Source organism: Scyliorhinus canicula, chromosome 15 (genome assembly GCF_902713615.1).
Source record: "Scyliorhinus canicula chromosome 15, sScyCan1.1, whole genome shotgun sequence".
In the NCBI taxonomy this organism is placed as follows: Eukaryota; Metazoa; Chordata; class Chondrichthyes; order Carcharhiniformes; family Scyliorhinidae; genus Scyliorhinus; species Scyliorhinus canicula.
The window spans coordinates 10,497,736-10,741,695 of NC_052160.1; the positions used below are offsets into that span (position 1 = coordinate 10,497,736).

At 46.9% G+C, this 243,960-nt stretch overlaps 3 protein-coding genes and 1 long non-coding RNA gene across 11 annotated transcripts in view; 2 read left to right on the forward strand and 2 right to left on the reverse strand.

Annotated features, from left to right (window-relative positions):
* The window catches only part of clec16a (C-type lectin domain containing 16A), a 303,082-nt gene extending 227,716 nt beyond the window's left edge, over positions 1-75,366 (reverse strand). Inside the window, exons 1-11 of one of the 6 annotated variants that reach the window (XM_038820933.1) lie at positions 74,605-75,366; positions 65,809-65,937; positions 59,402-59,535; positions 52,304-52,452; positions 41,824-41,929; positions 40,650-40,655; positions 34,892-35,015; positions 30,132-30,306; positions 12,413-12,466; positions 5,919-6,032; positions 2,932-2,973 (exon numbers count right to left, since the gene is read on the reverse strand). In XM_038820933.1, coding sequence (XP_038676861.1) covers positions 2,932-2,973; positions 5,919-6,032; positions 12,413-12,466; positions 30,132-30,306; positions 34,892-35,015; positions 40,650-40,655; positions 41,824-41,929; positions 52,304-52,452; positions 59,402-59,535; positions 65,809-65,937; positions 74,605-74,684 — 1,113 coding nt within the window. In that variant the 5' untranslated portion in view covers positions 74,685-75,366. The remainder of the gene's footprint in view (positions 1-2,931; positions 2,974-5,918; positions 6,033-12,412; positions 12,467-30,131; positions 30,307-34,891; positions 35,016-40,649; positions 40,656-41,823; positions 41,930-52,303; positions 52,453-59,401; positions 59,536-65,808; positions 65,938-74,604) is intronic. The other 5 variants (XM_038820930.1, XM_038820935.1, XM_038820936.1 and 2 more) reach the window with 5 other exon arrangements.
* Positions 75,367-75,599: 233 nt separating this feature from the next.
* On the forward strand, positions 75,600-76,197 carry dexi (Dexi homolog (mouse)). The gene has a single exon (XM_038821027.1). It carries the CDS (start codon positions 75,908-75,910, stop codon positions 76,169-76,171), a length of 264 nt encoding a protein of 87 aa, XP_038676955.1. The 5' UTR covers positions 75,600-75,907; the 3' UTR covers positions 76,172-76,197.
* Positions 76,198-76,672: 475 nt separating this feature from the next.
* On the forward strand, positions 76,673-83,408 carry LOC119978494. Its single transcript, XR_005463467.1, has 2 exons — positions 76,673-77,428; positions 82,606-83,408. It is a non-coding gene; the product is annotated as an uncharacterized LOC119978494 (long non-coding RNA).
* A 16,069-nt stretch (positions 83,409-99,477) lies between these two features.
* ciita (class II, major histocompatibility complex, transactivator) lies at positions 99,478-232,268 on the reverse strand. Of its 3 annotated transcripts, XM_038820763.1 has the most exons (23): positions 232,193-232,268; positions 201,258-201,563; positions 156,326-156,472; positions 149,450-149,533; positions 149,260-149,325; positions 148,129-148,194; positions 141,319-141,411; positions 137,869-137,961; positions 133,390-133,521; positions 132,236-132,379; positions 128,853-128,921; positions 127,209-127,436; positions 125,957-126,031; positions 123,506-125,234; positions 119,854-120,033; positions 116,206-116,277; positions 115,058-115,138; positions 113,667-113,780; positions 108,565-108,648; positions 106,206-106,289; positions 104,902-104,985; positions 102,571-102,664; positions 99,478-100,465 (listed from the first exon to the last, which is right to left on the reverse strand). In XM_038820763.1, exons 2-22 carry the CDS (start codon positions 201,559-201,561, stop codon positions 102,589-102,591), a joined length of 4,005 nt encoding a protein of 1,334 aa, XP_038676691.1. In that variant the 5' UTR covers positions 201,562-201,563; positions 232,193-232,268; the 3' UTR covers positions 99,478-100,465; positions 102,571-102,588. The 3 variants fall into 3 exon arrangements, with proteins under 3 accessions (XP_038676691.1, XP_038676692.1, XP_038676693.1); XM_038820764.1 differs by lacking the exons at positions 201,258-201,563; positions 232,193-232,268 and adding an exon at positions 187,543-187,681 and having other exon boundaries at positions 156,326-156,469; XM_038820765.1 differs by lacking the exons at positions 201,258-201,563; positions 232,193-232,268 and adding an exon at positions 156,571-156,610.
* Positions 232,269-243,960: the final 11,692 nt, after the last annotated feature.

Sequence of the window (243,960 nt, forward strand, 5' to 3'; positions counted from 1 at the left end):
ATCACACTGAGGCTTTGTTCTTCGCTATTTACCACACCACCAATTGTGAGCTAACTGAACATACCACCCACATTCCCATCTAGATCACACTACAAACTGCAAAGGGCCCAGCACTGAACCCTGTGGTACGCTACTGGACACAGGCTTCCAGTCACAAAAACAACCATCCTGCCAATAAGCCAATTTTGGATCCAATTTACCTTGGGCTCTCATCGCCTTGATCAGTTTCATAAGGGGAAAATGATTTGTCAAAAGCTTTACTTTGAAGTTCATGTAGACTACATCAACTGCACTACCATCTACACACCTAGTCACCACTTCAAATACTTCAATCAAATTTGTTAGTTATAATCTCTCCTCGACAAAGCCACGCCGACTATCCTTGGTTAGTTCTTGCCGCTCAAGAGTGGAGATTAATTCTATCCCTCAGATTTTTTCCCCCAATAATTTTACTATAACATGTTAGACTCATTGGCCTGTAGTTTCCTGGTTCTTCCTTACATCCCTTCTGGAATAGAGGCACATTAGCTGTCCTCCGGTTCTCTGACCCCTCTCCTGTGGCCAAAGAGGATTTGAAAATGAACGTCAGAACCCCTGCAATCTTCCCTCTTGCCTCACACAGCCGCAACATGTCAAACCACTATTGCAATGGCACAATGTAATCTAACTGCCATAATGTTGGCTATTTATCAAAGCACCAGCATAGCTACAACATACATAATTCTGTTTAACATTAAATTCTGTTAAAAACCATTAAGAATTGATGACTGCTAAATTGGCTCATTGTTCAGCAAGCCAGCAAATGAAGATGCACTAATACATAATTAAAATCATATGGCAAGAAACATAAACATAGAAACTAGGAGCAGGAGGAGGCCATTCAGCCCTACGAGCCTGCTCCACCATTCATTATGATTATGGTTGATCATCCAACTCAATAGTCCAATCCCAATAGGCCGACCTTCACGACCCACCATTGTTGCAACAGGTGAGCCGGTTTGGTCCTCACGAAATGAAATGAAATGAAAATCGCTTATTGTCACAAGTAGGCTTCAAATGAAGGTACTGTGAAAAGTCTCTAGTCGCCACATTCCGGCACCTGTTTGGGGAGGCTGGTACAGGATTCCTCAAATTCCGCATTCCTCAAAGCCGGTCACGATCGGCATTTTAAAAGCCAATGGGCACTTTTTCTCGCGATCGGGAACGCAGCTCACCAACCCTCCTGACACCCGCGGATCACGACGCTGGGTTTGAAAATGATTGGTCTAAAGGATTGGCCTTCCCATTCGAGATGGTGGTGCTCCCTTGCCCAGCAAAGAACCGTCTCTTTTTCTTTAAAAATGCCGAATCTTAGGCCAGTTATTTTCAAACTCAGTGTCGCCACCAGCGGGTGTTGGGAGGGTCGGGGAGCGATCGGTTGTGGCATTTCCGATCGTGGGAAGTGGTACTCAATGGCTATCACTGGCTTTTAAAAATCCTGGCCGTGACCGGCTTTCAGGAATGTTGGCCTTCCTGCACACGGTGAATCTTCAGAACGAGGCTTCAGCCGAAGTGAGCAATGCACCCAGTCTAATTCAGGCAGGGATGCAAATCCACTCTCTCCCACCATTTTGAGGGACATATCAGAGATATATTCAGTGGGAGAACAGCCCTCGATCCCCTCTGGTAATACCACAATCCAGATGTTCTGCCTCCTGGACCTAGCCTGCAGGTCATTCAGTTTGGTTCTTAAAACTTTATTGGTTTTAACCACCAAAGTCAGATCAGTCTCCAAAGCAGCAATCCACTCATTATGATCTGATAAAGCCGCCTCCATGGACTTTGACCGTCTTACCCCCGGCATACCCTATAATGTGTCCCCATATATATTTAAGTGGTGCTACTCTGAATGTTTCTGGTGCATAACTGGTTTAGTGATTCATCACCATCAAGCACTACATGGGCTTGTTCTCCTCAGGAATAAGCACTCATTACATCAGAATCATTCCAGAAAGCAAAAATAACACGCACTTCTTTTCTCCACTATCAAGCATCTTGAATATTTAATTTGCCCTCATCACCTTCACCTACAGGTGTGAAGAACTGAATGGACCGTTTGACCATTCTTTAACATGCTCTTGCCCCCCACATCCATGTCCATCCTTCCCTCAACTCCATGTTTCAAAATCTACAATCAGGTGTCTGCCCTGAACACAAAGTTAAAATGACCCGAGTCAAAGTCAGAAATGACATTCTGTGGCCAAGGCACATTGTCCTTTCTCATTCTTCACGATTGTTATTTGGGTGCCATTTCACATCACTGCACTTTAGCCAGCCATCATGAATCAGCCTTGATAACAAGTGCTGGCAGGGTTTTCAGGGAATCATAAATCAAACCCAAAAGTGTTTCCCTTGTCCAAGCCCACTTCCAGCAGCAAATCAGGAAGAAGAATCCTAATCAATTGTAGTGCCTCCATCACAAATTCAGCACAAAGCAAGGACTAATTCTGCTTCAGTTACGCAAAGTACCTGCTGATGGATATCTTCCAATAAATGTGCAAACATTTAAAATACATTTACAGGATGTATATATGAATTGTTAACCTGCTTCCAACAACATTTTCAAATCTGCTTTTTATTTTATTATAAAAGACAGATAGGCCTTTCTTCACTTACTTTATTTGGATTCTGCTGATGAAATATAAACATCGCTCAACTGACTGGGCAAGCAAAAATAAAAAGGAGCTCTCGTTGCTTTCTTTTAAAGTACACTGTTCACAAAGTCACAATTGAAGTTGACGTGCAGTACGTGACCCAATAACCACAGGTATACAATAAGAATCAGTAATCAGTTTGGTTTCAAAAGTCACTTGCCATTTCATTAGCCAAAAGCGGTTAGAAACTTTAACCACAGAAAAAGAAAGTCCAAAAAAAAAAGTGAATAATACAAACCTTTGGCACAGACGGAGAGCTAGTCAGCGGAGTAGGAAAAAGCTAGAACAGGCACAAAGAATCAGAAGCAGCAAGGGGACAGAAGAAAAATATTAACAGATTAGAGATAAGACAAGAAAGGTACACATAATTTACAAATGGGCAAACTGCGTTTTAGGATCTCTAAAACTGAACAGGATGGTTGGCACGTGAATGCTTCTCGCCCCAATCCAAATAGTGTGTCACAATAAAGTAGATTCAGGCTTCTATTGCTGCTCTCAAATAATCAATCATTCAGGTAGAATCGCAGACAGCTTATTGTGATGATACTGATTATCAAGTTTTGAATTTTCAATTTTTTCCACTTATGTGGCACCACGTGCATTTAAAAAGACCTCTTTAAATAAAATGTCTCCTTTAGTAAATGATGTGGTTTTCTCACAATTGTAACTCGCTAATAAAAACTAGGTTAATGCATTTCCATTTGGGCTTTCTGCAACTCAACATCTGCTAATTCTTATCGATGCCCAAATTCTGTTTGACATGCTTCTTCTGAATTTTTTTGTACCATGCAGCCAATGGCAATCCGAAAAACATTTGGAAAATTAATTTACAGTAATTCAAATGCAAGAAATGTAAAATGTGGTGCACGTGGCGAGAGATTTAATTACAATAAACGGCGCAGCGTAAACATTTCACAATTCACAAGACTGCATCAATTCCAATTCCCCCACTTTACACAAATGAACAGAACAAACATATTCCAGATTCTGTATTGTGGAAACTAATGGCAGAAGCTGCCTGAAAAGCAATACTAGACTCCACTTGTTGCACTTCATTCTCAGGGATATCTTCCGCCATTCTCAAGACAGTCAAGATTTACTGCTGTTCAATATTTATAAGAATAATGCAATATTGTTACATATGCAATATTCTTACTATACACATACATATACCTAAAAAGTACAATTTTATGAATGGGGGGGCCCCTAACATCATTCCGTAAAAAAGGATTTTCTTTAAAACTGGTATTATTCACCCCGGATGGATCAGCGGCCGCCAGCCTCTCACTCTGGTGCGCCGACATGGTACATAGGGGAAGGCACAATGCTGCTTCACAGCCCCAGGGATCCAGGTTCAATTCTGGCCTTGGGTGGCATGTCTGTGTGGAGTTTGCACGTTTTCCCAGTGCCTGGGTGGGTTTCCTTCGGGTGCTCCGGTTTCCTCCCACAGTCCAAAGATGTGCAGGATAGATAGATGATCAATGCTAAAAAATTGCCCCTTGGTGTCCAAAGATGTGTAGGTTAGGTGGGATTTTGAGGTTACGAGGATAAGGCGGAGGAGTGGGCCTAGGTAGAGTGCTCTTTCAGAAGGCTGGTGCAGGCTCATTGGACCAAATGGCCTCCTTTTGCACTGTAGGAATTCTAGGGACAGGAACAAATTGGCCAATTATAATCTAGCTGGAGAAACACGAAGTTGGGAAATTTTATTTTTAAAGTAAATTTAAAGTACCCAATTCATTTTTGTTTCAACTAAGGGGCAATTTGGTGTGGCCAATCCACATATGCTGGCCATTTTGGGCTGCGAGGGTGAGACCCACGCAAACACGGGAAAATGTGCAAACTCCACACAGACAGTGACCCAGGGCCTGGATCGAACTGAGGTCCTCAGGTGGCGAGAAGCAGCATTGCTAACCCACTGCGCCACCCTTCGAGGCTGGAAAATTAACGGATCTCCATCTCTCTAAAAAACCTAAAGTCCCCCGTAACTGAAAGGGAGGAGGTTGGATCTCAGAACAAGACTCAACGTCACTGGTTGTAGAAGCTGCGCCCTCCGTAGCTGCTGCCTTTGCAGCCCAGAGAGCCATCCTGCTGCCAGCCATAACCTTGGCGTCCCACGGTTTCAACGTCTTCACTTTTGAAAACCAGGAAGAGGCCGGGGATGCTCTGGAGGCGATGAACGAAAAATTCCTCAACAGGTGGTAGATCCGGGTGGAAGAAAAGTTGGGAGACGGCGGCTACTTCCCTTGGCAGTATGACTCTCAGGAAGATGGTTTTACTTGGGCCGCAGCTACGGGGGATGCAGCTCCTACAACCAATGACACCGGGTCTCAGGTTCTGAGATCCAACCTCCCCCTCTTCAGTTGCAGGTACTTTTTTTATTGTTTAGGGGAGAGATGGACATCCGTTAATTTCCCAGCTTTGTCTTTCCCCAACTAGATTATAATTGGCCAATCTTTCCCCGTCGATCACTCGCATCTCCGAGATCTGCCCATACATGGTGAAAACCATTTAGAGGAATTCAAGTGATTTCTCGTGGTTGAGGGGAGCAGCCAGCACCAACCATTAGTTTACAACCCAATCACTTTCATTCCGTAAAACCAGCATTTCCAGTAAAATGGCAGTACATAAAAACATGATTTACCTGTACTATTTCTAGAGAACAACTGGGTGGGCACATTTAAATGATCGAAGTAGACAGAAATTGCATGATAATTAAATAGCACAAAGTTACGCAACTGGAATATGAAAACATCTGTGGGTTTTCATTGGATTCAAAGAAAAATCACTATCAAGAGCAGTCTCCTCAGCTGGGCGCAGCTTTATTTGGAATGCATGTCTGGAGCAGTTCAAGTGTTGCCAAAGGTTTTGATCTAGTTCTTAGAATTTGTTGCTCAATTTATGAATTTGTTGCTCAATATATGCTCCCGACATTTCAAAACCTACAAAACGTTTTCCTTTGTGCAGTTATCTCTAGCCACTGCTGGCACTGCTGATCAGCTTCTGAAACATCAAATTACTAATAAATGTAGCTGATGGATAACTAAATAGATGGATTACCATATGAAAGTTCAAAAGAAAAAAAAAAAGAGGCTGATAAAGCTTAGACATTACAAAGAACAAAAATATCTCCAAGCTCAAGTTAAACCATTTATGGGAATTAGAAATTTATCCAGCTGCCCCCTGAGTAACATCGACTGCAACTGAAATTAAAAGAGACGTACTTACTGAATGCTTCAAAGCATCCTGCTCTGAATGAAGACTGAACACTGAAAGGTCCCCATTCAAGATCACGTCAGCTAAAGAGTTCACCAATGGCCTATAGTGTATAATTAAAAAGACCTAACAGAAAAAAAAGTTAAAACAAACACTATTTAAACTTTTAAAATGGTGCAATTGAAACCTTTGATAGAACTATTAACAAGAGAACAAGGATTAAGAAGTGTTCATAAGGTCTGACACTTGGAGCTGTCACTTAGCTCTTCTTTCAAGAAGTAATTTAAATATATATAGTATATTATACACACATACATACATGCACTTTTTACAAAGTACAATAAAAATAACAACAGTAGACAGTCACAGTATAATCAAAAAAGGTAAAGTTGTGCATAATGGGATTTTTAAAGTTATTACTTATACAAGAAATATAATCATTAATAATAATAATCATCATCATCTTTATTGTCACAAGTAGGCTTACATTAACACTGCAATGAAGTTACTGTGAAAAGCCTCTAGTCGCCACACTATGGCACCTATTCGGGTATGGTTATTTAACAAGCTAAACAACATTGCTTCTGTTGTTGGCAGCATTACGGATTGGCAATTTTATACTGTTGCCTCTTCAGCCGAAAATTTGGAATTCTGGGGGAAATATTATTTAACACCGATGCGGACGGATTTTTTTTAAAATTAGGTTTGTTTCTAATTTATTGCATTATTACATTTTCCATAAATTAAGGAAATGTTGGCCTCAAATTTAAATTACAAGGATAAAGATATTGTATTTTGTTATCTCACAGTTTAAGCTACAGATCATTTCATAGTGTTAGGATCAGAGAAATGCATACTCCACAGTCACCCAAAGCCGGAATTGAACCCGGGTCCCTGGTGCTGTCGCGGCAGCACTGCTGATGACTGTGCCACCCTTGTAACTATATCACCGTTCTTTCACTGTCGCTGGGTCAAAAGCCTGGAATTCCCTCCCTGAGTGTACCTATACCACATGGACTACACAGTTCAAGGCGGCAGCTCACCACCACCTTCTCAAAAGGTAAATAAGGATGGGCCATAAATGCTGGTCTTGCCAGAAACACCCATGTCCCATGAATGAATTAAAAAAAAGTTAAATAAGCTAGTTATTGAACCTCTTTTAGCCCTTAACAACCAAGCCACCCAGGCTTCTTGACAGCAGAATTCAGAACAGATGACCACACACACTCCTCCATTTTACCCCTAAATTAAGGAGAGATCCCCAATGCACAACAATCTTATGAACCTGATATTTGTTACAATAGGGCAAGGAGGTTCAAATATTTTGGATTGATAGGATTGCAAAACTAAACATCCCTGAGCAGCGGTAACCTCAACCAGGCAGAGACATTAAGCTTGGAGAACATGCTACCGACAGGATTAAAATTCGTGCAGGATATACATGTATTCTCCTGTCTGGTATGCATAAACCTTTCCTGTTAATAAACTGCATCTTATTTGTCAATGAGATATGAAGCTTGTGTTTGAGATGCAGAAAAACATCACATGGCACTTCATAGAACAGAGCCAAAGGAGATACTAGCGGAGGTGAACATAAACTTGATTTAATTAGTGGGTTTTAAAGAGGGCGGTGAAGAGCCAGAAGGAATAGGCCCAGATAGCTCGTGGTGCAGCTGCCAAATGGTGTGGCAAGGTGGAAGAAATACAGAAGCGCCCAAAATCAGTGGAACAAAGAATTCTGTTGGGTGCAGTGTTTGGAGTCAAGATTATAGGGGCTCAGAGATGGGGAACAGCAAGTCCTTAGGAGGGTTTAAACACAGGACAGGAGATGTCACATAAAAGTAGTGAAGTCTTGTATAGGGCATTAGTGAGACCACACGGAATCTACATTCAGTATTCTACCAGCAGAGGGCAGGGAATTTGCCATCTGGGGAGAACACCCAGTTGCCCGTTGCTTCTGGGGTGAGGACCTTGTACTCAGTGACTGCATCCAATTGAAGGACTAGGCATTGAGAAGGGGTGCCTGTAGGAAGGCACCTCCTGACTCTTGCTGTTGACATCGCTTCCTCCCTACCTGCCAACCCCATCAGGCCCCTCTCTGCTACACCCACCCTCCCCAGTTCCTTCTTCCTCGGATCCAACATCGATCATTATTAAATATCTAAGTGTAATACCGGTAGTGGTCACAAAACCTTGTTATGTTGCTGATTGGCTGGCGGCACATGGGGGCAAGATTTCCACCCTGCTGATGACATTTTGCACCCACTAGTTGTTGTGACATTTAAAATGAAGTCCAGAGTGTGTCTGCCTCAGGCTGGCATTGCTTTTCTGAATTTGTGCATTTTTTGGTTAAAGCCATCTCTTACAATTACAGGCTCCATCCTTGGCCTCACAAAAGTCTCCAATCTCAAATGAACACCCACAGATTGGCTCTTGCCAAAGCAGCTTACAAGAAGCTGCAATTCCTCTCTCATGCCAAAATCTTATTTTCTCTTCATTAACTTTGACCGCTCTGCAAATATCAAGTTTATCCAAAACTTGGATATTGCTCCAATATCTGGAAAGGCTCCTGAAGAACCTTACATACTCCCAGATGGGATGAAAAAAATATTCACACCTGATAGATGGTCTCACTCTCTCTCATAGAATAATAGTCATAGATGTCTGCAAGGCTCATCACATCTACACCAGTCAAAAACAACCACCTAGCTTTTCTAATCCCATTTTCCAGCATTTGGCCCAACCTTGTATAGCTTGGCAAGCCCAACTTTTAATTTCCAACAATCTCTCTTGTGCCTTTTATCTTCTAACCTCCTACTCATACCACGATGGCCAGTGGGGTGCTGAACTTTCCACTCTTGTTCTTTCTGTCCTACGTGCACTTCCTATTTCCTAAAAGCCGCTGCATTCCAAATGAATACTCACTTTAAAATCTCAACGTTTCCAACTCGTTCGTTCGCAAGAAGTTAAGAATCACGCAGCTTCTCACCTTCCTCATTCTTTCCTTCCTCCTTTATTTACTTGGTTTTTAAAACCTAAGCCAAGTGTCACCTAATCACCACTTCCTTTTTCACATAACACGGAACATTCTGACTGTGTGTGATTTCGCGAAAAGGAGCCTCGACAACCAGATACGGATGGATGTTCGTCTGTGCAGGCCTGAGGCCAAAGCCAAATTTGCTTTGGAGCTCACTTGAACGCCAGCGGCAATACGGACATTCTGCCACAGATCACCAGTTGGGAAGGGTGTAAAATAGGCAGACTGTTGAGCCCCACAAGTTTCATGTTGCTTTCGAACTATTAATTTTAAATTGTCACAGACACAATGCATCCAAATATCTAACTCACAATCAGACAGTTACCCCTCCAGCGATGTGTTCAACATTCTGACTCTAGTGTATATTTTTCAGCTTTGTTGTCCTGAACTCTACATAGCGCAATCCTTCATCGTGCTCGTACTTTCTCAAGTTAAGCAGGCTGCCTAAATATATTTTAATGACACAAACTTCAGAACCTTAATTAAAGTTCTAGAGTAATGTCCATTCCATTACTGGCAATCAAGCTTCTAATGGGCAAGCAAAAGGAATTTAATATCAGATGATATTTGGGGCAGCAGGGTAGCACGGTGGTTAGCATAAATGCTTCACAGCTCCAGGGTCCCAGGTTCGATTCCCGGCTGGGTCACTGTCTGTGTGGAGTCTGCACGTCCTCCCCCTGTGTGCGTGGGTTTCCTCCGGGTGCTCCGGTTTCCTCCCACAGTCCAAAGATGTGCGGGTTAGGTGGATTGGCCATGCTAAATTGCCCGTAGTGTCCTAATAAAAGTAAGGTTAAGGGGGGTTGGGTTATGGGTATAGGGTGGACACGTGGGTTTGAGTAGGGTGATCATGGCTCGGCACAACATTGAGGGCCGAAGGGCCTGTTCTGTGCTGTACTGTCTATGTTCTATGTTCTATGATAATAAAACAAATAGATTAAAATAGACGAGTAAACGGTCTCTCTCCCCCGCCCCGCACATCAGTAGTTATATTCTCCATTACTTTGCCTGCCCGCTACAGTTGCATGCTAAAACCTCATCTTCAGATGTCAAAGCAGGCAACTGCACTAGAGGACAGCGATTAAGTAGAGACTAAAATACCAATAAACTTTATTATTGTCACAAGTAGGTTTATATGAACATTGCAATTAAGTTACTGTGAAAAGCCCCTAGTCGCCACACTCCAGCGCCTGTTCGAGTACACGGAGGGAGGATTCAGAATGTCCAATTCACCTAGCAGCACGTCTTTCAGAACTTGTGGGAGGAAACCGGAGCACCCGGAGGAAACCCACGCAGACATGGGGAGAACATGCAGACTCCACAGTTATCCAAGCCGGGATTTGAACCTGGGACCCTTTGAAGCAACAGTGCTAACCACTGTGCTACCGTGCCGCCAAAATAGGAACTGAGAATGTTTTTTTCTGAATAAGGCATTGTACTATACAAGTTCCTGGACACCCTGCTTTTTGAGAGAATTGCTTGTATTTCCAGTAATATAAAAAAAATCAGATTCTAATACTTCTGTTTTAAAATACTGAATTTAATTCAAAAGAAATTACATTAACAAGCTTCCCCAATTGTTTTGTGGGTTTATACAATCTATTTCGTGCACTTCATCCAAACTAACCAGGAACTGTTCCGGGTTCAATCCCTGTCCTATATTGAAGTGACTTGGGGATATCTTATTAAGTTAAGGACACAGAATAAGTGCCAATTGTTTTGTTGCATCAGTACCTTGGTTGGAAAGGAGGATGGACAGGGCAGACACGAAAATAACCATGAATGTAACATAACACCCCAGCATAAGGTGAGATGATAACCCAGATAACAAAGACACCCGTGTCAGACTCCTATTTATCGACTACAGCTCAGCCTTCAACACCATTATTCCTACAAAACACATCTCTAAACTCCGTGGCCTTGGCCTCGGCTCCTCCCTCTGCGACTGGATCCTGAACTTCCAAACCACAATCAGTAGGAAAATAGGCAACGACACCTCCTCCACAATCATCCTCAACACCAGTGCCCCACAAGGCTATGTCCTTAGCACCCTACTATACTCCTTAAACGCCTATGACTGTGTGGCCAAAATCCCCTCCAACTCAATTTTCAAATTTGCTGATGACCGTAGTGAGTCGCATCTCAAACAATGACTAGCCAGAGTACAGGAATGAGATAGAGAATCTGATGAACTGGTGCAACGACAATAATCTCTCCCTCAATGTCAACAAAATGAAGGAGATTGTCATCGACTTCAGGAAGCGTAGTGGAGAACATGCCCCTATCTACATCAATGGAAGCGAAGTAGAAAGGGTCGAGAGCTTCAAGTTTTTAGGTGTCCAGATCACCATCAACCTGTCCTGGTCCCCCCATGCCGACACTATAGTCAAGAAAGCCCACCAACGACTCTACTTCCTCAGAAGACCAAGGAAATTTGGCATGTCAGCTATGACTCTCGCTAACTTTTACAGATGCACCATAGAAAGCATTCTTTCTGGTTGTATCACAGCTCGGTATGGAGTCTGCTCTGCCCAAGACCGCAGGAAACTACAAAAGGTCGTGAATGCAGCCCAGTCCATCACGCAAACCAGTCTCCCATCCATTGACTCTATCTATAATTCTCGCTGTTTCAGAAAGGCAGCCAGCATAATTGAGGACCCCACACACCCCGGACATACTCTCTTCCACCTTCTTCCGTCAGGAAAAGAAACAAAGGTTTGAGGGCACGTACCAACGTCTGCCATCAGACTTTTGAATGGACCTACCTCGTATTAAGTTGGTCTTTTCTCTACACTCTAGCTATAAATGTAACATTATACTCTGCAGTCTCTCCTTCCTTCCCTATGTACGGTATGCATTGTCTGTACAGCATGCAAGAAACAATACTTTTCACTGTATGCTAATACATGTGACAATAATAAATCAAATCAAAATCAAAGATGGGAAACTAATCTGCACCCCGTTTCTGTTCACTATCTAATCATCTCTCAGAAATAAGTTATGAAAGATTGGTTTAACTAAGATTAGGGTTTCTTAAAATCACAATTTCACCTTCAAATACAGTACTGATTATATACAAATGAGGAAACATCCGGGTATTCTAACTCAATTTTTCAAAACCTGTACTCAACCATACGTGCAACATTTATCTTGCGTTGGAAGGGGCAGGGCGACAATGCACAGAGAGACATCGACAATCATTAAATGCAGCTTTATATCAGCTTTCTTCTATTATCAAATTCTCATTTTGACAAATTTAAAATTAACAGACCACAATGATTTATTTTGATTTTTCATCACTGACTATTGGCTAATCTAATTCCTGTAGTTTTGATTGGTGATGCAGTGTTCAATATTTGCAATCCTTCTTCAATAATCAACAGGCCACTAAAATTTAAAAACTGTTGCTTTGAAGAAGTTACAAATCAGATCTTAATGAAAAAATTTAATCGCAAGGCTAAATTTGGCATACCTGTGAAAGGAGATATAACGAAGCCTGACGGCTGATCTTTGGATGTTCACCAGACTGAAGAAAAAGAGAACATTGCAAGTTAACACTTTTGTTCCACAGATTATCAATTTATTTTTTAAAATGTAAAAATGATTTTAAAATAAGCACATTCACCACAAGTAGGAATACAAATGCTAACCCCAAAGTGCAGGGGCTCATACACATGGCGGACACATAGCTGGCGGCCATGTTGGCTTGCTCCTGGACAAAGGGAAACCCCGGCGCCCAGGGGCGCATCCACAAGGTACGTATGGTTGATCACCCGGGGAGGAGGAGAAGAGGGGGAACAACTTCCCCCAATCAGAATAGTCACCTGGAATGTCAGGGGACTTAACAGTCCAGTAAAAACATCCAGAGACCTTGCCCACCTGAAAAGTATGAAAGCCGACAGTGTTCCTCGAAGAGACGTGTGAGGGAGAAAGGGTAAGAAAGTGCTGGCGGGACAGACGTACCATTCCATTCATGCTATGGAATGAGGGCTAGGGGGAGTAGCCATACTACTAAATAAGACAACCATGTTCACCGTGTCAAGGATGGTTACGGACCCAGGGAGACCACCATGGTCAGCGGTGTCCTGGAAAAATACCACAGGCCACAGATGAGTATATTACCAACAACCAGAAGGGGGATTGTCTCACCCTCAATGTTCTGGGAAGCGCTGGTAGGCAGTGATCAGAGGTGGAATTATAGCCTACAAAGCATGTGGAGACAGGCAGGAGAGGGTGAACAAAGAGCAAATAAAAGTACAGCACAGGAACAGGCCATTCGCTCTCCAAGCCTGCGGCAAACATGTTGCCTGTCGAGCCTAAAACCTTCTACACTTCCGGGGGTCCATATCCCTCTATTCCCATCCTATTTATGTATTTGTCAAGACGCCACTTAAACGTTTCCAGCTTACCTGCTTCCACCACCTCCTTTGGCAGCAATTTCTAGGCACCCACTACCCTCTTTGTAAAACAATTTCCCTTGCATATCTCCTCTAAACCTTGGTGGCTCGGCAACAACTGGTAGTGGACCAGCAATACTCTGAGGTCCCGACCGCAGAGCTCCTGGCAGAAAGGGAAAAGCTACAAATGGGCTTTGACCTGCTCTCCACTAGGAAGGCATTGCACCAGCTCCGCCAGGCACGGGGGACCTTTTATAAACACGGAAACAAAGCCTCACCAGCTGAGAAGGCAGGCAGCCATGAGGGAAATAGCTCAGATTAGGGAGAACAACAACAGGCTAGCACCAAACCGGAAAAGGTCAACAAAGCATTTGAGGCCTTGTACTGGGAGCTGTACACCTCCAAGCCCCCCCATATGGGATTCGGGAATGAAACAGTTCCTCGACGGACTATACAGGTTAGTCGTGGGAGAGAATAGAAAACAGGGGCTAGAAGCACCATTAGAACTTGGAGAAGTCATGGACAGCATTAACTCCATGCAGGCGGGGAAGGCCCCGGGACCAGATGGATTCGCGGCTGAATTCTATAAGAAGAATCACGCCCGCACTGGCCCCACACCTGGTTAGCACGGGTGCTTCACAGCGGCATGGTCCCAGGTTCGATTCCCAGCTTGGGTCACTGTCCGTGCAGAGTCAGCACATTCTCCCCGTGTCTGCGTGGGTTTCCTCCGGGTGCTCCAGTTTCCTCCCACAAGTCCCGAAAGACGTGCTGTCGGGTGAATTGGATATTCTGAATTCTCGGTGTACCCGAACTGGCGCCAGAGTGTGGCGACCAGGGGATTTTCACAGTAACTTCATCGATTGTGACAATAATAAAGATCATTATTATTATTACCCGCGGGAGGTATTCACAGACTCGCTAGCGAGGGGCACACTGCCACCAACTCTAACACAAGCCTCAATCTTGCTGATACCCAAGAAAGACAAAGACCCGTCTGAATGCCGGTCTTCTAGGCCCATTTCGCTGCTCAATGTAGACGCGAAAATACTGGCCAAGATCCTGGCCAGGCGACTAGAAAACTGTGTGCCAGAGAAGTGGTCGCAGAGGATCATGCGGGCTTTGTTAAGGGTAGACAGCCAACTTTGAACATCAGGTGCCTGATGTGATAATGATCGCACCCAGGGAGAGAACACCGAGGTGATCATCTTCCTGGATGCAGAAAAGACCTTTGACAGAGTCGACTGGAAGTACCTCAGAGGTACTGGAGTGGTTTGGGCTTGGAGCAGGGTTCACTATCTGGGTGAAACTCCTTTACAGCGCTCCCATGGCGAGAATGCAGACCAACACCACCAGCTCTAAATATTTCCAGCTGCACGGGGCACAAGGCAGCGATGCCCGCTATCCCCGCTCCCATTTGCCCTGGCAATCGAACCATTGGCGATCAGCTGCAGAACGGCGAAAAGTTGGAAGGGAATCCTGAGAGGGGACAGTGAGCAGAGTCTCACTCTATGCAGATGACCTGCTCCTCTATGTCTCAGAACCCCAAAGCAGCATTGAGGGGATCATGAACCCAAGGATCTCCAAAAATGTCCTGAAGACAAAGAGAAGCGAGGGAGGCTTACCACTGGGTAGCCACAGCAGAAAGAGTGGGGATGGGTACGGGAGCCAGAAACAGAATGGGTAAGGATGGAGGAAAGTTCCTGCATAGGGTCATCCCTCTAGGTCCTTGCCACAGCAACACTCCCACCCCACCGGTCAAGCACCAGCGATAATAGCCACAGCCCAGACTTGAAACCAGCGAAGGCAGCACTTCGGTCTGACCGAAATGTCCACCATGGCCCCCATCTGCAACAACCACAGGTTTGCGCCAGCCACAATGGTGGAGAGAGAGGACTGGAGGACACCGACGGTTAGGAACTTCTACACGGACGACAAACTAGTGACATTAGAGGAGCTGATGGAGAGGTTGCAACTGCCCAAAGGGAACGAAGTATGACATTTACAAATTAAGAGCCTCCTCCACAAGGAGACATCATACACACGGATGCCGAGACACTCAATGATAGAGGAACTACTGAATGCAGGCATCCTAGGAAGGGGGAACTGTAGAGCCCTATATGGAAGACTGTTGGAAGAGGCACGTTCACCACTGGACGAGACATGGGAAAAAATGGGAGGAAGAACTAGGGACAGAAATCGGGTGGGGACTCGCTCCAAACTCAAACTCCACATGCGTAAGCCTAATGCAGCTGAAAGTGATGCACAGAGCACACCTAACCAGAACCTGAACGAGCAGGTTCTTCTTGGAGATGAAGGACAAATGTGAACAGTGCCAGGGAGGCCCAGCCAACCACACCCACATGTTCTGGGCATGCCCCAGACTGGTCAGGTTCTGGGCAGCCTTCTTCAAGGCAATGTCCAAGGTTGGGAGGAATGTGGGTGGAGCCAAGCCCAAAGGTGCCGGTCTTTGGGTATCAGGCTAGCCAGATGTGGGGAAGGGAGGAGTCGACACCTTTGCCTTCGCCTCCCTAATTACCCGCTGAAGAATACTGCTCCGCTGGCGATCAGCAGCGCCACCCAAAGCTGCAGACTGGCTGTCCGATCTGTTGGAATTTCTCCAACTGGAGAAAATCAAATTCGCCATCCAGGGGTCAGAAGAGGGCTTCTCAAAGATGTGGAAGCCATTTATCAACTTGTTCCAGGACCCGTTTGTTGCCACCAGCCAATAGAGCAGGGGTAGACACAGACATGCCACAGACACAGGGGGCACAGCCTTCAGGGACAGACCCAAGGACAAACGGAGAGCCAGAGAGCAGCAATACGCGAGAGAATACATGCTAGGGCCAACCCTTGGCAGGGCAACCGAGGCAGATCGGCCAAATGGGGCCCACAGCCACGGAGAGGAGGGAGGGGGAAACGTGGAAATATGTACAGTGATTCTCATTTGTTTGTGTTTTGTGTTTCTCGCTCTTTCGTCCGTCTCCTTTTTGTAATTTTAATTCCACCTTGGTAACTTCTGTTTGATATTATGCGCGGTTATGGTACTTGTAATTTAAGATATGAACTCAAACATGTAACATAAAGATGTGAAAACCAATAAAAATACTTACTAAATAAAAAAAAAGAATACAAACACTATATCCTAAAAATACATAATTTTAATTTCAGATGTGTCACTTATGTGAACATGTCTAATACGGAAACAGCTGTCTCATGATATATTCCAATCATTTCCCATTTTTAACCAGCTAAAATAAATCTTGACGAATAGTTACAGTAAACATACTATATTATTTCTTGGCATCACAGAGTAACAATGAAGGAATAGTCCACTTATGCCTCAGGAGAAACAGGATTTGTTCAACAGGAAATGATGATTTTAACGAGAAACTGACTTTTAACTTGGAACCAAACTATTGATATCTTGCCTACCTCATAAAAATTTCCAGAAAGCTCAAAGTCCTAAGTTTTATTGTACCAGTGAAGTAAACTGCTCGTGAGCAGTTTTCATTTCACTAAATCCATTTATAAAAAGTGAAAGCTAAAAAGTAAATAATTTTATGCATCACGTTTTATTGCACTTTGTGTAGTAATTCTTGGACCAGGGGCTCGCAGGTAAGGATATTACAAGATATTTCCATAATGTGAGCTGCAAAATGGCCAGCACAATCACTTGATGATAACTGAAGGAAAAAGGGAAAAAAACTATATGTGCAGAGAATCTGCAACAAACCAGAAGTATATTGGAAACATTCAGTGGATCAGTCTGAAGGGATGCGTTAATATTTCAGTTGTAGTGAGCCCTTCATCTTAGGGCAACACGGTGGCGCAGTGTTAGCACTGCTGCCTCACGGTGCTGAGAACCTGGGTTTGAATCTCAGCCCCAGGTCACTGCCCGTGTGAAGTTTGCACATTCTCCCTGTGCCTGCGTGGGTTTCTCCCTCACAACCCAAAGATGTGCAGGTTAGGTGGATTGGCCACGTTAAATTTCCACTTATAGTTCATAGAATTTACAGTGCAGAAGGAGGCCATTCGGCCCATCGAGTCTGCACCGGCTCTTGGAAAGAGCACCCTACCCATGTTCAACACCTCCACCCTATCCCAATAACCCAGTAACCCCACCCAACACTAAGGGCAATTTATCATGGCCAATCCACCTAACCTGCACATCTTTGGACTGTGGGAGGAAACCGGAGCACCCGGAGGAAACCCACGCACACACGGGGAGGATGTGCAGACTCCACACAGACAGTCAATTGCAAAAAAAATAATTGGGTACTCTAAATTAATTTTATTTTTATTTTTATTTTTTTTAAATAGTGGACCCTTCATCTTAACATAGAGACTGGCCAGGCTAAGTGGAGCCGAGTAAGAATCTTTAAAAAGAAAGTGATAATTTCCTGAAATTGTTGAGCTTAGTCTGTGATCAAATCACATGTAATATCGCTAATGGGGACAAATCGCAACTTGGTGCAAAGATATTGAAAACACAACCTAATTTATGGCCATTTAAAAAATATTTTCAGGGGATGAACATTGCTGGCAATGCAAGCATTTGTTGCTTATCCCCAATTTCATTGATCCAGCAACAGTGAGGGAACAGCAAAATAACCTCAAGTCAGGCACTGTTGGACTTGGAAGGGAACTTGCAGGTGGTGCTGTTCCCATGGATCTGCTGCCATTGTCCATATAGGTGGTAGAGAAAGGCACTATCGAAGGTGGTCAGTTTCTGGAGTGCATCTTGTATGTGGTATACACAGTGTTGCAACTGCATGTCTGTGGTGGAGGGAGTGAATGATCAAGATAGTGGATGGGGAGAAATTTCAGCTAGCTGGGGGGAACGAGCTACGGTACCTGCAGCTCAAAAACTTCCTACGAAAGGAGACAAGGACGTACCCACAACCGCCACGACAGACACTACTGGAAGACCTACTGGACGCAAGTATCCTAGAGAAAGGGAACTGTAGTGACATGTATGACCGACTGGTAGATAGGGACGACACCGTACTGGACGCAACAAGGAGGAAGTGGGAGGACGACCTGGGGATGGAGATAGGGTGGGGACTCTGGAGCAAAGCACTGCATAGGGTCAACTCCACCTCCACGTGCGCAAGGCTCAGCCTGACGCAACTAAAAGTGGTACATAGAGCCCACTTAACAAGAACCCGTATGAGTCGGTTCTTCCCGGAGGTGGAAGACAGATGTGAGCGGTGCCAAAGAGGCCCGGCCAACCACGCCCACATGTTCTGGTCTTGCCCCAGACTTGTGGAGTACTGGACAGCCTTCTTCGAGGCTATGTCCAAAGTGGTGGGGGTGAGGGTGGAGCCATGCCCGATAGTGGCGGTCTTCGGGGTTTCAGACCAGCCAGATCTATTCCTGGGGAGGAGGGCGGACGCCCTTGCCTTTGCCTCCCTGATCGCCCGCCGTAGAATCCTGTTTGGCTGGCGGTCAGCAGCACCGCCCAGAGCTGCGGACTGGCTGTCCGACCTCTTGGAATCTCTCCAAATGGAGAAAATCAAATTTGCCATCCGAGGGTCGGACGACGGCTTCCACAGAACGTGGGAGCCATTCATGCAACTGTTCCGGGACCTATTTGTGGCCAATGTACAAGAGGAAGAATAGTCGGGGGAAGGTAGCGGGAGGGGGGGGGGGCTACAGGTTCGTTACGGGGGTTCGATGGCTAGCTAAGGCCCAAAACCAAGCTAAATAAACATGTTGAGGGGGGGGGGGGGGGGGGGGGGCGCAGTTACTACTACGAAGATGCTTACCTGTAAATATGTATGTTAATTTTTGCGTGTTTGGTTTTTTTGTTTTGTTTTGTCTCTCTCTCCTAACAATTTGTAATTTGTTCAATATAAAATATGAAAACTGAATAAAAACATTTATAAAAAAAAGATAGTGGATGGGGTGCCAATCAAGTAGGCTGCTTTGCCCTGGATGGTGTTGAGCTTTCTTGGTGTTGTTGGAGCATCATTTGTCCACAGAATGGTCATAGAATTTACAGTGCAGGAGGCCATTTGGCCCATCGAGTCTGAACCGGCTCTTGGAAAGAGCACCCTACCCAAGGTCAACACCTCCACCCTATCCCCATAACCCAGTAACCCCACCCAACACCAAGGGAAATTTTGGACACTGAGGGCAATTTATCATGGCCAATCCACCTAACCTGCACATCTTTGGACTGCGAGAGGAAACCGGCGCACCCGGAGGAAACCCACGCACACATGGGGAGGATGTGCAGACTCCGCACAGACAGTCACCCAAGCCGGAATCGAACTTGGGACATTGGAGCTGTGAAGCAATTGTGCTATCCACAATGCTACCGTGCTGCCTTTATCTTTATTTGTACTCCTGATTAACTATAACTAGAGTCAAAGACAAATTTCTTTGATGAAAAGGTCAGCTATGTACCCTATAATGCTGGCACTCTATTTGACCTTTATGCATATCGCACTGTATTATACAGCCTTGCACAATAGTTAATCAACACCAGGACAGCAGAACCACATTGTGGTCTGGGCTAAACCATGGCGCCACAAGTGATGAAGCGGATCCAGGTACACTGATAAATTCCACTCTAACTCTCTGGTCTGTCTCCATTCCAGAATTATGACCTCAACTATGCTGCCAAGTGTTTTACTGGGGACATGTACAGAGGGACTACTGATACTATTGACCGATGTTAAGAAAAAGGGTCTTCTACACCTTAAACATGAACATGTTTCTTCTGACTGATATGCGGAGTGTTTCCAGTATTTTCCCTGTTTGTTTTGGATTCCTAGCACTTGTGGATTTTTGTGCATTCCTTCAGTTACTGTAATATTCAGGCTACCCGGACTGTTTTTCAGCTCCCAAATGGAAATATTTTGCAATATCCTTGCCTATTAACCTCTGATTCAAGGATTTACTCCACACAGTGCAACTAACTTTGATGCATGCAGAGATTTACTTCAGCTTCCACTTCACAAACCGATGAAATGGAAAGCTGCCATTTGTAGTTTGCTTCGCAGGTGCCAGAATTTGGGATGGAAACGTCGAGCTGAACAGCTGTACTTCAGTCCAATTCTTTTTATGACTCAAAGTAAGAAAATATTAACTGGGGTAGAGACAACAAATTGCTTGTTTGATGTTAAGTGGCTCACACAGATATTAATCCAGACTATAAATTGTTTTTTTCTTGCCATTGCCTGAGCAGAGAGTACGCCCTTTCTTTTTAAGCGGATTACTGAATACTTTAATTAGTGCTAGTCACATTTTTCTATCTTTAGATCTCTCAATTGTCATTGCTGTTACTTTCTATTTTAGTTCACTCTCCCTTCCCAGTTTTCCTCCACGTCCCAGTATTCAGTCTCTGTTCTCTTTCTCAGATAAGATTAATCTCCAGCCTCTGCTCTCTAACTTTCACTTTCGTTTTTACCACTCGTTACATTCTCACTTTGTGTTTCTTTTTAATCGACTGCTGGGAACATTAAAATACAACTGGTACACAATGACCAGCACAGTCGCTTCACAGCGCCAGGGTCGCAGGTTCGATTCCCGGCTTGAGTCACTGTCTGTGCGGAGTCTGCACGTTCTCCCTGTGTCTGCACGGGTTTCCTCCGGGTGCTCCCGTTTCCTCCCACAGTCCAAAGACGTACAGGTTAGGTGAATTGGACATTCTGAATTCACTCTGTGTACTCAAACAGGTGCCAGAGCGTGGCGACTAGGGGATTTTCACAGTAACTTCATTGCAGTTTAATGTAAGCCTACTTGTGACAATAATAAAGATTATCATCATGTACCTGCAGACTAAAACAATCTTGATGAATACAGTAATGACCATATCTTTTGCCCTTAATTTGTCAAATAAATTTGATTTTGGATACAAGCAGCTTCTGAAATAAAGTTTAAAAAAAAATCAAAGCAGCCTCAATTTTTATGGCTGCTCTCATATGGCTACAGGAATCATGGAGAAGGCAATCAGATGTGACTTGCCAACCAATCAGCATCATTTTCTCTTGCACTATGAATTGTGATCATCTGAAATTTAGAGTTCTTGTTTTTGTCCTGATCAATGCAAGCCAAAAGCACGGCAACTTGTCTCTATTTTAGAGTTCTGTAATACAAACAACTGTTTTCTAACTATATATGTTAAAAATGTTACAAATGTACATTCTCATCAACCTTCTGATTCTAAATTTCTATGTTAAAATTGTTAATAGGAGTTGCCTCCTTGAAGTTGTGATACTGTCCCCCAACTGAAGGTGCACACACAGTACCATTACTGGCAGAAGGCTACAATTTTGCATGACAAATAAATAATTGCAAATATGTAACATCTTTCCTTATTTCTTGATTGATGCAATTAATTGATAGCATCACAGGCAGCAACGGGTAAATAATTGATGCAAATGCCCTGAAGAAAATGTTGGGTGGGGGGAGAATCAACTTGCTCCTGGTTACTATTGTACTATTAGGGGCTGGTTTAGCTCACTGGGCTAAATCGCTGGCTTTTAAAAGCAGGCCAGCAGCACGGTTCGATTTCCGTACCAGCCTACCCAGACAGGCGCCGCAATGTGGCGACTAGGGGCTTTTCACAGTAACTTCATTGAAGCCTTATGAAAATAAGCGATTTTCATTTCATTTCCGGGATCAGGCTCAATTGCCATGACCTGCCTCCCCAGTCAAGTATCCTGCTACCACTTCTTAAACATTAAGACAGCGCGGTGGCACCAGGGGCTGATGCGCTGGAAGAACAGTACTTTCCTCCAGTTTCTGAACAAGAGCTTTCCCTACCAAGATAGCCACAGGAAGTCACATGACAGTCTGATGAGGATTCAGTGCATTGGGGATCAGCTGTGCAGCCTGATCAGACTACATAAGCTGAGTACTGAGGCCTGCAAGAAGAGGCACCCACTTGGTGAATGAGAGGTGGTGGGCTTGACCAGTGAAGAACTTGCTGTGTGTACAGTTCAGCTCAAGGAAGAGCGAGGTGTTTTGTTCCTTTTCCTGTTTTGATGCAAATAAACATTCACCTTTATATTGTATCTGGCCAATTAAAAGTTAGTGAACTGAGAGAACTCCACCCCACCTATCGCAGTCTCCAACCACTGGCAACATCACAATAGACTACTAAAGTGAAGCACTTGAGACAGCTGGTGATGACAAGAGTTACAACCAGTCTGGAGGAGTGAAGGAAAGAGTGAGGGGGAAAGTTCAGCGATTTTCTCCCGGTGCCAAGGATTCCTTTCTAACAATATTTTTTAAAATATATAACCTGGAGCCGTTGTGCCAATTTTGTTTTACGTTTCAGGTCAACTCGCAGTAACAGTGCATGCACACACCATGACAACAACTGCATTCACTTTCAATTACAATGAAATTAATATTAAAAAATAGAGATTTGCCTTCCTTTAGCATCTTAAGTGTTTCCCATTTTAACTCGAGATCCAAACAATAGAAGACAGAAAGGTTACAACAAGTTAAGTGACAGGTTACAACAGGTTTTACCCAAAACAACCACCTTCTGGGAAATATTTATCTGGAACGGTGAAAACACAAATTGGTCTGTTAATTGTTCCAACCATCAATTCTTGGAAAAATATGGAAACAGCCAGAAATCCAAAGCTTTGCTGAAATTCTTCTTCCTAATTTCAGACCACCATTGCAAGCCAATTTTTGATTTTGAAATTTGAATCATTGTTTACAAATCCCTCCTCGGCTTCACCCTTTCCTATCTCTGCAATCTCCACCAGCTCCACAAACCTACTAGACAGCTGGCCTTGGGCATACCAGGCTTTAATTGCTTTGTTGTTTGTAGCCCTGACTTCAGCTCCTGAGGCCGTATGCCCCAAAATTTCCCCTCCAATCTATCTCTCTTTCTTCATTTGAGACGTTCATTGAAACCCACCTTTATGACTAAGCTTTGGATCCATCTGCCATAATAATTCCTAAATCTTGTGTTACGCTTTTGGAAATTTCATTAAAGGAAGTTTAGAAACACAAGTGTTGCGAGCTCAGTCACACAAAAGTGTATATCACCAATAGAATGTGCAGCAAAAGACAGAAAAGCATTTTGATTTTTGCCTCTTTTATGCATTTATTATTGAGCTGTACGTTTACTGGTCATTCTTAGTACCACAGTAAACACTGGCCTGTAACTTGGGGGGGTACTTCAAATATGCACTGGGGAACACCCAACTGAAATCCCAGGTAAGGACTGCCCAGCAATTGCCTGGGAAGTTCAACCCTCCTTTGGGCAATTGCCCTGTAATCAGAACCATCCGAAAGTACGATTTAAATTGCAAACGTCGGATGGTTCTGACTGCCGGCTAAAGATAGTAATGACCCCCTCAACTGACCACCCAACCCTTCTTCAATCCTACCTGCTTACCATGGATTCTGGAAATGGCTGAATCTTTAAAAGTTAGCTGCTTTAAGGCAACAAGTGCCATGAGGGCCCGGCTTCCTTACCTCCAGCTGAAAGCTTCAGGAGCATGCTGCCCTACACTGTTCTCATCTGGCCTGAGTCGGAAGGTCAGGCGAGAAAAGATTGTCTGGATTTAGAAACGGGAGAGTAGAAGTGGAGTGGCAATCTGTCTCCGATTATGGCTAGCTTTCTCTGTCAGGAGAAAATTAAGTTTGCCTTGAGAGGATCAATGTCAGGGTTCATCCGGAGGTGGCAGCCATTCATTGACTTCTTTAGGGAAAATTAACCATCAGCAGAAAGGGGGGGGGTTAGAAAAGGTGGGACTTCTGAGAGAGGAAGACGGCTTTTGCACTACGTTTATAATTGTCTGTACACTGTTTCTTCTGTTACTGTTATAAAACCATAAATACCTCCATAAAATGTTCATAAAAAAAAACCAACAAATCTGACTCCGACTGCCACTCTGCTGAAATCCAGGCCCAGTGTGTTATCCGATACTCCATCCTCTAGAATTCCCCAGTGACCGGAACTTCCGACAGCTCAATTTTTAAAGAAAGCCAATCACTTTCAGAGTTCGGATAATGCATTCTTTAAAAAAGACCAATAAATAATGATAATAGATTATACAAATGTTCTGAGGTTCAACACTGAAATTATTAATTATTGGGTCAATTGTGATTAATGCGCCTGAACAAGGAGAGACTCGTTTGACAAAGTCATCCAGACTCGAAACTTAGCTCCCTTCTCTCTCCACAGACGCTGTCAGACCTGCTGAGATTGTCCAGTATTTTCTGTTTTTGTTTGTGATAAGACCGCACCTCGTCTAGTCTCCAGAGGAATGTCACTCCCCCTTAACAAGCATTTTTGATTAATCGGCACCCAAGCATGCTGGTTAACAAAGATTTTACTGTATATGCAAATTCCAGTTTGCACTTAGAAAGCAGTAATACCAAAAATAGAACCTTCTGCCAGTAATAGAAAATATGTTACTGGCCCAAGTTAAAGAGCGCCTCACACCAAGTGACCTCAAGAGTTACACATTTGTTTTTTGAAAAAGGAAACCAGTCTGACATCTAATTAACCAGAGCAACAAGAATAATCATTTATGTAGGGGTTGGGTGCGCCGATTGAGCGCCGATTGAGCTGGAGGAGCTAGTTAAGAGGATCGGGCAGATGCAGTCAGGGAAGGCACCGGGGCCGGATGGGTTCCCGGTGGAATTTTATAAAAAGATGGTGGACCTAGTGGGCCCCTTGCTGGTGCGGACACTCAACGAAGCGTGGGAAGGGGGGACTTTGCCCCCGACGATGTCGCGGGCGCTGATCTCGTTAATTTTAAAGAGGGACAAGAACCCCCAGCAGTGTGGTTCATACAGGCCCATATCTCTCCTCAACGTGGATGCTAAGGTGCTGGCAAAAATCCTGGCCACCAGGATAGAGGACTGTGTGCCAGGGGTTGTGCACGAGGACCAGACAGGTTTTGTGAATGGAAGGCAGCTGAACACGAATGTGCGGAGATTGTTGAATGTCATCATGATGCCGGCGATTGAGGGGGAGGCAGAGATAGTGGTGGCACTGGATGCAGAGAAGGCCTTCGATAGAGTGGAGTGGGGGTACGTATGGGAGGTGTTGGGGAGGTTTGGATTTGGTGAAGGGTTCATTAGATGGGTAAGGCTGCTATACGAGGCCCCGATGGCTTGCGTGGCCACGAATAGGAGGAGGTTGGAGTACTTCCGGCTTTACCGAGGGACCAGGCAGGGTTGCCCCCTGTCCCCCTTGTTGTTTGCACTGGCAATCGTGCCGCTGGCGATGGCGTTGAGGGATTCAGAGAGGTGGAGAGGCTTGGTGCGAGGTGGAGAGGAACATTGGGTGTCGTTGTATGCCGATGACCTGTTACTGTATGTGGCAGACCCGGTGGGAGGGATGCCGGGAGTGATGGATCTGCTAGCTGGGTTTGGGACCTTTTCAGGTTATAAATTAAATTTAGGCAAGAGTGAGGTGTTTGTGGTGCACCCTGGAGACCAGGAGGAAGGAATTGGTAGGCTCCCGCTTAGGAGGGCAGGGGAGAGCTTTAGGTACCTGGGGGTGCAGGTGGCCAGGGACTGGGGGACTCTTCACAAGCATAATTTCACCAGACTTGCAGATCAGATGGAGGAGGAGTTCAAAAGGAGGGACATGCTGCCATTATCGTTGGCGGGGAGGGTACAGTCCGTCAAAATGACGGTGCTTCCGAGGTTCTTGTTCCTCTTTCAGTGCCTGCCCATCTTTATCCCCAGGGCCTTCTTTAGGAGAGTGACTAGCAGTATTCTGAGCTTTGTGTGGGCGCATGGGACTCCGAGAGTGAGGAGGGTGTTCCTGGAGCGAGGGAGGGATAGAGGCGGGCTGGCGCTGCCCAACCTTCTGGGGTACTATTGGGCGGCCAATGTGTCAATGGTGCGTAAATGGGTGATGGAGGGGGGAAGGGCGGCGTGGAAAAGAATGGAGATGGCGTCATGTAGAGGTACGAGCCTGGGTTCCATGGTAACGGCGCCGTTGCCGCTCTCCCCTAAGAGGTTTACCACGAGCCCAGTGGTGGCGGCGACCCTAAGAATCTGGGGACAGTGGAGGCGGCATAGGGGGAAAACAGGGGGCTCGATGGAGGCTCCACTGGGTGGCAACCATCGGTTCATCCCGGGGAACAAGGATGGGGGATTTAGGGGGTGGCAAAGGGCGGGCATCAGCAAATTGAGGGACCTGTTTATTGGCAGGAGGTTTGCGGGCCTGGGGGAACTGGAAGATAAATTTGGCCTTCCCCAAGGGAACATGTTCAGATACTTGCAGGTAAAGGCGTTTGCTAGGCGACAGGTAGAGGGATTCCCTTTGCTGCCCTCGCAGGGGATGATGGACAGAGTGCTTTCGGGAGTGTGGGTCGGAGAGGGGAAGGTGTCTGACATCTATAAGGTAATGCAGGAGGTGGAGGAGTCATCAGTGGAGGAGCTGAAGGCTAAATGGGAGGAGGAACTCGGTGAGCAGATAGAGGACGGGACTTGGGCAGATGCCTTGGACAGAGTCAACTCTTCCTCCTCATGTGCGAGGCTTAGTCTCATCCAATTTAAGGTGCTGCACCGGGCCCACATGCCCGGGACTAGGATGAGTAGGTTCTTTGGGTGTGAGGATAGGTGCACCAGATGTTCGGGGAGTCCAGCGAACCACGCCCATATGTTCTGGGCATGCCCAGCACTGGAAGAATTCTGGAAGGGGGTGGCGGGGACGGTGTCGAGGGTGGTCGGATCCAGGGTCAAACCAGGGTGGGACTCGCGATTTTTGGAGTTGCGGTAGAGCCGGGAGTGCAGGAGGCAAAAGAGGCCGGTGCCCTGGCCTTTGCGTCCCTAGTAGCCCGTCGAAGGATTCTGCTACAGTGGAAAGATGCAAGGCCCCCAAGTGTGGAGACCTGGATCAGTGGCATGGCGGGATTTATAAACCAGGAACGGGTCAAATTTGCCCTGAGAGGATCAATACAAGGGTTCTATAAACGATGGCAGCCTTTTCTGGACTTCCTGGCGCAAAGATAGGTAACTTGTCAATAGCAGCAGCAACCCGGGGGACCCGGGGGGGGGGGGGGGGGGTGTTCCTTATTGTAGTTACTATTCTGTAACTTTATATTGTGTTAATTTGCGTTGTTGTTAAAATACTGTGTTGTGCATGGGGGTGGGGCGAATGTTTATGATTGTTAATATTATTGTTATTTTTGGTATTTTACTATGGTGCGTTATTGTTGTGTAAATTCAAAATTTTTCAATAAAAATTTACAAAAAAAATAATCATTTATGTACAATTATTAAGAAAGCAAAGGAATTCCAATTCAGTTTTAAAAAGGCACACTCCAGGACTATGCATTTACCCACAGCTGCACTTTAGCAGTAAAGTGTATAGTACATGATGTGGCCTTTTCCTCATAAAACAGCACAAATAAGAATGCCTGCCAATATATTAAAGTTACTCCATTTAAATGCATGTGGTACATTCTACCCATCTGGACCATTAGGTGTCTATTTAATGAAAGAATGCTGTTGGTTTGCCAATCAGATAATTTTTAAAAAATAAATTGAGAGTACCCAATTCATTTTTTTCCAATTAAGGGACAATTTAGCGCGGCTAATCCACCTAGCCTGCACATCGTTTGGGTTGTGGGGGCGAAACCCAGGGAGAATGTGCAAACTCCACACGGACAGTGACCCCGAGCCAGAATCGAACCTGAGACCTCAGCGCCGTGAGGCAGCAGGGCTAACCCACTGTGCCACCGTGCTGCCGAATCATTTTTTAATACACCCGGCTTAATATGATTTTACACATTTGTTGCACTGGACATAGAAAATAGGAGCAGGAGGAGGCCATTCAGCCCTTCCAGTCTGTTCTACAATTCATTATGATCATGGTTGATCATCCAACTCAGTAACCTGTTGCTGCTTTCCGCCATATCCTTTGATCCCTTTCATCCCAAGAGCTTTATCTAACTCCTTGAAAACATACAACTGGCCTCAACTGCTTTCTGTGGTAGCAAATTTCACAGGCTCACCACTCTCTGGATGAAGAAATCTCTCATCTCAGCACTAAATGGTTTACCACGTATCCTCAGACTGTGACCTCGGATTCTGGACTCTCTCGCTAACAGGAACATCCTTCCTGCATCTACCCTGTCTAGTCCTATTAGAATTTTATAGGTGTCAATGAGATGCCCCTTCATTCTTCTAAAGTGCAGCAAATATAATCCTAACCAATTCAATCTCTCCTCATAAGTCTGTGCCAGGAATCAGTCTGGTAAACATTCTCTGCACTCCCTCTATAGCAAGAACATCCTTCCTCAGATAAAGAGCAGGATTCTCCAGTCCCCCAGCCATGTGTTTCTCAGTGGCATGCCTTCACTGGCAGTGGTGGGATTCTCTCTTCTCGCCGCTTGTCAATGGGATTTCCCATTGAAGCCACCTCATGACCGCTGGGAAACCCACGGGTGGAGTAGTGCTGCCGACGGGAACAGAGAATCCCAATGGAATTCCGGACAAGGAGACCAACCTGCGTACAATATTCCAGTTGTGGCCTCACCCAGGCCCTGCATAATTGCAGCAAAACATCCCTGCTCTTCTCGCTATGGAGGCAAACCATTTGCCTTCTTTACTGCTTGCTTCACCTGCATGCTTTACCTTCAGCGACTGGTCTACAAGAACACCCAAGTCTCGTTGCACGCCCCCCTCTCTCAAACTATAGCCATTCAGATAATAATCTGCCTTTTTATTTTTGCTACCGAAGTGACTAATCTCACATTTATTATCCACATTATACTGCATCGGCAATTTGTCTAAATCACATTGAAACATATTTGCATCCTCCACCCAGCTTTGTGCCATCCGCAAATTTGGAGATATTACATTTAGTTCCCTCATTTAATCATTAATATATATTGTGAATAGCTGGGGTCCTAGCACTGATCGCTGCGATACCCCACTATTCACTGCCTGCCAATTGGAAAAAAAAAACATTTATTCCTACTCTTTGTTTCCTGTCTGCCAGTTTTCTATCCATCTCAATACATTACCTCCAATCTGATTCGCTTCAATTTTACATGGCATGCTTGCCTGCATCAGCCAGGACATTGAGTAGTACAAGATGTGGGAATGCACGTTGCAACTATATAAAACCTTGGTTAGGCCGCATTTGGAGTATTGCGTGCCGTTCTGGTCACCACATTATCAGAAGAACGTGGAAGCTTTGGAGAGAGAGAGAGAGTGTAAAGAAGCTTCACCAGGATGTTGCCGGGTGTCGAGGGTGTCGGCTGTGAGGAGAGGTTGGATAAACTAGGATTGTTTTTACTGGAAGATGGAGGCTGAGGGAGGATCTGATAGAGGTCTACAAAATTATGGAGACACGTAGGCAGGGGGGAATAGCCAGAGGCTCTTTTGAAGTGTCAATTACAAGGGGGCATAGGTTCAAGGTGAGAGGGGGAAAGTTGAAGGGAGATATGCCAGTTTTTCATGCAGAGTGTGGTGGGTGCCTGGAACGCGCTGCCAGAGGATGTGGTGGAAGCAGGTACATAGCAATATTTAAGAGGCATCTGGAGGGATACATGAATAGGGAGGAAGTAGAGGGATACGGACCGAGTAAGGGCAGAAAGTTTTTTTGTTTAGTTAGGGCATCATGATCAGCACAAGCTTGGAGGGCTGAAGGGCCTGTTGCTGTGCTATACTTTTCTTTGTTCTTTGTAATCTCTTGACCCGCTTGAAAAGGCACAATTTTTTCAGCCAATCTTGTTTAATGTGTTTAATTTCACTTTCACACCAACCACGAGCAATATGATTATCCAGATGTTTTAGAATATTATGCCGTGTTGTTATAAAATATATGTACAGGTCTCTTACCTGTTCTTGGGACACCAATGAATAGACATACAATGGCAGGAAAAGTCTGTTTAATAGATGGTCCGTTAGTACATCGTTGAGGAATTCACAGTTAATGATCAGGATGTCGTTCAGGTAATGTAGGTGATCCAAATGTTCGGCCACCAAGTCGCTCAGTTTGGCTCTATTTCTATGCCTGGCACAACAAGAGTTAGAAATTACTACAAACAACATGGAATTTTGCAACCTGCAATATCCATACATTACATTACAGCATCCAATCACAACAATTCAGGACATCAATACATTACATTACAGCATCCAATCACAACAATTCAGGACATCAAAGAAAACAAATACTGATGGAATCTACTTTTTATGTGCACGTGTTTGAATTCCATAACAGTGTAGTAATGTAGAAAGGGATAGCCAGACCACTTTATAATTAATTCATGCCTTTTTCACACAAACCGTTGGCGCTCAGTATAATAGGTTTGGTTTGGCGCACATCGACAGGAAGACACGTTGAGGAATGAGAGAAACTGAAAGGATTCAATGAACAAAACTGAGATTTTTTTTTTTTAAAAGACAGAAAAAAATTACATTTTGACCGGCATGACACAGGATTACATAATTTCACAAGGGGCAGGTTGCAGCACCGCTGTTTCTCATGCACAGGCTGCTAACTGGCCCCAGGGAATCACAGTAACCAGTAAAGTGTCGCTCGATGCGCAGCACACAAATTTCTCCGCAACTATGAGGAAATCAGAGATCTGCAGAAAGTATAAAAGATGATATTCAACTGCGGCCCCAATTTCAAGGTCAACGATGGATACCTTGAAGAAAGCTGTCGACAAAGACCTAGGAGACCTCTCTGGCATGGATTTCCCCTTTACTAACATGAATTGGTAGCATGGGCAGCACGGTAGCACTGTGGATAGCACAATTGCTTCACAGCTCCAGGTTCCCAGGTTCGATTCCGGCTTGGGTCACTGTCTGTGCGGAGTCTGCATATCCTCCCCGTACGTGCGTGGGTTTCCTCCGGGTGCTCCGGTTTCCTCCCACAGTCCAAAGATGTGCAGGTTAGGTGGATTGGCCATGATAAATTGCCCTTAGTGTTGGGTGGGGTTACTGGGTTATGGGGATAGGGTGGACGTGTTGACCATGGGTAGGGTGCTCTTTCAAAGAGCTAGTGCAGACTCGATGGGCCGAATGGCCCCCTTCTGCACTGTAAATTCTATGATAACTCTATGATAATTTGAACCTGACACCAAGTCAAGGGAATCGTCAGGTGTCCATCAACATTAGTGGCTAAACTGCCAATCATATTGAAGTACTGCCTCGGACAGCAAACCAGGAAGAAAAATGCACCAATTATCTTTAACATTTAATTGTATTTCACAGAAATCTAAATAAAATGATTGGGTCATACATATGGGATTGAGGAAGCACATAACATTCCATTGATACATTTTTTAAAAATTAAAATAAAAATCCCCCCTTCCGCACTAACTCTCCCCCCCCCCCCCCCCCCAACCCCCTGCCCCCCCTCCCCAACCCCCTGCCCCCCCTCCCCAAGACTATGGGCACGATTCAACTAACTGGCAACAAAGTCCCATAACGAGCGTGTTTAGACGCGTGTTTGCCGATACTCGCAGCGGCAAGAAACACATGGCTACATAACGTGACTTGTGTTGCATAAGGGGCCTCAGCAGGGAACGCGATGCCGAGGTCACACATAGTCCCCTTTGTACACCGAGGAGCTCCCCTGTGTAGCAAGATCAGGAGGCCACTTTTAAATGGCGCCCCGATCCCCACGGCAACACCCGACCCCCACCAGCCCAAACGCACTATGGGGGGGTCCCCACCCCTCCCCCAAGCAGAGCATCCCGGCCCGATTGTGCGCGGACATAAATGCCAGCTTGACAGTGCCGAACTGGTGCCCTCCCTGCAGTGTATGCTAGCTGGCAGTGCCACATGGGCACATGGAAGTGCCAGGCTGGCACTGTCAGGGTGCCCAGGTTGCACCAGCAGTTCCAGGGTACTACCCTGCCTAAAGGGCATGCAGCCGGGGGCCTTCAATCCCTTGGGAGACCCCCACGAGTGTCATTCGGCTGGTCCCCGTTTATAGAGACCAGTACGAAACGGCGCTCACCCAAGGTCTCTGAGGCGAAGGGGATGGATCCCAAAGCCTCGTGTACCTCGGGAATCTACACATTAAAAAGTGAGACTAACTGTCTCGCTCCAATACACAGTTTTGCAAAAAGGTGGGCGAGATTCACATCGCAACATCGCGTTAGATCTCGCGAGGCTTTGAGAGCCGGGTAGATCCAGGGAGCGGGGTCTCCTGGCTTTTATCAGCCAGGCTGCGCCGAGCTGCTTTTCGCGTGCAGCGTGGGCATTGGATTGCGCCCTAATTGTGCAAACATAGAAGGTAGGAGGAGGAGGAGGCCATTCAGCCCTTCAAGCCTGCATCTACCCTGTCTCTCCTGGTTAGAATTTTATAGGTTTCTATGAGATTCACCCCCTAATTTTTCACAATCCTAACCGACTCAATCTTTCCTCATCGGTCCGTCCTGTCATCCCAGGAATCAGCCTGATAAACCTTCCCTGCACTCCCTCTAGAACAAGAGCATCCTTCCTCAGATAAGAAAACCAAAACTGCACACAATATTCCAGGTATGGCCTCATCAATGCTCTGTATAATTGCAGCAAGGCATCCTGCTCCTGTACTCAAATCCTCTCATTACAAAGGCCAACATACTATTTGCCTTCTTTAATGCTTGCTGCAACTGCATGCTCACTTTCAGCGATTGATGTGAGAGGACACTCGGGTCTCGCTGCACATTCCCCTCTCCTAATTTATGGCCATTCAGTTAACAGTCTGTCTTCTCGATTTTGCTACCAAAAAGTGGATAACCTCGCATTTCTCCAAATTATGCTGCATTTGTCATTAATTTGCCCACTCACTCAACTTGTCAAAATCACACTGAAGGATCACTGTATCCTCCACATAGCTCACCATCCCAACCAATTTTGGGCCAACTGCAGATCCCTGTCGTACCCCACTAGTCAGTGCCTGCCATTTGAAAAAAAACCCACATTAATTCCTACTCTGTTTCCAGTCTGCCAACCAGTTTTCTGACCATCTCAATACACAACCCGTATCCTAGGCACTTTAATTTTACTCGCTAATCTCCATGTGGGACTTGGGTCGAAAACCTTCTGAAAGTCCAAACCACAACCACTCGCTGCCCCTCATCAACTCTACTAGTTACATACTCAAAGAATTCCGTAGATTTGTCAAGCACGATTTCCCCTTCATAAATCCCTGCTGGCTCTGTCTGGTCCTCCCACTGTTTTCCAAGTGCTCTGCTATAAAATCTTTGATAACGGATTCTAGAATTTTCCCCACCACCGACGTCAGGTTTATTTGTCTATAATTCCCTGTTTTCTCTCCGTTTAAATAGTGGCGATTACATTAGCTACGCTCCAATCTTCCCTCCAAAAATGGCAAGTTCTCATCAGTTCAGTGATTTCTAATTAGTTGCAGTTTGTGAGAAACTTTAACAGTCCACCACATGGAGAAGTGTTAAATCACTAATCGTATCATTTGGATTATTGCACATGTGGATTCCAAGTACTGTCAGCTTCGGAGGAGTAATTGCGGCGAACACGGATAGCATAAAACAAAACCGCCAAACCAGGTTTTTGTTTTAACTTTGAAGAGTTAACACCAGAAATTCTTAATTTAATACCACAACAAACCTTTTGTGTTGATCTAGCCCAGGGGTGGGCAAACTACGGCCCGCGGGCCGCATGCGGCCCGCCAAAGGTATTTCTGCGGCCCACCAAGTCATTATAAAAAAAAATAAAAAAATAAATTTTTTTTTTAAATTTTTTTTAAATTTTTTAAAAAAAAAATTTTTTTTAAGGTTAATGGGGGGGGGGGGGTGCTGTTGGGTTACTTACTGGTATAGGGTGGATACGTTGACTTAAGTAGGGTGATCATTGCTCGGCACAACGTCGAGGGCCGAAGGGCCTGTTCTGTGCTGTACTGTTCTATGTTCTATATGAGGCGCCCAGAATCATAACCGGGTGAAGTAATTATTTTACTTAATATACTATGCGGCCCTTTGTGAATTGTGAATTTCTGAATGTGGCCCTTGCACGGAAAAGTTTGCCCACCCCTGATCTAGCCACTCAGCAAATTTGGCATAAGTTTTAAAGAATAAAGGACAGTAATACTTATCAAAGTCAGCAGCACATTACTTTACAAAGTGCTACTCATTAGTGACTTCCAGAGAATAGTGACTTCCAGAGAATTTTACTAACTGTTCATTTTCAATATGCGTTGCTAGAAACTCAAGTGGGTCCTAGCACTGGCTTAAGCAACATTGGGGCCAATATGGAAATTCCTACTGATGACTTGAATGCAGGTTATATAGCGTTTACTTATAAACATGCAAAATATGGATTAACTGAGCTTTTCATGGGGCGGCGCGTGGCACAGTGGTTAGCACTGGGACTGCAGTGCTGAGGGTTCGAATCCCGGCCCTGGGTCAATGTCAGTTTGCACATTCTCCCAGTGTCTGTTTGGGTTTCACCCCCACAATACAAAAATGTGCAGGTTAGGTGGATTGGCCACGCTAAATTGCCCCTTAATTGGAAAAAAAAAATGTGCTTATTCTAAATTTATAAAACAAAACTGAGCCCTTGACATCACAGATGGCGAAGCACACAAATTGCTGCCAGGCATTATGAAACATTTTGAAACTTACTCTTCGTCTGTTTGCACACAGTTGTCCAACTCAATCACGTGGCTTCCAATGAACCAAACCAAATTAGAGAAATAGGGAACTGCTGTTTTGTCTCGGATGTAGTGCAGCATAAGCTGGTTATCCACTGGGCACATAAAATACAAATCAGAGCTTCTGGTTAGAGAAAGCAAAACTGAAACTCTATATCTCAGTACTACAGTCAAAACACCTTGAGCATCAAACTATAATATTATTTCAGAGAAAACTATCATTATTTGACTATGTCAAATGCACTCAGCTTTGTTCCAACTTGTTGAAATGATACTGGAGTTTTAAAAGGAATCAGACATTTTTTAGTTTGCAAAACAAGAGGCATTTTATTTTAAATTCTTTGCTGATCTGTCGAGTTTATCTTACCCCACATACACTATCTGTTTGTGAATCCACTGTTGCTAAATTATCAGATTGCTTGTCTAACACAGTACCAATGAGCAGAAATTTTCTGCAATTAAATATTGTTTGCAGTCTACATTATAAACTGGTTCCTAGCTACTGATTCTATGCCTCTCCACGGCAACCGTCAGAGGCTGAACAATACCGTTCAGAACCTTGGTGTCATGTTTAATCCAGAGGTCAAACACACTTGCACCATCACGAGGATGGCCTTTCTCTTCCCCCATAACATCATCCAAGTCCGGGCTCCCTCAGCTCATCTACGGCTGAAACCTTCATCCACACTTTAATTAATTCTAGCAAACAGACCTGACTATTCCGAAGCAATCCTGCCCAGCCTCCCATTTTCTACCATCTGTAAACGTGAGGCCATCCAAAACTGCACTGTCCGTAACCTCAAATGCATCTAATCTTGTCCGCACACCACCCCTGTGCTCAAAGGCCCATATTAGCTGGAATGTGGCGACTAGGGGATTTTCTCAGAAACTTCATTGAAACCTACTCGTGACAATAAGCAATTATTATTATCGCCTTCAGCTTCTTCGTCCCTACAACTATGCAATTCCCTCCCAAAACCTCTCCACCACTCCTTCCCTCTCGAAGACACTCTTTAAAACCTACCTTATTTGTAAATCTTTTGGCCATCTGGCTGTATCTCATGTATCTCAAATTTTGGTTTATAACATTCATGTGAAGCACCCTAGAACTTGCATTACATTAAAAGGTGCTATATAAGTACGACTTGTTGCTGCTGCCATTGATTAGCCGAAATTGATTGGACAACATTTTTCGGTACATTAATCTGATATGAAAACTAATTTGGCAAATGGTGTTGTTTGAATTATTGGATGCTTCCATGCATGTTGAAGGCATCACTCCACCACAGTAGGCTGATAATACATGGGAACTACCATAAGGCATAGGTGCTGAATTAGGCCACTCAACCCATCAAGTCAGCTCCGCCATTCAATCATGGCTGATATTTTTCTCTTCCCCATTCTCCAGCCTTCTCCCCATAACTCCTGACCCCCTTATTGATCAAGAACCTATCTATCTCTGTCTTAAAGACACACAGTGATTTGGCTTCCACAGCCTTCTGCGGCAAAGAGTTCCACAGATTCGCCATCCTCTGGCTGAAGAAATTCCTCTTCATCTGTTTTAAAGGATCGTCCCTTTAATCTGAGGTTGTGTCCTCTGCTTCTAGTTTTTCCTAGAAGTGGAAACACCCTCTCCACATCCACTCTATCCAGGCCTCGCAGTATCCTGCAAGTTTCAATAAGATTCCCCCCTCATCCTTCTAAACTCCAATGAGTACAGACCCAGAGACCAGGGGTCCAGACTAATGTATTACTTCCACCAGTCCAAATGAGATTTTAAATCCATTTCATAGTTTCGAGCTAACCAGCTAACATTACAGCAAGATGCGCAGCCTTCATGCACATTTAAAAACTTTGCATACAAAATTTTCCCATGTTACATAGAACATAGAACGATACAGCGCAGTACAGGCCCTTCGGCCCACGATGTTGCACCGACATGGGAAGTCAAAAACTAAAGGCCATCTAACCTACACTATGCCATTATCATCCATATGCTTATCCAATAAACTTTTAATGCCCTCAATGTTGGCGAGTTCACTACTGTTGCAGGTAGGGCATTCCACGGCCTCACCACTCTTTGCGTAAAAAACCTACCTCTGACCTCTGTCCTATATCTATTACCCCTCAATTTAAGGCTATGTCCCCTCGTGCTAGCCACCTCCATCCGCGGGAGAAGGCTCTCACTGTCCACCCTATCTAACCCTCTGATCATTTTGTATGCCTCTATTAAGTCACCTCTTAACCTTCTTCTCTCTAATGAAAACAACCTCAAGTCCATCAGCCTTTCCTCATAAGATTTGCCCTCCATACCAGGCAACATCCTGGTAAATGTCCTCTGCACCCATTCCAAAGCTTCCACGTCCTTCCTATAATGAGGCGACCAGAACTGTACGCAATACTCCAAATGCTGCCGTACCAGAGTTTTGTACAACTGCAACATGACCTCATGGCTCCGGAACTCAATCCCTCTACCAATAAAGGCCAACACACCATAGGCCTTCTTCACAACCCTATCAACCTGGGTGGCAACTTTCAGGGATCTATGTACATTGACACCGAGATCCCTCTGCTCATCCACACTACCAAGAATTTTACCATTAGCCAAATATTCCGCATTCCTGTTATTCTTTCCAAAGTGAATCACCTCACACTTCTCCACATTAAACTCCATTTGCCACCTCTCAGCCCAGCTCTGCAGCTTATCTATGTCCCTCTGTTACCTGCAACATCCTTCCGCACTGACTACAACTCCACCGACTTTAGTGTCGTCTGCAAATTTGCTCACCCAACCTTCTGCGCCCTCCTCTAGGTCATTTATAAAAATGACAAACAGCAACGGCCCCAGAACAGATCCTTGTGGTAAGCCACTCGTAACTGAACTCCATTCTGAACATTTCCCATCAACTACCACCCTCTGTCTTCTTTCAACTAGCCAATTTCTGATCCACATCTCTAAATCACCATCAATCCCCAGCCTCTGTATTTTCTGCAATAGCCGACCGTGGGGAATCTTATCAAACGCTTTACTGAAATCCATATACACCACATCAACTGCTCTACCCTCGTCTACCTGTTCAGTCACCTTCTCAAAGAACTCGATAAGGTTTGTGAGGCATGACCTACCCTTCACAAAACCATGCTGACTATCCCAAATCATATTATTCCTATCTAGATGATTATAAATCGTATCTCTTATAATCCTCTCCAAGACTTTACCCACAACAGACGTGAGGCTCACCGGCCTATAGTTACCGGGGTTATCTCTACTCCCCTTCTTGCACAAAGGGACCACATTTGCTATCCTCCAGTCCTCTGGCACTATTCCTGTAGCCAATTATGTCATAAAAATCAAAGCCAAAGGCTCAGCAATCTCTTCCCTGGCTTCCCAGAGAATCCTAGGATAAATCTCATCAGGCCCCGGGGACTTATCTATTTTCACCTTGTCCAGAATTGCCAATACTTCTTCCCTACGCACCTCAATGGCATCTATTCTAATAGCCTGGGTCTCAGCATTCTCCTCCACAACATTATCTTTTTCCTCAGTGAATACTGACTAATAGTATTCATTTAGTATCTCGCTTATCTCTTCAGCCTCCACACACAACTTCCCACCACTGTCCTTGACTGGCCCTACTCTTACCCTAGTCATTCTTTTATTCCTGACATACCTATAGAAAGCTTTTGGGTTTTCCTTGATCCTACCTGCCAAAGACTTCTCATGTCCCCTCCTTGCTCGTCTTAGCTCTCTCTTTAGATCCTCCCTCGCTTCCTTATAACTATCAAGCGCCCCAACTGAAACTTCACGCCTCATCTTCACATAGGCCTCCTTCTTCCTCTTAACAAGAGATTCCACTTCTTTGGTAAACCACGGTTCCCTCGCTTGACCCCTTCCTCCCTAACTGACTGGTACGTACTTATCAAGAACACGCAATAGCTGTTCCTTGAACAAGCTCCACATATCCAGTGTGCCCAACTCTTGCAGCCTACTTCTCCAACCTACACATCCTAAGTCATGTCTAATGGCATCGTAATTGCCCTTCCCCCAGCTATAACTCTTGCCCTGCGGGGTATACTTATCCCTTTCCATCACTAACGTAAAGGTCACCGAATTGTGGTCATTGTCTCCAAAGTGCTCACCTACCTCCAGATCTAACACCTGGCCTGGTTCATTACCCAAAACCAAATCCAATGTGGCCTCGCCTCTTGTTGGCCTGTCAACATATTGTGTCACGAAACCCTCCTGCACACATTGTACAAAGAACGACTCATCTAATGTACTCAAACTATATCTTTTCCAGTCAATATTTAGAAAGTTAAAGTCTCCCATAACAACTACCCTGTTACTTTCGTTCTTTTCCAGAATCATCTTCGCCATCCTTTCCTCTACATCCCTAGAACTATTAGGTGGCCTATAGAAAACTCCCAACAGGGTGACCTCTCCTTTCCTGTTTCTAACCTCAGCCCATGCTACCTCGGAAGAAGAGTCCCCATCTAGCATCCTTTCCGCCACTGTAATACTGTCCTTGACTAACAGCGCCACACCTCCCCCTCTTTTGCCCCCTTCTCTTACCTTACTAAAACACCTAAACCCCGGAACCTGCAACAACCATTCCTGTCCCTGCTCTATCCATGTCTCTGAAATGGCCACAACATCGAAGTCCCAGGTACCAACCCATGCTGCCAGTTCCCCCTACCTTATTTCGTATACTCCTGGCATTGAAGTAGACACACTTCAAACCACCTACCTGAACACTGGCACCCTCCTGCGAAGTCAAATCTGTGCTCCTGACCTCTGTACTCTCAATCTCCCGTACCCCAAAACTACAATCCAGGTTCCCATGCCCCTGCTGAATTAGTTTAAACCCCCCCAACCTTGAAAATGTGGAGACTTCAGCCCACAAGGTCATAGATTGGATTCTCCCGTGTTGGGTTAGGGTTGGCTGACATTAGCTAATGTTCAAACTTCTTAAATTTATTTGAACAATTTTGTCTGGTATTCATCAACAAAACTAAATACAAATGCACATTTCAAAATGCAAAACAAAGGCTTTTTTGAGTCAGAGTTGGACGGATATTAATTTGGTGAAAGGATTCTTGTCATTATTGTTTTTAAATATTTTCGCTGTAGTCAATGCTCATAGCCTCTATAACAATTTGATTAGCTATTCACAGTAGGAATATAAATATTTTGTTTGAAAAGTTTTGTCTGAACACTTGACATGCTTTTATAAAGTAACAGCGCCCTCTGAAGCTCAAAGAAAGCATTTCTGAAGGACTAAAATCAAGTGCACATTTCAAGTAAAACTGGCTATTGCGATTACAGGTTTTTTTTCATAATTTCAGCAAGATTTCAAGTTTCAAGAGGTGGAGGGTGAATTATTTAGGCGCATTCATGTGGCATTCATTTTAGTTATTTAGGGAAAAAAAACAAAGAAATATCCACAAGGATATCATTTGGAAACCTTTTCTAAATCTGAAAAGATTTTTCCTCCTCCCTCCAAAAGTGAAAGATTTAGCTATCCACTTCAATTATAGGACATTTGAAATCACCGTATTTCACAACTTTTCTCTCTAAATAAATGTGGCTTTGTTTCCGCAGAATAGCTGATGCATATTTCAACACATCTAATGATTACAAGAAGCCTTGCTTATTTCTCAAGTACATACAAGGAAGCACTGATAACAAACCCTAAAACGTTAAAAGATAAAAAGGTTAATCAACTTACATGACACTGCAATGGGGTACATTGGAGTCATCATTGAAGAAAGGACAAAAACAGAGAACAGTTAATAAGCACTTGGAAAGCACAGCATCCTCTAGAGGACCAATAGCCTACCTGTAGCAGGAAGCGCACACCGCTTCTAAGACACAGTAGGTTATTTGTTCCAATACAGCAGTTCAGCAAAAATACCCCAGGAAAAGATGCAATGAGCAGATTGCCTTCGAAAAGAACCACCAACCCAGTCAATTTTTGTAATTATTCCAATGCAGAAAACTTTCCACAATTTTTACCGTAGGAAAGAAAGGACTCCTGCACTTATTGAAGTAGGTAGCATTAGTTCTGGTAAATATAGCATATTCTGCATCCAGCATCACTCATCCCCAAGTCTGGTTTAGCATAGACTTTATGGAATGTGCAACTCCCTCTAGATGTCGTGCTCACATCCCGCACCCGAGAGGCATTTGACCTCCATCACATCTGAACCAGCGCCCGTCAATAACACCAGGTTGTGTTGCAGACAAGAGAACTGTAGGTGCAACTTTTAATTTAACATGGATTAAGGTAAACCGGTTTGCTTTGGCCCTTTCAGAAGACTGGCAAGTGCAGCTTCTTTTAACGGGAGGCAAACTGTACATGTATCACATTTGTTAAAACAATCTGAAATATACTGTCTAATACATCTGCCTCTCAATTCAATGCTCAGCATGCAACTTAGCAGAGGTAGAAAATTAAAATCAAAACCATTGCAACTCCTGGGAATGCTGATCTTAAGCACATACGTAAGATTTATACTGTGCAAGAGTTAAGACTGCAGTCAGTTTGTAGATCTGCAGCGAAGAAAATGGGTGCAATGGAGAAATATAAAGGAAAGTATTTTAAAATAATTGTTCACAGCAATTACCAGAGAAAAACAGCAGGGTTTCGATATCACACTTACACAATCAATTTTGTTTGCAAATTAAAACTTTCATTCTTCAGAAATAAGTAATTTAGGCTACTAGCAGACCACAATTTAAACACAATAAGGACGTTTTGAAGTAAACATCTTGACTGGCGAGAATGATCAGATCTTAAAACATAAAATGCATGCTCATTGGTTTTAACATGTCTTCTGTCAGAACTTTGCAAGCATTCACTAATGGCATTAACAAGTATAATCATACAATGCTGTACTCACCTTTATACACATTAAGGGTAATTGTCCTGACAGCAATCCTGACCATGCTCTCTGGGTGGTTGAAAAACTTAATGGCCTCCGTGTACAGGGCAAAATCATTAGTGTGCTGGAATTATGAGAGACAGTAAAAATGGAGTTTGTAAATGATCAGCGGATTAATTACAAGGATAATTTATCTAATTTTTTAGTTTTGTAATGCCCTTTTCAACTGCGAGGAGTGTGAGACATGGTGATACAGCAAAATGGAACTCTAACATACTGCTCTGCTTGCAGTAGGCATAAGAAGATAAGAAATAGCAGAAGGCCACACAGCCCATCGAGCCATTCAATACGATCATGGCTAATCTTGGGCTTCAACTCCATTTACCTGACCACTCCCCCATCCCTCAATGTTCTCAGACAGCAAAAATCCGTCTATCCCACAGCCTTAAATGTATTCAATTATGGAGCATCCGCAAAACCTCTGGGGTAGAGAATTCCATCACTGAGTGAAGAGATTGCTCCTCATCTCAGTCTTAAATTATCCTGAGATTGTGGTTTAGACCCAGACCAATGGAAACAATCTCGCAGCGTCCACCCTCCCAAAGCCCTTCAAGGATTGTGGACCTTTTAATGAGATCACCCCTCGTGCTTCTAAACTCCAGTGAATACAAGTCCAATTTATTCAGCTGCCCATCATTGGACATTGGCCCTCATTCAACAGAACAACTCAGTGAACCTTTGCCGTACTGCCCCCAATTGCATATATCTGCTCTTAAATGTGAAGATCAAAACTGCACACAATATTCCAGGTGCAGTAGGTTTGTACCAGTGATTTCCAATTTCACCTACGGTGCCTTCCATAAGGCGTTAACTGTAGATGATAGAATTTGCAGTGTAGAAGGAGACCATTCAGCCCACCACGTCTACACCGGCCTTTAGAAAGAGCGCTCTACTTATGCCCACTCCTCCACCCTTTCCCCATAACCCCACCTAATCTTTGAACACTACGGGCAATTTATCATGGCCAATCCACCCAACTCTGCACATCTTTGGACTGTGGGAAGAAACCGGAGGAAACCCATGCAGACACGGGGAGAATGTGAAGACTCCGCACAGACAGTGACCCAAGCCGGGAATCGAACCTGGGACCCTGGCGCTGTGAAGCAACAGTGCTAACCACTGTGTTGCCATGTCACCCCAAAAGATCAAGCATTTCCCAAAAGAAAAAAAGAGATAAAGTAGGAGAAAGAAACAAACAGCCAATTCCAATCTCTTACACCTCCTGGCAACATGTAACACGATGTGGAAACATATCCTTAAAAGGTACATGGGGCGGGATTCTCCCAGCCCAGCGCTGGACCGGAGAATCCCCGCGAACGGGCCATACCGCTTTATGCGGCCAGCCCGCCGATTCTCTGTACTGAATGGCGGCCTGTGGGGAGGGGGCCTCTGATGTGGCCTGGCCCGCGATCGGGACCCTATGCGCCGGCCCTTGCAGCCCTGCGCCATGATGCGTCGGGACCGGCACGTTGAAGGAGGCCACCGTGCGTGTTGGCGCCGGCGCCACTGTGCATATCCTCGTTGGCGCCGGCGTAACTGCGCATGCGCGGATCCCGCGGCGCACAGTTTGCACCGGGATCTGCAGCTGGATCGGCGCAAACTGCTCCAGCGCCATGCTGGCCCCCTGTAGGCCAGAATTAGACGTGGGAGCGGCCCGTTTATGCCGTTGTAAAACGCGACGGCGTTTATGACGGTGTGGCCACTCTGTCGCGGGATGGAAGACCACATTTAGATGAAAAGCAATAGTTATAAACTTCAATCTACAAAGATACATTTTGAGAGTTAACTGAATTAAGCAAATGACAAGTCGGAAATATAGTCAGAATGATAGTTAAATGGAAGACAAATTTCTGAGAAATTATCACTGATGATCAATATTACAAGTAATTCATGAGAAAGAAAGAAATAAAGGAGAAGTAAACTTTTTAAAATGGCCATGTTCTAATGCTTTAGCAATTCATTTTTAAAAATAACAAAAAATCCTTTCAATTCATCAAGAAGTATGTTTTTAACACCACAAATGATCAATTGGCAAAGGTTCCATACATCGTGGAGATGCTCCAAAGTAAAATTTCATATATTATTTTAAATGTATTCTATTTTATTTTAGAGGTGCTTTTGGAATGCGCTAAGCAGGTGAGGTGTTGGGTATTAACTTGGGAGATTCAGGGTGATCAATACTAAATAACCAAAAAATGACTAACGCAGTCAACAAAACATTTTAAACCTCAAAGGTTGTGATGGATGGGCAATCAGTGCTGAATCATTAGACAATAGAATGGGTTGCAGATCAAAAAATATCTAGAAAGAAAAATAAGGTTGAGATGGCAAGAGCAGAACTGAATCTAACGACGGACAGATACGCGAGGTGCTACTGGAGAATATTATAACAGTGAGATCTTACAGAATCCATGACCAATCTAATTATGACAACTGACTTTGGTAGCATTGTACTACAGAAATATATTACATTACGTATATTTTCTTTTTAGAAAAAGCTCAATGTCAACAAGGGAAGGAACAGGGTGATGGAATGTAAATTTACACATTTAGTGCTCCACAATACTGAAGTTCCAAACTCAGCAACATCACTATGGAGAACTACTGGGCTAGACAGCTGGTTTGTGATGCAGAACAAGACCAGCAGCGTGGGTTCAATTCAAGTACCAGCTTACCCGAACAGGTGCCGGAAAGTGGCAACTAGGGGCTTTTCACAGTAACTTTGTACTTGTGACAATAAAAAGGTTATTATTATTGTTAAATATTTTTGTCAGACGCACAGAAACCAAGGGTTAAGCCAACCGGGACCACTGATACAGATTGACATTGGCAAAAATTAGGAAACATATCATCTGCTGGGGGAAAAGAATACTGCATATGATGAGAATCTAAAAATAAAAACAGACTGAGCTGGATATGATCCTCAGATAACATCCGTGGGAAAACAAAAATACATGTTTCAGGTCCAAGATTCATCCTCTGGACTTTACATGTCTTTTATATCTGTATGCTGTACACATCTTTTATTTCTCTCAATATTCACCCCTTTATCTCTTGTTAATATAAACACCTTCTGGTCTCTACCAAGCACGTCACAAGTATTTCTTAGGCATCTTTTATCACATTCTTCCTTTTATCGTTCTGTTCATTTTAAAAAAAAGTTTCATCTCAGTGCAGACTCGATGGGCCGAATGGTCTCCTTCTGCACTGTATGCTCTATGCTCTCGTATCTTCCAGTCGCGAGGAATTGTCTAGTTCCTGAAACGTTGATTTCCCTGGATGCAGCCTGACCTACTAAGTATTTCTAGCCTTTGTTTGACTTTAGCAGCACATCCCCCATCCTCTGTCATAGAGAGAACTCAGTGCACGGAGAAAAGCAGAATAAGAGGGGTTACAAAGCACAAAACAAATTTCATAAAGTAGAATCCAACTTTGCTATAGTTTCATGGATAATATGCCACATTTGTGGAATTGAGCAAGAGTTCAAGCTATATCCTTGGTCTATACTGGAATAATCAATCTCAGCCAGGGTAATGGTGCATTTTACAAGCAAGTCATTGGTGTCAAGCTATAGATCCAGCTTCCAATGGTTAACTACTGACCCCTGGTGGAGAGAGGATGTGTATGAAAGTTAGACTTGGGTTTCCTTCGAGTTAAATACAATGCACGAATAATCGTTCATGAAGTCAACTAATTCTTGTTCAAGGTTGCTTAGATGGAGTACCAGACATCTGTATGGCTATATTAGGGCCTTTCTGCAACTTATCGGATAGCGCTTCTGGTTTTTGGAAGTTATAGGCAGTCACAAAAATACAGTACCCACCTCATCATAATACTTGAATGCTACAGGATAGCACACTGGCATATTTGATACATGATGCCACAGAACACGTGGAAACTGGGTTTGAATCTTGCTCAAGGTTAAGTGGATCAATGAGATAGAAGCAAGCAGAAATGGTTGGGTATCAAACACAAATGGGGGGGGGGGGGGGGGGGGGGGGGGGGGGGAAGAAGAGTGAGAAATCAACATTTCAAGAATTCACCGATGGGTTCTTGTGAATTTCTAGTGTAATAATACTTTCGGGTTGGCAATTGGCCCAGGGGGGAGAATTGACCGAGGGAGGGATGAAAAACTGCCACAAGACCAAATAACACTTGAAAAGTGATCAGACAAATAACTCTGTGTTATATATGCAGATGAAATCCATTTTACAGCAGAAACCTACATGTTGATTCTCATTGGCATAATGCATATTTGGAGACTAACGGCAATGTTTGGTGGTATATGGAAATACTGTAGCTATGGTTACATTTTTCTTTTAAAGGTGTTAATACGACCTCTGCTGGAGAGGATAATTTATTGCATACTAAACAAATCAAACTTCATGAAACATATAACCATCATTCCTGCTGCGAAGAACAGGAAGAACATTTTAAAATTAAACAATGGTAGGTTTCCATTTGTATATTTTCTCCATTAGCATTTCATTTCCTGAAAATTGACTGGAATATTAGCAAAAAGAAAAGGGCGGCAGCAACTGGAAACAAAAAAAGGGCAATTGGGTTTGGGACTGTTGGAGGAGACAGTAACGTCACACAGCCTCTCACCCACATCTACTAACAGCAGAGCTTAGTCACTTCCACACAGGTAAGGAGAGAGAAAAAATGTCCAAGTTAAGCACATGGGTCATCACAAACGATGGTCCTACTCACTGGATGGATGGAGAAAAGCAATGCCAGATTCCTCAGAGCAAATTATACATCCATTATATTGGCCAAGAGAGGGGGAAATATTTTTTTTGTAAACTTCAGAATTATCTTTCAAATGCTAACTAAAATGTCTAGAACCTCACATTGAGAACTCCATAAAAGTCAACACATTCATTCTATAAAAACTTATATCATGGTTATCTTTACACTTCTTCAAAATATGGCCCTATTCACCATATTGTTACTATGAAGAAGAATATAATGAGAGTCTTGATTATTTACCATCTTTACCAAAATGGGTATCAGGATGATTGGGAAAATGGGAACATAGGAGGAGTAGGCCATTCAGCTTCTCAAGCTTGCTCCGCCATTCAGCATGACCATGGCGGATCATTTACTTTAATGGATTTTTCCAAACTATCCCCATATCCTTTTATGTACTGGTGTTTAGAAACCTGTCAATCTCCACTTTAGACACACTCGATGACTGAGCTTTCACAGCCCTCTGGGGTAGAGGATTCCAAAGATTCGCAACCCTCGAGTCAAGAAAATTCACCTCATCTTCGTTCCAAATGGCTTCACCCTTATTTCGAAACTGTGTCCCCTAACTGTAGACTCCCCAAGGAGGGGAAACATCCCACGCGAGTCTACCCTGTCTATTCCTTTAAGTATATTGTAAGTTTCAATGAGATCACCTCTCATTAGTCAAAATTCTAGAGAATACAGGCCCAGTTTGCCCAGACTTGCTTCATTAGGGCGGTCCTGCCATCCCGGGAACAAATCCAGTGAAGCTTTGTTGCACTTCCTCTTTGGCAATGATATCCTTTCTAACATAAGCTGCACACATTACTCCATATGCGGCCTAATCAAGGTTCTATACAATTGAAGCAGGACTTCACTACTACTGTACTCAAAACCTCTTGTGATAACAGCCAGCATACCATTAGCCTTCCCAATTGTCTGCTGCACCTAACATTTTGTGTTAGCCTTCAGTGATGTATTGGTAAGGACACAGGTCCTTTTGTACATCTATACTTTCTAATCTCTCACCATTGAAGGAATACTCTGCGCATCTTTTCCTCCTACCTCACATTTTTCCACATTATATTCGATCTGTCATGTTCTTGCCCACCGTTAAGTCTGCTCAAATCCTCTTGAAACTGCTTTGCATCTTCCATGTATTCCCACCTAGCTATGTCATCCGCACACTTGGAAATATTACATTTGGTCCCTACATCCAAATCATTGATATATATTGTGAATAGCTGGGGTTGGAGTGCTGATCCCTGCAGTACCCCATTAGACACAACTTGCCAATATGGGGACTCATTTATTCCTACTCTGTTTTCTGCCTATTAAATAATCTCTTACCCATGCCAGTATATTCTCTAATCCCATGTAATTTTGCTAATCAACATCCTGTGGGACAATTTATCAAAGCCTTCTGAAAATCCAAGTATACTACTTTCCTTCATAAATTCTGTTAGTAACATCCTCAAAATTATCCAACAAGTTCACCAAACATGATTTCCCATTCATAAATCCATACTGACTATGCCCAATCATATCATTAATACCCAAGTATTCATTTATCACATCATTTCTAATCAATTGTAGCATTTTCCCAACTATTCCTTACTACAGCTAACAGGCCTGTACTTCCCTGTTTTCACTCTCCCTTAAATAGTAGAATGACATTTGCCACCTTTCAGTCTGCAGAAAACATTCCAGAATCTATAGAATTTTGGAACACTCTGGTATGTAGGTCATCAGGTCCCTGGCACTTATCAATCACCGTCCCATTAATTTCACCAATACAACTTTCTCGCTAATACAAATTTCCTTCAATTCATCATTCTCCCTAGTCCATTGGATCTCTAATTCTGGGAGATTCCTTGTATCTTCCTCAGTGAAGACAAACACAATGTAATAATTTTGTTTTTCTGCCATTTCCCTATTATAAATTCTCTTGACTCTGCCTGTAATTTGCCTTAGCCAAATTTAGCATACAATTAAATCTCAGCTGGTGCTTTTAAGTTACCTATTAATTCTGGATTAAACAGAACAAAAAAGGTGAATAGCACAACCCTAAGGAATAAAGCTTTATGGTAATTACAATATTTCAAACATGTTATATACACATCAAATACAAAAAAAGAAAAATCCACATTTCTTCAATGACACTTTTAATCTCCATGTGCGCTGACAAGGCTAAAAACACAATGTTTAAATAAGAATTCAATGTTATATCATGTTCCAGCACTTAAAAATTAGACACAGATTTTTAAATGGCCACTGCACATCATGCAACCTTCAGCCTTTTTAACTCTAGATAATCCTCAATTTGAAGCAAACACTTAATAATGGACATTCACAGATATCTGGGGAATTCACACATCCCTTTGTTCAAGGATGGCTCATCAACAAAAGAACTATAGAAATCCAGCCAGGGAGAAAAGGAACCATTGAAACTCAAAAGACAAATATTAATGGGTCTTATTATCTTACCTTGTATTATGCTGGTTTTCCTCATCCAAACTAAACTGGATGAACCTCAAGGTGCCAAACAATAATATAGGATAATTCGGATCAACAGATAACACGAATTGTTTTGGAAAAGAATTCTGAACTTGTGGAAGTCACATGGATGAGGGAACCATTTTGGCTATATGCTTTATCAGCAGAAGTTATTGGCAGTCAGGGAGAATTCAACCAAAATCCATTGAACTAGTTGAAAGTCATCCAAGCAATCATGGCAAGTGTAGAATCCGACGGGAACTCAGTTGGATACAAAACTAACACAGGTTTATTTCTCATACAGCAAATCTCTCCACACCCCGGTCGGGGTTTATATACGGAGAGGCTCCCCTTGTTAAGGATGAGGCACCACTCCATTCATCAGGGAAGTCCATATTCTGAGGCAGTCACGGGAAACCACATTGTGCACACCCCGTGACCTTGGAGGGGGTCATAACACCCAAAGTCCAGAGAAATGTCCATGTCCATCAGCTGTAGCGCGGGACCCTGATCCTCTTGGCTGGAGGGCGGCTTTCAGTCATCAACGGAGCGTGTATCTCGCCGCAGACCAGCGTTTCCTCGCGGAGCATCTTGGCTGGATTGGTGTGAGCGGCGTAGCTGAGGTTGGAAGTAAGTTGGCGTCTGCTTATTGCTAGATGTCCATTTCTGAATTGGGATTGGAATTTGATAAGTGGGCATCAGGCATTTTGGCTGTACATCGACGGCCGGAGGGGCGGGTGGTCAAGGCAGCATTGTGGGATAAGCGGGACCAGGACATCCGGAATAGGCTCTGGCAGCTCCTGGATGCGGCGGCGAATTTGATCCACGTGACAATCAGACTCTATCTCAAGCCGACATGGAATAAGAGACCAGCTCTATCTGGCGCGGTAACACACTCGGAATCCATGTGACACCAGTGCCAAAACTGCAAAAGCAAACTGCATCTCCAAGCACGAAGCAATGGAGCGGCATGCACCAGCTCGTGTCTAATGCAGATCGGTCATGGAACCAGCAGACCTTCTCCCCGATGTCCAGGATAACCAGACTAAAACAAGTAGTCAGCCCATGAGTAACTCATCCGGCGTGACCCGTGGTGTGGTTTGGTAACAAAATAAAAACCTTGCTAACCAGATCTCCCACTTGAATGTCAGGACCGTCCGCTTGGCCAACCCATTAGAGGCCGGATGGTACGGGTCGGTCCACATGTGGCAAATGCAGTTTGCGAACATGAAAGCCCCAAACTCCACACAGTAAAAGCAGCCCCATTGTCAGACGCCAGCACTTTGGAAATGCCGTGGGTTATGAACGTGTGCCGCAAGTGTTCCATTGTCGCCCTTTTGGTGGTTGCCTGCTTCTCTTGTCCTTCTAGATGGTAGTGGTCAGAGGTTTGGAAGGTGCAGTCTAAGAAACCTTGGTGAGTTACTGCAGTGCATCTTGTCGATGGTACACACAGCTACCACTGTTCGGCGGTGGTGGAGAGTTTGAATGTTTGTGGGAAGGGGAGCAATCAAGTGGGCTGCTTTGTCCTGGATGGTGTGGAGTTTCCAAGGCCATTACCCTGAGGAACTCCTGCAGCGATGCCCTGGAGCCGATATGATTGACCTCTAACCACCACAACCATCTTCCATTATGGCAGGTATGATTCCAACCAGCAGAAAGTTTCCTCCCCCCCCCGATTCCAGTTTAGCTAGGGCTCATTATTTGGCTCGGTCAAATGCTGCCTTGATGTTCAAGGCAGTTACTCCCACCTCACCTCTGGCATTGAGCTATTTTGTCCATGTTTGAACCAAGCTGAACCCAAACTGAGCATTGGTGAACAAGTTATTGCTGAGTAAGTGCCGCTTGATAGTATTGTTGATGACTCCCTCCATCAGTTTGCTGGTGATGGAGGGTAGACTGATGGGGTAGTAATTGGCTGGGTTTCTTGTGTACAGGTCACACCTGGGCAATTTATCACATTGCCAGGTAGATACCAGTGTTGTAGTTGTACTGGAACGGCTTGGCTAGGGGTGTGGCAAGTTCTGGAGCACAAGTCTTCAGTACAATTGCCAGGATATTGTCAGGGCCCATAGCCTTTGTAGTGTCCAGTGCCTTTAACTGTTTCTTGATATCTTGTGGAGTAAATTGTATTGGCTGAAGACCAACATCTGTGATGTTGGGGACCTCCAGAGGAGACCGAGATGGATCATCCACCCGGTACTTCTGGCATCTTATGGACTTCTACCGACTTTGGGCATTGACTACAATCCGGAACATTGCTCCCGGAAAAGTACCAGCAACATCGATGTTTAAGCGAGACCACACGGTCGTCCCGGCCATTCCCAAGGGTACAGCGGCGCAGCCTTCTGGTTCTCCTGGCATGGTCCAGAACGCTGAGCCAGCTTCTCAATGTCCCCACAGATTTCTGGCCACCAAACGTAGCTGCAGGCCAGCATCGTCATCTTAGATACACACACACCACCACCCACCACTCCCCTCCACCCTGTGCCAGTTGTGGAGGTCGTGCAGAATGGGAGCACGCCCCAGGACGATCTCCTGTGTTCCTCACAGGCCTTATTCAAGGCTTAGCTCAGAGATCATCGTAGTATTTGCCCTGAGGTCTTCAGGTCAAGCCCCGTGGTGGGCCCCGTACAGAACTAAGTGGCGGACCCGGGACAGCTGCAGGTCCGTCTGAGTCCAACCCAGTAGGGGAACCAGATGGTGCGCACCCAGTGACTTCCAAGGGGGTCATGACAGTAATAAACAGCAATATCTTGAAAGTAAGAGATCCAAGCCTTCAGGACGTCCCCAAACTGCTACAATTTCAAGTTCATCTGAGAACCAATCTCCTGGATATTTGACCACAGCAACCCTGAAAGCTTACTCAGAACTCTTCACTTTACAAGACCTTTACCTCAATTGAAAAGCATCACTTTCTTCTAAGAATCTACAGGCCAGGCAAGTAATTATAAGTTACCATGTATTGTTTTATCTATATCTGTATATAATCTGTGTGTTTGTGAGTCTGTATGGAAGACAAAAGAGTGACACTACACACCTAGAAATCTGGGAATAGTGAGATTATAAATAGCCTTTAGTTAAAAAGTCTTAAAAGGCTTGTGGTAGGAATTATTTAATTGGGGCGCTCACTGAGGACAAGAAAACGCACACCCCTTACATACAAACATACTGATCATGGGCAGAAAATCTGCCCATGGCAGTTGGCTCTTACCTCATTGTAGAAAAAATGCACCGTATGATTGTTAAGTTTAAGGGAAAGAGTTTTCAAGAAGGAAATGTAATACGCCATAATTTCCTCGTCAGAGAAGTCAAACTTGTGCACAATGATTGAGTTTACATGGTTATTCGACAGCAGATAATCTGAAAGAGAACAATAATAATCTTTATTGGTATCACAAGTCGGCTTACAATGAAGTTGCCGTGAAAATGATTAACAGCGGAAAAGATTTAGTCAATGGGAACTCTGGGAACATGAATGTCTGCGCAAGCAATCGGTGTGCCTCATCTTGGCAGCAGACCAAGGAGCATTTTATACTCCAGAAAGAACAGTATTCGATGCGCGCAATTTCCAAAATTAAGTTAATATATTAATAAATATAAACAGGGACTTCCGGTGGCGGCGAAGACGTAGGAAGCCGCACATTTTGGAGCTCCCGATTCAAACGGACTTTTCGCCTCTTTTTAGAGCCCAAAACGGAATTTTTTCGATGTCTCCCGGTGGGAGAAGAAGGTGCGGTGATCGACTTCCTCCGCATTTCATGACTCGAACTCGGAGTGGAAAGGGGGAAAAAACGGGGGAAGGATTCCAAGATGGCAGCCGGCGGAGCACCAGAGGATTGGAGGCTGTGGGCACAGGAGCAGCAAGCTGCTCTCCTGCGCTGTTTTGCATATTTTAAGGCTGAGGTACTGAGTTCTCTGCAGGAAACAAATAAAAAGCTTTCGGAGATTCAGACAGCCCAGGGTGCTGCCATCCAGGCGTTGCAGGCGCAGGCTGCTGAACAAGAGGAGGAGGCCGTGTCCTCGTGAGTAAGGTGGAGGGGCACGAGGCACTCCATAAGAAGTGGCAAGACCACTTCGAGGAGCTTGATCACCACATGAGGCGGAAGAATCTGAGGATCTTGGGCCTTGCGAAGGGGCTGGAGGAGTCGGATCTGACTACCTACGTGGCCACGATGCTGAACTCGCTAGTGGGGGCAGGATCTTTCCATCTGCCCCTGGAGCTGGAGGGAGCCCACAGGGTACTGGCCAGGAGGCCTAAGGAGAACGAACCCCCACGTGCGGTGCTGGTGAGGTTCCACCGGTTCAGTGATCGGGAGTCTGTGCTGCGCGAAGAGGGTGAAGAGCAGCAATTGGGAGAATGGGGTAGTACGGATCTACCAGGATTGGAGTGCGGAGGTGGCTAAGCGGCAGTCCGGGTTTAATCGGACGAAGGAGGTGCCCTATAAGAAGAAAATAAAGTTTGGAATGTTGCAGCCTGCGCGCTTGTGGGTAACTGATTTGGAGCGGCATTATTATTTTGATTCCCCAGAGGAGGCATGGACCTTCGTGCGGACGGAGACGTTGGACTCGAACTAGGGGTTGGGGGGTCGGTTGTAATGCTTTATCGCTGGTTTCTGCTGTTGCTGTGTTTTTTCCTGTACTTTTGTAATTTTTATATGGTTATTTATTGGGGGGGGGGGGGGGGGGGGGAGAAAGAGAGAGAGAGAGAGAGAGAGAGAGAGAGAGAGAGAGAGAGAGAGAGAGAGAGAGAGAGAGAGAGAGAGAGAGAGAGAGAGAGAGAGAGAGAGAGAGAGAGAGAGAGAGAGAGAGAGAGGGGGGGCGGTGAAGCGGTCTAGGGTACTTGCTCATCTGAGGGCGCTAAAGGCAGATGTGGCAATGCTTCAGGAGACCCACATGAAGGTGGCGGACCAGGTCTGTCTGAGGAAGGGGTGGGTGGGGCAGGTTTTCCACTCTGGGTTGGATGTGAAGAACCGGGGAGTGGCGATTCTGGTGGGGACAAATGTGTCGTTTGAGGCATCTGAGGTGGTGGCGGATAAGGGGGTTAGGTTTGTTATGGTAAGAGGCAGGCTACAGGGAGAGAAGGTGGTACCAAATTGGGATGATGCGGGCTTTATGAGGCGTATGCTGGGACGTGTCCCGGATCTAGAGGTGGGAGGTCTGGGGGGGGGGGGGGGGGGGGGGCTTCAATACGGTGTTGGATCCTTCACTGGATCGGTCCAGTTCAAGGACGGGTAGGAGGCCGGCAGCGGCCAAGGTGCTGGGGGGGTTCACGGACCAGATGGGAGGGGTGGACCCATGGAGGTTTGTGGGGCCGAGGGCACGGGACTACTCTTTCTTCTCCCTTGTACATAGGGTTTATTCTCGGATAGACTTCTTCGTGGTGAGTAGGGGACTGATTCCGAGAGTGGAGGAGCCGAATATTCGGCCATTGCAATCTCCGACCACGCTCCGGATTGGATGGAGTTGGAGATGGGGGAGGTGTGGGACCAGCGCCCGCTGTGGTGGTTGGATGTGGGGTTGTTGGCGGAGGAGGAGGTGTGCAGGAGGGTCCGGGCAAGTATTGAGGGGTACCTCGAGGTGAATGATACGGAGGAGGTTCAGGTGCGGATGGTCTGGGAAGCCCTAAAGGCAGTGATTCGTGGGGAGCTGATATCCAGGCACACAAGGAGAGGAGCGAGAGGGATAGACTGGTGGGGAAGATGCTGGAGGTAGATAGGAGGTACGCGGAGGCACCAGAGGAGGGACTGTTGGGGGAGAGGCGCAGCCTGCAGGTTAAATTTGATTTTTTGACCACTAGAAAGGCGGAGGCACAGTGGAGGAAGGCACAAGGCAGTGTATGAACATGGTGAAAAGGCGAGTAGGATGCTGGCTCATCAGCTCTGCAAGCGGGATGCGGCTAGGGAAATTGCTGGAGTGAGAGATAAGAGTGGGAATGTGGTGCGGAAGGGGGTAGAGGTCAATGAGGTCTTCAAGGACTTTTACGGGGAACTGTACCGGTCGGAGCCAACGGGGGAAGAGGAGGGGAATGGAGAGTTTTCTCGACGGGCTATCTTTCCCGAAGGTGCAGGAGGAGCAGGTGGAGGGGTTGGGGGCGCCAATTGAGCTGGAGGAGCTGGTTAAGGGGATCGGGCAGATGCAGTCAGGGAAGGCGCCGGATGGGTTCCCGGTGGAATTTTATAAAAAGTTTGTGGACCTAGTGGGCCCCTTGCTGGTGCGGATACTTAATGAGGCGTGGGAAGGGGGGACTTTGTCCCCGACGATGTCGCGGACGCTGATTTCTTTAATCTTAAAGAGGGACAAGGACCCCCAGCAGTGTGGTTCATACAGGCCCATATCTCTCCTTTATGTAGATGCCAAGGTGCTGGCAAAGATCCTGGCCACCAGGATAGAGGACTGTGTGCCAGGGGCTGTACACGAGGACCAGACAGGTTTTGTTAAGGGAAGGCAGCTGAACACGAGTGTGCAGAGGTTGTTGAATGTCATCATGATGCCGGCGATTGAGGGGGAGGCTGAGATAGTGGTGGCGCTGGATGCGGAGAACGTCTTCGATAGAGTGGAGTGGGGGTACGTATGGGAGGTGTTGGGGAGGTTTGGATTTGGTGAAGGGTTTATTAGATGGGTGAGGCTGCTATACGAGGCCCCGATGGAGTGTGTGGCCACGAAGGGAGGAGGTTGGAGTACTTCCGGCTTTACCGAGGGACCAGGCAGGATTGCCCCCTGTCCCCCCTGTTGTTTGCATTGGCAATCGAGCCGTTGGTGATGGCGTTGAGGGATTCAGGGAGGTGGAGGGGTTTGGTGCAGGGTGGGGAGGAACATAGGGTGTCGTTGTATGCCAATGACCTGCTACTGTATGTGGCAGACCCGGTGGGAGGGATGCCGGGGGTGATGGAGCTGTTCGTTGAGTTTGGGACCTTTTCAGGCTATAAACTAAATCTAGGCAAGTGTGAGGTGTTTGTGGTGCACCCTGGGGACCAGCAGGAGGGAATTGGTAGGCTCCCGCTTAGGAGGGCAGGGGAGCTTTATAGGTACCTGGGGGTGCAGGTGGCCAGGGACGGGGGGACTCTTCACAAGCATAATTTCACCAGGCTTGTGGATCAGATGGAGGAGGAGTTCAAGAGGTGGGACATACTGCCATTGTCGTCGGGGAGGGTGCAGTCCGTCAAAATGACGGTGCTTCCGAGGTTCTTGTTCCTCTTTCAGTGCCTGCCCATCTTCATCCCCAGGGCTTTCTTTAGGAGGGTGACTAGCAGTATTTTGAGCTATGTGTGGGCACATGGGACTCAGAGAGTGAAGAGGGTTTTCCTGGAGCGAGGGAGGGATAGAGGTGGGCTGGCGCTGCCCAACCTTTTGAGGTACTATTGGGCGGCCAATGTGTCAATGGTGCGTAAATGGGTGATTTTGGGGGGGGGGGGTCGTGGTAAAGAATGGAGATGGCGTCTTGTAGAGGTATGAGCCTAGGTGCCCTGGTAACAGCGCCGTTGCCGCTCTCTCCCAAGGAGGTATACCACGAGCACGGTGGTGGCGGCAACCCTAAGAATCTGGGGACAGTGGAGACGGCATAGGGGGGAAACAGGGGTCTCGATGGAGGCTCCATTAGGTGGAAATCACCGGTTCATCCCGGGGAACACTGATGGGGGATTTAGGGGGTGGCAAAGGATGGGCATCAGTAAATTGAGGGACCTGTTTATTGGCGGGAGGTTTGCGGGCCTGGGGGAACTGGAAGATAAATTTGGGCTCCCCCAAGGGAACATTTTCAGATACTTGCAGGTAAAGGCGTTTGCTAGGCGACAGGTGGAGGAATTTCCTTTGCTGCCCTCGCGGGGGGCGATGGACAGAGTGCTTTTGGGGGTGTGGGTCGGAGAGGGGAAGGTGTCTGACATTTATACGGTAATGCAGGAGGTGGAGGAGTCGTCAGTGGAGGAGCTGAAGGCTAAATGGGAGGGGGAACTAGGGGAGCAGATAGAGGATGGGACTTGGGCGGATATCTTGGAGAGGGTCAACTCTTCCTCTTCATATGCGAGGCTTAGCCTCATCCAATTTAAGGTGCTGCATCGGGCCCATATGTCTGTGACTCGGATGAGCAGGTTCTTTGGGAGTGAAGACAGGTGCACCAGGTGTTCGGGGAGTCCAGCGAATCATGCCCATATGTTCTGGGCATGCCCGGCACTGGAAGGGGGTGGTGGCAGCACAGTGGCGCAGTGGTTAGCATTACTGCCTGATGGCACCACGGTCCCAGGTTCAATCCCAGCTCTGCGTCACTATCCGTGCGAGGTTTGCACACTCCCAGTGTTTGCATGAGTTTCGCCCCCACAACCCAAAGATGTGCAGGGTAGGTGGATTGGCTAAATTGCCCCTTAATTGGAAAATACGAAAATATTAAAAAAATATTCCCCCTGTTTTGAGAGAGAGCGAGAGAGAGAGCGAGAGAGCGAGAGAGCGAGAGAGCGAGAGAGCGAGAGAGCGAGAGAGCGAGAGAGCGAGAGAGAGAGCGAGAGAGGAGAGAGCGAGAGAGAGAGAGCGAGAGAGCGAGAGAGCGAGAGAGCGAGAGAGCGAGAGAGCGATGAGAGCGAGAGAGCGAGAGAGCGAGAGAGCGAGAGAGCGAGAGAGCGAGAGAGCGAGAGAGCGAGAGAGCGAGAGAGAGAGCGAGAGAGCGAGAGAGAGAGCGAGAGAGAGAGCGAGAGAGAGAGCGAGAGAGAGAGAGCGAGAGAGGAGAGCGAGAGAGAGAGAGCGAGAGAGAGAGCGAGAGAGAGAGCGAGAGAGAGAGCGAGAGAGAGAGAGAGAGAGAGAGACAGGCAGAGAGAAAGAATGAAGGCAAAGAGAAAGACAAGAGAAAATGGGTTCTGATAAAGATCTGAAACTTTAACCGTTTCTTCCACTGCAAATGCTGCCCAGACAGCGGAGTATTTCCAGCATTTTCTCTTTAAGAAAATGTGCTTTCTTCATTTACTGTTGCTTTAACCGAAAAAAAAATGAATTTTGAATCCAACTAATTATCTCACCTATGATTTAAGAGAGATCAGGGCGAATCATGTCATGAAACAGGTTCTAAATTCTAAAATATGATGCAGAAGGAAGACGCCGGTGAAAAATACAGAAACGGACAGTTTATTTCTTCGTACTAATTTATTTTAACATAAGAACACCCTCATTGGTGTAAAACAGCCGAGAAGAAGAAACTCCTCGGTTTGAGGATGAGGGGGTCTCAGTAAGAGAGTGGGCAGGGGCTTCAGAAGAAAACGATACGGGCATTGAGTATTCAAAAGGGAAGAGATAGGGTCGGTGGTAGTGGCAAATGTTTGGTGGAAGGGGTGTGTGTATGGTGAAGGAATAAGGAACCATTCGGAAGCAAGGGGTTTGAGAAACACCACGTGGTTGGGTGAGGGGAATACAGCCACTCTGAGGGCTATATTTTCTCCATGTGCCACTCCGAAAACAGCCTGTAGCCATTGGTGATTTCTTTCTCTACCACAACGGGGCAGCACGGTAGCACAAGTGGATAGCACTGTGGCTTCACAGCGCCAGGGTCCCAGGTTCAATTCCCCACTGGGTCACTGTCTGTGCGGAGTCTGCACATTCTCCCCGTGTCTGCGTGGGTTTCCTCCGGGTGCTCCGGTTTCCTCCCACAGTCCAAAACCATTTTAGGTGGTTTGGACATGATAAATTGCCATTAGTGTCCAAAATAAGGTTAGATGGGGTTATTGGGATTACGGGCTTAAGTGGGTCGGTGCAGACTCGATGGGCCGAATGGCCTCCTTCTGCACTGTATGTTCTATGTTCGAACAACACCCTCCACTACTTCTCGAAATGAAAGAAAAAGAGCACAGAAAGAGGCAGAAACTTAGCCAGACACAGACCAATATCAAGACATCAGAGATGGGTAGAATCTATAGAATTCCTACAGTGCAGGAGGAGACCATTCGGCCCATTGAGTCTGTACCGACCCTCCAAAAGGGAACTCCATCTAGGTAAAAGTATGACCACATTCTGACTAGCATCACCAAAATCAAAGAGTGATGTATAAAGAATCAATATCAAATATAAGGAGCTCCTGCTGAGAAAGTGAGGATGCTGTCAAGTCAAGCTACACAAGAACAAGATTCGGAGTCATATAAGAGGTTCATAAGCAAAACAAAACGAATTGTCCTTCTCTTCTAAGTTTTTAAATGCAATGAGAAAAAAAAAAAGAGTCTCAATAACAATTTAGTTTACATCTAGTATTCATTCTAGGTACCCACAGCTTCAGAGAGGAAACAAAAAGACAGATGTAACAAATTTAATTTCTAAAAATGACTAAAGAATATATACTTACACAAAGAGGTTTCATGGCTAATATTTTCAAACAGGATATTGATGGTCTGAAGCAACTGTACACAAACATAGCGTCCGGATTTCTGGCGCAAGATATTTAAGAAGAAGACAAACATATTTTTTTCCAAGAAAAAGCTGAAACAAAATGTGTTTTCATTAGCATTCACATACAATGTAATCAGCTATTTCACACAGTGATAAGTTGTCAATACAAGTCCACACCTACCATCCCAGGACTATCATGATGTGGAGATGCCGGCGTTGGTCTGGGGTGAGCACAGTAAGAAGTCTTACACCAGGTTAAAGTCCAACAGGTTTGTTTCAAACACGAGCTTTTGGAGCACTGCTCCTTCCTCAGGTGAATCATTCCAGGACTATCATGGAGAGCTTTACTCCATAACCAACCATAACCTTTAACACCCACAGCCCTTCCGTCACTCTCATCTCACCTCCAACAACATCACAAGTCCACGAACTGCTGACACCAAGATGGAGACCATGCAACCATTCAGTTATGTCTGGCCCTTTGAGCCTGCTCCACTCTTCATTGTGATCATGGCTGGTCATCCAACTCAACAACCTATTCCCCCTTTCCCCCCATATCCCTTGACCCATTTAGTCCCAAGAGCTGTGTCTAACTCCTTCTTGAAAACTTACAATAGTTTGACTCAACTGCTTTGTGTAGTCGTTAATTTCAAGGCTCACGGCTCTCTGGGTGAAGACATTTTCCCTTATCTCAATCCTAAATGGTCTACCTGCAAAGTCAGATTGTGACCCCTACTTCTGGAGTCATGTGGATAATTTTCTATGGGTACATTGAAGACACACAGCTCTACTTCTCCAACTCAGATCATCCAACACTCTGCAAGCCAACATAAAGTCTCACTCGACTACAATGATTCACTCAACACATCAAATTCAGTAAAAAATCTTATTTAAATCCTACCCTAGTTCAAAAACTTTCTCCAATTCTTCAAGACCTCAGCTTCAGCTCTTCATTCCTCCACCTCTGACCTGTTGTTCATCCCCTGCCTCCTAGGCAATGCATTTGACAGTAATGCCTTCAATCACAAAGGACTCACACTCTGGAAACCCCCACCATCCCTATAAAATCCATCTCTTTGACCCCCTAATATCACCTTCTCTGGTTTGACATCTAATTATGCCTAAATCAACCAAGTAAGGATACTACTCTCCATTAAAGACATCAGCATATATAAATGGAAGCTGATCTTGTTGATGAATGAATATAAGCCAATGAACTCTGTTAACCTGCACAGGATTAAATTGCTATCCATTTGGGGGAAACAAATATGAAGTCCCTATACTAAGGGAGTGTTATCAGCACAAAATATTATCTTTGTTAAAGTTGCACTGTCCATGTGACAGGTCAGGTGGATTGGTCATGCTAAATTGCCCTCGGTGTCCAAAGGTTAGGTGGGGTTACAGGGTTAGGGTGGGGGATTGGGCCTAGTTAGGGTGCTCTTTCGGAGGATCGGTGCAGACTTGATGGGTCGAATGCCCTCCTGCTGCACTGTAGGGATTCTATCCCTGATAACCCTATGCACGTATTAATGTCCATTACAGGAGGGGTGGGTGTTTGTGAACAGATGTTGTTCTAGTTTGCATACAAAAACTACCTCTATAATGAGCAGCTTTCCACATCACCCTCCCCAATCATTCATGGATGTGGATATCACCGACAGGGTCAGCATTCATTACCGAACAAAAACTCCCCTTGCAAAGATATTGGTGAGCCACCTTCTAGAATTGCTGTTATGGAAAGAGTTCCAGGATTTTGACCCTGCGATCGTGATGGATCAGCAAAATTTTTCCAAATCATTGTGGCGTGTGACTTGGCGAGGAACTTGCTGTTTGTGGTGTACCTAGGCATCTGTTGCCCTTGCCCCAGAGGTCACGGAATTGGACGGTGATATTGAAGGGGTCTTAATGAGTTGTGGCAGCATATTTTGTAGATCATGCACACTGCTGCCACTGACTGTGCATCGATGGTGGAGGGAGTGATGTTTAAGGTGGTGGGCTGGGTGCCAGTCGAGTGAGCAGCTTTGTCCTGGATGGAGTCAAACTTCAAGTGTTGTTGGAGCTGTACTCCAGGCAAGTGCAGAGTATTTCATTACACTCCAAAGTACAGGAGGGAGATAGAGAGCCTAGTGGAGTGGTGTAATGACAACAATCTCTCCCTCAATGTAAGCAAAACTAAGGAGCTGGTCATTGACTTCAGGAAGGAAAGTCCTGTACACACCCGTGTCAGCATCAATGGTGCCGAGATGGAGATGGTCGACAGCTTCTAATTCCCAGGTGTAAACATCACCAACAATCTGTCCTGGTCCACACACATCGACGCCCCGACCAAAAAAGCACAACAGCTTCCTCAGGAAACTAAGGAAATTCGGCTTGTCCACATTGACTAACCAATTTTTACAGATACACCATAGAAAGCATCCTATCTGCCTGCATCACAGCTTGCTATGGCAACTGCTCAGCCCAAGACCATAAGAAACTATAGAGAGTCGTGAACACAGCCCAGTCCATCATGTGAACCCGCCTCCCATCCATTGACTTTGTCTACACCTCCCGCTGCCTTGGGAAAGCGGGCAGCACAGTCAAAAGACCTCTCCCACCCGGGTAATTCTCTGTTTCCATCAGGCAGGAGATACAAAGTCTGAGAACACGCACAGATTCAAGAACAGCTTCTTCCTCGCTGCTACCAGACCCCTGAATGATCCTCTTATGGGCTGGTCAGATCTCTCCACACATCATCTCTACGGAGTGGTACTACACTCCTGTATGCTTCACCCGATGTCTGTACCTATGTATTTACATTGTATATTTATTGTATGTCCTATGTTTCTCATGTATGGTATGATCTGCCTGGACTGTGTGTATGTCCTATGTTTCTCATGTATGGTATGATCTGCCTGGACTGTGTGCAGAACAATACTTTTCACTGTACCTCGGTACATGTGACAATAAATCTAAATCAAATCAAATCCTGATTTACACCTTTTCGGTGCTGGAAAGGCATTGTGGAGCAATAAAGAGAATTGTTCACCACAGAAAACGCAGCATCTGACTTCCTCTTGCAACGTTGATGTGTTGGATTTGTTTTGTGGTTAGTAATGGCTCTGAAGATGATGTTAGTATGGATTCAAAGTTGGTAATGCCATTTACCGTCAAGGGTAGGTGGTAATTATTTTTCCTGTTGACTACTATCATTGCTTGGCACACTTATGGTGCGAATGTTACTTGCTACTCATCAGCCCAAGCCTGAATGTTGTCCTGGTCTTACTGCATGCAAGCATGACCACTTCAGCAAATGAGCAATTGAGAAAGGAACTGAATACTCTACATTCACCAGCAAACATCCTCACTTCTAACCTTATGGTGAAGCAGCTGAAAATGTGTAGATCTAGAACACTACGTTGAGAACGCCTGCAACAATGCCCTGGAGTAGAGATGGCCGACCTCGAACAACCAGAGCCAGATTCCTTAGTGCTAGGTATAACTCGGGTTTTTCACCCGATTCCCAGCGACAAGTTTTACTAGGACTCATTGACATCACACTCAGTCAAATGCTGCCTTGATATCAAAGGCAGTCACTATCACCTCATAGAATCATAGAATTTACAGTGCAGGAGACCCGGGTTAATATTGAACCACGACAGATGGTGAAATTTGAATCCAATTTTTAAAATCTCGAATTAAAAAAGCCTAGTGATGACATGAAACCATTGTCGAATGTCGTAAAAACCCATCTGGTTCATTAATGTCCTTTAGGGAAGGAAATGTGTCGCCCTTATCTTATCCTGCTCTGGCCTACATGTGACTCCAGATCCACAGCAATGCGATTGATTCTTAAATACCCTCTGAAATGGCCAAGCAAGGCACTCAGCTCAAGGGGAAGTTAAGGATGACAAATAAATGTCAGTGAAGAGGGCGTTGTGGCGCAGTGGTTAGCACTGGGACTATGGTGCTGAGGACCCGGGTTCGAATCACGGCCCTCGGTCAATGTCCGTGAATAGTTTGCACATTCTCCCAATGTCTGTGTGGGTTTCACCCCACAACCTAAAAGATGCGCAGGCTAGGTGGATTGGCCACGCTAAATTCCCCCTTAACTGGGAAAAAAATAATTGGGTACTCTAAATTTAAAAAACAAAAATAAAAAAAAATAAAAATTAAAAATAAATGCCAGCGAAGCTCACATCCCACGAATAAATAAAATTTCACCAAGTTGTTCAATAAAACCAGACTAAATATTAATGAAAGCTTGATTATCAGTCGTTAAAATGCACAACGCACTTGAATTCAGAAAGTAACCAGCATGAATCAACAGACATGATTCGCAGGGTATACCACAGGGTAACAGCCAGCATTATGACAACATGCTGGTCCTTGTCAAGATAGGATACAAGTTTGTGCCCACAAATCTCATGTAGGGGAGTCTAGTCTTGCCATTTAAGGGAATCAAAAGGAAAATCTAAAACAGAGGTGCTTTTGCAGACTCCAATGCACACAGCATTGACGCCAAGTAAACATGCTGCCTACCTGGTAACTTGGGAGGAAATCACACCTCAACTAGATCCCAAAATCTCATACTAAACAATGGCAGGTTTGGAGGGAGGCAGCATGGATTTATGAAAGGGAAATCATACTTGACAATTCTTCAAGGATGTAACTAGTAGAGTTGATGAGAGGGACCCAGTGGATGTGGTGTATTTGGATTTTCAGAAGGCTTTTGACAAGGTCCCACACACGAGATTAGCGTATCAAATTAAATTGCATGGGACTGGAGGTAATTGAGATGGACAGAAAACTGGTTGGCAGACAGGAAACGGAGGGTAGGAATAAACAGGTCCTTTTCCGAATGGCAGGAGGTTACTAGTGAGGTAACATGGGATCAGTGCTCGGGCCCCAGCTATTCACAATAATATATTTTATAATAATAATCACAAGTAGGCTTACATTAACACTGCAATGAAGTTACTGTGAAATCCCCTTGTCGCCACACTCTGGCGCCTGCTCAGGTACAGAGGGTGAATTCAGAATGTCCAATTCACCTAACGAGCACGTCTTTCTGGACTTGTGGGAGGAAACATGAGCACGCGGAGGAAATGCACGCAGACACAGGGAGAACGTGCAGACTCCGCACAGACAGTGACCCAAGCCGTGAATCAAACCTGGGACCCTGGAGCAGAGAAGCAACAGTGCTACCCACTGTGCCACCCATAATGATTTAGATGAGAGAACTAAATGTAATATCTCAAAATTTGCAGATAACACAAAAGCTGGGTGGGAGAGTGTGCTGTGAGGAGGATGCAGAGATACTTCAGCGTGATTCAGACTAGTTGAGCGAGTGGGAAAATATATTAAAAAGTCTTACAACACCAGGTTAAAGTCCAACTGGTTTGTTTTAAACACGAGCTTTCGGAGCATTACTCCTTCCTCAGGAGCAGTCAATCACCTGAGGAAGGAGCAGTGCTCCGAAAGCTCGTGTTTAAAACAAACCTGTTGGACTTTAACCTGGTGTTGTAAGACTTCTTACTTTGCTCACCCCAGTCCAACGCCGGCATCTCCACATCAGGGAAAATATATGGTAGATGCAGTATAATGTGGACATATGTGAGGTTATCCATTTTTGCCAGAGAAACAGATTGGCAGAGTTTTATTTAAATGGTGATAGATTGGGAAATGTGATGTGCGGATTGGGAAATGGTGACATACAAACGGACCTGGGTGTCCTTGTACATCAATCCCTGAAAGTAAGCATGCAGGTCGAGCAGACGATGAAGGCTGCAAATGGGACTGCAGGACTGTTATGTCAGGAAAGTTTGAGTTGGTTAGGATTAAATTTGCTGGGGTTTAGAGAGGGGGGGGGGGGATCTCATTGAAATCTATAAAATTCCAACAGGACAAGACAAAGTAGATGCAGGAGGGACATTCCCAGTGGCAGGGGAGGCCAGAACCAGGGGTCACAGTCTAAGGGTACAGGGTAAACCATTTAGGACTGAAATAAGGAGAAATTTCTTCACCCAGAGAGTAGTAAGCCTGTGGAATTCTCTACCACAGAAAGCAGTTGAGGCCAAAATATTGTATGTTTTCAAAATTGAGTTAGATATAGCTCTTGGGGCTAAAGGGATCAAAGGATATTGGGGGAAGACAGGTTAATATCAGCCATGATCATAATGAATGGCAGAGCAGGCTCAAAGGGCCGAATGGCTTACCCCTGCTCCTATTTCCTAGGTTTCTATTTAAGCAATAATTTGCTTCTAAATTCTCACATCAAAGCCACACACAATATATTTGTCCATGGATTAAATGGATGTGTAAAGACCTTGCTTCACGATCATTTCACCCGAACAAAAAACCATGAACATAATCAAGACTTACTCAAAAACAGAGCTGTCATTTTGATCTCCCCAAATAAGGATCTCTGTGATAGAACGAATGGTCTCCACCAGCAGGTTACGATTACTATCTGTCACAGTTGTGTTCTTTGTTAAGAGATGGTACATATACCTAAAGAAACATTAAAACGTGAATATATTTTTTTAAATCACAAACAAACTGCAAAATATCTGGTCATATACAGATTACCAGAGATCTGATTGATATCTCTACATCCCTTTGGCAGAATATAACTATTATAAAATGAAGTTTTGAAAATATATAGCAGTCTTTTCAAGCTACAATTAACCCAATAAATTACAAAATACGGCCCAGATTTTGCACTGGCAAATGGCATTTGCCCTCTGTCCCACTTTTGGAGTCCGCATATGCGGAGCGACACGTAAATCCTGACTTTGTTGTTAGTGAATGTACTTCAATGCTGCCTCAGCCTGCAAGTCAGAAAGGTTAACAGCACCAAGTCTCTTCAGTTTGAATTTAAATTTTAAGATTGCAAAATAAATGATATAATTGGGTTAAGGTTAAAAAATATATATATTGTACACAAAGTTTTGAAAATTTTCAAAGTATTTGGAATTTATCACAATGAAACAATTTGGCATTCCACAAATAGAACATTACTTTTTCCAGGGCCGTTAAAGTTGTTTAATAGTAATTGTGTAAATTAGTACATTGTTAATCAATTCATTGATTACTTACAGATGGAACTCTGGGATACCTCAACAGTACACCCTCTGAAGAAGCATATACTCAATAATAATTTGCGAACAACAGAATGCTGACAGTTTTGCTCCAAAATCTGGGACTATATTTTGAGATGTATATACACCAGGTTAATTGTAGCTAGACCTTGTATACTTTCAAAACTTCATTCTATTATAAATAGGTTTTTCCTCAGGAACAAACCTGCTGCCCAGCATGTCAGCACATATATCTCAAATGTGTGGAAAAGGAACGATAGATCCCAATTCCTGGGTATCAGGCATTCCCACAGGGTGTGCCAACACACGTTGCTGCAGTTTCACCCACAGATATTCTCCAGCACCACTAGGTGGACACCAAGCAGCTCACAGTTTAATGCATTTCTTTTCTCAAGCAGAAGCAATATAACTTGATCACACCCGCAGAAAACATAATAAAAGAAAAAACACCACATTAAGTTCCGACCTTTTGGAAGAAAGGATAATTAGTGTTATGATGTATATGGATGTCTGGCTGCAATATAAACACACCCCGTGGACGTATCCGTCAGCACAGTTGAACAGTGGTTAAGTGTCACTATTGCTTCACAGCTCCAGGGTCCCAGACTCGATTCCCGGCTTGGGTCACTGTCTGTGCGGAGTCTGCACGTTCTCCCAGTGTCTGCATGGGTTTCCTCTGGTTTCCTCCCACAGGTCCCGAAAGATGTGCTGTTAGGTAATTTGGATACTCTGAATTCTCCCTCTGTGTACCCGAACAGGCACCAGAATGTGGCGACTAGGGGCTTTTCACAGCAACTTCAGTGCAGTGTTAATGTATGCTTACTTGTGACAATAAAAGATTATTATGAAGCAACAACAGGGAATTTCCAATTGAGATGGAAGGAGCAAATGTAACCTCATGAAGGAAAATAACTACATTTATATCCCGGGCTCATTACCTAACGTCATCTATGAAAAGTTAACTTGGAGATGTGCTGGGGTAACTTTCAATGAATGGAAAAATCATGTTTGACTAAACTAAAGTCAGCATGATACTCAAAGTGCAACTTATTCATAGCACACACACTTGCAGGTCAGACTGGAAAACTACTCTCACCAACGTGCACTCCACCCATGAAGGCACTGTTACAAAATAAGTTTCACTCCTTTAAATATAATTGTGCAAGTGCTTATTTAGGTGCACAATATCCAATTGCAAAATATTTCCATTGTGAAAACTGCTGCATTATTAGCTATATATGCAATGAACAGAATTTGTCTTCTTCTCAAATAGCAACTGTATGTAGACAGTTTATGTTTTGCTACAAAATATGTTGCTTTATCAAAACTCAAAAATAATTTCACTAACATTTATTTTTTTTAAAAAGATGGCATAGCCAACAGTAGCATCTTTCATAGAATCCCTACAGTGCAGAAAAAGACCAATCTTCCCATTGAGTCTGCACCAACCACCTGAAAGAGCATTTCAACCAAGCCCATTACCCCACCCTATCCCCTTAACCTAACCTACACACCTTTGGACACTTTCAGCATGGGCAATTTCAGCATGGCCAATCCACCAGATCCGCACATCTTTGGATTGCGGAAGGAAACCGGAGCACCTGGAAGAAACCCACGCAGACACAGAGGAAATGTGCAAACTCCACACATTCACCCAAGGCGGGAGTTGAACCCGGGTCTCTGGCGCTGTGAGGCAGCAGTGCTAACCATTGTGACACTGCGTCTCCCATCACCACCATACAGTGGGCCTGCCTTGAGCTCGCACAGAATTTAAAGAAGTAAAGAATTGGCAAACTATTTGCTGGGCTAGTAATTATATACTACCAAGCAATGTTTTAAAAATTGCAACTTGTACAACTGCAAATAAAAATTAAAAGATTAACCCGTGTAACAATTGATTCTGAAATTACATTAACGCATTAAAAATGTCATTATTATTAGGACTACACCCTGTACATCTACCAGTCACAAAACTACAATTCAGAGGCATTGTTCCAGCAAGATCAGAAATAATTGATGTACAATCTTCCCTTTCAGAGAGACGTTGCACACCTTTGCAAAACAACATCGGGCAGATTGCACGTCAATGAGTGTCCCAAAGGTCCGAGCTCATCGTCTATTGAAATTTTAGCCTGAGCTGTTCTCTTGGCAGTTTTTCGAAGTTGCATTGTCTTCCATTCTCAGGAGCAGGTCATAAGTTTATCTCAGCTGGAATGGGAATCAAATCCAAGCTGTTGGATATTATTCTGAACCACACAAGACCCATCTAGCCAACTGAGATAACTAACCCTTCTACAGAGTAGACATAAAAAATGCAAATAGCACTTTTCAAAATCACTCTCAAAAAGCTATTCATAGCTAATTACTTTTTGAACTGCAGTTATTGCTGTAATGCAGAAAATGTATTAGCCAACATGCATACAGCAAACTCCTGCAGGTAACAACGTGATAACGACCTCATAACCCACCATTCCCAACCTTCATATGACTCCATGCCCATAGCAATGCTGTTGCCTTTTAACTGCCCTCTGAAATGGCCGAGCAAACCGACTCAGTTCAAGGGCAACAATTAGGGATGTACAACAAATGCCGGCCCTGCCAGTGATGCCCACATCTCTTAAAACAATCAATGAAATTATTCACAAGAGCATGGAGTATAAGAGGAAGAAGGTTATGTTGAACTTGTATTAAACACTAATTCAGCCTCAGCTAGATTACTGATCCAGTTCTGGGCACGACACTTTTAGAAGGATGTGGATGCATTGGAGAGAGTCCAGAAAAGATTCACGATAATCATTCCAACAATGAAGAATTTCAGTTCTGAAGATAGAATAGACAAGTTGGGAATGCTTTGCTTAAAGAGAAGACTGAGAGGATATCTGATTCAGGACAGAGTAGGTTGGGAGAAGCTAGTGAATGGATTGAGAACCAGAGGGCTCAGATTTGGAGTAATTGGCAAAAGAAGCAAAAGCGACACGGGGGGAAAAATTATTTTCATGCAGTGAGTGATTAAGGTGTGGAATGCACTGCCAATGAGTGCGGGGTGGAGATAGAATCAGAATCCTAAAGATCTACAGCACAAAAAAGGCTCTTCAGTCCATCGCGTCTGTGCCGGTCAAAAACCACCTCTTAAGTTTCTAATCCCATTTCTCAGCACTTGGCCCTTAGTCTTGTTTGCCTTGGGATTGCAAGTGCACATCTAAATACTTGTTAAATGTTGAGGGTCTCTGCCTCCACTACCCTTTCAGGCAGCTAGTTCCAGAATCCCACCACTGTCTTTCCTCACATCCCCTCTAAACCTCCTGCTTACCTTAAATCTATGCCTCCTGGTCATTAATCCCTCCACCAATGGGAAAGGTTTCTTCCTGACTGCTCTATTTATGCCCCTCAATTATGTCCCGCCTCAGTCTCCTCTGCTCCAAGGAAAACACACCCAGTTTATCCAATCTCTCTTCATAACTAAAACTCTCCAGCCCAGGCAACATCCTGGTAAATTTTCTCTGCACCCTTTCTAGTGCTGTGGCCTAACCAATGTTTTATAAAGTTTCAGCAAAAACCTCCCTGCTCTTAAACTCTATACCTCGGCTAATAAAGACACTTTAACCACTTTATCCACCTGCTCTGCTACCTTGAGGGGCCGGTGTACCCACACATCAAGGTCCCTCTGATCATCGGTGCTTCCCAGGGTCCTGCCATTTATCATGTATTCCCTTGCTCCGTTTGTCCTGCCCAAGCGCATCACCTGACACTTATTCGGATTGAATTCCATTTGCCACTGATCAACCCATCTGACCAGCTTGTCTATATCCGCCTGTAAGCCAAGGCTATCCTCCTCGCTATTACCACCCCACCAATTTTCACATTGTCCACAAACTCACTGATGAACCCTCCTAAATCCATGTCTAAATCATTTATATAAACCACAAACAGCAAAGTCCCAACAATGATTTCTGTGGGACCCTACAGGACACAGGCCTCCAGTCGGAATTTTCCGTGACCATCATCCTCGATTCCTGCCAATTCTGGATCCAATTTGCCAAATTTCCTTGGATCCAATGGGCTTTTATCTTTGCTATTAATCTGCCATGTGGGATCCGATCAAAAGTCTTGTTGAAGTCCAAGTAGTAGACCATGTCAAATACATTGATTGCCCTCATCTACACATCTGGTCACGTCATCGAAAAATTCAATCAGGTTGGTCAGACATGGCCAAATCCATGCTGACTGTTCTTGATTAATCCCTGCCTCTCCAAATGCAGATAAATTCTGTCTCTCAGAATTGCTTCCAATACTTTCCCCACCATCGAAGTTAGACTGACTGGCCTGTAGTTACCTGGGTTATCCCATCCTCCTTTCTTGAATAATGGTACCACGTTGGCTATCCTCCAGCACCTCTGGGGCAGCACGGTAGCTCAGTGGGTAGCACTGTGGCTTCACAGCACCAGAGTCCCAGGTTCGATTCCCCACTGGGTCACTATCTGTGCATTCTTCCAGCGTCTGCGTGGGTGTGCTCCGGTTTCCTCCCGCAGTCCAAAGACGTGCAGGTTAGGTGGATTTTCCATGATAAATTGTCCTTGGTGTCCAAAAAGGTTAGGAGGGGTTATTGGGTTACGGGGATAGAGTGGAAGTGAGGGCTTAAGTGGGTGGGTGCAGACTCGATGGCTGAATAGCCTCGGTCTGCACTGTATGTTCCATGTTCGCTCCGGTGGTCAGAGGAATTGAAAATTGCCAGCACCCCTGCTATTTCCTCCCTTGCCTTACTCAACAGCCTGGGATACATTTTATCTGGCCCTGGAGACTGGTCTATTTTTAAACCTGCCGGACCACTGAGAATCTCCTCTCTGTCCATGTTAATATCTTTCATTTTATCACAGTCCTCCTCCCTGATCTCTATATATCCACATCGTCCCTCTCACTATCGAACACAAAGTATTAATTTAGAACCCTACCTACATCCTCCGGCTCCACACACAAATTACCACTGTGATTCTTAATGGACCCTACTCATTCCCTCATTATCCCTTTGATATACTTGTGAAACAACCTCAGATTTTCCTTTATTTAACCTGTCAGTATCCTTTCATGGCCACTTTTGCACTCCTAATTTCCTTTCTAAGCTCCCTCTCGCACATTCTACACACCTCTAGGGCTTCTAATGTTTCAAGCCCTTGCTATCTGCCATAAGCCTTTTTCTCTTTACCCAATGCTGTATATCCTTCGATATCCAGAGTTCATTGCATTTGTTGGTCCCACCCTTTTTCTTGATTGGAACATGTTGGCCCTGTACTCTCCCTATTTCCTACTTGAATGGGTCCCACTGTTCTGTCACAGATTTACCTAAAAACGTCTGCTCACAGTCCTCTCCCAGAATATTGTCCCTCACTCAACCATGTCTCTGTAACAACAATAACGTGATACTCCCATGTTTTAATTTGTGCCCTCAACTCATCTTGCTCATCAGACTCCTTGCATTAAAATAAATACCATTCAATCTTTCCAAATGCCTTGGTCTATAACTTCTATGCCTTCCTGACTCACTTGCTGTCTCTTCTAATTTTGGCTGCAGAATGCCCTGCAGCCGATCAGAAACACTGAAATGGTGGTGGAGGTAGAAACTCTCACTAAATGTAAAAGATACCTGAAAATGCACTTCTATAAAAATTCATTTTTAGAATGTGGGCTTCGCTGGCTAGACCATGATTTTTGCCCATCCCTAATTGCCCTTGAGAAGGCGTGGTGAGCTGCCTTTTGAACAGTTGAAGTCCATGTGATGTAGGTACACCCTCTGTGCTATTTGGGAGGGTGTTCCAGGATTTTGAGCCAGTGGCAGTGAAGGAACAGCGATATATTTCCAAGTCAGGATGATGAGAGAAACTCCAGTTGGTACTGTTCTCCTGTGTCTGCTGCTCTTGTCCTTCTGGACAGTAGCGGTTGTGGGTTTGGAAGGTGCTGCCTAAGGAGCCTTGGTGAGTTCTTGCGGTGCATCTTGTAGATGGCACACACTGCTGCTAGCGTGCAGTGGTGGTCGGCCAAATGGTCTCCTCCTGTGTTGTTTATGTTCTTCAGCCAAATAGCAGGGCTTTGGTCTTTCTTAATTTGAAGAAAATCTTGGATCGCGATCTGACAGGCAATTTGCAATCCTGGAGTCAAAACCAGCAACAGAAAGGTAGCGCTAACAGTTAGCAGCAGCAATCTGGAAACTAATCAACATACAAGTAAGAGTTGAACCAAATGAAGCAGTAACATGGAGTCAGACTGGTGGAGAAACACTGATGGAGGATGCGGTCGTCAATCAGCAGAGAATAACAAACTTGTACTAAAATAGCTTCTTTAACATAGAATGAAAAATATTGGCAGAATCCAAGTGGTGTGACAATAAGCTTGGCTAATACAGTAGTGTGCTTTAACTAGGGCCTATAAAGGAGATAGGGAGACAGAAGAATTGAAGGAGGGAGTTCTAGCACAGGAGTATTGGTGTTTCAAGATACAGCCACTAAAGGCAAGGGTGTGGATGCCAAAGATAGGAATGCAGAGTTCACAGAAGATTGTAAGCCGCAAGAGGTTACAGAGATGCGGAGGAACAGCATTGTTGGAAGGGCAGGTTGCAAAGATATCCTTCTGTTAAACTTGCAGGGGCAAGAAGGAAAGTAATTGCTGACTACAAAATTACTTAAGCCCCAACCAAGTTTTCTAAAGTGGCAGGTAAAACATACATCAAACATACCTAGGGCCTTGAATCTTTCAGCATCATAGAATCGTAGAATCATTGAATTTAAAGTGCAGAAGGAGGACATTCGATCCATTGGGTCTGCACCAGCCCTTGGAAAGAGCACCCTACGCCTCCAACCTATCACCGTAACCCAGTAACCCCATCTAACCTTTTGGAAACCAAGGGGCAATTTAGCATGACCAATCCACCTAACCTGCACATCTTTGGATTGGGAGAGGAAACCGGGTCACCTGGGGAAACCCATGCAGACACGGAGAGAAAAGACAAATTTCACACAATCACCCAAGGCCACAATTCAACCTGGGACCCTGGAGTTGTGAACAGCAGTGATAACCACTGCACCACCATGTCACCCATCAGTAAGGCAAGTTTTTAAAAAGAACATTATTGTTACTCATGGACATCACAGTCAATATCAGAAATATTCAATTCCTGGATGACAAATCCAAATAACTGTGGCTATATGGCACCTTGTGCACAATAATTTGAAATCCATTATTCAGACTGGAGGCAGGGAAACTTGCATAGAATTTCAAAATAGTGGAGTGTAGGTAGGGCTAGTTTCAACTTCATATTTTTCACTGTTGTTTTCTGCTAATTTACCGTTGGGCTTCTTGTTTTCACAAAATTAACACTTTAAAAAAAAACTCTGCAGATGCCAACAGCTGAACCAATGAAACTGAAACGAATCTTTTGTCACATGCTCCTGGTCACTTCATTCAAGTGCGAAACAAGGTCTAAAATAAATTTGTCAAACATCTGCTTTCAATGGAGTTACTGCAATGAAAGTAAACCATTCCCCCAAAGAGTGGGTCAGTTCACTTATTCCTACTTCCCGTTATGGCAGGTGTTCAATAAAAATCGTAACAGTTTCCATCACACCGAGCCTACCAGATGATTATAGGTTTCAGATCTTCAATCCATGGCAGAAAGCAACGGCTTGCTCGTCGATGGGCGAGGAATTAAGGTACATTTAAAATAAAACTATGCAACTTTAAAAAAAAGAGAAATAACCCTTCCTATCTTTCATACCTGGTCCATCATCACATCCCCAAAAACTTTAATGCAGCAAGCCATTTGAAATAAGGCATGTTGCTCTGGTGCACTTTTATGGCTGCTTCTTATGCGAGGGGGGGGGGGGGGGGGGGGGGAAAAGAGTGCTTTGGACAAAACATGGAATTAGAGAGCGGGCACCAAGTAGAGGTTATTGAAATATTGAAGCAAACATTTGGCATGTCCCTGTGTTAAAAGGCCTGGGACCCGAAGGCCCAGTCCATCCCGGATACACGACTCAAGGCTGTCAGTGAAAGCTGCTTCTCCGGCCAGGGTTTTCACACAGTCACTCACTTCAGATGCTCCAACGAATGAATGTTCCGAGGGGACTTGCCCGAGCTCCCGCCGACCCAGCTCCTCGAACGGCCGAACATCACTCCTAGACGCTCCTTTCGCACATACTACTGGCGATGCACTAAATTATGCCAGTGACATTCAAACCCATCACCAACATACTGGCGGAAGAGGCGGCGGACGCAGCAACGCTCGGGGCCGGGCCGGGCGGCGGGGGGTTCTGGGAGTTGGAGTGCGTTCTCCGGCCCAGGCCAACACAAAGCAATAGCGGTGCCTCTCAGAGGAGACTACAACTCCCAGAGGTCTTCGCGGTCGTCCAACATTGACTAATCTTTTTTTTCCCCCAAACGGTTTCGGTTTTTACTGCCGTTTGACGATTCCGGGAAGAACGTCATCAATGAATGGCGATATTTTTAAAAAGCATTTTATAAGGTGAAGGGTTGTGGCGACGATGACGTCGAGCGCACGCGCGCGATGTTCCGCCCCGAAAGAGGCCGGCTCCAGACAAGCTGGCCCGCTGGCTGAAAGGGGCGGGTGCATGGGGCGGGGCAATGGCTGTGCCGTCATCTGAGTGACTGCAGACTCATCCAATCAACAACCCGGCAGCACAAGAGTGAAAGAGGCATGGTCTGCGCCTGTGTGCGGCAGCGGGACCACGAGCCAGATCGTCACGTAATTGACGGCAAAGCTGGCCATTCAGCAGCCGGCCATGCGCGCGTACACGCCCAGGGAGGAGGCGGGCTCTGCGCGGGCGTAGTTGAGAGGCGGGGGCGGGACAAAAAAGCTGCGTCGTCACTTGATTGACGGTACATTCAGCCATTCAGCCAGCGGCAGTGCACGGCCGCGCGGGGAGGGGGCGGGGCCGGCGCCTACCCGGGGCGGGACAATAGCCGTGCCGTCACCTGATTGACGTAGCGATCGGCCAATCAACAGGCTGACCGAGCTGGAGGGGCGGGGTGAGCTGGAGGGGCGGGGTGAGCTGGGGAGGCGGGGCTGACATCCTGTTTTCAGGCTGGGGAGCGCAGCAGCTTTGGCGGTGGAGTGTGAGGGGTAGGGGAGGAGCGGAGCGGAGTGGAGCGATGCAGGGCCTAGCGCCTCGAACAGCCTAGGTGGGACAGCGGGGCAGGAGCGAACGGTGTCGGCGAGTCGCGGGCCTTTGAACCCCTTTTCCCGGCCGTAGGCCGCCTCCAGCCCGCGGAAAGCACCCGAACAACAGGCCAATGTCAGCGCGGCCGCCGGACGCGCCAGGAAAGTTCCCCAGTGAGGCGCTTCTCCACTGCCGCCCGCTGCCACCTTGAAGCCTATGACCATTTATGCTGACCTCGATTCGGTGGAGTCGCTCTTCGATGAGTTGCCCTATATGTTTTACGTGGGATTGTTTTTTGTGAACGTGCTGATCCTGTACTATGCCTTCCTGATGGAGTACATCCTGCTCAATGTGGGAATCGTCTTCCTGCCAGACGACTTCGACCAGGCTCTCGTCGACCTCGGGGTCCTCTCGGATCCGGCCTCTGTTACCTTCGACAACGACGCCGAGGTGGATGTATTCGATGGCTACTTTGACTAAAGACCAATAAAAACAAATACTGGGCATTGTGAAATCAATTTTTCCCCCTCCTGCCTCTCCTTCCGTTACTCTCCCCCTTTCTCGCTCTCCTTCCTTCTCTCCCCCTTTCTCGCTCTCCTTCCTTCTCTCCCCCTTTCTCCCTCTCCTTCCTTCTCTCCCCCTTTCTCCCTCTCCTTCCTTCTCTCCCCCTTTCTCCCTCTCCTTCCTTCTCTCCCCCTTTCTCCCTCTCCTTCCTTCTCTCCCCCCTTTCTCCCTCTCCTTCCTTCTCTCCCCCTTTCTCCCTCTCCTTCCTTCTCTCCCCCTTTCTCCCTCTCCTTCCTTCTCTCCCCCTTTCTCCCTCTCCTTCCTTCTCTCCCCCTTTCTCCCTCTCCTTCCTTCTCTCCCCCCTTTCTCCCTCTCCTTCCTTCTCTCCCCCTTTCTCCCTCTCCTTCCTTCTCTCCCCCTTTCTCCCTCTCCTTCCTTCTCTCCCCCTTTCTCCCTCTCCTTCCTTCTCTCCCCCTTTCTCCCTCTCCTTCCTTCTCTCTCCCTTTCTCCCTCTCTTTCCTTCTCTCCCCCTTTCTTCTCTCCCCCCTTCCTCTTTTCTCCCTCTCTTCCACCCTTTCTTTCTCTTTCCACCCTTCTATCCCTTACCTCCTTAAAAAATACCCGCCATGGGCAGTGACGGTATAGCAGATCAGAATGGCAGACCTTGTTCTGCAAAGTACTTGCTGGAGGAGAGGACAGTTGCCTGCTCTAGTCCTTTGGCACCTCCCATGCCCCCATCTGAACGTGCCAAGATTTGCAAGTAACATGGATTGTGCATTCCAATGCATTTATCTGCTTTATAATGACGGTGGTGGTTTACCGGTGCAAACCCGAACTGTTTCTCCAGGATTAATTAAACAGTAGGTATTGGCTCAAGATATCTATCTCCTGTTTCACCTACCTCTCCGGGGAGGTTCAACACTGAATGCGGCTGTAGATAGACATTGCTCATCCACACTGTCACTTTATAAATTTTCATTCAGCACTTTCTTCATGTAACTTATTTAAGAAAGTTGTGGAAGTGGTATTTATTCGTCTCTACGTTGGTCCTGACCTATACACTGTTCTGGTCCCACTCAAGCCTGATGGAATAATGCACAACATCTTTGTAAAGTTAGTGATAAACCACTTGAACAATGCGTTATTCATCGTGGAAGTTATCCTTGCGAGGAGAAAAATGATGATCTTAAAAGGAGCCAGATAAAATTAAAATGTGTTTCCAACCTGATCAAGGTGACTATAGCACATATCTATATGTTTTTAAAGGTTGGATTTGCACACAATCTAAATCTTAATTTCCAAATCGTTATTAACAAATGTGATGGTGAACCCAATTAACCGGTAATTGTGTGGGGCTAAGCTGCTGCAATATATCCAGTTTGTACATATTTTATATTGCAGCCCTTGTAAAGGTAGCAGGCGGGTATACTGCATGTTAAATTGACTGTTACAAATGATTGATGGTAGAGTGACAAGAAAAACTTCACTGTCAAAGATGCATACCACTCTAATTCTTAAAGATGACCGCAATCTGGTCCATAGTAGTTTATCAGTATGAGTAGCAAATAGAATATATAACATTTTAATACTACCCAGGACTGATTATTGACTGCCGTAAGATTTTTAAAAAACTCTGCTGTTTGGTTGCACTTCACTCGTGTTGTTCTCACATTTGTAATGAAAATTCACGAACTACAGAGGAAAATGCTGAGAAGTTGCAGGTGGCTTACTAGAAATAGATAGCAAATGGAATGATAAGATGCTTCACTCTCTGGGTTTACAGAAATTCCAGCTCAATAAAAACAGAAAATGCCGGATAAACCCAGCAGGACTGGCAGCATCTGTGGAGAGAGAAACAGAGTGAATGTTTCGAGCCCATATCGAACAGGCCAGCTCACCAGGGCAGCAAAGAATATACTTTCTGAGCTGCGTGGCTATTCAATGTAACAAAATGCCTTGTTCATTCCCCCCCCCCCCGAAGTTAAATTTGCTGTGCAGCAAGCAGTTGGTGCAGCAGGATGCCAGAAATCTCCACTTGTCACGGATGATGCATTCATTATTGCAGCTATGAAGTTCATACTGTAAATGGGATAAAGTTATCCTGTCGATGAAGGATCTTGTTTCTCTTTCACAAAATAATTTTTTCTCAACTGCTCAGCAGTATGCTCCAGATCTAGAATAAATGGCAAATACTTTTCTATCTACTGAAGCAAAAAATACTCCCTGGCAGATTCATTTCACGTGATAATGATTCTTGAAAGCTGCTTGTTAATTCTTCATAATTTCTCTGCTGCTTAGAATTTAGTTAATTCAAATATTTGCGTGAGCGATTAGAATGCTTTAAGAAATGAAAATTCTGGGAATTTTCATAACCTTCACATGGTGGCACAGTGGTTAGCACTGTTGCTTCACTGCGCCAGGGACCAGGGTTCAGGGGGCGGTCGACCTCTGTAGAGTGCTCTCTCAGCAGGCTGGGCAGACTCGGGCCAAATGGTCTTGTGCCCTGTAGGGATTCTGTGGATCCATGGGACTGATAGCAGTGAACTACTGATCCAGAGGTTAGTGACACTCTAGGACACCCGAAGGCTTGGTAAATTGTTGGAACATTCAAGGTCACTTTAACATTAAAGGGCCAACTGCCTTTAGGCTCTATGATATCCTTTGTCAAGCGTACGTTTATTCAGCTCGACAATAGGATTTGGTTTAGCGTGAGGGGGTGGGATGGGAAAGGAAATCTTTTCACCAATTTTCCATTGGAATTGGTATGCAGTGAATGATGGCAGTCGGCAGCTAAATAAGATTATTATTGCCAGTTGATGGTCCCTGTTGAAGGACAGAGAACAGCAATACTGGTACCTGAAATGATTGCCTACACTCCCAAGAATAATGACTGGTATTTTACATGGAGAGTCCAGTATTTGTGCTTTTGTTCAGAAGGTTAATAGTAGGCCGTTTAAATCAGTTTCGTAAATTGTTGATACCAAGTCTGTAGAAATGGAAACTTGCCACAGCATGCAACCTTTGTATTAAAATTTAATTTTTATTTTGACAATCTTGTGCTTCTAATACAGTTTTGTTCCAGATGATGTGCCATAGTGGGAGAGGGTACGGCTTTCTTTCACTCCAGTACTCTCCCAGTCCCCTGGAAATCCAAAGTCTTGATTGGCACATAAAGAAAGTAAAATGATCAGCAGAAACTCACAGGACAGATGGATCACCTCAAACTGCTCTCCTGATCCCTAATGGTGGGTTGGAATGATGGGTGTATATACAATTACCACGTGTGCTTAATTGTAGATAGATCAGCACCATGGGAAATCAACAAATGCTCATAGTAACTTACTGTTGGCCTAAAGTTTTCTATTCATTCCCCATCATTTTTAATCTGTGTTTGCTCCCATTTGATTTTCTTTACTATTGCTACTTGTTGCTGATTAGACAGTTAATCAGAAATTAAGTTACCAGCCTGCCTTCAGTCTGTCTCCCCCCCCCCCCCCCCCCCCCCCCCCCCCAACCAGTGTACAAGTTGGATTGATTTATTGTCACGTACCAAAGTACAGTGAAAAGCATTTTTCTGCGGCCAAGGGAACGTGCACAATACGTTCACAGTAGACAATAAGAATAATCAACAAGGCCCAACAAAGCAAATACATGAGCAAGAGCAGCATAGGGCATCATCAATAGTGTTCTTACAGGGAACAGATCAGTCCGAGGGGGAGTCGTTGAGGAGTCTAGTAGCTGTGGAGCCGAAGCTGTTGCTATATCTGGATGTGCGGGTCTTCAGACTTCTGTACCTTCTGCCTGATCATAGAATTTACAGTGCAGAAGGAGGCAATTCGGCCCATCGAGTCTGCACTGGCCCTTGGAAAGCCCACACCTCCACCCAATCCCAGTAGCCCCACCTAACATTTTTGGACACTAAGGGCAATTCATCATGGCCAATCCACCTTACCTGCACATCTTTGCACTACTGGAGCACCCGGAGGAAACCCAAGTAGACACTGGGAGAATGTGCAGACTCCGCACAGACAGTGACCCAAGCCGGGAATCGAACCTCTGACCCTGGAGCTGTGAAGCGATAGTGCTAATTGATGGAAGGGTCTGGAAGAGGGCAAAACCTGGGTGGGAGGAGTTTCTAATAATGCTGTCTGCCTTCCTGAGGCAGCAGGAAGTGTAGACCGAATCAATGGGAGGGTGGGAAGCTTGTGTGATGCGTTGGGCTGAGTTCACCACACTGCAGTTTCTTGCGATCTTGGGCCGAGCAGTTGCCGTACCAAGCTGTGACGCAACTGGATAGGATGCTCTCTATCGCACATGTGTAGAGGTTTGTGAGAGTCAATACAGACGTGCCAAATTTCTTTAGCTTCCGCAGCAAGTGTTATCCTTGCTATTAATGCTCAGTTTTTGTTTAATAAACCTATTCATTCATTGGATTTGCACATCACTGACAATGTGTTGTTCATCCCTAACCCCCATTCCGTTTTTACCTTCTGCCTAATGGGTCGCAGACTGGAGCTGAGCAGAGTGGTGGATCAATACTCTGTCCTTTCACTCTGGCGTTATGTATTCGTATTCAAACATGCAATGCCAGCTTGTTTTCCCTTCAACCTTGTACCATGTGGGGGCAGAAAGAGAGCCAATTGATCTTAATGTCGCCGATTTGTTCAACAATGCTAAGTTTATCATTTTGCTTTAGATCATTTTGGTTTCTCATGCACAAACTGGCATGAGAAACTGTATTGTACAATTCGGTTGCTTGAAATGATGCTTTCTGAAACAACTGCAAAACAAGGAACTGGTGGGTAGGCGGTAGTCTGTATGAGCCAAAGGCACATGTGCTTTTTATGCAGTGTCATTTTACAACCAAATTAGGTCACCATATTATGGGAAGGACCGTGATCGCCTCTGAGAGGGTGCAGAGGAGATTTACCAGGATGCCGCCTGGACTGGAGGGTCTGAACTATGAGGAAACATTGGATAGGCTGGGGCTGTTTTCCTTGGAGCACCAAAGGTTGGGAGGGGACCTGATAGAGGTGTATAAGATGATGAGGGGCCCAGATAAGGTGGATAGGTGGGCACTTTTTCCATTTGTAGAGGGGTCAATAACCAGGGGACATAGATTTACGGCAGACCAAGTGAATATACTAAATACTTAAATGTTACAAGAGTTTCTGACTCAACCAGTCTTTCACACAGCGAGTTCCAGACTCCCACCACCCTCTGGGTGAAAAAGGTTTCTTCTCAACTCCCCTCCTAACCTTTTCACCCAGAGGGTGGTGGGAGCTGTGTGAAAGACTGGTTGTGTCAGAAACTCGTAACATTTAAAAAGTATTTCGTACATTCACTTGGGCTGCCGTAACCTCCAGGGCTATGGGTCAAGCGCTGGAAAATTAGATTGGTTTGTCGTGTTACAGAGCTCGCTGTTGCATGAGGTTACAAGACAGAAGTTATCCATTGGTACCAATGGAAAACGGTTAAACGATCAGTCTTTGAACAAGTTTGCACTAGCGATGAAAAAGAAACGACCCATCTAAGTAAATGCACTCCCAAGGTATTTTCTCTCCTGGCCCTTTTTAGTGGGGCATTCAGTTATAGTGCTTCCAGCTGAGAGAGCACCTACTCTCTGCTTCCACCATTGCCACTGTGAAACCAGCCACCATCAAGTGTAATAGAAACCCGGATTGATCTTTCCCCTTCAGCTGTTTTACTCTCATGAGAACGGATATAACTTGACTGCTTAGCACGTCTCAGGACTATGATGGAAATTGAATGCACCCAAGGCTTCAAAATAAACAGTATTTTGATTCCCATGAAAGTGCAACGAGAAAAGGTACGATCTGGTGGTGAAAGGTTTTGTCTAATCTCTCTAAGCTTCTAAAGTCCCTCTGAGTAACTCGAAAACCTCTCCTGCATCTTGAAACAGTAAAAGCAAAATAGCCTGGATGCTGGGAATCTGAAATAAAAACAGGAAATGCTGGAAAAACTCAGCAAATCTGCCAGCATCTGTGGAGAGAGTTAACGTTTCGAGTCCTTATGACTTCAGAGTATTTTAATTCTAATTTTTGCTGATGGGACATTTGGAGTACGTATTTAATCATGTGGGGTTATTGAACAATCTGTTTCCTCTGTGCAGTTACAGACCTGTTACTGTGACCGCCACTGGAGCTGCACACCTTGAAAGATCTACTGCAAAGATTACAAAAGCACTCGTGTCTGTCAAATAAAATTTACGTTGAAAGAAATTGAGTGTGGCCTTTTTGTGTTTGAATGTAGGAATAGAAGGAGCTAAGTGGAAGCTGTCTCAGGGGTTAGAAACACTATGCAGGATTGGAAGTGATATAGCAGATATCTGTAAATGAACCTAAAACAATTTCCTAATCCTTTGTTCCTTCTCTTGTCCAATACGACAGCCTGGAAGAACTGGAATTGGAGATGTTCTGCTGCAGAGGAGTCACTTTAAATCCCACATTAGAGGAAAAGGCCTAAAGGGCCTTGATTGCCATATGAATTGGATAGTAACAGAAGCAACGTACTGCAAGAGTTCTGTGGGAAATGCATTTGATGGGAAAAGAGACTTTAATATTTGTACTTTTTGCACCAATGTACAGCACTAAACACGGAACTAGCTTGTGGCTTACATCCACTCCAATAACACGTGGCTTTAAATGCAAATTGTTGTATGTTACTGAGCTTAGCGTGCAACAGAGCAAGAAATTGAATTTATCATATTTCAGTCATGCATTTCTTGTGGCCATAGATTAACAAGGTTCTTATTAAAGAATCACTTTACCTGATCCTGCTATCAAATGTTAATATAATTTACTCAATTAAAAGTTATCTTTTTTTTGTGACAACCTTTCTAGTGAATGATGTATGGTTTAGCTGTTATTTTTGATGTATTATGCATAAAAAATGGTATGCCAGGGCATGCAGCAGGCAACCCCATTTAATTACAGTCCCCATTACACCTCGAGTGCGGTGATAGACAATTTCAGTGTTATAACTGTTATACTTCCTGTCACTGCTTGTGTTAAACATTATAGCTGCTATGTTAGTGTGACAGCACAATTTGCCAATGGATTCCCACAGGTCACTTCTGGCCATTTGTCACCAGTAGCTGAAGTTTCTATTGTCCAAAATGGCGGTCGAACCAAAAGTCAAAACAATTACATAACGTGATTAACTTTATGCATTAAATTGTGTCTTTTAATGACTAATTTCTCAGACTGTATTTGTACTGATAAATCATCTGCATTGATGGAATAATTTAATTTAGCTTCGAGCAGTTTCTACTCCAGCTTTTCAACATGATTTGCAGGACAGTTAAATGGCGCAATGGCAGTGGGTGAGTATGCAAACAGAAAAGACCGACTACTAGTAGGTTTTGCAGCTTTTTTGCGTCCTCCAGTCAGGAACTTTATTTTAATTTAGCTTGGGGAAATGTTTTTGCTTATTTTAACAAAGTTCATTTTTTGCATTGAATTTTGAAATGAACAGTGTCTAATTAACTCTCTAGTTACACTGACAGCTAGAAAAGGTAATCGTTTTAATTAACAACTGGAAGAGGGTTCCCTAATTTGATTTCTTTCCCCAAATAAGCAAATTTATGACATTTTTAAAGACCACAAGATGTAGGAACAGAAGTAGGCCATTCAGCCCATCGAGTCTGCTCCGCCATTCATTGAGGTTATCACTGATCTGATGTGATAATCCTCCATTCCTCTTCCCTGCTGTAGAATATGGTCAGATGACCCATGACCTCCAGGATTATTGTCGAAATATTGTTACTTTCTTTTTATGAACATAGATTAAAGACTTGGAATGTGGAAGCTAAGTTTAAACATAGCCAATTTGCAAATTAATAATAACAATCTTTATTGTCACAAATTGGCTTTGAAAGCTGAAACGGACTATGGATGGGATTCTCCGGTCCCCCAGCCGTGTGTTTCTCGACGCCGTGCTGTTCACTGGCGGCGGGATTCTAACTTCTTGCCGCTTGTCAATGGGATTTCCCATTGGAACCACTCCAAGCCACCAGGAAACCCGCAGGTGGGAGTGCACTGCAGGCAGGAAAAGTGAATCGCAACACCAGAGAATTCTGGCCTGTATTCCTCTCGACAGGCCTGGAACTGCGTGACCAGCTGCTAACAGCACATTGTTCAGAATTAACCACTGTTCACATCTCTGGCGATCCTGCTTTTGTTAGGGGAGCGCTGTGCAGACTGGATGGCACCCAGCTCAGCTGGGGGCTGGAGGCATGGTACGACCCAGACAACACCTGACAGTTGGAAGTTCAAAACTCTCTTCTGCGACCTCAAAATATGGGTGCAGGCACCTCATTGGACCTTCCTGCCCCTGGCCAATGCTAGTATTGGACGCAGGCCACAGAATCTTTGAGAACGGGTGTGAAGAGCGGTATGAAAATGTCCACCTAGAACACCAGCTCTCTCTGCCTCTGCACCTTCTTCAACGGTGTTTCCTGAGACGCCACCCTGGCGAAACAACCGGAAGACCAGAACTAGCCCTACATGAAAAGGGAAGGTCAAATCAACGACTGCAGATCCTGAGACATCAACCAACCCTCAGACCGAAGAACAGCCTGTCCCAACCTTATTAAACAGATATTACCAGTATTTTCAGACAAACAGTTCAAATATAGTGGTAGGAATTTGTGTGTAGGGTGTACTGAATCCTCAGAGCGTGTGTCAGAAGTAAATGCTTGTGTAGAGTTTGATAAATATAGTTTTTGTGGTAAAGTGTTCAGTGAAGTTGCGTTGGACCTTCACCTGAGTCTTGTCTCCTTTGTCTATCTCGCCACGTAACGTGCTTGAGTTAAAAAGGTTATTGCAAACTCGCCAAGGTCGGTCGGGGTACATTTACCCCACACCTTTCACTTTACATAATTGGCATCCTTGGGTGGGACCCAATGAGATGCAGGATTTGCATTGTGGGAGGAAGGGGCCCTCCGATGGACTTTGGGGGCAACTCCCTTAAAGAGTTGCCCCCATGCTGGGAAATACCTGTACCATATCCCGCCCACGTGAATCCTGGCCCAGACAACTGGACAATCACGCAGGTGTGAAGAATCCGGTGCCCAGCTTGTTAATAGGATGCACGAGTCATTTTGACCAATTTCCATCCTCCCACAGGTGCGGGGCACGAACCTCGATACTGCTGCCACTGGGGGACCAGAGCATCAGAAAGGTGCCAATCCTGTTATTTTGATGACGCTGGATTCTCCACTGCATTGGGAACTGCTGTACTGGAGAATGCAGCCCTATATTATCACACTTGGTTCACCTTCATTTATCTTGCTCTTTACCACCTCAATGGATTCTAATAACTTTGTCAGGCATGATTTCTCCTTCATGAAGCCATGCTGACTCTGCTTGACTATATTGTGCATTTCCAAATGTTCTGCTATTACATCTTTTAGAATGAACTCAACATTTTCCCAATGACAGAGGTTAAGCTAACCGAGGATCCTCCAGTCATTGCGATTCACTTTTCCCGCCGGCTGCGCACCCACGGCCACGGTGTTCCCGGTGGCGTCAGGTTGTCGCAATGGGATATCCCATTGACAAGGGGCGAGAAGATAGAATCCCGCTGCCAGCGAATGGTACACCACCGAGAAACCCGCCCATAGTTATCTGCTTCCCTTTTTGAGAATATTGGTGGTCTTTCCCCCCCCCCCCCCCCCAACAATGCACTGCCTGCCCACACCTCCACCAGACCAGACCCACCCTGCCCCATGACCCTACAGGGACCCCAGTAATAGAGGGACCGCCCACAGGGACCCCTGTAACCGGGGGATCCACCACAGGGACCTCTTGCCGAAAGGAACCCCCTCCACAGACCCCCCCCCCCCCTCCCAGCAAAGGGACAAGGGACCCATCTGGAAGCCGGAGCATTGCACCCTGTGGGGGGGAGGGGGTGCTACACAGATACGCGCTGACTCAGATATGGAAACTCAGGCATCGGAGGTTTCTGATGGTGAATCGGAGCGCAGCCGCCAGTGGTGACACCCCCAGGTGATCAGCAAGGAAAAGGGGCTCTCGGACGCGATATACGCCTGCTGATTCAGCCCCGCAGGTGCAGGAAACACAGCCACGGGTGAAGAAGAGCAGGCGCCTTCCTGCACCACCTTCCTGCATGGGGGGAGGGGGGGGGGGGGGAGCGGGATGTTATAACCCGCACAAGACCGATGGGAATGGGCCGATCAGCCTCCCCATGAGTCTTGTGGATTATGACATTCCCCGATTAGAGGCGGGGCCTTTATAAATAGAATAATGGACTGAGCTGAGCTGGGGGAGTCCCGGCTGGCACAGGAATGTTATGTACAGTTGCTTTAAACAAGGAATAGTTTTTCTTCATATTCACGATCCAGACCCCTCTGTGACTTAAATTTGGGAACTGATGTATTATCAATTACGGCGAGACGAGAGTAGAGTGTAATCGAGGCTTTATTACGCAGAGATGTGGAGCCTCCCACAGCTGCTGCCGAAATGGCTGCAGCTCGGAGAGCCCACACATTTATACTCCGCCTACTGGGTGGAGCCAGCAGGCAGGGATCTACCCCCGTACCTGTAGTAGAGGGTCTTACCATAATACCCTCTTATTTGTGCAGCACAGTAGCACAAGTGGACAGCACTGTGGCTTCACAGCTCCAGGGTCCCAGCTTCGATTCCCGGCTTGGGTCACTGTGCGGAGTCTGCACATCCTCCCCGTGTCTGCGTGGGTTTCCTCCGGGTGCTCCGGTTTCCTCCCACAGTCCAAAGACGTGCAGGTTAGGTGGATTGGCCATGATAAATTGCCCTTAGTGTCCAAAAAGGTTTAAGAGGGTTATTGGGTTACGGGGATAGGATGGAAGTGAGGGCTTAAATGGGTTGGTGCAGATTCGATGGGCCGAATGGCCTCCTTCTGCACTGTATGTTCTATGTCTATGTATGCAGTATATAATACAACAGTGGTGACTACCACATTCACCCCATGTTAAAAAAGAGTCCAGCAGGGGTGGTGGAAACTACATACAGGTGTCAAAAAATTTATAAAGAGTCTACAACTTTAGACGGCACCTTGATCCATCGTGGCGAGCACCACAGTGATGTGTTGATTCAGGCATCGGTTCGGTCGTCGGTGACTCCGGGGGGGTGTGTCGGCCTCATCTTCATCCACGGGTGGGATCAAGGGGAAGGTGGATCGTCCTGGAGCGGGGTCTGTGGTGGGGTGCGCCGGGGGAAGGAGGGTGATGCCTGGGCAGAGGGAGGGGTGTGCGGGGGCCCAGCTGGTGCCAGGTCCCGGAGGGAGACTGTGTCTTGGTGGCCATCAGGGTACGCTACGTAGGCGTACTGTGGGTTCGTGTGGAGTAGCTGTACCCTCTCAACCAACGGGTCTGCCTTGTGGAGCCGCACGTGCTTACGGAGGAGAACGAGTTCTGGAGCTGCCAGCCATGTTGGGAGCGAAACCCCGGAGGTGCACGTCCTAGGGAAGGCAAAGAGACGTTCATGGGGGGTTTCGTTAGTCGCAGTGCACAGGAGCGACCGAATGGAGTGAAGGGCGTCAGGGAGGACATCCTGCCAGCGGGAGGCCGGGAGATTTCTGGACATAGGGCCAGCTGGACGATCTTTCAGACCGTCCCGTTCTCCCTCTCTGCCTGCCCGTTTCCCCGGGGGTTGTAGCTGGTCGTCCTACTCGAGGCAATGCCCCTGTTGAGCAGGTACTGGAGCAGCTCATCGCTCATAAATAACGATCCCCGGTCGCTGTGGACGAAGGTGGTACAGAGCGAAGGTGGTGTTAAGGGCTTTGATGATGGTGGCAGACGTCATGTCGGGGCATGGGATGACGAAGGGGAATCTCGAGTACTCGTCGACAACATTGAGAAAGTACATGTTGCGGTCGGTGGAGGGGAGGGGCCCTTTGAAGTCCACACTGAGGCGTTCAAAGGGACGGGAGGCTTACCGGGGCGATACAAAATCTCGTAGTTGTAGGTGGAGAGCTTGATACTCCACCTCAAGATTTTCTCATTTTTGATCTTGCCCCGCTGTGTGTTGTTAAACATGAAGGCAACCGACCGTTGGTCAGTGAGGAGAGTGAATCTCCTGCTGGCCAGGTAATGCCTCCAATGCCGCACAGCTTCAACAATGGCGTGGGCCTCCTTTTCGACAGAGGAGTGCCGAATTTCGGAGGTATGGAGGGTGCGGGAAAAGAATGCCACGGGCCTGCCTGCCTGGTTGAGGGTGGTGGCCAGAGCGACGTCTGATGCATCGCTCTCGACTTGGAAGGGTGGCGTCTCATCGACCACGTGCATCGCGGCCTTGGCGATGTCGGCCTTGATACGGTTGAAGGCCTGGTGAGCCTCGGCTGTTAGTGGGAAAATGGACGAGTGAATGAGTGGGTGGGCCTTGTCCACATAGTTATGGACCCACTGGGCGTAGTATGAGAAGAAGCCCAGGCATCGTTTGAGGGCCTTGGGGCAGTGGGGGAGGGGGAGTTCCATGAGGGGGCGCATGCGATCGGGGTCGGGCTCTAGAACTCTGTTCTGGACCACATAGCCGAGGATGGCTAATCGGTTAGTGCTGAACACACACTTCTCCTTGTTGTAGGTTAGGTTGAGGAGTTTGGCGGTGTGGAGGAATTTGGAAAGGTTAGCGTCGTGGTCCTGCTGGTCGTGGCCGCAGATGGTAACGTTATCCAGGTACGGAAGGTGGCCCCCAGTCAGTACCGGTCAACCATTCGGTCCATCTCCCGTTGGAAGACTGAGACCCCGTTAGTGACGACGAAGGGAACCCTAAGCAAGTGGTAAAGGCGCCCGTCCGCTTCAAATGCGGTGTACTGGCGGTCCGCCTTGCGAATGGGGAGCTGGTGGTAGGCAGATTTCAGGTCCACTGTCGAGAAGACCTGGTACTGTACAATCTGATTGACCATATCAGATATGCGAGGGAGGAGGTACACGTCGAGCTGCGTGTACCGATTGATGGTCTGACTGTAGTCGACGACCATCCTGTTTTTCTCCCCAGTTTTCACTACTACCACTTGGGCTCTCCAGGGGCTGTTGCTGGCCTCGATAATACCTTCCCGTAGCAGCCTCTGGACCTCAGACCTAATGAAGGTCCTGTTCTGGGCGCTGTACCATCTGCTCCTGATGGCGACGTGTTTGCAATCCGGGGTGAGGTTCGCAAACAGGGAAGGTGGGTCGACCTTAAGGGTCGTGAGGCTGCCTACAGTAAAGTGTGGTAGGGGCCCGCCAATTTTCAGGGTTAAGCTCTGGAGGTTGCACTGGAAGTCCAGTCCAGCGCAGAGGTGGGGGAAGACGTAGAGGTGGAAGCCGCTGAACTCTACGCCCTGGATGGTGAGGGTGGCAGTGCAGTACCCCCGGATCGCCACGGAGTGGGATCCGGAGGCCCGGGAGATTCTCTGGTTGGTGGGATGGATCGTGAGGGAGCAGCGCCTTACCGTATCAGGGTGGATGAAGCTCTCAGTGCTCCCGGAGTCCAGGAGGCAGGAAACCTTGTGCCCGTCGACCTTCACTGTCGTCGACGCGGTCGCGAGGTTGTGCGGTCGTGTCTGTTTGATCGTGACGGAGGCCAGACGTGGCTAGTCGGCGGCGGTTGCAGACGATGAGCGGCCCGATGAAGTGTCCGATGAGCAGGGATCCTGAGGCAGGCAAGATGGCGGCGTCCATTGGCCGCACGTGTTGTGAGGGGAGCAAGATGACGGTGCCCACGGGCGACACGTGGTCTGAGGCGAGGAAGATGGCGCCCGCGGGTTGCATATGGGGGGCGCCGGGCCATCAGCGGCGAACGAGCGGGCCAGGCACACAGCAGCAAAATGTCCTTTCTTACTGCAGGCCTTGCAGAGCGCGCTCCGTGCCGGGCAGCGTTGTCGGGGGTGTTTTGACCGCAGAAGTAGCACTTGGGTCCCCCGGGGTTGTGTGGTTGCCGCGCGGCGCAGGCCTGGGGTGGCTGGGGGAGGTCGCTCTTGGGGTGTCCGGTAGGGTGTTTGCTGGCGGGGTCCACGATGTCCAGGAGTGTTGGGCCATGCGGTTGGGGGCATACGCCTGTATATTGCGTCAGGCGACCGTGAGCGAGAGCACTAGTTTCTTGGTCGCTGCGAGGTCAAGGGTAGCTCCTTCTAAGAGTCGCTGGCGGATGTAGGCCGACTCTATGCCTGTAACGAACGTGTCTCTAAGTAGCAGGTCCGAATGTTCAGCGGCCGAAAACGGCCTGGCAATCGCAGTCTCTCACTAGGAGTTGCAGGGCACGCCAGAACTCTTCCACAGACTCACCGGGGAGTTGATGCCGCATGGAGAGGAGGTGCCTGGCGTAGATCTTGTTGGTCTGCTGCGTGTAGTTCTCCTTCAGTAGCGCCATGGCCTCAGCGTAGGTAGGCGCGTCCCAGATGAGGAGGAGATGTCTGAGCTCAGCTGCGTGTAGAGGATCTGGAGCTTCTGTGCCTCTGGGGGTGGTTCTGTCGCAGATCCGATGTATGCCTCGAAGTAAGCTAGCCAATGTGCGAAAGCCGACTTGGCGTTGTCTGCTTGAGGGTGCAGCTGCAGGCGATCAGTCTTGATGCGGCGATCCATCGTTTAAAAATCTCTGCGTAATAAATTGATGCACTATCAATTATGACAAAACGAGAGTAGAGAGTAATCGAGGCTTTATTACACAGAGATGTGGAGCCTCCCGTAGCTGCTGCCGAAATGGCTGCAGCTCGGAGAGCCAACACATTTATACTCCGCCTACTGGGCGGAGCCAGCAGGCAGGGATCTACCCCTGTGCCTGTAGTACAGGGACCTTACCGTAATACCCTCGTATGCAAATATAATACAACAGTGGTGACTACCACAGGAACTTGGTAACTTAGTCCAATTCAAATCCCTTAACTGTCTGAGCAACCAGAGATATTTATTCATCTGACGAGGCAGATTCAAACCCAGTTATGAAATTATGTTTTTGCTTTGTTGCTCTGTACACTATGTCCTTGATAAATGTTTTTAGGGTGAGTTTTCAGAGGGTGCGATTTTCCTTTTCTAAAAATAAAACATAAACCAAAGTTAAGCACATATCATTTCCAGTTAGTTCAACACTCCCAGCTTCTACGATGTCCGTGTTCGGTTATGCCAGCAATGGGAAATGGATCGTTGTTCAGCGAGGTCAGGGTACAGCAGGCATTAGCTTTAGAGCAAACTGCCTCTATTGCACCTTGGCAAAGATCCATTATCCCCAACCTTAGAGGAAAACAGGAACATCAGCATTAATATAATTTCCCACATCTGCCATCCATGTGGGCTTTCAGAATAAGACTGGGGACTCTCAAATCATTTCATCCAGGATCTTTATGATCACCTAATTTCCTTTTGGACTGAATTTAAACCGAGCTCCCTGTGAAAGGCCCAGGGCCTCAGCTCCCACACTGGGGCCTTGCGCTCAACTTGAGCTGTTACTAAGTGCAGCATTTTTAAAATTGTAATTTGGATCAAAAATAAATCAAGATGTTAAATGGAAAATCAAAGAAATGTGGAGTTGCTTCTGATGATTTCCCCCTGAACCCGAGTCAAATTAGGAGTTCATAAATCATTAGCATAGGTCATTGCACCAAGCTGTCACCTTTTCCGCAATGCAGTTCTGCCTTTAGGTTGCTGGATTCAGTCGTCAAGGAGGAGTCTGGAAAGGAGAATCAAAAAATGGTTTATTACCGAAAGGGAAAGTATTTACAAGTAACTGTCCCAGGGACGACTATGCAGCTCAGTTCCTACTGGGCCGGTTTTGTCAGATTTTAGTACCAGGATTATCGGCAACGCCCAGAAAACCGTAGCGACCAGATGATACCGTGGCCTTCCAGTTGGCTGGGTTCATCATCGACCTTCGCCAATAGTGCATAGGGGACCGGGCAGACCCGGCAGGACATTGGCTGGGCCTCAGGATCTACATATATCTTGGCCACAGCCCCCTTAATTTTGCCAGGCCCTCGTGGAAGACTTCTGGGTACTTCCCCAAGTCCTCCTGTGCCCATGCGGAAGATCTGTTGCCAGTCCAGCCCGAGGCATTGTAGCCAGTCACAGCCCAGCAGGCTTAATCCGGGGCCCTTCACTATTATTAATGGCAGCCTCATGGACTGCTGCCTGTAAGTTATCGGGGTCACCATTGTGCCCTCTATGTCTAGGGGTTCCTCTGTACAGGCCGCTGGCCTTACCTCAGTGTCCCGCAGCCCCAACTGTTGAGCTACAGCTCTGATTTTCTCAAATGTCTGCCTTCCTAGTACCAAAACTGCGGCCCCCGTGTCCATCTCCATCTTTAAAGAATGACCGTTCACCTGGGCAGTAATCCTGATGGGGGCAACTTGTGGTGAGGCAATGCAATTGCACACACTCCCAGTCATCAGGTTTTTCCAGATGGAGGTTCCGGGCTCCGGGCTGACGTCTCCCTCAGGCAGGGCATTGGGTTTGCTGGCTGACCTGCAGTTTCCTATCCCTCCGGTTTCATTGTCGTCCATCGATTCCGGGGGCGGTATCCCGCCTGACTGTAGCAGCCCTTAGCTAACAGGCTTGGTAACGATTAGATAGATAAGGATGGAACTAGGCCAGGACGGGGTTCCGGGGTCCCAGTCCTATGCGGCACTGTTCACCAGAATGGGGGGGGGGCGGTGGGTCCTATGCTGTTTGCCTCCATCCCTGACATGCCCTGGAATTCCTGGACTCCATTCCCTGCGCTCTCCTGTGAGAGGGCGATCTGGACGACCTTTTTTAGGTTCGGCCAGCAATTTCCACTGGATCACCAGATTATTTAATCCACATATCAGGTCATCCCATAGCATCTTGTGTGGGGTGCGGCCCATAGTTACAAAACTCTGCCAGTCTGCGCAATCACACCAAAAACCCGTGAAAGTCTTGGAGTTTGGGGCCGCGGGGTACGTCAGGCTCTTTCTGACACTGGAAGTGGAGGCCCCACAGGCGGTCAGAAGAATTACCATCTGGAAATCATCCGAACAATAGTGTTCACCTTACAAAGTAGCACATACTCTCCGCATATTGACTCCGGTCCTCTACACCCACATCAGACACACCGAGTCTGCCAAAGAACGGCATTTTCAAAATGGTGCAAACCTTATTCCTTTGTGGAGAGAGGTGGCTGTGTTCCAAATGGCTAGCAGCGCCGACTGTTGTTCACCTTTATCCTCATCGCCAATTTAGCAGTCATGGAGGAGTCCAGAAAGGAGAGTCAAAATATGGTTTATCTCTAGAAGGAAAGTATTTACATGTCCCAGTCCCAGACGGGGCGACTCTGCAGCTCGGCTCCTACCTGGGCTGGCTTTTATAATAATTATAATCTTTATTGTCACAAGTAGGCTTACGTTAACAGTGCAATGAAGTTACTATGAAAAGCCCCTAGTCGCCACATTCCGGCACCTGTTCGGGTACACAGAGGGAGAAATCAGAATGTCCAAATTACTTAACAGCACGTTATGGTCATGAATTAACAAACCACTGATTGGCCTCTGACCCTCAGCTGGAGATCTCGTCCACCACGAGGATCACGGGGAGATTAATCCGGTTATCCCCATGGGTTTCGTGGGGGTTAGAACACTCAGCATTTCTGTTTCACTAAATATATCGCGTCGCCATGATTTTTTCTTTACTTACTGCAAACGTTATTTTTGGGAATGAGGTATGTGTTCCATTGAAACTGCATCAACCAACTGAGGAAATTTCAAACTAAAACAATCTAACCGATTATATTTCACAATGCGAACATTTGATCTGCTGAATTGTCTTGTGCGTCTATTAATACATTTATAATTGTCGGTCTCAGCCTCTTTCAAAGGTTTGAGCTTGGATAGGATCCACAGCCGAAACACTTGAGCCGCATTCTGATTGTGCAGAATCTTTTATTTCCTGCAATTCATCAGAACCATTTAGTTAACTGTACAGTCCACCATCATCCAGCTGGCTGGGAATTGCTGGTTCCATTCTTATCTATCTAATCGGTACCAAGGAATTGCCATGGGCAGCTTCTCTTTCCATCCTTGTAGTTACCTCTGAAGCCTCCCAACGATCTATACTTGGCCTCTTCCTATTTCTCATCCGTGTGCTTCCTCTCGGCAAAATCATCCTGAAACATGTCAGTTTCCACGTGTGCGCCGGCAACCTCCAGCTTTACCTCACCAACCACCTCGCTACCCCTCGCCTCAATCTCAAAATTGTCAGACTGCATGTCCAGCACCCAGTGCTGGGTGAGCAAAACATTTCCTCTGAATTACATTTCGGGACGATCTTCAGTCCCTGCCACAAACTCTCCTCCCTCACCATCAAGTGCATCCCTCCCCCTAACGACTGCCTGAGGTTTAACCAGGCTGTTGCAACCTTGTTGTCATATTTAAGCTTCCAACACATAGGTACACCATCACTAAACCTGCCTACTTCCACCTCCGTTATCATGTCCAACTCTGTTGTGTTATGCTTCTTCATGTAGCATAAGCTGCTTCCTTGAAGTATGCTCTGACAAAGGAAGGTTCAGACTTGGAGATAGGTTTAACACATTTTTTTAAAAAAATAATTTTTATTGAAATTTTTTACAGAAAATATAACAACAAACAATGAAAAGCAACAATAAAACAGCATAATAACTGTAACACCCCCAAGACCGTATCAACGCATATATCACACCCCCCCCCCCAAACCCAGTAAACAACAAGAGAACTTAAAAATAAATTAAATTAAAATTAAATAAGCAAACATAGTCAGCAGCTCCCCCCCCCCCCCCACACTTTCCCCCCCCTCCCCCCCGGGTTGCTGCTGCTGCTGACCCAGTACCCTATTGCTGAGCCAGAAAGTCGAGGAAAGGTTGCCACCGCCTAAAGAACCATTGTACCGACCCTCTCAGGGCGAATTTGACCTTCTCCAGCTTGATAAATCCCGCCATGTCATTGATCCAGGCCTCCATGCTTGGGGGCCTCGCATCCTTCCACTGTAGCAAAATCCTCCGCCGGGCTACTAGGGACGCAAAGGCCAGAACACCGGCCTCTTTCGCCTCCTGCACTCCCGGCTCCACCCCAACCCCAAAAATCGCGAGTCCCCAACCTGGCTTGACCCTGGATCCTACCACCCTCGACACCGTCTTCGCCAACCCCTTCCAGAACTCCTCTAGTGCCGGGCATGCCCAGAACATATGGGCATGGTTCGCTGGACTCCCCGAGCACCTGACACACCTGTCTTCGCCCCCAAAGAACCTACTCATCCTAGACCCGGACATGTGGGCCTGGTGCAGCACCTTGAATTGGATGAGGCTAAGCCGCGCACACGAGGAGGAAGAGTTAACCCTCTCCAGGGCATCAGCCCATGTCCCATCTTCGATCTGTTCCCCAGTTCCCCCTCCCACTTAGCCTTTAGCTCCTCTACTGATGCCTCCTCCACCTCCTACATTATCTTGTAGATATCAGATTTCTTCCCCTCTCCGACCCAGACCCCCGAAAGCACCCTGTCGCTCACCCCCCTCGGGGGAAGCAAAGGGAATCCCTCCACTTGCCGCCTAGCAAACGCCTTTACCTGCAGATACCTGAACATGTTCCCCGAAGGGAGCCCAAATTTCTCCTCCAACTCCCCCAGGCTCCCCTCATTGAACAGGTCCCTCAGCTAGGTTTAACACATTTATTGAACAGTTAACAATTCTCCTACTTGAGTTTGACTCTCCTGCTAATCTTGCTATAGTAACTCAGTCTAACTAACCAGTCTGCTCTAAGCCATGCGGTGGGTGTGATGCTTCCATCTGCCCCTGTGCTTCTCACTGGGTGTCGCCTGTGGAAAGAGAAAGAGTATGTGTGCCCTGTCCTTTTATAGGGGTTGCCCCCTTGTAGTAGTGTCATCTCTGGGTGTCTTGACTGTCCATTGGTTGTGTCCTATTCTATGTGTTCATTCGCTGTATGTCTGCATGACATGTCACTGGTGCTCCCTCTAGTGTTTACCTAGTTGTAGTGTATCTACATTAACTCCTTGTGTATTTGCAGTGATGCATATCACCACAAACTCTACCACAGTTCTTCCAATTGCAACCTCATCCATTTCTTACTTCCAGGTTTGATTATTCTAATGCACTCCTGGCCAGTATCCTCCAGTCTACCTACATAACCTCTATATGATCTAAAGCTCTGTTGCTGATGTCGCAACTTGCACCAAATCCTGTTCACCATCATCCCTGTACTGACTCTCAGCTAAGCAAGGCCTCGATTTAAAAACTCTCATCCACGTTTTCAAATTCCTCTATGACTTGGCCCCTCCCTCTCTCAGAAGCCTCAGGTACCTGAGGCTTTGATGTATCTTTGATGTGCCGGGGACCCTCCCATAGTGCGTTCGGGCTGCGGGGGGAGGTCGGGGATTGTTTCATGGGCCTCGGAGACCAGGACAGCATTTTAAAATGGCGTCCCGATCTCTCGCTACAATGGGGAGTTCCGGCCAGCGGAGCTCCCCACTGTACAAAATGGGGCTATGTGTAGGCAGACGCACATTCCCCATTCAGGCGTTGAATAACCATGTGTTTCTTGGCGAGCACCGGGAAACACACGGCTAAACCCGCTCGCTAGGGGAGTTTTGTTCCCTTTTGGGAGAATTGCACCCCGAGGCTTACTGCTTTGCTCTAATATGCAAATTTGCCAAAAAGTGATCCGGTCCATTGTGGGCGGGATTCACAGCGCAATGCCTCACGAGATCCCGTCGGATCTAACAAGGCGTGGCGGGCCGAATAGAATCCAGGAGCGGAGTCTCCCAGCTATCAACGGCCACGCGGATCCGCGGCGAGCTGCTTTTCAGGTGCTGCGTGGCTGTCGGATCGCACCCAGAGACTCACATTGCTAAACCAATGAGAACGGAAGACAGTGTGCTCTCATATTTAATTTGGTAACAGACCAAGCCCCTTGGTTGAAGAAACAGGTACAAAGATGGAGTGGTGGGGGATTGGGCGTGGAGGAAACAGGGTTGTCATACAACTCTCACCCAAACAAGGCTGAGGGTGCTAGGCCTTTTCTCATTAGAACGGAGAAGGATGAGGGGTGACTTGATAGAGGTTTATAAGATTATCAGGGGAATAGATAGAGTAGACAGTCAGAGACTTTTTCCCTGGGTGGAACAAGCCATTACAAGGGGACATAAATTTAAGGTGAATGGTGGAAGATATAGGGGAGATGTCAGGGGTAGGTTCTTTACCCAAATAGTAATGGGGGCATGGATTGCACTGCCTGTGGAAGTAGTTGAGTCGGAAACATTAGGAACCTTCAAGTGGCTATTGGATAGGTACATGGATTATGGTAGAACGATGGGGTGCAGATTAATTTGTTCTTAATCTAGGACAAAAGTTTGGCACATCGTGGGCCGAAGGGCCTGTTCTGTGCTGTATTTTTCTATGTTCTATGTAAACACCTTTGCTCTGCTATTGCTCATGTAGCCAATAATGCTCCATCCACTCCCTCCTCAGCAAAGATCTGTTGGGGCTGATCATCGATTTGTCAATCACATTGTAACAGCATTGACAACAGGAAAAAAATACGTTACATCTCGTTAAAGTTGATTTTCTCAAGTTTATTTAAAACAGCAGCAAATTTTAAAGAGAATTTAGTGCAACACCTTTCTTTTACAACTAATTTGAAACCAACTTCGCTTTTTATTTAAAAAAAAACTTAATGTTAATTTGGTTTATTCATTCTCCTGAGAGCTCCTCAATTCTGTACAAATATTTACAATACATTGCTTTACTTTACATATTGACAAATTATACAAACTTTTAGTGACAGTTTACACATATACATCATCCCATGTACTGGAAAAGGAACTCAAATCCCTTGAAAGAAAGAAAACATGCAGAGTTGAAAATCTGAAAAGGTATGTATTATTGATTTGTTTTGGGCAAATATCTAACTATCACATTCTCAGATCTACACTGGCAACAAAATAATAGCTTTCCACAGAATAGAAGTTAGTTATTCCTCCCCTTCATCAGCAGCTTTGCATTCCCCCATTTTACTGTATCCCACTGTAGATTAGGCACAGCGGAAGGTAGGAAAAAGGTAAAATTGGAGGAAGGGCTTTATAGGGTTACTCTTTGCTCTGTCATTACAAAGTGCATGTGTTGAAAAAGTCAAATAGTCATACACTTTTTTTGCTGGAAATTGTACTGTGAGAAATGCTGATGCTATGGTCTTCTAAGTTATGCAAAATGTGAGCATTATTAAAATGAGGTTACTCTCCCCGCCCTTCGCTCTGCTTAAGAGCTCTGCAGTAGCTGTATCAGCTGACACACAGCAATGGGGGAATAGGTTCAAGGTGAGGGGGGATAGGTTCAGTGGAGATGTGCGGGGGAAGTTTTTTTACACAGAGGATGGTGGTGGCCGGGAATGCACTGCCAAGTGAGGTGGTTGAGGCAGATACGTTAGCGACCTTTAAGACTTATCTGGATAGACACATGAACAGACGGGGTATAGAAGGATACAGGCGTTTGGTCTAGATAGGACACGTGATTGGCGCAGGCTTGCAGGGCCGAAGGGCCTGTTCCTGTGCTGTATTGTTCTTTGTTTCTTTGTTGTTTCAATGGATTAGGATTCAGACATCAAAAGCATAATGCTCAAACAGGTCTTGGTGTAACACAATCCCGGTTTACTAAACTGCAATCACATCCCCACCTATCTCAAACAACAGTCTGGGTGAATTCGAAGATGTACTTCCAAGAAATAAGCAAAAGTGTGAGTCTGTATGGGCTAGGGACTGGAATGGGGGGGCCTCCCTTGGCTGCCTGTCCCCTGGTAATTGGGAGAGTTGAATGGAGCAACTTACACAAGGTGTCCAGCAGTCCCAGTGAAAGGGTACCCAGAAACAGAATAATGCATCAAATAAATAACAATGCTACATAAATAAATCTGAAGAACATATCAACACCACTTGAAACTTGGATCTTCAGCAATAATGATGAAAATACATTATTAAATCAATAGTCTTGTATTTCCTTGCGAATGTCCAATTTTAATCACTTCACCGTTAGTGACCATACCTTCAAGTGCCCAGGCGTTTAACTCTGAAACGGCCTTTTCCAATTTCTCCTCCTTAAAGACACTCCTTAAAATCTATTTCTTTTTTTAAAATAAATTTATTGTAACCCATTCATTTTTTCCAATTGAGGGGCAATTTAGCATGGCCAATCCACCCCGCCTGCACATCTTTTGGTTGTGGGGGCAAAACCCACGCAGACACGGGGAGAATGTGCAAACTCCAAGCGGACAGTGACCCAGAGCCGGGATCAAACCTGGGACCTCGGTGCCGTGAGGCAGCAGGGCTAACCACTGTGCCACCGTGCTGCCCTCTAAAATCTATTTCTTTGACCAAACTCTTTTTCATCTGTCGTAGTATATTCCCTCAGTGTCAAATTTTATTTTCCCTTTGCGAAGTGCCTTGGGAAGCTTTATATGTAAAAGATAGTTTATTGATAAAAGCTGTTTTGATTATATTCTCATCAAAGAATGCACGCTACTGTGATTCTCTCAATACATTGTTAAACAGCAGCACCCAACAGTAGACATTATCGTAAAGTAGCCAAGTACAGTAGAAAATTAATTTAGTGCAAATCTTGCTCATTGATTCAATTTGTTTTGCACATATGCCAAAGAACATGCTCAACACAATTCATTATAATAATGATATCAACGCTAGGAGCAATAAATCTTTAGAATGATTGGCAAATGGCTCCCCATGGGGAGATGGTGAAGGGTTGGACCGCATTGCTCTCCCCAAACACCAGCCAATGAGAGTGAAGTTCCCAAAATACAAAAATGCCCTGATAAAACTTTCACCTCTTGGTATAAGATGAATAAAATGTACCATACAGAAACAAGCCATTTGGCCCAACCTTATTTATGCCCCACACAAGCCTCCTCCAATCTTGCTCTCAATGTATCAATATGTCATTCAATTCATTTCTCTCATGTACCTATCAAGCCTCCCCTTAAATGCATTGATAATATTCACCTAAACTACTCCGTCTGGTAGCAAGTTCCACATTCCAAACACTCGGTGTAAAGACGTTTCTCCTGAACTCTTTCTTAGATAAATGTGGTGAAATCTTCAGTGACATTCCTGGTGTTTCTTGGTGATGAAAAATGGGCAAGATGTCTGATGCTGCCTGCGCATAACCTGCGCACCAATTGTGGAAGCTGGTGGATTTTCAATTTGGTCTGAAGAAATGCGAAGGCTAAAAGGCTCCACCTGCCAAATCCAGCTGACTTGTGCTTTCTTGTAAAATACTGTAATCAAAGTAAAAGGAAAAAGAACCCTGATTAGCTGTGTTCTGCTTGAACAACAAAATAGCTTGGCTCACTGGAAAGGAAGAAAGAAAAAGTCGAAAGGACGGTGTCGGTTCGGAGGTCAGGCTTCAGAACGTGCCATTGACATCTGGTTTGCCGGCCAGCTGTGAAGGCTCCAGGTTGAATGGGTTTGAACGTTCTGGACCCAATTATATCTAAGTGCGTGCCCACTGCACAAAGCTGCGCACATGTCAACGCTGACTGGCACTTGTCAATCCAGGAACAAAAGGGAATAAAGGTTGTTGCTGTGGTCAAAGAAACTGACTTACATGGAATATTGGGGCTTATTGCTTCTCATTGTTCCCAGACCATTGCGTTACACATCTACTTGACGTGAGAGTTTTGGATGTTAGCAGTGGACATGGTGTTAAAAGTTATCATTTCAGATCAGTCATGATCACATTGAATGGCAGAGCAGACTCAATGGGCCGAATGGCCTTCTGCTCCTATGTCATATGGTCTAAGTGTAAAATGTCTAATGTCCAGCACTGATTTTCACAAGCATGAAGTTTACCAAAAACAAAAATGAAAGCAAGATGGTTTCACAGAGATGTTTCTTTGCATCAACATACATAAAATGGGAGAAATAAACTGTCTTTAGATAGACCATTACGCTATCAGAATTATTGACAAGTGGTCAATAATTCAGTGTGTCAGTAACATAAAGATTAGACTATTGAAATACAGATTTTTCAAACAAAGATTTTTGTTTCAATTATTTCTGAAAACTATCGCTGGGGAAGTATAATATCTCCATCGCTCAATAGTTCCAGATGTGGGTTATTAGTGACCCTTAAGAACTCCTAATTGCATGTTTTAACCTTGCTCTCAATTGAAGTTACTGAATGGGCAGTTATGCATTAGCAGACCGCTCCATCTACAAAGTCTAGTTTGGCTTTACACCATCAGCCATTTTGGGCATCAGCACCAACAGTTACCAAGGAAACAGTCCACAGGCCAGACACTCGAGACCGCTAACTGAAGTTGGAAACACATGTATTGGGAAGATCTGTTGGCAGAGCTTAAAAACTAACAAAGACAACAGGCACGATCTAACCAAATTGCAAGTTGCGTGACATGCGTGTTTAGCCGGATGTTTCCCAGTGCTCACAGCGTCGAGTAACACCATGTTATCTATCGGGCCTCTGTTTCAATTTGGGGTCTCAGCAGGAAACTCCCCGTCAAGGCCGTATTTAGTCCTGTTTCCTGCATTGAGGAGCTGCACTCGATGGAATTCCTCAGTGTTGGAAGAGATTGAGACGCTACATGGCGTCCCGATCTCTTGACCACCCCCCACCCCCTCCCCCGATTGACCTCCAAACCCCCCCCCCTCCCAAATCACCCAGTAGGGGCTCCTCGGCTCCACTGCACCCCACCTCACATGCGCACCGCTTCCCCTGGCCTGGTCCCTGCGTGGGAGAAATCCCAGCCTGGCTCCGACACTGGCAGCCTGGCAGTGCCCCTACCAGCTGGCAGTGCCCCTTGGGCAACCAGGTGACAGTGCCAGGCTGACAGAGCCAAGATGCCCGGGTGGCACCAGCAGTGGCAGGCTGCCACCCTACCCAGAGAGCAAGCACCTAGGGGCCTTTGATCCCCTGGAAGACCCCCAAATGTGCCCTTCTGTCTGGTCCCCGTTTGTGGGGACCAGGACTGACCGGCGCTCACCCGAAGTCTTCGAGGCGAAGAGGTTAGATCCCAACGCCTAGCTGTCTCACTCTAACATGCAGATTTGCAAAATACTGATCCCGCCCACAACGTCTCACGAGATCACATTAAATCTTGCAAGGCATGACGAGCCGGGCAGATCCCGGAGAACACCTCTCCCGGCACCAACCGGCTGTGCTGCATTTCAGGCGCAATGCGGCCAGGAGATCGTGCCCATAATTTCTAAATGCTACCTTTCAAAAATGAATTATGTCCTGAATAAGAAAAACATGCTAAAAGCAAAGACTTGAAGAGCAAGGAAAATAGTAGAACTCCTAAACTAACAAATATGTATCACAGAAGGGGGAGGGGTGGAATAAAAAACTTAATTGAAACTTTACCTGAGCAAGAAGAAGTGCCTATTGTAAATTAATTCTGACGTCAATCTGTTTAATGTGTTCAGACATCCAGTGTGTAATTGTAGGGCTCCACAGCCTGTAAAGTGAAAACATATCGCTGTAAAACAGAACTGTAAAATCCTTCACAGCCTAGTGAGTAAAGACAATGCTCAATGTAGCATCAAAACATACAGACAAGGAAGGTTCAGCATGAAATGAAATGAAATGAAAATCGCTTATTGTCACGAGTAGGCTTCAATAAAGTTACTGTGAAAAGCCCCTAGTCGCCACATTCCGGCGCCTGTCCGGGAGGCTGGTACGGGAAGCTAGGATGGTACAGGACGGCTACAATTGGTTTCAGCAACTATTCCGAATCCCAGCCCTGGGTGCTAGGGAAAGTGTGTGTTGACATCAAATAGGATATTTGTGAGGGTGGCTGCGACCTCTCCCACAGTCAGATATATGGCTGATCTCAGAGTCTGGGGGCACTACAACTGGCCTCACGTCCCTGGGCTGGGAAGGGGGTAACGACCAGCTCAGATTTCTTCCCTTGATCAGCATCCAATGATCCCGGATGACAATTTAGTCAGTGGATTATTTGTATGCGCGTCGGTGTGCTTGAAAGGGTGGGAGGTGGCAAGAGAGGGCGGTGTGGTATTGGAGTGAGGGAAAGTAGGCGGGATTTCTATTTAGGGGTTGGGACCTCGATGTCCGGGCCACTTCAGGGTCCCAATTAAGGCCTGCAGGTGGGTCTCCGAGGCTGGTTGGCCAATAGGAGACCACCCTGGCTTGAGTGATTGACAGCCCTACCATCAGAGGTGGGGGCGTCTAGGTGAGAGAGAGGGCACATCAAGGTGGGGGCTTCCCCTGAGAACGTCCTATTGAAGATGCAACTTATAGTGGCCACAACTGGAAGACCGTTACTGCGGAGAAGCCATCTCTCCATAGGGCCTCCTGGGCCTTAATTGGCTATAGCTGCTACCTGCGAATGGGTAACCATCACCCCCCCCCCCAACCAAACTACCTTCTAACCCCGCCAACCCCAAGCATCTACTGTTAAAGTTGGCCCCCAAGACAAGAACATGCTCTCGTGCTCTGGTCACATCTTCCATCACACATCACATATTCCGCCCAGCATGTCAGGGGAGGGGTGGGGATATATACTGGGAGATAAGTTGTTCCGTTTGTACTCAGAAAGCCTAAAGCACGTAAGTAGAACTGGGTTTTCTGTGGTCATGAAAAAGGAGCAAAAAAAAATCAAATGATCACTCAGATAAGAGCAGTTTTGTTTAAATAAAGGGAACATTCCTACAAGTCCGAAACACTGGAGAGTAATGCTTATTACAATGCCAACCAGACGCCAACAATGGCTAGGATACTGGGCAGAAACCCCAATATTTTATTTTAATTTTGTAAGACTGTGAGAAATTGTTCCAGAAGTGATTTCACTAAAAAAAGGGATATGGCATGTTGAAACAAACATTATTACTCACAGAGTATTAAAATATATTTAACATCACACAAGAAAATAGTTTACAATTACCCCATAAACAATACAGTGACTCAGTAACCCTCTTTATTCCCACTCAAACGACAAAACCATCCCAGCTCTCAATCCACTTTTAAATACAGTTAGCAGAACCAGGCATACATGCTTAAGAAATGTTCTTTGAAAATGTTTTCAGAGATAGACCTGAATCGTGTCAGAACACGAATCTCTAGCTGAAGTCTTCAGAAACTGTCTTCATAGATTGACATCCAGAACCAACTTCAAACTCCTGTCTGTCGCAATGCATGGTTGAAACTGCCTATCCTGTCCACAGGATCTGCTTCTGGTCTGTTCCCAGTCAATGTTTTAACTGAACTGCAGTGAGAGCAGATGCTTGACTTTGGCTCACATCCCAATCTAAAACTAAACTAAAAATGCTTTTCTGCAAAATGCCTGGTATTCGAGCTCCTCCTAGTAAATACAGCATCTCACCAAGTTGAAACACAATGCATCTATTAAATACTCCACAGGGAACCGTCTTAATCCAAACAAAAATCCATTAACCCAAGCTTTTACGATGCCTTAATTGCACCTCTGGCTCTCAAACACCTAGTTGCCTTTTAAACCAAGATATAAAAACACTACTGCAGCAGTCATACACACACTAACCCATGCTTTTAACGCTAACTATACCAAATACTGATTACACAATATATCTGAAATTCTTATTCATCTCAATCTGTGCTTATTTAATATCCAGTTTTAAATAAAGGGGGGATTTTAAAAGAGCAATCTTCACAAGGAAAATTGCAAGTGAGTCATCCGTGGAACTCGGTCAGACTTACCATATTGTCTCAATATGGGGGCAATTCTTTAAGCTCTGGGTCAACCTCTGGGCTCCAACATCTGTGATTTTATTGAATTTAACACTGCAGAGATAATTTAAAAAATAGTCTCGGTAAATTCTAAAACAAAGTCATCAATCAGCACGTGCCACTCGCAGCAAATTCAAACAACTAAAAGTATTGCACGCTCTGGATTCTTAAAAAAATTGCTTGGTGATGCACTTCCCTGTTTTTTTCTGAAAGTGGCGAAATCAGATGGGAAATGAACGATGTGGTGGAAATTCATTTCAGTTTGTTTTCCAGCCCGAAATAGGCTGCACGCTGCAAGCACGCGGCAGACGTTTGAGGCCCGTCTGAAATTGGGCCTTTGGCCATGTTTAGCAACAGAGCTCATTATGCTTCCAGATACATCTCATCCAGAGCTGGGAGTCAAAATTGGCTCATTTGCCTCATCGAGCAGTTACCCTCAGGCTAAATACTGATGGAGGTGGGGTGGGGGGGATCATAAAGGAAAACACGAGTGGGTCGAGAGCAGGGCAGCAGTGACCCTATGCAGCCGTGAGGAACACATCCCAGCTCCACGGAACGGGATGTAACAAAAACCTGTCCCTATTGGGTTTTTTTCAGCAGCCTTATCCCCTTTCTGCTCCTGTACAACTGGGAAAGCTTGGAGGAGCTTTGCCTATTCACACACTTTGCAGATGGGATTTGAAACAGACGCAGAACCCTTCTTTGCACATTTATTTTAAGGAAGTCACTGGGGTGTCTAAAACAGCAAGGATCAATACCATCAAGGATCCCAAAGGATCCTTATATAGCACCTTCCAAACCCGCGAACGCCACCACCTAGAAGGACAAGAGCAGCAGACACATGGGAACGCCACCACCTGGAAGTTCCCCTCCATGTTACTCACCACCGTGACTTGGAAATATATCGCCGTTCCTTCACTGTCACAAGGTCAGAATCGTGGAATTCCCTCCAGCACAGTGGGTGTACTTACACCTTAGGGGCTGCAGTGGCTCAAGAAGGCAGCTCACCATCACCTTCTCAAGGGCAACTCGAGATGGGCAATAAATGCTGGCATAGCCAGCAATGCCCACATCCCGGAAATGAAAAATACAGTGGCAACCATGCCCTGACATCGCGAGGGTGCAGGACTTTGGCTCCATAAATATCTCGTGCATATCTACATCTACAATATTTTCAGCAATGGAGGAGATACATAAGCAGAAAGGAAGAGAAGCGAAAGCCTCAGCCCAATTGTAATATAATTATTGTTCGACATTACATTAATGATACTTACTCCAGACCTTTCAGTGATTTCATTACTGGGAGTATTTCTGCTAGTTTTTCTGCTCCTGTATCACCAATAATGTTGTCATAGAGACTGTAAAATAAGATTAAAGTTGGATCAGGCAAGGTGTATATTGAAAACGTTTTGTGGTGAATTCTATTTAATGGGTGGGATTTTCCAGCCTCCCCATGACATGTTTACTGGTGATGGAGGCAGCTCGCCATTGGCTACCAGCAGGATCTTCCAGCGCACCATTGGCCGCAAGTGGGATCTTCCGGCTCGCCATTGGCCGCAAGCGGGATCTTCCGGCTTGCCATTGGCCGCAAGCAGGATCTTCCGGCTCGCCATTGGCCGCAAGCGGGATCTTCCGGCTTGCCATTGGCCGCAAGCAGGATCTTCCGGCTCGCCATTGGCTACCAGCAGGATCTTCCGGCTCGCCATTGGCCGCAAGCAGGATCTTCCGGCTCGCCATTGGCCACAAGCGGGATCTTCAGGCTCGCCATTGGCCGCAAGTGGGATCTTCCAGCTTGCCATTGGCCACAAGTGGGATCTTCTGGTCCCACCATTTTCTGTAGCGTTTCATATGGCTCGCCTGACCCGCCGTAGTGGGTCGCTTTCGGTGGGACCGGACGATTCTGCCAGTGGGAAGGGCTGGAATATCCCATACATCACATACAGGTGAAATGAGAGTTTTGTATTTAAATAATTCCCTTCCAGGTTTGATGCTATCCTAAACTTACTTGCATTAAAAGAAAGTATCTGGAAAAAACGATTTGAATATTAAAAAATCCAGGTCATATAAAACAGATGTAAGGGCGAAATCACAAAGTCTACTTTCAGGCGACAATTGCTGTTGTCCAACATGCTAATGGCAGATTTTAAAAAGGCCTGGCGTCAGCATCTCCAGATTTACTTTTAAAAATAAGGCTGGATTCTCCCGCAGCTTGTCAACGGGATTTACCCACGTCGCTGGGAACTCGTGGGCGGGGCTGCACTGACAAGCGGGAAAAGGGAATCCCGGCGGCTGTAGAATTCCGGCCATGGTGTGTGGATGATTGATCACACAGTGCAAGAGCCCCTCAGCATGGCGCCGTGACATTGCATGCATCTGATTTCTGCAGGCAGACCACAGAAAGGGTCCCTTAGCAAAAGCTGCAGATCGGCATTAGAGATGCACGTCTGCGATTTTGAGCGGGGTTTGTCGCGAGTGCAAAAGGCGATGTGGGCACAAAGTTTTGGTGAGTCGGAAAACGAGAATCTCGTCGGTGACATACTGTAGTTCCCATCCAGAAAGGTCGGGATTACTCCAAAAAATTAACATCTCATTCAATAGTTTTCCTGCCAAGTCGCCCCCCCCTCCCCCCCAACATTGGGAATTCCCCCTTCACCGGAGTGCCGACACCTCAGCGAGGTTTACAACAGGTGTTGCAAAATGTGAACCCTGCAAAAGGAACCTGTCAAGGGCGTATAGGTAAGGGGCATGCCCGGAGACTACTCCAGCACTGCCCCCTGGCACTGTCCATGGCAGAGTCCCCTCTGGGGAGCTCCATTGCGGGAGGGGGCGGGGGGGGGGGGGGGGGAGTTCCCTGTGTATGGGGAAATTTAAAAATGGCTCCCCGATCTCGGGATTCCCGGTATCCCGGCTTCTTTCAGCCCCGTCCTGCCAGCGTGACTGTGTGGGACCGCTTGCAGATTTATCCTGCACAGAGTGGTGGTGAGGAAGGCCGGATGCCTACCCCGCCAGCTGCAAGCCAGCTATCCCGCTTCAGCCCGCACTCTGTGCAAAAGGCGGAAGATTCCGCCCATGGGAACAGGTCCCCTGCCTATTCTCCAGGCTGCAGTTGGAAGCTTTGGGAGATTCCTGAAATTAGAGAGGATGCGGGAAAACATTCAGGAAGATCCAACAATGTAATATTTAATGAACGTCCTTAAAATGACACAAGCAACTCAAGTAGTTGTCTGGCCCAATTTTTAAAAATCTTAAAGCAACCTCCGTGCAGAATCTGGGGCGTGTCGAGAGTAAATTAAGTTAATTGATTCCTGAAAAAGATGTATTTAGCTGTTTGAAAATTCAAACGGTAAACATTAGAGCCATCCACAATTAAAATGAAATATGAAAATCGCTTATTGTCACAAGTAGGCTTCAAATGAAGTTACTGTGAAAAGCCCCTAGTCGCCACATTCCGGCGCCTGTTCGGGGAGGCTGGTACAGGAATCGAACCATGCTGCTGGCCTGCTTGGTCTGCTTTAAAAGCTAGCGATTTAGCCTAGTGTGCTAAACCAGCCCCTGACTACATTTATGATGTAGGAGTTTCCATGAATCATTTTCCGAAATCAGCTCTCAAAAGAAAGTTACTTCAAAACTTACCTCAGTGTCTTCAAGGATTTCAGATTAGGAAGCGATCTAGCCAGCTCCTGCGCTCCTCGGTCTGCTATCTGGTTGCGCGATAATCTGTAAAATGACGCAATTGCAAATACTTCAAACTAAATTGGACATTCAATGTTACAATTAACCTGTAAAGGACTGTTTAAAAAACCCTGAAAGAAGATGGCACCATGCTACAAGTGCTTTCTTTGTACCACGGTTGTAACTTTGGATTTCCCGAGGAACCAATCCTCGGGAAGGTTCCTGCAGCCCAGGAAAACTACTAATAGCTGGGTTCATTTGTTACATATCCCAAATTAATGACTGAATCTGCTGTGACCATGTCCATGGTTAGTCAGGGGATATGACCCAATTATATGTGTTTCCTGTAATTAGGGTTACCAACTCTGAGGAAAAGTCAGATGGTCTCCAAAGGTTAACTCTGTTTCTCTCTCCACAGATGCTGTCAGACTTGCTGGGTTTTCCAGCTTTTTCTGTATTTACGTCTGGCTGGGAATTTTCTGTGAGGCATGACTTCTGTTACAGTCCCAGCTGATGCGACTACTGGGCGGTCAGGTCCCAGAGCGGAACCCTGGCCCGATAGTTCATAACTTCTATTTTTTTGTTTGAAGATGTGGATGAACAGAAGCACAGGACTGCCGATTAACTTTTAAGAAAAGGTTAACTATATTTAACAAAAGATTAACTATAATACCTTCATCTGATCTACATCTTTACAGATGTTCATAGATATTTAAGGATTACGTAAGTTACCAAAATAGATCTTATACTCCAATGTTCTCAGGAAGTACTTAGTCATGTAAACCAATAAGTAAAATGTGGCCAGTCTTTGAAACCAAGTGGCAGACACCACTCATTACGCACCATGTGGGTTTCTCGTCAAATCTCCCCAGATGCTCATTACATTGTGATCCAACTGGTCTCATTGGAACTCTGACGTCCACACAAGTGTTTCCAAACTCCACTTTGAAAAACACACCTTGGAATCTTCTCTCAACCATGCTTTCTCTCAGGTGCCTTCACCAAGGATCCACTTCCAGGATTTCAGTCTCTCCTTTCAGTATTTCTCTGCCTTGGATTGCCACGAGCATTCAAGATTCCACCCAAACTCTCAGGCTCCCAGCCATGGCAACCGAATACTACTGTTTCACAGGCTGTATTAAGATGCCACACAACTTTTGATTTACGTCGGATGTCTGGCTTCTCACTTTTAAATCTGGTTCTTGTAGCTGTCTCTGTAACTCAAGCAATTTCTCTGCTATTTACTTTAACTTTGCCCACAGGACCTTGGTCAACTTTTTGTTCTTTCTTCCTTTCATTTAAGTATGTCTTCCTGAGATATACTTTTTGTCCCAACTCCCTGGTTTGTAGACTTTCGTTCTTTTCAGAAGTCTGCTTTTCCCAGTTCCCTGGTCCTGTCCAATTCCTCTTGGGTCCAGCTCAAACTAAACTCAAAAGTTCTTCCTAACCTCGGCCGGCTTCGGGTTACTAAGCAACAACCTAATTTTCCTCTAAACCCAGTTTACTTACACGCCCTTTAATTACAATGTAGGCACAGTTTAAAGTGACCTGAACCAACAGACATGCAGGCACCTTTGTTTAACATGAAGCAAACTAAAGCGTTGCCCCTTTCTTGTACAGAAACGCTAAATTAAACATTCTTAAAGCAATACCATTGTTTCGATTGTTTTACACTACCTCTGTTTCACCTCCAACTGCCCCACTCCCACCAATTAGGTGCCTGAAGGGATCAGGGAAGGGCAGGAGGACAAGAGAAAGGGAATGAGAAGGTAAAAGAAAGAAATGGGATATGGAGTGCAGGGGGATCACATGGAACGAAGAGGGGCAGGGGGGAGGGGGAAGAAGGTCCTGAAGGAGGAGTGAATAAAGGTAGGAAGAGAGAGGAGGAAAATGGAAGAGGGAGATAAGATGGGAAAGGGTAATTTTAAAAGGTGAGGGAAAAGGTTAGAAATAGTAGAAGGGACAGAGACAGAGGGAGATGGGAGAACAGGACAGGGGAATAATATCAAACGTTCATTCGAGGAAGGAACTGTGCGTTTCCAGGACCAATTATATTGCAGAGTGGGACAGTAGTAAAGCCAGAATTGGTGTATTCAATGAGTGGGGCAGGAGGAGTCCCAAATTGCCACTGTTGATGTTCACTGAGGGAGAGGGAGGTTCCTTTGTACACAATTCAATAAGTTTTAAAGTGCTGGTGGACAAGGATAAGAGTGGTCCTCAGGTGAATGTGCTAAATTGGGGGAAGGCTAATTATAACAATATTAGGCGGGAACTGAAGAACCTAGATTGGGGGCGGATGTTTGAGGGTAAATCAACATCTGACATGTGGGAGGCTTTCAAATGTCAGTTGAAAGGAATTCAGGACGGGCATGTTCCTGTGAGGAAGAAGGATAAATATGGCAAATTTTGCGACCCTTGGATAACGAGGGATATTATAGGCCTCGTCAAAATGAAAAAGGAGGCATTTGTCAGGGCTAGAAGGCTGGGACCAGACGAAGCCTGTGTGGAATATAAGGAGAGTAGGAAGGAACTGAAGCAAGGATTCAGCAGGGCTAAAAGGGGTCACGACAAGCCATTGGCAAATAAGGTTAAGGAAAATCCCAAGGCATTTTACACGTCCATAAAAAGCAAGAGGGTAGCCAGGGAAAGGGTTGGCCCACTGAAGAACAGGGGAGGGAATCTATGTGTGGAGCCAGAGGAAATGGGCAAGGTACTAAATGAATACTCTGCATCAGTATTCACCAAAGAGAAGGAATTGGTCGATGTTGATCTGGAGAATAGTGTGTAGATAGCCTGGGTCACATTGAGATCCAAAAAGACGAGGTGTTGGACGTCTTGAAAAATATTACGGTGGATAAGTCCCCAGGTTCTGATAGGATCTACCCCAGAATACTGAAGGAGGCAAGAGAGGAAATTGCTGAGGCCTTGACAGAAATCTTTGGATCCTCACTGTCTTCAGGTGATGTCCCGGAGGACTGGAGAATAGCCAATGTTGTTCCTTTGTTTAAAAAGGGTAGCAAGGATAATCCAGGGAACTATAGGCTGGTGAGTCTTACATCAGTGGTAGGGAAATTACTGGAGAGAATTATTCAAGACAGGATCTACTCCCATTTGGAAGCAAGGGGTCGTATCAGCGAGAGGCAACACGGTTTTGTGGAAGGAAGGTTGTGTCACACTAACTTGATAGAGTTTTTAGAGGAGGTCACAAAGATGATTGATGCAGGTAGGGCAGTGGATGTTGTCTATGTGGACTTCAGAAAGGCCTTTGACAAAGTCCCTCATGGCAGAGGGACCAAAGATGAGCTGGCAAGATGGATACAGAACTGGCTAGGTCATAGAAGGCAAAGAGTAGCAATGGAAGGGTGCTTTTCTGGTTGGAGGGCTGTGACTAGTGGTGTTCCGCAGGGATCAGTGCTGGGACCTTTGCTGTTCGTAGTATATATCAATGATTTGGAGGAAAATGTAACTGGTCTGATTAGTAAGTTTGCGGACGACACATAGGTTGGTGGAATTGCGGATAGTGATGAGGACTGTCAGAGGACACAGCAGGATTTAGATCATTTGGAGACTTGGACGGAGAGATGGCAGATGGAGTTTAATCCGGACAAATGTAGGTGGGGAATATACAGTGAATGGTAGAATGGTAGAATGCTCAAGAGTATTGACAGTCAGAGAGATCCAGGTGTACAGGTCCACAGGTCACTGAAAGGGGCAACACAGGTGGAGAAGGTAGTCAAGAAGGCATACGGCATGCTTGCCTTCATTGGCCAGGGCATTGAGTATAAAAATTGGCAAGTCATGTTGCAACTGTATGGAACCTTAGTTAGGCCACACTTGGAGTATAGTGTTCAATTCTGGTTGCCACACTACCAGAAGGATGTGGAGGCTTTCGAGAGGGTGCAGAAGAGATTTCCCAGGATGTTGCCTGGTATGGAGGGCATTAGCTACGAGGAGCGGTTGAATAAACTCAGTTTGTTCTCACTGGAACGACAGAGGGGCAAGGTATAGATGAGATGTACGAGGCATGTTTTTTACACAGAGGGTAGTGGGTGCCTGGAACCCGCTGCCGGAGGAGGTGGTGGAAGCAGGGACAATAGTGACGTTTAAGGGGGATCTTGACAAATACATGAATAGGATGGGAATAGAGGGATATGGACCCAGGAAGTGTGGAAGATTTTAGTTTAGATGGGCAGCATGGTCGGCGCAGGCTTGGAGGGCCGAAGGGCCTGTTCCTGTGCTGTACTTTTCTTTGTTCTTTGTACAAAGAAGCAATGCAGCCTCAGAATGTATGAAATTCCATTGAAAAAGGATACATTGTGGTCAATATGGCCACACTGCTCAAGAAACTTACCTCCAACTGGTTGACGGTTGACATGTAGCAGGAAAGTCCTGGTTTGTAAAGTGGGCATTGCACTTAAATGGTAAAACGTGCAGCCATCTCCAGAACCAAATAATGAATATTTATTCATTATTCCAATGAAGGGGCAACTTAGCGTGGCCAATCCACCTACCCTGCACATCTTTGGGGTGTGCGGGTGAGACCCACGCAAACACGGGGAGAATGTGCAAACTCCACACGGACAGTGACCTGGGGCCAGGATTGGACCCGGGTCCTCGGCGGCGTGAGGCAGCAGTGCTAACAACTGCACCACCGTGCCGCCTGGTAATGAACATTTATAACACAAGAGGAACTAGGAAGAGGAAATCTTTGGTAGGAGCTTGTCGAGTCACATTGACTAAACCAATCGCGGTGAAGGGATATTTCAGAGTCCATATGATGAGTGGGGGGGGGGGGGGGGGGGGGGGGCATGTCACACAATATTCATTAAGCAGCCCTGTTCTTAATAGGACATATAACGTGACTCACAGAGCTCACCTACAGGAAATTAGGGACGGGCAATAAATGCCAGTCTTGCGATCGACACTCGCATTCCACAAATGAAGTTTTAAAAATCATTAGAACATTGTGATTATATATAAATGTATATATATATAAATATGCGTGTGATTTGCTATTTAAGACAGATGGATGTATATTCCGAAATGGCACAGGTTTTACTCACATCAACTTTTCCAGTGACGTTAAATTGGACAACACGTCCGCCAACCTCTCGGCTCCTTCATCTCCTATTTTATTTTCAGTCATTTTATCTTTCTGCGAGCTTGATCCTTCCAGGCTGTCGGAAAGCAGCGGAAGATTTGAGTTAAAAGTGTACCTTTCCTGCAGCAAAATGGGAAGTCTGACAACATTTTAAAAACTGTTTTAAGTGGAATGGCTAATTTACAAACTAAACTGCGCGTTGTTGCAGTGCGGTGAAATCGAGCCTGTGGATTTACAATGATCCACTCCAGCAGAAGATTTTACCGCCAGCAATGTATTCTATGCACAACATCACCATGGATTACACCATTATCACTTTACACGGCGATTCGTTTTTGTCATAACCCCCATAAGGTCCATGAGGAAACCATCATTGATCTCCCCTGTGGGACTCATGGAGCACGGGCTCCCCAAGTACCACCTGGGGCTCGTTATGAGCAAAGGTTAAAAGCAGGCCCAGATTGGGGCCTGGTGAAATAAGCCCTCCCAGCTAGGATTGCTCAGGGAGTGAGATGCTGCGTTCGGCAGACCCTTGTAGATAAATCTAACTTACATCTTCCGCGTCATTATAGTCTTATAAAATAACAGCATTTTCGGGGCGGACGGCTGTGAAAAAGGCGAGATTACAAAATGGAAGCATTAAGGCTAGCACTGAAACCAGATGCTATTAGTCAATCCCTTGGTGATGAAGAAACACTTGCAATGTTGAAAGGTGGAGTAAAACCTTTTTCAAACAATTTAATCTGAGTAAATAATTCTCCCTCTAGATTAACTTTTGTCCATTTTACCTTTACAATCAGTCCGCATGTAAATACCATGTTAACTGACCCAGCACCTTCTCAAGGGCAATTCGGGAAGGGCGATAAATGCAGGCCTTGCCCCGTGAAAGAATACTTAAAAATAAAATACAGTTCCAAAAAAAAAAGACGCATCCCAATTCACACAGGTGAAATCCATTTTCAGATGGTCCGGTGAATTAACCATGATTTGATTTCACTGATTCATCCTAATGCAGTTTTATTAGTTGTCAAACATTAGGCTAAATTCTTGTTCAGTATCATCATTCTAGTCACCGATCAAGGGACAATTTAGCCTGGAATCCGCCTGTCCTGCACATCTTTGGCTTGTGGGGGTGAGACCCACGGAGACATGGGGAGAATGTGAAAAAGTGCCGATTTTCCAGTGAGGTATGAGTTATGTTTTCATGAAAACATGGAAATTTCAAATTGCGGAATGGGATTGATTTGACTAAAATTTAACTATCATTTCAAATGGAGTGCAAATAACTTGCAATGCGGATAAAGACTTGGAAATATTTGCCTGAAAGTAGGCCATTGATAAACTTTCACTCACTCCAGGTACTTCAAAAATGCCAGAGCTGGGAGAATCTTGGTTAGTTTTCGAAATCCCAGAGGTCCATTGACAGGGCCGAGGCTGTAAGATTGAAATATCTCAGTCCACCACTATTTTGACATTAACTTATCTTAACTTTAATAGTAAACAAAGAGAAATAATTATTAATAATCGCCGAGGGCACCAGGAATGTGTGATCCTTGGCTTTATAATTAGGCCGAGAGTACAAAAGATAAGGGGCTGCCGTTGTTACCCAGGTCTGCCATTTGGCAGAGACTCTGCCAGAATACCAGGTTGGCATTTTTCCCACGATGGGGTTCAGGCCTGTGGGTGCCCATCGCAGTTGCAGGGGGGATGCGGGGGAATTTGAGGACCCCCTTATAGGTGAGTTAGGGCTTTGGGGGGGGGGGGGGTGTCGGGGGCTGCATCGGGGGTTCGGGAGATCAGGCGCCATCCCGATTTCCTCCTACACTGAGGAGTTCCGGCGAGAGGGGCTCCTAAGTGCAGAATGCGGGACTAAGTGTGACCCCGTCAGGGAGTTGCCCGCTTAGCCCCCAAATCTACCCGAATGGGAACAGAGTCCCCTTCAGTAGCGTGGGGTATCCTGGAGCTCCGAACGGCAGGAAACACCCAGCTAAACATGCTCGTTCTCAGTCTCTGTTCCCATTCCGGCACAGTAAGAAGTCTTACAACACCAGGTTAAGGTCCAACAGCTTTGTTTCAAACACTAGCTTTCCGAGCAATGCTCCTTCCTCAGGTGAATGAAGGAAGGAGCAGCGCTCCGAAAGCTAGTGATTCAAAACAAACCTGTTGGACTTTAACCTGGTGTTGTAAGATTTCTTACTGTGCTCACCCCAGTCCAACGCCGGCATCTCCACCCCATTCTGGTAGATCACGTCCTGCGATGAGGGTGTGAAGCTATCCGGTCCATGATCTTGGCACCCGGAGTCAGGATTGGGATGTAATCACTGTCCCCGGGGAGGTGGGTGAGGGGGGAGTTCCATAGGAAAATCCAATCACCGAATCCCTAGGAAGAACTGTAGTTACAGCCAGGCCCCCTGTTTTTAAACCATTCTTATCCCTGATAATAGATTCAAGTTCAGAAAACATGAAATGATCGAGGCTCAAGACTGCGAATCATTACTTACGCAAACTCCAGCGTTTGTAGTGTCCTGACAGCAGGTAACTCAAAGAGTTCGCCTCCAGATAAGTTGTGTGTGCTGCTCCGGGGGAAATAACAAAGACACTCAAGGTGAAAACATTTCTACTTCGTACTTACTCTATTACACAGCGAGAACTCTTGTAACAAGCATATGTTTGATTCTTTTAAGATTGCAGACTCTTGACAAATGGAGAGCAAGTTTCCCCAAAACATGTCCCCTTAAATGAAGCTTTCAACAAACTTCAAATATATTTAAGCAAATTAGATATTGCAACAGTAGAAACAAAAACAGATATTGCACAAAAACATTATGGAAACATACAATCTCAGATAGCTGGGTGGAACTGCCCTCAGTAACAGGAGCATACTGGACCATACAGCCACTCAAGACTGCTCCACCATTCAAGTAAATCATAGCTGATCTGTACGTCATCCCCATTTACCCACAGCCCAGACCGAACTCTGACTGAATAAAGACTATGGGGATTTTGCCTTGGAAATGCCAACACACCACCTGTGCAACCCACTCTCCCCACCCCCACCACCACCATGCCATTAACTCCATCCTCCACCTCACAGCCTCAAAATACTATCTGACCCCAAACCCAGCTTCCGATCCCATCCCAAACCCACCTTCAAACCCCACCCCAAACCCAGCTTCCGACCCCACCCCAAACCCACCTTCAAACCCCACCCCAAACCCCTTCCCAAATCCAGCTTCCGACCCCTTCCCAAACCCAGCTTCCAACTCCATCAAAAACCCAGCTTCCGACCCCACCCCAAAACCAGCTTCAGACACCTTCCCAAACCCAGCTTCCAACCCCATCCCAAACCCACCTTCAAACCCCACCCCAAACCCCTTCCCAAATCCAGCTTCCGACCCCTTCCAAACCCAGCTTCCAACTCCATCAAAAACCCAGCTTCCGACCCCATCCCAAACCCACCTTCAAACCCCACCCCAAACCCCTTCCCAAACCCAGCTTCCGACCCCATCCCAAACCCACCTTCAAACCCCACCCCAAACCCAGCTTCCAACGCCATCAAAAACCCAGATTCCGACCCCACCCCAAAACCAGCTTCAGACCCCTTCTCAAGCCCAGCTTCTGACCCCATCCCAAAGCCAGCTTCCGACCCCTTCCCAAACCCAGCTTCTGACCCCACTCCAAACCCAGCTTCCAACTCCTTCCCAAACCCAGCTTCCGACCCCACTCCAAACCCAGCTTCCGACCCCACTCCAAACCCAGCTTCCAACCCCTTCCCAAACCCAGCTTCCGACCCCATCCCAAACCCAGCTTCCAACCCCTTCCCAAACCCAGCTTCCAACCCCTTCCCAAATCCAGCTTCCGACCCCTTCCCAAACCCAGCTTCCGACCCCACTCCAAACCCAGCTTCCAACCCCTTCCCAAACCCACCTTCCGACCCCTTCCCAAACCCACCTTCCGACCCCTTCCCAAACCCAGCTTCCAACCCCTTCCCAAACCCAGCTTCCGACCCCTTCCCAAACCCAGCTTCCGACCCCATCCCAAACCCACCTTCTGACCCCTTCCCAAACCCAGCTTCCGAACCTTTCCAAACCCAGCTTCCGACACCTTCCTAAACCCAGATTCCAACCCCTTCCCAAACCCAGCTTCCAACCCCATCCCAAACCCAGCTTCGACCACTTCCCAAACCCAGCTTCCGACCCCAACCCAAACCCAGCTTCGACCCCTTCCCAAACCCAGCTTCCGACCCCACTCCAAACCCAGCTTCTGACCCCTTCCCAAACCCAGCTTCCAACCCCTTCCCAAACCCAGCTTCCAACCCCTTCCCAAACCCAGCTTCCAACCCCTTCCCAAAGCCAGCTTCCGACCCTCTCTCTCCAGTAAACTACACTTATTACCACCTCTATAACACTGTCCGCCTTCATCCCTCCCCCAACTCATGTCTTGCTGAACCCCTTTTCCAAGCCTATGGGCCTGATTTTCCAGCTCCCCCCACAAGCAAGAATTGTTGGGCTGACTGTACTCCCTGTGGTGGGAGATGGAAAATCTCAACCTCCAGAATATCTTATTGAATGATCTCCAGACCTCCCTGTGGCCACCCTCTGCAAACATAAACTCATCCAAAACTCTGCTGTTTGTTTTCTGTCTCACACCAAATCTCTTTGTGTTATCGCCCAGTTTTGTATTCACCATCATCAGTTCCCCGAGAGCTCAAATTTGAGATGCTCATTTTTTGCATCTAAATTCCTTCACAGCCTTGCTCTTCAATACCAGTGTTGCAAATCCCCTGACCCACAAACTCTCTGTTCTTCCGATCTCCTCAACATCCCATCACCCTTACTCCCACATTTTTTCTCCCCATTGGTATCAGGGTTTCCAGCAACCAAGCTCATGGTCTGGAATTGCTTCCCCCATTTTCCATCGCTTCCTTTACAAGCATTCTTAAACCCCCCCCCCCCCCCCCAAGTGTTTAAACTTTTCGTCGTGTGAGAGTACCTTTAAGAAATGGGTGTTTACTACTGCAGTGATGTCAGAGAGTGGGTGGAGCTGGGCTATCTGTCAGCTTTTTCTTTCATTTTTGAGCAGGCTGCAGGGTGCGTTTTAGTTTTGTTTACAGTGTTGGAACTGAAGCCAGACCAAGCAGGTATACTGCTGTTCTCTCTGCCATCAAAAGACTATCTCTTGATCATTTGGTGAATTCAGAATTAGAAATGTTCTCAGTAGTGAATGTAAACCTAATGTGCTTCTGATAAAGGTTTTGTTTTTAAGTTGTATGGATGTTAAAAAGGAAAGCTTAAAGGTTTACTTAGTGTTGTAGTCTTTCGGGTTGCATTTGAATTAATGGTTGCTAAGATGTTCACTGTATGTTTTAAAAAGGTGAACTTGAGTTCAGAGAATAAACATTGTTTTGCTTTAAAAAATACTTTTCCATTTCTGCTGTACCACACCTGTAGAGTGGGCCGTGTGCTCCCCATACCACAATCTATTAGAAGCTGTGGGTCAGGTGAACTCCATGATACACTTTGGGGTTCTCTAAACCCTGGCCCATAACACTTTGGTCACTCCTCACTAATAGCTCCTTCTACTGCTCATGTTTTACTTTTATCTGTTGTTGTCGCTGTTTGAAAAAAACCTATCCTTTGGGATACTTTCCATATTAAATCCATATTGCTGCTTAAATCAGTGATATTTGCAGACGATTGTTCAACCTCTGTCCTTCCTCTGCCCAATATTTTAGCAAACACATCAGGGCTAAAAGTGGGGATAGAGAAATCTTCCAGCCTTTTCCGCCAGCAGGATTTTCCAGACTTGCCGATGGCGACTCCTGGGTTCCCCAGCGACGAACAATGGGCAAACCCAATGACAGCGGTGGGACTGGAAGGTCCCATCACGAGCCAATGGCGAGCTGCGTCCAGTGCAGCCAAACATCCCACTGGTGAGGTACAAACTCTCTCCCAATCATCAGCTATTATCAGGAGCAGCGATTCCCTGTACAATGCACCATTGGCTCGAGGTAAATACCGGCAATAGATCGATACAGTCCTGGCAAATTGCAAAAGGCAACCAGGTGCGTAACCTTGCAAAGCAATTCTACTGAGAGGGGCAGAAAGTCTTAAACAGATCGAGTCAAAGGGGCAGATGCAGCAACTCACCTTGAAAGGAATCTTCTATCTTGGTGAATTCGTACCAGTAAATCAAGGTCTTCGATATCTTTCAAACTCTTGATCTCAAAAGGATTGACCGAAAACTTAAGAAGAGACAGGTGAAGCAGCTCAAGTAACTCACTTTGCTCCAAATGTTCCCAAAGGTTTATAGCATCGCACACTGACACCCTGTGAAAGGAATGGACAAATGAAATGAAATTGAATAAGCCATTCCAAAATTCAATAAACCTACCGTTTGTGGCCAAAGGATTTGTTGAGTGGACATTCTCACTACTTCTGTCCCTGGTCAACCATTCCATTTATATTGCAGGATATTTTACACAATATTGGAGCACAGTGGTTAGCACCAGGGACCCGTGTTCAATTCTGGCCTTGGGTCACTGTCTGTGTGTAGTTTGCACATTCGCCCTATGTCTGCGTGGGTTTCCTCCGGGTACTCCGGTTTCCTCCCACAGTCCAAAGATATGCAGGTTAGGTGGGATTATGGGGCTGTAGGGATAGGGTGGGGGAGTGGGCCTAGGTAGGGTGCTCTTTCATAGGGTCAGTGCAGACCCAATGGCTGAATGGCCTTCTTCTGCACTGTAGGGACTCCATTCCATGGATACAAACGATGCAGCAGTTGAAAAACAATTTTGTTTTCAGCTCCTGTGCTCAGTAACAAACATACAAATCACCATCAATAACAGCTCCCAATTATCCACCTCCATTGACATAGGTTAAAATATCCCAAGTCACTTCACAGAAGTGTTACCAAACAATATTTGACAGAGGTACAGAAGCAATGGCCAAAAAGCTAACCAGAGGTAGGTTTTAAGGAGCAGCTGGCTGCTGTTTTCGTTAGAGAGAAGGTTAAGAGGTGACTTAATTGAGGCATACAAGATGATCAGAGGATTGGATAGGGTGGACAGTGAGAGCCTTTTTCCTCGGATGGTGATGTCCAGCACAAGGGGCATAGCTTTAAATTGAGAGGCGATAGATACAGGACAGATGTCAGAGGTAGGTTCTTTACTCAGAGAGTAGTAGGGGCGTGGAATGCCCTGCCTGCAACAGTATTGGACACGCCAACACTAAGGGCATTCAAATGGTCATTGGATAGACATATGGACGATAAGGGAATAGTGTAGATGGGCTTTAGAGGGGTTTCACAGGACGGCGCAACATCGAGGGCCGAAGGGCCTGTACTGCGCTGTAATGTTCTATGTTCTATGGTAGAGAGGTAAAGATATCACAAGATATTGAATGTAGCCCACACAGACGCATTCTATTCTATAAACCGAGTTATTTAATTTCCTACATTTCTCTGATTCTGTTTTAAGTAACCAAGGGGAATACTGTTAGTTTAACCGTGCGGTTTTCTTAAAAGTAAAAGAATATATAGTTAGAATCATTGCGGTGGGAATTTAAATGTTTTTCATTTAGTGAAAGTCATTTTCTTCCTTTTTTTTGAAAAAGAGGAACACATCCATCGAATTTTCTCAGTCTGAAGTGGTTGCAAAAAAAATAAAGACTGCAATTCATAGAATTCAGTGGAAAATCAGTCATTGTTATTTAACAAATGACTGTCGGGTTTAATTGCAAGTCAAACTTGCAAAGAAATATTTCAGGGGTTCTCAGCGAGGTAGATGGTCTGAAGGCTCTCTGAGTGCAATGATGCACCTACAATCCTGCACGCGATGTGGAACCCTGTATCATGGTCACACTGTTGGCAGGGACAATGACAGACACCCAGATGCATTTTGCATAAGAAAGAAAATAAGAACATTAGAACGAGGAGCAGGAGTAGGCCATCTGGCCCCTCAAGCCTGCTCCGCCATTCAATGACATCATGGCTGATCTTTTGTGGACTCAGCTCCACTTTCCGGCCCGAACACCATAACCCTTAATTCCTTTATTCTTCAAAAAACTATCTATCTTTATCTTTAAAATATCTAATGAAGGAGCTTCAACTGCTTCACTAGGCAAGGAATTCCATAGATTCACAACCCTTTGGGTGAAGAAGTTCCTCCTAAATCTACTTCCCCTTATTTTGAGGCTATGCCCCCTAGTTCTGCTTTCACCCACCAGTGGAAACAACCTGCCCGCATCTATCCTATCTATTCCCTTCATAATTTTATATGTTTCGATAAGATCCCCCCGCATCCTTCTAAATTCTAAATTCCAACGAGCACAGTCCCAGTCTACTCAACCTCTCCTCGTTGGAAGAAATGGAGGGATAATTAAAGGTCAGGTTATGTATGGTTGGTTGCTTTTTGCAAACACCGGCTGGAAACTCAATCAAGAGTGGCATTGCCCCTATAGGCTGGGGGCAGGCTGCCTGTCTGCATCAGTAGTGGGCAACCTGCAACCCGGGGGTCACATGTGGTCCATCAGAGTTCTGCCCGCGGTCCACGGGACATTCTGTTGATCGGTGTGTGCACACGCAGAGTTACTACATTCCACTGGTTTCCATCTGCGTACCTTTCTTCTTATTGGTTTGACTGAAGATACCAATACGCACGTAAAGAATGGGCCTGCAAAGTGAGCTGATTGCTCACAGCATTGACTGTGAGAGCCATGCGCTCCCTCCGCATCCAACCAAGCGCCAATATTTATTTTGCTCTAACTACTTGAACTTGACAGTTCTATTAAGATATGAATGATCAACCCCGGGGTTGCAGGTTGCCCACTACTGATGCAGACAGGCAGCCTTCCCCCAGCCTATAGGGGCAATGCCACTCTTGATTGAGTTTCCAGCTGGTGTTTGCAAAAAGCAACCAACCATACACAACCTGACCTTTAATTATCCCTCCTTTTCTTCCAACGAGGAGAGGTTGAGTAGACTGGGACTGTACTCGTTGGAATTTAGAAGGATGCGTGGAAATCTTATAGAAACATATAAAATTATGAAGCGAATAGATAGAATAGATGCGGGCAGGTTGTTTACACTGGCGGGTGAAAGCAGAACTTGGGGGCATAGACTCAAAATAAGGGAAAGTAGATTTAGGACTGAGCTTAGGAGGAACTTCTTCATTTCTATAACTTATTGTGAAATATTTGGGGTGCGTTACATGTATTCAATCTTATCCATGGGGTCATGGTTAGTCAACAAGCCCAATTTAAATCTTGCCGCCCAACTGAGATGAAGGAGGATTACCCATGCGGCCCACTCACTTGTCTAGGTTTCCCATCGTCAATGTATTATTAATCACTGTATGGAAATGACTTAGTTACGGGAATTGCTAGTTAAACATGTGACATTGTTTATACTACAGATATAGACAGCTGGAACACTTTGGGGTGCAAGCTTCTTATGGATTAATAGCTATGAGGAAGTGTCTTACAATAAACCAGCTTGAATCTAAAAGATCAGAATGGATTGATTCTTCCACTGTAGCCCCTGGTTGTAAGTAATTCCCATCGCTATGAGCGGTTTAGAAATAGTGAGCATTGTACAGGTAATGCACATTTGAAGTTTAAATACAAATGGTTTCAAAAGCGAAGGGAAGAGAAACTGTGAATACTATCAGGAGGGCACACTCAAAGAGGAAAAACGTTCTGCAGAATTAGCGTGGAATTTTAGCTTATTGATTAATGCAATAATTTTTTGAGAATTCTGAACAGGACACTGTTCAATTCACAGGGGGGAGATCCGTACACATACCTAAATGAGGTCACATTTTTCAACTCCACAAACTGTTTGATTCCTTGCAAGTCAATACTGGTGTCCCTCAGGTCAACGGCAAAGTTACTCGGGGTCTTGTGCATCACATGCAGTAGTACGAAGATGTCAGGTGGTGTCAGCCGCGTGCCTCTAAAGGACAACCTCTCGCTCAGTTTCGAGGCAATCTGTGCGGTCAGCTCTGGACTCTGTGTTTCATAAACACAGTGACAGAGCTCCAACAATTTACTTGTGCTGAGCGTGCTGACTTCGAGCTCCATCAAGTATTTCTGCAGGTTCTTCTGCTTCTTGCTTTTCGTGTTCGCCTTTGAGTGGTGAGAGAAACAGCGGAGAAATGTATTTCCATCCTGAAAGGCCATTCCCACCAGGAACCGGCGAACAATGTCCAGCCAGTCCTCCTGAGATTTCCGCTTCTTGTGCTCCAGGGAAATCATTTTCATCAATCCTTTGCATTTGATGTCTTCGGAACACAATAAATACAAGCCACCCAGGAAGTTCTGCAGGGAAGAATGGGAGAAGGTTTTCCCACACTCCTGCTCTTTCCCCGCGCCAGTCATCAAGAAAGGTCTGAGGAGACCGTGCTTCAAGGCAAAGTTCGACATTTCCGCCGACCCGGAGTCTGCGCACACACATTGGTGGCGTTGGACCCCCGTGAAGGCTCGTTTGCTCAACTCCAGGATGCTCTGCTTGTGCAGAGCAATGGCGTTTTGAGTCTGCAGAATAGTCGGTGGTTCGCGGTGGAGTAGGATTTGAAATATGCTGAGAAATAAATTAGTGAGAGTGGACGGCAGTGCCAAACGCCCGCCTCCAGTCCGATGAGTGGCTTTGAGAACAAAACAGATAAATCTGCACAGCAAAGGGATGTAGCAGAAGCTGAACAGGTACGGATGCTCCTGGAGACATGCCATCACTTCAGCAGCTAAGGATGAATCTTCAAAGTATCTGTGCAGGAATTTTCGTATGTGGCTTGGGCTGAAGCCCAAAACCTCCACAATCTTGTCCACTCTGCCAAGGTACTGGTTGAAGGTTTCTTTCGGTCTTGCAGTAATAAGCAAAGTGCATCCCTTCAGCAGCTTTTTCTGGAGGAGGCCAGCAAGCAGCTGTTTGACCGTGTGAGCCTGCTCACCCGTACCGCACGCTGTGTGCTGCGCCAGGCCATCATGGTCCTGGAAGTCTTCAAAGTCGTCAAAAATGAGCAGAACCTTGCGCGGATTGTGCCAAAGATACTGAAAGACTTCATCGGTGTTCCTCAACGAGGGGAGGAATGGCTGGAAAAGTAAATCCTTTAAAGTGTACTGCTTCGCAAAGTTCAGCGTCCTGCACTTAAACCAGAAGACAAACTCAAACTGTCCAAGGTGCCCGTTCACCCAGTCGTGGCAGATCTTTTGGACGAACGCACTTTTACCAATACCCGCTCTACCCAGTAAAGCAACAATTCTTGTTTCTCTCTGGCGTTTTCCTGGGATGTCGAAGAGATTGCCCATGTTCACAGCACCTCTTTCTCTCTCTGCTATATCATAGATTCGGCATTCCTTATCCAGGCACTTGGTCGCGTTTTTGGCAGACTTATTTTCAGCTTGACCCTTGATCATTGTGAGATCCACGTAAATGTCTTCGAGAAGCATCTCGTCATACTCATGGCAAATGTAAGAGTGTTGGCTCATGTCTTTCAAATATTCTTTCACCGTTTCTGTACCAGCTTCCACGCCTTCTGTCGATACAAAAGAGTAAATAATGTTACACCGTCACCTTAAATATGGTGTCACTTCACGCTCTTTTCCGGGAATAAAGCAGAAAATCGTTTGGGAGCAGCTTTATTTTGTTGCTGCAGTTACAATCAAACCGAGTGAGAAGTAACGGGGAACATTTCCCAGCCGGCGTCATGCTCTCCTCCCCCCACCGCGGACTTCCCTGGCAGTAGATGGTGCAAACAATGGAAAAGTTGGTGCTGACCATCCAACTGCACAGGACTTTCTGCTTGTAATTCTATGTTGCAGTATTTCAATTAACCTGGCCCATTGGGTTGCAAGGGAGGTCTTGTGGCGCAGTGGCTGGCGTCCCTGCCTCTGAGCCAGAAGCTCCAGGTTCGAGTCCCACCCCGGGACTTGACGGCCGAGGAAGGTGCGTTCATAACGCGGCCAAACAGGGTGGGTATCAACCTGCAAATACTTCCAAACACATCACCGACTGACGGTAAGGATGAGAGAGACCCCTGGTCAGCCATGCTTGATTTGGAGTGGGCGCCCATCAAGCTCTAAGCCTCAGGTGGCAGGGTAGTGATCTGTTGCGGGAACTATTCGCTATGGAAACGGACAAAGGTCTGCCTTAGTGCGCGCCTAGGTGCAGAAAGAGAATTGGAATTGAGTGCCAAAGACAGCACTGAACCACGTGCAAATTTCCGCCAGACGTTGATCTGAGAAATTAAATATTTACTTGTTTTGGTATGTATCTTGATTGTTGGACTCAATGGTTCCGATGGTTCCTCACCAGATGAGTCTGTGCCAGGATCTAGCATTAAAAGAGATGATTAGAATAGTTTACATAGAATTTATTTTAATAGATTTACATATATTTACATAGAAGTTACAGTGCAGAAGGAGGCCATTCGGCCCATCGAGTCTACACCGGCCCCTGAAAGAGCACCCTACCTAAGCCCACACCTCCACCCTATCCCCCTCACCCCACCCAACGTTTGGACACTGGGGAAATTTAGCGTGACCAATCCACCTAACCTGCACACCTTTGGACTGTGGGAGGAAACCGGAGCACCCGGAGGAAACCCACGCAGACACGGGGAGAACGTGCAGACTCCGCACAGACAGTGAGCCAAACCGAGAATCGAACTCGGGTTCCTGGCGCCGTGAGGCATCAGTGCTAACCCACTGTGCTACTGTGCCGCCCCAGAGGGTTTCCCTCACTCTGGCATTGCCCCCAGCTCTCATCCGCCCACATGACTGCCTGCTGCAGTCACGGCGAACTCCACCAGATGCTTAATCAGGGGCCGTTAAGATGCTCCCTTTAGTTTGATACGTCAGCTTTCTAGTTGTTCTGACATGAACAATTGTACTGCTGACAGAAGTAGGCCTCCACTGGGCTGGATGGGGAGGGGGAGACCTAATAAAGCACATTGCAATTGTGAAACAGATGTAAATGTTAGACGGTAGCCGGTATTCTGTGTGTTTCTGGGTAAAAAGGAATCTCGTTCATAACGGGCATTGAAATTTAAACACAACTGGCAGAATGTCCCGGGTGTCCCCACCAGCGGCGGAATCTTCCGGTCCCGCCAATGGTGGCCAGGTTCCCCGGTAAATGAAAATAAATTCAGGCGCAGACACGTGGGAGTGAATGGAGAACTGGTAACCATGTGAACAAATGTGATGGCCCCCAACCTACACCCAGGTCTCCATCAAGAGTAATCACGTATCCAAGGGGCTTGAATTAGCTGACCTCATCCATGCTACATCCCGCCCCCAGCGCTTGGCTTCCTGTTGTTACCATGTGTCGCTAAATCTGGCAGCTCAGCTGAACTGAGGGTTCGAACACCCGCCCCTCCACTCCGTGGGGCAATGGGCTGGTTTTCATTGTGATGTGCTACTCACCTACAGCTAAATCTCCTTGCCTTTTGAACATCGCTCAAGCAAATACTAACTTAATTAGTAACAGGTTAAATATTTGGATGACGTACATGGCCCTTCACTGTCCTCCGAGCCTGTAGCCATTGGACTATCCATAGGGTGAGCATTGGTCGTGGACTCTGGCGATCTCTGACTGTCGCTGGATTGAGGACTGGCAGAGCCTGCAGTAGTTGGACTGTCCACGGGACTGACAGGAGAATCTGTGCACGAACTAACAGATGAGGCGTTCCACGGTGTCACGGGAACATTCTGGGGAGAACCATCCCACGTTGAATGAGCTGAAACACAAAATTCAGGGAGATGAGAGAGCAGATAAGAGGATCACTTACTTAACCCTTCAGGAGAAATACTTAATTTGACAGACTAAGGGTGTCATTGGTTTTTAGGAGTAACAGATGTGAGAAGACCGGCAGGAGAAAATTGATGGGAATGTCGTGTAGGGAGGCCACCAGGGAGATGCACTTCTCTGATCTGTGCACCTCAGGTGTCATATAGATGAAGGGGGTTGAGCACCAACAGGCTGCACTATGCACTAGAGAAGTAGGCCCCTGCTTCAAACATGCAGAATTCCCAATCTCAGGTGAACTACCGTGAAGACGATGAGTTCTTAGTTGCATCATTTATTCTTACACGTCCACGATTATACAATGCACGTCTTAACCAGGGGCTGGTTTAGCACAGTGGGCTAAACAGCTGGCTTGTAATGCAGAACAGAATGTCTCACATTTATCTGCACCAAACTGATTACCTGACTCTTTTTCCCATTGCTGTGTGGGATCTTGCTGTGCGCAAATGGATTTCCACATAGAGCTCAATTATTTAAAAAATTTTTTTTTTTTTTTTAAATTTAGATTAGCCCATTATTTTTTCCAATTAAGGGGCAATTTAGCATGGCCAATCCACCTACTCTGCACATTTTTGGGTTGTGGGGGCGAAACCCACGCAGACACGGGGAGAACGTGCAAACTCCACACGGACAGTGACCCAGAGCCGGGATCGAACCTGGGACCTCAGCGCCGTGATGCGGTTGTGCTAACCACTAGGCTGCCCTTTAGAGCTCAATTATAACAGTGACTGCACGTCAAAGACACTTCATTGGCTATAAAGTGCTTTGGGGTTTCTGAAATACGAGGGGACAATCTCAATGCATCTTCTACTGTCCTCGTATTAAATCTTCTCGTACATTGCCATTCAAAAGGGTGATTGGACAAACTTGTTGTTTCTTCAATGGTACATCCAGCAAAATTTGGGTCAAATCACAACCAAATTTACTATTTTCACCGTTTAAGCCTGAAGTTTGTCAGAGGCAAAGCTTCGCAAAACTTACCGCATAAAAGGCTACTTGGTGATAGCCCATGGTGCTGCGGGTTGGAGATTAGCATGGATAGAGGATTGGCTAACTGGATAGACGACAGAGAGTTGGGAGAAGAGGGGCATTTTCAGGATGACAACCTGGAACTAGTGGAGTGCCACAGGGATCAGTGCTGGAGTCACAATTATTTACAATATATATTGATCACTTGGAGGAGAGAAATGGGGGGGGGGGGGGGGGGGGGGGGGTGGCAGAAATTTGTGTTTTCTAATTACCTTGGCCAGCATGCGAATCAGGAGAGCTGGTAAAGTTCAGCTGAGCTGTAATAATGGGGATCAGGTGGACCATTCAGCATGTTCGATAAAGGCAGATAGATACTCACATGGGGAATGCACAGGTGATGTTGGCACCAGTGATGTAATCTCAAGAGTTCCTAAGGTCTTGTTTACAACTGGAAAACAAAACACATTTTATAGATCTTCTTTTCCTATTAACGATCCAGTGCACAGTCTGCCGTTCCATATAGTGTAAACTCAAGAGCAGCTTCTTCCCTACTGCGATCAGACCTTTGAATGGACCTACCTCGTATTAAGTTGATCTTTTCTCTGTACCTTGCTATAACTATGTTATAACCTGACTGCTTACCATTGACTGGGGACTAATGACAATCCCACAATCCTGTGGGAGTATGAGCTTCCCCAATGTACCTTCCCTATGTACCGTATGCATTGTTTGTACAGCATGCAAGAAACAATACTTTTCACTGTATCCTAATACATGTGACAATAATAAATCAAATCAAATCAAAAACAGTCAAACGTATTTTCTTCAGCTAAGAAAGTCTTGCTCCATACTTCACTTGCCATTCTCAGGGGCAATTGGGGATGTACAGTAAATGCTGACAATGCCCACATCCCACTAAAGAATAAAACCTCACCCACCGTAATGTCCGTGAAAGCTCAATCGTAGTATGGTAGCTCTCTGCAGAGCCATATACCAGGGTGCCACAGAATCCCTCCAGTGCAGAAGGAGGCCATTCAGCCCATCGAGTCCGCATCGACAATCCAAAGAAACTCTCCCTAGGCCCACTCCACACCCTATCCCTGTAATCCCACCTAATCTGCATATCCGCAGAGGGTGGTGAGCATTTGGAACGGGCTGCCAGAGGCAGTGGTAGAGCCGGCTGCAATTGTTTCCTTTAAAAAGCAGAGTTACATGGGCAGGCTGGGTTTCGAGAGATATGGGCAAGTGGGACTAGCTCAGTGATAGAAACTGGGCGGCACGGACCAGCTGGGCCGAAGGGTCTGTTTCCATGCTGTAAACATCTATGATTCTAACTTTGGACTGTGGGAGGAAACCGGAGCACCCGGAGGAAACCCACGCACACACAGGGAGAACGTGCAGACTCCACATAGGCAGTCATCCCACACAGGCCAGGTGCGGTGAGGCAGCAATGCTAACCACTGTGCCACCGTGCCACCCTTAATGATGTGATGCTTGCAGAGTGATAAAGGGATTGGATTGCCCAGCCTGTGTAGAAATCAGATGCACAAAAATATGGCAAGCTCTACAGTAAGCGGTTAATCCCCCCCCCCCCCCCAGATTACCAGCGATGCAGTGCAGACAGGTACCTATCCCATTGACTTGAGGTGGCAGAAGACCTCCCACTGGCTTGAACTGAAGCAAATAGAGCAGCATGTGACACTGCACATTCAGTACCTCTGAGAATATTGCAGTGTGGAAGCAGGCCACCTGGCCTCATTCTAATCTGATCGCTGGCAATAGCCTTTACTACTCCCTTCTTTCAAGTGACTATGGTGAGCCACTATTGAAAGTATTTATAGATTCTGTTTTGACAATCGTATCTGACAGAGATTTCGCCAGCCTGCTGATTTTCAATTCTTTTTGACTATTATAAATTTCTCCCCTTTTATTATCATCCCACTCACCAGTGGAAGTAATTACTACTTCCTGAACATGATGGTTCCGACACAGTGGGGGAATGGTAACTATTCCCACCAGGTGAGAAAAAGGCGTCAGAATTTTGACTGTCCTGGGAGACAGTCCAGTGGCTGTACAGTGTTCAGACTAACTGCTACCACCCATTGGCAGAATGGGAGGGTTGGCTATAATCCATCCCATAATCTTGAAGATTTCTAACTGACCACTTGACCATCTCAGTTTAATTGAAAGTTACTCCTGAAACCTTTCTACATGGCTGGTAGTCAGTAAAACACCTGATCCATTTATTTTACATCCTTCTCATAATGTGATGCTCAAATCTAACTCAACTGCCTGTGATCTAACCAAGTTCACCTTTATACCCAAGGTTCAAAATCATGACTTTGACAAAGAGTGATTGAAACGTTAGCTCGGTTCTCTCTCCAGGCTGTCAGACCTGCTGAGATTGTCCAGCATTTTCTGTTTGAACCAAGGACACTGTTAGCCAAGATCTTTGCCGCTCACGCTGTCACCTCGGCAGACTTGTCTTCCAGCACATCAAGATCCATGTGTCCAGTTATTAACAGTGGACCCAATACACACCCCTTTGGAAAACCACTCAAACTTCTTTTACACCGCAAGTCTTTGCTTTCTGCCCTGCAGTCACATATCTCTACTCAGATGGTCCCATTCCCTTAACTTGTGCCATTTGTCTTTGCATAGTAAACCAGAGGCCCAGGCTAAAACCCTGGGGCCGTGGGTTCAAATCCCACCACAGCAGCTAGTGGAATTTAAATTCAATTCATTGATAAATTCAATTAATTAATGAAAATCAGGAATATCAAAGTAGTCTCAGAAATAATGCCATGAAATTATTGATTGACAGAAAAAAACAATTTGGTCCACGAGGGAAGTAAATCTGCCGTCCTTACCCTGGTCTGGCCTACATGTGACTCCAGACCCACGGCAATGTGGTTGACTCTTAACTGCCCTTTGCAATGACCCAGCAAGCCCACTCAGTTCAAGGGCAATTAGGGATGGGCAATAAATCCTGGTCCACATCTCATGAAATAATTTACAAAGTCACTTCTTTGGTATTGAGACCACCTACTTGCTCAACCTAACATAGAACATACAGTGCAGAAGGAGGCCATTCAGCCCATCCAGTCTGCATCGACCCACTTAAGCCCTCACATCCACCCTATCCCCCTAACCCAATAACCCCTCCTAACCTTTTTGGACATTAAGGGCAATTTAGCATGGCCAATCCACCTAACCTGCACGTCTTTTGACTGTGGGAAAGAAAGTTCCAAGGCCAAGAAAAGGTGAAAAATCATCGAGAAACCAGTTATATGGGGGCATTAATACAAATCCAGAGGCTGCCATCTGCCCTCTATCGATGCCCCAGGCAAACTAGAGGAAATGTTATTCTTTCAACCTGTTTGAGCCAATCTAATTGCCAACTTCTATCGTTTTTTGCTCCTTATGGTGATTATCCACTTTATGTAAACAGCCCTGTGAAGATCATAATTCCTGTGACGAGAGTTTATTTTTAATACCAATGTTAAAATACTTCTACAAATCAGGGGATGTAGGAGTGTCGGCATCACGATCCAAGTTAATTATCGTACACATCTAGAGGCAGGCCCTGGCATGTGTTGCTGACCTGAAAATAACCCAGGCTTTCTGTCCTTAGGAATCATCGAGTAGGACAGCAGGAGGCCATTCGGCCCATCGCGTCATGACAATGTTTGCCACTTTCCGATTGATTCCATTTCTGACACACAGGAAGAATTGAGAAAAGATTAGCGTTTCCAGACAAACCTAAAATGCAGGCGGAGGTTCCCTGCTGCACCATTCCATTGACAGACACGTTGACGACTTGCCGTGGAAGCGGGTATGACGGAAAAAGCTGGACGGCAGCAGAGCTGACAACCGGGCCGTTAACGGCCAAGTCACTGCTGTTGGCTGAAATGAGCAAATGTGAAATACAGAAATTATAACCTTTTTCCTATTGGAACATTATTACACGTTAATATATTTTTCCTGTTCGTCTCTCCCCCTGAAGCCCCATGTTATACCCTCACAAAACTTAGGGGGGAAACGACCGATCATCCTTCCTGCAGGCCTCATGGGATATGAGCTCCCCCCCCCCCCCCCGCCGAGGGGCAGGGACCCCATCAGCGGATCATTGATTGCGGCAATAAAAATTGGCCCAGGTAGGAGGCTGGACAGAGAGGTCCCGGCTGGGGCTGGGATTGTCACCTGTAAATAGTTTGCTTTAATAATAAATCATTTTCGTAATACTCTCGTACGTGACACCTGAGCCCCAAATGCCTCACATTTCCCTGGCAAAGGAAATTTGCTGTACTGTCTCAGCTGGTGCTGTTCTGACGCCGGCCACTAGATGGCAGACACGGGCCAGCTGGAATGAATCAAATGCCTGCCCTCCCTCCAAGTCGAAGAGGAAGTGTTTATCACTGCAACACGGTCCAGTCGTTGAAACCAGGAATTTATTTTGTGCTGGTTACAAGCACGAACTTGCATCCTAACATTCGGTGCTGCAAGAAGTTGTTGTTATACCAAAGACAATGTTCCACTAGACCACCCACGCAATAACTTGGATTTTTAAAGCACCTTTAATGTAGTAAAGAATCCCAAGGCGCTTCACAGGAGTGTTCTCAAACAAAGTCTAACACTAAGATGAATAAGGAGATATTGGAACAGATATTAGTCAAAGAGTTAAGCATTAAATTCTCAGTGATCTTTGAGGTTTAAGTTTTAAATCAGCTGGACGTAAGCACCCAGAATGCTTATATTCAACCCAAGACTCAAAATCCTACAAGGGTATCAAGAGGCAAGCAAACAGCAACAGTGCCAAACTCTCGGGTTTAATTTGGTAGCATTCAGGAAAGACACAAACCTAACTGGGAACACGCACAGATCCACATTCCAAACGTATTTTCAGTTTTACAGACCTGACTGAGAGGAAGCAATTGATCCAATCTGTGCGACGTGATTTTTCAGTTCCTTCAGATGGTTGACGCCTAAAGGGTAGGTTGTTGGTGTCTGGGAGGAATGTTCTGGAGAAGGAGGTTGGTTCTCTTCACCTAAAACAATGATCGAGCGGATTAGCACATATTTCTTTTTTAAAATAAATTTAGCGTACTCAATTATTTTTTTTCCAATTAAGGGGCAATTTAGCACGGCCAATCCACCTAATCTGCACATCTTTGGGTTGTGGGTGTGAAACCCACGCAGACACGGGGAGAATGCGCAAACTCCACACGGACAGTGACCCAGAGCCGGGATCGAACCTGGGACCTCGGCGCCGTGAGGCAGCAGGGCTAACCCACTGCGCCACCGTGCTGCCCCAAGCACACATTTCTACATTTCCATTCCGATGTGATGTTCTGGGAAGCCAGTTGGGGATGGATGATGCTGCAGCCAATCTTTGCTCAGCGTTGCATTTATTTACGGCGACTGTCATTACCGGCATATACACCCTCACCCAACCACACACTGTTTCAGTAAGTATCTCTTTACAGCTGCTGAAGTGAAGCCCTAATTAATGCACGTCATCTGCAGACAATTCAACACAATTGTTATATAATTAACATACACCCTGTAAATTTCTAACGGTGACTCAGAGATTCTGTCTGAAACAACAGTAGATCAGAACCATTGATTAGCTGACCCAATAAGGTACCGATGTAGCAGCATTTGCTACTTGTTTCCAGTCGCCTACGTCTAGTCATATTATGTAATTTACCCCTGACAAAAATCATGAAATAATGGGCTGGATTCTCTCAGCCCGGGGTCGGGCCGGAGAATCCCCGCGACTGGCACGAAACGCGGCACGCCGCCCCAACGCCAGGACGCGATTCTCCGCTCTAATGGCACCAGCTCGGTCAGCGTGGCGCCGGTCGGGGGCCACTCGACACTCCCTCCCCCCCCCCCCCCCCCCCCCCCCCCCCTCCCCCACCCACCCCCCCCCCCCCCCCCCTTCCCCCCCACCCCCCACCCCCGCCGATTCTCGGCCTGGGTGGCCATTACAAAAAACCCGAGTCCCGCCGGCACCAATCTAATCTGCTCTCATCCAGCGGGACCTCGGCGTGGAAGGGTCCGAGGGCGGCCTGCGGGGGGGAGGAGGGGGGGTATCGACCCCGGGGGAGGGGGGCCTCCGTTGTGGCCTGACCCACGATCGGGGCCCACCAATCAGTGGGCCAGACTCTCGGCCTCGGGCCTCCTTTCTTCCGTGCCGGCCCCTTTAGCCCTGCGCCATGTAGTGTCTGGGCCGGCGCAGAGAAGGGAGCATACGTGGACCCCGCGGCGCCCAGTTTACTCCGGGATCAGCAGCTGGAACGGCGTGGGCCGCTCCAGTGCCGTGCTGGCCCCCTGTAGGGGCCAGAATTGCTGATCCTGAGGCCGTGTTGACAGCGTCAAGAAACACGACGATGTTTACGACGGCATCAACACAGCCTCGGGATCAGAGAATCCCACCCGTTGTATACGTCAAAAAGGTGGGCGGGCGGGCGGGGGGGCACGAGACTCCACAACAGGGGCCTCACGGTAGCATGGTGGTTAGCATCAATGCTTCACAGCTCCAGGGTCCCAGGTTCGATTCCCGGCTGGGTCACTGTCTGTGTGGAGTCTGCACGTCCTCCCCGTGTGTGCGTGGGTTTCCTCCGGGTGCTCCGGTTTCCTCCCACAGTCCAAAGATGTGCGGGTTAGGTGGATTGGCCATGCTAAAAATTGCCCGTAGTGTAAGGTTAATGGGGGGATTGTTGGGATACGGGTTACGTGGGTTTAAGCGGGGTGATCATTGCTCGGCACAACATCGAGGGCCGAAGGGCCTGTTCTGTGCTGTACTGTTCTATGTTCTATGTTCTATGCCAAGCAGAAGAAAGAGACTGATTTAGGGTTAACCACTTGTTAACCACAGATAGGAAATGTGTAAGATTGTTATGCTTTGTCACCGTCTCTTTCATTTAGGGTAACATAATGAAGTGAAGGGGTCATGTGACCTGTTCTGAAGTCTGCTGACAATAACCCTGGGTGGCCTGGTTGTTAAAGAGCGGACCTTACAACGTGGAGTCTATTTGATTCTGCTCAACGGGCTAAGTGAACATAGCAGAATGTGTTCCCAGCAGAATAAACGTCAGCACTGTTGAAAAGCAAAAATCACAGGAACAAAGCAAAATGGAGGTCAGGGTTCATGGTCTGAAGTTTTTGAGCTCAAATGTTGAAGGCTGTAAAGTGCCTATTCAGAAGATGAGGTGCTATTTCTCCAGTTTGCGCTGGGCTTCACTGGAACATGGTCGGAGGCCAAGGACAGAAATGTGAGCATGAGAACAAGATGGTGAATTTAAATGGCAAGAAACAGGGAGGTCAGGGCCATGCTTGTTCCACAAAGCAGTCATCCTGTCTACGTTTAGTCTCCTCAATGTAGAGGGGACCACATTGTGAGCAGCAAATGCAGTGGATTAAATTGAAAGAAGGGCAAGTAAATCGCTGCTTCACCTTGAAGGAGTGTTTGGATGATATGCGTAATGTAAGTTTGTACATAATGTTATGCATGACCTCCGACCACCAGGTGGCATTATAAACTCATCATATCACCAGGTGACCTGGAATGGGGAGTTGATCGTGCTGGGAGATAGACGTATTTACAGTAATTCCATAAGAGTTGTTCAGTGTTAGTTGTTTGTTAGTTAATTTATCCTAGTTATCTTACCACGCAGTTTGTTTTATAATAAATTATTTTAAACTACATGTTCTGTAGTACCTCTTTCCCTTCAGCCAGCCTACAGAACATGACAGCCTTGGAAGGTGAGGAGGGAAGTGGTAAACCTAAAAGGGAGTGGGGTATAATCCTGGACTGGATTCCCTGTTAAAGGTGGAGCAGAGGCTTTGTTTAAAAGTGTAATTTGGAAAACCTGGTCTGGATGCGAACTGCTGAGGGAAAGGATAATTATGAGAGAAGATTTTAAAGGGTGTTTTTGGGAGTGGAGTTTGGAAACTCTCATGCGAGCATCATTTGAGGGGATTCTGAGGAGATATCCACAGACACTAACCTGGGTTCAGGGCGGAGTGTGCGTTTGACCACAGTCATCCTGCGTGCTTCAAAGGAACTTTTTGTGTTAATGAGGCCATTGTAGGCTACGATGTACTTTGTAATCAGTGTCAATCCTAAAACCTATGTGTAATTGTTAAGATAAGTGGGGAGGGGTGGGGGTATTGTATTATAATCCAATTGTTTAATAAATATTTTTTTAAATTATGTCATGGGATGTGATCTGCCCTTGAACAGAAACCATTTCAGAGGGGCATTTAAGAGTCAACCACATTGCTGTGTGTCTGGAGTCACATGTAGGCCAGACTGGGTAAGGACAACAGATTTCCTTCCCTGAAGGATATTAAGGAACCAGATGGGTTTTTACGACAATTGACACTGGTTTCCTGGTCATTAATCCTGCCGTGGTGGGATTCAAACCCAGGTCCCCAGGGCATTATCCTGGGTCTTTGGATTGGCAGTCTAGTGACAATATCACTGTGCCATTAGCTTCCAATTTTCTTGTTGTTACAACTTATTAGCAGTGCAATGATGGTTCCTCCAAGCCTTATGAAATAAAATAAAAGTTACATGACCGGATTCTCCATGCCGGCGTGAAAAATGTGGTCTTTTATGCCAGGAAAGCTGGCGTCAAAAGGCCACCGATTGCCTGTTTTGCTGGGGGCTAGCAGGGAGGCAGCGCAGAGAGAGAGTGTGAGAGAGAGAGAGTGTGAGAGAGTGAACGAGAGTGCAAGAGAAAGAGAGCGAGAGAGAGAGAGAGTGAGAGAGAGAGTGTGAGAGTGAACGAGAGTGCAAGGGAAAGAGAGCGAGAGAGAGAGAGCGTGAGAGAGAGAGTGTGAGAGAGTGAACGAGAGTGCAAGAGAAAGAGAGCGAGAGAGAGAGTGAGAGGGAACAAGACAGCGAGAGGAAGAGAGAGAATGAGGGAGAGCACCACGTCAATCGGAGCTAGGTATGAACCATTTCTGATTAAATAGGCTTTAACCATGGGTCCCTGGTCTTGGATGAGATGCTGTGAATAATTTCCATGCAGAAGGAAGCAAATATTCAGGGACTAGGCCAGTTAGAACCTGCGACTGGCAAAGGTACTCCAAAAAGGGACAGTGAAGGGGAGAAAAGCAGAAAAAGTTACAACCATTCCAATAGTAGCCACTCCATTGAAACCCAATGTGACTCAGTCAAGGATGTCCTTCATGAATGGTTTTCTGTGCAACATGGATTCCCTGACATCAAAGGATTGTGTTGTCAACATTTATCCCACACTCCAGCATCATGAAATTCACTAGAGCGTCTGTTTATAAAGGACGAATTTTACGGAGGTTGAATTAAAAGCTGAGCCAGTTTCAGATTGCGCTTTTATAACGTGTTGATGCGTGTTCCTCACCTCTTCTTAAACACTTCGCTCTCGTCACATCCATGAAATGCGCAGAATCCTGAGAAGTAATTTCCTGTCCCCTCGGATAATCCCCGTCAGCAGCTAAAAGAAAGGAGGAAACACAACGAAACTCAAGTTAATTCTTGCCTTTCTGACAAAAATAACTGCTACCCTTCAAAGCAACAACAAAGACTTATCAGGCAATTCCTGCACTGGCTGAGATTCTGGACATGGTAACCCCAATGTAACTCCAATTGAACAGGCTTCTCCAATGGCACTGTTGGTTAGAACGGACCATGTGTTTCGACTGGATTGATTGGAATCATCATGCAGATGAAGAAGGTGTAACAAACAAAGCAGATATTATAGCTGAGCATAGAATCATAGAGACTGTGGGAGGAAACCGGAGCGCCCGGAGGAAACCCACGCGGACACGGGGAGAACGTGCAGACTCCACACAGACAGTGACCCAAGCCGAGAATCGAACCTGGGACCCTGGAGCTGTGAAGCAACTGTGCTAACCACTGTGCTACCATGTAAGCCAGTCCTCAGAGTAAAGTCTGTCTCACTGATCATAAACCTTTTTCTTAAATTGTGAAAACAAGGAGGAAGAGCAATTGATCTCAAAAGCAGAGAACTGCGGTACCTGCTTTAGAATTTTAAATATTAAAGCATTTACTAAAAAGAAAAAAAACTTAAGCACACAAGATTAAAGTTACACAGTTAACTTAGGCAGTTAAACCAATCTGACAGAACAACCCTCCAAAACAAAACCTGATTTGCCAACAATACCAAGCAAATGACCTTCTTGGCAACAACCCACTTATAGATTTTTAACCATGAAAATCCAGTAATATTATCCAAGTTAAGGAATTGTTGTCACTTTAATAAAAAGTACGCCTTCTCAAAAACATACATTCTGACATGGGATTCCAAATGGAGGTTCAGAAACAAACTTTGCATAAAACAAAGATTCTCCTGGTTTAACACTAAGTTAAAAACTTTCACATCAGCTGACACACAAAGGAGCTGGTCTTCAGGTCTTTGCCCCACAGCCACTCCACTCCTCTCCTTAAATATTCCCCCCCCCCCCCATTCAACTCGGGTTCCATTGTTCTTAAACATCTCTTTGAACTCAACTTCTCCGAATATAAATACTTTCATGTTTTTCATTTTGCCTTTACTTTTGGGTCAAAGAAATGTAAAAACCTTCCCGTTTCCTCATGGAACCTCTGTAAGGTGCAAGTGTTCATGGACACCTTTGAAATTCCTCAGCTGCAAAAAGCAGGTTTCCACTTATCTCACAATGCAAATTTTAGGTTAAATTTTTTTATATGTAACTCAAACTCGCCATAACCTCTCGTAACAAAGGCAGCACGGTGGCTCAGTGGTTAGCACTGCAGTCTCACGGCGCCGAGGTCCCAGGTTCGATCCCGGCTCTGGGTCACTGCCCGTGTGGAGTTTGCACATTCTTCCTGTGTTTGAATGGGTTTCGCCCCCACAACATAAAGATGTGCAAGGTAGGTGGATTGAACATGCTAAATTGCCCCTTAATTGTCCCTAAGGAAGGATGTGCTGGCCTTGGAAAGGATCCAGAGGAGGTTCACAAGAATGATTGCTGGAATGAAGAACCTGTCCTATGAGGAACGATTGAGGACTCTGGGGCTGTACTCGTTGAAGTTTAGAAGGACGAGGGGGGGGGCCGTATTGAAACTTACACCAGTGGTTACACTCCACATTGGCTCCCTCCACCTTTCAATGAACTGCCTATTTAATTAACCTCTATCTTTTCCCCTTAACTAGCTTGTTTCAATTACTAGCCTGTTGTAAATTTACTAATCCCATCGCAACATTAAAGATGTGGCAACCAGCCACAAGGATCCTGTAAGAAGTCTTACAGCAGGGCGTTGGACTGGGGTGGGCACAGTCAGACGTCTCACAGCACCAGGTTAAAGTCCAGTGAGGAAGGAGCTGTGCTCTGAAAGCTAGTGATTCAAAACTTGGACTTTAACCTGGTGTTGTGAGACGTCTGACTGTGCCCACCCCAGTCCAACGCCGGCATCTCCACATCATAAGGATCCTGGATTTGGGGGCGGACTGTTCCTGACGACAATCCTGCCAAACTTTCAGAACTTAGGAAGGGGCACGACCAGTCTGGCATTCGGGATCCTGTTTGATGGACACCCCCAGTCTAGGTTCGCGTATAAAGTTTGTGTGGATAGCCACCTTAGAGCTTTGAAAATTAGTAAAGATTAATATGTAATCTTGTTTTCACCTAACGTCTTCCTATAGAATACCAACCAGCCATCGCAAGGAGAGTTTCAGTATCTATGGAGTATTCAAATTGGGCTCGTGCCTAAATTTGTCTCTGAATTCTGCCCTTGAACACTATTAGTAAAAAAGAAATGCTTAGCCAATAGGAAACAATCAAGGGAAAGACAGCTTTCACTTATTTCAGGCATTTCACTGATTATAGAGACCTGGGGAGGAGTTTAAAGTGACATGTCCTTGACCACGGTATCCTGTGTTGCACAAATTACCCAAAACAAGAGAGACGAAGGTAGTTTTGAGGTCGCCACTTTCATGGGAGGCCGAGAGGTATCTGGCCAAGGACATGTCACCTTAAACTGCTCCCCAGGTCTCTACATTCAGTCAAATGCATGGAACAAGTGAAAGCTGTCTTTTCCTTGATTACATAGAGTCACATAGCTACAGAAAGAGGCCATGTGGCCCATCAGGTCCCTGCCAGCCATCCAGTCAGTCCTAGTCTCTCTCTATCTCTGTAGCCCAACAAGCTTATTCCCATTCGACCCGCGGCGTTCAAGACTCATTTGAATTCTGTCATCAAGTTGACTTATCTTTTGGAGCAGATCGCCAATCAAAGTGTCTGGGGGCGGGGGGACCTGGACGCGGGTTCCTCGTAATCCTTAACTAGTGCCCCAATGGAGTGTTAAAAACCAAACAAGGCGAGTGTGGGAGCATGCCCCTTTAAGGGGCGCATTCTAGGCAGGTCATGTGACCCATTTGGCCAATCAGGTCGGAGAGAGCGCGAATCCTCGGGCTGAACCCATGTTTTAATGGCAGATAGGAGTTTGGAGTTGTGGAGTGCGGTAGCCTTTATCTCACTCTCTCTATATAGTTATTTATGTTAATAAACCGTTCATTCATTAATTAACTTGGTGGTTACTAATTCTTCGAGATGTTACAGTTAAAAAAACCCAAATTGCATGCAAGTAATAAAAAGAGGAAGAGCACAGCCCACAAGTAACGCCTTTGGTTCTGAGGTCATCAGCCAACTTTCCGTTTGCCGGTGTCAAAATGAGTGTTGGTCAAGATTATAGGGGTCGCAATGTCCCGCTCGATAACACTCTCTCTCCATTATTCAGAACGCTGCCTCCTGGCCTCTGATCTGCACAGTAACTAGTCGCATTTCACATCACGAGAGCCAGATTAACTCACCTCTCTTTCTGCTTTTTGCTTTTATGTCAGCTGGGACAACGGACACCTGGCAAGTAGTTTCGTCAGCTGCGGAACATGCGCAGTTGCCTGCTGCTGAAAGATTAAGAAGCACAGTTTAAAAGTAACAAATGGAAAGTTATCTATTTCAGTCCTCAACATAGCCAAACGTATTAAGGTATAAGTCGTGACGCGACAGACAACTTATAGAGATAGTTCAAATCGAGAGGCTAGACATGAGACAGTCACGAACAGAACCTACAGGCAATTGAGGAGAAGCCGCTTTGTCCAAACAGTGATTGAGAGTGTGAAACATGCGACCACGTGGAGTACTTGGTGAATAGTTTGGAGGTATTGCAGGGAAATCTGGGGCGTGATTTAACGGAGTCTTTTGGGGTGTCACCTGGGTACCTTGACACTGCCAGTTCCCCTCCCAGTGCCAACTGGGCACCCTGGCAGTGCCAGGGTGGCACCCAGTTAGCAGTGACAGGGTGCCCCGATGATATCCGGGTGGCATCGGCAGTGCCAGGGTGGCACCCAGTTAGCAGTGCCAGGGTGCCCCGGCAGTACTGCCAAGGGATCCGGGTGGCATCAGCAGTGCCAGGGTGCCACCCTGCCTAGGGGCCCACAATTGTCTGGGAGACCCCCAAAGTGCCGTTCCACCCGGTCCACGTTTGTGGAGACCCAGTGCTAAATGACGCCAGCTCAGGGTCTCCGAGGCGAGGGGATTCGATCACGGGCGCTGGGTAGACCTGGCATGGACATATTCAAGTGAGGCTAAATACTCACTTGAATATGCAAATCTAGGCCCAACCAGACCAGTACCCAGACTGTGATGCTTCGCATGATCCCTCTCGCGAGATTCACCGCTGCATCGCGTCCCGGGTCGGGCGTGTCGGTTCGACCATGCCCCTAGTTAAGTACATGATTCACCGGCTGCATCGCGTCCCAGGTCAGGCGTGTCGGTTCGATCATGCCCCTAGTTAAGTACATGAGGGACCAGAAGAACAAAGGATGCAGGAGCAGAAGTAGACCATTTGGCCCAACGTGTCTGCTCCACCATTCAATAATCGTAGCCCGCGTCTGCGTGGGTCTCACCCCCACAACCCAAAGATGTACAGGGTAGGTGGACTGGCCATGCTAAATTGCCCCTTAATTGGAAAAATAAAAAAAAGAGATTATCATAGAATGCCTACAGTGAAGGAGGCCATTCGACCCATTGAGTCTGCACCAACCCTCCGAAAGAGCACCCTACCTAGGCCCAACCCCCACCCTGTCCCCGTAACCCCACCTAGCCTTCACTTCTTTGGACTGTGAGAGCAAACCCACACAGACACGGGGAGAACATGCAAACTCCACACAGGCTGGAATTGAACCCGGATCCCTGGCACTGTGAGGCAGCAGTGCTAACCAGTGCCCCCATGCTGCCCGATCATAACTGACCAGATGTGATAATCCTCAACTCCACTTTCCTGCCTTATCCCCATAAACCTCGATTCCCTCACTGATTAAAATTCCGTGTCTCAGCCTTGAACATACTTAATGGCCCAACCTCTACTGTCCTCTGTGGTAAAACATTACCCCAAACAACTACCGTTTAAGAACAGAAATACCTCCTCACCTTAGTGTGAAACGGTGACCCCTTACTCTGAGATTTTGCCCTCTGGTCCTAGACTCTCCACAAGAGGAAACAACCTCTCAGCATCGACCCTGTGAATCCGATATGTCTCAATTAGGTCGCATCTCATTCTTCTAAACTTCAATGAGTACAGGCCCAACCTACTCAACCTCTCCTCATAAGAAAATCCCTCCAGACCCAGGATCAGCCTAGTGAACCTTCTCTGGACTGTCTCCAATGGAGAAAGTATCCATTGACCCAAACTGACAATGATTAAGCAAAGTCTCCAATCCTGGCATCTTGAGCATCGCTGGTTTTAACTGCACCACCATTGGAAGCCGTGCTTTCAGCTACCAAGGCCCCAGACTCTGGGATTCCCTCCCTAAAACCTCTCTGTCGCTCTTTCTTCAATGTCTGACGCTGATTAAAATCTATTTTTTTGACCCAGTTTTTGTTCACCTGTCCATACCTCCTCAGGTGGCTCAATGTCAAATTCTGTTTGGTGACACACCTGAGACATTTTAAACTGTTTTAATATATTAAAAGCACAACATAAACACAGGTTTTGTTGTTGTTATGGTGTTGAGTTCCAGCTTCAAAATAACCTTTGGGTAAAGAAGTTCCTCCTGAACACCTGATTAGTTTTATTAGTGAATAACTTAACTTCTAGTTTGCATTCACTGAGTAAACTCCACTCCTGAATAATGGAAACATTAATTCAAACCTCCTTTGAAAGACATATACACCCAGTGAAAACTTGAAAATAACTTCACGATCATCCTTTTTCTCTCAGAGGATCGTAAGTGTCTGGAACTCTCCTCCCCAAAAGGCGGCGGAAGAAGATCTTTTTAAGGCAGAGCTGGCTAGATTCTCGATTAACAAGGGGGTGAAAGGTTATCGGGGATAGGTAGGAATGTGGGATTGAAGTTACAATCAGGTCAGCCATGATCTTATTGAATGGCGGAGCAGACTCGAGGGGCCGAGTGGCCTACTCCTGTTCCTAATTTGTATGATTGTGTACGTATCTAATGGAAGCTGAGGGGGAAGGGGGGAGGCGATAATCATGCCCCATGGCCAGTATACAACATAAAGTCTTCCCCACACCCACCTGATTTAGCTGAAAAGTAATTTTAGTATCAACAACGAGATACCAGGGCCACTCAGGCAGGGTGGGAATTCAAGCAGAACTACAGCTACTAAAAGGCAGCCTGTTTCTCTTAAAGGGGACACCTCTACCCTTTTAATAGCAAAACTTAGGAGTTGCTTCCCCATCGCCCCCTGGCATTCTCCCTGGTATCCACAATGGTACGGATGCAAAGTTCCTTACAAGATTGAGGTCACCGGTTTAAAATCATCTGGTGCCTTTCACAGAATCGTGATACTTCTTCTGGGAGACTTGTGCAGTCTCCACCCTCCCTGCCAACTTGGGAAAACCGAGGTCTAATTGAGTGTGAAGGTGACAGCCCATTAATAACTCTGCAGGTGTGATCCCCCCCGTAGCGATGTGAGGGGTGTTATTGTCCAAGAAGAGCAAGTTGGCCAATCTGAGGCAAATCGGCCTATCTGGTTGCTTTTTTCATGGCCGATTTAGACGTTCGCACCGCTCTTCCTGCCAGGCCAATCGAGGCTGGGAGATAAGGGACGTTTCAGATGCCAACACCTGGAAGCTGTGTCATCAGAAATACTTCTGGAATCCCGTGGATGGCGAAAATGGGCCCCAGGGTTTCGATCATAGCCGCTGAGGTTGTCATCCCCAGCTCCTGGACGTCTAGCCACTTGGAGTGCATGTCCACCAGTATCAAAAACATTTTTGCAAGTGAGGGACCAGTGAAATCGATGTTTAACTTTGTCCACAGACGGCCCGGCCATTCCCATGGATGCAGATGAACCATAGGTGGTACGGTTTGCTGTGGCTGACAGGAGTCACCCCGACAAAACAGGTTCTCAATATCTTTGTCAATACCCGGACCACCATATGTAGTTCCTGGCAAGCATTTGCATCTCAGTCTGGGCCCCTGCAGCAGAGGCTCTCTTGCTGGGGGTAGTACTACCATGCGGGACCCCAGAGCAACAGTCCGCCTTCACAACTGAATTTGTCCTTCCTCAGTTGGGAGGGCCGGAGCGGATCTGACTTGTCATGCTGCCATCCACGTAGAACCATCTGTTTGACGTTCGAGAGGACCCTGTCACGTTGAGTCCAGTTCATGACATGGGCTGTGGTGACCGGCAGGGTATCTAGTAAATTTAACACCAGGACACTCTCTTCTGGCACAGGCAGCAGTGCCAGAACCTGGGGGAGTATGAACCAGCTTAAGGCATCCCTGATCAATTTGAAAACCGTAGCAATAAGCCGCCAATGGCAAGGCCCATCTTTGCACCCTGGCCAAGTAATCAGTGGGATTGGTTTATCCTCGCAGAGTAGCCCTAGTAATGGCTTGAGGTCAGTTACAATGATGAACTGGCGGCCGTACAAATACCGATGGAATTTCGTAATGCCCTATATCACAGCTAGGCCCTCTATTTCAATCTGGGCATATTTTCATTCTGCGTTGGCAAGTGTTCGGGAGGCAGAGGTGATGGGCTTGTCAATGCTATCCTCCATCTTGTTGTGCCGCACCTATCCCATAAGATGAAATGTCAGAGGTCAAGATTATTGCTTTTCCTGGGTGAAATGGACCAACAAGCTGGATGACTGTTGGGTCTGTTTGACCTGATGGAAAACTTGCTTTTCCAATGCCGGTGTTGGTGCGGAATGCAGAGGCCCTAATGTTGTTGCCAAATTAGGGATGAACCGGCCGCAGTAATTTAGCATGCCAATACGCAATCTCAACTCTATGAAATTCTTAGGCAGAGGGACCTCTTTGATAGCTTTCACCTTGTCCTCTAAGGAGTGCAAGCATTTTACCACCGTCTTAAAGCCCAAATATGTAACCTCGCTGGCCGGAAATGTGCATTTCTGTCTTTTTAATATGATGCCAACATATCTGAATCTTTTAAGGACATCTTCCAAGCTGGCCAGATGTTCTTCTGGTGAAGTCCCCATCACTAAGACGTTGTCTAAATACACCACGATTTTTGGGATTCCTTGCAACAGATTTTCCATCGTCCTCTGAAATATTGCACAAGCAGATTATATCCCAAAAGGCAACCTTGTATATTGGAAAAACCCTTTGTGTGTATTGATGATCGCAAATTTCCGAGAGTCCTTACCCAGCACCAGTTGGGAATAAGTGTGACTTAAGTCAAGCTTTGGACATGTGAGGGCTCCCGCCGACTTTGCAGAGAGGTCTTCTGCCCGAGAGATCTGATACTTGTCGAGTTGGGAAGGTTGGTTTATGGGGAGTTGGTAGCCGTCACAGATTCTGACAGAATGGTCAGCTTTGAAGGACTTTAACCTTTTGAACCTTATGATGAAAATATCCCCACTTCTTTTTCTCACAATCTATCATTAAGTCGTAAGAACATACCTGCAGGAATAGAGGTGAGTGAAAGTGAAACCAATTGATCAAAGGACTTAAGCTGAGAGGATAATTCTGAATTCAGTAAACTGGCTTTTACCTCGATACTAACAAATGCCCGTATACACCCATTATTCAAATTGTGAGGAATGTGGAAATTTCAGATATGTATTGTATTTTATGCATCTGATGCAGTAATAGTTAAAAGTCTGGGTTAGTCTGTGTACATCTCTATTGCAGTAAGGGTTTTAGAAACCCTATTTAAACGGCAGACACTGGGCCTACAGAAGGGGTAACTAAAGCATCGTAAAAATAGGATCAGAATTCATCACAACCTGGGCCGGGATTCTCCCCTACCCGGTGGGGCGGGGGGCCCCGGCGTGTTGGAGTGGCGTGAACTACTCCGGCGTCGGGCCTCCCCAAAGGTGTGAAATTCTCCGCACATTTAGGGGCCAAGCCCTCACTTTGAGGGGCTAGGCCCGCGCCGGAAGTCCGCGCATGCGCCGGTGCGTCAGCGGCTCCTGACGTCATAACGGCGCATGCGCGGGGAGGGGGTCTCTTCCGCCCCCGCCATGGTGAGGGCCATGGCGGGGCGGAAGAAAAAGAGTGCACCCACGGCGCAGGCACGCCCGCCGATCGGTGGGCCCCGATCGCGGGCCAGGCCACCGTGGGGGCACCCCCCGGGGTCAGATTGCCCCGCGGCCCCCCCCCCAGGACCCCGGAGCCCATCCGCACCACCAATCCCGCCGGTCAGGTAGGTGTTTTGATTCCTGCCGGCGGGAGAGGCTTGTCAGCGGCGGGACTTCGGCCCATCGCGGGCCGGAGAATCGCCGCGGGGGGCCCGCCGACTGGCGTGGCGTGATTCCCGCCCCCGCCGAATCTCAGGAGGCGGAGAATTCGGGACACGGCTGGGGTGGGATTGACGCCGGCCCCAGGCGATTCTCCGACCCCCATTTCGCCCCATGTGTATTGTTTGCCGAAATAGGGCTAAAGGAATTTTGGTTCCAGAAAGAAGGTTCCCCAGGGAGTAGATAATTAGAGACATGTTTAGCCTCAGTAAGGTGGCAGTTTCCATTGAATACTGACAGAGAATCTGTATTATTCTGTCAGGTCTTTCTTTTCACGGAGTTTCAAAATATCACTAATGTTTGGCAAGTAGCCCTGTGTTTTTCTACCTCTCGTTAAAAATGAGTTTTGACCAGAGGTGGGTTTTGCTTAATTGGAGATAAAAGTCAGGGGTTAGGAGTTAAAGTGTTTCATTTTGGGGTGGCGCAGTGGTTGGCACTGCTGCCTCACAGCGCTGAGGACCCGGGTTCGATCCCAGCCTTGGGTCACTGTCCATGTGGAGTTTGTGCATTCTCCCCGTGTCTGCGTGGGTCTCACCTTCACAACTCAAAGGTAGGTGGATTGCCCACGCTAAATTGTCCTTAATTGGAAAAAAAATTAATTGCGTACTTTAAATTTATTTTAAAAGTAGTGTTTCATTTTATTGTCAAAGCATTGTTTAAATTGGTAATTGAAAGTTATTTCCGGTACGATGTAAAAATTATTTTAATCCTGTGTTAATAATAAAGTTTATTTTAATATACCATATCCTTATTTGTGCGTGGAATGACCCCTGGAGTGAAGTATCCTTTCCTCACAATCTTACAAATTAAATAACATATTGGGATTTCTGTCCGGTATCTCAGCAACTGTTGGGGTCTCGACCGTGATGGTAATAAAATATAAACTTACAAACAGCGTTATGCAGTGGAGCACTTCTGACTGTCATTTCTTGTGTTTCAAGCAACATTTCCTCATCTATAAAAGTCACAAGAAATGGCCATCAAAAAGTCAGCAATACTGAGCTCTTCAAAGTCCAGAAAGGAATTCTAGGGGCATTGTCAGGGTGAATTTCCCTCGGGACTTGTCCGACCACGTTGCCGCACCTTTGGTGGAAGCTACGAAGAAATTCAGCCCATGATGCCGTTTCTTAGTATCATTTGAAGCCAGCACGAAATGCCACAGGCTGACAAAGTGCACCTCACAACAGATGTTCTGACATCCTTGTTCACGTTATTCACAAGGAGAACAATGTCAAGATCAAACTGAATTTGGTAAAACAAAACATTGAAAGGAATGGAATGAAAATCTGGCAGGTCCTGTAAATGATTATTGACTTTATTTACTTCAGCACACTGAAGTAAATTTAAAAAAATATTTTCAACAGGGTCATTTTTTATTTATTTAGAATATATTTCTTTTCCAATTAAGGGGCAATTTAGCGTGGCCAATCCACCTAACCTGCACATCTTTGTGTTGTGGGGGTGAAACCCACGCAGGCACGGGGAGAATGTGCAAACTCCACATGGACAGTGACCCAGGGCCAAGATTTGAACCCGGGTCCTCAGCATCGCAGTCCCTGTGCGAACCACTGCGCCACATGACACCCTGCCATTTCTGTTGCTTGAATTTTTAATCCCTTCCTGCCCACAGAATGGGAATGATCCGATTACTTTCCCTGGATTATTACTGTTCTGTACCTTGATATTGGGAGGCATGAGGGAGCAGTGTGGGGTTAGGCCCTATCCAAATGATCCCTTCCTTCCTCTGGGAAATATTTCACTGGATCTGTCATCCTTACCCGGTCTGGCCTGCATGTGACTACAGACCCACAGCAATGTGGTTAACTCTTAACTGCTCTCTGAAATGGCCCAGCAAGCCACTCAGTTCAAGGACAATTAGGGATGGAGAACAAATGCTGGCTTTGCCAGCGATGTCCACATCCCACGGAAGATTAAAAAAAATAATTTGACAATCGACAGTTATATTCGAAGTTTTAAAGTTCTTAGCGGCAAAAGTAGAAACTGTTAAAAAAAGACTTACCAAAATATTGCTCCAGTCCCACTGCGTTTAGCGGCCGTGGATCCAGCAAATACTTTAAAATTCCTTCTGTACGATAAAGAAATAGCACATTGGTTAAGATCAGAAACCAGGGGCCACACTTACTTCATCTATTCCAAAGCTCAGAAATTTTTTTGTTCATTAGAGAATTGGTCAAAATATCGAAACTTACCAATACCACAGTCATCTGGTTCACAACTTTGATCCAGTTTGCTCAGGTCGTCCAAAAGTTCTGAGTACAGGTCACTATCAAAGCCTGAAACACGGAGGAAAAGGAACACAAAAATAAGAGCAAAATAATATGCGGGCTGGAAACATGACAACTCTTCTGCATAGTAGGGTGAAATATGATGGGTTTTATGCTGCTGAAGGAGGGGATGGGTGGAAGAACACAAGACAAGGCAAAGGACAGAGTAGAGGGTGGGAGAAATTAAATGACAAAGATGTGCCCATTGGAGTTTAGAACTATACCCACTGGAGTTTAGAACTATACCCATTTGGAGTTTAGAACTATACCCACTGGAGTTTAGAACTATACCCATTGGAGTTTAGAACTATACCCACTGGAGTTTAGAACTATACCCACTGGAGTTTAGAACTATACCCATTTGGAGTTTAGAACTATACCCACTGGAGTTTAGAACTATACCCATTTGGAGTTTAGAACTATACCCACTGGAGTTTAGAACTATACCCATTTGGAGTTTAGAACTATACCCACTGGAGTTTAGAACTATACCCATTTGGAGTTTAGAACTATACCCACTGGAGTTTGAAACTATACCCATTGGAATTTAAAACTATACCCATTGGAGTTTGGAACTATAGCCATTGGAGTTTAGAACTATACCTATTGGAGTTGAGAACTATACCCACTGTGCGCCTCCTGAGCTGCCGTCCACTCCGGGAAACAAAAACCCAATACCTTGGCATGCAATCTGGCATCCGCATTCAAAGCAAAATGGGCCAAAACCTTCCGGGGGCCAAAAGAGACAGCAAAATGCGGTTGAACAGCGGGGTCTTTCTTGGCGCCGTGGCCACTGAAACACACACCGCTAAACGTGCCGTTCAGCAGACTTAACCTGAGTCCGTTGAATGGGAAAAAACGGCAGCAGCTCCCCAGAAAAACGGGGGAAGGATTCCAAGATGGCGGCCGGCGGAGCACCAGAGGAGTGGAGGCTGTGGGCGGCAGGAGCAGCAAGCTGCTCTCCTGCGCTGGTTTGCAGATTTTAAGGCTGAGCTGCTGAGCTCTCTGCAGGAAACGAATAAAAAGCTTTCGGAGATTCAGGCGACCCAGGGTGCTGCCATCCAGGCGTTGCAGGCGCAGGCCGCTGAACATGAGGAGGAGGCCGTGGTCCTCGTGAGTAAGGTGGAGGGGCATGAGGCACTCCATAAGAAGTGGCAAGACCGCTTCGAGGAGCTTGATCACCGCATGAGGCGGAAAAATCTGAGGATCTTGGGCCTTGCAGAGGGGCTGGAGGGGTCAGATCTGACAACCTACGTGGCCACGATGCTCAACTCGCTAGTGGGGGCCGGATCTTTCCATCTGCCCCTGGAGCTGGAGGGAGCACACAGAGTACTGGCCAGGAGGCCTAAGGAGAATGAACCCCCGCGTGCGGTGCTGGTGAGGTTCCACCGGTTCAGTGATCGGGAGTGTGTGCTGCGCTGGGCCAAGAAGGTGAAGAGCAGCAACTGGGAGAATGGGGTAGTACGGATCTACCAGGATTGGAGTGCGGAGGTGGCTAAGCGCAGTCCGGGTTTAATCGGACGAAGGAGGTGCTCTATAAGAAGAAAATAAAGTTTGGAATGTTGCAGCCTGCGCGCTTGTGGGTAACTTATTTGGAGCGGCATTATTATTTTGATTCCCCAGAGGAGGCGTGGGCCTTCGTGCGGACGGAGAAGCTGGACTTGAACTAGGGGTTGGGGGTTGCGGGGTCGGTTGTAATGCTTTACTGCTGGTTTCTGCTGTCGCTGTGTTTTTTCTTTACTTTTTTAATTTTGATATGGTTATTTATTGGGGTGTTGTGCTGTTTTTTTTGTTGGGGAGCATTGTTTGAGTTTTGTATTTTGCAGGGGGGTTGGGGGGTTTGTTGTATTCTGTATAGGGTTGGGGGTATGGAGTGGGGCTTGTATTTGGGCGCTGCGTCAGAAGGGTGTGGTGGGGCAGTGCGAAAGCGCGGGCTTTCCTCTGGTTTCCTGCGTTGCGGGGCTGGGGGGTGGAGATGATGACGGGGGGGGGGGGGGGGGGGGGGGGGGGGGGCCTTAACTGGTTCCTCTCCGCGCTGGAGCGGTGCCTTGAGGAGTGACAGGATGGGGGATGATCCCACTCTGGGAGGGGTCGAGTTTTTGGCGGGAGTTTCCGGGGTTAGCTGACCCACGGAAGTACAATGGAGGACCGGGGGGGGGGGGGGGGGGGGGATACCGGGTTGCTGCTGGCAGGGTCAGGAAGGAGCTAGTGTGGACGGGGGGACAGAGGTGAGGTGTTGTCGCCGTGGGGACTGGGTCGGGCGGGGGATGCTGGCCTGGGGCGGGCAGTCGACGGGCTATGGCTAGTTGACGGGGGAGGTGGGCGTGACGCCCTCTGATCCGGTTGGTCACCTGGAATGCGAGAGGACTGAATGGGCCGGTGAAGCGGTCTAGGGTACTTGCTCATCTGAGAGGGCGAAAGGCAGATGTGGCAATGCTTCAGGAGACCCACCTGAAGGTGGCGGACCAGGTCCGTCTGAGGAATGGGTGGGTGGAGCAGGTTTTCCACTCTGGGTTGGATGTGAGGAACCGGGGAGTGGCGATTCTGGTGGGGAAAAATGTGTCGTTTGAGGCATCTGAGGTGGTGGCGGATATGGGGGGTATGTTTGTTATGGTAAGGGGCAGGCTACAGGGAGAGAAGATGGTACTTGCTAGTGTGTATGCCCCAAATTGGGATGATGCGGGCTTTATGAGGCATATGCTGGGACGGGTCCCGGATCTAGAGGCGGGAGGTCTGATTGGGGGGGGGGGGGGGGGGGGGGGGGGGGGGGGGGGGGGGGGGGGGCAGGACGGGTAGGAGGCCGGCGGCGGCCAAGGTACTGAGGGAGTTTATGGACCAGATGGGTGGGGTGGATCCATGGAGGTTTGTGAGGCCGAGGGCACGCGAGTACTCTTTCTTCTCCCACGTACATAGGGTTTATTCTCAGATAGACTTCTTCGTGGTGAGTAGGGGACTGATTCCGAGAGTGAGGGAGGCCGAATATTCGGCCATTGCAATCTCCGACCACGCTTCGCATTGGATGGAGTTGGAGATGGGGGAGGTGCGGGACCAGCGCCCGCTGTGGCGGTTGGATGTGGGGTTGTTGGCGGAGGAGGAGGTGTGCAGGAGGGTCCGGGCAAGTATTGAGGGGTACCTCGAGGTGAATGATACGGGGGAGGTCCGGGTGGGGATGGTCTGGAAAGCCTTGAAGGCAGTGATTCGTGGGGAGCTGATATCCATCCGGGGACACAGGGAGAAGGGGCGAGAGGAGCGAGAGGAATAGACTGGTGGGGAAGATGCTGGAGGTAGACAGGAGGTACGCAGAGGCACCAGAGGAGGGATTGTTGGGGGAGAGGCGCAGCCTACAGGCTAAATTTGATTTGCTGACCACTAGAAAGGCGGAGGCACAGTGGAGGAAGGCACAAGGGGCAGTGTATGAACATGGTGAAAAGGCGAGTAGGATGCTGGCTCATCAGCTCCGCAAGCGGGATGCGGCTAGGGAAATTGCTGGAGTGAGGGATAAGAGTGGGAATGTGGTGCGGAAGGGGATAGAGGTGAATGAGGTATTCAAGGACTTTTACGTGGAACTGTATCGGTCGGAGCCAACGGTGGAGAGGAGGGGAATGGAGAGGTTCCTCGACGGGCTTTCTTTCCCAAAGGTGCAGGAGGAGCAGGTGAAGGGGTTGGGGGCACCGATTGAGCTGGAGGAGCTGGTTAAGGGGATCGGGCAGATGCAGTCAGGGAAGGCGCCGGGACCGGATGGGTTCCCGGTGGAGTTTTATAAAAAGTTTGTGGACCTAGTGGGCCCCTTGCTGGTGCGGACACTTAATGAGGCGTGGGAAGGGGGGACTTTGCCCCCGACGATGTCGCGGGCGCTGATTTCTTTAATCTTAAAGAGGGACAAGGACCCCCAGCAGTGTGGTTCATACAGGCCCATATCTCTCCTTAACGTAGATGCCAAGGTGCTGGCAAAGATCCTGGCCACCAGGATAGAGGACTATGTGCCAGGGGTTGTACACGAGGACCAGACAGGTTTTGTTAAGGGAAGGCAGCTGAACACGAATGTGCGGAGGTAGTTGAATGTCATCATGATGCCGGCGATTGAGGGGGAGGCTGAGATAGTGGTGGCGCTGGATGCGGAGAAGGCCTTCGATAGAGTGGAGTAGGGGTACTTATGGGAGGTGCTGGGGAGGTTTGGATTCGGTGAAGGGTTTATTAGATGGGTGAGGCTGCTATACGAGGCCCCGATGGCGTGTGTGGCCACGAATGGGAGGAGGTCGGAGTACTTCCAGCTTTACCGAGGGACCAGGCAGGGTTGCCCCCTGTCCCCCTTGTTGTTTGCATTGGCAATCGAGCCGTTGGCGATGGCGTTGAGAGATTCAGGGAGGTGGAGGGGTTTGGTGCAGGGTGGGGAGGAACATAGGGTGTCATTGTATGCCGATGACCTGCTACTGTATGTGGCAGACCCGGTGGGAGGGATGCCGGGGGTGATGGAGCTGCTAGCTGAGTTTGGGACCTTTTCAGGCTATAAACTAAATCTAGGCAAGAGTGAGGTGTTTGTGGTGCATCCTGGAGACCAGGAGGAGGGAATTGGTAGGCTCCCGCTTAGGAGGGCAGGGGAGAGTTTTAGGTACCTGGGGGTGCAGGTGGCCAGGGACTGGGGGACTCTTCACAAGCATAATTCCATCAGGCTTTTCTTTAGAGGGTGTTCTTTATTGTTTCTATTTTTTTTTCTATGGTTATTTAACTTAATATTGTGTTAATTTAAGTTGTTGTTTTGTAGTTCATTAAGGGTGGGCGAATGTTTATGACTGTTATCATTATTGTTATTGCTGGTATTTTATTGCGGTTCGTTGTTATATAAATACAAAATTTGTCAATAAAAATGATTTAAAAAAAAAAAAATTATTCATATTTGACCAAAGGCAGCTCGATCAAAAGACTTTACTTATGTAGATGTGCTTTAGAGATTCTGCTTTTAAAGGGACTGCCTCCAGCTGCATCTCACTGATAAATTTGCAGATGGTACTAAAATGGGTGGGATAGCAAGTAGTGCAGAGGAGATAGTAGGTGCAAGTCAACTATTGGGAACAAAGTCCCAAAGCTCGCAGTGCGCGCCGAGAAACACGTGGCTATATAACGCGACTCGTGTTGTATAAGAGGCCTCAGCGGGAATGCATGGCTGAGGCCGCACGCAGCCCCGTTTGATACACTGAGGAGCTCTGTCTGGTCCCTGTTTGTAGAGACCAGTACCAAACAGCACTCAGCCAAGGTCTATGAGGAAAAAGGGATAAATCCAAAAGCTTCAGGTACCTCAGGAATCTGCACAATGGGCGAGATTCACGACGCAAGGCCGCATTAAATATTGTGAGCTGGGTAGGTCCCGGCTTTTATCAGCTACGCTGCACCCCGGTGAGCTGCTTTTCAGGTGCAGCGTGGCTGTTTGGTGGAAGAGTTTACAGATAGGCTTGGAGGATAGGCCAAAATTTTGGCAGATGGGGTTTAATGTGGATAAGTGTGAGGTTATCCATTTTCGCCAAAACAATAGAATGGCAGATTACTATCTATATGGGCAGCGGATTGAAAATGCGTCAGGGGAGAGGGATCTGGGTGTCTTTGTTCATGAATCACAGAAAGTCAGTATGCAGGTACGGAATGTAATTAAAAAGGCAAATGGAATGTTAGCATTTATTGCAAAACGACTGGAGTATGGAAATAGAGAAGTGTTGTTGCAATTGTATAGGGTGTTGGTGAGACCACATCTGGAGTACTGTGTCCCGTTTGGTCTCCTTATTTGAGGAAGGATGTGGTAGCTTGGAGGCAGTTCACCAGGTTGATTGCAGGGATGGAAGGGTTGACGTATGAGGAGAGATTTAACAGTTTGGGCTTATACTCGCTGGAGTTTAGAAGGATGAATGGAGATCTGATCGAGGTGTATAAAATACTAAGAGGGATTGATAAAGTAAACATAGACCAAATGTTCCCCCTTGTGTGGCAATCTAGAAAAGAGGTCACGGTTGAGAGGCGGTAGATTTAAAATTGAGTTGAGGAGGGATGACTTCTTGCAGAGGGTGGTGAATTTGTAGAACTCACTACCCCATAGTGCGGTGGAGTCTGAATCATTAAATGGTTTGAAAAAGGAGATAGATCTATTTCTGATTTTAAAAAACAGGTTAATCGGGTTATGGGCAATAATAATAATAATCGTTATTATTGTCAGAAGTAGGCTTACGTTAACACTGCTGTGAAGTTACTGTGAAAATCCCCTAGTCGCCACACTCTGCCGCCTGTTCGGGTACACAGAGGGAGAATTCAGAATGTCCAATTCACTAACAGCACGTCTTTCGGGACTTGTGGGAGGAAAGCGGAGCATCCGGAGGAAGCCCACCCAGACAGTGACCCAAGCAGGAATCGAACCCGGGACCCTGGCGCTGTGAAGCAACAGTGCTAACCACTGTACTACCGTGCTGCCCCAAAAGACAGGCCAAATCGGGAAGTGAAGCTCATGTGACCACTCCTTTGGTCAACAGGACTTTGTGTTTATTTATTTTTAATTTAGGTACCCAATTATTATTTTTCCAATTAAGGGGCAATTTAGCGTGGCCAATTCACCTAATTTGCACATCTTTGGGTTGTGGGGGTGAAACCCACGCAGACACGAGGAGAATGTGCAAGTCTTTGTGTTTATTTTGAGAGACCAGGAAGAGATCAGCCATGATCTGATTGAATGGCGGAGCAGGCTCGAAGGGCTGAATTGCCTACTTCTGCTCCCAATTCCTATGTTCCGATCACAGCACGATTATTTTATTTGCCAATAGAAACCTGTTCCACAAGTTGCTTCTCCGTTCTGAAGGCAGGTGCTGGCCAGAGCCATTTGTGTTGAGCACTGTTCCTCCTGTAGCAGAGCCAAGTAGCTGTGGTCTCTCAGCGATGGTGGCTTTTTGGCACAGCTTTGGTTTCTCATGTCTGCTGACAAAAACAAAAAGATGCAGAAGTTTAAGATCCCAGCACATGAAAGCTACATCATGAGGCCGCAGACGCTTAGCAGCCGAGCAACGCAAACTTACTGAACTGAATCTCCTCTTCATTTTATCGGACGAGCACTTGGCTAAACAAACAAAATAAATGTGAACCTTTGAATATGTGCACGTCACTGGAAAAGTGAAAATGAAACTAATTGGAGGCAAAGCCTCCAACTCAAACAGGTTTTTTTCTCAAAGTAAACAAGAGCTAACAAGGGTGTTGGCAAATTTTAAGCATAGCAACTGACTACATTGTAGAGTGTGTAACCTTGAATTGAGAAACGTGTGCACCTTTGGACATTCCAACAGGAAAATGATCTCATTTGTTGGCCACTTTGCTTCAAAAAGCTACCGAAAGTGACACCCTTGTCACCAATGGGAAAGTTGTTCCTGCACAAGATGTTGCTACAACTTGCAACACAGTGGGATATCCTCCTCCAGGGTCTGGGCCGGTGAGCTTGATATCCTACCGAGTCATCAGTGTAATGGGCCAGGGTTCAGAGAACCCCAAAGTGTACTCTGACATCACTGCAGTAACATGAGCAGACAGACATTTCTTAAAGCGACATTCTCATGACATCAGGAACGTATTAAATACAGGATAACGCAGTCCGCTGTGACACTGCACCGTGCACTGCTCTTCAGTCACACCATCCGCTATCATTGCAAACCCATTTTCCAGAATTAACTCTGAACGCCTGCCAAATATCCGCAGCTGCAATGCAAGTCTCGCCAAGAATGTTTATACAAAGCCTTGGTTGGGCCACACCTAAAATATTGAGAACGGTTCTGGGCATTGTGCCTCAAGGAAGTTACATTGACCTTGGGGAGGGGAGTGCGGGGGCAGAAGGTGTTCACCAAATGGTTGTGCTATTTTGTCCTGCAACACTAGGGGGAGCACTTTCCGCTCGTGAACCAATAATGGTTGCTGCATCTACTGCATGTTCCACTGAAAGTTATTACCTTCTTAAATAAAATACTAAAAACCTTGACCCGGGATTATGACGCCCCCCCTTGCCCCGGCCACCGCCCCCCAGCTGAGCCAGCCAGGCTGAGCAGCATCGTGCCCCATTAAACCGTTCCAACTTGGGTGACAGTCCAACCCACCTCTCAAAACATTTGAAACTTCTGCTCGCAGCCAACCTGAGTAAGAAACCTATGGCCCATGTTCCAGGTGCAGTTAGTTCTTCATCAGCTCTGGGGCTGAATTCTCCCATTTTGACATTAACAGCAGTGACAGGGGGATGGGAACGTGGAGTGTTTCCCATTGCAGAAGCCGATGTGGAAACACCGAATTAATTACACACCCGGGTGTTTCACGCCCTGTTTCAATGACAGGGGACTGGCCTAAATGGTGTGTAGCCCACTGTCCTATCCGTGCGCCATATTGAAAAAGCCACCAACATCACTGGCCCATTATTGGGCGGCACGGTGGCACAGTGGGTTAGCACTGTTGCTTTACAGCGCCAGGCTCCCAGGTTCGATTCCCGGCTTGGGCCACTGTCTGAAATGAAATGAAATGAAAATCGCTTATTGTCACAAGTAGGCTTCAATGAAGTTACTGTGAAAAGCCCCTAGTCGCACGTTCTCTCCGTGTCTGCGTGGGTTTCCTCCGGGCACTCCGGTTTCCTCTCAGAAGACCAGAAAGACGTGTTGTTAGGTGAATTTGACATTCTGAATTCTCCCTCTGTGTACTCGAACAGGCCCCTTCTTGACCACTTATCCTTTCATGGAACTATGGACATAAACGCCCAGATCTCTCTGTAAATATGCCTACGGGTTCTGCCATTTACTGTATAATTCACAAGATCTTCCAAAATGCATTACCTCACATTTGTCCAGATTGAACTCCATCTGCCATTTTTCTGCCCGCCCAACTCTCCAATCTATCTATATTCTGCTGTATTCTCTGACAGTTCCCTTCACTATCTGCAACTCCGGACCATCGGCATTTTCCACCAGTTCATTTATTTTTATTACCAACAATAGTGGTCCCAGCACTCATCCCTGTGGAACACCACTAGTTACAGATCTCCGTTCTGAAAAACTCCCTTCCACTGTTACTCTCTGTCTCCTGTTGCCAAGCCAGTTCTTTATCCATCTAGCCAGCCCATCCCGAATCCCATGCAACTTTATCTTTTGTACCAGTCTGCCATGAGGGACGAAACAAAGAGCAAAGAAAAGTACAGCACAGGATCAGGCCCTTCGGCCCTCCAAGCCTGTGCCGACCATGCTGCCCGTCTAAATTAAAATCTTCTACACTTCCGGGGTCCGTATCCCTCTATTCCCATCCTATTCATGTATTTGTCAAGATGCCCTTTATCATCCCTGCTTCCACCACCTCATCCAGCAGCGAATTCCAGGCACCCACTACCCTCTGTGTAAAAAAACTTGCCTCGTACATCTCCTCCGAACCTTGCCCCTCACACCTTAAACCTATGCACCCTAGTAATTGACCCCTCTACCCTGGGAAAAAGTCTCTGACTATCCACTCTATGACCCTCATTATTTTGTAGACCTCTATCAGGTCGCCCCTCAACCTCCTTCGTTCCAGTGAGAATAAACCAAGTTTATTCAACATCTCCTCACAGCTAATGCCCTCCATACCAGGCAACATCCTGGTAAATCTCTTCTGCACCCTCTCTAAAGCCTCCACATCCTTCTTGTAGTGTGGCAACCAGAATTGAACACTATACTCCAAGCCTGGTTGACTAAGGTTCTAGACAGCTGCAACATGACTTGCCAATTTTTATACTCAATGCCCCGGCCAATGAAGGTCTTCTTGACTACCTTCTTCACCTGTGTTGCCCCTTTCAGTGACCTGTGGACCTGTTCACCTAGATCTCTCTGATTGTCAATACTCTTGAGCGTTCTACCATTCACTGTATATTCCCTACCTGGATTAGACCTTCCAAAATGCATTTTCTGATCTCAATGTGACCCAGGCTATCTTACACACCCTTCTTCAGACGAGGCCGACAATATCTCTTGTTACCAAAGTTCCCGAAATTTGTCATATTTATCCTTCTTCCTCACAGGAACATGCCGGTCCTGAATTCCTTTCAACTGACATTTGAAAGCCTCCCACATGTCAGATGTTGATTTACCCTCAAATATCTGCCCCAATCTAGGTTCTTCAGTTCCCGCCTAATATTGTTATAATTAGCCTTCCCCCAATTTAGCACATTCACCCTAGGACCACTCTTATCCTTCTCCACCAGCACCTTAAAATTTACTGAATTGTGGTAACTATTCCCAAAATGCTCCCCTGCTGAAACTTCTACCACCTGGCCGGGCTCATTTCCCAATACCAGGTCCAATGCAGCCCGTTCCCTAGTTGGATTATCTATATATTGTTTTAAGAAGCCCTTCTGCATGCTCCTTACAAACTGTGCCCCGTCCAAGCCCCTAGCACTAAGTGAGTCCCAGTCAATATTGGGGAAGTTAAAGTCTCCCATCACAACAACCCTGTTGCTTTTACTCCTTTCCAAAATCTGTCTACCTATCTGTTCCTCTTTCTCCCACTGGCTGTTGGGAGGCCTGTAGTAAACACCCATCATTGTGACTGCACCCTTCTTATTCCTGATCTCTACCCATATAGCCTTGCTGCCCTCTGAGGTGTCCTCCCGTAGTACAGCTGTGATATTCTGCCTAACCAGTAGCACAACTCCACCACCCCTTTTACATCCCCCTCTATCCCGCCTGAAACATCTAAATCCTGGAACGTTTAGCTGCCAATCCTGTCCTTCCCTCAACCAGGTCTCTGTAATGGCAACAACATCATAGTTCCAAGTACTAATCCAAGCTCTAATGCTTGTCAAATGCCTTACTAAAGTCCATGTAGACGACATCCACAGCCTTTCCCTCATCAATCAATTTTGTCACCTCCTCAAAAACTCATCAAGTTGGTAAGACATGACCTTCCCCACACAAAACCGCTGTTGCCTGTCACTAACAAGTCCATTCACTTCCAAATGTGAATAAATCCTGTCCCTCAGTATCTTCTCCAACAGCTTCCCCATCACTGACGTCAGGCTCTCCGGCCTATAATTACCTTGATTATCCCTGCTTCCCTTCTTAAACAAAGGAACAACATTGGCTATTCTCCAGATCTCTGAAACCTCACCTGTGATCAAAGGTGCACAAAGATATCTGTTAAGGCCCCATCTATTTCCTCTCTTGTCTCCCACAGTAATTTGGGATATATAACCATCCGGCTCAGGGGACTTGTCCACCTTAATGCATATTAAGATATCCAACACTTCCTCCTTCATTATGCTGACATGTCCGATAGTATTCACACATCCATCCCTAACCTCAACATCCGTCATGTCCCTCTCCTTGGTGAATACCGACGCAAAGAACTCATGAAGGATCTCACCCACTTCCTCTGACTCCATGCATGACTTCCTTCCTTTGTCCTTGAGTGGGCCTACTCTTTCCCTAGCAACCCTCTTGCTCCTGATATTTTTAGAAAAGGCCTTGGGTGTTTCCTTGACCCTGCTTGCCAATGACATTTTGTGGCCTCTTATAGTCCTCCAAACTCCCTGTTTAAGTTTGTTCCTACTTCCCCATTATTCTTCAAAAGCTTTGTCTGTTTTTAGTTGCCTAGACCTTATGTGTGCTTCTTTTTTCTTTTTAACTAGTGTCACAATTTCCCCAGGCATCGATGGTTCCCTAATCCTGCCATTTCTGATCTTCATTTTTACAGGGACATATCTGTCCTGCACTCTAATCAACTGGTCTCTAAAAGACTCCCACATATCAAATGTGGATTTACCCTCAAACAGCCGGTCCCAATCCACATTTTGGACTATCAACAAACTGTTTCAAAAACCTTCTTGGACACACCTAACAATCCATATTTTCTTGTATTTTCTTGAATTTCATTTAATTCCCTTTTCTTCCCATGTACTGAATGATCTGTTGAGCTGCTCGCAGAAAAATACTTTTCACTGTAGCTCGGTACACGTGACAATAAACAAATCCAATCCAATCCAATCCAACATTATCCAGCTCCTGTTCTGTTGTAGTTAGCTTTCCCCCAATTTAGCACCCTCACTCGAGGACCACTCTCGTCCTTATCCATGAGTGTTTGAAAACTTATGGAATTATGATCACTATTCCCAAAATGTTCCCCGACTGAAACTTTGGTCACATGGCTGGGCTCATTCCCCAATACTAGGTCCAGTATGGCCCCCTCCCTGGTTGGGCTATCAACAAACTGTTTCAAAACACCTTCTTGGACACAGCTAACAAGTTGCTCTTCAATCCTAATCTCTGGCACTAAGGGAGTCCCAGTCAATATGCGAGAAATTAAAATCACCCACAGCAACAACCCTGCTATTTTCACATCTTTCTAGAATCTGACTGCATTTCTGTTCCCCTGTATCCTGCTGGCTGTTGGGAGGCCTACAGTACAACCCCAACATTGTGATTGCATAAATGAAGGGAACTGGGTCGGGCAGGTGATGTTTGCCTTGTTCTTGACCAGTAGCTTGGGGGGTTGTGATGTTGATAGGTGGCCATTCGGCCCATCAAGTCTGCACCGGCCCTTGGAAAGAGCACCCTACCCAAGTCCACACCTCCACCTAACCCAGTAACCCCACCCAACCTTTTTTTTTTGAACACTAAGGGCAATTTACCACGGCCAATCCACCTAACCCACATATCTTTGGACTGTGGGAGGAAAGCGGAGCACCCGGAGGAAACCCACGCACACACGGGGAGGATGTGCAGACTCCGCACAGACAGTGACCCAAGCCAGGAATCGAACCTGGGACCCTGGAGCTGTGAAGCAACTGTGCTAACCACTACGCTACCATGCTGCTTTTAGAGAATTGTGTGAAAAACAAGGGAGGGGAATGTGCACAATTGGTAAAGGGATGTTGCATGGGGAAATTATTTTGAAAATGAATATCTGCTCTCCTGATTTTGTCATTGAATTCTTTATGGATTTTGCCAAACTAGCTTCAACAAATTCCTACACAGGTCAGGACTTTAATTGCCATCTTAATCCTTTGATGGACAAACTTCCCATAACTCGGAGTGGCTGGTACAAAAGGTGAAATCACACGGGATCAGAGGTGAGGTGGTAAGATGGATACAGAACTGGCTCGGTCACAGAAGGCAAAGGGTAGCAGTAGAAGGGTGTTTTTCTGAATGGAAGGTTGAGACTAGTGGTGTTCCAAAGGCATCTTGGCAAACACATGGATGGGATGGGTACAGAGGGATACGGCACAAGGAAGTACTGAGGGTTTTGGCAAAGGTCGGTATCATGACCAGTACAGGCTTGGAGGGCCGAAGGGCCTGTTCCAGTGCTGTATTGTTCTTTGTTCCTTGTTCTTTAAGGCCGAATTTAATCTATTCTATTCAGTCAATTCTCTCTCTAAAGTAAGCCCATCAGTCCTGTGGGAAACTTGTACGGTCTTTGCAAGGGACTTGGCCATTTCATACATGGCCAAGAAAAAGCCTAAAATGCTGGAGTGACAGCACCAGCTTGAAGTAAAATTGACCGAAACAGAGAGGGATTGAGGTAGGAATCCCAGCCATTCAGTGCTGAAAGAAATGAGCGCCATCTCAACGGGACCGGACTCTTTGCTTACCCAACACGCTGAGAGGAATATAAGATTTGCCAAGCAAAAGCTACATGAGTTTGGAAATAAAACAAGTATTTGGCTTTCCTTACTGTGGCTGTCCGAGGGGTGTCGAATATCAAGACGCACCAATTAACCTCGCGTCCTAGATTTATACGAGAATGGGTATACAAGAATCCATTTGGCTTGATATTGAAGCTGGCCGGTCTGAATACTCCCTGCAAGCTCTGATGTTTCTTCAGGATTTTAGGACATTGCTGATCAAGTGTGAGAATCTAATAATCATCAACACTCAGAACGTGGAGTCTGTGAGTTGGGAGGTAGATTTAATTTGACTTCCGCTCACTCCCCCATTCAGGATAACCCAGATTCCTCGCCAGGTCTTTTAGACCACGGTTTCGATATTTGGGAGGGTCGGGCCTTATTAAGCTAGGGGACCATGTTTCGGGTTGCTTCCTTGTTATCTTTTCGGTAACTGTGTCAACAATATGGTGACCCTATATACACCTTTTCAGATATCTATAGCTTAGGGATTTTATTCTTAATAAGACATCTCCGTGACATGATGGTAGTGTCTTCCTGGTGGGAAAAAAAAATGTTATCCATGAAACCAAAGCAATGAATTGGCAGGTTTTAGGACACATTATGTTCCAGGTCCTGTTCGAACAGGCTACAGCCGGGGGTCCACATGCGGCACACCTGGGTTCGGAATACGGCCCACGAGACATCTCAGGGTCATAGAGTCATAGATGTTTACAACATGGATACAGGCCCTTCAGCCCAGCTTGTCCATGCCGCCCAGTTTCTATCGCTAAGCTAGTCCTGCTTGCCCGCATTTGGTGGAATGTTGCCCACGAGCAGGATTCTGCATATTCCCATCTGCGTAATTTCTTCCTACCGTACACCTGAAGTGATACACACGTAAAGCAAAGGCACGTGAAGTGAGGCGAGTGTTGATTCCCCGCATTGACTGTGAGAGCCGTGCTCTCCCTCTGCGTCCAACAAGGTGAAAGTATTTATTTTGTTTTTATCATTTCAAGTTGATGACAGCAAAAATGCAAACTAGTGAGAGGACACATTACGGCGTCATGGTCAACAGTGGTTAGCACTGCTACTTCACAGCGCCAGGGACCCGGGTTCGATTCCGACCTTGGGTGACTGAGTGGAGTTTGCACCTTCTCCCCGTGTCTGCGTGGGTTTCCTCCGGGTGCTCCGGTTCCCTCCCACAGTCCAAAGATGTGACTGGCCACGCTAAATAGCCCCTTGGCGTGTCAAACAATGAGCAAGCTAGTTGGGATTACGGGGGATGCGATCGAGGTAGGGTACTGTTTCAGAGACTCAGGGCAGACTCGATGGGCCGAATGGCCTCCTTCTGCACTGTGGGGATTCTACACATTGAGCGGGACTCTCCAGCCGAGCATTTCTCGGCGGGGGGAGGCGCGTGCTGTTCACTGGCAGTGGGATTCTCCGCCTCCGCCTCCATCAATGGGAATTTCCATTAAAGCCACCCTGCACCGCCAGGTAACCCATGGGCAGGGGTACACTGCCGTTGGCACCAAAGAATCCACTGCCAGCAAACGGTGGATAATTTGTATCTGGTCCTCTGTCAAAAAATAAATCCTACTGGTTGGACATAATTAAAGAGCTTGGGAAGATATCTGAAATGACCTTAGAGTTTGATGCTTTTTTTTGGGTCTGGGGTTCCCAGCTAAAAAGATAATTGAGGCCAATGAGAAAAATATCCTAACATTTGCAGAACTTTGTAATGAGAGAAGTCTCTTTCTAGACAGAATTGGCATTAAATTATTGCAGATTGTATCCCAATTAAATTTCTAACCTGTATTCTCTTACTCCAAATCAGATGCATTCCAAAAAGTATGAAACGAAAATCGCTTATTGTCACGAGTAGGCTTCAATGAAGTTACTGTGAAAAGCCCCTAGTCGCCACATTCCGGCGCCTGTCCGGGGAGGCTGGTACGGGAATCGAACCGTGCTGCTGGCCTGCTTTGGTCTGCTTGAAAAGCCAGCGATTTAGCCTGGTGAGCTAAACCAGCCTCCTATCTCAAATACTCAGGCTGCATACCGCCTGACTTTACTCCGACAAGGTCTTTTTGTAGGTTTTATCGTTCTGCCTCTAACATACCAGATATGAGGGCATGCACCATCTTGCCCTGTTTTCCTGGCTTTACCCTTTATCTCCCCACCCTATTACTTTTCTTCTCCACCTTCTGTACACGCGGAAGCGCTGGGTTTACTGAACCAACTGTGTTGGTTTCATTGATCGCGCTGCACTGGACCAGTTTTGAGGGTGTGTCGCATTGTTTGTAAAAATGGAAAAACCCGAATAAAAAGTATGTTTGAAAAAAAATAACGGCGGCAAATTCTGCAAATTCTCCGCAGGTCAGTGGAGAAATAAACATTTCGGGTCGATGAGCTATGGGTCAGAAATGCTGCCTGACCTGCTGACCATTTCCAGCATTTTCCGGCTTTAACAGCTGTGCCAGAGACGAGGAGCTTCAGTTACGTGTAGCAAGTGGAGAAGCTGGCATTGTGCTCCTTATAGCGGAGGGGGTGACGGTGTAAACCTGAGAAAGATACATTTTGATACGTGCCCCACCCCCTCCCCCCTTACCCACTCCTGTATAAATCAGAAATGCGAGGCTAATGGTACATTTTAATATTCAGCGCTCCGGTTCCCTTTGAACTAGGAATGAGTCAGTAACCAGGGGCCATCGAATTAAAATAATTGACCAAAAGAAATCGAGGGGAAAATGCAGAGATTTTTTTTTTTCACAGAGTTGTTATGACCCGGGCTGTACTTTCTGATAAGGGTGTGTGCTCAGAATCGCTGGAAATCTTCAAAAGGCAGCTGGATATGCGTTTGAGGAGAAGCAATTTACAGGTTATGGGGACAACGCTGCTGTTTGGAAGCAAATTGGACAGTTCTTTCACTGGTGCTAGCACATGTACGATGGGCTGAATGGTACCCTTCTAGTCTGTGAGAGTCTGTGCCAACCACTGAACCACACTCACAGAGGAATAATTAATCACAAGCATTCACTCTCATTTTGCCTTCAGATTAATTTTTCAAACTAAATTTCAAGTGCCCAATTCTTTTATTCCTAATTAAGGGGCAGTTTGCCTGGCCCACGCAGACACGGGGAGATTGTGCAAACTCCAGGCGCCCAGGGCCGGGAATCGAACCCGGATCCTCAGCTAACCACTGTGCCACCATGCAGCCCTTGCTTCAGATTAATGCTACTGATTTGCATGGCGTACACCCACAGGTTACAAATGGAGCTCCAATCGTTCTGAGTGCATACAAACGAACGTCATGGACGAATAAGTATCAACCCACGAGCAAGCCATGGCTGTAACCAGGTGCATCCTCATGAAGAATATCAACGGTTGCGCTTTTTCAGGGTTCAGTGGCATCTGTTCAGCATTAACGATTGTCACGAGGAGATGGTAGGTTAATAAACTGAGTTGCATGTAAAGTTTTAAAGCCAGCTTGTGAGGAAAACAGAACTGAATCAACATGTTTGAAGGCGGCGGCCTATTACCCAATGGTAGGTCATTTCAAATATTGGCTATCCTCCAGTATTAAGTATCATCATATCTAAAGTCACAATAAATAGCTTCTTGCTCTCAAATTCCTCCAATCAGTTTCAGAACCTCACATGCTTATTGATGTCAGTTCTGCCTTTCCTCTTCATTTTTAAATACTTGATAAGCTGAACTCTAATAATGGCACATCTGATGGATGCTGAACTTAGAACAAGCATTATTTACTGCATATCTATTTCATCGACACTCGGAGCTGCTCTCAAACAACAGGCATCTTCATGCATTAAAACGCTCATTTTAAAATCTAGCTATCTTTGTTTCGTAAAGATATTGGAGGGGTTATGATAGAGTCAGAGAGTTTTGCAGCACAGGAAAAGGCCCTTCGGCCCATCATGTCTGCATTGGCCATCAAGCGTCTATCTATTCCAATCCCATTTTCCAGCATTTGGCTCGCAGCCTTGTGTGCTGTGGCATTTCAAGCGCTCATCGAGATGCTTCTTGAATATTGTCAGCGTTTCCGCCTCCACTACCCTTTCAAGGCAATAAGTTCCAGTTTCCACCATCTTCTGGGTGAAAAGGTTTTTCCTCAAATTCCCTCTATATCTCCTGCCCCTTACCTTAAATCTAGGCCCCGAGCTATTGACCTCTACCCCTTAGTTATTAACCTCTCTACTAAGTGAAAAAGTTTCTTCCTATCTCCGTCCCTTACAATCTTGTCCACTTCAGTCAGATCTCCACTCAGCCTTCTCTGCTCGAAGGAAAACAACCCTAACCAACCTCTGGAATGCCCCAGCCCAGGCAACAGCCTGGTGGATCTCCTCTGCACCTTCTCCCGTGCATCTGATCTTGCAATGAGCCACGTAGAATTAGGTGATTTCCCCTTACATTCCGTATAATGTGAACCTTCTGAGGCACGGTGCTCTGTACCCTCCATCTAGTGCTTAGCTCCAGTACATCCTGTTCTCTCAAGTCTTGTAGTTTTACCAACAATCTCTTCAAATTAATGCAGAGGCAACAAAGCCCATTCATAGCTTGTGATTCGAGTCTTAATGAGCTATTACCCCCTTTCATGGATATCTCAGGCGATAAGAAACAAATGTAGTAGAAAAAAAGGTCATTCTGTGCTCATCCCTGTGTCTTCAATAGACTGATGTGGAGATGCCGGCATTGGACTGGGGTGAGCACAGTAAGAAGTCTTACAACACCAGGTTAAAGTCCAACAGGTTTGTTTCAAACATGAGCTTTCGGAAGGAGCTGCACTCCAAAAGCTCGTGTTCAATAGACTGGATGCAGTCTAGCTGATTAAAGGTACAACGTAGCTGGGCAGGGGTGTGTTTCACCCCGATCTCCACATGTATTTTAATCAAATTCCACATGAGCCTCCTGCTCCCTTTATTCCTCTTTCCCCTTCTCTTCTTTATCCCTCTTTATCCAACCCTATCCACCTATCATTTTAGTCCTTTCCCCCTCATCCATTCATCTAGCTTCCCTTTCGGTACATCTATACTATTTATTTGAACTACTCCCGATGGTGGCGACTTCTACATTCTAACCACTGCCTAGTTTCTCTTCAATTCCCTGTTGAATTTATTCATGACTATCTTATATTTTTGACCTCTGATTTTTGATTTTCCCAAAGGTCGCAATATTTTCTCTGCGTCCAATTTATTAAACTTTTTCAAAATCTTATAGGCCTCTATCTGTTCAGCCCTAAGCCTTCGCTCTTCAAGAGAAAAAAGCCCCAGTCTGTTATTTCTCTCCTGGATGGGTATGACCTCTCAGGTTCCGGTATTATTTTTGTCAGCAAGGTGACTGGCACGAGATCCAGAATAAATTCCTGCAAAAATCCTGCTCTTCGATGTTCCGCCACGCATCAGGATTTCCGTTTCAGTCCAGCTGGCTAATTTGTCACTTGTTCCGTGAAAAATACAGGTCTACTATCCTTAATCCTGTATGTAATTCAGAAAACAGAAAACATCCAAATACTGCACCTCTTTTCAAACTCATTGATTTTTAGTGTGGGATCAAGCTGCACTGTTTATCTTGCCATCTTTTTGATGGATACTGTGATGAATATGGGAATGTTTTGATCTATATTGTACTATGTGTCTGTTGCAGTAATGTTATGAAAATAACTTTGGATAAGGTATCCAGATTATAATGTCTGCTAAAACTGTGATTAAGGGATTAACAGATAGGCAGGCTGTGATGTCACCCATGGGTCTGTTTTTAGTTTCATTTTCAGCCCTGCCCCGTATCTGTTGTTTTTAGTTTAATTTTCAGGCCTGCCCTGTGTCTGTTGTTTTTAGTTTCATTTTCAGCCCTGCCCTGTGTCTGTTGTTTTTAGTTTCATTTTCAGCCCTGCCCTGTATCTGTTGTTTTTAGATTCATTTTCAGCCCTGTGTCTGTTTTTAGAGTTCTACTCTGGTTTCTGAGGAAAGGAGATGTGTGTTTCTCAGTCTGAATTCCGACAGCTTCTCTCTCAAGGGCTTTGTGAATAAATCTGTCAGCCACGGAGTGTTAACTGCATTAATAAGTGGCATTTGACCTGTGTGTGCGGACTTCGCTTAATTGAAATTTTAGAAATAGATGGAAAAGTGAGCTCTATACCTTCTAAATGAAAAGCTGTTTTATTCCTTGGATGTTAGTGGGGTTAATCCTGTGTGAATAATAAAGTTTGGTTTAGTAGAAAAGATCCCTAGGTGTCAGTGGAATCACACCTGGAGCAAAATATCCTTTCCTCACAGTTTGCAAATTGAAAAATTGTTGGGGTCTTGTCCAGTTCCCAAACGTAAATTGGGGTCTGGTCTGGGTGCCGTAATAAGTGTGACAAAATGTCAATTACAGGTACCTTGTATTTATTATTGTGATCCACCTTACGTTCCTTGCCATTTTAATCTACTGTAATGTAGGTTTTGTCTGCAGCATCTGAAAACCAAAATGATCTGAAATCCAATATACAATTGGCCCCGACTGTTCAGAAAGGATACTCGGCCTGTAGCTAAAACAAACTCGGGGAAAATTAATGCAAAATAATCCCCATTCTATAATCTATGTTCATTCCAGTGATTAATACTGAGGAGCTCCATTGAAAGGGGTGGTGACTGATCTGGATTCATACAATCCCAGGAAAGCTTGCTGCTCTGTAAAAGATACAGTGTAATGGGCTAGGAGGGAGATTTCCAAGGGCCGAACCGTCTGAACCAGCCGCCAGGTGAAGCTGAAATCCCATTCCTGGTCACTGCCACCGACATTCAAGCAGCAACATCACAAAATGGGAAGCAGGAGGCTCATAGCAAAACGCTGCTTCATTTGAAAAAAAAATGTTTAGTCAAAACCTTTTTTCAAACATAGGTAGAACGGATCTCTGGGTCAGAGGCTCCTCAGGGACATTTTTGCAGGGTCGTGGAGACTCCGGGTACCGTTAAAAATGACGGGCAGGACTCGGATGGAAAAGTTTTTCGACAAAGACTATTGGGTAGACTAAGTAGGTGAGCAAAAGAATTCGACGGAGAAAGTATGATGCAAAAAAATGTGAACTTATCCACATTGGCAGGGTGAATAGAGAAGCAGTATACCTTTGGATGGGGTGGGGGGGGGGGACAGCAGAACTCTGCAGTACAGAGGGATCTGGGCATCCTAGTACATGCTGCACTTGCATTCCAACCTTTTGTGATTCGAGTGGTTCGGAAGGCAAAAGGAATGTAGCGCTTTATCGCAAGAGGAATGGAATGCAAGTTCCGATCCAGTTGTGCAGGGCGTTGGAGAGACATCTGGAGTGATTGAAACATAAAGATCTTGAAGGGACACGGTAGCTGAGAGAGTATTCCCCCTTTGTGGGGGCCTCCAGAACCAGGGGTCACAATTTTAAAATGATGGCTCTGCCATGAAGGTTGCAATAAGGAAACATCTGTTCTTCAAGGGTCAGAAGTTTTTGCAATTGGCTTCCCCGAGAGCAGTGGAGGCTGTGTTATTGAATGTGCTCACAGGTGAGTTAGTTCGATTTTTGATTAGTAAGGAGGGCCAAGGGTTTTGGGGGGAAGCCAGGAAAGTGGAGTCGAGGCCACAATCAGCTTAGCAATGATCTTATTGAACGGTGGAGCAGGCTCGAGGGGCTGAATGTGACTTCAAGTTTTCCACATGTGGAACTCGGCTGGACTATTTGAGCTTGGTGCTGGGTTCAAACAGGCCCTATTTTCGATGGAGCAAGAGCCTTATCCCACTGTGTAGTAGTTACAAAGCTTTGGAGAGGTCATAAATATTCTTGAAGCACGGATAGGTTTTGTAGAACTGTCAAGCTGTCAAGTTAGTTAAATGGCCAGTCCATCAAAATTTCAAAAAGTGCCTTCTTGTGTCTGCAAGAGTTGAAAAAAAATCTGTTCCAGCAGTTTTGATGGCTGTTTGTTGACATGACCCTAAGTGTTACTATTAGAGCATTATTAATGCTTAGCTGCTTTTCAAAACTTATCATTATCACAGTGACGGGTTGTCGGTTCAAAGTTTAATTGACATCTCAAAGAGGTTATTAAAGAATAAGCTGTCTTTGATGCAAAGTTATGAATTTAAATGTTTGTTTTCATAACAGGATAAAGTACTTCAGAGGATTTAAATGCATTGAACGGGCTTTCATAAATGGGAGTGATTATTTTGATAGTGAAAACTTTAATAAATATTTCAAATATTATTTTGTTTAATCTCAACATGGCTCCTGAGACCTGCACAAGGTGGATACTGGGTGAGTTGGATGGAGGTTGCAGGGGGGCAAAGGGTAGTGGGTGGGGTGGATCATAAGTTTCATTAAGTGATCATGGAGGCAATGACCATGGTGTTGAGAGAAGGGGGCATGAATGGGCTGGGACTGGGTGGACTGGGTGAGGGGGGTTGAGGGGGAGGGCCTAATATTTAAGAAAACATCGGAGATTAAATACCAGAGAACTGAGGCAGCCTCTTTGGCCACCTCTGGTCTGTGTCCAGGAGCAACAAGACTGACTCCAACACACACTATATCACAACTGCCCCCCCCCCCCCCACACAAACCCCTCCCCTGCCAAAATGGAGCAGATATCACTCCTTCAGCGCACATCCTCCTCTAGAAGCAGGTGCACCAATATCTTCAAGGAAACAACCATTAATATTTTCATAGCTTCTTACGTTTGGTTTGTAAATATAGCAAGCAGCTTACCACAAAGATTGCAATGGTTAATAACGGAAACTCACTACGTTCAATAAATATAGCATTGCTGTAACACCCACGTGAATGATAAACCATTCTTTAAAAATTCCTCTCACAGATGCTCTTGCTCAGCAAGGTTCATCCAATATAAAGTTCATCACCTCTGCACTGGTGAATCAAACTGTTCTCGAGTTAAAAACGCCCGTGATTCAATTATTTTATGACAGTGTAGGGGATTTTCAATACACTAGCTCTCGTTCTGCAAAGAGTTTTCAGGCTCGCAAGAGGCAGATTGAAGTACATGTCATAAGCACAAGTTGCCCACAATGGAAAAAAATACATATTCAGTGTTCTGAGAGTGGAAGAGGATGTTAAATTATCCTTACCATCAAAATACAAAAAAAAAAACAAAAGCAGGTGTAATATTGTTCACGTACAATAATTATTTTTCTTTTCCTGTAACAGTGGCACTTCTGTGTAGAGTGTCAAAAGTACTTTGTAACTCGAGCCAAAACGTGGATACCATCAATACAAAGGTTCTCCAAAATACTGAAGCTCCCAGATGGCAGTTTTGGGATGACTGCTGTGTGACACGTTTACATAAACAGTTCCATCATAAACGGAATGATGAAAACTTAGACAAAATGTATAACTAATACAGGACTAATCCCAACAGCCACCGCCAATCCATCACCCCTTCCCCTTTAACCCCAATTCACCCAAGATTGCATCTAGTCTTGATACCCAGTGTGCATCATCGTATCACCAAGATCTTCACAGTCTAAACTTTGTAAACACAAATTATGGGCACGATTTAACTAACTGGGAACAAAGTCCCATAGCGGGCGCATTTAGCCGCGTTGTATAAGGGGCCTCAGTGGGGAATGCACGGCCGATGCCGCACATAACCCCATTATGTAGTGAGAGATCAGGACACCATTTTAAAATCGCATCTCGATCGCTGATGCCCCAGAAAAGCAACCCGAAAAAAAACCCCACAGCACAAATGCACAATGGGAGGGTCCCCAGCACCCCCCACACCCCCCAAAACCCACATAGGGCACCCCCGGCAAATCACGCCCAAAGAATGCCAGCTTGGCAGCGCCACCTGGACACCTTGGCAGTGTCCATGCCAACTGGTTGTGCCATCTGGGCACATTGGCAGTGCCAGGTTGGCAACCAGGTGGCACCAACAGTTCCAGGGTACCACTCTCCCCAAAGGGCATGCAGCTGGCAGTCTCTTACCCCCTGAGGGACACCCACGAGTGCCATTCCGTCTGGTCCCCATTTGTGGGGATCTGTGCTGAACAGCGCCCATCCAAGGTCTCCAAGCCAAAGGGGATAGATCCCAAATCCTCGGGTACGTCAGGTATCCGCACACTGGAGTGAGATTAACTGTCTCGCTTTAATATGCAGATTTGCCAAAATGTGATCCTATCCACAAAGGGTGAGGATTCACGTTGCAACGTCTCACGTGATCGCGTTAGATCTCACAAGGCGTTGCGAGCTGGGTAGATCCCGGGTGCAGGCTATCCTGGCTTTTCTCGGCCAGGCTGAACCGCGCAAGCTGACCTTCAGGCGCAGCGTGTCCCCTGGATCACGCCCTATATCTGATCATTTGATTTTCTCCATATCTCTCTGATATTAATGTTGTTTAATTTGAAATAACTGCAGGTTACATGTTCTGTTACTGGCACAAATGTTGGGCTTTAGGTCAGAGTGCGCGCCGCTCATTCTCTCTGCCCCATAAAGTTGAAGCACCTCAAGGTTACATCTCACTTGTCACAACGTCTGGGCATGTAACAGGTTGGAACACACTCAAACTGGAGGGTGGCAGAGTGGCGATGGGCCCCTGTCTCATATCAAAACATCACGGGAATTCAGGAAGTGGAAGCCAGACAAGGATCTTTCTGCTCTCATCATACATTGCTGCAGACTAGCTCGATGCAAGCGTTTACACACGTCACGTGTCCTGGACCCAGGAATATCACATCGGTATTTTTAACTCCCCCGAAACGAGTCTCATCCTGCAGACCAACAGCCTGTGTCACTCTTGCCAAGTTTCAAAATCACCGAGGCAGTTCCTCATTCTCTGCGGCACGAAGAAGTTATGCAGAAGAATTTGGTGGCTGTATCATAGACAAATCACCTGGTATCCAGAGAGCTCATTCTCCCTCAGCTATGGTATGTTGCGCCTCGGGCCTCCACATGAAGAAAGATTGCTGTGTCAAGGATCACCCAAGCCCTACACTTCAAATCATCCTAGTTTCCTTGCAACGCAGTTGCTGGAAGCATTGAAGACTGCGCCGGCCATAGCTTTGCCATCATAAAGAACACAAGAAATAGAAGCAGGAGTAGGCCACCAGGCCCTTCAAGCCTGCCCCGCTATTCAACACAATCATGGCTGATCTCTGTCAGTCTCAACTCCTTCTCCGTGTCTTTTCCCCATAGCCCTCCAATCCTCGATCTATCAAATATTATATCCACCTCCACCGTAAATACTTCTAATGATCCAGCCTCCATCACCCTCCAGCTCAGAGAATTCCAGAGATTCACTATCCTGTGTGAGAAAAGATTTCTGCGGACCTGAGTTTTAAATGATCGGCCCTTTATCTTGTCGCTATGTCCCCTTGTTCGAGTCTCTCCCACTAGTGAAAACCGCTCACCCTCTACCCTGTCCAGTCCCCTCAGGATCTGATATGTTTGAATAAGGTCACCCCTCACTCTTCTAAACTCCAAGAAATAGAGGCCCAGACTATTTACTCTCTCTTGATAGGACGGCCCTCTCATCCCAGGAATTAGCCTTGTGAATCTCTTTTGCATTGCCTCCAATGTCACTATATCTGTTTTTAGGTAAGGGGACCAATACTGTTCACAGTATTCCAGGTAAGGCCTCGCTAACACCCTGTCCAATTACAACAAATCCTCCCTATTTCCGAATTCTCCGGCGCCGGGGATTTGGCGGGCGCGGGAATTGCGCCGTGCCGGTCGGCGGCTCCCCCCGGCGATTCTCCGGCACGTAATGGGCCAAGTGGCTGCCCGCTTTAGGCCAGTCGCACCGGCGTAAATTACAACAGGTACTGACCGGCGCGACCTGGCTGCGCGGGCGGCCTCCGGGGGGGGGGAGTGATCTGGCCCCGGGAGGTGACTACGGTGGCCTGGCCCACGATCGGGGCTCATCGATCCGCGGGAGGGCCTGTGCCATGGGGGCACTCTATTCCTCCACGTCAGCTGCTGTAGACCTCGCGATGGTCAACGCGGCGATGAACCCCCCCCCCCCCCCCCCGCCCCCGTGCATGCACTGGGGTGACGCCAGCACACGCTGCCGCTCCTGCACATGCGGCAACTTGAAATGAAAAATGAAAATCGCTTATTGTCACGAGTAGGCTTCAATGAAGTTACTGTGAAAAGCCCCTAGTCGCCACATTCCGGCGCCTGTTCGGGGAGGCTGGTACGGGAACTTGCATCAGCCGGCGGAGGCCCTTCGGTGCCGGTTGGCATGGCGCCAAGCCCCTTCCGCACCGGCCGGCGGGGCGCAAACCATTCCACCGCCGGCCTAGCCTCTGAAGATGCGGAGGATTCCGCACCTTCGGGACGGCCCGACGCTGGAGTGGTTCACGCCACTCCTTCCCGCCGGAGTTCCCCGGCCGCCGATTCCCGCAGAATCCCACTCCTAGAACCTTCTGCACTTCACTCACCTGCAGTCTCTCTCCATTTAGATAATAATCTGCCTTTTTATTCCTCCTATAGAAGTCCATGACCTCATACTTCCCCACATTAAACTCTATTTGTCAGGTTTTCGCCCAGTCATCCAATCTATCTGTATCCCATTGCAGAATCACAACATCCTCATCACAACGTGCCCTTCCACCTCTTTTCGTTTCACACGCAAATTTGGAAACCTTACATTCTGTTCTCTCCTCCGTTCATTAATGTAAATAGTGAACAATTGCGGGTCAAGAACTGATCCCTGCGGTACTCAACTAGTTATATCTTTCCACTCCGAAAAGGACCCATTTATTCCAACTCTTTGTTTAATGTGTGACAGCCAGTTGTCAATCCCATGCTAACACACTTCCTCCAATTCCATTGGCTTTTGCATTATGCACCAGCCTCTTTTGTGGGACTGGTACAGAAAAGGTTCTCTGTACTGGTTTGTTTTGCAACTCCATGAGCATCTGTAGCAGACGCATCGGCCCAATGGCATTATCGCTTGTGGATGCTGAAACTGCCACTGTAGACGTGTTATGCTCCCAACTACAAGCTGTTCTTTTGTCCCACATCAACACACGAGGGATCAATGGAGGAGAACCTTCAGGCATGGCTTCCTCAGCCCTGCTCCCATTCTGATTAGTGGACATGTTGAGGGAGTGCCCAGCCTCATGAGACCCATCAATTTGAGTTGAATGTGTTTGGGGTGGGGATGAGGGGGGTGGGAAATCTAACAGTGGAGACACAATGTGTGTTGCAGTTGCTCTTGGTGGTGAATGAGAAAGCTGAGCTGAATAAAGTTTTTGTCATTTATTTGACCATAAGACCGTAAGACATAGCAGCAGAATTAGGCCACTCGGCCCATCGAGTCTGCTCCTCCATTCAATCATAGCTAATATTTTTCTCATCCCCATTCTCCTGCCTTCTCCCCAAAACCCCTGATCCCCTTATTAATCAAGAGCCTATCTATCTCTGTCTCAAAGACACTCAGTGATTTGGCCTCCACAGCCTTCTGCGGCAAAGAGTTCCACAGATTCACAACCCTCTGGCTGAAGAAATTCCTCCTCATCTGTTTGAAAGGATTGTCCCTTTAGTCTTGTCCTCTAACTTCTAGTTTTTCCTACAAGTGGAAATATCCTCTCCACGTCCACTCTATCCAGGCCTCGCAGTATCATGTAAGTTTCAATAAGATCCCCCCTCATCCTTCTAAACTCCAACGAGTACAGACCCAGAGTCCTCAACCGTTCCTCATATGACAAGCTGATCATTCCAGGGATCTTTCTTGTGAACCTGATCTGGACCCTTTCCAAAGCCAGCTCATCCTTCCTTAGATACGGGGTCCAAAACTGCTCACAATACTCCAAATGGGGTCGGACCAGAGCCTTATATAGCTTCAGAAGTACATCCTTGTGTTTATCTGGTTTAGGGGATGGTTTAGCACAGTGGGATAAACAGCTGGCATGTAAAGCAGAACAATGCCAGCAGCACGGGTTCAATTCCCGTACCAGCCTCCCCGAACAGACGCCGGAATGTGGTGACTAGGGGCTTTTCACAGTAACTTCATTGAAGCCTACTTGTGACAATAAGTGATTATTATTATTATTACTATAGCCCTCTCGACATGAATGCTAACATTGCATTTGCCTTCCTAACTGCCGACTGAACCTGCACGTTAATCTTGAGAGAATCATGAACAAGGAATCCCAAATACCTTTGTGCTTCTGATTTCCTAAGCATCTTCAGGAAATAGTCTATGCCTCCATTTCCCCATTTCTCCTTCCAAAGTGCATAACCTCACACTTATCCACATTGTATTCCATCTGCCACTTCTTTGCCCACTCTCCTAGCCTGTCCAAGTCCTTCTGCAGCCCTCTTGCTTCCTCAATACTACCTGCCCCTCTACAGATCGTTGTATCATCTGCAAACTTAGCAACAGTGCCTTCAGTACCGTCTTCCAGATCATTAATGTATATTGTAAAAAGTTGTGGTCCCAGCACAGATCCCTGAGGCACACCACTAGCCACTGGCTGCCATCCTGAAAAAGACCCCTTTATCCCCACTCTCTGCCTTCTGCCAGTCAGCCAATCCTCTATCCATGTCAGAATCTTACCCTTAACACCATGGGCTCTTAACTTATTTACAGTCTCGGAAGGCGACGGGCCCGGACGGGATCCCCGGTCATGCACTCAGAGCCTGCGCGGACCAGCTGGCAGAGGTGTTTGCTGACATCTTTAACCTGACCCTACTCCACTCCGAGGTCCCCACCTGCTTCAAGAAATCCATCATACCGGTGCCAAAGAAGAACCAGGCAACATGCCTCAATGACTACCGTCCAGTGGCCCTGACGTCAGTTGTAATGAAGTGCTTTGAGAGGTTGATCATGAAGCACATCACCTCCTTACTCCCAGTACACCTTGATCCACTGCAATTCGCATACCGTCACAACCGGTCCACGGCAGACCCCATTTCCCTGGCCGTACACTCATCCCGAGAGCATCTTGACAACAGGACTCCTACATCAGACTCCTATTTATTGACTACAGCTCCGCCTTAAACACCATAATCCCAGCCAAGCTCATATCAAAGCTCCAAAACCTAGGACTTGGTTCTCCACTCTGCAACTGGATCCTCGATTTTCTGACCAACAGATCAGTAAGAATGAACACCAATACCTCCTCCACAATAGTCCTCAATACTGGGGCCCCGCAAGGCTGCGTACTTAGCCCCCTACTCTACTCCCTGTACACACACGACTGCATGGCAAAGTTTGGTTCCAATTCCATCTACAAGTTTGCTGACGATATGATCATAGTGGGCTGGATCTCGAATAACGATGAGTCAGAATACAGGAGGGAGATAGAGAACCTAGTTGAGTGGTGCAGTGACAACAATCTCTCCCTCAATGCCAGCAAAACTTATTGACTTCAGGAAGCAAAGTACTGTACACACCCCTGTCAGCATCAACGGGGCCGAGGTGGAGATGGTGAGCAGTTTCAAATTCCTAGGGGTGCACATCTCCAAAAATCTGTCCTGGTCCACCCACGTCAAGGCTACCACAAAGAAAGCACAACAGCGCCTATACTTCCTCAGGAAATTAAGGAAATTCGGCATGTCCACATTAACCCTTACCAACTTTTACAGATGCACTATAGAAAGCATCCTATCTGGCTGCATCACAGCCTGGTATGGCAACTGCTCGGCCTAAGACCACAAGAAACTTCAAAGAGTCGTGAACACCACCCAGTCCATCACACAAACCTGCCTCCCATCCATTGAATCCATCTACACCTCTCGCTGCCTGGGGAAAGCGGGCAACATAATCAAAGACCCCTCCCACCCGGCTTACTCACTCTTCCAACTTCTTCCATTGGGCAGGAGATACAGAAGTCTGAGGATATGCACAAACAGACTCAAAAACAGTTTCTGCCCCGCTGTTACCAGGCTCCGTAATGACCCTCTTATGGACTGACCTCATTAACACTATACCCTGTATACTTCATCCGATGCCGGTGCTTATGTAGTTACATTGTATACCTTGTGTTGCCCTATTATGTATTTTCTTTTATTTCATTTTCTTCCCAAGTACTTAATGATCTGTTGAGCTGCTCGCAGAAAAATACATTTCATTGTATCTCGGTACATGTGACAATAAACAAATCATATCCTATCAAGTCTCCTATGCGGCACCTTGTCAAAGGCCTTCTGGGAATCTAAATAAATCACATCCACGGGTTCTGCTTTTTCTAACTTCCTTGTTACTTCCTCAAAGAACGTTTTTCAGACATGACCTCCCCTTGACGAAGCAGTGCAGACTCAGTCCTATTTTATCATGCACTTCCAAGTACTCCGCGATCGCATCTTTAATAATGACAATTCTACAGAAACCCTTAAGCTGGAGTTTGGCTGCTGATTTCATGGCACATTTTCCTATGACAAAAGTTCCACATAAATGTCATCTTTCAGTGTCTCCTTTTTGATCTTCAGCGTATGAGGACTCCACTATTGCAAACGCCGTTGCTAAGGTGCATTTCGAAAAAGCTGTGAAAAGCTGTGAGACATTTCGAGATTCTATATCAGTGCAAACTATCTATCTAGTTAGAATATGACACCCATTGTGAATCCCATCCCTTATGAAAATAATTAGCTTCATGGGGATGTGTGCATATTAATTTACAAAACAACATTTTTGTGTTAATATGGAAAATCTGCCAATGATTTCACTATCCGCTTACGCCAATATATTAATTGCTGAGGATGCATGGGAGCAAACTAACCACAGTGACTCGCATTGTTATACTGCATGTATTGAACCTTGCAAAATGTTTCTGTTTGAAGCTGATGCAAAACAGGAAGTGTCAAACCAGATACAAAATGCAGGAAATGCTCAGAAGGTCTGGCAGCATTTGAGTGTGCCTGCATCAATAACGTGGTACTTTGGAAGGTCTGCTTCTGGTGAAAGGCCACAGACCTGAAATTTTCAGTGGGAATCCGGCCCAACTCTGTCTCTCTACAGAGCTGCCTGACCGGCTGAGTATTTCAGCATTTCCTGTTTTATCCCAAACCTATCTGGTCGCTGGTGCTGTATATTTTGCCTCCCCGCCAAGCAAAAATATTTTATTAAGGTTCAAGATAAGCATTGCAACTCGCATGCAACTCACGGTCGTTAGTTGTTCCTGTGCTTTGCAATTAATATAGAGTATAAACGGTTAAATTATCGGTAGATCTCCATATTCATATAAAGCGATTTTCTTAATACTTCATATCCAAATTAAATCAATGATTCCACTAAAGCTGAAGGAAAAGTGTAATATTGTAACTAAAGAAATAAGTTGCAGCCAAATAGAATTTTCCAGTTGTCAATATGCCCCAAATAGTTTTCACAACTTTTTGCAAATGCAATTATTCTTACTGTCTTGACAAATATTTCAGTCAATTTTCACACAGCAACGTGACATGAACAGCAAGATGAATGACCAGAAATAAAAACTGGAAGATCTCATCAGACCTAAACATCTTTGGACACTTAGTGCTTAGCGCTGTTGCTTCACAGCGCCAGGGACCCGGGTTTGATTCATGCCTTGGTTCACTGTCTGTGCGGAGTCTGCACACTCTCCCCATGTCTGCGTGTGGTTCCTCCGGGTGCTCCGGTTTCCTCCCACAAGTCCCGAAAGACGTGCTTGTTAGGTGAATTGGACATTCTGAATTCTCCCTCAGTGTACCCGAACAGGCGCCGGAGTGTGGCAACTAGGGGATTTTCACAGTAACTTCATTGCAGTGTTAATGTAAGCCTACCTGTGACACTAGTAATGATTATTATTATTAGGGGCAATTTAATGTGGCCAATCCACAGATTTGACTGTTGGAGGGAACCGGAGCACCTGGAGGAAGCCCACGCAGACACGGGGAGAAAGTGCAAACTCCACACAGACAGTGACCCAAGGTCGGAATTGAACCCGGATCCGTGGAGCTGACCACTGCCATTGATACATCCAGTCTTGTTGTTCCTAACTTTGTAATCACTGTGGTTTTGTGCCGTGCATTGACACCTGGAGCTGTTTTTTGTTTTTGTTTGTTTCATGTGAATTTTTCGAAAAAGATAAATGGAAAGTTCCAATCAATAAACATTTGAAAAAAAACAACAGACTGTTCCTCCACCGAGGACCAATGTTTCTACTAACTAGTTTGGACCTATAGGGTTATGGGAAGAGAGTCCAACCTCGGTATGACAGCTTTTCCTTTGGATCCCATGACTGTATGTCCTGGTCATTGAGTCATTAACTGGGCACCTGAACATTGCGAATCAGAGGAGGTCAATTTGATTCTGGTTTTTAAGCACCATGCAGCAAACATGAGACCTAAGAGGTAGCCTTTGTCATATTCCTCGCAAGGGAGTCCCTAAGTTATGGCAGCTTTGTGCCTGAGTTTTTTTCTAATCAAAAATAATTGTCTCATAATCTACGGTGGCACAATGGTTAGCACTGCTGCCTCACAGCTCCAGGGTCCCGGGTTCAATTCCGCCCTTGGGTCACTGTCTGGGTTCTCCACGTCTCTGCGTGAGTTTCCTCCGGGTGCTCCGGTTTCCTCCCACTGTCCAAAGATGTGCAGGTTAGGTGGATTGGCCATGTTGGATTGCCCCTTAAGTCCAAAGGGTTGGGTGGGGTTGCTGGGTTATAAGGATAAGGTGGAGGCATGGGCCTTAGTAGGCTGCTCTTTCCAAGGGCCGGTGCAGACTCGATGGGCCGGATGGCCTCCTTCTGCACTGCAAATTCTATGATTCTATGACAGAGAGGATTATACAATTACAAAGCTGGGAGATGTTGTTTCAAAGAGCAAGTTAAATTTCAGCCCAGGGCATGATCAGATCTATCCTCCCAGTAAGGTCTGCACTGGGAGTGTGATGCTGAGCTACACGTGTAATTGTAAATTTGTCAAATAAATTCACCTTCATTCAGGACAACTTCCTTATGAGTTATTATAGTAGCTTTTGATCCATTTGCAAGTTTGTGCGATACACAACGAACAATAACCTGATCAGGACAGCCATTAGCCAGCTTGATAGCTTAGATGCGCTCAATGTTTGCATCAAACTTGCCGGATGAGTGGCAATATCATTTTAACTCATTACTCTGAGCAATTAAGAGCAAAAGTGCTGCATTCTTAGTACAGTAATGCCACCCCTACATCTGAAAATAAAACCATAAGTCACCAAAACAAATTAGCACATTCGATATAAAGTGCAATAGGTTCTTCATTTAGTAAGATAGGTTGCTGCTTGTTAGTTGAAAATTAATTCTGCAAAATACAACCATATAGAACATAGAACAGTACAGCACACTACAGGCCCTATGGCCCACAATGTTGTGCCGACCATTTATCCTAATCGAAGATCAACCTAATCTACACCCCTTCAATTTACTGCTGTCCATGTGCCTGTCTAAGAGTCGCTTAAATGTCCCTAATGACTCTGACCCCACCATCTCTGCTGGCAGTGCATTCCACACACCCACCATTCTCTGTGGAAATAACCTACCTCTGACATCTCCCCTATACCTTCCTCCAATCACCTTAAAATGTTGTCCCCTCGTGACAGCCATTTCCACCCTGGGGAAAAGTCTCTGGCTATCCACTCTATCCATGCCTCTCATCACCTTGTACACCTCTATCAAGTCACCTCACTTCCTTCTTCACTCCAGTGAGTAAAGCCCTAGCTCCCTCAACCTTTCTTCATAAGACATGCCCTCCAGTCCAGGCAGCATCCTGGTAAATCTCCTCTACACCCTCTCCAAAGCATCCACATCCTTCCTTTAATGAGGCGACATGAACGGGACACAATATTCCAAGTGTGGTCTAACCAGGGTTTTATAAAGATGCAGCAAAATCTCACGGCTCTTAAATTCAATGAAAGCCAACACCCCATACACCTTCTTAATAACCCTATCAACCTGGGTGCAACTTTGAGGTATTTGTAGGTGGACCCCAAGAAATCTCTGTTCCTCCACACTTCCAAGAATCCTGCCTTTAACCCTGTATTCAGCATTCAAATTCAACCTTCCAAAATGAATCACTTCACATTTATCCAGGTTGACCTCCACCTGCCACTTCTCAGCCCAGCTCTGCATCCTGTCAATGTCCTGTTGTAACCTGCAACAGCCCTCGACACTATCTACAACTCCGCCAACCTTCGTGTCATCGGCAAACTTACTAACCCACCCTTCCACTTCCTCATCCAAGTCATTTATAAAAACCCACAAAGAGCAGAGGTCTCAGAACAGATCCCTGCGGGACACCACTGGTCACTGATCCAGGCGGAATATTTTCAATCCACTACTACTTTCTGCCTTCTTTCGTCCAGCCAATTCTGTATCCAGACAGCCAAATTTCCCTGTCTCCCATGTCCCCTAACTTTCTGAATGAGCCTACCATGGGGAACAAATGCCTTACTGAAATCCATATACACCACATCCACTGCCCGACCTTCATCAATGTGTCTCATCACATCCTCAAATAATTCAATGAGGCTTGTGAGGCATGACCTGCCCCTCACAAAGCCATGCTGACTATCTTTAATTAAACTATGTCTTTCTAAACAATCATAAATCCTATCTATCAGACTCCTTTCCAGTATTTTGCTCACCACAGACGTAAGACTGACTGGTCTGTAATTCCCAGGGATTTTCCTACTGTATTCCCTTTCTTGAACAGAGGAACAACATTCGCCTCCCCCCAATAATCCGGTACTACTCCAGTGGAGAGTGAGGATGCAAAGATCATCGCCAACGGCGCAGCAATCTCCTCCCTTGCTTCCCGTAGCAATCTTGGGTAAATCCCGTTTGGCCCAGGGGACTTATCTATCCTGATGCTTTTCAAAATTTCCAGCACATCCTCCTTTTTAATATCAACCTGTTCAAGTCTAGAGCAACCTGTTCTCTAGAGCAACAAGGTCCTTCTCTCTAGTGAATACTGAAGCAAAATATTCATTTAGGGTCTCCCCTACCTCCTCAGACTTTAGGCGCAAGTTCCCTCCACTATCCCTGATCGGCCCTACTCTCACCACCCTCTTATTTCTCACATAAGTGTAGAATGCCTAGCATTCATTCAGCTACATGTTTACATTTAAAATTCCATCAACTAAATTCTTCACTCTGTAAGATTTGGGGGTTAGAGCTCATTCCATCAAATGCCTTTTTCTCAACTACTGTCTGCCACTAGCCTATCTCCACCACTCAACATACACACTAGGATTCATATACTTCCATAATTTAAAAGACTTCTCAAAACTGCAATTATACTTTTGTTTTCTCTTTCCCACCCAATGCAGATTTCCGATACCTAAATGATACATTTGTGATCTTTGAATCTGCAGCTCGCATGTAAGGATTCCCTTATACACCTTAATGTGTTTCATCTTGTATTCAAATTCACTTTAGAGATGGAACAGTCTAACATGTTCTCTTTTGTGCAACATGTTGGTTGAGAATGTTGCAAATGGGTTCTCCATACTCTACTGTCAAATGTGATTCTGTGACTGGGCAGCACTTGCTGAACAATCCTGAGTGCGCTAATAGCTACATGAACAGCTGTTGCCGTTTCTCCGCATCAGAAACCAGCCGTCCAGCCAACAGCTAACATAAATTCATACACAAGGACTCATTTTCTGCAAACAAAAGGAATACGTTCAAGTCTTGTGCCTTTTTAAAAAAATACCCTGAAGGTTAGAGAGCCTATAGGTCCCACTGCTTTCTCCATGGCAACGCCTCATCCAGAGCCGGGTTGCCAACCAATTGGGATCCTTTACTCCAGTTGTGCGATTTGCAGTGATCTTTTGAAATTTGGGGTTTTCTTGTACTTGTCCTGATCAGTGCAAGAAGAAAAGTTTTGGCAACATGAATCTTTACATGAATATTCACTCAAACTATCCATGCATACCACAGGGTCAAATTCCTCAACATGTTAAAGCAAAGATTTTGCCAGGAACTTTCAGGGGTCCACTTTGCCATAGTATTTTACGTAACATTTATTTGACAGTCGTGCCAGGTGATGACCATCGCTGATCATCACGTCATCGCCACCTCTTTGTGACATTCAATGGCAAAATCCTCATCACTGAATTCCCCACCAACATCTTGGGGATTACCATTGACCGAAAACCTGACTTGGCCAACCACATGAATTCTGTGACTCGGGGAGCAGGTTATCAGCTCGAACCAACTGACAACCCCCCCACTTCCCCCCACCCCACCCCAATCCTGCAAGGCACAAGTCGGGAATGTGTTGGAATACCCTCCTGGATGAGTGCAGCTCCAACAACATTCAAAGCTGACACTAGATTGCTAAATAAACACCGCGTCCAACACATTAAACATTCATTCATTCCACCACTGACATAGTGGCAGCAGTTTGCACCACCCACAAGATGCACTGCAATGACTTGTCAAAGTTCCTTGGACAGCCCCTTCCAAACCCGTAACGCCTACCACCCAGGGGCCATGGGCGGCTGATATCTGGGAACACCACCACCTGGAAGTTCCCCTCCAAGCCACACGTCATCCTGACTTGGGAATATATCACAGTGTGCTTCACTGTGGCTGGGTCAAAAAACTGAAGCACCCCCCCCCCCCCCCAACCCAACAACACCGTGAGTGGGCCCCGCATCACGTGGACCATAGTCATTCCGAGAGACCATTCATCCGAGGGCAATTCCAGGCAGGCTACAAATTCCGGGCAAAATGAATAAAAATGTGATGGGTTCACCAAGGAGAAAGTGCTTTCTCAACCTTCTGTCATCTAGTCATTTCAGGGGGGAAAGGAATCAGTCACACAGGCCACAGTTTATGTCTCAGTGGATGGGTTTTGAATGAGTTAAACTCTTGCCTTATAGTCAGAATCAGAATTTGTGGGCTTTTCACAATAACTTAATTGCAGTGTTAATATAAGCCTACTTGTGACCACAATAATGATGATTATTATCATTCGAATATAAAACGCAGGCCAGGCAAATTTAGAAACCATCCCTTTCAGCCCCCAATTTGGTCTGACTCGCGCTTTCTTGTTGGAAAGATAGAAGGGCGGATGCTGGAATCTGAAACAGAATTATTGCCATGCGGGAAGAAAGCTGGCATCAGACAAAGACAACTCGAAATGCAACAAAGGGACTGAACCAAGGCAGTACACACACCCTTCAAACTTCCCCTAGCCTGTGTGACTGTGTTTATACACCACCTCCAACCAGGAGACGGCGCCAGCAACAGTATCCCAGCTCCCTAACATTGACTTTCAATTTCTTGGAAATCATCGCCATGCAGTTTACAGGAACCGCCAGATGTTTGAAACACGACCCTAGCCGCCAATGCAGATTGGAGACCCCCCCCCCCCCCCCCCCCCCACACACACACACACACACCTTATTAAAACATTAACTTGTGCTCCGCATTTTGCCCCACAATTATTTACTTTTTGCACCGGCCAAGATAAAACTGCTAAAGACAGATTGGGTCAGCGAGGTGAATTCGCTGCAGCATCTGTGTGTGTGCTGTGCGGGGTTAGATGCAGGCGCTCTCCTGGCTGAAGCGATATTATTTACAATCACTGTAACTATTCAATTGTATTGAAGCAGGTTTGCCACAATTGTTACAAATGATACCTCGGATGCTGAACTCTGTGCGCCTGTCTTTCCCACCGTGATGTTGCTATCTGTCTATCTCTCTCACTCTCTCTATCCCTCCTGTTTAAGGGGAGCTGGACATGTTCACTGCTACTTTCTAATGTGCTGGACATGGCAAACCCCCTCCAAACCCAATAAAGGCGCTGATAACGCTGCCTGCCCTCCAGCGAACAGCAAACTCCAGCCAATAAAGTTGTTTCATTTACATTTCGGGGTTTGTTTGTTTTGTCTCCACAAACTTCAGTAAAGTGCAGTCAGCAGAGTCAGGGTGCTGTAGGTGCCCAGGGCACTGCCGCTCCCACCCAGAGTCAGGGTGCTGTAGGTGCCCAGCACACTGTTTGCCGCTCCCACCCAGAGTCAGGGTGCTGTAGGTGCCCAGGGCACTGCCGCTCCCACCCAGAGTCAGGGTGCTGTAGGTGCCCAGGGCACTGCCGCTCCCACCCAGAGTCAGGGTGCTGTAGGTGCCCAGGACACTGCCGCTCCCACCCACAGTCAGGGTGCTGTAGGTGCCCAGGGCACTGCCGCTCCCACCCAGAGTCAGGGTGCTGTAGGTGCCCAGCACACTGTTTGCCGCTCCCACCCAGAGTCAGGGTGCTGTAGGTGCCCAGGACACTGTTTGCCGCTCCCACCCAGAGTCAGGGTGCTGTAGGTGCCCAGGGCACTGCCGCTCCCACCCAGAGTCAGGGTGCTGTAGGTGCCCAGGACACTGTTTGCCGCTCCCATCCAGGGCTCTCCTCTCCTCACCCGCCCTTTCACAGATTCAACAAGACAAAAAACATCGACGGCAACACAGCCGCCTGTCCACTCACCTCCTGTGCGGGTTCAGAACCACCTCAAAGCCCACATTGTAGCGAAGAGCAAAGCCCAGGATGGCTGGGAGATTTGGACAGCACACACACTGTGACTGGGGAGGTGCGCATTACACACACACACACACACACACTGTGACTGGGGAGGTGCGCATTACACACACACTGTGACTGGGGAGGTGCGCATTACACACACACACACACACACACTGACTGGGGAGGTGCACATTACACACACACACACACTGTGACTGGGGAGCTGCACTTTCCACGTACCCAAGAAGCAAGGATCTCACCGCTGCTCCCGCTGAGGTTTTTTTCATCACCTTTGGCAGCAAAGCCACAAGGAACAGGAAATATGGGAAAACCCCTACAAGCTGCCTCTGCGCTCCCTCTCTCTGCGCTTTCTCTCCTCCTGCGCTCTCACTCTGCTCTCCCTGCACAGACTCTGCTCTCTCTCTGCACACACTCTGTTCTCTCTCTCTGCACTCTCTCTGCACACACTCTGCTCTCTCTCTCTGCACTCTCTCTCGGCACACACTCTGCTCTCTCTGCACACACTCTGCTCTCTCTCTCTCTGCACTCTCCCTGCACAGACTCTGCTCTCTCTCGGCACACACTCTGCTCTCTCTCTGCACTCGCTCTGCTCTCTCTCTCTGCTCTATCTCTGCACACACTCTGCTCTCTCTCTGCACTCACTCTGCTCTCTCTCTGCTCTCTGCGCTCTCTCTCTCTGCACACTCTGCACTCTCTCTGCACTCTCTGCTCTCTCTCTCTGCTCTCTCTCTGCACACACTCTGCGCTCTCTCTCTGCACACTCTGCACTCTGCGCTTTCTCTGCTCTCACTGCTCTCTCTCTCTGCACACACTCTGCTCTCTCTGCACACTCTGCTCTCTCTCTCTGCACTCTCTCTGCACACACTCGGCTCACCCTCTGCACTCTCTCTGCTCTCTCTCTGCACTCTCTGCTCTCTCTCACTCTGCTCTCTCTGCACACACTCTGCTCTCTCTTTCTGCACACACTCTGCCCTCTCTCTGCACACACTCTGCTCTCTCTCTGCACACACTGTGCGCTCTCTCTCTGCACACACTCTGCTGTCTCTCTGTGTTCTCTCTCTGCACATACTCTACTCTCTCTGCACTCTATTTCGGCACACACTCTGCACTCTCTCTGCTCTCTCTGCGCTCTCTCTCTACACACACTCTGCTCTCTCTCTGCACACACACTGCTCTCTCTGTGTTCCCTCTCTGCTCTCACTCTGCTCTCTCTCTGCACACTCTGCTCTCTCTGCACACTCTGCACTCTCTGCACACACTCTGCTCTCTCTGCGCTCATCTCTGCACACACTTTGCTCTCTATCTGCACTCTCTCTGCGCTCTCTCTCTGCACACACTCTGCGCTTTCTCTCTGCACACACTCTGCTCTCTCTCTCTGCTCTCTCTGCACACACTGCTCTTTCTCTGCACTCTCTCTGCTCTCTCTCTCTCTGCTCTCTCTGCGCTCTCTCTGCACACACTCTGCTCTCTCTCTCTGCACACACTTTGATCTCTATCTGCACTCGCTCTGCGCTCTCTATCTGCACACACTCTGCTCTCTTTCTGCACAAACTCTGCTCTCTCTCTCTGCACAAACTCTGCCCTCTCTCTGCGCTCTCTCTGCTCTCTCTCTGCACACTCTCTGCTCTCTCTCACTCTGCTCTCTCTGCACACACTCTGCTCTCTCTCTGCCACACCCTGCTCTCTCTGCACACACTCTGCACTCTCTCTCTGCACACACTCTGCTCTATCTGCGCTCTCTGCACACACTCTGCTCTCTCTCTGCACACTCTTTGCTGTCTATCTGCACTCTCTCTGCGCTCTCTCTGTGCACACACTCTGCTCTCTCTCTCCTCCTGCCCTCTCTCATGCCACACACTCTGCTCTCTCTTGCTCTCTCTCTGCACAGCTCGCTCTCTCTCTGCTCTCCTCTGTGCTCTCATCTCTGCCCACACGTCTGCTCTCTTCTCATTGATCTCTCCTCTGCACACACTCTCCTCTACTCTCTGCTCTCTCTCTGCCACCACTCTGCTGCTCTCTCTGCGTATCTCTCGTGCTCTCTCTCGCACACCACTCTGCTCTCTCTGCACACCTTTCCGCTCTCTCTGGCACACACTCTGCGCTCTCTACTGCCCACACTCTCGGCTCTCTCTGTGCATCTCTCTCCGCACAGACGCTGTCCTCTCTCTGCACACACTCTGCTTTCTCTCTGCACACTCTGCTCTCTCTCTCTGCACACACTTTGATCTCTCTCTGCTCTCTCTGCGCTCTCTCTCTGCAAACACTTTGCTCTCTCTGCGCTCTCTCTGCACTCTCTCTGCTCTCTTTCTGCACACACTCTGCTCTCTTTCTGCTCTCTCTGCACACACTGTGCTCTCTCTCTCTCGGCGCTCTCTCTGCGCTCTCTCTCTGCTCTCTCTCTGCACACACTCTGCGCTCTCTCTCTCTGCATACACTCTGCTCTCTCTCTGCTCTCTCAATGCACACTCTGCTCTCTCTCTGCTCTCTCTGCGCTCTCTCTCTGCACACACTCTGCTCTCTCTGCACACACTCTGCTCTCTCTGTGCGCTCTCTCTACGCACACACTGCCCTCTCTCTGCACATACTCTGCTCTCTCTCTGCACACACTCTGCGCTCTCTATCTGCACACACTCTGCTCTCTCTGTGCGCTCTCTTTCCGCGCACACTCTGCTCTCTCTCTGCTCTCTCTCTGCACACACTCTGCTCTCTCTGCACACTCTCTGCTCTCTCTGCACACACTTTGATCTCTATCTGCACTCTCTCTGCTCTCTCTCTCTGCACACACTCTGCCCTCTCTCTACACACACTCTGCGCTCTCTCTCTGCATACACTGCTCTCTCTGCGCTCTCTCTCTGCACACACTCTGCACACACTCTGCTCTCTCTCTCTGCACACTCTCTGCTCTCTCTCTCTGCTCTCTCTGCACACACTCTGCGCTCTCTCTGCACACACTCTGCTCTCTCTCTGCACTCTCTCTCTCTCTCTGCACACACTCTGCGCTCTCTCTCTGCACTCGCTCTGTTCTCCCTCTGCTCTCTGCTCTCTCTCTGCTCTCTATCTGCACACACTGCTCTTTCTCTGCTCCCTCTCTGCTCTCTCGCTGCACACACTTCTGATCCCTCTCTGCTCTCTCTCTGCGCACACTGTGCGCTCTCTCTGCACACACTCTGCTCTCTCTCTGCTCTCTCTCTGCGCTCTCTCTGCACACACTCTGCTCTCTGTCTGCTCTCTCTGTGCTCTCTCTGCACACACTCTGCTCTCTCTCTGCACACACTGCTCTCTCTCTGCTCCCTCACTGCTCTCTCTCTGCTCTCTCTCAGTGCACACTCTGCTCATCTTTGCTCTCTCTGCTCTCTCTCTGCACACACTCTGCTCTATCTCTGCTCTCTCTCTACACACACTCTGCGCTCTCTCTGCACACATTTTGATCTGTATCTGCACTCTCTCTGCGCTCTCTCTCTGCACACACTCTGCTCTCTCTCTGCACACACTCTGTGCTCTCTCTCTGCAAACACTCTGCTCTCTCTCTGCGCTCTCTCTGCCCTCTCTCTGCTCTCTCTCTGCTCTCTCTCTGCACACACTTTGCTCTCTCTCTGCACACACTTTGATCTCCATCTGCACCCTCTCTGCGCTCTCTATCTGCACACACTCTGCTCTCTCTCTGCGCTCTCTCTGCACACTCTCTGCTCTCTCTCATGCTGTTCTCTCTGCACACACTCTGCTCTCTCTCTGCACACACTCTGCTCTCTCTGCGCTCTTTCTGCACACACTCTGCTCTCTCTCTGCACACGCTCTGCTGTCTCTGTGCTCTCTCTCTGCTCTCACTCTGCTCTCTCTCTGCTCTCTTTCTGCACACACTCTGCTCTCTGTCTGCTCTCTCTGCGCTCTCTATCTGTACTCTCTCTGCGCTCTCTCTCTGCACACACTCTGCTCTCTCTCTGCACACACTCTGCGCTCTCTCTCTGCACACACTCTGCTCTCTCTGCGCTCTCTCTCTGCACACACTCTGTGCTCTCTCTGCACACTCTCTGCACTCGCTCTGCTCTCTCTCTGCTCTCTCTGCGCTCTCTGTCTGCACACACTGTGCTTTCTCTGTGGTCTCTCTCTGCGCTCTCTCTCCGCACACACTCTGCTCTCTCTGCACACACTCTGCGCTCTCTCTCTGCACACACTCTGCTCTCTCTCTGCTCTCTCTCTGCACACACTCTGCTCTCTCTGCTCTCTCTCTGCACACTCTGCTCTCTCTCTCTGCGCTCTCTCTGCGCTCTCTCTCTGCACTCTCTGCACACACTCTGCGCTCTCTCTCTCTGCACACATTGTGCTCTCTCTCTCTGCACACACTGTGCTCTCTCTCTCTCGGCGCTCTCTCTGCGCTCTCTCTCTGCTCTCTCTCTGCACACACTCTGCGCTCTCTCTCTCTGCATACACTCTGCTCTCTCTCTCTGCGCTCTCTCTGCACTCTCTCTCTGCTCTCTCTGCACACACTCTGCGCTCTCTCTCTCTGCACACACTCTGCTCTCTCTCTCTCTGTGCTCTCTCTGCGCTCTCTCTCTGCTCTCTCTCTGCACACACTGTGCTCTCTCTCTCTGCACTCTCTCTGCGCTCTCTCTCTGTGCTCTCTCTGCGCTCTCTCTCTGCGCTCTCTCTCCGCACACACTCGCCTTCAGGTTAAGACACTTTCACTTTGCATAGAGAGAATGAGACCCCCCTCCCCCCCCCCCCCCTCAAGGGGAGACAACTTCTCAGCACCCACCCTGCCAAGCTTCCTGAGAATCCTATATGGCTCAGTAAGGTTGGGCGCGATTCTCCGCAAATGCGGCGAGTCGTAAAGGCTGCCGTGAAACTGCCCGTGTTTCACGGCAGCCTCCGCGCCCCCTCCCGGGACCCGATTCTCCCCCCTCCCCGGGTGGGGCTAGCAGCGGGGCCCCGTGAATCACAGCATCGCGGTCTTAGCGACCGTCACTAAGTCCGCGCGCCAAGCATCACACCGGCTGACGCGCACGATGATGTCAGCCACGCATGCGCGGATTGGACGGCTCCAACCCGCGCATGTGCGGGGCCGTCATCTCCCTCGGCCGCCCCGCGGACAGATCCTGCGGTAGTAAGGGGAAATTTACCATGGCCAATCCACCTCATTTACACATCTTTGGACTGTGGGAGGAAACCAGAGCAACTGGAGGAAATCCACGCAGACACGGGGAGAACGTGCAGACTCCACAAAGACAGTGACCCAAGGTCCCTGGCACTATGAGGCAGCAGTGCTAACCACCGCCACACCGCGCCGCCCCAATCAAAAAAAACATTCAAACATTTCACATTTTTTGCTTAATCCCACAATCGAATCTTTATTTTGTTTCCTGAAAAATCACTTAAATGTAAATTTACATAGCCTGATTTTACTTCCTCCTTTGATGTCTGCATGTGTTCGTGAGTTTAATCACTGCTGCCTTTCCTGCTCACAGATGCCACAGGTCCCCTGTAGAGGGTGTTGAATACAACCAGATATCAGAACAGAGGAAGGCTCCTCAGACAAGCCTGCTAAACGTCTTTGGAAATCCATGAAAGAGCTGAATGGCAAAAGCCTTCCCGTTGCTCCTCACAGCAAAATCCAGACCAATGCGAGATCGAGGGAGAAAATATTAGATCTGTGCAAAAGAAGAATGAACCTGCATTGGCTGCAACGTCCGCTCCCACAGGTTTTATCAAACCAAAAAGCAGAACAGTTTTTTTTTCAAAAAGGAACTGGAGGAGAGTTTGAATGTTTCATTAGTTGTCAGCTGCAACTTAGTTGATAGCACTCTCACTTCAGAGCTTGACTTGTGGTTTCAAGTCTCACCGCTGACTTAGTGCAAAATCTCGGCTGTTACCCCAGTGCAGAATTGAGGGACTGTTGCACTGCAAGAGGGGCGGTCTTTCGAATGAAGGGTTAAAACAAACCAAAGCCTGCTCGGGTGGATGAAAACTGTTGGCACAATTTCAAAGAGCAGGGGTACTTTTACCCCCTTGCTCCGGCTGATATTAATTATTGAGGCAACATTCAGGCTGTCTGAGGCTCATCAGCTAGCATAGAATTTACAGTGCAGAAGGAGGCCATTCGGCCCATCGACTCTGCACCGGCTCTTGGAAAGAGCACCCTACCCAAGGTCAACACCTCCACCCTATCCCCATAACCCAGTAACCCCACCCAACACGAAGGGCAATTATGGACACTAAGGGCAATTTATCATGGCCAATCCACCTAACCTGCACATCTTTGGACTGTGGGAGGAAACCGGAGCACCCGGAGGAAACCCACGCAGACAGTGACCCAAGCCGGAATCAAACCTGGGACCCTGCAGCTGTGAAGCAATTGTGCTAACCACAATGCTACCGTGCTGCCCCAGTTGTGGTTTTCGAACTTACAAACTAATTTGAATCCAGTAACCTTTGCCGCCTACAACAAAACCAAGTACATTTTGGATGTATCGCATGTCGGGACGTCCTGAGGTTGTGAATGTTGCGACAGAAATGCAAGTCTTTTCTTTTATTTGATCTGTTCTCCTTGTGGGCCAGTCCATGATAAGCTAAGGAATGTGACTTTTGGATCCGGAGAGAATACGTTGATGGTTGGCAACGTAGTCGTACGAGATAAGAGCATTGTGAGTCAATTCAGAGACTGATTATGTAAAAGTGTATCATGTGTGCGCATGCGATGGTTCATAAAAAAAGAGAATAAACAGATTTGTTTTAAACTCATGAAAGTCTGCTGCTGAATTATTTAATTGGAATACGCACTCCAAGGGTACGAAAAGGCATACGTCTTCATACAGAACATACCGATTATGGGCAGTAAGAGAGCACATATTCTGCCCATGACGCTTGTCACAAAGAAGACGGTAGTGGTGGTTGGAGGCTAAACATCTTAACCCCAGAATTTACTTGGGGGGGGCATCCTAGGCCCAACCATCTTAACATTATTCAATTCTATTTGCAAAACTGCATAACAAATCAGTTCATGCCCACATTCAACAAGGTCTGTACAATATTCGGGCCTGGACTGATAGGTGGCAAATAACATTCAGGCTACAACAAAGTGTCAGCTAATGGCCATCTCCAAGAAGAGAAAATCTAACCACCTCTCTTACCATCACTGAGTCCTCCACCATTGACATCATGGGTGCCACTACTGATCAGGAACTGATAAATACTGTGGCTACTGGAGTAGGTCAGACGCTCAAAATTCTCAGAGAGTAACTAACCTCCTGACTCCCCAAAGCCTGTCGACTATCTATAAGGTACAAGTCTGGAGTGTGATGGAATACTGTCCACTTGCCTGGATGAGTACAGCCCCAAAAACACTTCCAATAGGGGTGTTATTCGGTAAGCCAGCCAGGACATGCATATTTGCCAGCACTCTGCCAGCGCAAATTGACAGCAATTCCTGGCCCAGCAGGTGTTGCAACTGCTGGGGCTGTGGTTAGCACGAAAGAGCCTGCCAGCTGGGATTGTTTTTAACATATACTCACTGCAGCAACGAAGGTGACTCATAAAAAACCTGTGCACCCCCGCCCCCCCCCCTTCCCCGACTAAGTTCAGTAGTCCGAGGCGGACCCACATGGGCTCGATGCCAGTGAGGAACACCCTCTTCCCCAGGGTGGGCCGCAGACTCAAGCCTGCCCTCCTGAGCAGCTCCTGGGAGGTGGTGGCAGAGGCAGACAGCGCTGCCAGTCTCACCAGGATTAAGACAAATGGGGGTCACTGGTGAGGCCTGTACCCTGAGAGACGCAGAGAACCAGGGAGGGTTCCAAAGGCTTATGGTGCAGGTTGGGGTGAGCTCTGCTGATCCCCTGCTTCCTCTGCAATGGGGCAGCACCTCTGAGGAGTGCCAACACCTGGTGGGCCCTGGATTGAGCTGGGCCACTGGGCCAGAGTCTGGTCCGGGATCCTAACAAATGTTGGGATCTGGTCCGGGGTCCTAACAATTGTTGGGATCTGGTCCGGGGTCCTAACAAATGTTGGGATCTGGTCCGGAGTCCTAACAATTGTTGGGATCTGGTCCGGAGTCCTAACAATTGTTGGGATCTGGTCCGGGGTCCTAACAATTGTTGGGATCTGGTCCGGGGTCCTAAGAATTGTTGGGATCTGGTCTAGGATGTTAACATTTCTTCGAGCAGTATTTTCTAGAGCCAATCAGGGAGCAGGCTACCTTGAGCTGGTAATGTGCAATGAACCCGATTAATGAATAACCTCATGGTAAAGGAGCCATTAGGTGACAGCGATCACAACTTCATGTTCAACTTGAAACGGTTGTTCACCAGAGGTCCTGGAGCTCACACCAGCACTGCTGGCAGCTGCAAAATGGAGGACTCTCTCTCTCGCGCCCAGAGTATGTGATGTCAGTCCACGGGGTGCATGACCTGCTCTCTGTCTCTGCTTCTAGAGAGAAGACTCCACCCATTTTGAAAAATAATCTTCTCCTGGGTCAGTGCGCTGATAACAGGAGGAGGCGGTCTGCCTCGCTGGGCTCCAGGCCTGTGCACTGCTGAGGGGACACACATGCGCGCGATGGTTGGCATTCTGAAAGCTGGTCACGGCCATTGGGCACTTCTTCCCGTGATTGGGAATGCCGTGACAGATGGCCCCATGACCTTCCCGATACCAGCCCGCGGGCCGCGAGCCTGATTTTGAAAATGACTGGTCTACACAATTCCTAGCCCCTCGGTGAACTTTTCCTTTTGCAAAAATATATTTTATCCATAAAATATCTGAACGAACATTACAAATATTTCAAAATGGTCATCACAGAAAGTGCAATAGTGAACACCAAGACGTAGCTTGGCTGCTGGTGAGAAAGGCCCTTCCCATCAAATCCTTCCTACACGCCTGGAGACTCAGCACCTTGCTCTTGAGGTGGCTGCAGTGGGGAAGAGGCTGTTGTCCACCTCCTTGCAAAATATGCCTTTGCAAAGAAGGTCTGGAGTTTTTGTCGAGGTTCAACCCGAGTAGCTCGGTGACGCAGGACTCTACCAGCTACTCCCAGGGACGCACTCCGAGACAAACATCATCTGCTGCTGGAGGATCATCAACTCGCTGAAAGACACTGTTTGATCTGCCCGAAATGTGTTGGGCTTCCCGCACAAGGAGTTGTCCATGATCGAGTGTTGCAGACTGGTACGTTCCAAAGACCAGAACTGCGTGTTGAGAGACGCACTAAAGCTTGGGGCAGCCCCCACAGAGGTCAATGGGGGAAGGTCGCGATCTAAGACTTTGCATCACAGCACACTGAGGGAGCTGGGTTTGTACAGACCCCCTTCGGGCTCTATGACTCACACTGAATGCATACAGTGGATATTACACGTATCACAGTTACATTGAAACACCTCAGAGTGTAACTTGACCTATGTAGACAACTTAAACACCATTGCATTTTCTGTAATGAGCATTTTGAAATGTCTGCCATGGTCCTTTGATTGTATTGAAGCACCTTAGAATGCAACATGATCCATGACTAGTGTCCAAACCCTAAATAACGGTAACTACGAGGGTGTGAAGGTAGAGTTGGCTACAGTGAACTGGGAAGCTAGATTAAAAGATAGGATAGCAGAGATGCAGTAGCCACAGCCAGATCAGCCATGATTATATCGAATATTGGTGCAGGCTTATAGATTCATAGAATTTACAATGCAGAAGGAGGCCATTCAGCCCATCAAGTCTGCACCGGCTCTGGGAAAGAGCACCCTACCCAAGGTCAACACCTCCACCCTATCCCCATAACCCAGTAACCCCACCCAACACTAAGGGCAATTTTGGACACTAAGGGCAATTTATCATGGCCAATCCACCTAACCTGCACATCTTTGGACTGTGGAAGGAAACCGGAGCACCCGGAGCAAACCCATGCACACACGGGGAGGATGTGCAGACTCCGCACAGACAGTGACCCAAGCCGGAATCGAACCTGGGACCCTGGAGCTGTGAAGCAATTGTGCTATCCACAATGCTACCGTGCTGCCCCACGGTGGCTAAATGGCCAACCCCTGCCCTAAATCCTATATTACTATTTATATTTGAGAACAATTTCAGATATGAATTAACTAGATGGTAGGAAGAGAAAATAAAGTTTAAATGACTGAGTAAGGCCCATTGTGGGGGCCCTGGCCTTCCAACAAGCAGTATGACTTAGTGCCAATTTCTGGCCTTATCGGAATGGAAACAATGTCCTTCGAATATCTCGATTGAGCCTGTCTCCACCACACTTCCAGACAGAGCATTCCAGACCTGGACCACCAATCGTAAGAAAATGTTTTTTTCTCACATCGCATTTACTTCCATCGGTGCTATTTTGTGTTACGTTAGCACATTTAACGTAATGTAACACCCCAAGGTGTTGCTTCACTGGGGCATTAGAAAACAATGTATTAGACCAAATCACAGAGGGCAATAATTAGGTCAGATAACCAAATGCTTGTTTAAGGAAGTACGTTTCAAGGTGTGCCTTACGGGAGGAAAGAGAGGTAGAGAGGTAGAGAGGGATTTCCAGAGCTGGAGGCCGAGATAACTGAAGAGATGGCCACCAACAGTGGAATGATACTTTATTGGAAATAAATCTAGAGTACCCAATTTTTTTTTTCCAATTAAGGGGCAATTTAGCATGGCCATTCTGCCTAACCTGCACATCTTTGGGTTGTGGGGGGTGAACCCACGCAGACACGTGGAGAATGTGCAAACTCCACACGGACAGTGACCAGGGCCTGGGATCAAATCTGGGTCCTCGGCGCTGTGTGGCAACAGTGCTAACCACTGTGCCACCGTGCTGCCCTACAGTGGAACGCTCTAATCGAGATTGTGCATGAGACCCGGATTAGAGGAGAGACGTTATTTCAGATTCTTAGATCCAGAGCTGGTCCCACTGTTAACTTCCATTCACCTGCTCTTGCTGCCAAATGCTTAAATGTCAATTTATTGAAATTGTGTCCTTGGCCATTCTGGGAGGAAACCTGGTTACCTCGTTGGTTGGGGGGGGGGGGGGGGGGGGGGGGGGACCAGAAAACAAGATCTTGCCAGTGAGATTCCCGCTTTCTGAATCTTGCGATATCTTGCGCCCATGTCGCAATTTGCCCTCATGGCAAACTTGTGACAATAAAAGATTATCATTTTTATTATTAATGGTGCACAGTTCATGTCAGAAAGGTTTGAAATGATCTCAGTAAGAACGGAGTCAATAATACCACCGTATCACCCAGCATCCAATGTTGCTGCAACAGGAGCTGTACCGATTGCGAAGCGGTCTTTGTAGAAATATTGGCTCAGTGACAAGCTTTTCGACACAATCTAGACAAATTTTCAGTTCTCTTACAGAACAACCCCACAGGATACAGCAGATCAGAGGCTAGGAAGGTTGCGGCGAGTGACTCATCTCCTGACTCCCCAAAGCCTGTCCACCATCTACAAGGCACAAGTCAGGAGTGTGATGGAATACTCTCCACTTGATGGGAGCAGTTACATAAATTAAACTTGACCCAGTTAATTGAACAAATGAGGGAGGACTTTTGGAGATGGGACATGCTCCCGCTGTCACTGGCGGGGAGGGTACAGACTGTAAAAATGACGGTCCTCCCAAGATTTCTGTTTGTTTTCCAGTGCCTCACGATTTTTATACCAAAGGACTTTTTTAAGCGGGTGAATAGGGTAACCCCTGGTTTTGTGTGGGCGGGTAAAACCCTGCAAGTAAAGAAAGTGCTGTTGGAGCGGAGCCAAGCGGGGGGTGTGCTGGCACTGCCGAACTTTAGGAATTATTACTGGGCGGCAAATATAGCCATAGGCGGCCTCATGGCAGGGCACAAGTTTGGGGGCATTGGTAATGGCTCCTCTGCTGTTCTCGCCGGCCCGGTATTGATGGGAGCTTTCCATGTTTAGAGGATATGGAGGAGGAGTTCGAATTGCCGGGAGGGAATGGGTTTCGATATCTGCAGGGTAGGGATTTTGTGCGAAGGCAGGTTTCGATCTTTCTGCTTCTACCGCCACAGGGGATACAGGACAAGGTAGTTTCTAAAATGGGGGGTGGGGGAGGGTAATGTTTTGGAAATCTATAAAGAACTTATGGAGTGGGAGGAAACCCAGATAGGGGAGGTAAAGCGCAAGTGGGAAGATGAGCTGGGAGGGGAGGTAGAGGCGGGTCTGTGGGCGGTCTGTGAGCAGAGTCAGCACATCATCATCATGTGCCAGGCTCAGCCTGATACAATTCAAGGTGGTTCACCGGGCTCACATGACGGTGGCCCGGATGAGCAAGTTCTTTGGGGTGGAGGACAGGTATGTGAAGTGTGCTGGAAGGCCCACAAACCATGTCCATATGTTTTGGGCATGCCCAAAGCTTAGGGGATACTGGCAGGGATTTGTGGATGTCATATCCACGGTGCTAAAAAGAGGGTGGCGTCTAGTCCAGAGGTGTCAATATTTGGAGTGGCCAGGGGGCGAGAAAGTCTTTATTCTTCAAAAATCTATCTCTTTACCTTAAAAACATGTAATGAAGGAGCCTCAACTGCTTCACTGGGCAAGGAATTCCATAGATTCACAACCCTTTGGGTGAAGAAATTCCTCCTGAACTCAGTCCTAAATCTACTTCCCCTTATTTTGAGGCTATGTCCCCTAGTTCTGCTTTCACCCGCCAGTGGAAACAACCTGCCCGCATCTATCCTATCTATTCCCTTCATAATTTTAAATGTTTCTATAAGATCCCCCCTCATCCTTCTAAATTCCAATGAGTACAGTCCCAGTCTACTCAACCTCTCCTCATAATCCATTTGTATCGTGTATTGTTCTCAAACCATAAATGCCTTAATAAAATGTTTTTTTTTAAAAGAATACTCTTCACTTGCCTGGACGGGTGCAGCTCCAACAACACTCAGGAAGTTCAACACCCCCCAGGACAAAGCATCTCGCTTGATTGATATCACTTCCACAAACATTCATTCCCTCCACCACCGAAGCACAGTAGCAGCCGTGTGTACCATCTACAAGATGCACTGCAGCAACTCACCAAGGTTCTTTCGGTGACACCTTCCAAAGCCCTGACTGTCACCACCTAGAGGGGCAAGGACAACAGACAAATGGGAACACCACAACCTGCATGTTCCCCTCCAGGCCGCACACCGTCCTGACTTGTAAATATATCGGCCTTACTTCACTGTCGTTGGGTCAGAATCATAGAAACCCCCTCCATAACAGCACTGTGGATGTACCTACACCAACGGTTCAAGAAGGCAGCTCACCACCACCTTCTCAAGGGATGGGCAAGAGATGCTGGCCTAGCCAACGGAGCCCACATCCCATAAACATATATTTTTAAAAAACCTTATGGGGAGGTGTAAATGAAGTTTGTTCAATTTGGGAGTAGAGCAGGTTTAAGTCTTGCTCAGGGCAATGCACAACATGAATGTCAGGGTGAAATGCGGCTCTGTATCCGGCACTGTATTGGGACCAATCACAGCAGTGATTTTCCCTTGATTGACAATGAGTGGTCAGCAGGCACACACACACACCAACCAATCAAAGATGGCAGTGGGGCTCTGAAAGCTGGAGGGCCAATAGGAGGTCACCTTACAATCAAGGTACATCTCGCCATGTTTTTCCCATCGAAGCAACTTATTTTGCCCTGGGTTTTCTTTTTCAAAATGACTTACTGTCTGTTTGTCCATTTCCCCACGTTTGATCCTTGTCATTGGAGACTGCTACTCCACAAATCCATGGAAAATGGTTGCAGAGGAGGGAGAGGAATGCTTGACAGTAACTTTCCTCTTTGCCAAGAACAGATACCAGGATGGTCCGCGACAGGTCCTCGGGCTCACATTGGTTATAATGTCGGTAGCCGTCCTTTGTCAAGAGGCCCTTTTCCAGCAAGTCGCTCAATAAGACTTGGAATTTCGAAGGAGGTGCTTTTGAAAGTTCACTGATCAATCCGAGCAGGGATTTTCTGGAGTGAATCATACCTTAAAAAAATTGAATGGAAGTAATTAATGATCGCACAAACCTTCCAAATAAACACCAGTGCTTTGTGTGGTTTATACTCGAGTTGCAAGTATCAGCTCTTGTGAAATGATGCTTGTGGTTTCAGCTGGAATAAGGCGATGAAACATGTGAATCAAATGTCAATTGTTTTTTTTTTAAATAATTTTTATTGAAAGAGTTTTTCCATACAGGCATTTACCCCTACTAATTTTTAGATTATTTACAACACAATCCCTCTAGGCAAATATCCCTCCCTCGCCCGCCCTCTCGCGCGCACCAGTCCTCCCCCCCACCCCCCCCCCCCCAAGCAACAACTTAACAAACAAGGCAGCCTACAGTTTCAGACATGAGCAGCGAGCAGACTTGCCCGCTTTACAGTCGTGCATGTCCCCCCACGACCATTGCTGCCCCCCCCCCCTCCCCCCCCCCCCCCCCCCCCCCCCCCCCCCCCCCCCCCCCCCCCCCCGGGTTGCTGCTGCCACGACCCCGAACGCCTATCTCTGATCTAAAAAGTCAAGGAAAGGTTGCCACCGCCTGGAGAATCCCTGTACCGACCCTCTCAGGGCAAATTTGATCCTTTCTAGCTGAATATAGCTAGCCATATCGTTAATCCAAGTTTCAACGCTTGGAGGCCTCGCGTCCTTCCATTGAATTAGTATCCTTCGTCGAGCCACTAGGGACGCAAAGGCCAGTATTCCGGCCTCCCTAGCCTCCTGTACCCCCGGTTCTACCCCGACCCCAAAGATCGCAAGCCCCCATCCTGGTTTGACCCTGGACCCCAGCACCTTCGACACCGTGCTTGCCACCCCCTTCCAGAACCCTTCCAGTACCGGACATGCCCAGAACATATGCACATGGTTCGCTGGGCTTCCCAGACATCTGACACACCTGTCCTCACCCCCAAAGAACCGGCTCATCCTTGTCCCCGTCATGTGAGCTCTATGCAGCACCTTAAATTGAATGAGGCTCAGCCTCGCACACGAGGAGGAAGAATTGACCTTCTCCAGTGCATCCGCCCACGTCCCGTCTTCTATCTGCTCTCCCAGCTCCCCTTCCCACTTGGCTTTCAGCTCCTCCCCTGATGCTTCTTCCGCCTCCTGCATTATCTTGTAGATGTCTGATATCTTCCCCCCTCCGACCCAGACCCCCGAGAGCACCCTATCACTCGCCCCCTTACTGGGGAGCAGGGGGAACCCCTCCACCTGCCGCCTAGCAAATGCCTTCACTTGTAAATATCTGAACATGTTTCCCGGGGGGAGCTCAAACTTCTCCTCTCAGGCTCGCAAACCTCCCCTCTATAAACAGGTCCTTCAGCTGCCGTATGCCCACCCTGTACCAGCTCTGAAATCCCCCGTCGATGTTCCCCGGGATGAATCTATGGTTCCCTCTTATGGGCGCCGCCAACAGACCTCCCATTTCCCCCCTGTGTCGCCTCCACTGCCCCCATATCTTGAGGGTGGCCGCCACCACCGGGCTCGTGGTGTACCTCGTGGGGGGGAGCGGCCATGGTGCCGTTACTAGGGCCCCCAGGCTTGTGTTGCCACAGGACGCCCTCTCCATTCGTTTCCAAGCTGCCCCCTCCCCTTCCATCATCCACTTGCGCACCATTGACAGATTTGCCGCCCAGTAATACCCCGAGAGATTGGGTAGTGCCAGCCCTCCACTGTCCCTACTCCGCTCCAAAAAGACCCTCCTCACCCTTGGGGTGCCGTGCGCCCACACGTAGCTCATGATGCTACTCGTCACCTTTTTGAAGAAGGCCCTAGGGAGGAAGATGGGCAAGCACTGAAATAAAAACAAGAACCTTGGGAGGACCGTCATTTTGATTGACTGCACCCTCCCCGCCAGCGACAGCGGTACCATGTCCCACCTCTTAAATTCCTCCTCCATCTGTTCCACCAGCCTGGAAAAGTTCAACTTATGGAGGGTCCCCCAGTTCCTTGCCACCTGCACCCCTAAGTACCTAAAGCTCTTTCCTGCTCGCTTGAAGGGGAGTCTCCCAATACCCTCTCCCTGGTCCCCCGGGTGTATCACAAAAACCTCGCTTTTGCCCAAATTTAGTTTGTACCCCGAAAAGTCCCCAAACTCTGCTAATAGTTCCATTATCTCCGGCATTCCCCCTTCTGGGTCTGCCACGTACAGCAGTAGATCATCCGCATACAGCGATACCCGATGTTCCTCCCCTCCCTAGTCAGTCCTCTCCACCCCCCTGAACCCCTCAGTGCCATCGCCAACGGTTCAATCGCCAGTGCGAAAAGTAAGGGGGATAGGGGACATCCCTGCCTGGTCCCTCGGTGGAGCCCGAAATACTCCGACCTCCTCCCGTTTGTCACTACACTCGCCGTCGGGGCCGAGTAGAGCAACTTCACCCACTTAATAAACCCTTCCCCAAACCCAAACCGTTCCAACGTCTCCCACAGGTACTCCCACTCCACCCTATCGAATGCCTTCTCCGCGTCCAGCGCTACCACTATCTCAGCCTCCCCCTCCACTGCCGGCATCATAATTACATTCAGCAATCTCCGCACGTTCGTGTTGAGCTGCCGCCCCTTCACGTACCCCGTCTGGTCCTCATGGATTACCCCTGGCACACAATCCTCTATTCTAGCTGCCAGGATCTTTGCCAGCAACTTGGCATCCACGTTCAGAAGCGAGATAGGCCTGTAGGACCCGCACTGCACGGGGTCTTTATCCCGCTTCAATATCAGGGAGATCAGAGCCTGCAACATTGTCGGGGGCAGAACCCCCCCCCCTCTCGCGCCTCATTAAAGGCTCGTACCAGTACCGGTCCCACCAAGTCCACATTTTTCTTATAGAATTCCACCGGGAACCCATCTGGCCCCGGCGCCTTCCCCGCCTGCATCTGACCTATTCCCTTGACTAGCTCCTCTAGCCCTATTGGCGCCCCCAGCCCTTCTACCAGCCCCTCCTGGACCCTTGGGAACCTCAATTTGTTTAGGAAGTCCTCCATTCCCCCTCTCCTCGTCGGCGGCTCAGACCGATACAACTCCTTGTAAAAATCCCTGAAGACCCCGTTCACTTCTTGCCCCTTCTGCACTACCTTCCCGCCCCTCTCCTTCACTCCCCCAATCTCCCTAGCCGCATCTCGTTTGCGAAGCTGGTGTGCCAGCATCCTGCTCGCCTTTTCCCCATACTCATAGACCGCGCCCTGCGCCCTTCTCCACTGCGTCTCTGCCTTCCTGGTGGTCAGCAGGTCGAACTTGGCCTGCAGGCTGCGCCGTTCTCCCAGCAGCCCCTCCTCTGGTGCCTCCGCATATCTCCTATCCACTTCCAATAGCTCCCCCACCAGCCTCTCCCTCTCCTGCCTCTCCTTTCTTTCTCTGTGTGCCCTTATGGAGATCAGCTCTCCCCTGATCACTGCCTTCAGGGCCTCCCAGACCATCCCCACCTGCACCTCACCCGTGTCATTCAAGTCCAGATAGCTCTCAATGCTCTTCCGGACCCTTTTACACACCTCGTCGTCCGCTAACAGCCCCACATCCAGCCGCCACAGCGGGCGCTGGTCCCGCGCCTCCCCCATTTCCACATCCACCCAATGTGGTGCATGATCAGAGATCGCAATGGCCGAGTACTCAGCTTCCCGTGCCCTCGGGATCAGCCCCCTGCTCAACACGAAGAAATCGATTCTGGAGTACACTCTATGGACGTGGGAGAAAAAGGAATACTCCCTCGCCCTCGGCCTACCAAACCTCCATGGGTCTACTCCTCCCATCTGCTCCATGTACCCCCTCAGCACTTCTGCCGCTGCCGGCCTCCTATTGGTCCTTGAGCTCGATCTGTCTAGCCCGGGGTCCAGCACTGTGTTAAAGTCCCCCCCCATGATCAAGCCCCCTGCCTCCAGTCCCGGAATGAGGCCCAATAGGCGCCTCATAAAACCCGCGTCATCCCAGTTCGGGGCATATACGTTGACCATCACCACTTTCTCCCCCTGCAGCTTACCCTTCACCATCACATACCTACCCTCCTTATCCGCCACCACCTCCTCCGCCACGAACGACACCCTCTTTCCCACCAGAATCGCCACTCCCCCGGTTCTTTGCGTCCAATCCAGAGTGGAACACCTGTCCCACCCACCCCCTTCTCAGGCGAACCTGGTCCACTACCTTCAAATGGGTCTCCTGTAACATTGCTACATCAGCCTTCAGTCCCTTCAGGTGTGAGAATACCCTTGATCTCTTGACCGGCCCATTCAGCCCCCTCACGTTCCAAGTGATCAGCCGGGTCGCGGGACGACCCGCCCCCTTCCCCTGCCGATTAGCCATGTCCTGTTCCCTGCTCGCCCCGGGTCGACCCTCCCCCTCTGACCCGCTCCCCATGGCGATGGCCCCCTCCCCCCACCCTCCAGTCCTCCACTTCCCGTTCCTGGTCTTTCCAGCAGCAACCCGGTGTCCCTCCCTAAACCCCCCCCCACCCACCCCCCCCCCCCCCCCCCCCCCCCCCCCCCCCCCCCCCCCCCCCCCCCCCCCCCCCCCCCCCCCCCCCCCCCCCCCACCCCCCCCCCCCCCCCCCCCCCCCCCCCCAGGCTAGGACCCCTCCTAGCCGCGATGTACCCTCCATCGTACTCCCGTAAGTCAGCTGGTTTACGCTGACCCGGCTGCTCCTGCCACACTCCGACTCCTCCCGGCTCGGGGGGGGGGCCTCCCCCCCCCTGCCACTCCTCCCTGGCCCGCTCCAACGCGGGAAAGGTCGCCATTGCTAGCCACGCCCCGCGCTCCTCCCCTCCCCCCCCTCCTCTGCCCCGCGCGCGGGAAAACAGAGGAAAGCCCGCGCTTTCGCCCTGCCACACCCCACCCCGCCATCTTCAGTTCCACCCCCGTCCCCATCCATGCCTGTAAAGAACCCCCCTAGGAGCCCATATCCCCGATCTGCTCTCCCCCCCGTCCCGCCTCCCCAACTTAACATTATAAATAACAGATAGATAACAAATAACAATGTACTTAACAGTCGCCCTCTACCAAACAATATAAATAACCATAAATAACCATGAATAACCACAATAACAATAACTAAGGGAAGTTGGCAAAGGGGGGAAAAACATCAGAAGAAAAACCAAAGCAAGAGTTCAAGATCCAAACAAAGAAAGAAAAAAAAAAAAGGGAACCGTTCCAATAAGGGTTGCCCAGTTCCGACCCAGCCGACAAAGAACCGCTTGTTCAGCTGAAAGTACCCGAGCGGCTACGGCCGCCAAGTATCCCCTGGGTCTAATTCGAGTCCAGTTTCTCTTCCTGTACAAAGGCCCACGCCTCCTCTGGGGACTCAAAATAGTGGTGTTGGTTCTTGTAGGTGACAAATGTCAATTGTTTAGCATCACAGGAAGCTGTTTTGTAGGAACACTGAAGGCCAGAATCTCCCCATTAAACACAAAACGATTTATTGGGAAATGCACCTTGCTGGTTAGCTTAATAAAGGCAAAATAATGTGGATGCTGGTAATATGAAATCAAATCAGAGGGCGCTGGTAAGGTTCAGAAGGTCGGGCAGCATCCGTGGAGACGATCATTACAGTTATGCCACTCGGTAATCCAGAGGCTTAGACCGATTGTCCTGAGAATTACAGAATCCCGCCAGGGTAGAAGGAGGCCATTCGGCCCGTCGAGTCTGCACTGGGTCCTTGGAACGGCGATAGGGTTGAGGTGTGGGCTTAGGTAGAGTGCTCTTTCAGGGGACGGTGTAGAATCGATGGACCGAATGGTCTCTTCTGCACTGTAAATTTGATGGTTCTATGGAAATTGCGCCCCACTTAAGCCCACACCTCCACCTGATCCCCGTAACCCAGTAACTCCACCTAACATTTTGGACACTAAGGGGCAATTTAGCATGGCCAATCCACCTGACCTGCACATCTTTGGACTGTTGGAGGAAACCGGAGCACCCGGAGGAAACCCACGCACGACACGGGGAGAACGTTCAGACTCCACACAGACAGTGACCTGAGGCCAGAATTGAACCCGTGTCCCTGGCGCTGCGAGTCAGCAGTGCTAACCACTGAGCCACCGTGCACACGTTCGAGTTCAAATACCACCCCAACAATTGGGAAGTGAAACTGAAATAGGAACTGGAATCAGTAATGATGATTAGGTGACTATCAGATTGCTGTAGAAACCCATCTGATTTACTGATGTCCTTTAGGGAAGAAGGTCTACTCTCCTTACCAGGTCTGGCCTTCGATGACTGCAGGTGTGTATTCCTGCTTGACCTTGACTTGCCCTCTGCAGTGTCCCTACGGGTAAGGGCAATTAGAGATGTAAGTACATTCTGGCCTTGCAAGTGATGCTTAGATCTTGTTAATGTATTTTTCTTTAAAAGCAATGCAATAAAAACAATAAAAGAGAATGAATCATTGTGAGCTGGGTCAGTAGCAGCACTGCGCCCCTCAGACAAAAGGCTGCCGTTTCAAGCCCCCATTCCACAGTGGAGCATTAAAGCTGACTATTGGGGGTAGAGATACGTTTGTGCCTATTTGCAAAGCCCATAATTCATCTTGTGCTGTGATTAAGGAGGCGCAAGTCCTATCCCAAACTGGATCTGAGTGGCAGGAGTCACTGACCTCTGACCTGCTTTTGTATCTACAATATTTTGTATGGCTAGTCCGGTTGAGTTTCTGGTCAGTGGTAACCCCTCCAGAACGTTGATAACGGGTGATTTAACAAAGGTCACGCCATTGAGTGCCAAGGGCACTATTATTGGATCCTGTGTGGATGAGTACACACCGCACAGAACCTTCCAACACAGAAAGACATCCGAACAGGACAGGTAGTGCTGGTGCTTGTACAGTGAAATTGAAAATGAAAATTCCAAAAGTGCTCTGGTCGCACCCTAGCAACATTGGTGCACTTCAAATATAATCCCACTTGAAGGGGAACCAGGGAGCACACGTGGCATTGCTGATTCATCCAGCCCTTGTACCATCTGAAAATAAAATCAGGAGAAACCAAAATATATCTTTGCTGAGAAATAGGTGTGGGAATGGGAAATCTAAAATATCAGGAAGCAACCTCCATTTTAATGTTACCAATTACTTTGGAATGTAATTTCAATTACTTTGGAATGTGCACACACAATGAAACACAAAAAGCAAGACATAAACCTGTTGTAATTTTAATAAGTGGTTGTTAATATCATGTACGGATTTGGTAATCTCTCTGCCAACTAGAGAGGGAACCAGTAGCGAATTGCTGGCCCTGTCTACATATTCTTATAAATAAAGTTACTTTCTGTTTGACTTGGCAAACTCGGGCTGGATTCTTCGTGGCCCTCCCAAAAACAAATGAAAGCACTATCCCGAAAAAGTAACTGATGTGTATGGGCCGTGGCTCAGTTTGTAACACTCTCTGCTCTGAGTCAAAACGCTGCAGGTTCAAGTCGCACTCCAGGATTTGAGCACAAAATCAAGGCCGAAGGTGCAGTACTGAGGGAATGCTGCATGTTAGAGATGCTGTCTTTCCAATCAGATATTAAACTGAGACCCCAGTTGCCCTCAGGCGGATATGAAAGATTCTGCCAGCAAAGTTCACATCCTATTTCCAAGATGAACAGGTGATCTGTCCCCAGTGCCCTGATCAATCTGTCAACCAGCATCAGAAAAACAGACTGAGGCCGATTTTCAGCCCACTTTATAGCCGCCAACGTGGGCTCAAAATCTGGAGAGAATCAGAAAACACAATTTCCCCCAGCGTGATTGGGATTTGCGATTTTCATCCCACCCCCCCCCCCCCCCAATCCCCCCCATCCCGCCCCACCCCCACTGGCAGAGGGATTCTCCATTCCTGCAGCCCGGCCAAATGGAATTTCCCATTGTGGCCACCCCCACGCCGTGGGGAAACCCATGGGGGCGGCTGCGCTGCCGGCGAATGGAGCATCCCGCTGACAGCGAATCCCGCAGCAGATCTTCCCCCCTCACTTTATATTCGTTGGGCACCGGTGCCGTTTACAACAGGTTTACATGAATGGGAACTTGGTGGTCTCATGCCTGAGGGGGATTTGGAAGGTGAGCGTTCAGGCAGCCATGAATCATCAGGGTGTTCTGTATATATATGTGTGTGCTTGCATTAGGGGATGTACGACAGTACCTGTATTACATGTTTTCTGGTAAGCCCCTGCCGGCTGGCTCCGCCCACAGGGAGCAGTATAAATATTCATAAGTTTCCGTGAGATGCCATTCTACAGCTGCAGCCGAAGGAATAGCATCTCACTGTAATAAAGCCTCTCTTGTACCGATTCGAGTCTTAGTGTGCAATTGTTAGCGCCACAATTTATTACAGTGAGACTTTCCAACATCATGGACATCAGAATTAAGCCCGATCGCCTGCAGCTGGATCCGCAGTTGCCGCACGCCAGGAAAGACTTTAACCACTGGCTGGCTGTTTTCGAGGCCTACATCACCTCAGCGGACCCTACACCATCGGAGGCTCAGAAGGTACAACTCCTATACACAAGACTGAGCTCCAGTGTGTTCCCGCTGATTCAGGACGCACCTAACTATGCCCGCGCCATGGAACTGCTCAAAGAGAATTACGCCCAGTCGACGAACACTCTGTTTGCGAGGCATGTACTCGCCACTCGCGTTCAGCAACCGAGTGAGTCGATTGAGGACTTCTGGCGGGCCCTTATCCCTCTAGTACGGGACTGCGACTGTCAGGCCGTCTCAACCATGGAACATTTGAATCTCCTCATGCGGGATGCCCTTGTGACGGGTATTGCATTGGACCCCATCCGGCAGCGACTGCTGGAAGGGGCCGCTCTTGACCTTGCGGCAACAAAAACTTTAGCGCTCTCAATAACGGGCGCTTCCTGTAATGTGCAATCCTACCCCTACCCGCCGCGCGGCCCACCCATCCTACCCCTCGTGGACCCCGCAACCGACCCCCCTGACTGGGGCCGCTCCCGTGCAGTATGCCTGCGCTGCTTGCCGCACCGCGCACCCTGGGGGTCCCCACTGCTACTTCTGCGGTCAGCAGAAGCACCCCCGCCAGCGCTGCCCGGCCCGCACCGCGACCTGCAAATCCTGTGGCAAGAAAGGCCACTTTGCAGCGGTGTGTCAGGCCCGCGCAGTTGCCGCTATCGCGCCCGAACTCTCCCCCTCGCCTCAGCCAATCGCGCAATGGGCCCTGCCGTCCGCTGCTCCCGGGGCCACGTGCGATCAGTGGGCGCCGCCATCTTCCTTCCCCAACTCCACGTGCGATCAGTGGGCGCCGTCATCTTTCGCCACCCCTGCCATGTGCGCACCATGGGCGGCGCCATCTTCATCCTCCGATTCCATGTGCATTCCATGGTCGCCGCCATCTTGCCCCGCCCCCTCAACGTGCGCTGCATGGTCGCCGCCATCTTGCCCCGCCCCGCAACGTGCACTCCATGGTCGCCGCCATCTTGCCCCGCCCCCGCAACGTGCGCTGCATGGTTGCCGCCATCTTGCCCCGCCCCCGCAACGTGCGCTGCATGGGCGTCTTCCCCGCAGGTACTCCAGACGCCGCCATTTTGTCCTCCCTCGGAACCGGACCGCGGGACCCGGGTCGCTGCCGCTACTCATTGGACTCGTCAGACTCTTCGGTCGATCGCCCGCTACTCGCCTCCATGACGCTCAACCAATCCCGTCCTCGCAACCTGGCCACCGCTTCTACGATGGTGCTTATCAACGGCCACGCGACCTCCTGCCTCATCGACTCCGGGAGCACGGACAGTTTCATCCATCCGGACACGGTAAGGTGCTGCTCCCTTGCGGTCCATCCCGCCAACCAGCGGATTTCCCTGGCCTCCGGATCCAACTCTGTCCCAATCCGGGGTTTCTGTCTAGTCAAACTCACCGTACAAGGCGTTGAATTCAACCGTTTCCGCCTGTACGTTCTCCCCAATCTCTGTGCAACACTTTTACTGGGCCTGGACTTCCAATGTAACCTCCAGAGCCTCACCCTCAAATTCGGCGGACCCCTACCTCCCCTCACTGTTTGCGGCCTCACGATCCTCAAGGTTGACCCTCCCTCCCTCTTTGCCAATCTGACTGCAGATTGCAAGCCCGTCGCCACCAGGAGCAGACGGTACAGCACCCAGAACAAGGCCTTCATCAGGTCCGAAGTCCAGCGGCTGCTTCGGGAGGGTATTATCGAGGCCAGCAACAGTCCCAGGAGAGCACAAGTGGTGGTGGTTAAAACTGGGGAGAAACACAGGATGTTCGTGGACTACAGTCAGACCATCAACCGGTACACGCAGCTCGACACGTACCCCCTCCCTCGCATATCTGATATGGTCAATCAGATTGCACAGTACCGGGTCTTCTCAACAATTGACCTGAAATCCGCCTACCACCAGCTCCCCATCCGTAAATCGGACCGTCCCTACACTGCCTTTCGAGGCGGATGGTCGACTGTATCAATTTCTTAGGGTTCCCTTCGGCGTCACTAACGGGTTCTCAGTATTCCAAAGAGAAATGGACCGAATGGTTGACCGGTACGGACTGCGGGCCACGTTTCCGTACTTAGATAATGTCACCATCTGCGGCCACGACCAGCAGGACCACGACGCCAACCTTGCAAATTTCTCCACACCGCATCTCTCCTCAACCCCACTTACAACAAGGACAGACCTCTTCAGCACAGACCTCTTCAGCACATCCTCGGCTACGGAGTCCAAAACGGACTACTGGGGCCCGATCCCGACCGCATGCGCCACCTCATGGAGCTCCCCCTTCCCCACTGCCCCAAGGCTCTCAAACGATGCCTGGGGTCCTTTTCTTACTACGCCCAGTGGGTCCCACAATACGTGGACAAGGCCCGCCCACTGATCCAGTCCACACAATTTCCCCTCACGGCCGAGGCACAACAGGCCTTCGCTCGTATTCGCTCAGACATAGCCAGGGCGGGGATGCACGCAGTAGACGAGACACTGCCCTTCCAAGTAAAGAGCTCACTCGGCTAAATCGCTGGCTTTTAAAGCAAACCAAGCAGGCCAGCAGCACGGTTCGATTCCCGTACCAGCCTCCCCGGACAGGCGCCGGAATGTGGCAACTAGGGGCTTTTCACAGTAACTTCATTGAAGCCTACTCGTGACAATAAGCGATTTTCATTTCATTTCATTTTTTCATTTCATTTTTTCATTTTTCATTTTTCATTTCATTTCATTTTCATTTTCATTTCATTTTCAGATGTCGCCCTAGCCGCCACTCTGAACCAGGCTGGCAGACCCGTGGCATTCTTTTCCCGCACCCTCCATGCCTCCAAAATCCGAAATTCCTCTTTTGAGAAGGAGGCCCAGGCAATCGTTGAAGCTGTGCGGTACTGGTGGCATTACCTGGCCGGCAGGAGATTCACTCTCCTCACTGACCAACGATCGGTAGCCTTCATGTTCAACAACATGCAGCGGGGCAAGATCAAAAACGATAAAACCTTGCGGTGGAGAATCGAGCTCTCCACCTATAATTACGAGATCTTGTATCGCCCCGGCAAGCTCAGCGAACCCCCAGACGCCCTCTCCCGAGGTACATGTGTCAGCGCACAAGTGAACCAGCTCTGTGCCTTGCACAAGAGCCTTGCCATCCGGGGGTCACTCGGTTGTACCATCTGGTCAAAGCCCGCAATCTTCCCTACTCCGTCGAGGAAGTACGGACAGTCACCAGAGACTGCCAGGTCTGTGCGGAGTGCAAGCCGCACTTCTACCGGCCAGACCGCGCGCGCCTGGCGAAAGGGTCCCGCCCCTTTGAATGCCTCAGCGTGGATTTCAAAGGGCCCCTCCCCTCCACTGACCGCAACACCTACATCCTTAGTGTGGTCGATGAATTCTCTAGGTTCCCCTTCGCCATCCCATGCCCGGATATGACGTCTGCCACCGTTATCAAGGCCCTTGATTCCATATTCGCTCTGTTCGGTTTCCCTGACAATATCCACAGCGACAGGGGATCCTCGTTCATGAGTGATGAGCTGCGTCAGTTCCTGCTCAGCAGGGGTATCGCCTCCAGCAGGACGACCAGCTACAACCCCCGGGGAAACGGGCAGGTAGAGAGGGAGAACGGGACGGTATGGAGGGCCGTCCAGCTGGCCCTACGGTCCAGGAACCTCCCAGCTGCTCGCTGGCAGCAGGTCCTCCCTGACACGCTCCATTCCATTCGGTCACTGCTGTGCACCGCAACTAACAACACACCCCATGAACGTGTTTTTGCCTTCCCTAGGAAGTCTACATCCGGGGTGTCGCTCCCAACTTGGCTCGCAGATCCAGGGCCGGTCCTTCTTTATAGGCATGTCAGACTCCACAAGGCAGACCCTCTGGTGGACAAGGTACGCCTGCTCCACGCGAACCCCCAATATGCCTACGTGGAGTTCCCCGACGGCCGCCATGATACAGTTTCGCTCAGGGACCTGGCTCCCTCGGGTGCCGATCCCATGCCCACACTCCTCCCTACCCATGTGCCACCCTCCTTGTCCCCGGCGCACCCGACTTCAGCCCCACCAGGTCCATCCCTCGTTCCCCTGCCCACACTAGAGGAAATGGAAGATTTCGGCTCGCTCCCAGAGTCATCCAGCCACTGGCCAGCACCAACACTGCCAGCACCAACACCGCCAGCACCAACACCGCCAGCACCTACGCCATTGACACCGACACCGCCTGTGCAGACATCGCCACCACTGCTGCGTCGCTCACAACGGAACGTCCGACCGCCGGTCCGACTCAACCTGTGACGGGCACCGGGTTGCCCGATGGACACTTGGTTCTTCCCCCCCCTCTCTGTAAATAGATCACGTTTATGTATTATAGTTTCACGTCACCCCCGCCGGACTCATTTTTTACAGGGGGTGAATGTGGTGATCTACCATTGAATATATATGTGTGTGCTTGCATTAGGGATGTACGACAGTACCTGTATTACAGGTTTTCCGGTAAGCCCCTGCCGGCTAGCTCCACCCACAGGGAGCAGTATAAATATTCATAAGTTTCCCTGAGATGCCATTCTACAGCTGTACCCGAAGGAATAGCATCTCACTGTAATAAAGCCTCTCTTGTACCAATTCGAGTCTTTGTGTGCAATTGTTAGCACCACACTGGGCCTGAGCTCAAATCACCGCTGAGGGAGTGGCCATCATTGGTGGGGGCTGGAAAGCGGGTGGGAGGTGGTGAGTACTGAGGGGCAGCATTGGGGGCAACTGCAAAGTTCTTGGCGGAGGTTCCATGGGACGCCCGGCTGTAAGGGCCGAGTGGGGAACTCAGGAATAGTTTCCATCCCTGATTCATGAGGAATGAAGATCCTCACACTGGGACTCCAGTGTCAGTAGAACTCCACACTCGGACAACACTGCGAGGACAAAAGGGTTAAGCTGGATGGAAATTCAAAGCCACTTGCCAGAGCCTTGACTGTCAGAAATTGGTGTGTTGGGCTGTGAAAGGGGGGTAAATGAGTGTGCTCTCTAGCCATGTGCTTGTCATACTAATTGTAATCTTCACTCCAATCAGCTGTCCCTCATCTGCCACAACAGGCAGCCATTAAACTGACATGCAAACTCACCCTGCAATTATGCCAATGATATCTGCAGAGCTACACATCAATGCCACTGATTGGAGCCAAGCTCTTAACTCTTTGGAAGAGTTGGCCCCTACTTGGTTATTTATGATAATCAAAATAGTTGAATGTGTTGGCCCCAAGCATTGAACACCAATGCTCATTCAGCCTATGGCATTATGCAGATTTCACTGATGTGTACCCCGATGTAATGCTTCATGTTCACATCTATCATCACTCACCCTGTTCTAGGTTCAGATGGTTGAGGAGTTGCATGCATGGGACTGGAGTTGGAGCGGAGAGTGAAGGGAGCAGAATAGAGACTGGGGGGGGGCACCATGGGGAATGGGGGTGGGGTGGGCGAGGCCTTGTGACAGGTGGGAAACCCGCAAGGTGGCTGGGTGAGAGCTCACCTTGGAGATGCCAGGGGTGGGTGAGGAAATGCAGTGAGAGACTGGAGGTGGCAGACTCTTCCGGGTCACATGAGGAAGGAGCAAGAGTTGGAATTGGAAAACACCCTTGGGCGTCTTTTTATTAAAGAACAAGATTCTCTACCCAGAAACTAACCTGATTAACAGGAAGATTCAAAAAGAGAGTGAAGTCCATGCACAGGTAGGTTTGGTGGTTGGTGATCATTCAGGGTGTGGTGGGGTGAGGGGGGTAACTGGGTCAGTGTTGAGGATAAATGTGAAGTTGAGAAGGACCAGGGTTTAAAGCATAAAATTATTGAGCCTGGGGGGGGGGGGACATTCCTGCCCACCAACCCCCCTCCCCAACCAATGAGCTACTGGAAAAAGCACTTACCTCATGGATCCAAATCTTCTTGCCCCCTTTTGCCCCCTCATGAGGCATGGGAAACTCAACCAACATGGGGTAAAGAAACAGATTATTAAAGGAAGGCACACATTCTCCTTCAAATGGTTCAATGACTAACCTGCCTTCTGAGAGAGAATTGGTAACCCGCCCTCTTGTCCTCTCTCAGCTAAAACTGGAAGTGGGTAAGTCTGAGGTGGGTTAGGTTCTTGTTTCAAATCTTTCTTTTTTTAAAAACATTTTATTAGGATATTTGTAGTTTTTATAATAATAACGATAACAGCAACATAAACATGGCATATAAAACATTTCCATCCCTATCACGTTCTTCACACCCCCAACAATGAAACACGGGCAGCACGGTAGCATTGTGGTTAGCACAATTGCTTCACAGCTCCAGGGTCACTGTCTGTGTGGAGTCTGCACGTTCTCCCCGTGTCTGCGTGGGTTTCCTCCAGGTGCTCCGGTTTCCTCCCACAGTCCAAAGATGTGCAGGTTATGTGGATTGACCACGCTAAATTGCCCTTAGTGTCCAAAATTGCCCTTAGTGTTGGGTGGGGTTATGGGGATAGGGTGGAGATGTGGACCTTGGGTAGTGTGCTCTTTCCAAGAGCCGATGTGGACTCGATGGGCCAAATAGCCTCCTTCTGCACTGTAAATTCTATGATGGATAGCCTAGCCCCTCCCCACACCCCCCTCCCTCCCCCGCCCCTCTAGATTTCTGCCTCTACTGACAGTTTAATTTTCTCCGAGAAAGTCGACAAACGGCTGCCGCGTCCGGACGAACCCTAACATTGACCCTCTCGGGGCAAACTTTATTTTCTCGAGACTGAGCAACCCAGCCATGTCACTAACCCAGGTCTCTAATTTCGGGGTCTTCAAGTCCCCCCACATTAACAGTATCCGTCTCCAGCACGGTGACGCAATGGGTTAGCCCTGCAGCCTCACGGCGCCGAGGTCCCAGGTTCGATCCCGGCTCTGGGTCACTGTCCGTGTGGAGTTTGCACATTCTCCTCGTGTTTCCGTGGGTTTCGCCCCCACAACCCAAAGATGTGCAGGGTAGGTGGATTGTCCACGCTAAACTGCCCCTTAATTGGAAAAAATGAATTGGGTACTCTAAATTTATTATAATTTTAAAAAACAGTATCCGTCTCTGGGCTACCAGGAAGGCAAAGGCCGAAACATCAGCCTCTCTCGCCCCCTGAACTCCCGGCTCTTCCGACACTCCAAAGATCGCCACCTCTGGACTCAGCACCACCCGTGTTTTAAGTACCGTGGACGTTGCCTTAACAAAACCCTGCCAAAATCCTCTAAGCTTCGGGCATGCCCAAAACATGTGGACATGATTTGCTGGACCTCCTGCTCGCCTCGCACACCTGTCCCCTCCCCCAAAAAACTTGCTCATCCGGGCCACCGTCATGTGTGCCCGGTGAACTACCTTAAATTGTATCAGGCTAAGGCTGACACATGATGAGGATGTGTTAACCCTGCTTAAGGCATCCCCCACAGACCCTCCTCTATCTCTCCCCCAGCTCATCTTCCCACTTGCCCTTTAGTTCCTGTATCTGAGTTTCCTCCGACTCCATAAGTTCTTTGTAGATATCTGATACCTTCCCCTCTCCTCACCATGTTCTGGAAACTACCCTGTCCTGTATCCCCCATGGTGGCTGGAGCGGGAACGTCGGAACCTGCCTTCTCAGAACATCCCATACCTGCAGATATCTAAACCCATTCCCTGCTGGCAGTTCAAATTTCTCCTCCAAATCCTTCAAGTTAGGGAAGCTCCCATCCATAAATAGATCTTCCATCTCCCAATTCCTGCTCTCTGCCATCTCGAAACTCTCCATCCAGCCTTCCCAGCACAAACCGATGGGTTGTTGTAAATCGGGACCAGGCCAATGCACCCTCCGCTCTCCTATATTCCCTCCACTGCCCCCAGACTCTCAGAGCCGCCACTACCACTGGGCTTGTGGGGTACCGGGCCGGCGAGAACACTTGTTTCAGATCTTTAGATCCAAATGAACCTGTTTGTGCCCAGCTGGTAAAAACAATTCAGACCAGTGTTCTTAATTCCCTGTTCTACTGGCATTCAATTTTGATGTTTGGAAGACCAGTTCAGACCAGTATTCTAATTTGTCCCAATTACCCTTGCCGTGTCTCTGGAAGGATTCTTCAGTCTGATTGGTTGAGGAAATACCCAGACATTGGTCCCAGCATGCTACTTTGGGTTTGTTAACACTAACATATATTCTGCGGAAAAGCGCAGAGAATGTCTGTGGGTCCTGTCAGTGTGATGAATCATAGAACCTCTACAGTGTAGAAGGAGGCCATTCAGCCCATTGAGTCTGCACCGACCCTCTGAAAGAGCACCCTGTGCACGTCCACTCCCCCAACCCATCCTCGGAACCCCGTAACCCCACCTAACGTTTGGACACTAAGGGGAAAATTAGCATGGCCAATCCACCTAACCAGCACATCTTTGGACTGTGGGAGGAAACCGGAGCACCCGGAACAAACCCACACAGACACGGGGAGAACATTCAGACTCCACACAGACAGTGACCAAAGCCGGAACCCTGGAGCTGTAAAGCAACAGTGCTAACCACTGTGCCACCCTGACGTCTACTGCAGCTCTGCTCGTGTTGTTTGTCCATCACTGGCTTGAAAATTCCTGCCAATAATCCGGTGTCCTCTGTTTACTGAATTGCGTCATTGGAAACATTTTTGACTCACAAGGGCATCAAGGGTTATGGGAAGAGACAAACAGGAAAAAGGAGTTAACGCCACAATCAGATCATCCAAATGTGCATCGAGTGGCGAAGCAGGCTCAAGGCACCAAATCAAGTTGTACGTTTTACTGGGGATGGCAGAGGTGCTGAGGTTCTTAGAGTCTAGGATCAGAGAGCATAATTCCAGAGTGATGAAGAGGAATTTCTTCTCTCAGAGGGTAATGGGAATTCTTTACCGCAGAGGGCTGTAGAGGCTGGGCCGTTAAGTACGTTCAATGAGATAGTCAAATTTTTAATCAGTAAGGGAATCAAGGGTTATGGGGCAAGGTGGGAAAGTGGAGTTGAGGATTATCACAGCAGATCAGTCAGGATCTCATTGAATGGCAGTGTTGAACTTACTCTGGGATAACACAGGCTGCAACTCGATGCAGCTTCGACCAAAAGATACTCCAGAATTTGAAGTAAGTTCAATGTGATTTATTGAACCATTAGCACAGTTCTCTATGAGTTTGACTCTCTGCTAATCTTGCTATAGTAATAGTCTAACTAACCAGTCTGCTCTAAGCCACGTGATGCTCCTGATCTGCCCGTGTCCTACTCTCTAAGTGTCGCCTGTGGAAAGAGACAGAGCATGTGTGCCCTGTCCTTATATATGGGTTGTGTAATGCCCCCTTGTGGCAGTGTCACCTCTGGGTGTCTTGACTGCCCATTGGTCGTGTCCTATTCTATGTGTTCATTAGCTGTATGTCTGCATGTCATGACGTCTCTGGTGCTCCCTCTAGTGTTTACTCAGTCGTAGGGTATTTACATGAACCCCTTGTGTATTTACAGTGATGCGTGTCACCATAGGCAGAACAGACTTGATGGGCCAAAGGGCCTACTTCTGCTTCTACGTCTTATGTTCTTGCGCAGAGGAGTAAGCCAAACTTCTTCATCCCCTGTAACCAACATTCAGTCAGTATGGCAACGAAATGAGCATAACCCTAAAAAGCAGCTTGTGAACAAAGACCAGATGAAATAGGATCATCCCACCACTAATTCGCATGACGATGAGAGGTTACTCTGACATCAGCCCAAAGTTATGCAGGTGAGGTGGATTGGCCACGCTAAATTGTCCCTTAGTGTCCATGGACGTACAGGTTATGTTGTGGGTTACGGGGTTAGGGAAGGGTGGGCGGGGGTGTGGACCTAGGTAGAGTCCTCTTTCAGAGGGTCAGTGCAGACTTGATGGGCCGAAAGGCCCCCTTCTGCACTGTCGGAGTTCTATGATTCTATGATCACTACAAGAAACAGAATAGTCTCCTTGAAATAAGGGTAGCTGTAGATTTGTCCACTCCACAAGAAAGGGTGAAAGAAGACACGTTCATAGAACAATTGCAGGAATACCTCCAGAATATGTATTTAGGCTGGCCCAAAATATTAAGACTTAACCCGGAGCCTGTGTTCGAACAACGCGATGCACCACCTGCATACTAGGCATTTTGCTTAAAAATCGTAGATTGTGTGTACCTCATATACGTGTACGCACCTCACCCCACCCCCTCCCCCCACACCCCCTCCCCCCACCCCGCCCTCCACCCCGCTCCCTCCAAAATATATCTAGGCCAGGATTTTATGGTCCTTCACGCTGGTCGGGATATTATGGTCCCACCAAAGTGATCAGCAATTTAAAAGGCCCCTGTATCCCGCAGTGGTTAGCACTGCTGCCTCACGGCACCGAGGACTCGGGTTCGATCCCAGCCCTGGGTCACTGTCCGTGTGGAGGTTGCACATTCTCCCTGTGTCTGCGTGGTTCACACCTCCACGGTCCGTAGATGTGCAGGGTAGGTGGATTGGCCACGCTAAATTGGAAAAAGGAAAAAGAAAAAATTCTCTGGCGCCTACAGCCCAACAGGTCTTAAGAAGGTACCAGTTTCTTAGTATACAATGGCGGGAGGGCCTTAGGCTGTGGCCATTTCCTTCTTGTTGCCGATAGCTCTTTAAACTGGAAGACTCCCAAGTTTTGACAGGCAAAAGAGTCCGAATTGTGTCGCTTTTGTACATGTTATCTCTAATTGTCCATTCGAATTACGCGACACCCCCTTCAGTCTCTGCAGTGATAGCTACCCTGTGCACATTCCCATTCTGTCTGGCAAGACAAACCGATTCACCCAACTCTCACCTGTGTAAAGTTTAGAGAAAGCAAGGCAAACAAAGACTGATTTATTATTACCAAATTTCATAATGAGAAGTGTTATTGCTGAATTGCTTTGTTGGTATCGCTATTACTTGTTAATAAGGAATGTGCTTCCTCAACCAAATGTTGGCCATACACAGAAAAAGCAAATTCCCCTGCTCCTAACACAGAGACAGACAGGAAGGGTGATGCAAGTGTTGGATTAAAAACACTAATGATTCAAAGCAATGAATGATAATGATTCCTTTCCATGTTTAGAAATTGGTTTTACTTGATATCCGTTGTTACACACGCAAAAAGTAAATAGTATTGCTGAGCATAGACACGTTGTTGAAGTTTTTTAATCGTGTACTCATCAGGACAATCGCAAGTCTACCAAAGTCAAGGGAAGCAACAACTACTGTACATGAAGAGCGCGATGATTGGCTGGCAAATGGGCTCCGACTGGTCGAGGCATTGCCAGAAAGAATGCACCAGTTAATGGTGACTGACAGTCAACTGCCAAACATTGTTTGAGAATTTCAACCAGCCAGCTTGACTCTGATGGGTCGAGGCATTGTCCTGAGGAATGAACTAGAGAATGGCTATCATTTATTTTGTTTAGCTGAAATGAGTGTGCATTGCTTATAAATAACAACCTTGTGCAAGAATTTGCGCAGAGTTATATTAATGGTTAGAATCACAAGAGTTGGGGAATGGCCATCATGCAACAACAGTATTAGTGACCAATGAACAGATGGCCACTCTTTTAAGACCTCCAAACAGCCATAAAAGTATTTCAAAGATAAGAAATGAAGGACATGGATGGTTCTGTACAAAAAGGGTTAACAAAAGGAATAACAGCTACTCTCCTTCTGGCTAAGAAGCAGTTTGATGGTGGTGGACATACTGTCCTATCCTAGAACACCACCTCACAAAAATAAAGTGGACTCGGTTGTCACCTGCTGGATGGAGGTCAAGTATTCAGACTTGCTAATCTTTTGTGTATGATCACCCCTGACCTTCTGGCCGAATTAAGGCTGAGGATGAATGGTCCGGGGAAAAAAAAGATAGAACCAAAATCTGGGATTAGGACAAAGGGAAATAATCTGACATCAGAAGCAAATATAAGGCGGTGTACCGAGCGAAATGGGTGGGATTCTCCGGTGTCGGAGAATCGCCCGGGGCCGGCGTCAATCCCGCCCCCGCCGTGTCCCAAATTCTCCGCCAGCAGAGATTCGGCGGGGGCGGGAATCGCGCCATGGCGGTCAGCGAGCCCCCTGCGTCGATTCTCCGGCCCGCAATGGGCCGAAGTCCCACCGCTGACAGGCCCCTCCGGCCGGCGGGAATCAAAACACCTACCTGACCGGTGGGATTGGCATCGCGGGCGGGTGCCGGGGTCCTGGGGGGGGAGGCGCGGTGCGATCTGACCCCGGGGGGTGCCCCCACGGTGGCCTGGACCACGATCGGGGCCCACCGATCGGCGGGCGGGCCTGTGCCGTGGGAGCACTCTTTTTCTTCTGCCTTCACCATTGTCTTCACCATGGCGGAGGCAGAAGAGACCCCCTCCCCTGCGCATGCGCCGGGGCGACGTCAGCAGCCGCTGACGCTCCAGCGCATGCGCGGACTAATGCCAGCCGATGAAGTCCTTTCGGCCCCGGCTGGCGTGGTGCCAAAGGCCATTCACGCCAGCCGGTGGAGCGCCAACCACTCCGGCGCGGGCCTAGCCCCTCAATGTGAGGGCTTGGCACCTAAAGGTGCGGAGACTGCTGCACCTTTGGGGCGGCCCAACGCCGGAATGGTTCACTCCACTCCAATACGCCGGGACCCCCAGCCCCGCTGGAATGGTTCACTCCACTCCAACACGCCGGGACCCCCAGCCCCGCCGGAATGGTTCACTCCGCTCCAACCCCCAGCCCCGCCGGGTAGGGGAGAATCCCGGCCCAAGGTACTTGCAACAGCCAAAGAACATGTATGTGGAAGAGATGAGAAACACTATCAAACATAGAATGATGCAGAAGGAGACTATTTTGTGCACTGTGGTAGATATTTGAAAGAGTGATCCATGCTCCTTCCCCCATGGTCCTGCAACATATCACCTTCAATCATTCATTACATTTTTTTTTAAAAGTTATTAAATCTGCTCCCACCACCGGTTCAAACACATTGCTGTGGGTCTGGAGTCACGTGTAGGCCAGACCAGGTAAGGACGGTAGAGTTCCTTCCTTAAAATACATTAATGAACCAGGTGGGGTTTTTACAACAGTCAAGGATAGTTTCATGGTCACCATTGCTGAGACTAACTTTATATTCCAGATTTTTTAATTCAAATCATGACAGCTGCCATGATGGGGTTTGAACCCATGTGCTCAGAGCATTAGCCTGTACTAGGAAAACAAAGGTAGTTTTAAAGGATTTATATTTATATTGGTAAACAGTAGACATAAGCAATAGTATCAAGTGGGTTCAATTTAATGTTTCGGTACCTGGGAGAATCAAAGTTAGGTCCATGCTGGACAAAGGTGTTTGTATGTGTCGGTTTCAATTCCAACTGTGATTCTATTGTGCTCACAGCGGGTTACGGCATGAACAGTAAATAGAAGTAAGGGGTTGCTTAGCAACTGAGGACCCTTGCAAAGACAACAAGAAAGCTTTTAAGTTTTAGTTATAGCTGAATTTGTTGATACAGTAGTCGGAGACAGGCCACTGATTAATTAACCTCTCTTAACTCTGCCAGGAGAAACTGGACAGGACAAGAGAGTTGCACAGATGCAAGCTTCCTCAGGAACAAGGTACAATCCAAATAACCAGTGAATTGGAACATAAAGAATGTTTAAGACAACTGAAGTTAAGTGAACAGAGACCAAGGTGTTGTTCAGAAGAATTCAAGGAAGAGTAAACAAAGTATTCTGAGTTAAAGAGACAATTGCAGTAACTCGATTTGAATTGGGACAGCAGACTTCAGAGGTAGATGAAACATTTTATGTCATTTTAATACAGTCTGGGAATCAAGAGTTCAAGCAAATGTGAGCAGATTGTATGGCAGTCAAGACCAAGAAATCCTAAAATGGTTGGTGTGAAATCCTGGACTGGATCAGCTGTTAAAAGTGGAGCAGAAACTTTGAAAGTGTGATTTGGAAAACCTGGACTGGGTTTCATAATGCAAACCACTGAGGCAAAGCATTATTATGAGAGAAAAATGTTAAAGCATGTTTTTTAAAAATGGTGTTTGGAAACTCTCATGTGGCAATCATCTGGGGAATTCTGAGGAGTAAACCACAGACTCTATCTTGGGTTCAGAACGGAGCGGGTATTTGACCACAGTCATCTTGCACGCTTAAAAGGGACTTTTTGTGTTAATGAGACCATTGTATCATAAGATGTACTTCATAATCCATATTAATCTTTAAATTTGTGTGTGTTTGTTCAGCTAAGGGAGAGTAAAGGAGTGTTTTATTATTATTCAATTTTTCATACTTAATCAATGTTTTTCCTTGTTGTTAAAACTAAATTAGCGATCCTGTGACTCTGTTCCTCCGTGTTTTATTTTTACAACGTAAAAGTTACAGTCTTTTGAGCCAGAATTTCATTCTGAGATCTTCCATCCACTTAAAACATCAATTGGCATCATAACGCCTGAATCTCTGAATTGCTAGTTCAGTGACATTACCGCTATGCTGCCATCTCCCCTGATATATCACAGAATCACAGAAAAATACAGTACAGAAGAGGCCATCGGGCCCATCGAGTCGGTCCTGACACATGAAAAACGCCTGACCTACCTATCTAATCCCATTTGCCAGCACTTGGCCCATAGCCTTGAATGTTATGGCTTGCCAAGTGCTCATCCAGGTACTTTTTAAAGGACGTGAGTCAACCTGCCTCTCCCACCCTCCCAGGCAGTGCATTCCAGGCCATCACCGCCCTCTGGGTAAGAAAGAAATTCCTCAAATCCCCCTCGAAACCTTTTGCCCCTCACCTTGAACTGGTGTCCCCCTCGTAACTGACCCTTCAAGAGAGCTTCAGAGAGTCGTGAATACCGCCCAGTCCATCACACGAGCCTGCCTCCCATCCATGGACTCCATCTACACCTCCCGCTGCCTGGGGAAAGCGGGCAGCATAATCAAGGATCCCTCCCACCCGGCTTACTCTCTTTTCCAACTTCTTCCATCGGGCAGGAGACACAGAAGTCTGAGAACACACACGAACAGACTCAAAAACAGCTTCTTCCCAACCGTCACCAGACTCTCCAAAATGACCCTCTTATGGACTGACCTCATTAACACTACACCCTGTATGCTTCAACTGATGCCAGTGCTTATGTAGTTACATTGTATATGCTGTGTTGCCCTATTGTGTATTTTCTTGTATTTTCTTGAATTTTGTTTAATTTCCCTTTCTTCCCATGTACTGAATGATATGTTGAGCTGCTTGCAGAAAAATACTTTTCACTGTACCTCGGTACACGTGACAATAAACAAATCCAATCCAATCCAAAAAAAAAGGGGAACAGCTGCTCCCTATCCACCCTGTCCATGCCCCTCATAATCTTGTACACCTCGATCAGGTTGCCCCCTTAGTCTCCCCTGCTCCAATGAAAACAACCAAAGTCTAACCAACCTCTGTACATAACTTAAATGTTCCATCCCAGCCAACATCTTGATAGGTTAGTGCCTTAAAATATTGGGTGTACATCAAATGAGGATTGGATTTGCTACTTCTGTTTTTGGAAGTATAAACAGGATACAGGAGCATAAAATTATTTTGTTCCATTGTTCTGACTTTATCTCCTGTTCAGGGGGATTTTATTGATCACTGATGCTTTACCATGTGCACCAAACCAACGGTTCTCTATTTTGAAAGAAAAGTTGCCAACTTGTCAAAAAAAAGAGGAAAAGGTTTTTTATTCCATGAAATATGATGCATCACATAGATTTATTTTTATAAAACCACATTTGATGTCATACTTTACTTTCAATTTAAATTTCAATGCAATGCTCCAAACTTTCTTTTACAATATTTATTCTCTTTCATTTTGTAAATGTATATTTCTCTCCCTATTTGTGGACATCAGTCTCCCCTTAGCCACGCACCAATAGTATTCAAGAACGAATGGAATTGAGGCAATTTTAGCAGGGATATTGTGTAACTCCTGAGATTTGAGAATATTTGACACTGCTTTTGGCACATTCGAATGTGTTAGCAATAGTAGAAGTACACAACAAAATGTTTTGCTGTCTATAAGTCAGAGAGGAAACTGCTGTGCAGAGTGAACAGAATAGAACGTAACTAGAGCCCACACGACCAAACTTTTAAGTAGATTGTCACCGAATGAATTATCCCTGTGGCTTCAGTCTCCCTCTGTTCCTGCTAAGAACCATACGTACCAATGTCAGAAAGCAGCATTCACAAACGTTCCTTACAGCTCCCGAAAACCAGGGAATGCAGGAATGGTCCTGATGGGTCTCTGGCAGGTGAAACCAATTGGATGGACTTTATGACAACTGTAGTCTTTTTTTTCTAATCATTTGTGGGATGTGTGGGTTGCTGGCTGGGCTAACATTTATTGCACATCCCTCATTGCCCCTTGAGAAGGTGGTGGTGAGTTGCCTTCTTGAACCGCTGCAGTCTGTGTGGTGTAGGTACACCCTCAGTGCTGTTAGGGAGGGAGTTCCCGGATGTTGACCCAGCTGCAGTGAAGGAACGGCCGACATATTTCAAAGTCAGGACGGTGTGTGGCTTGGAGATGAACTTGCAGGTGGCGCCGTTCCCAGGTATATGCTGCCCTTGTCCTTATCGGTGGCAGGAATTGTGTGGATAGAGGATGCTTACTGAGAAGAATGGGTGAGTTGCTGCAGTGTGTCTTGCAGATGGTACACACTGCTGCTGGATTGTAAACTGGCCACACAAAATATCACTTCCCCAAAAGTTATATCAGCAGACATTCTCACACATATAACCTCATTCTCTGCTCAACAAGCATGATGCCAATCTACGTTTCTTGCCTTTCAATAAAAGCAAGTCATAGAAGGGGCTGGTTTCGCTCAATTGGCTGGACAGCTAGTTTGTGATGCAGAGGGTGGTTACCAGTGTGGGTTCAATTCTTGTACCAGCTGAGGTTATTCATGAAGGCTCAACCTTGCCCCTCGCCTGAGGTGTGGTGATTCTCAGATTAAATCACCACCAGTCAGCTCTCCCCCTCAAAGGGGAAAGCAGCCAATGGACATTTGGGCCTATGGTGAGTTTACATTATTGTATTTATATAATTGCCTTTTAGAGAATGTCCCAAGGCACATCATAACAGACAAGACAATTGGCTACCGAGCCACCTGAGAAATTAAGGCAGGTGACGAAAGGCTTGGTTAAGACCTAGGTTTTAAAGAGCAACTTGGAGGGGAAAAGTCAGAGAGTTTTAGGGAGCAAATTCCAGAGCTAAGGAGCTGTGGCAGTTGACGCCATGGTCACTCATTGCAGACTGAGGACATGCTCTCCTCGTCCAAACATTCTGCGAGTACTCGTCTTCCTCTTCCTCAATTCAAACTGGCACTGTTCTCTCATCGAATCCAATTCAAGCAAGTATTCCTCTTCCGCCATTTTTCCTCACCCACCAGAAGCTCAAGGTGTCACTTATCTCCCACCAACCACTCCATTCTTTCCTCCAGCCACCCCCTACCCCATCCCAAGTTAATATTGGTATTAGATCTTTCTATGAATCTCACTTCATACTGATACTTATGTCCTCCACAACCCCAAAACACCACACCCACCTTTTTCTCCCATCAGCAACACTCAACTTTCTCTTCTCATTGCCCCCTCTTTGTCATCCATTGCACCCCTCACCTCTCATTGCTGTCCGTTCCCTGTCATTTTTGTATCTTTCCCCTTTGTTGCTTTTTACTCCTTCAACTTGCTCCACTTTTTCAGTCAGAGACACACCTATTCTCACTGCTGTCATTAATAGATTGGGACAGGTAGCTTTTTACAACGCTGTTCATCCAATGCTGCCAAGATCAGAAGGAATCCCTGACTCTAGAAGTGGAAGTTCCTGTTCATGAAAGATCCCATCTGCAACGAGCAGGGCAGGAATTCTGGCCACTCGCAGCAGCAGTGAAGAGTGACACTGAGGAGAGCGGGGTTTGGCTGTTCATGCCAGCAACATGAAGAAATGCCAGTGAGGGAATTGGGGGGCGGGGTAAGTGCGCCTATTACTTTCAGGGGCTGAAGTGAGCAGACATTTCTCCCCTGAAGAAGTGCATTTAGGAAACGTAGATACATGTCCAGGCAAGAGGAGGTAAGCACGATCATTGCTTATCGTTTTCCATATTGTTATGGGCCAGGGTTTAGAGAACCCCAAAGTGTATCATGGAGTTCACCTGACCCACAACTTTTAATAGATTGTGGTATGGAGAGCACATGGCCCACTCTACAGGTGTGATACAGCAGAAATGGAAAAGTAATTTTTAATGCAAAATAATGTTTATTCTATGAACTCAAGTTAACCTTTTTAAAACATACAGTGAACATCTTAGCAACCATCAATTCAAATACAACCCCCAAAGAATACAACACTAAGTAATCCTTAATAACTTCCCAAACAACATCCAGAAGACAGAAGAAATACCTTTTAACAGAAGCACATCAGGTTTACATTCACTACTGAGAACATTTATAATTCTGAATTCACCAAATGATCAAGAGATAGTCTTTTGATGGCAGAGAGAACAGCAGTACACCTGCTTGGTCTGGCTTCAGCTCCAACATTGAAACAAAACTAAAACGCACCCTTCAGCAAACAGCCTGAAACGAAAGTAAAAAGCTGACAGAAGCCCAGCTCCACCCACACTCTGACATCACTGATAAACACCCATTTCTTAAAGGCACATTTCTTAAACACCCATTTCTTAAAGGTACTCTCACATGACAATATCCAGTCTAAACTAGTTATCAGGAAATAAAAAGATATTTCAGGAATGACCCTCTTAAATCTCAATATCGAACAAGCACTTTATATTAATTGGTTGGCATTAGGCTATTTCCGATAAAATCAGACAGCAAAAGCCAGGCAACTCAGTCCTCTCTCACATTACTCTCAATGAATGATTACGCAGCTCACTTCTTACAGGTAAACCTATCTTAACCTATTGAAAGTCAAAAATGGAGCAGTGAGATTGGATTCCTGAAAATGGGACATTTTCTAAAAATGAACTGGCATTCATTTCATTTCCTGATTGTAACTAAAATCCACAAGGAGCCATTTTGTGACTGAGGAAATAGAACTTGGCTTTTGACATTTTGTGTCCATCTCCATCTTTGAACGTGATAATTTTACAGCATTTCAAAAACTATATATTTAATGGGATATGGGTGTCATTGCCTAGGCCAACATTTGTTGTCCATTGCAGACAAGAGTTAACCACATTGTTGTGAATCTGGGTCCACGCATAGGCCAGACCTGGGTAAAAACAGCAGATTTCCTTTAAAGGCGTGAGTGAACCAGATGGGTTTTTTAAACAATTGGCCACACTTTCATGGTCATTATTAGACTATTAATTCCAGATTTTTATTGAATTCAAATTTCACTATCTGCTATGGTGGGTTTCGAACCCACATTCCCAGAGCATCACCCTGGGTCTCTGGATTACCCACCCAGTGAAACTACAAGACTGTCTCTAGCCAAAATGTGGAGGTGCCGGCGTTGGACTGGGGTGAGCACAGTAAGAAGTCTGACAACACCAGGTTAAAGTCCGACAGGTTTGTTTCAAACACGAGCTTTCGGAGCACTGCTCTTTCCTTTGGCGAATAGCCATAACCAGCTATTTAGCCCAATTGATCTATAAAAGGCTTTCTGCCCCTCAAGTCCCAATAAATAATAGGAACTTGAGCCAAATGTTATTTTTGTTTGATCCATTATGTCTATTCTATCGAAAAATGAAAATTCTGTACCAAGGACCCCAGAAATGTTGTTTCTAAAACCATGATGAGGGTTTAAATAGTGATACTACCACTACCCCACCACCTGCCCCCAAACCGGGTGGGTGCCCAATCAGATTAGAGATTAACCTGCTCCTGCTATTGAAACTTCAACCCCTCCCTCACTGGGAAATGCTCCAATTATTAAAATATTCTTGTGCATGTCCCTCTGTGGTCTCGTCTTTCTGTGGGGCCGGGGATAGTGTCAACTGGTTGATCCCCAAAAGATTGGGACTGAGATTAAATAGATACACACATATGTAAATTCTCTGAAGGACAGCGGGAACAGGTAATTGAGTTGGATGATCAACCATGATCATAATGAATGGCGGAGCAGGCTCGAAGGGCCGATTGGCCTCCTCCCGCTCCTATTGTCTATGTTTCTATGTCCCATTTGTAGAAAAGGGAAAACATGAAGAATGGCGCCCTACATTTAGCAAATAAAACTTAACGGTTTATCCATCTCTCCTAATCCGCACAATTAAGATTCTGGATAAAGCACTTCTGTCCTCCGAACTTCTGCAAATAATAATTATGTATCTTTCCCCAACCTTCAAGTAAGAAAATAAAAGTCGATGGACTGACTTCCCTGAGTTCAGGGCTCAGGGCTTCACGTTCCTGTCCTGTTGCTGTGTGCTGATTGAGCTCGCCAATCAGTTCAATAATTCAACCGCTAATTTTCCTCAACTATTGTCTTTTTGAAGTTCTCACCCGATTTCTGATGTGAATGCAATGGGGGTTTTCCCCCCCAGAAAGGGTTATGATGGATTTATGTTTAGGGAGATTGACAATGGGTTGGTTCGGATTTGTATTGGTTCATGATTAAGATGTTTGCCAATCAGCCTGCAATCCCAGCCATAGTTCAGTAACCCGCTTTCAATTCTATGTTCCCCTATGTTAAGGGTGTCTAACCCCCTCCATCCTCACTTGGTTAAAGGTGGGTCTCAATAAAGTGTTAGGGCAGCACGGTGGCGCAGTGGGTTAGCCCTGCTGCCTCACGGCGCTGAGGTCCCAGCTTCAATCCCAGCTCTGGGTCACTGTCCGTGTGGAGTTTGCACATTCTCCCTGTGTTTGTATGGGTTTCACCTCCACAACCCAAAGATGTGCAGGGTAGGTGGATTGAACACGCTAAATTGCCCCTTAATTGGAAAAAATGAATTGGGTACTGTAAATTTAGATTTAAAAATAGAGTGAAATAGGGTGGCACGTTGGCTCAGTGGTTAGCACTGCTGCCTACGGCGCTGAGGACCCGGGTTCGATCCCAGCCCAGGTCACTGTCTGTGTGGAGTTTGCACATTCTCCCCGTGTTTGCGTGGGTTTCACTCCCACAACCCAAAGATGTGTAGGGTAGGTGGATTGGCCACGCTAAATTGCCCCACAATTGGAAAAAAAATAATTGGGCACTCTAAATTTATTTTTAAAATGAAGTGAAATTAACCTATTTGGCTGGATCTCTTCATGTCGCCGATTGTAAGTGGGAATCACAGAAGATCTTGCGAATAAATAAGTTTTTTCATTGTTTTTTTTTCTCCCCCTCCAGTCTCGAATCAGTCTGAACTGCACATGGAACACTAATAATTACAACCCTACTCTCTCGCTGGCTGAAACCACTGGGATGGAATGATTCCAGCTCCACTATTGTAAAGGCCATCACCCACACATCTCCCAATGTCATCCGATACCAAAAAAACCTTTTGCCTTTTCCAGGACGAGCTATCGAATGGCACACGCAATGTTCGCTGAGCGGAGTTGTGTCTTCAAAGAGTTCTCACCATCAGGGAACGATGTAACACATTGAGGTTTAAATTCATGGGGGGGGGGGGGGGGGATTACAAAGTCCTGCGTTTTGTGGGGTGGGGGATCTGGGCTGGAGTCCAGCATTATCTTTAACTGCCACCGTGAAATAAAATCATTTTCAGTTTCGGTGTTGGAGACTGTTCTAACAAAAAGGTGAGTAAATGTTAATGTTATTACAGGGAGTGAAAAGAAAAGGGTTTACAGGATAACTAACTGGCGGGGTCAATATATAATCTCCGTTATATTCCTTAGCAGGGACATGTCCAGCATCACAAATCGTTTAAAATCCCCGGTCCAGAAGGAAAGAGTTTAATTGAGACAAGACCTCCCCCACCTCCCTTTCACACAATGAACTGGATGCTTACCTTGACCAGCACTGAGAAAGTGTCTGTAAATCCATCTACCTGCTTTTTGCTCGGCCCCCTGCTGTTACCCGGCCCACATATTTCAGGCATTTCAAAACGTCTTGAGACAAGCCAGACTTTTATCAGAGTTGTTTGCAACCACGTTTCATTTTGTAATTGATCGCCCTATTGACAAACACCGACTTCGGATGTTCAAACGGTCCCGAGTGAAATCAATTCGCATTTTCTTTCCCTGAGAGATATTGCATATATGTACTAAGTCACTCCAAAAAGTAAAAACTTACTTTCTTTCCCTGCAAACGAACGGGCTCGGCTTCACTGAGTTAGCGCTCTGTGGGATCCATGCAACAATCTACAGCTTTTCAGTGGGTGTGTGTGTGTTAGGTTAGGTCATCCATACAGATAACTTTCCTGTAGTCCCGCCCCCTCAACTATTGTTCTATTTTTATTGGAACAGAAATATTCTGTCGCCTTTCGTCGAGAAAATTTCCCCTATTTCTTTTACACAGGCCTCCCATAGCCGTTTGGAGGAAATCCCCACATCATCCAAATTAGGTGTCAATTCAGAAAAAGATTGGGGTTCAGTCTGTTATATTTCGTTTCCCGTAAATATCTCAGACCGGCAGAAAAAATAAAATTCCATTGTGCCAGTTCACTTTGGCACAAGGCTGCTTTGACATTTAGCAATGGATTTTAGCAATGGCGTTTATTTTTCAACAAATGACTGTTCATAGTTTACATCTTGGCTGTAAAATGTTGTGGGTTCCTGAAATCAGTGTCATCAAGGACTTTCAACAAAGGTAGTTTATTTCTAAACTCAATAGCTATAAACAATACTTCTGCCTTACCCCAGATCCTGGGGTAAGTCCAACGCTCCCCGCCACGTGGCCTCTTATGTATCCATGTTTTCACGTTCCCCCATGACCAGTCTGCCAACAGTACCCCAATTTATTTCCCCCAAAAAGAAAACTGCATGGCCCTGGATTGGCTTCATAAGTAAGGTCAATTTCAATACATCCACAGTGCCAATAGGTTATGACCAGGAAGAAATACCATGAGTTGCAAATTGTTGGATGATTTGTAGAGTTTCAGGGAAACGATGAGCCACCATCATGAGTTTAGTGAAATTGTTACAGTACAATTTGGGCATTTATTTGAAAACTAAAGTCACCATAGAGAATTAAATTACTACTGCACAGTCAAATACCTTTTCAATGAGCAGATTTACATTCCTATAATGCCACCCAACCTCTTCACCCTTGTCAGGGCGCAATTAAAATAGTTGCATCTCAATGCTGCAATTAGTAAATTGTTCTTAGAGGTATTTATATTTTCTGTTTAAAAATTCTTTCTCATTCTTCTTTTCTGTCCTTTTCTCTCAATCTCAACCAAATCTTTCTTTGCTTCTATTTTTCCCTACCCGCTTTGATGATAATTCACCCCATTTGCTTTTCCGTCATTCCTCCCAATCTTTCAGAATCCATAAATCGCATTGGTTAAGGAGATGATCTCTCTCGTTAGTAATGTGGGAAGTTAATGAGATTAACAGTGAATTTGAGATTGAAATAAAATAACAAACAAGTAATAAGACTAGCAGGCATTTAGAGGAATAATGAGATAACAAGATTAGTAGGAGTCTGGAGTCATTGAGGTGTGAATGGCCATATCAGAAACATTTTGTTTTGACCAGAGATCAGTAGGGTTTCATAAATGATAAATTCTGAAGGCAGGGAATTTGAGAGAGGCAGACAGCAGAATCCACAGCGGGGAATATCAAAGAGACGAAACGTATAACTGCTAGAACCCTCATTGGGGAGGGAGGCTAGTTTTCTATCCAACAGTCAGGCAGGTCAGTTCCATCTGTGAGCCACAGGAACCTGTTCCATCTAACATTTAGAGACACTTCAGATTTCAGACATTCTGCTCTAAAAGACGCAGGTTTGTGCCGTCGCTGAACCAGGAAGAGATAGTTTCCCAAACTTGGTCACTAAGTGGTACTCTGTGGTAACTATTAACTGGATTTGACCTATGGGTGGCACGGTAGTACAGTGGTTAGCAATGTTGCTTCAGAGCACCAGGGTCCCAGGTCCAGCTTGGGTCACTGTCTGTGTGGAGTCTGCACATTCTCCCCGTGTCTGCGTGGGTTTCCTCCGGGTGCTCCAGTTTCCTCCCACAAGTCCTGAAAGATGTGCTTGTTAGGTGAATTGGACATTCTGAATTCTCCCTCTGTGTAGCCGAACAGACGCCGGAGTGTGGCGACTAGGGGATTTTCACAGTAACTTCATTGCAGTGTTAATGTAAGCCTACTTGTGACAATAATAAAGATTATTATTATGGGAAAAGGGGTGTCTCAGTGAGTTCATGGAATGTGGGTATATTTTGGAAACAAGATGTACTTCAGATAGCACAGTGTGTTTAGTTATTAATATACTTAAATGTCATATTGTATGTTAGGCTTTTGTTGTGTGTTTTTGTCTTTTCCTTGACTTAATAAACATTCTTTATTAATTGTTTACACAGCGACTGGACTGGTTCTTCATTGAGTTGGACGTTGTTCCTCACATTATTCCAAGCAAATTATTCTTTAACGGCGTTCAAAAGGCATTTCGACAAACACATGGATAGGATGGATATAGAGGGTATGGCTCAAGGAAGTGCTGAGGGTTTTGGCCAAGGTTGGTATCATGACCGGTACAGGCTTGGAGGGCCGAAGGGCCTGTTCCTGTGCTGTATTGTTCTTTGTTCCTCTTTGTTCTTTGTTCTCAAAAATAAACCACAAAGAACCATTGTTTGGGGTTTTGAGGCACTCTCGCAGATAACATCAGCGAGGTTCTTAACACTCCTTCTTCACCAAGATCACACAGGCATTGACGGCTTGCACTTTCAGCAACTTTTTTCATTCTTTCCTGGGTATAAATGTCACTGACTAGGCCAGCCTATTTTAGCCCATCCCTAATTGCACTTGAGACGGTGGTGGTGAGCTGCCTTCTTGAGCTGCTGAAGTCCATGTGGTGTAGGTACACCCACAGTGCTGTTTGGAAAGGATTTCCAGGATTTTGACCCAGCGACATTGAAAGAACGATAATATTTCCAAGTCAGGATGGTGAGGGACTTGGAGGGAAACTTGCAGGAGGTGGTGTTCCCAGGTATCTGCTGCCCTTGTCCTCCTAGATGGTAGAAGTTGTGGCTTTGCAAAGTGCAGCCTAAGGAGCCTTGGTGATTTCCTGCAGTGCATTCTGTAAATGGTACGCATGGCTGCCACAATTTGTCAGAGATGGAGGGAGTGAATGCTTGTGGAAGGGGTACCAATCAAGCAGGGTTTCTTTGATGGGCAAGCTAATGGGGCTAAAGGTAGACAAGTCTCCTGGCCCTGATGGAATGCATCCCAGAGTGCTAAAAGAGATGGCTAGGGAAATTGCAGATGCACTAGTGATAATTTACCGAAATTCACTAGACTCTGGGGTGGTCCCGGTGGATTGGAAATTAGCAAACGTGACGCGACTGTTTAAAAAAGGAGGTAGGCAGAAAGCAGGAAATTATAGGCCAGTGAGTTTAACTTCGGTAATAGGGAAGATGCTGGAATCTATCATCAAGGAAGAAATAGCGAGGCATCTGGATAGAAATTGTCCCATTGGGCAGACGCAGCATGGGTTCGTTAAAGGCAGGTCATGCCTAACTAATTTAGTGGAATTTTTTGAGGACATTACCAGTGCAGTAGATAACGGGGAGCCGATGGATGTGGTATATCTGGATTTCCAGAAAGCCTTTGACAAGGTGCCACACAAAAGGTTGCTGCATAAGATAAAGATGCATGGCATTAAGGGTAAAGTAGTAGCATGGATAGAGGATTGGTTAATTAATAGAAAGCAAAGAGTTGGGATAAATGGGTGTTTCTCTGGTTGGCAATCAGTAGCTAGTGGTGTCCCTCAGGGATCCGTGTTGGGCCCACAATTGTTCACAATTTACATTGATGATTTGGAGTTGGGGACCAAGGGCAATGTGTCCAAGTTTGCAGATGACACTAAGATGAGTGGTAAAGCGAAAAGTGCAGAGGATACTGGAAGTCTGCAGAGGGATTTGGATAGGTTAAGTGAATGGGCTCGGGTCTGGCAGATGGAATACAATGTTGACAAATGTGAGGTTATCCATTTTGGTAGGAATAACAGCAAACGGGATTATTATTTAAACGATAAAATATTAAAGCATGCCGCTGTTCAGAGAGACTTGGGTGTGCTAGTGCATGAGTCACAGAAGGTTGGTTTACAAGTGCAACAGGTGATTAAGAAGGCAAATGGAATTTTGTCCTTCATTGCTAGAGGGATGGAGTTTAAGACTAGGGAGGTTATGTTGCAATTGTATAAGGTGTTAGTGCGGCCACACCTGGAGTATTGTGTTCAGTTTTGGTCTCCTTACTTGAGAAAGGACGTACTGGCGCTGGAGGGTGTGCAGAGGAGATTCACTAGGTTAATCCCAGAGCTGAAGGGGTTGGATTATGAGGAGAGGTTGAGTAGACTGGGACTGTACTCGTTGGAATTTAGAAGGATGAGGGGGGATCTTATAGAAACATTTAAAATTATGAAGGGAATAGATAGGATAGATGCGGGCAGGTTGTTTCCACTGGCGGGTGACAGCAGAACTAGGGGACATAGCCTCAAAATAAGGGGAAGTAGATTTAGGACTGAGTTTAGGAGGAACTTCTTCACCCAAAGGGTTGTGAATCTATGGAATTCCTTGCCCAGTGAAGCAGTTGAGGCTCCTTCATTACATGTTTTTAAGGTAAAGATAGATAGTTTTTTGAAGAATAAAGGGATTAAGGGTTATGGTGTTCGGGCCGGAAAGTGGAGCTGAGTCCACAAAAGATCAGCCATGATCTAATTGAATGGCGGAGCAGGCTCGAGGGGCCAGATGGCCTACTCCTGCTCCTAGTTCTTATGTTCTTATGTTCTTATGTTCTTTGTCCTGGATGGTGTTGAGCTTCTTGAATGTTGTTGGAGCTGCGCTCATCCAAGCAAGTGAAGAGTATTTCATTACACTCCTGACTTGTGCCTTGTAGGTGGTGAATGGGCTTTGGGGAGTCAAGTAGCCTCTGACCTACTCTTGTAGCCATATCCATTATTTTTATATGGCTGATCCAGTTTAATTTCTGGTTAAATTTTTAAAAAGGAGCTGAAAGATGAAATCCAGTGACTAACTAATGGGGTACACCCCACGCCATCAAAATCTGCACTATTATATCTTCCTAATGGAAGAGATTATTGGTGAATTACTCAGACCAACAAACAGGGGCATATGATGGCTTCACTGGACATTGATAAGGGCGTTCTTTGACATTCTTTGACACTTCCAAAGCACTTTGGCAGCACGGTAGTATTGTGGATAGCACAATTGCTTCACAGCTCCAGGGTCCCAGGTTCGATTCCGGCTTGGGCCACTGTCTGTGCGGAGTCTGCACATCCTCCCCGTGTGTGCGTGGGTTTCCTCCGGGTGCTCCAGTTTCCTCCCACAGTCCAAAGATGTGCAAGTTAGGTGGATTGGACATGATAAATTGCCCTTAGTGTCCAAAATTGCCCTTAGTGTTGGGTGGGGTTACTGGGTTATGGGGATAGGGTGGAGGTGTTAACTTTGGGTAGGGTGCTCTTTCCAGGAGCCGGTGCAGACTTGATGGGCCGAATGGCCTCCTTCTGCACTGTAAATTCTATGATCTATGATCTATGAAAACAAGGTGATGAAGGAAAATAAATTGACTATGCACAAACAAAAACACCATCAAGAACAGGCATTGTTTGGCAAGTGGAGTGGAGAAGGGGACAGTGTCAGCGGTATACGGAGCTATGTTGGAAAAGGATAAGGCACCACTGGAGGGGATCAAGACAAAGTGGAAGAATTGGGAGAAGTTATAGAGGAAGGGGTCTGGTGTGAGGTGCTCCGGAAAGTGAACGCCTCCACCTCGTGCGTGAGGTTGGGGCTCATACAGCTGAAGGTGGTGTACAGGGCAAACCTCACGAGGGCAAGGATGAGCCGATTCTTTGAAGGGGTAGAAGATGTGTGTGAACGTTGCGGGGGTGGGGCCCGCTAATCACGTTCATATGTTTTGGTCCTGTCCAAAGCTTGGGGAGTACTGGAAGGAGGTGTTTAGGGTAATTTCCAAGGTGGTGCATGTGAAGCTGGACCCGGGTCTCCGGGAGGCCATATTCGGGGTGTCGGACCAGCCAGGGTTAGAAACGGGTGCGGAGGCAGATATCATAGCCTTCGCCTCGTTGATCGCCCGAAGGCGGATCCTGCTGGGATGGAGAGCGGCCTCTCCACCGTGCCCTGGCGTGGCAGGGGGACCTGTTGGAATACTTGACCCTTGAGAAGGTTAAGTTCGAACTGAGGGGAAGCTCGGAGGGGTTCTACAAGTCATGGGCACTATTTATTATGCACTTTCAAGAACTGGATAACATCGAACATTAGTTGGGGGGTGGGGAGAAGGGTGGGTGGGGTGCTGGGGGAGGGGGGCTGTGTATGTTGAAGATGGCTTTGGGTAATCCCTGATTCCTTTTTTTTTCTTTGTCATTTGTTTATGTTAACATGGGGGCTGATGTCTGGGCATGGTGGGAGGATGGGATCGTTGTTACTGTTATGGGGTTTGAGATATTTGTTGTTGGTTATTGATTGTTGTTGGGTGTAAATTCGGGAGAAAAATTGTGAAAAGGGAGGAGAATAAAAATATTTTTAAAAAAAGAACAGGCACTGTTTGGTAAATTCAGTAAATTGTGTACAAAAGATAAACTGCTGTTACAATAAAAACCAGGCAAGTCCAACAGTTACGCAAACAGGATTTTGCAACATCAAAGTGTAGTAACATGGGAAGCAGCACAAAGTACCTGAGCTGTAGACGGGTGAAGATTATTGGTGAGTGAACATCGTCACAAGCAGTCCAAAGCAAATTCCTCCTCCTCCTATAGGTGCCAGGCGCGAAGAGGGCATTGCAAACCATGGACTTCCATTGAATTGGTCCATGATTATTCTTGGCAAAGTACTGACCAGGAAACACTCCAGTTCAAACCCATTAACCAAATAGAAACATACCGAGCTTATCCCTTCACTAGTATCGCTCAAAAATAAATCATTTCTAATTGTTTATAGTTAATGCATTTCTCTGGTGTCATGTGAAATATGAAAGATGCTGGAGGAGAAACCCTCCAGGAGTGATTAACACTGAAAGAATGGTTGATGGTGAACACAAGAAGTATTTCAAGATGGAGATATTACAAAATTAAGTGTGGCATTTACTTCTTTCACCATAAGAGCATCAATAATATCAAGCAAAGTATCACTGAATCAAAGGTTTTTCTTCAGAAATCAACAGCAAACAAAGCAACCAAAAATCAACGCTGTCTGTATTAATCAGGACGCCTTGCCCGTCAACTCGCATCACAACACATGGAAAGGAATGACATTTATTATTTTGAAATAAGAAGCAAATTGAATTCCTTGTCATGTTGACATTTATAAAATAACAAAATGATTTAATTTTAATTTACATTGCCAATTTCCTCCCTTTCCCTCCCACTCCTGAGGTATGAACTCTTAGCAGGGTATGGTTTCATGTACCCATCATCCTCCTAATCTTTAACAAAGTGGTTATTATTCATATGTGACTCATGCCACTGTTGTATTGGCATACGGTTCAACTGCAGGGTGCTTTATAGATAAGTCTGATCTTGTCCTGGGCAGATTTCCACACACATATAGTTCAGAAAGTGGCTGCTACATAGCAATTATGTCAAGGAAAGTAGGCTAACATGCCCCTTCCTAACTCAGAGTGCTAAAGGATTGTAACACGGATGCTGCCAATTTGCCTGAAATCGTAATAATTATTCGGACTTTCCTTGTCTTTATTTGGCTTAATTGTGCATTTGGATAATGTTGTGAACCTTTGGGTGAGCTGGTCTCTCATTGAGAAAACTGCTTATCTGCTGGCCTTTAAATTTATCACCAAAATCAAAGGAAGAGGCGGACATCATAAAATAGTAATGCCAGGGGCAGCACGGTGGCGCAGTGTTAACATTGCTGCTTCACGGCGCCGAGGTCCCAGGTTTGATCCCGGCTCTGGGTCACTGTCCGTGTGCAGTTTGCACATTTTATGAATCTTGCGTGGGTTTCGCCCCCACAACCCAAAGATGTGCAAGGTAGGTGGATTGGCCACACTGAATTGCCCCTTAATTGGAAAAAAATGAATTGGGCACTCTAAATGTAAAATAAAATAAAAATAAAAATAATAAAATAGTAATGCTGAATCATAGAATGGTTACAGCACAGAAGGAGGCCATGGAGTCCATTGTGGCTGTGCCTGCCCTCACATGGGGCAATTCATGATGGTCAGCAGAATAGTTCTGTGGTTATGAAATGAAAATGAAAATGAAAATCGCTTATTGTCACAAGTAGGCTTCAATGAAGTTACTGTGAAAAGCCCCTAGTCGCCACATTCCGGCGCCTGTCCGGGGAGGCTGTTACGGGAATTGAACCATGCTGCTGGCCTGTTAGCACTGTTGCTTCAAAGTGCTAGGGACCCGGATTCGATTCCCAGCTTGGGTTACTGTGGGAGGGACAGTACATATTACAGAAAGCCAAGAAGATTGGTTGAATCAAAGTAGATGCTGAATAATCTTTAACGGAGTCTGTGAGGAGTCTGCACGTTCTCCCCGTGTCTGCGTGGGTTTCCTCCGGGTGCTCCGGTTTCCTCCCACAAGTCCCGAAAGACGTGCTGTTAGGTGAATTGGACATTCTGAATTCTCCTTCTGCATATTTGAACAGACCCAGGAATATGGCGACTGGGGGCTTTTCACAGGAACGTCATTGCAGTGTTAATGTAAGCTTACTTGTGACATCAATAGAGATTATTATTATTATTCACATTATGCCATCCTCTGTCTTTTCCCTGTAACTCTGTAAAAGTTTTCCTTTTCAGGAAATTATCTGATTTCCCTTTGAAAGCCTCAATTGACCCTGCCTCCTCCACAATCTCTGGTGGCGCATTCCAGATCCGAACCACTCGCTGCATGAGAACGCTTTTCTTTATGCCACTGTTGCTTCTTATGCCAATTCTCTAAATTCTGTTCCCTCTGGTTCTCTATCTCCTTTTACCAATGGCAACAGATTACCCCCTGTCTACTCTGTCCAGAACCCTCATGATTTTGAGCACCTCTAGCAATCCTCCTCTCAACCCTCTCTCTTCTCCAAGGAGAACAACCCCACCTTCTACAATCTATCCCTGCAACTGAAGTTCCTCCCCCCTGGAACTATTCTCATGAAACTTTTCTGCACTCTCTCCAAAGTCTTCACATTCTTACTAAAATGTGGCCAAGAACGGGACGCAATAATCCAGATGACGCCAAACCAATGTTTTATTCCGATTTAACATAACCTTTTGGCTATGGGGCAGCGGTGCTAACCACGGTGCCACTGTACCACCCTATTTGCAGTTTTCTCTGCTTATTTTCTCCCTTTCTGTGCCATTCCTGAAATCATGAACCCCTTGGTAGGGTTTGGTTCTCTGTGTCTTGTTGCCCTCCTAAAGCTATCAAAGTAGACATGCCACTTGTTGGCACATACCGCCTTCAATTAATTATAATCCAGAAGTAAGTTGGTTGGAGATGAGTAAAAAGGCTTACCTCATTTTAAAGCAGTTGACACACGTTTGATTGTAATTTTGTACAAACTAACACAATGAAGAGTATGTAGCAAAAACAATTAAACCTACTTATCCTTGATTGATGGGAAGTTTATGGGTTTATTTTTCTGCACATGTACTGGTTTTCATTTTCTCATTCTACATTCTGAAGATGGAATTGGTAGCTCTCCTGAAATTTCACCAAGTCTTATCTATGATAATAAAAGATTACACATTATATTATATTCTTCCATCACTATGGAGCTTCCTTCAGTTTCAATGTGCCATACATTACCAGAGCTTTAAAATGTTAAAGGAGAATGGTACATATTATAGAAAGACAGGTACATTTTATAGAAAGACGAAAAGAATGGTTTAACCAAAATAGATGCTGGATAATCTTTAACAGAATAACCTGCACCACATGGACTACAGCGGTTCAAGACGATAGCTTAGCTGTACAGGAATGAAGGCAATAATAGTAATCTTTAGTAGTGTCACAAGTAGGCTTACATTAACGCTGCAATGGCGTTACTGTGAAAAGCCCCTAGTTCCCACATTCCGGCGCCTGTTCAGGTACACAGAGGGTGAACTCAGAATGTCCAATTCACCTAACAGCACATCTTTCAAGACTTGTGGCAGGACACTGGAGTACCCGGAGAAAACCCACACAAACATGGGGAGACAGTGACCCAAGTCAGGATTCAAACCCAGGTCCCTGGCGCTGTGAAGCAACAGTGCTAACCACTGTGCTACCGTGCCACCCCATAATATATGAGATAGATACAAGAAATGTATTGAAAAATTACTTTTCATTAAAACCCACAACAAGCTGCATTTTCTAAGTGCAAAATTGAGCAAGCATATACATGATCAACTCCCTTCACACCAATGTTACATTGCGAATAAAGATTGCACGCAGCTCGAAGCCACTGTCCTAAGGATCCTTACAATGGCAACTCTCACTAAATTACAATGCTAGTTTGGATAAGTAAAAGCACAATCTGATTTAAGAACAGTAGGTTGAGGGGTGACCTGATAGAGATCTACAAAATTATGAGAGGCATGGATTGAGTGGATGGGCAGGTCCTCTTTCCCAGGGTGGAGGGGTCAGCCACTAGGGGGCATAGGTTTAAGGTTCACAGGGCAAAGTTTAGAGGAGATGTGTGAGGCAGGTTTTTCACACAGAGGATGGTGACCATCTGGAACGTGCTGCCTGGGAAGGTTGTGGAAGCAGATACATTAACGGCATCAAAAGACATCTCCACAAATACATGGATAGGATGGGTTTGGAGGGATACAGCACTAGGAAGTGCTGAGGGTTTTGGCCAAGGGTGGTATCATGACTGGTACAGACTTGGAGAACTGACGGGCCTGTTCCTGTGCTGTATTGTTCTTTGTTCTTATCTTATTATCTTACGCAATACATTAGCCAAACAGTTTGACCAACATGACCATTATCTAACACTAGATTTTCAAGAATAAATTCAGAAAAACATTTCTTAGAAATTGAATGGGCAACCTAATTATTACAGGAGGGTCTTCTGATATAATATGTGATGATGATTAGAGGTTATTGAGCAAATGACCGTCTTCCACGCCATCTTTTAATTAAACAACACCACAAACTCAATATATATATATATATCTCCACGTAATTTGAATGATCAGACTTCATTCGGGAAGAGTGTGGCAGAGTCACCTCCATGTGAGATCCATCCTAAACCTAGTCTAACTCTTTCAGGGTCACGGGAATATTACTTTGATGTTTGATGATTATCCGAGTTCGCTTTTAAAGTCTAGTAGTTACATTAAGTAAATGTCTACATTTGGGATTCTCTGATAGAAGTAAGAATAATGACCTTTTCGGGATATTATATAAATGCCATGATTTATACTCTTTGTATAATGACCAAGTTGCGTGTTTTTTAATAATATTAAATTTATGTATTTATTTAGAACTTAAATTGTTTCATCTAACATTTCGTATCAAACACTCCATCAACCCAAGTCCTATTCTCTTAGTGGGGGAATAGTTTCTGAGAAGTTCTCACTTGGACCAATGCAATATCTGGGAAATTACATTCTAGCTAAAAATTTTAGTCCATTGGGAGGAAGGTAACCCTTTGGACTGACTTTCTTCCTTTGGGTGAAGGGATCGTAGAATTCTGTGAAGACAAATTACGTATCCTGGAGTCTAACATTCTGTCCGGCTGGGGTCGAGGGAAATTAGTTTAGCGATCTGCCAGATACTATTGGCTTCATGTAGATGTTATGATTATAAAAACACGGGTAGCACAGTGGTTAGCACTGCTGCCTATGGCGCTGAGGCCCTGGGTTTGAATCCCGGCCCTGGGTCACTCTCCGTGTGGAGTTTGCACATTCTCCCCGTGTCTG

What these genes read in the sequence shown, in the direction of transcription:
- dexi (XM_038821027.1), top strand. Translation starts at nt 75,908, where the DNA reads ATGACCATTTATGCTGACCTCGATTCGGTGGAGTCGCTCTTCGATGAG.
- ciita (XM_038820763.1), bottom strand. Translation starts at nt 201,561, where the DNA reads ATGATTCACTCCAGAAAATCCCTGCTCGGATTGATCAGTGAACTTTCA. An exon ending in GGGACTGGAGCAATATTTTG is followed by an intron (nt 148,195 to 149,259) that starts GTAAGTCTTTTT and finishes TGACTTTTATAG; the next exon opens with ATGAGGAAATGTTGCTTGAA. An exon ending in GATAGAAGATTCCTTTCAAG is followed by an intron (nt 116,278 to 119,853) that starts GTGAGTTGCTGC and finishes CCCCCGGAGCAG; the next exon opens with CACACACAACTTATCTGGAG.